The sequence below is a fragment of the Pygocentrus nattereri genome, chromosome 28 (genome assembly GCF_015220715.1).
Source record: "Pygocentrus nattereri isolate fPygNat1 chromosome 28, fPygNat1.pri, whole genome shotgun sequence".
NCBI lineage: Eukaryota > Metazoa > Chordata > Actinopteri > Characiformes > Serrasalmidae > Pygocentrus > Pygocentrus nattereri.
The window spans coordinates 11168329-11412166 of record NC_051238.1 but is presented as its reverse complement, the minus strand read 5'-3'; the positions used below and the strand labels follow the sequence as shown (position 1 = coordinate 11412166).

The 243838-nt window shown below is 39.9% G+C and overlaps 6 protein-coding genes across 15 annotated transcripts in view; 2 read left to right on the top strand and 4 right to left on the bottom strand.

Moving 5' to 3' along the window:
* Positions 1-329: 329 nt before the first annotated feature.
* fnbp1a (formin binding protein 1a) lies at positions 330-37653 on the bottom strand. Of its 5 annotated transcripts, XM_037535882.1 has the most exons (18): positions 37087-37651; positions 33153-33268; positions 26944-27000; positions 26275-26422; positions 24868-24930; positions 23425-23529; positions 21287-21310; positions 18364-18492; positions 15541-15687; positions 12876-13055; positions 10414-10596; positions 9098-9112; positions 8545-8654; positions 7058-7190; positions 6352-6470; positions 6109-6248; positions 4183-4341; positions 330-2376 (listed from the first exon to the last, which is right to left on the bottom strand). In XM_037535882.1, exons 1-18 carry the CDS (start codon positions 37159-37161, stop codon positions 2369-2371), a joined length of 1911 nt encoding a protein of 636 aa, XP_037391779.1. In that variant the 5' UTR covers positions 37162-37651; the 3' UTR covers positions 330-2368. The 5 variants fall into 5 exon arrangements, with proteins under 5 accessions (XP_037391779.1, XP_037391778.1, XP_017571612.1 ...); XM_037535881.1 differs by lacking the exon at positions 330-2376 and having other exon boundaries at positions 2383-4341; XM_017716123.2 differs by lacking the exon at positions 330-2376 and having other exon boundaries at positions 4163-4341; positions 21287-21301; positions 37087-37650.
* Positions 37654-38107: 454 nt separating this feature from the next.
* ift81 (intraflagellar transport 81 homolog) lies at positions 38108-61668 on the top strand. The gene is made up of 18 exons (XM_017716122.2): positions 38108-38251; positions 39141-39244; positions 39766-39946; positions 40709-40798; positions 40916-40981; positions 41641-41751; positions 42932-43016; positions 43486-43649; positions 44073-44165; positions 46494-46640; positions 51458-51607; positions 55101-55229; positions 57022-57111; positions 57730-57816; positions 59068-59139; positions 59245-59330; positions 59885-59930; positions 60751-61668. Exons 1-18 carry the CDS (start codon positions 38108-38110, stop codon positions 60931-60933), a joined length of 2028 nt encoding a protein of 675 aa, XP_017571611.1. The 3' UTR covers positions 60934-61668.
* Positions 61669-66640: 4972 nt separating this feature from the next.
* On the top strand, positions 66641-104053 carry atp2a2a (ATPase sarcoplasmic/endoplasmic reticulum Ca2+ transporting 2a). Of its 3 annotated transcripts, XM_017716120.2 has the most exons (21): positions 66641-67248; positions 68782-68799; positions 68888-68970; positions 72752-72856; positions 73285-73423; positions 83281-83361; positions 86175-86260; positions 86514-86978; positions 89537-89625; positions 90310-90412; positions 90592-90723; positions 90847-90966; positions 91758-91976; positions 92356-92691; positions 93125-93345; positions 93931-94133; positions 94531-94616; positions 94846-94979; positions 97508-97625; positions 99109-99229; positions 103393-104053. In XM_017716120.2, the coding sequence occupies exons 1-21, from the start codon at positions 67131-67133 to the stop codon at positions 103404-103406; spliced, it is 2991 nt and encodes a 996-aa protein (XP_017571609.1). In that variant the 5' UTR covers positions 66641-67130; the 3' UTR covers positions 103407-104053. The 3 variants fall into 3 exon arrangements, with proteins under 3 accessions (XP_017571609.1, XP_017571608.1, XP_017571610.2); XM_017716119.2 differs by lacking the exon at positions 103393-104053 and having other exon boundaries at positions 99109-99577; XM_017716121.2 differs by lacking the exon at positions 103393-104053 and having other exon boundaries at positions 66714-66733; positions 99109-99577.
* Positions 104054-105161: 1108 nt separating this feature from the next.
* On the bottom strand, positions 105162-116480 carry anapc7 (anaphase promoting complex subunit 7). Of its 2 annotated transcripts, none has more exons than XM_017716117.2 (11): positions 116269-116369; positions 113904-114090; positions 112257-112376; positions 112010-112121; positions 110327-110480; positions 109364-109506; positions 109019-109136; positions 107958-108154; positions 107409-107633; positions 107086-107236; positions 105162-106207 (listed from the first exon to the last, which is right to left on the bottom strand). In XM_017716117.2, the coding sequence occupies exons 1-11, from the start codon at positions 116367-116369 to the stop codon at positions 106018-106020; spliced, it is 1698 nt and encodes a 565-aa protein (XP_017571606.1). In that variant the 3' UTR covers positions 105162-106017. The 2 variants fall into 2 exon arrangements, with proteins under 2 accessions (XP_017571606.1, XP_017571607.1); XM_017716118.2 differs by lacking the exon at positions 116269-116369 and adding an exon at positions 116389-116480 and having other exon boundaries at positions 106018-106207.
* Positions 116481-119430: 2950 nt separating this feature from the next.
* rapgef1a (Rap guanine nucleotide exchange factor (GEF) 1a) lies at positions 119431-163526 on the bottom strand. Of its 3 annotated transcripts, XM_017716114.2 has the most exons (25): positions 163323-163526; positions 158726-158874; positions 158449-158627; positions 158074-158230; positions 155549-155640; positions 155100-155255; positions 147373-147493; positions 146751-146931; positions 145582-146055; positions 139953-140155; positions 136208-136372; positions 134055-134147; positions 132238-132314; positions 130942-131047; positions 128678-128753; positions 128354-128438; positions 127909-128001; positions 126654-126839; positions 126285-126369; positions 125740-125834; positions 124288-124366; positions 124090-124191; positions 123881-123978; positions 123599-123727; positions 119431-122451 (listed from the first exon to the last, which is right to left on the bottom strand). In XM_017716114.2, exons 1-25 carry the CDS (start codon positions 163348-163350, stop codon positions 122301-122303), a joined length of 3360 nt encoding a protein of 1119 aa, XP_017571603.1. In that variant the 5' UTR covers positions 163351-163526; the 3' UTR covers positions 119431-122300. The 3 variants fall into 3 exon arrangements, with proteins under 3 accessions (XP_017571603.1, XP_017571604.1, XP_017571605.1); XM_017716115.2 differs by lacking the exon at positions 134055-134147; XM_017716116.2 differs by lacking the exons at positions 134055-134147; positions 136208-136372.
* A 32131-nt stretch (positions 163527-195657) lies between these two features.
* med27 (mediator complex subunit 27) overlaps positions 195658-243838 on the bottom strand; it is a 106848-nt gene continuing 58667 nt past the window's right edge. Inside the window, exons 5-8 of the mRNA XM_017716112.2 lie at positions 222511-222618; positions 209627-209668; positions 205663-205740; positions 195658-196530 (exon numbers count right to left, since the gene is read on the bottom strand). Coding sequence (XP_017571601.1) covers positions 196396-196530; positions 205663-205740; positions 209627-209668; positions 222511-222618 — 363 coding nt within the window. The 3' untranslated portion in view covers positions 195658-196395. The remainder of the gene's footprint in view (positions 196531-205662; positions 205741-209626; positions 209669-222510; positions 222619-243838) is intronic.

The following is a 243838-nucleotide window of genomic DNA, read 5'->3' as shown; positions in this document are numbered from 1 at the left end:
CCTCTAACTGGGAAGGGATGCTCCTACACACAATACTCGCCCCTCCCTGTCTAACTCTGACTGCCCTCTGTTGCCATCTGCTGGTGCAACATAACTGATTCAGTATAGTGTAGATGATAAAGAGGATAGTCTTTAAAAACAAGCGCTCACTTTGACACAGGGCAGTATATTTCACAATGGCTTTTAATGTTACATTTTCATAAAAAGTTCAGGCATTTTATAATGCACCTCTTTCCAAAACTGATGTGTACCTAAGTCCCATTATTCCCATTAACCATGACGTGGGACCAGCTGACTGGTCAATGAAATCACAAGGCTCTGACACCCAATTTGGCAGTTTGATGTTTATGAGGAGGTTTTTAGGGGGAAAGGGAAATTCAAAGCACAATATAGAGAATACACACACGGCTCAGCACTGCAATACTCTTTCTTTATAAATGGAGATAAACAACAATATTAGTCTTTCAGAGCTGATTCAAACAACAGCCCAGAATCCATCAGAAATGAGGTAAATATTTGTGTTTAACATCAAACTGATCTTACTGTAAAACAATGCAAACCACTGAAACAGTCAAAAGAAGAATCCTGGTTTTGTGAAAAATACAAAAAGAAGAAGAAGAAGAACGCAGGGGCATGAAGCAAGTGGCCATGCATAGGTGGCAAAACTAAAACCTTTTAAAAATGAAAAATACCTCAATAAAAAAGGAAAAAGTAAACCACAGGCACAAACACAACTGAAGAAGCAAGTTCAACCGTCTGAGGTAAAAGGCTTGAACTTGCTAGAGGACTGGACCCCTAAGACTGGCACATACAAAGAGACAGGGCAAGCATGCATGCGCAGAAACACAGCACCAGCCGAAAGAACATCATCAACATCTACTGAACGGCACCACTATAGCTACACGAGACACGGCCACAGCCACTGAGCCCAGAGAGAGAGAGAGAGAGAGAGAGAGAGAGAGAGAGAGAGAGAGAGACAGAGACAGAGAGAGACAGAGACAGAGAGAGAGAGAGAGAGAGAGAGAGAGAGAGCCAGAGAGAGGTGGAAAAGACAGATACGAAGGGAGAGATCCAACTGAAAGACAAGGAATTAGTGTGTGAGAGAAAAAGACAGAGAAAGAGACAGAGATAAAAAGGGCAAGGTGCAAAGGAAAAAAAATGAGAGAAAAAGGCAGAACAAAAAAGACAAACAAAATTAGCAAAAGTAAGCAAAAGAAAAAAATGAGAGGTAGAAGAGATATAAAGGCAAAAAAACACCAAACCACTAGTAAAACTAAGAGAGAGAGAGGTCAAAAACAAAGGACTGATACAAAAGGAGAGATGCAAAAGAAAAAAGAAACAGAATTAATAAAAAGAGAGAAAAGGGTGGAAAAGTATGAAGAGAGAAAAAAAATAAAAGTGATATGTAAAAGAGAGAGAGGTGGAAAAGAGACAAAAAGAGACAGAAAAGCGAGATAGAAAAAGAGACAGTGAGAGAGATTAAGAGAGAGAGAGAGACAGAGACAGAGGAGGTGTGGCGTGTTTACATACATTACAGGGTAGAAAGTGAGCGAGTGAGTGGGTGAGTGAGTGAGTGAGTGAGTGAGAGAAGGTGAGAGAGAGTGAGGTGGCACTGCGCTGTCTGTGTGGAGAGAGTGAGATCGACTATAGAGGTGTGCTTACCAGTGCAGCGGACACACAACCCTACAAGCTGCCTCACGCACTTCTACACACACTCGATGGAGATTTACTCTCAAAAAAAAAAAAAACACATCATACTCTATAATGACTTTTCATCAGTGCAAGCATGACTTCACCCCTCCCACAAAAAAAACAAACAAACAAAAAAACCAAACAAACAAAAAAAACATTTTGAATGGTTTTCAATGAGCACAACAAAGTCAGGACTGATAATGTTCTTAAAAAGGGTTTTTTTTTCAGCAAAGGATCTTGTGCAGGTCAGGCATTTAACAGAAGTACGCCAGGTACTATGTTATTATAAGTGAAAGCCTTCACAACTACGTGCACTTCACAGTCCTGTATCTGCCTCTGAGGACTACTGGTTGTACCTAAGGGCTCTGGTCTGACAGCAAGCAGCTAGCACACAAGGCTAAAGGAGTCTAGGTCCGTACAAGAAGCAAGCTCAGCAAATCATCAGCACACTACGTTTTTTTTGTTTGTTTAAAAAAAGGAAAAGAAAGACCTCAGACAACATTCCGAGTAGTTTTTTTGCCTCTGGCCGAAGGAGAAGGAGATTCAGAGACCGCGCTAAGAATGGAACTGCCTGTCAGGCAGGCCTCACACAGCACCTCTCTGACTACACATTTAAGAAGGAGGATGTTTCGCGCAAGGACGCTTGCCCTGCCACTCCTGTGCCAGCCAAACGCTTTTAGGGATCTGCAAAGAAAAGAACAAAAAACAAAAACAAAACAAAAGCAAAGAAATAAAACAAAACAAAAAAAATTACACAAGATGTTAGAGATGTGGCATAAGAATGTGACACACTATTCTATGACATTCCTTTCTTCATAACAACTGTTTCCCAAGATTCATTCTTGCCTGCTACGATTAGCTAGCATGAGAGAGAAAGCAGTCATCAGAGAAAAGTAAAAACAGCAGCGGAAGCTTCTGAACGTACACATCCATGAACCCGACACTGAACAAAAAGAGACAAGAGTGATAAAATAAATACAGTATGAATGTTAATACTTTCTTTATCGGTCTATCAAGCGCAGAATTTACAGCTACTGTTGTTTCATGAGGAAAACCATGGACAAGATTTAGTATACATCGACAGATTCTCCTGTATGCATTAAAAGCATGCAGAAACAGCTGCGATCACATCACTATCACCATGAATCACAAAATGTGCTTTGTTTCTGTCCTAAATCTCCATGGAAATCTGAATCCAACAGTAATTAATACCCTAGTTCGTGTATCATGCCAGTCGAACTAAGAACCGCATGCAGAATGTTTTGTTTTTAGGCCCTCACCACGTGGAAAAAGCAGCGCATCTTGTAAGCACATGCCACTTGGAAGACATCTGAAGCTCTCTAACTACTTAAGCTTGGTTTTCTACTGCCATCATTAGGGGGAGGAACTGTGGACAGCAGCGAATGCAAAGCTAGTTCAATCTGAATCTGTTACGCACATGCAAGAGCTATTCTTTTTTCTCCTTATCGTACAATTTTAGCATGAATGGAGCCAAAAAATCTCATAAATTCATTAAAAGAAATACAAGAAAATAAGTACCTGAGTAAACTTTAGGCTATTCCGTTCCCTCTTCCATGCTCTCTCGTAGAGTATTTACAGTCAAATTTTTTGAATTTAAACAGCTGAACTGCAATAAAAATCTAAATAAAACAACTCCATTTATTGATAAATTGGTCTGATTACTGAACTGAAGCCTCATCTCTTTATTTACTAGGGCACAATGAGGCATTTATTTGGGTCAACTTTTCTTTCAGCAGTATTTTTCTTTGCCCTGCGATGGACTGGCAACCTGTCCAGGGTGTATCCTGCCTTTCGCCATCTCAATGACAGGTGGGATAGGCTCCAGCACCTCCCCCGTGACCCTGAGGGAGAAGCGGCTTTGAAAGTGTGTGTGTGTTTTTATTTTGAGAATTATACTCTTAACCCAAGAGTCACTTTCTTTTGGCTCAGCCATGGACAAAAAAAAACAACAAGGTTCAAACATTTTATACAAAAAACAACCACAATACCCAAAGCTATGATATGAAATGTAGATTAAGCAGCCTTTTCTACTAACGACTTAAAGGATACCGCGAAAGCGGTTCTATTGCCTGTCTCATCCATACGGACGTTTTTTTTCCCTCTTATTGATACTGAGGTGGAGAAAGATGCCAAATAAAGAAGCTTATAAACACAGACACAAATAGTCCGATATTCTACACGATATCTTGCACATGTAAAAACATCAAGTTCTGGCCACTTCCTTTCCCATAGGACGGAGGTGGTGTTCTGAACAGCTCACGTACACATACGTAACTCAATGTCCTTTCATCCTCTCTCTTATGCAGAGATAAATCATGAACAGCCTAGAGTGAACAATTCCTGCCTTTTTGCTTCATGTCCCGCCCTGGCGACCAGTCGAAAATGGCCCGAGGACGTGGACGATCAGGGGAAGCTGCTCACTCTAGGTATGCTGTATTAGCTCTGTTGGTTAAATGTATGTCATGGCACCTTTGGAGTTTGCGTCGAAGCACAGCTTGATGTAGGACGTGGGCACGTATCCTTCCTCGTCTTCGTTCCTTCGCACGCGCGTCCAGCCGTCACCCTTGTCTTCCTCGATCACGTACAGCATCTCGCCCTCCGCCATCGGGATGGTGCCCTCATTCTGGCCTGAAGTGCGAGAGCAGAAGACATACTGAGCTAAACTACTGGGAGCATTTGTATATTTCTGGAAAGAATATATATTTTAGCCAAATATGCTACACTTGCTAATAATTAAAATGATACTGTGGCAAAAAATCTAATTTGCTATAATGGCGTTTTAGGGCCACTGTTAAAAAACTTCAAAAGAGCAGACTTTCAGAATAGAGTTGTAATATTTCAAGATAAAGAAAAGTTATATTGTAACATGCGACCAGAAAGCAGACGCTTGCGGTTTGAAAACACAAGTGAAGCTTTACTTGTAGAATCATTGATGCAGAGAGTAGTCAGGATACAGGCATGGGTCAGTTCCAGAAAGCACAGCAGAGTAAGAAAGGCGACCATAACAACAGTCCACAAAACAAGTGATGAGTCAAAACCATGAATCCAATAAACCAGGCAGAAGTACAAAAGGGATAATCCAAAAAACAGTCAACGGGAAAACAGGCAGAAAGTCAAAAACATGATAAACACGAGTACAGAAAAGCGCTCAGTAGTTTCACAAAGGAAAGCAATACTTCGCAACTAGTATATTCTAAAGCCCAGGCTTATATACTAGTCTAAATAGTCATGTGACAAATACACAGCAGAGGAAAGTTAGTATTCAGGCGACCTTTCTTGTGTTAAAATGAGAGACACTGTGGAGTTTGTAGTTATACTTATGCATTGATTTCTCCTATAAAGAAATACTCAGTCACCCTGTCCCCTGCCACATCAACACCAGAGTGTTATTAGTATAAGAAATGGCTTAAATGGCTGTGCAAGAAACAGTGTTTATTTAGAATAAAGAACCAGACAGATTTGGAGGAAACTGTCACAGGCAGTGGCGTCTACAAGGCTATTGGTAGTTATATCTCTGTAAGAGGGCATGTAGTTCCACAGGCAACAAGAGAATGATAATCAAAATGATCAATCCCGAAGGGGCGGAACTGCACTGCGCTCAGCATCTTCGCTGTCGCCACTACAGCAACTGAGGCCCCAATGCATTATGGCAGCCCCCCTACAATTAGCCCACTTTATCTTTGAAATATTGTGAGTTTATTCTTGTAACTTTACAAATTTATTATTGAAATATTACGTCTTTATTCTGGAAATATTATGATTTTATTCTAAAAAACATCATTCTTGAAGTTTTTTAGAATAAAACTGTTTTTAAAACTGTCTACTGTTTTTACTTTTTTGACAGTGGCCCGAAAATGCTGTCGTAAATTTGCACAATGTTCTCACTGTTATCAATAAAAATGGGCAAAGGTATGTTGCACTGCTGTAAACAGAACTAGCCGTCATACTGAAATCTGAAATTTGTCCATATTTTACATAAGCCTCGTAGGAACTACACCCTAGATTTTTCACCTGAAGTCCACTTATAATGTTTGCGTAGTATTATGTACAAAAAGCTCATAATTCATATTAATCCTTAAGAATTAACCAGGCAGTTTTTGTTACTGTGTCTTTGAGTGGCATATAAAAATGAGCACTGTTGTAATTGGTTGCTCTGTATTGTACCTCATTAAAAAAGCAGATTAGGGATGAAAAATCCTTATAAGATCAGCGTGAGCACACAAAGCTAAACTGCTGTACGCATTTGTGGGTGAACTGGCTAGAACTTTAACAGCTCATTAACAGATTGTTCACAAACAGGCATTCCACGCTAAAAATCCCATATATTAAATGGAGGTTGAATCATACAAGTTGGCCATATGCCTTTCCTGGGATCTAGTATGTTTCTGCCGCTACCTTCAAAGGGATAGAGTGCCTTGCATGTCCCTATGGTGGGTAAAGGATCTTCATCATCAAACTCATCGTCAAACTCAGTACTGCGGGACTTGAACTGAACTGTCTCCGTGCTGGGGTCCTCTGTGTAGCTGCCATCCGGACTGCGTGCAGAAGACATATAGTACATACAACAGTCCAAATGAATACAAAGAATCTGCAGGTGACCACTGGGAGGTGGACTGTTAGTGTTTTCTTTCGGAGTACCTCTCTCTGTTCTGGGCACAGCTGTTGGGCGTGTTGCCCTGCGAGTCGAAGTGAGCGCTCTGTCTCCGCTGAGTGCTGCCCTTCTCTAGCAATTTTCTTTCCACGTCTGTTAGCCATCCCTGAGAGAGGGAGAACAGTCTCAGTCAAGTTCGTCTCTAAACCTTCATTAACAGTATTTATTGTACGAATTTAAGGCAACAGTTTGGCAAAAATCAAGTGTACACTATTGTCCCCTTATCCTGAATGTAGTACCATCAAGATATGTTGGTGTCTGAAATTTGCTTCTGAAGTTTTGCACTGAAGTAACAAGGCTGGTGTATCTGACATGTACTAGAGCCTTCCATCCCACCATTTAACACTGTGTAAACTGCAAGCCTTAATCATTACATGTTTGCCTCAAACTGCATCAAACTGTTAATAAATCTCATATGAACTTGCTTATATAGTTTCTAAAACTGTATGACATACTGTAGTCTACAAAAAAAGTATTTTGCCTAGCCACAAACAACAGCAGACACCACCCTAAAGCATGAATTTTGGCTGGGCTTGTGCTTCTATGACTTGTCAGCTACATTAGCCCTGTAGCTACAGCGAAAAGAAAAAAAAGATTTGCAAGCTAGTCTTTACAGACTACATTTGAGGTAAGGGGAAAACTTTGTGAACTTGATTTTTCACTCAGCTATGACTTTAATGTGATTCTCCTCACCTCATATTTATGCGCCTCGAGCTGAAGCTTCTCTATGCTTTGCTGCACCTCCTCTAAGCGAGGGTCCACGCTGTTGGGGTCACCCATGTGAGGGTTCTTAATGTACACTTCTTTCATTTTAGTCAGGGCATCTCTGTGGACAATGAAAAAGAAACATGGTGTGGCATTAATGCTGCAACAACTTCATTTTCATAGTAATAAGAAGAAAATATGGCACTGATTCAATAATCAAAAAATTATTTTATTATATTGGGATGTGTAAGTGTTAAAATAGAACTGCATTCTTTACCTTATTATTGCCTTATACAAAAAATGTGTAACAATTTAGACTACTGGTCTACTGGACTATTGCTATTAAGACGATTAGTGGTTGGTCTAGCAGACTATTAGTAATCAATCTATTAGAAATAGACAACTGGCATATTACTCTATTATTAGATGGTCTAATAGACTATTAGCAGTTGGTCTAGTAGATTATTAGTAATCGATCACTGGTCAATTAGTCTGTTAATAGTAAATGATTGATCTATTAGATTACTAGTAGTAGTGGTTTATTACACTTTTAGTAATATACTACTGGTCTATTAGACTATTAGTAGTTGGTGTATTAGACTATTAGTAATAGACTACTGGTCTATTAAGACTACTAGATGTAGACATCTGGTCTATTAGACTATTAGTAGTTGTTTATTAGACTGTAGTAGTAGACAATTGGTCTATTAGATTCAGATATCAAGTAGTAAGTAGTTTAGTAGAAGACAACAATTAGATTGGATTATTAGTAATTGACAATTTTAGACCACTAAGGCCACCAAAAACCAACGGCACCATGTTTTGCCGGGCAGCATCCAAAAATTTAAAACCATTTTTGTTACCATCGCTTGAACAAAGTAATCACACCAGCGCTGTGTTTATGTGCACTGGTACTCAGAGACTCTATTTTTCAGAATTCTGCCATTAAAACCCATATTGAGGCCACAGAAAGCCACAGCAGATCACATGTGGCTTGAAATTTACACAAAAGAAGGCAGTCAGTCTTTTAGGTAAACAAACAATTGCTAATGGTGTGTTACTACAACTAATGTTACTACCCTAATCTTTTTTCAGTTTGTTATCTTTTAGCTTGAAACCGGAGTTTGCAAAGAGGCAGTCAACTGATGCCAAGCAGGATAAATGATCTTAAAAGTTTTATATCATTACATTTATAGGAGTACAATGTAAAAATGAGCTGAACTTTTATCAGCACTCTCTCTGTACTGCATTCTACAGCAGTAATCTGCTGGGAAACGCTACAAGATGCTGCACTGCGTCCGATGACATTTAGTAGGATCAGTATCAGTGGATACTTAAGGTTTCAGTATTGGTATCAATGTTTGGAAATAAAATGAGGTATCATGCCATCTCTGATTTCAACCCTTTTGGAAATTGCATGACCAAGTGTGTGTGTGTGTGTGTGTGTGTGTGTGTGTGTGCACATATGCAGGTACCTCTGATCCATCTCTTTTTGGATGTCCTTGCTGATGTCATTAAACTTGGCTTGCAGTTTCTTCCTCCTCTGTTCAGGTGGTAAGTGACTATAGTCCTCCTGGCCTGTTCCCTGAGACACATATACACAAAGACACAGACTCAACAAAACTGAAAAAGGTGGATATTGTTTCTCTTCATGAAAGTTTAATTAGATGATATCAAATGTGCAGCCATAGACTTTATAGGTACCAAAAAGCAGAAAAGGACACAACACACCGGTTGTGATCACAAAGCAGAAGACAGTGACTTACATTAACACATTAATTACATGACTCTTGTTTCTGAAGCCCTTTCAAAAACCACTTTTCTGATCCCTACCTGGTCAACTTTACAAAATACTACACAAATGTAATAAACAAACAAACCACTGCAATAGCAGTAACACATACAAGCTATTTACAGTCAACCACTATGTTAGTTTATGTTATAATGACTTAGCAAAGCAGTACAGCAAAGCAAAAACAGGCCAAAGCTGGAGAATGGTGGGAGGTGAGAGCAGACACAAACACTTACCAACTTCAGGGAGAGCTGTGCACAGAATAGAAAGAGAACAGAAGAGAGGAAATTTCACATCAATTCAGCACATTGGGATCAGATCAGCAGCTGAGATGTTAACATGGATTGGGATGAAACTGAGAGCCAAGCATGGAGGAAACAGCAAACCATACAAGCATTACACTGGCTAATGGCTAATGATTTGGATGAGCAGATTTGATGATACCAGTTAGACCAACTTTTTAATCATTATCCATTTTCTTTTACATCATATTTCCTACATTTCCTGTTTACACTGAGTTGGTGGTTTATTGGTTATTCCTACCTTGTACTTACATTTACTGGCTTCTTTATTAGGTGCAGCTCCCATATACAGGTCCTTTTTACCTACAGATTGCACCTAGCATTAAGACCATTCCATTCCAAAGCACAAAACTACACAAAAATCACACCCTGTGCCTTATTTACAAAATTTACAGATTCATTTCTGGGGCTTGCTTTCAGTTTTTCTCCAAAGTTCTGTCTTAGAAGTTGGTTGCATTTTCTGACGATCAATAATTTTGAGTTGTGGACTGGGTGCTCAGTGCATTGCTTTTCTATCCTCAATGAGGCTCCTTGTCATCTACACGTTCTTTCAGACCCATTCAGTCTTCTCACAGTGAAAGAATGAACACGAACATATTTTTCAGATTTTTCTTCCGGATCTCTCTCTCGACGATGAAAAGTAAGTGCTGTTTATTTGATGGGGACAGCGTTGGTGGTCTACCTGGTCTTGCACAGTTAGGCTATCATTTTCTCTGTTTCTTGTAATCATTTTTTGAACTCCAGTTTAGGAAACGTCAGCTGTTTCACTTTTTTTCTTATGACTTTGCCCTTCTTTATGCAAGTGTATTATCTTATATCTAATCTGCTCAGAATTATCTTCTGAGAGAATAATTAACTTTGTACTTAATGCCAGTTTTGAAAGAAAGTTAAACCAATGCAGGGTGGTCTGTGAATTTTGCGCAGTACTGTATACTGTAGGTGTAACTGACAAAATAGCCAAAAAGTTCAAAAACAAGGTAGGTATGATTAATAAACTAGCAACTCTTTTTTGCATTTCCTGTACACATGTTTATATGTAGTTTATTTTTATTCATGGATGCTTTAATTTATGCAGCTTTATTTGTCACTTAAGTACTTTCAGTTGCATTCTTAGTATGAATGGTGCTACATATCTAAAAGTTAATATTGCTCTTATTAGTAGTAGTGTTAGTAGTAGTAGCATTATTATTCTCCTAAGAGGAGTAAACTACAACTCCCATGAACCCCAGCAAGCACACTCTGCCACTTACCCCACGCTTGAGGCTCCTCAGGCACTGCATTTTGTGTTTGGAGCTCATGAAGTCGTTGAGTCGCTGACTGAGCGGCTCCTTGGGCTGCTGGGGTGAGTGGGGGCCGTTTGCCAGTCCTTCCGGAGAGGGGGACGTGGGGGGAGGGGGAGGGGGCTGGCGGGGTGACGCTAACAAAGACATAAGCTATAGGTGAGGGTGTGATGGAGCCATGTTCAGAAATGGATGGAATGGAGAAAGACAGAAGGAGAGAGAAGTGAGGAGAGAAAAACACCCAAGTACAGAAACAGCAAGATGACAGCAAGAGATTTTTCTCAAAGCCAAAATCAGGAATTTCAGCTAAGTATTCATTCAGTATTCATATACATTCAGCTAATGTATGACGACCAAAACTGGGAGTTATATTAGTGAATATAAATAGTGAATTAGTAAATTAGTGAAATGTTATGAATATTATTGAATTACTTAAGATAACATTTTAACATAACTCATAAAGTTAGAACAAAATGCATTGCTTTTAAATGGAAAAAGTGTCGCTATTTATTACACAAAATAATGCAATTATTTTGGCAGCCCTAATATTACAATGACGACTATAAAAATTCCCAAAACTACTAGCTATGATGTTAAATGCTGAACAGTCACTCCTCTGATTTCTTTCTGTCTTGGTTGCTACAGTTTATTCTGTCTCTTTCTGGAAGTCACAATAAATTAAAATGAATAATGGTGGGAAGCTTGTGCTATATTTTAGGAAGACTGCATGCATGGAAGCTTATGCAATCCTCTTGAAATATCCTTTCCACACTGATTGAGGTCATTCTGAGTGCACAGAAAGCAAATACAACCCTATGCTGCTGTGGTCTGCTCTGACGATGAGCTGTAAGATATGTTTTGTCACCTCGCTGTTCCTTTCTGTATAATGTATAGTATAATGCTTTGCTTGGTAGGAATGTACTGTGTTTACTCTGTTCCTCCACCAGACGGAGACATTTTCTGCAGCCTTCAGTTTCTGATACAGTCAGCTACTCATTACCAGTGACAAAAGAGTGCTGCAGATACAACACTAATAAAGTGCATCTTATATACGAGACTTAAGACAAGCAAGTCAACTCAGTAAAACACAGCTTCATCGGAACGCTCGCCTTGCTATTGCTATATGTAAACAGAGGCTGTCAAGCACTAAAGGTGAAGCGAACACTCGCTGTCCCTTATAGGGGACCAGCTGGGTTGGATCCACCCTGCTTTCGTGGTTTCCGAGATAGACAGGCCTCCTGGGGAACATGGTTTAGCATTAGAAGTTGAGTTTTTAAATATTTTTAGGCTTTTAGAAAAGACGTCTTAAATTCATGCTTTGTTTTTTTTGGTCCCACATTATATTACATCTCTCTAATAACTGGGTAGCTACATGTCAACAACATATGCAACAACAACATAAGTACTAACGATTTTGTCACTGTTACAGAGTAATGTAATTACATGTGTATCAACTTCAGTTGTCATATAGGTACAATGGAATAACAGAGTGCTATTTACAGAATGGTAATTAATGTAATGTGATTAGGTTACCTTGTTATAACACAGTTATTCCACAATATTTATGTAAAACATGAATGGAATATTATGCAAAAAGAGTCTTCTGATCTGTAGTGTATCAAAAAGATAGACTGTAATTACAAGAGGCAAAACTGACGTTAATACATGTGTAATTACACAGGCTATATTTCTGTAATCAATCTGGAACACTGCTTAAATCACCAGTAGTTACAGCGTTACAGTCACATATGTTATTGATGTGTCTACACATCTACACAGTTATTACAGACATTTCTAAAGTGGGACCTTTTACTGACTATAGTAAATGACTCATCCATGCTCCACAACTATTTTTTAGCAACATTTGCAAGATACAATAAGCTTTACAGGATGTTTGTAAAATCCCATCCAGAAATTATAGCAATCTTTGTTTAGAGTTGCTATGCAACAGAGTGGAAACTATTCTAATGACAGCTCTATGGTGGGATACAAAAAAAATAAAAAAGACATATCTGTGGTTTTCTAACACTGGGACCTTAAAAACACACAGTTTACAAATAAGTAACATCTTAAATTAATAACTCGATATAAATTGAGGTATTTCCACAAAACTGAGTCGCTATTATTTCTTCGGTTTCTTATATAGGATTTTTGCAAAAGACTGCATTGTAGGCTGGGACTAGATGGGTCAATGTTACCCATGTGAGACATTCCTGTTCTAGGAAGCAGAAAAAAGTTTCTATGGGCTGTTTTTCTAAACACAGATTAAGCCCAGTCTTACTGAATCATTGTCAGTGGGGTTTTTTGTAGACTAGGACGCACCTGTCTGCTTTTGCCTAGCCACTGTTTCTGGTTTTTAAGCCTGTGTTTATCCTGCACCTCAGCAGAACCCAACCACATCCGAGTAGAGTGGAATCCACCTGCGTTTTTACCTTATTCCTCTTAATTAAAGGCCACAGTTTGCTCCGGCTCCTGCGCCGGCTCTCCCCACGGGCATTCAGGAAACTGGACTCTGACACGGCTCTCTTCATTGACACGCTGTAGTCTTCAAACTCCACGTCTCCCGGGGGCTCAAAACCTGACTTGAATGTCTCCACGACCTGCTTGGTGTCCTGGGGTCCGAGAGTGCATAGATGTAAAAGATTACTGTCCTCAGCACTTAAACGACAGGACTAGGTTGTGGCATTTTTAAAGGAGATAGAGAGAGATTAGAGCTAAGTGAGGGGCCTACGTAGGTTTACAGTCAGTCCATTTGCTCGAGGGAATGGTTTAATTCAGGGTAAACATTCCATTTAGCACAAGCTGCTCCCTGAGATAAACTCTTTTCTGGATGCATAAACAAACCACCACATCCTCTCAGTCACAGGTCCGAGAGGTTTACTATGAACGTATTAGTTTTACAATTACAGACCGACCAAAGGAATATTTTGTGTCTGATACAGATTTCATGAGGCTCATTCATTTCATTCAAGTTCTGATAACCGATAATATAATTTTAGATCTATATTCAAAATTTTAATTTTTCCTTAATTGTGTAATTTAAATAGTGCTTAACTGACTGATGTGATTGCCAGTTCTCAATAGTCACATTTCTGAACCCCTTATTATTTGCTTAAAGTGCTGAGAAAGTATGACAAAACTCAATATTACAGTATTTTCCAAATATATCACAGTCTCTATTGTATTAATAAAAACCCTATGCTTCCTGCGTGCTGCTATTCTATGCTAAAAGAATATGATACATTTTGTTTTGACTGGTCTGCTCTGCTCTTCTCTAACTGCTCCAAAGGCAACCTTACACAGTACTGTACATGTTAACTAGACAGATTTTTCCACAAAGGAAACTTGCTTTTTATTTAGTTTTTAATGTACTTTAAATTGTCCTTTTATAACAGTCTGAAGCACTCAGCAGATGACATACATTATTTGTTGACTGTCGTTTACTGGATACTAAAATAGAATTAAAAAGCTAAAAATAAAATGCATGACGAGGAAAACCTGGGATATAATGCTTCTTATCTGTCAGTACTGAATACTGCTGTGACACTACAACTGGTATAAACAATAAATCACCCAGCACTATTTATTCATAAAGACACAGATTACATATTAATTTCATAGCAGCGACCAAACTATTCATAGTAGTTACTGAAAAAACAGGACTTGAGAAATTCAGAAATTCACAATCTTAAATAACTTACACATTGTAGCACTGGGGGTTGCGTTACACAGAACTTGTGACAGTTTCCGTTAATTATCTCTTATTTGTCTTATTTTTAAATAAACCTGTTTTGTGTCATAACACAAAACATTAAGTCTGAATTGTCTGTTTACAACGGAATTCATACTGTTCCAATAAACATGCTCACACATACAAATACTTGTCTACCGAAGTCCATAAAAGTTTTATTAAAAGAATCCAGTGGTCTTCAAACTGCACTACACTTAATAAGGCCAGTATGCAGTATGGACTATGTCGTATTGTATTTTTCTTTGGAAGACAAATCCTATAAAAAAAGCAAAAACTTATTTCACAACTTGAATACTTAGGATGTTTCATATAATCCCATAATAACTGTGAAATACTGACAAACAGATTGTCATTTATTCCGGACAAGCCAGACTTATCTAGTTCCTAATTTCACAAAGCAAATGGACAACACATGCTTCATATCCTGAAGGTTAGTAAAGGCAGAGGTTCAACAAATAATCATAACAAAACAGCACATTTCCACAGACTCAAACAAACAGACCCAATATGAGACACGGCAGGCAGCTCTAATTTCTCTATTCTCCATTCCAACTTGCAGTGGACTGTCTGTGGCATTCATACAATATCAGCAGCAGGGACACAGATAAAAAATCAGGAGGCAAACAAGTTATTTTGAGCATGTTTAAGTATGATCATCCACATCTGATAGGCTGGAATTCAGCTATGGCTAAAGCTCCGAGTGTGCCGTCCATGAAGCCACACAGGGGCTTAAATCCAATAGCGGTCAGTAAGCCACTTCAAATCTGCAGCAAAAGCAAGCCGTACTAGTCAATTAGTGTTTCTGTGGAAATCAGACTGGTGTGGCCTCTCTCCATCTGTGACACTTGGCCTGACCACAGGGGGCCACGTGAGCGCTAACCACAGGATTTAGCCATCCAGATCAACAACAACACGCACCAGCTCGGCGGCTGCTGCTGATTGGCTCACAGCTCTAAATTATTCATGGTAACCTGGATGACTACATCTAGCAGTGATCAGTGCTCATTAGCATGAAAGTAGGCCACAGGCAATCAAAGTAATGGAGTCAGCATTTTACAATGGTAAATTATTAATCTGTCAGCTAAATACGGATTACTTAATTCCTGTTGTTTCAGAATGCAAAAAGAACATTCCTACAAATGGATTCAATGGAAACTAAAGGATGTGCATTATTTTACAACAGGTAATTATTTTTTAACTACTAGCATTTAATTTTGCACTGCTTACACTAACAAAGATTTCCATGTAAAAGAGCCATAATAAACTTTTGCTCAAATAAGGCAGGAAGCTGCAACCAAAAGTCATTCACAGTAGGCCTGCAGCAGAAGAAAGGACAATCCACTTACCATTTTGGGCTCAATGGACTCTGCTGCCTTAGTCATTCCATCCAGACATTTGCTAACGATGGGCAGTACCTTACGCTCCACCTCAGCATAGCACCTCATACTCTCCCCTATTCTCTCAATCCGTCTCTCCTCCATCTCCTGGATCCTCTGTAACACACCATCATACCAATTTCCAAAATGTACAATCACAAAATATCCATTAGAATTCATATCCATGTTAATAAACCCTCATACATCTCTTTTGACCAAATATAGAGCTGTACTATAGATTTTCACAAGTTTGCATGGACGTTTTGAATCCTTGCACCAATATTTATCAGCTATTTATCTGCATATTCACGTTTCGATATTTAGTCAATGTGGATGAAGCACCTATTTAATACCTAAATATAGCAGTAGCTGTGTTGTATGTTATACACAGCTATCCATTTACTAAACATTTGCCATTTCAATTAAAACCAGTAGAAATACAAGTGCTAACCATCATGATCAAATAATAATAATGTAATAATTCAAAGCATCGTGAAACATTAAATCACGACAAATGTATCATTCTGAGTATCGGCAAGACTACACCCTGTAATTTTTGAGACACCTCTATAATCGCTATTTTTTAAATTATTTCAATTGTTTAATTTGTGCTTTACCATGTTCAACAGTACGGAGCACGGTCTCCGCTCCAATTCATCCCAAAGGTGTTCTATCGGGTTGAAGTCAGGACTCTGTGCAGGCCAGTTAAGTTAAATCCATGTTTTTATGGACCTACTTTGTGCACTGATGCGCAGTCATGCTGGAACGGGAAGGAGCCATCCCCAAACTGTTCCCACAAAGTTGGGAGCATTAAATTGTCCAAAATCTCTTGGTCTGCTGAAACATTAAGAGTTTCTTTCACTGGAACTAAGGGGCCGAGCCTAACGCCTGAAAAACAACTCCACACCATAATTCCCCCTCCACCAAACTTTACACTTGGAAGGAGGATACTGATTAATTGGAAATCTCCATATCCACCAAAGATCTCACAGTGGCTCTGCGATCTATTGCTATTTCTTAAACTAGAAAAGATTAAGTTTGTATCTAGAAAGGCTTCTGTAAAATTCCACAGAACTTGGAATCCTTTGATTGCATATTTTGAGAAGCTGAAAAGTCTCCCCACTAACTAGCATACACCCATCTTCTTCTATGTAAAAAATACTCTTTGGCTTAAATAACTATGATCTCAAGCTTTTCCTGAAACAGTCAATACTATGAAGATATGTATTTGTAGTTTTTTGTTTATTTTTCTGTAATTTTATATATGTATATATGTTTTTTAATTTTTTATTAAAGTTCTGGTTATGTAAAATATGGAATATATATAAATGACTGTAATAATACATTTATACAAACCCACAAATAAAAAAGATATTTAAAAAATTAACCAAAAACAAAAAAAATATTACACTTGGCACAATGCAGTCAGACAAGTACCGTTCTCCTGGCAACCGCCAAACCCAGACTCATCCATCGGATTGCCAGACGGAGCATGATTCATCACTCCAGAGAACACGTCTCCACTGCTCTAGAGTCCAGTGCCGGCGCTTTACACCACTGCATTCGATGCTTTGCATTGCACTTGGATAAGGCTTGGATGCAGCTGCTCAGCCATAGAAACCCATTCCATGAAGCTCTTTATGCTGTTCTTAAGCTAATCTGAAGGCTACATGAAGTTTGGAGATCTGTAGTGATTGGCTCTGCAGAAAGTTGGCAACCTCTGCGCACTACGCACCTCAGCATCTGCTGACCCTGCTCTGTCATTTTATGTGGCCGACCACTTCATGGCTGAGTTGCTGAGTTCACTGAACTCCTGAGAGCGACTCATTCTTTCACAAATGTCTGTAGAAGCAGTCTGCAGGCCTAGGTGCTTGGTTTTATACACCTGTGGCCATGGAAGTGATCGGAACACCTGAATTCAATGATTTGGATGGGTGAGTGAATACTTTTGGAAATATAGTGTATATTACAACTTATAACTTAACTTATCAGTCCAACTGAAAACAATAGAAAACCAGAACACTTTCACCTTTTTACTTCCAAAAAAAAAAAGTATTCCACTTGCGGAATACCTGACACTTCATAAACATTATATAGATATAGCTTTAGGAAATGTGAATACTGACTGGAATTCATCTGTCAAAAACAAACTGCCTCTTAGTAACAAAATGTCTATGAGAAAATATGCAAATGACAGCATTTGGATAAGTTACACATCCTCTACAGAGAACACTGTTCTGCACATTCCAATGCACAATTACTGTTTATTGGCATAATTTAACATAATGGAGAAAAAAAACATAAAATGTGATGTGCAAAAGTTATGGCACATATATTATATATTTTCTCTAATTGTTAAACTCAGATAAATAGAAATCATACACTCATTTTTGCAAACTGTCCTCAAGCTACCATCCAAAAAAAGGGATACACAACAAAACACTGACCTAAATAACATACTTAGTATTAACCTACATAAAGGAACAAGACACTAACATCTCCTCCACTAATGTTTCAGTACTTGGTCATTATTATTTATTATAAAACGTTTAGCAAAATAAAACTGTATAACAAGCTTTAATTTGTATTCTATATATAAATATATGTGTGTGTGTGTGCGTGTGTGTGTGTGTGTGTGTGTATACATATATATTTTTTTGACAAAGGCAGCTACAGTATCAGTGAGAAATGTATGTGCATGCTTTGCTTTAACCTGTGCATCTGGCAGAATCTGAAAAGGGTGATGTGAGAGAAGATGCAAGTGTTAATGTATGGGTGTCAGTCATGTCTTACCTGAAAGATGTGAGGGATAAGAGTGTAGTAGTGCTCATGCTGGTCTTTATTAAACTTCTGTAGGTAGGCCAGGTACTCATTCTTACTGTCATCGGCTATCTGGTGCCTCATCTGGGCCTGCTGCTTAGCCTGAGAGAGAGAGAGAGAGAGAGATAGATAGACAGAGAGACAGAGAGAGACAGGTAGATACAGTAAGGTGGGATGTCCATCAAGCGCAGTGTTTTTAAAAGTATCCTTTGCTCCACTGCAGGATAACACTGTGGAGTACAAACAAACAAACAACGAAAGACAAAACAAATGTACACTGGTGTCAAACAGTGCTTTAGTAGTGCATAATACTTTAGTTGTAGCACGGGAATAAAGAACAACATGGGATAATAAAACCAGTAGCAACCAGATGCTGCGTTATGGAAAGGTGCCAATCTACTAGAGAGCAGAACGCTCCAGTGCAGCTGCTTTTAAAGACACTCCGTTCTACAGTGCTCCATCCTGCAAAATCTGTGTAAACGTGGGGAAACTGGGAAAACACTTCAAAAGAAAAACAAAAGGAAGAACAGCTTAAAAAAAAAAATCACCACAAGGTATCACGTTATTTCATGCAGTCTATTCACAACAACGGGTGCAATTCACAAAGCAAGATTGTCCACAAGGCCAGATTACTTAAGCAATACATTTAGTCAAACATCAAGACTATCTGAATGTAGATGAATTTAGGCACATTCCTTTGGGCAGTCTTGACCTTTGGCTTGAGTAATCCAGCTGAGAAGCCTGCTTTGTGAATTACTGCCTGTTTTCTGCTCATGGTCTGACTGGGGCACTTGGACCTCATTTATACCTGGTCATTTCATGCGTCTTGAGTAACAGGATTATCAGTTTTAGGAACGACATAGTACGAAGTAAGACATTACAGTAGCATGATTACTTTTCCTGTAATGAAACAGTGCAATGCATTACAGTTTAAATAGTTTTAGAAACATTACAGGCACTAACCTAAGAAGAGTTATGTTACTTGGGTTACGTCATCTATCTGCAATTCACTGCAGGTGCTGCACATGCACAGCTGACTTTGAATGTAATCAGAGACGCATAAGCACAGGACGCACCATAAACTCACTGAACAGTCTGTCAAGCAGCTAATCAACCTAAAATTAATCTGCTGGATAAAGATCCCCATGCTGATGAAGAGAGATCCCCAACCTCAGCTAAACAGGCTAGACTCCATTTTCTCTCAGCTCTATAAGCATTACAGTTCACAGACACTTTTATTTTTTGAGGTTCTGTTTTTAGACCATTGTGGCTAGTTCCTCTGTATTCAAACAAAATGAGCTATTCGTGAATTTAATCAAGCAGAACTGGCTGTGTGTTTAGAGTAAAGGCAACAGAGCTTTTAAATGACTTACTGTGACTGCCCGTTTCTTTCAAAATAAATGACTGAAAACGGCAACTGGGACCTTTCCAGTAGGTACAGATTCAACACAGAGTAACCCAAAAATAAAATAATGAGATTACTTTTTCCAGGAGGTAATAAGTAAAGCAAGCCCATGACAGTTTGAGAAATGTAATGAGTATTTGTAACGAGTAATTTGTAATGAATTGTACTTCAAACTAGCAACACTAAGAATTATACAGACAGAGGATTATCTACTTAAAAATGCAGGGGCACAATTTTATCACTTATACCACTCCAGGATGTTGTCTGAGACACATTTTAGCTAGACGTCTCTTGAAGCCACTTCTGGCAACCAAAAACTCTCCCAATATTATGAAGTTGTCCCCTGCAGTTCTGCACCTGGGGGGAAAACTGACACCGTTTAGTGACTGCCATCACTAGACAGAGGCATCAGTGCTCCTACAGTTCCGGTCCTGACATGAGTTTCTCCCAAGAGTTTAATTCAATACTCTATTTCGTTTAAGCTACTAAGCTTAAATAAAGCTCCAGTTGGTTTCGGTTAACTGAATTTCACCATCTCAACACAAAGGCTAATTATTATAAACAGCCATCATACATTGTAAACACTGGCTTCCAGTGTAAGGAAATGAATAACATGGTGCCAAACTGTGATTTTGTCTTGAATAGAACAGAAAAATGAGGAGAAGCCAAGGCAGGTACATGTGCTGATTTACATATTAACACATAGCAATCAGATTTCAATCTAACCTAGTAGAGATGCCAAGCGTACTAATTGTACCAAGAGTAAATGCATGTGTAGAAAATCTTGTTAGGTTATAATACAGACACAAGTTGTATTAAATGACCAGGTGTAAACTGGGTTTCAGACATCTAGACGATCCAGTAATACAGCCCCACTTCTCCATCACCCAGTACCTCCAGAACTTTAAAAGCGTAGCATTTAATGTCAGTGCAAATCATGGCAGCAGAAGAAGTAAAGAAGTAAAGACAGAGAATAGGAAAAGAAACTGCAAAGGAAAAGATACAGTGCTCCTGTGGTCACAAACACATACACAAATGAGACAAAGTCAAAACAGTAAAGAAGTCAAAAAAGAATCACTCAGGTTTCAATACACAGATTCATTCAGCATGCACATTAACAGAACACAAACACCAAGACGCACGGCACAGAAAATACACAGGAATTGGCCGTTTGTTCTTAGAACCTGAAGCTACTCGTGGCTTCTTCTATTAACGGGCAGATTATGTACCACTTCAGTCGCATAAATCGAGTTAATGTTGTACTAAACAGCAGTTTTATAAGTCTGTTGTTGTTTATTGTTGGTGTTTGTATGCCTGCGCTCGGTGGCCAGAGGGAGGTGATAGAGCAACAGGGGCAGAGATTTGGACAAAGAAAAAAGAAAAACTTGATTTTGCAACAGACGTTTTACGTTGATGTTGATGTCTATGGGTGTACACTAAACAGATTAACACTTCCCCACAGACAGAGACAACTTGTGGTTATAAACCTACCTTGAGTGAACACCGCTTTGAGACATGTTAAAAAAACAAAAACAGAGTTGATTAGTGTCAAAGGACTACTTAGCAAAGGGTATAGATGCGTATAATCAAATATTGTATATGCGTATAATATAGAAATAGAATACTGTGCAGAAGTCACCGACCGCCCAATTATTTAATGCCCTGTTAAATCGCAAAAACAAGAGTTTCCAAAACTGGAGTTCAAAAAATATTTTAAGGATATTAAGAATATTTTTCGGCTGGCTAACTGTTTGGTTCAACAATTCGTTTTTTGGAAACGCTCCTTTGTAGTTTGGAAATGTGGTCTTCCTCACATTAATTGGGATCTTACACAGCTCCTCGTTTGTCTTGGGTTTGTGAAATGAGTAACAACTCACTCTTTCCACTAAACTCTTGGGAAATTGGGCAGGTTTTCATGTGCTGTGGCATAAAGTTTTTCAGAAGTAAAGACTGTCCCCCCCTTCATGGTTCAGGCAGGCTAAACAATGAGCTTTCCCTGAATTCGTATTTGAGTGTCTATTTTTCCCTAATGGACAGCATAATGCCATAGTAAGTTAATTTTCAGGGATTTTGAGAAATTCAGGGAGTGCAAGTATTAGATAAATGAAGGGATCCCAGACCCCACATGACCCTCCATATTTTGTACCTTGCTTAAAGTCAAGTCAAGCGCTTTTTTTTTACAGGTGTTGTCACAAAGCAGCTTTACGGAACATACAGAACAAGTGAGCAAGCAGAGAGTGAAAACTTTCATCTTTCATCAAAATCAAGCTGCACTCTTGCTTCAGACTTTTCTGTCCCTCCTTCCACTGTGAGAAGAGCTCAAAGCTATGAATCTGAAAGGATGTGTAGCTGTCAAGAAGCCCTCACTGAGAAAAGGAAAAAACTGGAACACCGAAACTGGACATCTGGGATGGACAGTACAGTTCTAAGAACCAATGAGCCTCCATTTAGAAATGAGAAAGTTCGGGCCGAACTTTGGAGGTTTAGAAAAAGATCCCTGAAAGTTTCTTTGAATTGGAAGCAAGTCTTTTGAAAAGAATGCAAGCTGTAAAAAAGTCAAAAGGTGGACACACTAAATATTGAAACACTGACGTTACACAGGGTGAGTCAAAAGTCACAGGACACTGTTTTATTTTATTTTTTATTTTATTATCGACTTTTATCTCTGGGGTCATCTCAGAACAACTGTGTATGCTGAGAAAATCTGCGACAAACACCACCTTCAGCACCGCATCGTGGAGGCTTGTGCCAGCATAAAAAAATAAAAATAAAATAGTGTCCTGTGAGTTTTGACTCACCATGTACTTAGTTGTTCAGGCTAAGTTTTCAACTTTGTTCCTGAAACATCAATAACCTGTACTCATGGCCATTTGACTGTTAATTAAATAAATGAAAGGGTGGTCTCTGACTTCTGCACAATACTGAATAAGCTTTAAACTATAATTTTAATTTGGTTAAAATCACATTAATAGATTAATATTTATAATAATAAGTAATAAAAAAGTATAAGTAGTAAAATGACCCCTACCAAATAATAGTACCATCTAAGCCCTTTTTAAGAAGTTATATGAAAGGTACCAATAGTGTACCTTTAGAAAACAATGTTGTCCAAAATGTTTTTATGTCCATGTGCATTCTGCACTTTTAATAAACCACCCAGCACCCAAAAAACCTGCAACTCTGCAAAATCTCAGCTATAATCTTGTACAATTACCATCTTGGTAATTCCAAGTACTATAAAAGGAACAGGCCATTCAGGGGAAGTGGCAGTGTATTTCTTGCCAGGGTGAATCAGCTTAGACTTATTAATCAAAAGGACTCATGACATGGGCTGTAAAACTGTCCACAGCTCGTTAGGTTCCAACAACTGTCCAATTTCCCTGCAGGGAAAGTATGGCACATCTCCAGAGGAAAGCTATGGTTAGAGGGAAGAGGAGCAAGACTCTTTAGGATGCAGTGGAAAGATCTGAATGAATGCCAAGCACATCACTGACACGCATCCATTCCAAACTCCCTGCCGGAGACACCTTATCTCAGCGAACTGAAACCCGGGGCTGGGATGGAATGAGAATCCTGGGTCATTAGACCAAGAAAAAAAGAGAAAGGCAGAAAGCTTCTTCTGAGCATACCTTCTCCACGTCTGCCTTGGTTACGTTAATGTCAGCGTCCATTTTGTCAAAGTAATGCTGGGCTCGGTCCGCCTCCTTGCAGTCTCGCTCGAACCTTCGTTTGCTCTGCAAGAGACCAGCACAGATTTCATCAACCACCAACAAAACCACCGGGTTGACCCCTAGCAAAAAAATCTCGTTATAGCTGGATGAATAGTGCACTGCAAGAAATGATTTACTGGCAACACATGAAAACATCTTAAATATAGTTAATAGTTCTAATAAGTGTCATTTTGAGACAGCTGTAAGAATAACATGTAACTATTAAAAAATGGATAGTTTTGCGTCCTAAAATCTGATTGGCCAAGGCAATTCAACAACTGAATTCTTTATTAATGTAGTAACTCACTAAAACGAAATGATTCACTGTAAAACTTCAAAAAAGAATGTGGCTTGAGTGACTTACACACTTTAAATGTTAGTATTTTTTGGCAGCTCTGCCTTAAGTAGTACTCTGTAAACTCAGTGTGGGAACACGAATGTGTGGCACTGTTAGCTTGATGCTAACATAATACAGGAAATCTCATGGATATGCTAGCCACATTAGCATCATCATTGTGGTGTTGAGCAAAACGTACTTAATAAGCTAAGGATTATACTATAAGCACTGCGATGACATTATTACTATTACATGATGAAAAACCCAACATTGACTGTGATTTACAATGAAAGTCCCCTGAATATTCTTGTCCTCCTTCAGCAGTCCACAGTTTAATGGCAACAACAGTGCAAACAGACATTACTTGATGGAAGAATTGCTTACTGTGATTATAATTGATTATAACGGAAATATTTTGTTGAAAATGTGTGTATAAAAAATAATAAACCACTTGAGACCCTGCATTACAGTGATTTTACCACAGGTGAAGAAAAACACTTACCTTTGATAATATTACAATAATTCATTTATTGACTTACTTGTAGACATTTTTTACTTGTTTAAAGTCATTTCAGTGAAAAAGTAATGGGTGTCATGTACTGCTGATAACTGTCAACAATTCTTTCTTAAAACAAGCACTACTTTCTGCATTATGTCTTTAAAGAAGCCAAATTAACAGCCAATAGTATAGATAATTTCTCTAGATAAAATTACTTACATCAAGTAAAAATATCTGGTAATAATTTGAATAATCTTATAATAATCTTACACCCATCTCACAATGAGAACTATTAGATATATTAATTACATTTAAGATTTCTTTTTCTGTAGTTCTCACACTGACTGTTCATATTGCTGGTTCAGTCAAAGCTTTATAAACTCAGCATAGACCTCATCCTGTATTTACTGCACTGAAGAAACGATTTTTAGAGATAAATTCCTATTAACATTGAAATTTAGACCTGGTCTAAGCATAATCCATCTTCGCATGATCATCTGTTTAATACAGAACCAGGTTTGCTCACCGACTCCAGCTGCTTCCAGGAGTTCTCGATATGCTGCTGAGCCCTCCGGCCATCGTGGAAATGCTACAGGAGAATAAAAACAGAAGAGAAATAACATTTGATTACCTCTTGTGAGAGCAGCTTCTGACTTAAACTCTATCTTAAACTGTAGACACAGCTGAACACTACAGTTAAAATTATAGCTACTTAAAGCTAAAATAATAGCAGGGGACATTTAAGAGCCAGAACTTTGTGCTTTTGTCCGTTTTTATAGATCACGGTATGTCATACAGCAAGGAGGAACATTCCTGGCCCTGGTTTGGTGGTTCCTCTGCTCAAACACACCCACTAATTCTGGCAGTTAACAGATGAGCGTAATCAGGTGTGCTTGAGGAGGTAAATCACCAAACATCGCCCCTTCGGGACCCTTCATAGAGTATCAGAAACCATGGAAGCAAGTCTGTTTGAGATTATTTAACAATTCTATGTGGCTTGAGGCAAGTGTGTGATGATGTACTGATGCTAAATGGTGTCCATAAGTTTCCATAGCTTGTTAGCTACATTAGCCTCTTAGCTCCAGTGCAAAACTACAGAAGCAAAGTTCAGACTTCAAACACATCTTGGCTGACCAACTGTATTTGGGGTAAGAGAAAAACTGTGTAAATCTGTATATTAACTAAACTATTCCTTTAAAAGCAAACTGTATACAAACTTCCTATTGTAATCAAAATCATTTGCTTAGGTCACTGAGGTTGCAGTGACGTGATTCTGGCATCACAGCGTTTGTGCCTGACCGCTCTCTGCCTCCTCCCACACACAAGATGCCATTACATGCTTTATGAAAAATACATAAAGAGCACTTTCTTTCAGCGAGTCATTCATACATGAAAGATGGGCTAAATGCACCAACCTCATCAGGGCGGAAAAACGAGCTGCTCTACATTTTCTTCTGCTCGTGCGTTGTCATGTACCCCCACCCCCCCAACCCCAATCGTGTTAGTTCCAGCCAGCCGGCTCAGATAGAGGCCTTGTAGAGGCCTTAGAGGGGCTCAGCAAGGGGGAGGACATGCTCCTGCTCCTGCTCCCACTCCACTGACCCGAATTCATGACCCACATTTAGCTGTAGCGTTATCCCGCACCGCGCCGTGAAATTGTCAACAAAATAATAACATATTTCACATTCTTTATCTTGGGATTTATGGGAGGCTGGGGATGCAGGGATGGGCTACACAATTTGTGATGTGATTTGATTCTTGTTCGTAGATGATTGATGCACTCCATCCCCCCACCCCCAACCCCACTGTAAAAACATTGATAATAAAAATCGGCTTGGGTCAAGGATTTGGTTTTTCAGGATAATCTATTAGACTCTGGAAAGCAGAATGCAGAGTGGGTTTTTTGTTTGGTTCTTAAAAAGAAGAGTCGTACCGCTTTGCGCTCGGCCTTTAGCTCTTGGATGTAGCGGGTCAGCTCTGAGATGATCTGAGACGAGAGGCTCTCAGCAATGACCTCGTGCTGCCCGGCGTAGTCGTTCAGCTCGTTCAGGGTCATGAGGAACGCTCTGCAGGAGGTGTACCTGGCAATATGAGAGAAGGTGTCGAAGCTGTATTTAAGCAACCTTTTTCATGGACTAATACAGCTGAGATCATCAGCCAGTAATGAGGTCCTTATGAGCTGAATCAAAGTGTGTTAAAAGCACAAAAAAGTTAACTTTAGCAGCGTAGAAGAACTGGAATGAAAAAACAGACATGGAATTAAAACAGAATTCCTTTAAGGGATTAACATATATGGTGGCATTCAGAGATGAAGTGAACAATATAAACGATGGCAATGACACAGCTACATGAAATAAAACAATTTCCAGTGAAGTCTAAGTGTAATTCTGTAGTTCATATAGGCTGATAACTGCAAGCCCACCAGGAAAAATGCTGGTGAGGTTGTTCATTAAAATGCATTCATTAAATCTGGCTCAGAGTTCCAGAGAAATCTGACTTTCAGAGTTTAGAGCAACTTTAACTGAACTGCATAAATGCTTGTAGTGATCAAATCTTGTGACTGGGATGTACCCAGGGAAATAAATGAATGCTAAATACTTACTTGTACTCCTCCTCTTCTCTGGAGTTTTTCTTGGGCTGGTATTTCTTAGAGAGATTTCTATGATAAGAGCAAAGCAAAGAGCCAGTGATCAATATGAGCTAAAGGCCTATGATATTTCACTAGAGACTTCTCTCAACGCTTTTTATCAAACATCTTTTAAAATATGTATTAGTAATAGCACCACATGCCAAAATAACAGCACACGCTAGGAATGTACTTGGAATTTTGGGCTACTGCTGATATCAGATATTTCTTGTGTATACATAAGTCAGCGTCGCTACGGATTCAGAAACATTTATAACATGTAGATATTAATAATACATTAACATTAGAGACATATAATACTTATACTTTTGTGAATGACATTTTATTTGGTTTTACATAAATAAGCATATTAACACATACACATATTTACACATAAAAATTCTCTCAGGGAATCGACTTAGACCCCCCCCCATCTTTCTTCAGATATGATCCTTCATAAACCAAACAGCATTAGACTAACTCTCCATAGTAACTGGAGCTGCATTATGGAGCTTAGCTGTACACCACTCCAAAATCAGAATGTCCAAAAAGAACCGTAGCCATATTTTCATGGTCAAACCTGCTATGAGAATCTTTTTTTTTGGAGATTCAGTTTGATTCCAGAGTCATGGCATATTAAGAAGAGCTGGACACATCGGTAACCTTATATCTAAACGTTCAGAGAAATATAACACTTGTCTCACAAGCCAGCCTATCATCAGAGAGCATTTTTGTCTCTAAACATGGGAAAGTACCACCTTGTTTGACAGGACAGGCCTGTCTGACTGACATGCCACCACTGCTGTGTTTGTGTGACGTGTAGGGTCAAGACTTTTAAAATGCAAAAACACGTCTGTGGTCAGCAAAGTGGCATGCATGGAAAAACAGGGAAAACCATGAACAATGAATGAAACTTCACAGACTTCCAATCCAGCACCTATATCTCATTCCCAAATACTCGTCACGGGGGTCAGAGCGATAACTGCTTGCAAAAATTTGTTTCCCACTGAACAGACTAAACTCCATGTATTGAACAGCCAATCAGAATAAAACTGAGAAAACACCAGTCGTTTTTGCCAGTAGCCCTGGGCCGATAAACTGCATTATCAAATATTGCAACAATTTAAAGAAGCACAGATATTAGGCAAATTACCATTATTTTCATTTTGTTTTGCCTGACCATTCTAATCTTTTGTTACTTAAAACATCTAAATAATAAAATTGACTGCACTAAATTATAGGCTATGCAAATAAAACACAACCTAAGTAACTATTTAACTACTAATTAATTACACACATGGATACTTTCAATGCCATTATTATTATATAGGTCAAGAATGTTGGGACAAATCCCAATGAAAGAAAGAAACTCTGGTACATAAGCCCTTCTCTCTGGTAGAGAGTAAAATGGACAAGCTGTGTAGAAAAGGACGCCAACAAACCAGTTTTGCACTAAAACTGGATGTTAAAACTAAAAGAAGTAGTTTTACTAAGTCAGGAGAAGAAACATGCTAAAATGTGGTGCCTCTGCTTTAGAGTCACCCCCTATAATACCTGAAATAATGATTTAAAAGTCAGGTGCAGGGCCAGAATTGAGTTTTTCAGACCCACATCATACGGATCTATGCATGAATGTCACATGCACAGGCTCAAAAAGAAGGTAAGACTCGATGTTCAGGTCTCAAATGCTAAATCAACACTATACTGATTTGATGACAATAGTAGATATTTTCTATACTCATGGGGGTCTGAAGCACAAATGACATTAAAAAATGTTCTTTTACACGTTGAGTGCAATTACATATTTTCACCAGAGAGGTCTCCAAATCCAAAAATGTTACATAGTGCAGCTGTAAGTAATATTAGAAATTAGCCCAATTGGTAGTAATGTTAACACCAGGGAAAATGCAAGCTCTAGGGCATCACTCACATGTGACAAAATTTGAATCACTATATAATTTATCATGACAATTCTACAGACAATAATAATTTGTCTAAATTTGCATTACCATCCAAGCTTAACATGCTACAGTTAGCAGAAGCTCCATGAGCGCATGGGCGGAGCCTCTTAGGCTACAAATGCAGTAACATGTTTTATTTATTTCAGTAGCCCAACATCACCTAAATGATCTGCTCTTTCAGGGCACAATAAATGTTTCATCAGCTATCGGTTGGAAATATAAAAAAATCTTTGATAATATTTTTTAGAAACAAAATTTGCTGATTCCAATGTCACATGGTTTGATATTACATTTTGATATTTCTTTAACATATTTCCTCTAACACAGACTAGCGAGGTCTATATATTTCACTTCTAAAAAATACACCAGTCTATTAAATGGGCCTATTAATGCAGCCTGGAAAGCAAACAAAGCCGTTTACTGTCCTGACCATAATGATCCCCTTATTGTGCCTTTGGACAAAGACTCCACTTCACACAGCTGACTTTTGTTAGTCAGAGTGAAAAACTGAGACAAAGCAGCCCCCCCGAAAAATGAAAGCAGTGTTCCATAGACTATCATTGTGAGATTAATTCAAATCAATGCGAAAAGGTCCGCAAAATGCTCATGAACATGACAATGTACGCTGCCACCCCCTCTCTCTTCTTGTCTGCAGCTCCCTCTCCCTCTCCCTCTCTCTCTCTCTCTCTCTCTCCCTCTGCACACACCCAACTGTACCTCCCTGTAGGCTGACGTGTTGCTAGGCAGATCACCATCTTGCAGCTTCTTGTCAAAGCCACACCGACTCTGTCGCTTATTGTCTCCGTATAACTTCACCAGAGGACTAAGCGCTCCTCTAAGAAGAGGGTCGGGCAGAAATATAGTCTCTCCACACAATGACTAATATCTTGTGGTCTTTTAAAAGGCTATTATTCCTGAGCTGGAGACAGGTCGATGCAGCATGTCTACTAACAAGTGCTTTGTGTCGGATAAATCTTCACTCATTGTGGAGCGCTGAATAACAGGCTTGAGGGAGACATTGTGAATTAAGCCTTTCTTTTAGCGGAGCATGCAAATACACCCTCCAGACTTCACAGAAATAACAAAGCCCTGATTGACAACGCACTGTAAAAGAGGATTTTCTCATGTACACACACAGAAAGGGCCTACGTGTCGTGCTTCTAGCCTGGACGCTAGCCGCAGTAAGCCCCAGCTGTGTGCATAATTATGAATGCAGAGGTTTCTTGCAGCTGACGCGTGCGTGTGTGAGTACGCAAGTCAATTTCCTCTGGGGTCTAGTCTGTCAGGAGGGGGGGAAACGCTGGCTCACACGTCTCTAAAACACAGACAGAACCAAACCAGCAAAACCAGCGAGAGACCATCAGAATGTGGGCCAGCACCGTAGCAACCCCGGTAACCATGGTAATGCACGCCTGGCATGTACCATGTCCAGCTGAATATGTTCGATCCTGGATAATCTTCAGCGAAGAACATCTTGGCTCAAATTATGCTTTAATAAGAAATACATCACGATTTGGTCATTACTGGCAATGACGTGTATAAGTAATTCGTACTTAGATATGAAAACTGATACTGAATCCTTGAAAAAGAGAATTCCAAAGGAATTTTGAAAGTTTTGGCATAGTTAAGTCATTAAAATGTAAAAAAAAAAAAAAAACTCATTCGGTGTGGTTCAGTGTGAAATGGTCCATTCCAGAGAAACATACCTAGTTAGAATTGTTCACAGTGGTGGTGATAGGAACCAGACGTCTAAAGGGTTTAAGACCTCTAAAGGTTGCATCATAGAAAGTTTTGATGGCTGAGACATTGTTTAACAACAGTTCTGAAATCAAATTTTGGCCTAAAACTATTTTTTTTTCATTCATTGCGTAGAAGTACAAGCAGGGCTTTTTTAGGTAAAATAAGTTAAGCCTAAGATAAATCATCCTTGTTAATAAGTTGAAACACAAAAGAAGCACCAGTAGTGCCACACTTGATTACATGATTCAACTTTTCACCCCCTGCAATGCAGTAAATCCAATTACACAGAACTAATAATGCTCTTTTTAATGAACTTGCAGTTGCGCCGTATGCAAAGAAAACCATGTTGTGGTGTAATTTGTCACGATGACGGTAAATATCATAACTTCTGATTTCAACTACGGCCACTCAATAAAGTGGCAGGACTTTTCACAAATAGAGGCGCCCTCCAACTGCACAACACCTGACATAAAAAACATCACAAAGGCAAGCACAAAATCACAAACCGTGATGTGCTACTGTGATTACAATCAGCAAATTCACCAAACCACGTGGACACCTGTGATTAGTCAGAGAGTTCTTCAACCACTCATCGAGAAGATCAGCAATTAGTCAGCATGGTCACAGCACACTCCAGAAGAATTCCTGAGTGATGATTTGTCGAGTATGACAGATTACACACAACATGGATGAACTCATTACAAAAACAGCTTACAAACGATTATACTGCAAAAAAGTGACTGCAATGAAGTCATAATAATCTAGTGAATATAACTAATATGTATGGATTGCTGTTTATGGTGTATAATTTTATGATGACATATATAGTGTAAGATCATTTCATTTCTTTCTAGACATTTTGCTACTTGTTTGAAGTCATTTTATCGAGAAAAATCATTATGCCTTGAAACAAGCAAAAATCTACCTATAGAATAAGAACAATTTCTCCAGATAAAATAACTTCAAACATGTTACAGCAATCTCACAATGAGATACATGAATTCTACACATTTCCCCCCAGTTTTAACACCTAACAATCCTAGGTTTATGACATAATCAGGCTTATTATTCATTAACTACATTGCAAACCAGCTGAGTTAATCTCAGTTATAAAGTATGTAGTAAGACTTTGGGCCTGCTGATCATTTAAGGGGTTAATGCCCAACTTTAAAACGCTCCATTTGGGAGATTTTCCTGCCATAAAAGAGGGTTGTTTAGCTGGTTGTTTCACTAAGTGTCTGTTTTGGTGGCCTGTTTAAATGCCAGTGTGCCTTTAACACTTGGCTTTAATCTGATGGTGCTGTATAGATTAATAACACTGGGCTGCACCGCAATACTGAGCCCAGTAGTGGCTATTTCTGTGATGCCCCACAGTGTGGGCAGTAAAACAAACTTTTTAACCCATGAGCTTTACATTCACTGCTGTGAGACTGCAGCAAAGAAAATCTTCCAGTAAACCAACAGTTCTTTACTAGTTATTTACCAAGTTAGTTAGGCTTCTTGTGATATGCACAATGAGTCAGTTGGCAAATGCCATTGTCATGCCCCGTAAATATGGCAGCATTAGTGTCACATATCTCTGAAAAAAAATCTGCACCTTTGTATTCACATCATTAAGTCAAATGCTATTTTGGGTGATCCTAAACCAAAAGTTTGGTAGCAAAAAAAAAAAATCGAATGAAAGCATTTTCTGCAGTGCAATTATAATACATTACACATAATGTAATGATTATCACTGTACAGAGCACATCTGGCATAATTAATAAGCCTAATTGTGACTGAATGCTGAACTATTACATCCCCCTGACTCAGGTTTTAAGGTTATGCTTCAGCATCTGTTATTAGATACACAACAATATCAGAATTACATCAGTATCAGCAGACAACTGCTGTAAAAAATGACTGTAATCCAAGAAGTGTCTAGATTTCATCAATATTTCAAGATGATATATGATGATGTATTAACTGTACTCTAGAAGAGCAGAACATTTAGACAGGGCTACTGGGCTAAAGTCTAAGCATTTTAGTCTTTTTACTACATTCATAACTGCAGAAATAATGCTAATCCAGGTAGATCCAGTCGCCATCCATTTTCTAGAATTCATACATACTGTATGCATCTGCATCAGCATCGGCCCATAAAATCCCATATCAGCGCATCCCTAAAATCTAGACTGTGTATTTATTGTACTGTAGATGAGAACACTGGGCTAATGTCCACTAGTTGTTAGGGCTGCTTAAAATGGGCAAAACACTATGTATTGCAATTTTACTGTTACATACTGTAATAGTGATACATTTTGCAAATGTAAATGTAAAAAATATTGCAATAACAATTAATAAACCATATATGCAGTCCTATTACTCTCTGCATTACATCACAGTTTTATGCTGCCTCTATCTAACTGTCTGGTTTTCTGCTCCACACTCTGCAAGGAGAGGAACATTCACAGTAACATATAACCTTATATAACCTCTTGGTACCTTATTTGCTTGGCATAGCTGAGCTCAATTTCGGACCGCTCCTTCACGAACTTGGTGTAGCGTTCCACAAACTCGATGCCCCACTGTGTGTACTTCTCCAAGTTATCAAACTGATCCTGAGGACATAGAAAAGAGAAAAGCTTTAAGCAGCTGCACATTGCTTTACTTTATTTTAGAACACACAGGGCAAAATCTACTGCTCTTCTGAGACCAAATTCAACACAGTGGAAGTTCATTTAAACCAATAAGAGCTCATTTTACTCTTGGGATTTTACTGCATGTGACCTTTTCATTAATTAACACAACATGTTTCAGAGTAAGTAAACAGGCCCGCTTGTGTGCTACAGGTCTGAAGTGCTTGTCTTAATCTGGAGTGAAAGCAGCAGCGTCAGCCTGTTGTACCTCGTCACTCACCTAGTAGGTCTCTGGGTCACTGATCCCTTCCTTTCAGCTCTATCCTGTTGTCTAGCCAGAGAATATGAAGCTGAACTTGTACTCGACATTTGTTTCTAGATTTTTTTATCTAATGTATGGCAAATTAGACCCGGTTCATCCTCAATGTAGCACTAACAATGTTTCAAACTACCTGCTGTACTTAACGTGCTGTGGTTACGATGTAAACAAAGCCACTGCGTTCCGGAGAAACAGTGGTGGTGATAGGAACCAGACATTTGCAGTGTTTGTCTCTAAAGGCAACTTCAGGAAACAGTTATAAATACACTCCCTTAAGCTCGAGACAGTATTATACAACAGTTCTGTAAAAAGTTTTACTGTAAAAATGATTTTTTAACATGTTTAGCCTGAAGGGGTACATGCAAGCTGTTGTTAGGAAACACTATGCAAAGACAATGTTGTTTTTTTTTTACTTAACCAGTTTTCATCATTCCAGTTATCAACATTACATACCGTGCTGTCATAACAAAAATACGTATTTACACTTATTTTTACATTTTTTAGTTTTCTACATCCTTTGAGCACAGCAGGTGTCCATTGCAAAGTGTGAACAGTTCATGATGAATGGACCAATAGAAATGTTCCAAAATTGAACTGCAATAAAATCTTCTTACATCAACTCCTATTAAAAGTTAGAAATGACTTCTGCCGTCATTATTTGCTGTCATCATTTCACATATGAGTGGGTTTACTGATTGTTTTGGATAGCAAATAAAGTTGCTATAACTGTATGGGTAGATATTGCGACCCCTCGTTCCCATCACCACCACTGTAAAGACACCTGAGTCAGTCATTTTCTTAACAATGAACCATTTTACATTAAACTACTCTGAATGGGTTTGTTTACATCTCAGCAGCTGAATTATGAAGACATTCTGAACAATAGGTGGAACTAAGCTTTAAGGACTGTTATATAACCTGTAAAGACTGAGTTATATATTTGTTTGTTTCTTTTTTTTTTTTTTAACAATTATCCACTTGTGCTTTTAACAGTGGATTTCATTGAAGTTTAAAACAAAATAAAAACCAAATAAAAAACACATAAAAAAGGGTGTTAATGGTTGGGTACAGCTGTATTTTACTGTGCATTTATGACACATGAGAAAACGACATACTGATGGTAATACTGCACCGGTACATGTATTTATTGATAATTACATTTTTCTTTTTTGATATTTTGAGCACAACCTTAGAATGTAACTAGAGTTCAGAGTGATACGCCTTCAGAAAAGGAGAGAAATGTTCAGCCTTGGAAACCCATTCCAGAGAACAAGAGTTTGGAACACCTCTCCATCAATTAAAGCCGTCCCATATATTGTACTGAGTTGGCAAAGTGTGCAGATATTTTCTTGTCCCGGTCAAAGTCTCATTACTCAGCAATGAAGAACATTCAGTTTGGACAGCACAAATCAAAGATGCTTTCTTTTGCAGTCCATAGTGCAAAAGCCTGATCTCACCACAAAGAAAAGCTAGTAGAGCATTTTGTTTTAATTACAATTCTTGGCAAGATTTCAGCATTCTTCACTCAAATTTAGTGAAAGTGAAAATGTCTCAATGTTAAATATTTCCATCAGTAACATTAGCGTTAACTCTGTCTGGCTTGGATCCCTCAGGTTTCTGCAGAGAGAAACTGGGCGAAATGTCAGTATTCATCTTTTTCACGTTTGTTCCCAAAGATGTTCGATAGCATTGAGGTCTGGCGACTATTTTCTCCAAAAGGGAATTTTCTAACAGCTCGAAATTTGAGTTTGGTTTGAAACCATTCTTAAAGATCAAGTTTCAAATCAGGTAAATCAGGTTTATATATTATGAAATAAAAACAGTTCTGGTTAGGGCTGCTATATTATGGCAAAAACGATTTGGGTTTCTACTGAAATCATGATTATTTAACATGATTATTCATTGACCTTCCAAACTTCATGCATTTATCAAACTTTTAAAAACTTGTTTTTTTAACATCTTGTTAATAAATAATATAGAGTAAAAACACAATGAATATGTTAAAATAAAAAACATACATTTTAACAAACAATAAAAATTACGACTCAAAACAAATAATTCAAAATAAAAATAAATAAGTTCAACAATGTCATAGTTCACTTCTACATCCTATTGAAAACTACTAAACACATATACGTATAATAAGTAAAAATACATTTTATGAGTTTGAGCTTTTCGGGAGGGGTGAAGGTGCACCGCTGTGAAGGAACGTGGTGTGCTGGATTTATAACACTAGGCAAAGCGAGACCACCACTGCCAAACAGAATGTGGCACAATAATCGTTTTATCTCCGTTATCTTGTTTTCATAATCTCTGGAAGTCAAAATCGTAACCGAAAATAAAATTCGATTAATCGGTCAGCTCTTGTTCTTGTTACTTCACCCAGACTTTTGGGCCCACCGAAGTCTAAAACTTCTTCTTGACCAAGGTGCTTGATCCACAGTGACCGGACTGCTCAGTGGCAATGTGAATTCTATGTGATCCACTGCTGGAAATACTGACCTCAGTTTGCCAGCTTATAGGCCAGAATGATGAGGCCTTGGACATTTTTCTTTCCCTCCAAAGCTCCATCACTTTTCTATTATCATCATCTTCCCAAGTAACAAAGAAAGTTTAACCTCTGAATCTCCTCCGCCACCAAGACAGAATGAACAAGGCCTACACTTATGGTGAAGATGATGATGATGGTAACAATTATGATCCTTATCCGAATTAGGAGCCTCCAAGATGGGGTTTCATCATCACACGTGCACAGAGAGGAGATGCATAGTCACAGTCCTTGGCATATCAGATCATATCATCATAGCACATTTCTAATCCATAATACTCAGCTGTAATCACATGCACCTGCTCTAACGATGAACAATGCAGGAATACTCCTCATGCACTTTGCACTGCGGGCAGTTAGGGACAGCATTAGCTGCGGATTATTGCTAGCTCGGGTATTTAGCCAACTGGGCTGGCTAATAACTCAATAAGCTGGGGCTGGTTAAGCTGCAAGCCCATACAATTAGAAATCCACATGAAGAGGGTCTAAATGGGAGAAATAAAGCACATTTCTTATATTATTAGCTTAAAATTCTATAAAATGGGCGGACACCCGTTTACCCCGTTTACCTGGGTGTCTGGGTAGACTGGACTGGACAGCCCCAGCTAAACGAAGCTGAAGCCAGCTTCTTATTCGCCAGCTTTTAGTCCAAATTTGCCCGTTCACTGAGGCGCCAGACTGTAACTGCTGCCCCATTTAAGGTGGAACGGGAAAATTCGAACAAGAAGCTGGCGAATAAGATGGGAAGCCAACTTCAGCCTCGTCCTAGCTAAGCTGTCTGAACACTAGTGGCACACCTGCTGATTACTGATGCAGAGATTTGTGAAAGGACTATAACTAACTATGATGCCACTGATGCACCAAGCTCCAGTTTTCCCCTCCACGCTGCATTCTTCTATCAGAGACTGATGGTAGACTACATAGGTTACATACCCATAGCTCCGTGCCCCAACTGCAGTTCATGGTCTCAAGGCAATTCCTCCGCGCTAATCCTCTGTTCGAATGCATGAGTGCACGCGGCTGGCTCCGAGGAGCTCGCTTAAAAAGACTAAAAATAAAAATTAAAAAATGCTGCGCGGCTGGAATACCGTCAAGGATGTAAACCTCGAGCGGCGGGCACCGTTACGTTTTCACCTCTGCATGCTGCACGTTGCAAATACTCGGCTATGGCCGTGAGAAGTGGAGATAATGCCCTCTCTCCCTCTCTCTCCTCTCCTCTCTCCCTCCGCACGGCTCATGCATGCAGCCGCTGGGTGACAGCAGACGCTCGGCTCGACAACGATGCTGTCGTGTAAAACGGCCAAAGCTAATCCTGCAAAATAACAGTGCGCATTCCTACAACGCGAACTGCATGGATCGATTATTTTTGTTTAGACATGATTAAAAAAAACAAGTTATTTATAAGAATACAGCACACGTTAAGCCCAATTAGAAAAATACGATTTTGTTTGGCTTCAACGCGGCAATATTAGAGAGTGCGACTATTGGAGCAGGTCATATGATTCAAATTATTTAATCTAAAAATAAAACATTAATCGCATTTTGCCACACGCTTTCCAAAATAGGTCGATGTCTGGAGAGATTGCAGAAGAAATCCATGCTTTTATTTTGAAGTGGAAACACTGTGAGAACGTCATGCTAGCAACAAGCAAGATCATGGGTTTCTAGGCATTTTTGACACTAACTACCTTGCTAGCCAGTATCTACGGCGCTTTTTTAAATAAATAAATTCTAAAAATTAATATAACACGTGCCAAAATTCCCTTAGCTAACATTAGTTAGCTGGTAAGTAACGGCATGAACCGTAAGCTTTCTAGCTAGCCGAGGAGGGACGTTGCCTAGCGACCGTAACGGTTAGTTTTGTTTAGCTAGCAAGCTTAGCTAACGGCTTAACTATCTTAACTGAGAAGGTTTGTTTTTTGGGTCAAAATTGCGAAAACCACTTCTTGTCAAGATGAGTGAACAACTTAAGTTCATTGTGGAGCAGCTGAACCGGGAACCTTTCAAGAAAAACTTTAACCTAATCACTTTTGACTCACTGGAACCGATGCAGCTTCTGCAGACTCTCAACGATGTGTTAGCCGAAATCGACTCCAAGGTGAGAGACTGCAAAATGCTAAGTTATTAGCTCTCAAGCATCTATTATATTATCTATCAAAGCTCAAATTAAATAGCACAAGGACCGAATATAAGTCGATTCTTCTTTATATATTGGTTTCGGCTCTCAAACATACCATAATGACATTAGTAGCTAAATGCTTGTTACTCTAAATCCAGAAAGAAAATATTCTCTAACGTGGAATGTAGTAACTAGTTAACTGACCTAGGTTAGTTAGCTAACTAGCTAACTTAGATATAAAGCTTCCCAAGTTTTTTTTCTCTCAGCATATCATTTTACACATTCATCTTTCTTCCAGACCACCTTTCATTATTTCATTTCGAGCCAAAATGGTTATTATGTACAAGTTATTAATTTTCAGAGAAATCCAAGATATTCAAAGAAAGCCAAGGTTTTCCAAATCTGAAGTTTAAGCAGTGCAAGATCTAAGTTAGTAACCCCCCAAAAGTGTCTTCAGGAAATAAACACTACCTAAAGCTTTCATCTCTTTGAGAAAGAAAATCAAGCTCCACTTTTACTTTATACCCAAAAATATCTACATGTGTTTTGCTCATTCTTCCACTGTGAGAAGACTAAATGAATGCATATGAAAGCTATCACTGAGAAAAAACAAGCACATTTGTACTGTAACACTAAAACTGAACACCTGAGATGTGGGGTACATCTAAATTTGTAATTGGGATTAGTTGGATTGTGTGAAGATGGAGCTTTGAAGTTGTGGAAAAATATCCCTGCTGGTTTCTTTGAAAAACTGAAAGCAATTCTTCTAAAGGAATTACTACTGTAATAAAGGGACATAGTAAATACTTTAAAATGTGTGTTTTGTGCACTTGTATCTGTTCTACCTAATCTTTTTCTTATATTTCAGCAAGAAATAGATATCCGAGAAGAAATGCCTGAGCAGACAGCAAAAAGAATGTTCACTTTGTTGGGGTTGCTAAAATACAAGCCTACTGGAGGCTTTTCTGATACGTAAGTATGTGAATAAAATATCAAATATAAGAACAGGTGATTAATATTTATGTTTACTGGTTTTCATTCATTGTTTGAATAATTAGAACGTTTGCATGAACTACTGCTGTAGTAAATCATTATGTACTGTCCTATAATTGTGTTAAATGTTTGAATGATTTCTATTTGATTTGCACCTAAAATGTGATCTGATTGTTGTCATAAACACAGACAGTCCTATTTAAACTCTAGGCTTGTTTTTCATGTTTTTTTTAAGGCATTTTACCCAGTTACTTCTATGAATGATTTGGCAACTACTGTTAAATTATGTAATTTGCATAGTTCTGAGACTAAAGAAGGGAAGTCTGGTTTGCCAGTTGACCCTTAGTGTTTAAGGGGTTAAAAAACAGCGCACAGCATTTTCCATGCTTTTGCTGCTTATTGCGGCTGATCAAAACTGCATTACTGAGTCTGAATTTAATTGAAAATGTGGAGCTCAGAGCAGATTTCTCACTAAGATCCTCCTCTTCTTGGCTTTACAGAAGCAGCTTTCGGCAGGGACTGGTGACTGGCAGTAAGCCAGTGATCCACCCCATCCTGCACTGGCTGCTGCAGAGGGTTCCCGAGCTGAAGAAAAGGGCCTATCTGGCTCGCTTCCTCGTCAAGCTGGATGTGCCTGGCGAGTTCTTGACAGATGATGTCATCTCAGAGACTTATCACCAGGTCTGACTTCTTTTGGCCTAACTTGAGTTTTGGTTTTTAAGGGAGCCAATTAATATTATTCCAGTGAACTACTAGACATGACATGAAAAATTCCCCTTGCAATGTGATAAACAGTCTCTTTCAAGGGGGTTTCAGTGCAGTCCTTGGGTACTCTCAGCCAATGTGTGTGTTTATTCAGAAGAGTAGTAAGAGTACACACTTGTCAGGAAATAAAGAGCTGTAGAAAGCTGGTTATCCACCTGAGGTGTGCAGGATATGGAACACAGAAAGTTTTCTTTTCAGTGTGGACTGGCCCTACTCTTAAAAATGTGATGCACCTGCTTCACCTGCACATCATTTCCATGGGAGTAAAATACATCAAAACAATTGTTGCTAGAAGTAACAAAACTGCTTAGTCAAAATTGTGTTGATGTAATGTATTAATGTGGAAATGATGCACGCATTTGAATCACATTAATAGAGGACTTTAATATTTCTTCAGCTTATAGAACAAGGGTCACCAATCTTAGCAAACGGCTGCAAGTTTTATTCCTCAGATAACTAATGAGTTTTTGGAAGACTGAGACCAACTGTTAACCAAGTGGAATCAGATGCCTGGTAGGAATGAGCATTTACAGCCACAATGTCCTTTTGTGAATAAGATTAGTGACAGTGGTATAGACTCTTTAGCATTACCTGGCACTCAGAATGGCTTGCAAGTGAAAATTGCGATGAGTAGAAGTCTTTTTGTGCTCTCTGTGTTTCTTTATACCATAACTGTAGTATGAGGAGCTGGTTGAGGGATTCAAGAGTTATCACAAAGAGTGCGAACAACTGAGGAACTCTGGGTTTTCTACAGCTGAGATTCGACGGGTAAGACATGATTCACTTTTACTCTCTGCTTGTGGTGTTACAATTATGCTACTTTAAATGTACAATTTGAGTGGCTTTTCAGCCTTGGAATCACAGTGACATAATTTGTTACTGCAGGATATTGCGGCAATGGAAGAAGAGAAGGACCAGCTGATCAAACGAGTGGAGCGTCTGAGGAAGCGGGTAAGGAGGCAGTATCTATTTACTATTTTATGTCAGGCTTGTGTTTTTCCAGGTAATGTCTTTTAAAAAGAAGAAAAAAGTATTATCTGCTGGACAATGACTGACTGTTTCCTAAACTATGTACTGGTGTAGAGATCTTCTAATCTGGACTTCGATTCCAGTTTCCAGTCCTGTTTTTGAAGCCGTGTAGTTGACTGACCTTTTGTTATATCTGCTTGGCCACCCAATGTCATGCCTGCCAGTGATTATGAAATCTAGAATTGGGAACTAGATTCAAGTTGAAATTTGAAGATCTCTGCATCCAAAATGTGTATTATTTTTTATTGTCTTTTTGTCGTGGTGTTCAAGCACATAGTGGAGAATCCGTGTGTGATCTAGTGTGCTAAAAATGTAACCTCGTGGGTGTGTAACACCCATTATGTAGTGTTGTTTGGTTTGAATTCGATGTTTTACATGTTTATGAGATGGATGACTTCTGTCACAGATTAACAAGGAATTGCATGTACCACTAACATCCAAAATAATTTCCTTCAGTCAAAAATTCTGTTCCCTATAAAGTGTTCTATGCAGTGTTCTGGATTTTTTAATGTAAAAAAATTTATGGGCACTGTTGAGAACACAAGCTTATCACTGTGTGTAATATTTCATTTGTCCACAAGGTGGAGTCTGTGTCCAACCATCAACGTATGCTGGAGCTTGCCAGACAGCTTCGGGTGGAAAAGGAGAGAGAGGAGTCTTTGGCTCATCAGAAACAAGAGCAGAAGAACCAGGTACCACTCAGAACAATTCTGTTTGTTTAAACTGTTTAATCAATCATAATGTTTTTTCTTCATTGATGACTGTGTTTTATTATAAATATAAACTTTATTGTGATAACTGTCATAATAATTGTTTTAAATTATTAAAGTGTTTATTCTTTTACATAAATGGTTGCAACTGTAACAACTGCAATTTCCCTCTGGGATCAATAAAGGATTCTGATACTGATTCTGAATCATGTTGGCTCATATGCATCATGTCAAGGATGTATGTGTATTGTATCATCTGCAATACTGTCCAAAAATCAGAGACCACTTTTTTAGATTTACCTGTGTGTGATAGAACTGTGGGCCCACTGGCAGCTCTGGCCTTGTAAGGGGTTAAGTACAAGTTTTCAGTATCTGTTAATTGAATTTATTACAAACACCCTTTGTTCCAACTTTTTTGAGAGACTTTCAGTTGAAGAAATCTGCAGGGATATTTTTTATGAACACATGAACACCTTCAAAGTTCAGTTGTGGTTGGTTGCATTTTATACTTCTCACAATACCGGTAATTCCAATTACAAATTTAGTACCATCATGACTCCATAAAACCTCAGACATCCTGTTTTGGTGTTCCAGTGCAAATTTGTTTTGCTAATTCTCTATTTAAGGGCTTTGTGACAGCGTCCTATCGTTACAGACCTATAATATTGAGTTGTCTTCTCACAGTGGAAGGATGGACAGAAACACCTTTGGATTTTTTCAGATCGGAAGCAAGAGGGGAGCTTGATTTTCCTTGCAAAGATGAAAGCTTTAAGTGTTGTTTGTCTGATGGTGACAGTTTTGGTGGTCTGTGACGTCTTGCATGGTTGTTAGAAGTCCCATTTTTTTCTGTATATTTTAGTAATTTTTTGAACTCCAGTTTTGAAACCTCCTGTTTTTCCCTTTAACGTTCCCCTTCCTTTTGGAAGTGGTGAAACTTATATCTAATCTCCTCAGAAATGTCTCCTGGAAAACTAAAAACTTATGCTTAATGGGCATCTAAATAAATACATAAATGAACGTTTTCTTTTGCATAGTACTTTATATTTGTCAGACACACAGAATAAAAGCTGATGCTATATCAGTACTGTTCCTTTTTTAAATGTGAAGCACACTGTGTGTTTTCCTGTCTGAAGCACACTGTGTGTTTTCCTGTCTGTTCCAGCTCTTCCAGGCTGAACAGAGGCTGCAGAGATGTCAGATCCAGCTGAAAGACTTGCGACAGGCAGCATCAGATGCCAAGCCTGAGAGTGAGTTAGCCATTGAAAAAAGTCCTTGTGTCCTGTCACCAAAGTCTGGCAGGAGGTCGAGGTCAAACAGACGCCATCTGCAATGGCTGCCGACTAAACTGCTGCTTTTTTAAGCCATGTGAAGGACAGTTGTACTTATGTTTAAAGTGATGTTCAATATACTAGTCATGTATGTCTTACAGTCACCTATTATAAGCCTCATTTTTGGCACAGCTAATTTTTTCCCATGGACCAAATCATAGTGTAAATGGAAATGTTACATTTAAAGACTTTGCAAATCTATAATTAGACTTCTGACTCCTAGTACTACCCACATCATTTAACATTATGTGCTCACAGTATATTCTTAATTCTCAGAAATATTTTCACTTAAGCAAACCAAGGTATTGTCAATTAACTGTCTGCACACACTGTGTATGTTGTGGGAGTTTAGTGTTATAACCTTGGCTATGATGTTGTTCTTTTGCAGGTCTGATGAAGAGACTGGAGGAGGAGATCAAGTTCAACTCCTACATGGTTTCAGACAAGTTGCCCAAAGAGCTGGAGCGGATGCGGCGCAAGGTGCACTACCTGCAGAAGGTGGCATCTGAGCCAGCCATGGGTCATGCTGAGCTGGCTGATCTAGAGGATAAGGTCAGTGGCACATGTTGCGGAGTCTTATGTGCAACATCTGCTTCATTTGAGTTTTGGTTTGGCATCTTAACATTACACCCACTTGAATTTTAATGCAGATGCCATCATAACACCTACTGTTTACACCTACATGCTTTTAAAAATCTTTCATAAGGACTATATTATGTAGTAATATGAAAGTTACTGCAGTCTCTTTAGGATCATTGAGCATTTTAGATGTATGATTATTAGCAGTTAAGCACCATTTTTTCAGTTTGCCAGTCTCCTGATGACAGTATTGCCATAATCTATATGTCATTCTATTCTTTAAATTAGTATAACTTTAATTCTTCTCTGTTCTTCAATTTTTTATCTTTAGTCTTGACCAGTTTGATTTGGATAGACCATAAATTCATTAATGTTTTGTCTCTTCCTGCTGGTCAGATTAAACAGCTCAGTCAGATGAACCAAGTGATGGAGAAGAAGGTGTCGAGGAGTGACCCAATGGATGATAATCTTGCTCTGTACAGACAGCAGGTAAGAATGATATTTGTCTGTCCTTTTCTGCAGCTGAATTAATAGAAAGCTATAGATTATGTTCCATGTATCAGATGTAAGGGTATCAGGTATACCAAGACCCAAGTATGTAAAAAGTATGTTTAGTAAAACAGCATGCTATATTATTATCATTATTATTATTATTATTATTATTATTATTACATCCCTCCATTCTGCACATCAAAAATGAGAGATTACATTTGCTTCTGCTGTATGTCCTCAACTTTGAACATGAAAGAATGATTGATGTCTCTGAATCATTAATACTGTGACCTGCATTTGTTTCTTGTTCAATGGCCAGATGTTTATTATCATTGCATAATGTTAGTTTGATGTTCTGATCAACCAAGCTGTTGTTTTTTTTCTGTTTTAATTAGTCACTATGTCCAAAATGTCCAGAAGTGCTTATTAATTTCCAGTCAAAACAACCAATATGTAATTATTCATTTGTTAGTGTCAGAAAAAAGCAGGAAACATATATTTGAAATGATAACAGAAGTGACAAAATAATAAAAGTAAAAGCTTTCCACATTAAGTGTAACATCAAATCTATCAGTATTTCATTTGAAACTTTTTACTTTTCTGCACGCTACTGCCATTTTTAACTCCTCCATCCTTCCAGTCTTAAAACCGAAGAGTTACAGCTCTCTCCTCCCAGCAAAAGCTATTTCCAATGGAGTCATTGACAAAATTTTCCCCTTCAATGAGACTCTAATATTCACATAATCAACTAATGTCAGGGGAAGCAGGAATTCAGACAGTTTTGTTTGTGTTATTCAGTATACTTCCAGTGCATACACACACATGATGTCCTTTAACTTTAACATGATGTATATATAAGCATGTAAAAGTATATATTTGTAGCCATTACCAAGTATTTGTTTATAGGAACAAGAGTATTCAGGCACTATATTAAAGTCTACTTTATGTAAAGGTTAAAATGTGTTAATACTACAAAAATAAAACTTTGTTGTGCAAATTACACCTTTTGTCATTAAAAAATACAAAATAATATTTTTTGGCAAGATGCAATAAGTAGCAGTCATGATGAAGGTGAAAGAGCTTCCTAAAGTTCTCAGGGACAACTCAGTTTGTAATAAAAATATATTTTATTCATAGAGGTGGCAGCTTAAAGTGCTTTACAGACAGGAGATAAGCTGAACAGTAATAGAAGAAAATATGAGTATTCATTTAAAATCATATGACAATGAGTGCGTTTACATGCACTCAATAATCCGATCATAATCAGATTTCTATAGTTATCCCTTTATTCAAATGGTCATGTATATACCATAGTCCGATCTAGAAATCCAATTAAGAAATCCAATGAAGAGAGCTGGATTTTAGCTCAGTAATCAGATTTCTCAATATATGTACTCCAATATATGTACCTGTGCATGCACAAGGACAGATATAAGCAAGCAGCGTGGCTGGTTGCAAAGCAGAAATCTGATTACTCATGTAGATCTGGAGTTTCACATTATCTGATTACTCGCATGTAAACGTGTTGATTGGATTACTGAAAAAAATCTGATTTTATGCAGTTATTGGATTATTAATATTATTATTATTATTATTATTATTCTTAAGCGCATGTAAATGCACTCAATGACAGGTCAAATCAAAAAGATACCAAAGACACACAGAATTTTAATTAAACAAATTCGTTTTAAACATTTTTAAATATTTATTAAAAGTGAGCACTGACCTTGCCTGTCTGGTGAAAGGTGGAACTGAGTTTCACTGTTTAGAAGCATAATAACTGAAAGAGGTCTCTCCATGTTTTCTTTATTTTCCAAAGGCATTTGAAGAAGGCCAGTATCTACAGGTCTAAGAGTACATGTTGGAAATTTTGAAAGTGTGGAAATATATTCCTGCTGATTTCTTTGAAAAACTGGAACAAGTCACCCAAAAGAACGTTGTAATAAAGGCAAAGAGTGGGCACGCCGAAAAAACTACTGAAAAAAATGATATTATACTCAATTGTTAAGGCTTAGTATGATTTCTGCTTTTTTCCAAATGCTAAAAAATTAAAGACCTCTTTTCACTGGCCGTTTTGGTTGGAAATGCAGTAAATGAAAGAATAGCCTTTGACTTTTGCAGACTACTGTACCATTAATCAAAGGGACACAGATGTCTGTGGACATAGATTTGGCCTAGTTATTTGTAGGATCATCTGTGTGCCTGTTATCTGTATCTTGCTGAAGCTGCTCAGGACTTTGAAGGGCTCTTTTGGACCATTTTGATATTGTCAGAATGGTAAGCCACGAAGAGACAAGAAGTGCTAAAGCCAGTGATGTTTGTTAGGCCTCCATCATAGCCCGTAAGAAGGAGGCAAAAGCTGAGGAGCTACAGGGGGCTCGAGAGGAACTGGCAGGCCTGACAAGGGAGCTGAATGCCAAGAGCAACCAGGCCCGTGGACAGGGAGGAGTTGAGATCATTCGAGCAGACGAGGTAGAGCATCGCACGGCTACACACACAGTAGAATTCCTAGAATTGCTAGAGTTATCATGATTAATCAATTCATGACTATCTGACTTATGAGTAAAAAAAAGTCTTCAATTAGTCTGTGCTATTTTGTGTCACAATGTTATTATTGTAAGGTATTTTAATTTCTACTGGTTTTTCTTACAGTAAGGAATAAAGCCTGCTAGATACACTCATTTATATGCATTTTTTGCCAGTGTTCCAGCAGCAAATGGAGGGCAAGTTTGGGTATTAAAGGGCCCATACGGATATTTCCCCTGTTTTTAACCAGAGTATTTGGGCGCTTTGAGCACCATGACAGGGACAAAATGTGCAAAGAGGGTGGGAGGACATTAAGGCCAACCATGTATACAGATAGACTGTTAGAGAATACTAAAGAAAATATGAATTAGTTACTATTATAAAATAAATTTGTTTAGGATTTTTTACTTTTTATTAATTTTTTCATTAAGCAGTGCTTAATTACTTAGACAAGCCTCTTCTGTACTGTTCATACTTAACCACTTACATGGGCAAGTTTTATTGCACACTTCTATAACCTATAACCTGTGTGTGTGTGTGTGTGTGTGTGTGTGTGTGTGTGTATATATATATATATATATATATATATATATATATATATATATATACAGGTTATAGGTTATAGTGTATGTATATATATATATATATATATATATATATATATATATATATATATATATATATATATATATACACCGAATAGGTCGACCTGTTTACATTGAAGTCCCTGTAGTTACTGAATAATAAGCCTTAGTATGTAATAAGCCTGGGATTTTAAAGGGATCTTAAGATTTTAGACATTTTCCAACAAAGTATTTTAAAGCTTCTGAAATGCGGTGCATGGTTTGCTATTGTTCAGTCCATTTTATTGTGTACCATTCATACAAAAACTCATGATTATGTAATTAATCATCAAAATACGTGTTAGATTATCAAACTGCTAATATAATTGGTAAGGATAGTAAGAGCCTCATTCATACAGACAATCTTTGTGTGTGTTAAGCTCTCATTATCTTATTATCTGAGTTTGATTAAGAGTGTGTGCACAGGGGATATAAAAGTGTATGAACAGAAGAAAGCTTCTATTGTTACAGTACCACAGCCTTGCCAGCGGATTACTGGTATTTACTAATTGGGGCTTAAACCCACCTCATGTCTCTGAACTAATGCATCACTTTAGTGTTTGTCCCTGAAGGGGGAGGCTGCAGGTCATCCTAAAGAGCGCCATGGTATTAATGCCTGTCTCTGCTGTGCTCTATTATCTGTGGTTGGTCTGTCTGTCTGTATGTCTGTAAGGGTGGTTTATGAGCAGATGTTCCATTCCAGGTTGCCCTTGTACAGATAGGTTGGTGGGCAGAGGAAAAAGAGAGAGGCACCCTTGCTAAAATAGTCCCCACCTTCACCCCACTTCCTGTGATTCTATCAGCCCCGTTTGATAAGGCTCACTTCTGTCCATAGTTCATCCACGGCAGTCGCTTCTGTCCATAGCTCGTGCACCGTGAACAGCAGCAGTGTCACAGAGGTGGATAATGAGAGAGAGAGAGAGAGAGAGAGAGAGAGGGAGGGAGAGAGAGAGGGGGGGGGACAGAGCTACATCCATTAAGAGTAAATAAAAAGGAGAGCAATACAGTCAAATGAGCAGAGAGGAACAGAAAGAAAGAAATAAAGTGTGTGTACATGTGAGAAGGATGTTTGGGTCTGAGCTGCTGGGATGGAGTATGCCCATATTTGGTCACGCACTGGCACAGCACTGATTTAAAAATGGAGGGGCTGGGGGCGGTGGGGGGGCACAGGAGGTTCATATCTGTTGTAACAAAATCCGCATTTAATTTAATAGATACATGTAAATAGAGCAAAGCCTTTTAAACGGCAGCTGGTCCATATCCTGAAACAAGTGTGAATGCGTCTGATCTGCTCTCTGAGCCTCTGGCCTGTGTTTCTGCTCACTCACTTGTAATGGTTCCCAAAAGATAAGGCACTGTACTCTTCCTTACTCCACTGGCTTTTCAATTAGCCTCTCACAGAGTTTCACTTTAATCTGTAGCTAAAAAAAGCCAGCTGCTGTGCTTTGTTCAAAAGGATTGAGTCTTTGCATTTAACTTTATTTTAAATTGCAGTGTGAGTTCTTTTTTTTATTTAACTAAAGACAGCCTGCTTTATTAAAGGGAATTCCACCAATTTTTCAAGATTTTTGCACAGGTTAATCATTGGCATGTAAATTCTAAAGTAATTCAGAGTGCTTTGATGTGGAATGTTGCATTGTAGAGAAACGTAGCCACTCAGATTTCTTTATAGTGGTGGTGATAGGAACCAGGGGTTGCATGTCTGCAGCGCAAATACAGCCATTTCTTTACTATCAATATAAGCCAGTGAACCTACACATTTTCAAGGTTTTGTATGTAGTGTTGAATATGATAAAATAGTGGAAAATCTGAAATTTTCTTTTTTCTTTGAGTACTGTTTTGCCCTTCAGTGACTTGTGTTTACCCCTTTGCCATGAATGGATTATAAAGTATGTTTTAGGCCCAAATCTTATTTCATTTCAGGACTATCCAACAATGTCTCTGGCATCAGGCAGCATATTTACAACCATGATAGCTTTTTGTTAAGTAGCTTTTAGATTCACCAAACGCTTCCGAGATGTGATTCCTATCATCACCACTGTAAACAACTGTGACTTGAAGTTCCTTTAAAATGGAGCTTTCCACATCAGATGATTCTGAATGACTTTGTTTACATCTTAATGATTTAATTATACGAAAATTATGAAAAAATGGGTGGTAATTTTTGGAATTCCCCTGGAAGCTAACATGGTTATAAAATCTATGTTAAGCCTTTGTAGAGAGTGCATCTATTACCAATGATAACGGGATGTTTCTGTTGGCTTCTGTGTGTCCAGGTTCCAGTCATGACATCCTTGCTTCACTCTCTGTTCCTCTTTTAGATATAGTCAGTGTTAAACGCTAATTCTACTCTTCCCCTTCTGTATTTTTTTTTTCTTTTTGATGTGATGATTGCCAGGGCTTGTGGGGGCTAATTTAGCCCCATCACTTGATGGCCATTTGTAACCAGCACTACCCAGTGCTATTGTGCCCCTAATCCCCCCAACCTTGTCTGCCCTTGACTTCCCGAAATATACAAAGCATAAACTCTGACACACAAGCTCCGCATGCCCTGAGTGACATACGGCACATTGTGTGATTTTCTGAGGTCGCTTTCTACATTTATAGCCCCTGGCAGTAGTGACAGTGGGGCGGTCCGAGCGATGGCCTTCTGCTTAGGCTGCCAGATGAAGAGGGGTTTTTTGTGCCCCTGGCCAGACGCCTGCAGAGTCAGGTTTCTTTTGTTTGCAGACTGAGCAGACGTCCCTGAGGAACCCCGGTCCCCTGCCAGATCCTTTCAATACCTCCCACAACCTGAAACACCACTATCAGTCTGATGTCTCCTGAAACTTTCACTATTATGCTCACTATGTTCCACATTATAGCACTAAGCTCAGAGGAGAGTATTGTGGATGCTTTTGCCTCTGACCTTCCCAAAATGACATCTCTGAGCAGAGCATTGAGATGCTAGAGTCTAGAACAAAAGTCATCCCATCCATATACAAATATGGAGTGGAAGAAGCAACGTTCATCCAGGGCTGTAAAGAGATACACAAGACAGGACCAGCATTTACTGCACCGTACAGTACGAGTCACAGACACAGCGCAGAATGACAGACACAGTTAACATCGACAGCACATAATTAAGCAACACAGTACGCTACAGTACACTAAATTGCACTAGAAGTACACAACAATAAAAAATAAAAAGAGACCAACAGTAAATTAGGATTTGACTGATGTAAAAATTTTGTGCCCGATATTAATTTTAAGGGGCTGATATTCTGATAACTGATAATATCTGCCTGATATAATTTAATGTTTAGAGGTTCCTCGACCCACATTAGGCCTAGCCCTAGGCTAAAAAGAATTTCCTATGGTGATTCAGTGTTGGCATTGCAGTTTAGTCCAAGACTAGACTTAATCCATGCCAGGGAAATAATTAAATGATTAAACTGTGTCAGTTGACAGCTGTAAAATGTGAAATATGACTGTCAGTTGTTAATGGTTGTGACAGAACCAGCCAGTCACTTATGGTTAAAAATAAGAAGTGAGGGTTTACTGGTTCAGGGTTTGGCAAAACACGTGGTAGGTAAACAGGCAGTGGTCAGATCCAAAAAGACAAAACGCAGAAAATGACAAACATAACAAAAGCAAGATGAGGTAGTCAAAAAGGCAAAGTCAGATATAAAAGCAGGTCAAACAAATGTACAACACTCAGTGGCTCTACCAAGAGAAGCAATACCTTGCAAAAATAACTAAAGCCTGGGCTTATGTACTAGACTAGATCTAGTCACATGATAAACAGAACAGGTGAGTTTCTGCTAATTACCAGTTTTCATTTTTCATCAGTTCCCTTCATGGAAAGTTACTTTGTGTTATCCTCATGCTAACATTTGGTTCGATTTTACATCATTATTATTATTATATTTTAACCATGATGTGTATTCAAATTTACTAGTGCAGTCTGAATTGCTCCGTCTCCCTTTGTCTTCATTGTTGTCATAATGCAGCACCTCCTGCAGACATGCTGATATGAGATGAGTTCTTATTTTTAATATTTATTTGTCTGTGCTTTGTGTAAATGTAAACTCCATTACATCCTAGTTTATGATTTGTTGGAGATGTTAGGTTTCTGATTTTTCAATGTGTCGTTCACAGTTTAAACGATATGTCGCCAAGATGCGTGGCAAGAACATCACGTATAAGAAGAAGCGGCAGGAGACTGCAGAGCTAAAGGCTGAGTTTGGCATTCTGCAGCGGACGGAGGAGATCCTGCGCCAACGCCACACTGCCGAGCTACAGCAGCTGGTAACCACACAGCTCCTCTGCCAAGCATGCTTACCTATCCTCACATCTCCCAGTCACTGTATACTCATCATGTTTGGTTTCTCTTTTGAATTTAGGGCTTTCATGCTGTACATCCTCATTCATGGCTGTGGTTCTCCTTTTCTTCTTGTATGTCTTATCCTGTACCAGACCAGTAAACTCAATACCCTAATTATCATCTCTGACATGCAATCATATATAAGCTTGTTTTCTTTACTCCTGCTTAAAGAAATAATTGAATAAAAATGTAATTAAAATTAACATAATTTTAGCCTCACCCCAAATGTGGTTGATGTTTTTGATAGAACTACGAGGCCTGTACAGCTAAGTAGCTTATGTAAAATGCTTATGTACACTGATTGACCATTTGCAAAATTATGATTGACACACCTTTCAGCCAGTCGTGGTCCTCTTTAAACATCAAGCAAAGGAAAAACTACAGAACTTCTTAAAACAAACCTGCAGTGAGAACAGCGGTGGTAGTAATTTGTTCAAATTTATTCAAGAAGAAATGTTGAAAACATGACACATGCTGTCCTCATCATCTGAAGGATGGTGCAGTTTTTATTTCCCCCGAAAGCTGAAAATGTTAAACTATGTTTAAATATTATAAATAAATATTATTAAACAATGTTTGTAGCTCAATAGCAAAACTATTAAGCAAGCAGACTTATGCTAGCTTTGAGGTAATCTAGGCTTTGGGTTACTGTGTTTGATAAACATAATTTAAAATGTTTAGATCAATTAGCTAACTAGCTTCTTAACTTTGCTGCTGACAGTTTGATAAATCAGTCAGGGTAACTGTGTGGCTCTCTTATTTGTGATTTAAACACTTTGTAAAGATAAATATTAATGGACATGTATTCTCATGCTGGCTGCTTAATACTGTATTTGGCTATTTAACTGGCTTTTTTGTCGGGCAGTATGTTTTATTAAGCTTTGTTTCACATGCCATGACCCTTTTGTCCCACTTCTCTGTCCTGTGTGCCTCATCAATTGAGGCATGTTCTGTTCTTGAACCTGTCCTGCTCACCATACCTCATTCAAATTTTGAACTGTGTTTAACAGCTAAGTTACAGCACCTTCCTGGAAATGACTTCACACCTCTGAACCCTCCCAGCCGCGGACTTGCTGATAGCCCATTTGACGCAGGAGGCCTGAGCCGGAGCTATTTGTGAGCGCGGCATTTGCTCCCTGGCTGCGTGCGAGGCTGTTCTTTCACGAGTGGGGGAATTTTGCAGCGGGTTGCACAGGCCTAGACCTCCCCTCCTCCTGGCAGCTGTTCCTCTACTCCTCCTTCTATCCCCCTGTGCTTGTTGACCGCTGGCAGACCGACCATCACTTTGCTCACCCCTCCACCAGCACATACTTACTATTACACGTGCAGGCGCTCTCATGTCTTCATGCACTGTCACTCAGTCACTCTCACATGTACACACATGCACATCATTGCCAAAAAGTTGTTATATTGAGCTTAATCACTGAATCAGAAAGAGCCTTGTTTCTGCTGAGAGCTCCAGGTGCTGTCTTGGTAAAGCAGTAGGTACTGGCGCTGGACACTCCAGATCCAAGAGTCGGATTTAGAAAAATATTGAAATATCTGTTTGAATCCAGCAGTGTGTGGCTATTCATGTCAGGGTCTGACTGGGTTCAGACATAAATTCTCAAATAACTGTTGGATTCAGATTTAAGATTTGTGTTTCTCAAAGCCCGTCTTCAACCTTTAGGCTAGTCATGTCAGCGTTGTTTATCGATGATCTGATAGTGGCTGTCATTGTTGTAGCCATGTAACTTAACAGGTGCTGTCATTGGTCCTTGGTTTGTGGTGGTTGGATTGGGACAGAATTCTGTTGGGCTTTAGTCAGGTCCAGGCGTAGTTTTGTCAAGAGACAGTCAGGTTTAGACAGAATTTTGTCAGGCTGTAGCCAAGTTTAAACAGAATTTTGTCAGGCTATAGTCAGGTTTGGACAGAGATTTTCAGGGTATAGACGGGTATGGATAAAATTTTTTCCATCTGCACTCGATTTTGGACAGAATTTTTTTCAGCTGCTGTTAGTCATGGACAGAGATTTGGTGGGCAACAATTGGGTTTGGACAGAATTTTGACAGGCTGCATTTGGATTTTAGACAAAAGTTAGTTGGGCTGTATCTGGTTTGGACTGAATTTTGTCAGTAGGCAAAATTTTGTCTGGCAACATGCGGCTTTCGACAGGCTTTATTGTGGCTTTATAGTGTTTGGACAGAACTTTGTTGGGCTGCTGTCAGGTTTGGACAGAAACTTGTCAGGCTACAGTTGGATTGGGACAGAATTGTGTCTGTAGTCAGGTTTAAACAAATGTGTCAGGCTGCGATCGGTTTGGACAGAAATTTGTCAGGCAGCAGTCAGATCTGGGCAAAAATTTGTCAATTTGTCATCGGGTTCAGACAGAATTTTGTTGGGCTGCAGTTGGGTTTGGACAGAAATTTGTCAGAAAACGGTTGGGTTCAGACAGAATTTTGTTGGGCTGCAGTTGGGTTTGGACAGAGATTTGTCAGACAACAGTTGGGTTCAGACAGAATTTTGTTGGGCTGCAGTTGGGTTTGGACAGAGATTTGTCAGACAACAGTTGGGTTCAGACAGAATTTTGTTGGGCTGCAGTTGGGTTTGGACAGAGATTTGTCAGACAACAGTTGGGTTCAGACAGAATTTTGTTGGGCTGCAGTTGGGTTTGGACAGAGATTTGTCAGACAACAGTTGGGTTCAGACAGAATTTTGTTGGGCTGCAGTTGGGTTTGGACAGAAATTTGCCACGCTCTAGTCAGGGTTCGGGGCTAAAGTTGGGTTGACCCTGGATTTTTTTTGAGCTACAATCTAAACTTAATTTTCTAAACTGTGGGTTATGTCAGGTAGAAATTGTTTATAAGCTGCATTTGGATTCAGTTCAAAATTTCAAATTCAGTTAAAGCTCTAGCAAGATTAACTGAAGGCCAGCAGATCCTGACATGGAGTAGCAGAGTAGAGCTGGGACTGTTGCTTAGGAAACTCCACAAATACACATCCTTATGGTTTTCCCAAGAACTCTAGGCTTTAACAGTGCTTTTTCACTGGACATTTTTTAATGTTTACACTAATTACACATGCAATGATCACAGCCTGTCAAATGTTGGCTCTTTAGCTCATAACGTAAAGTGTATGTGTCAGTATCAGCACAGTGTGTGAAGTTCCCTCTCTGTGCCTGGACAAAGTACTTTGCACTCTGATGCGGAGGTGATCCCTGACTGTGTATGTGGACATGAGCCATCAGAGAGTGCTTAACGTGACACCAGCCAAACAGGACACACTCCAAGGCCTCTACAGGATCATTCATTTTCTGCCACTCATGTTTAAAAGTGTGAAAGAAAGAAACTTTCATGTAAAACCTCCATCCATAAATCTGATCTGATTTGAGGAAGCAGCTTTTTGTTAAGGGAGAATGACTGTGATCTTATTTTTCAGCAAACTCTAGAGGCCCAGAGGGGCATCTCAGGCTTCAGCGAGACCCAAGAGGAGCTAGAGAGAGTTTCGGCCATTAAGAGCGAGCTGGATGAGCTAAAAGGACGCACGCTGGATGACATGTCCGAGATGGTGAGCAGATGACAAGAAGCACACCTCAGGACACACAAGTCGCTTTTGTACACAGACAACGCTCTTGTTTTTATACTCTGTCAGGATATATGGTCATACATATGTCCTGTATATTTCATATATATGTAAGTACTTGTATGTTATAATAATGTTCCTGATGTATTACATATACAGTACTGTGCAGAAGACAGAAAACACTGTTATTTTTAGTCAAATCGGTCAAAGTTATTCATTGTTCATGAGATATTTCAGGGGATATTAGATACAAGATAATTAAATAGGATAAGGAAGTGGACAATTACAGGAAAATAAGTGTCACTTTCAGATGAACAACCCTTAAAAAGAGAGGAGAAAATCAAGCTCCAGTCGGCTGGTGCTCTCAGAAGAGTGGACTTTTCACCCTGGGGTCTAAACCTTAACATCACCGAATGTGTTTGGGATTACTTGGTGGTAATAAGTCACCTAAAAGGAATGCAAAGCATGGTAAAGGCAAATGATGGACACACTAAGTACTGAACTTCTTGAAATTATATTTAGCTGTTCAAATTTCTAATTAATTACCAGTTAAATATGTGCTTTCTGCTTATCTGCTGATGCTGAAAAATGAATAATGGCCATTTTGACTGGAAATTAAATGTGTAAAAAGCAAACTGACTGGACTGTATACCGTTTCTGTCCAAAGAAAAAGGTGTATCTCCATTTTTCTAAATTTTTTCATTTTTTACAAAGTTTGAACATAGTAGCTGTACAGCTGTACAAAACTTCCTTGGAATAAAATCTATTTACATTAACTTACATGAAAAGTAAAGAAAGTTTTTGTCCTGTCCAGCAAAGTTACTGTTGTACTGCTATTACCTGTTTTACTTTGGACATTGATGATATGTAATGATAATATGCCCCAAATAGATATATTTATAGAAGTACCTGTGTGTAATAAGAACTTTCTAAGCCTAACCCTAAACCTAGCTCTAACAGTTTTATCCTTTTATTTTTTTTAAATAAACATGCACATGCAACGTGAATGATAAAACATTTGTAAAAGCACTTTCAGGGCTAATTTACCCAATAAGTTACCCTTGCTCTTCTTCGGTTTTCATGTATATCAACAAACACACACATACATACACAAAGGCAGAATTGTCACACTTCTTTGAACTCTGCACTTCAGAAAGCTTGATGCCATTTGTTACACATGCCTTTTAATGTGTCAGGGTGTGTGATGTTTGTGTACATGATTACGTTGTCGAGTTCATTACATAGCACACTGGGGAGAATGCTGCTTTGCTGATGAAATCTGCAACTGCCCCTGCACTCCGTTTGCTTTGGGTTGCTACAGCAACAAAAGCAAGGGGGACCAGTCTAACTCAATAGCATGGCCTACTCTGCATCTCTAGAGCTTGATGTTACATATGTGAACATGGCACAGTGTAAATATACAAATGCTGACACCACTTGAAGGCCATGAATATAGAACACATGACTTTACTTGTGACTTCTGTCTTTTCTGGATCTGTCCTGTATGTACTTTCTTGGATACAAACTATCTTTTTTACAGTCTCTCTTTGCCAAGCTTCAAAATCTGCCAGCTGTTGGATATTAGGCCAGTTTCTGAGTTGTTTCACATCTTTGCAAGGATAGTCTGGATGTGTTTTTTGATTAAGAAGAATAAAAATTTGTGAGATGAACTTGGATGGATAGATTTTGTGACTCAGTGTGAGTCTCTATATGTAATTCAGTAGTGAATTTGTGTTCTAGAATAAAGCTATGTTCTTCCTACCTTTCTGTTTTTCAGGTAAAGAAGTTGAATTCAGCAATAGTAGAGAAGAAATCAGCTCTGTCTCCGATAATAAAGGAACTGAGGCCTCTGCGGCAGCAGTGCCAGGTGGGGAGCTGCTGTGTGGTTGGTTAGTGTAGTGGTTAACACCTTTGCCTTCTACGCTGTAGACTGGGGTTCAATCCCTGACCAGGGCAAGCACCCTACACTATACCAATAAGGGTCCTTGGGCAAGACTCCTAACACCACCTTGGCCTACCTGTGTAAAATGATCAAATTGTAAGTCGCTCTGGATAAGAGCGTCAGCCAAGTGCCATAAATGTAAATGTAAATGAAAAACTCTATAAGATGTCATTGATAATGCTGATTAAGTTGTAGAAAATACCCCCATACCCCACTATTAGAAAATAACCCAAGCCTAATTCACAACCATAGTGCTATTGAATATTCTACCAAAAAAGTTTGAGAACACATTATTTTACTTGTTTCTTCCTTATTGTTATCAGGAACTAAATAGGCTACATTCAAACAAGTACTTACTGCACAATCAAAACACATTTCCACAGTTTAGGGCAAACTCTCCTAAAAACAAAGTAAATAGTGTAAATATTGTCTCAAATATTGAGAAAAGCTGATGCAAAATCAAGTATTTTAGTCTGCAACAATCACAAGTAAAAGCTGTGAGATTCTGGTGGGACTGCTTAATCTGTTCTATCTTCTAAACAGGAGCTTGCTGAAGAGTATGACGAAAAAAAAGCTCAGTATGACACATGTGCTGCCGGTCTGGAGAGCAACAGATCCAAACTTGAGCAGGTACAGTCTCCTATACATATACTGACCATCACAGGTTTGGGGACAACTTGTGTTTTTTCTTTTTACATATTCTTGATTTTTTCATTTAACTAAGAAGAATAACTCTAAAGGATTCATTAACATAAAATGGTTATTGCTAATACTTTTGCTAGTTTTTCTAACACTCAGCTTCATGTTTATCAAAATGTCCTCCTTGGTGTGAAGAGTAGATTTTGCCTAAATTTTACTTGACAGTTTCAAACTGTTGTTTAAAGGGGAATTCCACTGAATTTTCAAACTCTCTGCATAATTCAGTTATTGAGATTTCAATAAAGTCTTCCAGAGTTATTTGATGTGAAATGATCTGTTCTAGCAGAACTTACCAACTCATCACTTACAGTGGTGGTGATGGCAACTAAGGGGTTACAATTTTTACAACACAAATATAGCCATTTTATTTACTATCCAAAAGCGTCAGTGAACCTGCACATCTTCTGAGATTTTATATGTAATGTCAGTAATGGTAAAATAGTGGTAAGTCTACAAAGATTATTTTGCCTTACAGTGACCTGCATGTCTACTTTATTAGGGATTTTTAAAATTACACTACACCTTATGTCAAAATTAACATAAGGTCACACAAAATAGTCGTAACAATTTGATGTAATAATTTTCTGCGAGATAACTTTTAGAGCCATTCAGCACTTTATACGTCTGGGTCCTATCACCACCACTGTGAACAGCTCTGACTAAGTTTCTCTATAATGGAGCAATTTACATCAAATCTCTCAAGTAACTTTGTTTACATCATTTACATTACATTTAGCAGACGCTTTTATCCAAAGTGACTTACAAATAATGTAATAATAATATTACATAAATAATATAATAAATAATAATAATAATGTAAATAATAATAACATCATAAGAATCAAACTACAAAAATTTTAGGAAATCATTGAAGTTTCTCTTTCAAAAGCCTTTTAGCTGAAAGGTACTGTAAATACTTAATAGGTTTGAATGCTGAAGACTGCTGACATCACAGAAGGTTCAAATGGATGGGACGTGCAAATTGTTTCAAATGCAATGCTGCTGCAAATATTTCAAATATGCTGCAAATATTTTGTTAGAAGCATTTTGTAAAACTAAGTGTTCCTGAACTTTTGACATGTACATATGCATACAAATAAATAGCCTGTATGTCTAGATATTGAAGCCTATGTACAGATGAACATAGCTTGACCAGTAAGCTCTTGTGTTGATCTGGTCTAGGAGGTGAGGACCCTGCGAGAGGAGATAGCTCAGGAGGAAAACCGTTATCACCACATCAACTGCCAGAAAGAAGTAAGACCTACCTGCTAGAATGTAGACAAAAGGCATAGCTGCCCCTTACATTCTACTGCCTGCTTACTCTCCTGTCTCCCTCCTCCGGTCATCACCCATTCACAGGTCATTGAAATTCAAATGCAGCGGGCGGCAGACGAGATGAAGGTCTATGTGTCCTCTGATCCACAAACAAGGAAAAAGTCTATCAGGTAAAGCCACAGCTGCCACACCCTTAAAAGCTTTGGCTACACCATTCACACATACATATGCAAATTTTTAGAGTGTGAACACAAAATAGTTCTGCTGCATGTGCTCTTTTTGACCAATAGGCTCTGCATAGGGCTGTTCCTTTCCATGAAGAAGTGCTTTTTGTAAAACAGTGGTGTAATTTTTTCTTCTACTTGATAGAATCAGGCTTTCATACAAAAAAGCTTGTGAGCCAAAAGGGTTTATATGGCACTCATCAAGTTAGTTATAAAATTGGCCACCCAGTGCAAGGTGTCTGTATGTAGAGCCTTTTTAGTAAATTTGCTGCTTGGTATTTGAAGTTTGCTAGAGCTGCAAGGCTTGAAAAATGAAGGGAATATGCGGTAAATGTTCCTCATCATATTGTAATCAGTCCTTATTGATGAGAACTGTTCCAGTTATTTGCTTTGTTCATGTGTGTTGGTGCTTGTTTTCATCATTGATGAGATATTTATTTACTATTCATCAGTCAGTAACTGGTTGAAAAGGGATGTTTTAACATGTGTTCTCTTTTCAGGGAGCAGTACATGAAGAACATAGCAGAACAGGAATCTTTGGGAAAGGTAAAGACCTGAGCTGTCTAAGCTGTCAGTCAAACCTGTGTAACCTGACGCTGTGTTGAGAGAGCCTGGTTCCTCTCCCTGTATTTAGTCTTTTGTGGTTAGGACAGGTTGATAGAGGTGGCAGCCGAGGCTTAGCCACTGTTATATTTCGGCCAAAGCTTTTGCAACATGCTGTACTGTCACACTATGCGATGCCTCTTATGACAAAGCATGTGAAATATACAGCAGTGACATTATTGTTGGGCTGTACACAGGCCCTCTGAAATGATGACAACAAATGTTGCTGAACTGTGCAAGTGTAATATGCTTGTTCCTTTTATTTACATAATTTGATTTACTTTGATTTACATTATTACTTGCATGGAATTACATTCTGTATCAACAGGTTCAAGACTGCATTTCTGTTTGTTTTGATATCAAATGCTGTCAAAGCAGCAGTGTTCATGAAAGCGGTGTTCATGAAATTCAAATCATAAAATATCCCCTACTTACCTACAGAAATGTGACAAAAAACCACACCTGACAGAATGTTTCTGCTTTTTTCAATGAGCTAGGAGTGATAAGTAATCAAATAACTTTAAGGTATATGCTTCATGGAGGACAAAAGAGGGTTAAACAGCTTAATGCAAAACCTCAGCTTCAAAAAAACAGGACATGTGACACTTTATGGGTAAACAAATAACAACGTAAGAGAAAAGTGAAGCACTCAGTTGTTAACACTGTTATTATTGGCTTGTGTCAAGCCTGTATTTAAAAGTGTCTCTGCTGCCATTCAGAAGCACACTGACGTTGGCCTTGTTTTCCCTTTGTGCTCTTGCAGAAGCTCAGAGAGCAGCAGAAGCAGGTTAAGGAGAGCCATGGGCCAAACATGAGGCAGGTGCGCATGTGGAAGGATTTGGAGCAGCTGCTGGAGTGTAAGAAGCAGTGTTACCTCCGAGCCCAGAGCCAGACCTCTATCGGCCAGGTGATTCAGGACAGTGGAGAGGACCGCCTGGTTCTCTGATGGAGCCATTGGGTGCTCCAGCATTTTTTACGCTTTCCAAGTTTAATCAGCTATTAACAGATTTACTGGGGAAAAGTATGTTACCATGTTTTTGGAGCAATGTATGTACAGTGCATATAGACACGTTACTGACTCCACAAACTGTTAGAAAAGTGCTTCTTAGTCTATTTTTATCTATAAACCTCAGTAAACATCAGTTGTACTTTTGTGACCGAGCAAAAGTCCTTTTTTGGACATAATTGCCTCAAGTTAGGAGAGATTAGCTGAGATAAGCAGCAGTGCCCTGAATTTTTGGGAGAGGGAACATATGTTCTCCAAAGTGCTTCATTGATAAGAGGTTTGAAAATCTTTCAAACAAGTCCTCAGTCTCCATTTTGACACGTCTTTAAGAATAGAGCTTCACTCAATGTGTCCTAAGATAACAGCGAACAAAGTGTTACACTCTGGACGTGCCTGCACCCAGTTATTTTGGGAAGCAACAGTCATGACCTTCGGCAGAAGAGCTGCCCAATTTAGGAATTCGGCTGGCCCTTCTTTTGTTTCCATCATGGAGGGGCAGAGGTAATCAACAGAGCAACATCTACAACTCCTCCCCTACCTGTTAGTGCACATGGGTGATTCTCTGTCTTAGGAAACTCATTAGATTGGACTGGAGGTATAAGCAGTGTGCATTATATTTTATTTGTATGTCATGCCTAGATATTTTTGTGAAAATAAAGCACAAGTCTCTCTGTATGTGGACTGAACTTTGGCTTTTCAGTTCAGTTTGATGCTAATGCTCTGACCACTTCTCTGGCAGTTTAAACGTTGCTTTTGCAGTGTCAGGACATAAGCTTCTTTCACTAAGACCAATTAAAACAGAAACTCCAACTTTTTAGACTCTTGCATTAATTGCATCATACAACTATTTTTTAACATGGTGGTTGCCTCTGTGACTGCAGCACAGACATAGTTTTGGTTTTGCATTATCTGGTGCTGAGAATAAAAATTTTAAATTTGTAGTTTATTAATATTTTAGATATTTAGTTGGTCTTAGTTTCCATTGGCTGAAGTGGCACAAATAGGATTTTATGCCTTAATGTGACACATGTGATTTTTTCAGAGCTATGTGGACCCACAAATCTGATCTTTTCAAATTTGACCTCATCCACTTTGCCTCAGTTCTGATTGTTTTTGCTGAGTCAATTTTTCTAACTTGATTCGTTCACATTTGTATTGGTGTGGGACTCAACTTTTCATTAATGTGAGCGAACCTGTGTCCTGAAACAACCTGTACATCCTACATCCTGTGCACATCCTAATCAGTAATTTGCTGTAAACCACTTTGAGCTGTTCATTATTAGAGCAAGATGAAAGTGAACAAAGGTCAGAAGCTTCTGCACTGTTTATTGGCACTAACCAAAAAATCGGATTTCAACCAGACAATGTCAACATAGCCTTTCATAAGTGTTCCTAGATTGGACACATCTGATTCAGGGCCATGTGATATTAATGAGAATGCTCAGATTCATGTAGGGTTTTTACAATGTGTACGCCATCATTCAGCATCTGCAGGGCCTAATCTGAAGTTAGTTCATGATGCACATGGTTCATGTACATGAACAGAGAAAATGGGAATCCTAACAACCATGCAAGACCTGGACTGCGTTCATCCTGCGTTCATGTAGTAAAATGTATATTTAAATGGAAACGGTGGTGTGTTGAACACTTGTGTTATGCAACTGTGGCAACTGAGAAGGCTGTGTTGATGTTCTTTTTGAAGAATTTTCACAGCTTGATATAAATGGGTTTGAATACATGTTTAATATGTCTTTAATTGTTGTGTACACCAAGCTGCAGTGACTGCATTTGTAGATGACTTTATCAGAATCTACTGTGTACACTGCCTTTTTAATACTGCAGGGTTTATATACACATCACTGCTGATTGGGAAGCAGCCCTGAAAGACCCTTCAAACTAGAGAAAACGTATCTCACAGCCTGTTGCACACCATTTCAACTAAACATGTCATTCAATCTGGAAACCTTAGCAAAATCGTGCACCATGTTTAGATATTGAACATGTCGCTGGTAGACCACCAAAATTCTCCTCATCAGATAAACGGTACTCTTGCTTCAGAGCTGAAAAATCCACAGGTGTTTCAGTTCCTTCTTCCATTGTGAGGAGACATGGGTCTGAAAGACTGTGTAGCTATAAAGAAGCCCTTACTGAGAAAAGCAAATCAATAAAAAGTACCAAATTTGCAAATCTAACAAATAAGCTGCTGGTTTTCTCAGAGCTGTGAACTGACCGCCCCAGAGTCAAGACCTCAACATCACTGAATGTATATCTATATGTATCACTGAAAAAATAAAAAACAGAAAATGCAAAACCAATTTCTGAGACTGAAGACTGCTGTAAAGACTGTACTTGGGAGGTGTGAGAAATAGATTTCTTTAAAAACTGAAACCAAGTCTCCCAAAAAGAATGGTAGCTGTAATAAAGGCAAAGTGGGCACAATAAATACTGAAAGATTTATATTATATTTAGCTGTTGAGGCTTCATGGTAATTCACTGTAACATATATATATATATATATATATATATATATATATATATATATATATATATATATATATATATATATACTGCTTTTTCCTGATGCTGCAAAATGTAATGTTTTGACTGGAAAAATAAAATAAAGTGGTCTCTGACTTTTGCTCTGTATATGCGTTGTCAAGTGTAACTTTGAAATGCTAATATGTTTCTTTTACCTTTAAAGTTTGATATTTAATTACTATGTAAATATATGTCAGTATAAAGTAATTCAGCATACATTTAAATCTACACAAGGTATGTTTTTACGTTACACCATGACAATGCTATCTAACGTTTACAGCTTCTTAAAACATTACATGTCTAAAACAAGACAGTCTTGCTGACCCTTGTTTGGCCTCTGTTAGCACAATTTACATGGATAGGCAAAATGTGACCCTTGTGGATACTGCAAATGTAAATTTCCTCTTTCCCTAGTCTATCTATTCAAACAATTCCTGTGTAAACAGTACATACAGAAATGAATGAGAACTGGCTCAATCATAGCAGCTTTAAACTATGTGGCCATAGTGGCATGGCCACATAGTTTGCTTGGTTGATTGATTGAGGTAACAAGACATGCAGATCCATACTGATAGTGGGCACCAGCTACATGAGTGCAGCCTCTAGGAAAAGGTCTTGCAATACATACAGTGGAGACTTTTCCCTGTACATGTGCTTTCCATGCTGGCCTGTCCTTTTCACACACTTGTATTGCTCTTACTGCATGTAATCCATTGGCATGTCACACACACTCCCCCCAGCCATTTAACCAAAACCAAATTCCTTGTATGCGTAGGATACCTGGCCAATAAAACATGATTCTGATTCTGATTATATCTTCAACCACTAAGTACTAAGTCTGTTCTCGCATCTGGCCAAGGTCCTGAGACACGTTCCCTCATCCACTGATGAGGAGCAGAGCAGAAAAACCCTGCATATCTGTACGTCTCTGTGACAGCTGTAGATAAGGACTATGTTTTTTGTCCTTTTTCGAGGGCTTTATCAGTTTCTCCAGTTTCCCTGCTAGATATCTTCCTTGATGCATCACCACTATATCTGTGAAGATCAGAGAACTGTCTTTGGGGGTGCCTTTAGTGTCTGGTTACAGCTATAAAGTTGTACCCTTGTCATTTAAGGCAAGCGCTAAATATTGAAAAACCGAGAAGCTAATAAGGTGTGAAAATGCCAGGCTGGTTTCTCAGAGCAAGACTAATAGTAAAACTTAGTCCAAAGTTGGGCTTCATTCGTGTCTAGTCTTTCCATTTTCTTTCTCTTTTGGTGAACTGAGCACAACTGAACATGCACACCTCAGGCCTGACAAGCACACTGCACAAACAAGAATCTCAAGTTAAAGGAAAAGCTAATATCACTGTTGTCGGAAGAAAACCGTGTATTTTCATTTTTGATGTTTTTCAGTTTTTGACATTTATAAATACTGGTTAAGCTGTATATTGTCTGTTAATTTCATGATGAATGCACTGAAAGAAATGACCCATAATCACAAGTCTAATCCATTGACTTACATTAAAAGTAAAGTAGGTTTTGTTCCTTCTCCTGTAATGTTACCATTTTGGAGATACAAGGTTTTCTTCCGACAACAGCAAAATAATACACTTTCATTACTTTTCAGTCATGTTTGCCTCAAAATATAAAATAAATGATGTAACTTAAGGCACCAAAAAAAAGTTGGCCAACTGACTATGCTTGGGGTCAAAAATGATGTAAACTGTGCCCAGGTTAGTGACTGATCAACAAATAAGTATTCCTGGAAATGATGGAATTGGCATTTTTAAAAGGGAATTTGAATTTTCCAAAAAGTCTGTGTTGTTCACTTGTTGAATAATGGTCATTCATAGTGGTCTGAGGTGACATGGTGCGTTGTAGAGAAGCTTTGCAGCATGGTTTTATTTACAGTGGTTGCAATAGAAAACAGGATGTGTTCAGTGCAACTATATGTGTTTTATGTGGTGTCTTAAATGATCAGTGAGCCGATACGAATCTATCTCGAGTTTTTATATGTAATGTTAATAACAGTAATAATAATAGTAAATCTTTGTGTACTTTTTCTCCTTACAACACACTGCATGTACCCATCCGCCAACATTTTGTGAGGGAGCTTTTAGACGCATTTAACACTTAAACATCTGGTTCCCATCACCATCACTGTGAACATATTTTTTCTCTACAATATTTCACATCAAACCAGTCTAAACGACTTTGTTTACATCTTAGCTACTTAATTATGAATTTAACGTAAAATTAACCCCTTAAATGTCAAGAGCCACATTTAAATTCCTCATTCTCCTAAATAGATAATAACAAGCCTGCAGCAGAATGTTATTAAAGGGGGACTCCTTCAAAATTTCTGCGTGATTAAATGGTTAACGTCAACAAAGTCATTCAGAGTGGTTTGGTGTGAAATGCTTCGTTTGAATCTTACCAAGTCAGAATTCTTCACAGTGGAGGTGATAGGAACCAGACGTCCACCTCAAAAACTACCTCACAGAAAGTCATTACATGAAACAGTTATGAATATGCTGGTTGATGTCTGAGCCATTGTTTTACAGTAGTTGTGTGACAAAGTTTTAGACTAAAACGTATTTTAATCAGTGTATTTTAATCCATTCATGGTATAGTGACACAGGAAGGATGTTCTAAGGCAAAATAGTCCCCAAAGAAAACGTATTTTTCCAGATTGATGAACAATACATATAAGAACTCAAAAGACACGTATAGGTTTACTGGCGGGTTTGAATGGTTAATAAAATGGCTATATTTACCTCGTAGACATCGGGACCTCTGGTTCCTATTAGAACCACTGTAGAGAAAATCTGTGTTGGTTAATTTCTCGAGAAATTAATTGATTTACGTCAAATCGCTCTGAATGACAATTCACACTGTGATCATTGAATTACGTATACATTGTGGAAATTCGGCGGATTTCTCCTTTAAGGTCTTCTATGCCTTCTCAGTGTGACGGGCGGGATAAGGAGGTTAGCCGGTTTGCACCTCAGCGTCTAACTTCGCCTCGCGAGCTCGAGACCGTTCGCGGGCGCTGATTGGCTGTTCCCGAATTCCGCCGGCCGCGCCGAGCGGGGGCAGCAGTGAGGCAGCCGCGATAAAACGAGAGTAAAGCGCCGTCTCGGGGCGCCACTGGATGCGAGGAAGCGGAGCGAGGCTCACCGGCACAGTTCCTGGCGAGAAGCTAAGGGCTCCGACCGAGGTGCGTGTGATGTGCTGAGCCGGGACAAGCGGCACCTGTTTGGGATACGAGAACACCGGGACGGAGAGCCGCCTTCGTCTGTTTGTCCGCCGCATGTTCTGTGGAGAGCGCGCGCGCGCGAGAGAGAGAGAGAGCGAGAAGGGGAGAGAGTCCTGTAAGGAAAGCGCGTTCTTCATCCCCACACAAGTTTCGGTCGCTCATGTTTGCATGTTCTCGCCTGCCGGACGCGCTGTCGGTGTGAATGTGTGCGGTACCCGCTGAGACAGGCGCTGTCTTCTGATCTCTGCGCTGAGAAAGCAGCAGCGCTTTTTTCTGACTGCCTCACTCCCTCACTCACTCACTCCCTCCCTCAGTCAGTCAGACAGTCAGCTGCGGCTGAGACGCGCCGAGCGGCAGCATGGAGAACGCACACACCAAGAGTGTGGAGGAAGTTTACAGCTTTTTCAGCGTGAACGAGAGCACGGGACTGACGCTAGACCAAGTGAAAAAGCAGAAGGAGAAATGGGGGCCAAACGGTACGTCACACGTGTTTTTGTGTGTTTTGGTACGAGGTGGTTCAGGTAGCCTAAGAAAAACGCTGGTGCTCGTTTCCTCGTCTGTACGAGCCGGCAAGGATTGCGCAAGTGCTGACGTCATCGCACACGTCCTTGTGATTTTCTTGCCTCTTTTTTTTTTTTTTAACAAACCCGGACTGAATGTGCAGGAGCATTTGAGGCTGATACATGGGGGTGAAAGCAAGGTCATCGGCATCCTTACTCTCACCTTTGTCTTACTTTAGCTCAGGGGTCTTCAGTTCCTACACAGTCCTGCACATTTTAGTGATTCCCTCCTTAGACCCTACTAAATCTGGTCATTAACAGGTGAGTTTAATCAGGAGTGCTGTCCTAAACTGCTGCACACTGGGAAATCAAAACCTATTCCATTGTCTTCAGCCCTGGGAAGCTCCCATCTCAGGTAGATGTCGCAAATCCTAAAGGCCCGTGATCCCAGCTGTGCTGTATAACGGCTCGAAGAATGACGCTTTTGTCCACACTTCTGTTTTGGCTCTCTGTCCTCATTGTCCATCATCTAGTCCAGGATTTCTCAACCACTCTGCCGTAAAGCACCCTTTGGTGGTCTTTGTGCCGACAGAGGGGCGTTGGTGGCACTTTGCCATAAAAGTTGTTGAAATAATAGTTGAATTGTTTTCAAATGATAAACAATGTTAATGCATGAAGGCAGCTTCATTCTTTCTATTTTTCTGTTATTTATTACTATTATACATTTTAAAAATTGATATATTTGCCCATTGCCTCTAGAGCCAAAACACCCCCACCACATGATGTTACTACTTTAATATTTTTTATACATTTTTTTTTATTTAATATTTTAGGTTCACTAACACACATGTATTGCATGAGTCACCCACACAAAGCTCTGTTGAAAAGAAAAAAGTTGAGCTATGTTTTTCTTTGCTTTCTTGTAAGGCAAGCCTTGAGGTGGAACATTTTGAGAACCCTTGGTCTGTATTACTGTATTTTACACTTCATGATAAACTACTTCTTCAAATCTTCTGATTATGGTTTGGCATAATATAGTATTTTAGCTACGCAAGATTAAGGCTGTGATTAGTGATATTTTATTGATCTTTCCTGACGTTTTGGCTTCTCTGACTTTAGGGCCTAAAGAACATGTTCTTACAGTTGCAGGAACCTTGACGAGGCTTGCAGTTGTTGCTATTTGTAGACATGATAAAGCCTTTCTAGTCTGTAATAACGGCCCATCTGTTCTCAGGGGACGAAGTGAGAGAGCCTGATTAGAAACTTCCAGCCAGAATCTTTCCAATAGTGCACATCTCCCACAGAGAGCACTTGCTCTGCTGTACAAAACCGTCTAATGCAGCTCTCTGGAAAAAAGCATGGCTAATGTAGGAGGAACCCTCTGAATCTCTCTGGGCTCTATTTGATGTCTGTGAAGCAAGTTTTCATTAAAGTGTTTGCAGTGTGATATTAACAGACTTTTTTTCTCTCGTTTCTTTGTCCTCTTACCCAACGAATGTTTGTGTGCAGAGTTGCCCGCTGAAGAAGGTAATTTTGTTTGTTTATTTATTTATTTATTGTTTCACCATTACTGTTCGCGTTGATTCATTCTGACCTCGTCATCATCTCTTCTCAGGAAAATCTATATGGGAGCTGGTCATTGAGCAATTTGAAGATTTACTTGTGCGGATTCTTCTGCTGGCAGCTTGTATATCTTTTGTAAGTGTAATTCACAGATTTTTAAAATACGTAAACGTCATTAGATAACCACGTTTTTGTTTTTATGAGTTCACTAATTGGCCTAAAGTGTAAAGTATGGTTTGCTAAATGCCTTATTTTTATGTATTTATTTATTTTTCAACAGTGCAAGTGTTTGCATGTCGCAAAGCAGTAATGCTAATTAGCTGTGTACTCTGCCTGTTATAGCAGGCTGCGGGAATTTAGATGAGGCTCCTCTTTCTTGGTGCTGCTTTGAGTGCATGTGGAGGTGCAGATGGCTTGTTAGCATCTCATGTCTGCAGCGTGTCTTGGGTTACTCACAGATCAGAAGGTTAAACAGCTGAGAAAGCTGCACTCCTTGGGAATGGTGATAACTGCGTTTGTTGGGGTCGAGTGTCTGTCACTATCCAGCAAACAAGACGTCTGAGTTGTGCGCTGCTGTCTCAGACTGATGTGTAAAGACTCCTTTCATTTCCTGGATTGCTTCTGGAAGGAAAGGTCTATCGCAGCTTGCAGAGCTGATTGTGGCCACATTTAAAGGTTCTGTCACATTCTACCACTTTTCTTTTAAGCCCCCAAAAAGGTAAAATAGCTCCACAACAGCATTGACATGTCTGTCTGTTAACATAAAACAGCATTTTATCTTGATGTCCGTATTGGGTATACACTAATATCAGTTGAACCCGCACATGGATCTTTGTTGTTTATCATGACTGTGACGTTTTATGCAAAAGTTTGAGTTCCCTGGTCAAATGATGTGTGTTGTTGGTATTCGAAATGAAAATTAGTAAGCACATCATCCTCTTGCACACCTTAATGTACAAATACCGTTTATTTTCTGAACTTCACATGTTGAGAAAAAATTATGCTAAATTATGGCATATACGTTGATATCAGTGCTGTGGGACCAAAACCTCCAATCTCAGTTTTTGTTGTTTTTTCAGTTTTTTTCTATAGCTTGAAAGTGCCAGTTGGCACTGATGATTGGACCAAAGGAAATGGCCCAAAATTCCTTGGAAAAATGTTTGGTTCCATTGACTTCCACTTAAAGTAGTGTTCTTTTTCTTGCTTCTCCTGTATAGTTACCGGTCAAATGTGATAATAAAATGATCCATTTTCTGTTTGTGGCAAAGTAAGTAGTATAAACGTTCCAAAGGCTCGAGTGTCTCCTGTCAAAGTTGTTGCTTAGAAACGGCGTCTCAGCGGAGTGAAACAGTGCTTGTGAAAACCTGTGATGTTATGATAAATTAACAGCACAGTTAGAACGCCTCTCAACCAATCAGCTTGCACGGCCAGAACTAACTGTTGTATAATGATAGATACGTCATATTGCCCATATCTTCTATATAATAGTCTCAATTGCAAAATTAGAGAAAACCTATTAAAACAGGCCACACTAGACTGTAAATCCATGACCTCAGAACGATTCATTTTCATTTTGATTCTTAAGGGGATGATTCCATGAACCAGTAATTCTTTCATTTTAGTACAAAAAAAAAATTCCAAAAACAAGCACCCTTTATAATGAATGTATTTGCATTAATGTACATTAAGACCAAAGTTACGAATACAACAGTGATATTTTCCTCTTTTTGTAAATCAAATGCTGAAATATTGTTGGATCCAGAGGGCACATGACCAGTTTGTGGTTCATGTCGTTAGTGAGCGTGCTGTTTCCTTTGCTCAGCTAGTCCTGAGCTTGGTGGCTGGCTAAGCCAGTAAGTCCAGCGTGCATGCACTGTGGTGAGTTCTCATCCACATGGCTTTGCGGACCGTTCTGGCCATCAGGTCAGGGAGAGGTATGCCAGCCAGCTGCCCGCTGCCCAGCTGAGAGATAGCGAGGTGTTGGGCTCTGTCTTTGACAGCTCCTGCTGAATGGAGTAGGGGAGAGGGCATTGCCGCATGACCAATTTGGCTTCTGACCTTCAGTAGGGGGTTGCTTGTTCCAACAGCTGGACTAACTGGCTAACGGCAGGAGACTAAGGCCTGCAGCCGTTACTCCAAGCCTTCCAAGTGGAAGGGTAGTTGTGCTCACAGCCAGTACCACCAGGTAGCATGTGAGGGGCATCATATGGAACATGGTTCCTACTGATCGCCACTAGGATGCTAAATTTGTTGTGACGTCATTTTTTGGGGTGCAGGGAAGAGCGATATGGCAAAATATTTTAATGATAAGACATAGACGTTGACCGTACACAACATGCATCTCAAAAATTTGAGGTGTCCAATGATTTTATTGAGTTTCACACAGCACATGAAAATGAATCTAATTAAACAGGCCTAATTGTGCTCCTTTTATCATGAAATATTAAGCCATGAAGTACTAACTAAATCCACAGTATCCTCAGAAAAGCATTATGTAATTTATCTCAATAATGATAAATGTCTTCTCATTGCCCATATCTACTATATAATATCATCAGCTGCAATATTAGAACTAGGCCACTAGGCTGTAAATCTGTGACCTCAAAATGATCCAGTATAATTTTGATTCTTTAGCAAATGATTCAGTGCATCGGTGTTTCTTTAGGTTTGGTACAATTCAGAATTTTATGCAATTGAATTACCATCTTGAGGTTGATGCAGAGCATTTGAGGACTGCTATATACACAAATATAAAACATTTTTCATCATTCAGCATGTTAAAGCAGATCATCTCTGCCGGGACAAGACCTCATATCTACATTTTTGTCAGGTTTTATTTTTAACATAATTTGAAAACACCAGCTGTCCTTCACGTGGTGTTAAAGTGTCATGATGTCATGACCAATAGAAGTGCTCTAAAATTACTTGAAATAAAATATGTTTACATTAACGTCAATTGAAAAGTTTTGTCCTTCTGCTGAAAAGTTAGCATTTTGTTGAAACAAGAGTCCGACAGCAACAAGGTCTGACAGCAACAATGTATTTCTTCATGAGCAGGCCAAGCATTTTATATGGTTCTGAAAGTCTGGAGTGGATATGGACCAGAGGTCTTCAAATCCTGAACTTTAATCCAGTTTCCAGTCCTGGACTTTGTAATTGCTGGTAGTTAACTGAACTGTTGATATAACTGATTGGGTGTCTAGTGTCCCACCTATCAACAACTACAAAATCCAGGACCGGAAACTGGATTTAAAGTCTGGATTTAAAGACCTCTGATATTGATGATACCATCAGGACAGTGCAGTGAAGAAAGCCAGGCTGCACTGCATCGTTTGCTTGTGCAATCGCGTCTCCAGGATTTTGATGCTTCTTTTTGTGGACTTGCTGACTAACTTGGTCTGTTGAGTGCCTTAAAGTCTCAGTGAGGAATCTTTGCAGCTGGTAGCTACATGTGTCTAAAACTGCAACCTCAGAAGCTTCCAGACAACTGGAACGTTACAACACTGCAATCTCTCGAACGCCTGAAGAATATTTGCTATGATGTTTGTTTGAGCAGCTACTAATCTGAGCTTTTTAAATTCCCCTTAAAGCCTACCGTGACTTTTTGCATTGCATTTATTTTTATATGATTTCTGAGCTTAATGTCTGCATTTAAAAAGATCACCCCACATACAGCCACATATTCACTGTGGCTTTATGTGCTTGGCTATTTAAAACATCAGACTGGGGTTTTGAGGTCATAGATTGTACCCACCCTTGATTATGGGTTCTGAGAGAGTACTGGTGAATGGTGATGTAACATGTCTATACAAGACGCCTGAGTTTTTGACCTTCCGGCAAAGGCCTATCAGGACTTGCATGTCAAGATGACTCGTGTGTTCAGTCTCTTTATTATTGGTTTTCTCTTTTTCTCTAGGTTTTAGCTTGGTTTGAAGAGGGAGAAGAGACAATCACAGCCTTCGTGGAGCCTTTTGTAATCTTGCTTATTCTTATAGCCAATGCCGTCGTAGGTGTGTGGCAGGTGAGTGTTTTACAGTGGCTTTTACAGATACATACACTGTCCCTCAGTCTTGTTTTAAAAGGTGACTTAGTACAGAATTCTCTGAGAAAATTGCATTTATAATGAACTGACTCTACATCTTATCACCTCCGTGGAAAAAAAAATCTTTAAACAGCTGAAATCTTGCCAAAACAATTCAAATCTGAAAGCTCTTTTCCTCCAAAAAAAAAAAAAAATATATATATATATATATATATATATATATATATATATATATATATATATATATATATATATATATATGTGTGTGTGTGTGTGTGTGTGTGTGTGTGTGTGTGTGTGTGTGTGTGTGTGTAATATATATATATACACACACACACACACACAGACTTTAGCCCGTGGAATGATTAAATGATCTAAATGAAAGGAATACTTTGTGTCTGTGACAGGAGCGTAATGCTGAGAATGCCATTGAGGCTCTTAAGGAGTATGAGCCTGAGATGGGGAAGGTGTACCGCCAGGACAGGAAAACTGTGCAGAGGATCAAGGCCAAAGACATAGTGCCTGGAGACATTGTGGAGGTGGCTGGTAAGTGGGAAAACATGATCATACATAAATATAAAAAATGATGTTACTCATGTAACATACTGCTCACATAATACAGTTATTATCATGTAATTTCAAATGGACTATGTGAATGAGTGGGGATATCTCTGTCACAGCAGGGTGCTGTAATGATGATTCTGAATGGGCTGGTGGTGTATGGTTGTCTATGCTTTACCTTTGCTTCCATTTAGAACTGGACAAAAATGGACAAAATACGGGACCTTATTGAGTCTACATATTACAATTACAATATGGCTTTGTTGTGATGTGAATAATACATAATTATTTAACCAAAATAATAACAATCTGATTTATTTTTTATCAAATTAATGTATGTTTGATGGATCACTTAAATATCTTGATTCAAACACTCAAAGAATGTCTGTGATCTCACAGCACAATAAAACATTAAACGATTCAGCAAAGTGTGTGGATATCTGGAGTAGTAGAATTGTGAAGCTCGATATTGTACTAAAGAATAATAAACGATAAAGTTGTGCAGCCGTACTATAAAGGTAGTATGTTGGGATGCTCCTGTAATCCTTAATCCTGCTGCACTGCCTCCGCACATACAGAGAGCTGTTTTCCATCCAGTGAGCTCTCAGCCTCCCTATTCTGACACACACATGCACACACACACACACACACACACACGCACACACACACACACACACACACACACACACACACACACACACACACGCACTCACTGCTGATGCTGCTCACACACCCTTCTCGTAGCTCTCAGCTCTGTCAGCAGCTCTCATGTGCAGAAATGCAGAAGAGTCGAGAATAATGCATGAAAGGAAGATTAGGACTTTGATGTATTTCGAGGCTGCTGCTTCTGTTAGTTTGGATTCTAGGAAATCTCTGAAGTTAAACCCACTTCTGAAAGGAGTGTGTTAGGCTTTTTTTTGAGTGTGTGTGTGTGGGGGGGGGGGGGTACTTGCATTCATGATGAATGTTTTCATATACTAAATTCTAGTAGAATTTGTAGGACTAATTCTAGTAAAACAGGCTCATATAAGATTCTGATAAAAACAAACACTTGCTGGGCTAAAACTGATTGTTGTGTGTAGTTGATTGTACAGAGATTAAAGAACACATGTAAATGTGTGGTTGTGTGCGGGTGCTGAAGGCGGTTGGGTTCTCCTGGCACAGGCGGCTGATGCTGCATGGTTTGTGGACAGCTTGCTAGCTCCATCCCTCCTTTTTTTTTCTCACCCCCTTTTTTGTAGCATAGTGGTAGATTTTATTTTTAGCAGGGATAGGCTGTTGAGATTATGGAATGCCTTATTTATAGCTTGCAGTTACAATGGTGAAGATGACAGGTGCCGAATTTGACCCCCCCCCCAGCTCTCTCACTCTACGCCTTTGCAGTATTGCAGCGTGTGACGTGAGGTTTGGTCCAGACGGACAACAGTGTCCCCTTGAAAAGGTCACTGATGGTCTGTTTCACATGCTGTAATTGAAACATAATGTTGTTTAATGCCTCCAAGGCTATGGATGGGCAATATATTTGGATTGGGTGTGCGTGTTGTTTTTGTTTAAACTTTGCTGTGTGTTTAGATAAGCAATCCCATGTGACTTTGCTGAACAAGCATGTCTGTGTGGTCTGCTGAGGAACTGAAGAGATCAGCTTAAGTGTTTTAGACTTCAAAGATGAGAAAACATCTCAGGATCTGTGATGAAAAAATCAGATATGCCTGTGTTATGTGAGGGTTTTTGTTTCCACCTGTATATATTCACTGAAGTTAAACTCCAAAATAATGTTCATATTTGGGAAAGGATTTGAGATGGCACAATACTTTTTCTCTTCCAATACCAGTTTTCAGACCTGGAGTATTAGTTGATACTGATGCCATTATTTTATTTTTGTCTTTTTGTGGGACAGTCATAGGCTGGGTTTCGATCCCCCTGAGCCGACAGTACATGACTGAGTTGCCCCTGAGCAAGGCGCTTAACCCCCAACCGCTCCCTGGGCGCTGAGGACAGGGCTGCCCACTGTTGTGGACAAGTGTGCTCACTGCCCCCTAGTTTGTGTCTTCACTTGTGTGTATGTGGTGTTTTACTGCACGGATGAGTTAAATGCAGAGGTTATATTTACCTTTTGTGGGACTGATGAGGGTCACTTAATGAATTAATGAAATAACAAATTACATAATAATACATCAGTAAGTGTGATAGTGGCACTGGTCTACTGCAGTCATAGGCCAAAACTGCATTATACCACAAATACCACAGTTTATACTACTTTGATATTAGTGATATGTATTACGAGATAGAGACCATGATGACACAGGAACTGATTAACATGAAAGTTTGGATAGAGTCAACAGCAGCTGCATATAAAATATCGCACATCAAAAATCTTTTTACTCTAGCAACACGACCTTACTAGCTACACAAAGTTTCTGTAACACATTTAAATGCAGTATAAGTAGCTGACAGCCAACAGTTGATGTTGGCACCTGAAACTAACTTCCTGCAGTCTAGCAGTTTCCCTGTCTAATTTTTGTATAAGAATAGAGGACAGGTTATATATATATACACTACATTGGGATGGATTTTTTTACAGGATTATATCAGAATGGTTCTTTTTTTCCCCTTTGTTATCTGATCCAGTGTTTTCTCCTAGTATCGGCCCAGTACAGATACCCATTGATACTTTTATGCCATCTCTACATGTAATGCGAGTTCTAGGTTTTGGAGGACATTCCTTTCAACCCATTTCCCCTTTGGACTTGAACCCCAGTATTTCCGTGACTCTGAGTGTTTTGAGCAGGCTCTATGTCTTGCGCAGAATAAACAGTTGGGTTGGTAAATACTAATGTAGTGGAAGTGATAATGATTGATTAGTGAACAATTACTTAGCATGATGAACTCAAACAGAGAAGCACCTGGGATTTTTGGCTGTATCTAGAGAGGATTTCATAACCTGACATCTGTGCTTTTTCACTCCACGCGTGTGCTGGGAGCATGACGCAGGCAGTGGCACAGCACACAGTCTGCAAAGAACTGAGGGACTGTAACTGACTTGGCCGTGAACAGAATTACAAACACAGCCAATTTTGTCCTGACTGACTGTCAACTCCTCACAGCCCTGAAGTGTGTGTGTGTGCGCGTGTGTGCGTGTGTGTGTGTGTGCGTGCGTGTCTCACTTGTCACCTATCTGGATAAGTACATATTTGTTTTTGAAAATTAGCCAAGACTGCATTCCTCCTCATCTGTAGTGATGACATTTATGCAACATTTGCATTTCTGTTCTTTCTTCCTAGATTAATTATAGTTTCACAGACAAATGAAAAATGAAAGTTTGCTACAGCCACAACTTTCACTGAACTGTACTATTATGTTCGAACTCCTCAATTCAATAATATATCAAAATATATATCAAGAAGGTAAAGCTTTAAATTGCAGGCTTTGACCTTGTATACTTCCATCTCCACTTTAGTGTTAGGACAAATTGCAATTACATATATTAATATACTAGTGGCTTACTATGATGTTCTACTGGGATCTCGGCTTCAGTTGCGGTCAGTTTCAAAAGTTATCTGCGTCTGTAAACCTGACTGAACTCATGTCTTTTCATCAAATGTTTTATGAAGTGGATGAGGTGTGTTAGGACAAAGAAACTGTCTTGAAATGGTCCAGGACTCAACCTGAGAATCCCTGATCAAAGATGAAAGGGTCATCCATTCTCCTCTTAGAGAGCCACATTCCACAGTCCAGCGCAGTTTTGTGATATGCTGTTGATATGCTGCTGAGTTAAATCAGGTGGATATGAGCTTGGAAATCACCTTTCGAAAATCAACTTTGCTGGGCTGAAACCTTCAAAGACCTTCTTTAGATGGATAGGGCTGAAGGTAATGTATCTAAGGACATCCGTTCTAGGCTATTTTTTTTTCTGGTATGAATTTATGCATTGCAAAGCATGCAAAGAAATGAGTGTCACAAAAGTGTTATAAGTGTTTGATTCATGCCTCGTCTACTGAGCTGTGAACAAGAGAAACATCCTACTCAGATCAAACGCGGTGGGCCACTGCTTGCAGCTTGTGATTGATAACCACCCTGAGCTCCTATTGTTGGCTCCCAGAGAGATGACCTTATAGGGAAGAGCTTGTAGTGTCCCACCTCCTGCCCACCCCCTGCCCCAGGGGCAGCAAATGAGCCCCTCCCCAACCCCTCACAACCATGTGGGCGCTGGGATTCCAAACACCCTGCCCTGGTATGCAGGATTCTGCTGGACCTGGCAACCATCTCCTGTCACTGATGAGACTTGTGGGCCATGGTAGGGTTCTGCCAGGTGTCTGATGCCTTTGTGCTGTCAGCAAGGAGCCACAAATGGCTGTGCTAGAATGAGTGTGAGCAGTGGGGGGACCTTTATCAATGACATGGATGGAGCAGGTGTCTAGTGGGTGCCTCATTGTTGATGCAGGTTTCATTAATGGATTAAAAAAAACATTGCTTGTATTGTAAATCTAACCTATTCAGCTGCGCTGCTTATGAAATGTTTGTGGAGATCTACTTTTTCTGATTGTTTTCAATAACTTATATTACCACTTTAATATGTGCTTTTGTGTGGGAGAAACAGTCAAATCAATATTCAGTCATTGTTTATTCGAGTACTCGTTGGTGTGTCTGAGGCCTTGATGGCAGGCGTAATGGAGACGAGGTCAGTATGTAAATCTTTTAAAGGCTTTCTTTTGTCGTATGTTTTCATAGTCAGTTTGGCTGCTTTATTGAAAGGACAGGCAAATTCATGTTCCATTGCTTAGTGGTCCATATTCAGCTTCATTGCATGTGATATAATTGATGTAAATCTTGTTTAAGATTGGATAAGAGTTTTGTACTAATATATTTTCCTGTACTGTATAACATAAAACTTGTATGTCTATTTTTGTCATTTTTCGGGTTTTTGACATAATTTTATTGTGTTTGTTGCCGTTTACATTGTCTGTTAATATAATGATGAGTGGACCAAAAGAAATGGCCCAAAATTACTTGGAAAAATGTCCATTGACTTACATTACAAGAGAGAAAAAAACATAATTTACTGTGCAAGCTACAATTTTGGAGATACAAGGTTGAAACTAGAGGCAAATAAATGAACATGTGTCACCTGGGTATGACACAATTTTTATAGCCTAGGCCACGTCCAGCTAAAACTCTGGTGAGGTCTAAAGTGTGAACAAAAGATGAAGCTCTCAAATACTAGATAAAGATAAACTAATAAAAACATAAAGAACTAATACTTGAGTATTCAAATTATTTGGGCTCGTCACTGGCTCCATGTCTTCTGTGATTGGAGCTTCTCACAGTCATTAACATGTTAACTTTGACAGTCATAGGTTTAACATATGAATCTGGTCTTCCTGGCTCTGGAAGGTTATGCTGTTTTGTTGTATTGTTCAGAATGGTGTAGTGTAGTGTTCTCTAGGAAGTGGTCAGACTATTAGATGTGACCTTAGCTAACACTACGCACCTGACCTTGAGCTCCAGCCACAGTTTTTTGCCGGTCAGAGTGCAGCAGGTTGTGCAGCCGTGTTTGTTTGACCTCAGACATCATCATAAAGATGAGCTGTGGGACTGTGCACTGAAGAGAAAGTGGTGAGAATGCTACAGGTTGATATGACCTGTTCTGTCACCTAAGTGGGGTGTGTATGCATGTTCCTGCCTGTGTGCTGTTTTATTTTTTTGTCTTTTTGCTGTCTCAGAGATGGATTTGTGCTGCAGGCAGTCTATTGAAGGGTGAGTTATAAGTTTGTTTGGCCTTCTTTACGAACCCCACTCCTCTCATCAGCTCCAGCCTGTGACTCATGTGCCTGGTATTATGCTGGTTCTGGGCGTGCAGAGGGTCTGACGTGGGTGTTCTAGAGGCCACGCTGCTCTCCCTGCCCGGTCGAGGAGAGAGGGGGCGGATGTGTGAGCAGAGAGGGTGCATAACTTGCTAACAGCAACTCGAGAAGTGAGGAGTACAAGCCTGTACCTGCAGGCTGCTCTGCAAATAGCACACCAAACGCACACTGGGCTTTGAACACAAAGCTGCTGCTGTAGCTTCTGCAGAACAGCTACTGTATGAATGTAAACTCTTAAAGACATACAGCATCATTTCTCAACCTAGTCTGTGTGCACCCTCTGTAGAGTCCCATCAATTCCCATCCACTCTGACTTTTCTTTACTAAACCCTTTACTACATATAAACAGAAAACCCCTTGACTTTAAACAATAAAAAAAGTATAATAAGCTGGAAAGTGATGACTTGAAATACACTCATTTTAGACATCTTTCAAGGAGACACATTTTCTGTCTTTATATTAAGTGCTGGAAAAAGCCTGATTGACTGTGGTAAGCAGCTGTACTCCACAGATATGGCAAAGATTAGTTTGAAATACACTGGAGTATTTCTTTAACCGTCTTACTGCAAGATCTGTTCAAACTCTTGAATAAGCACCAGTCAATCTCCTGCTATTATGTAGCATATGCCTGTGTGTGTGTGTGTGTGTGTGGGGGGGGGGGGGGGGGGGGGGGTGTGTGTGGGGGGGGGTGTGTGTGTGGGTGTGTGAAGTGTAGTGATTGGATGAAGCACTTAAATGCCCCAGTCAGGTATCTTTTGGTTTGGTTTGTTTTTTTTTTGCTGGGGCAAAAATGCTTAATGCTGCAGTAAATGATTGTGTCCTGAGGCACTGCTGTCAAATGGTACTTCATCAGTGCACATCATTCAGAGAGCACAGAGATAAAATACACATACATAATCTTCTGAGTGTTTATGAAGCTGTCTTGACTTCTCCAGGATGTTTTATGCACATGTACTCCAAAACCTATCCATAAATGTCTTATCAGACAGAGAAGTCTATAGCAGTCACTCTGCTGATTTATTGTGGAACAGATGCAAGGTTCTTGTTTCTGGTGAGTTCTGTGAAAATCCCCTGGCTAAGCCTGCTCCCCTAGATATGTGTACCTGAACTATGGGTTGGGTATACTGTTATGAAGTACATGGGCAGAGATTTTACCATTTGTGAGTGCAGTTATATCATGTAACTGTAAAGCTAAACGTAATATGAGAATATTTTATTGTATCATGATCCATTATGTCACAGTGTGGTGTTGTTGTTTTTTTTTTTTTTTTTTTTTAATTGTGGCCATTGTCAGTACTTAAAGAACTGTGAACAACTTTTCCATTACAAGCATGGTCTGGACTGTTGTAGTAAAGTGCAATGTGTGAAATATTGAATAAAATCATTGCATTCATAGTTTTTGATAGTAATTTAAGTGCTGGTCCATTTTGTCTGTTCCAAACTAGCAAACATCAGAAAAGCTAAATATTGTGATGCATGTTGTGTATTCACAGAGTCTGCAAGTATCAAGGCTTATAACATCAGCATTAGTGAATGTTATTTGTTCAGTTCTTTCTTTTTCTTTTTCTTTTTTTTTTTTTTTTTTGGTATATCGTACCTTTATTCTCTCAATTAAAGAAAATATCACAATGTAAATTTTAGCTCAGCCCACCCTTTACATGACGTTGAAGAGCAGATGAGTGCTTTGTTCCAAGTTCCACTCAACAGCCTCGTAATTCTTAAAGTCACATTGCTCTAGTTCTCCCCAAGTGTTGCTGCCCACTCAACCCCAGTGACCTGTTCATCACTGTTTGCCTGCTCACCGGCAGCAGCGGGGTGAAATGGAATCCCTCTGCCTGTGAACAATGCCGGCTGACCTTCAGAGGAGTGTGGTTGCTCTCATTCAGTACATTGTTCTTCATTTAGCAAGCTGAAAGATGCACCCAAGTGGCGTTAAGTCTTTCTGGGAAGAGAGGTGGTTGGCTGAATGGATGGAGGGCTGGCACCCTGTGCCCTTAACTTTGCAGCTCTGGCTGGAGGTTCACATCTCCTGGCACATGGGCTGCTTTTAAATCCACCATGCTGAGATCAGGTTGCATGCACCTGTGTGCCAGCCGTTGCCAAGGCCGTGCTGCAGCCATTGTTGTCGTTGTCTGTCATTTGTCACAGTGGGCTGTTCTACAGTGGTGGGTCATCTGCAGCCTCACTGGCCAGGTGATGAATGATATGATAATGTTCAGCAATACACAGACCAGTGAGGAAGGTAGTGGTGTTGATACTTATTTTGTACTGAAAACCAAGCTTCTAGTATCAGTGTATGTTATTCCTTTTATAATAATTGAACTTTGAATTGGTCATGGTGTCTACTGATCGTGCATCATTGCAAAAGACCCGTTTCTACTGGTGAAGCCCCTGTTTGACTGGCAGCTGAGTGCCGTCACCCCATGCAACTCTTCCTGTTGAGGGCAGCTGTTCTCCAGCGTCCAGATTTAAACCTGATCAGCGGTGCATCAGGGAACAGATCAAAATAGTTTTCCCATGTTTGGCCCAGTGCATTGTTGCTCCCATGCTATTTTCTTCTCTCTCGCTCAAGGGCACAGGGAATGTGCATGAGAGGATGTGTCAGTTTTCTCCTGAAAAGGGAATCTTTCCGGTCGTTTCTTTCTCTTGGTTCTTCTCCGTGCTCTTGTAGTCTGTCTTTAATGAAGTCATTACGCAAAGAGCCGCAATTAATAGATCAATATATTGATCTGTTTGGTTTTGAAAGAGAGTTAATTAAAGAGTTAATGAGAATGCTCTGAGCAAAATTGCTGATCTAGGATTTACAGTTAAGTTTTCCAGTCAAAAGGTTTTTCACTTTTCAGTGTTTTACACCAGATGCCTGATGTTTTTTTTCACACCATTGAAGTTCATTCTTAGAAGTTGGGTTGGACTTTTTGCTTTTTATGATCCAAATAATCCCAAACAAGGATGTTGAGATCTCGGCTCTGGGATGACTAGTCTATTGTTCTGAGAACACCATCAGCTTCTTTTATTTTGAGTTGCAGATTTTCTTCTTTTATATTTCCTTTTCTCAGCAAGGGCTTTTTCAGAAGCTATACATTCTTTCAGACAAATAGTGTTGTCTTTTATATCTGATGATTTTTGGTGGGCTACTAGGTCTTGCACAGCTAGGGGTCACTTTTAATGCAGTTTTCAAAATCCTATTTTTTCCATCAATTTTTCTTTTACTTTTCCCTTACTTTTGCAAGTGGATTATCTTTTAATGTAATAAAATCAGAAATCTCCTGAGAAATTAATAACTTAGAAAGAAGTGACTTACTTTTCCTTTTGTTGTTATCTTGGATATACATAATAAAAATAACTTAGTCTTAAAATGGGTTTTGCTTTTAAACCTCCTAGCTGAAGAGAGAAACCCTTCTATGTGCTTTAATCAGGGAATCTGTAGCTTTAAATAAAGGCTTCTACTAGAAATTCTAACATGACCAACAGTGAAAGAATGCTAGTGGGAATCTGTTGATTCACTTGGACTTGCATAAAGTTAGTAGATCTAATTCTGTCGATGTTGGTGTTTTTGGATGAAATATTCTGTTAAGTAGAGGATATTTGGCTTATAGGTTCTCATAAGTTCAACAGCTGCTAATTACAGCAATAGAAAACATTTGCTTTTTACACATTTCTGCAAGAGGCCCATCAAGAAACCACTTACAACAGCACATAATGTTGTACAGCCAGCATGTTATAGGTGCTATGATTTTTTATATATATATATATATATATATATATATATATATATATATATATATATATATATATATATATATATATATATATATATATATAGTTTATTTATTTTATTTTATTTATTTTTTTAATTGTCCTCAAGGTCAAGCATGCAGTACATTCAACACATGACTGGCCCCAGGACAATCTGATTTATTTATTTTTATTTTTTATTTTTTTAAACCTAATTTGTCCCTCTCTCTTTTTGCATCTGTCCAGTGGGAGACAAAGTCCCTGCAGATATCCGCATCTGTTCCATCAAGTCCACCACACTGCGAGTGGACCAGTCCATTCTCACGGGTAACAAAAAGCTATATATGCAGCTTTATCTGTACAAACATGTCTGAGCAATTTAACGTAGTCAGTGTCAGTGCGTGTTGGAATGATTTCTGTGTATGCAGTGCATGCATTTATTAAGAAGTGCCCAGGTATATTCTTTTATGTAGAAGCTAGCCCCCTGTTTGTTCTCTCTCTTGCTTTGTCTCTCTCTCTTTCTCGCTCTCTCTTTCTCGCTCTCTCTCTCTCTCTTTCGCTTTGTCTCGCTCTCTCTCTTTCGCTTTGTCTCTCTCTCTCGCTTTTTCGCTTTGTCTCTCTCTCGCTTTCTCTCTCACTTTGTCTTTTGCTTTGTCTCTCTCTCTCTCGCTTTCTCTCACTTTGTCTCTCGTTTTGTCTTTCGCTTTTCCTCTCTCGCTTTCTCTCTCGCTTTGTATCTCTCTCTCACTTTGTCTCTCTCTCTCTCTCTCTCGCTTTGTCTCTCTCTCTCTCTCTCTCTCTCTCTCTCTCTCTCTCTCTCTCTCTCTCTCTCTCTCTCTCTCTCTCTCTCTCTCTCTCGCTTTGTCTCTCTCTCTCTCTCTCTCTCTCTCTCGCTTTGTCTCTCTCTCTCTCTCTCTCTCTCGCTTTGTCTCTCTCGCTCACTTTTTCTCTCGCTTTGTTTCTCGCTTTGTCTCTCTCTCGCTTTTTCTCTTTCTCGCTTTGTCACTCTCTCTCTTTCTCGCTCTCTCTCTTTCTCGCTCTCTCTCTTTCTCGCTCTCTCTCTCTTGCTTTGTCTCTCACCCTTTTTCGCTTTGTCTCTCTCTCGCTTTTTCGCTGTCTCTCTCGCTTTCTCTCTTGCTTTCCCTCTCTCTTGCTTTGTGTGTCTCTCTCTCTCACTTTGTCTCTCTCTCTCTCGCTTTGTCTCTCGCTTTCTCTCTCACTTTGTCTTTTGCTTTTTCTCTCTCTCTCTCGCTTTCTCTCAATTTGTCTCTCTCGTTTTGTATCTCTCGCTCTCCTCTCTCGCTCTCTCTCTCTCTCTCTGTCTGTCGCTTTGTCTCTCTCGCTTTGTCTTTCGCTTTTCCTCTCTCACTTTCTCTCTCGCTTTGTCTCTCTCGCTTTGTCTTTCGCTTTTCCTCTCTCGCTTTCTCTCTCGCTTTGTATCTCTCTCTCACTTTGTCTCTCTCTCTCGCTTTGTGTCTCTCGCTTTGTGTCTCTCGCTTTTTGTCTCTCTCGCTTTGTCTTTCTCTCTCTCTCTCTCTCTCTCTCTCTCTCTCTCTCTCTCTCTCTCTCTCTCTCTCTCTCTCTCTCTCTCTCGCTTTGTCTCTCTCGCTCACTTTTTCTTTCGCTTTGTTTCTCGCTTTGTCTCTCTCTCGCTTTTTCTCTTTCTCGCTTTGTCACTCTCTCTCTTTCTCGCTCTCTCTCTTTCTCGCTCTCTCTCTCTTGCTTTGTCTCTCACCCTTTTTCGCTTTGTCTCTCTCTCGCTTTTTCGCTGTCTCTCTCGCTTTCTCTCTTGCTTTCCCTCTCTCTTGCTTTGTGTGTCTCTCTCTCACTTTGTCTCTCTCTCTCTCGCTTTGTCTCTCGCTTTCTCTCTCACTTTGTCTTTTGCTTTTTCTCTCTCTCTCTCGCTTTCTCTCAATTTGTCTCTCTCGTTTTGTATCTCTCGCTCTCCTCTCTCGCTCTCTCTCTCTCTCTGTCTGTCGCTTTGTCTCTCTCGCTTTGTCTTTCGCTTTTCCTCTCTCACTTTCTCTCTCGCTTTGTCTCTCTCGCTTTGTCTTTCGCTTTTCCTCTCTCGCTTTCTCTCTCGCTTTGTATCTCTCTCTCACTTTGTCTCTCTCTCTCGCTTTGTGTCTCTCGCTTTGTGTCTCTCGCTTTGTGTCTCTCGCTTTGTCTTTCTCTCTCTCTCTCTCTCTCTCTCTCTCTCTCTCTCTCTCTCTCGCTTTGTCTCTCTCGCTTTTTCTCGCTTTGTGACACTCTCTCTCTCTCTCTCTCTCTCTCTCTCTCTCTCTCTCTCTCTCTCTCTCTCTCTCTCTTTGTCTCTTTCTCGCTCTGTCGCTCTCTCTCTTTCTCGCTCTCTCGCTTTTTCTCTTGCGCTTTTTCGCTTTGTCGCTCTCTCGCTTTCTCTCTTGCTTTCTCTCTCTCTCACTTTGTGTCTCTCTCTCACTTTGTCTCTCTCGCTTTTTCTCTCTCACTTTGTCTTTTGCTTTTTCTCTCTCTCTCTCGCTTTCTCTCACTTTGTCTCTTTCTCTCGCTCTTTCTCTCGGTCTTTCTCTCGCTTTCTCTCTCGCGCACACTTTCTCTCTCTCGCTTTGTCTCTCGCTTTTTCTCGCTTTGTGACTCTCTCTCTCTCTCTCTCTCGCTTTGTCTCTTTCTCGCTTTGTCACTCTCTCTCTTTCTCGCTCTCTCGCTTTTTCGCTTTGTCGCTCTCTCGCTTTCTCTCTTGCTTTCTCTCTCTCTCACTTTGTGTGTCTCTCTCTCTCTCTCTCTCACTTTGTGTGTCTCTCTCTCTCACTTTGTCTCTCTCTCACTTTGTCTCTCTCGCTTTTTCTCTCTCACTTTGTCTTTTGCTTTTTCTCTCTCTCTCGCTCTTTCTCTCGCTCTTTCTCTCGCTCTTTCTCTCGCTCTTTCTCTCGCTCTTTCTCTCGCTCTTTCTCTCGCTCTTTCTCTCGCTCTTTCTCTCTCGCGCACACTTTCTCTCTCTCTTGTGCGCTTTCTCTCTCTCTCTCTCATGCTTTGTCTCTCTCTCGCTTTGTCTCTTTCTCTCTCCCTCTTTTTTTTTTCTTTTTTACTCTCTCTTTCTCTCGCTTTGTCTCTCTCTGTCACTTTGTCTCTCTCTGTCACTTTGTCTCTGTCTCTCCATACAGGCGAGTCTGTCTCAGTCATAAAGCACACCGACCCCGTTCCCGACCCTCGCGCTGTCAATCAGGACAAGAAGAACATGCTGTTCTCTGTGAGTACCATCACAAAGCAGCTGCTGCTGACCTTTTACGCTGGCTATCAGTGGAGCCCTATCAGGCTCCCACTGCCATTTCTTTGTATTACTTTTATTAAATGTCGATCCATATTAGAAGATTCCTCCAGACTGCTCCTTTACTTACCTGACCTTTTTTGTTTTGTTTTGGGTTCAAAGAGGGAAAAAGAAGAGCAAAATTTTGCTGTTAAAACACTCTGTCTATATGACCTTTTCCATTTGTCTTTCAAAGGGCACTAACATTGCAGCCGGTAAGGCTGTGGGCGTGGTGGTGGCCACAGGTGTGAACACTGAAATCGGTAAGATCCGAGACGAGATGGCGTCCACGGAGCAGGAGAAGACACCCCTGCAGCAGAAGCTGGACGAGTTTGGCGAGCAGCTCTCTAAGGTCATCTCCCTCATCTGCATTGCTGTGTGGATCATCAACATTGGCCACTTCAATGACCCTGTGCACGGTGGCTCCTGGGTCCGCGGTGCTGTCTACTACTTTAAGATCGCTGTGGCACTGGCTGTGGCTGCCATTCCAGAGGGCCTTCCCGCCGTCATCACCACCTGCCTGGCCCTGGGCACCCGCCGCATGGCCAAGAAGAACGCCATCGTCCGCTCCCTGCCTTCAGTTGAAACGCTGGGCTGCACATCAGTCATCTGTTCTGATAAGACTGGCACCCTCACCACCAATCAGATGTCTGTGTGTAGAGTGAGTATGCAGACTGCTCCTTACAGTTCTAATTTAAGGGGCCCATATCATGGGTTTGATATAGCATGTAAACACTTCAAACTTTCAAAATGTACCATTCACTCTTGAGTCCATATAGTCCACACATGAAAACTAAGCTGCAAAAACTCAGCTCATTGTGAATTCATTGTATGATGTCCTAACAACTAACAGATTTACACATGGGCACCTGTTCAGCCTTCAGCAGTTTGGTTCCATGCATTCATCTGGCGTTATAAGGAGTGTTTTAACCTGGACTACTTTTTGATAGAAGGCGGTCAGTCAGACCAGAGGTCACTTACATATCAGTCTTAAAGATGCAGCAAAAGAAACAGTCTAAAGAGAGGTTGGAAAATGTAAAAATAATGTAAAAATGAATTAATGCCTGGTGGGGGAGGCATTAATTATTCCTACTTATTCCAAAAGTAGTCTGTTTGCCAAGACATGTTTAGTTTTCCTCTATAGTTTTGTGTTGTTGGCTTCATTAGACTCATAGCTTCAAGTAATGGAAGATTACCCAATCAAGCAGCACCTAACATGCCATGACTACTTATGTCTAAGCGGAAAATCTTGTGTTTCTGATTTTTCTAAATGTCTAGTATAATGCAAACTGGTCCCTACTGGCTTTTATTCATTATTTACAAAATCAGGTACTGAGCTATTAGTAACCTTACAGCTGTGAAATCTGCTGTCACCTCACTGTGATCGCCCCTCACAACTTCAAGCTGCACAGAGAAACAGCAGGTTTTCTGAACATCCTGAAAAGGTGATTGGTATTGAAGATGTGAAAATCATTTTAGTGTCTTCAGGACAGGCTTTATGACATACTTATGCACATTAATGACTGGCAAGAAGCCTTTCTGTAACACCTGTTAGGACAATCTGTCTTTGGGTCTAAATGGCATAATTCTGGGCCATGCAATCCAACTACCATCTGCTATTTTTCTACCACCATGACTGTCTCGTGTTTACATCTTTCTCTTCAGTTTGGTGGTCTCTCTTGCTCTCTGTTCCTGATCCTCTTCCTGCAGAAATGGAGATCTGCAGTGGGCTAACCTCGACCGGCTTTCTCAACAGAAAGTCTCTGATGTAGAGCTGACATGATGCTGCTTTTTCTTTTCTGATACTCAAACTTTCAGTATCAGCTGATACTGATAATCATTAGAAATTAGCTGTTTTTAATTGAAACACTTTAATGAAGATGAGCTTAAGGACGACTGTGCTTTGCGCTCACTGCTCTGAGGCAATTTCATTATTGCTACGTTTCTATTTTCTTGATCAGCTGTTTAGTTTTTTTATTATTATTTTGTTAATTATGTTATGTTTGTTATCATGTTTATACTGTTTGCTTACTTTGCTCAGATCAGTGGGGGGCTGATGCAGTAAAAGCTACAGGAGTCAGATAAGCTAGATGATCAACTAAAGAGCCTGATGGACAGTCAGTGGCAGCAGTAGTGATGTGCCCTTTCTAGTAATTGCCTGACTGCAGTGTGCATTTTTATTACATGATTCAGCTTTTTACTGGTCTGACACAGGAAATAAGTATTAATCTTTCTTTCTTTCTTTCTCTCTTTCTTTCTTTCTCTTACTCTTTCCTTCTTTCTCTTTCTTTCTCTTTCTCTCTCCTCTCTCTCCTCTCTCTCCTCTCTCTCTCTCTCTCTCTCTCTCTCTCTCTCTCTCTCTCTCTCTCTCTCTCTCTCTCTCTCTCTCTCTCTCTCTCTCTCTCTCTCTCTCTCTCTCTCTCTCTCTCTCTCTCTCTCTCTCTGACACTGAGGGACTCTGAATGTTTATGGCAGGTCTTCCTGTGGGAGCACACTCAGTTACCCACCACATCTTTCGGAGTTGGTAGCATTCCATAATCTAAATCAGGATGGCAATTATCATATTATTGGACTGGCATATACAAACAATTGTTGTAATGTTGCTATTACTGTTTTTCGCATGATTTTCTCTCTACAGCTTCTAATGCTTGTCACTGTGTTCAACAAATTTAAAGCAGGAGATTTTCAACTTACTAAACATGACAAGTTTATTAAGGATCATGTTAAAGATGTCAAGTTATATACAGTTATAAAAAGCCTGGTGCTTCCTATGCAGTTTAATCACTATAGAGGTAAATACTCCTGAGTGAGTGTTGCCATTCTCATACTAATGCTGCTGTTCCCATACTGTCACTGCATAATCAGTAGACTGAAGCAAAAAAAATTACTGCGTTCTGTTAATTAAATGTTAATTAAATAACACATGCAAAGTCTGCCCTACTTTAAGCACACTCAAGAAAGGAAGGAAAAGATACTGACAGCTGTTTCTGAAGGATTGGAGAAAGAGCAAATAAAAACACAGCATCACAGCTAGTGAGAGAGAAAGAACAAGTGAACCTAAACCCTGAAGCCCCAGCAAATATCATAATGTGCACATGCCTCTTATAATGCAGTTTTCCAAAGGATCTGGGCAAATCTTGCTGCTTAACACTTTGTTCAGTTGTTGAGTAACGGCAGTCACCAAAGACTGATTAATGTGTATTATTTTTCTTTACCTAGATGTTCATTCTGGACAAAGCTGAGGGTGAGAGCTGCTCTCTGACAGAGTTCACCATCTCTGGATCCACATACGCACCTGAGGGAGATGTGTGAGTACTGCAGTAGAATTAGTAGTAATAATAACTGCTTTCAAACACAGATGTTTTGTAGCGACACCTTCTGCACCTTCGGCAGACTACACTGGACAGTGCTTGTGGGAGATGATCAGCAAAACTAATATAAATAACAGCAAAACAGAAAACTACAGTTTCCCTGAAGAGTCTCCACTGTAACAGTGATTCCTGAACTAGAGTGAGGCTACAACTGTGGAGAAGTTGGAATCATTGACTCTCATATATAAATTTCCCAAAATTGGCTGTGCTTTTATGCTGACATTTGCTTTCTATGGTCTTCCTTGTGCCCCCTACTTCCTGCTGTGTCTTTTTTTTTTTAAGGCCAAGATATGGTTACCTTAACATATGATACCCTCAATGGAAACTTTGTTGATTCTATGGAAATCATGTAATTTAATCAGATTAATTGTGATTAGCTACACAAAATAATGCAATTGTGATTATTTTTGTTTGACAGCTGTAATAAAAGTACATAACAATGCAGCTCACGTAACTTCTCAGGAAGTGTGCTAATTAAAAGTTACTAATTAAAATTTCTTTAATACTATTCATGTTTTTTATTAGTGAAATGTATATAAACTAATTTTCTCTTTATTCTTATTTTCTACAAACATATTGACTTAGGGTTCTATTTTCTGATGCTGTTACTTCACTCTTCAGGTTTCTGGATAACCGGGTGGTGAAATGTTCTGGGTATGATGCTCTAGTTGAGCTGGCCACCATTTGTGCTCTCTGTAATGACTCCTCTTTGGACTTCAATGAGGTAGCATTGCAATCCTGCACTCGAGCTCACACCACACACTCACATTTAGCATTCAGAGGAAAGACATTTGTGATTTTTAGTTCATTTGTGACACATTTTAATTAAGTAGTTAACCCCACAGGTAAATAGTGACCTTTATTTATCTGTGTGGCTGATACAGAACATTTGTTTGTGTGCAGTCTAAAGGTGTGTATGAGAAGGTGGGAGAGGCCACGGAGACGGCTCTAACCTGTCTGGTGGAGAAGATGAACGTGTTTGACACGGATGTCAGAAACCTTTCCAGGATTGAGAGAGCCAATGCGTGCAACACAGTAAATATCCTACAGCAAAGCCTAACCAAACTATAAACACCACTATATACATCAGATTTTATTTGTATTAAGCATTATTCCATATAGGCCCTCTGACTTTAGGCATATGTATGTGTCTCTCAGGTGATCAAGCAGCTGATGAAGAAGGAGTTTACCCTGGAATTCTCCCGGGACAGGAAGTCCATGTCTGTTTACTGCTCCCCCAGCAAGGGCAAGTCCACTTCCAGCAAGATGTTTGTCAAGGTAACTGGCTACATTTCCCCAGTCTCAGCCTGACAAAGACCTCTTTCTGTCAGCATGTTTATAGAGGACTTTTGTGAGCTTTTCGCAACGTCGCGGTTTAGGAATGTCAAGACTGTGTTCCTGGACATCCATAGTTCTACAGAGACTGTCTTCCCTGTTCTGACATGCCTTGTACATCTCACAGTGGCTTGCTAATGATCTACTGTGTTGAAACAGGTGTTTTTAATGTGGTAGAATACTAAGACTCCGGTCCGTACCACAGCTCTGCAGAGATGTCATATGTGGCCCAGATTAATCATAGATAAAAGAATATTTTTTTTAACAGGGAATCTGCAAAACCTGAACATTTTCAACAACTGGCTAAGTGCTTTTACATTAAGGCTGTTAGAGCGTGTCATTTTAAAAGAAATAGTTTGTTTGTAATATCACAAATGATTAGAAATGCACACAGTGATGAGTTTGGACTAAATATTGGATTAAATATTTTTTTAAAAAAACAGACTCCTCAAGTATTTGATGATGTATTTATAATCCTCCAGAAGAGTCTTTAGGTGATTCTGCTGGATCTGTAATGTAAATCCAGGTTAATCTAATCCCAGTGTCTATATTTTATAAATGTTTTACTGAGACCGACAGATATGTACATAAAAAATATTGGATATCAGCATCAGCTCACAATTCCCAAACTGGTGCATCCTTATGAGTGATGATTACAGGTTAATAGCCATCCTTTTGTGATCAGCCTGCTGTGATCCATTCCTGTAAGTGGAACTCTAATACTGTCTTTACAGGGGGCCCCAGAGGGAGTGATTGACAGGTGTGCATATGTACGAGTGGGCGGCACCCGGGTGCCCATGTCTCAGGGCATTAAGGATAAGATTATGGCTGTGATCAGGGAATATGGCACTGGGAGGGATACATTACGCTGCCTGGCTTTGGCCACCCGCGACACCCCGCCCAAGAAGGAGGAGATGGTTTTGAGCGACACGGTGCGCTTCACAGATTATGAGGTATACGACTCCTGTTTGTTAAATGCCAGCTTATTGCAGTGGTGCTGTGGTCCAACATCTTCATGCTTTTTTTTTTTTTTCGTGCCATGAGTTTCACTCAGCAAATGTTTTATATTATTTGCTATGTAAATTGATTTAAAACGTTATTACTAAACACATTTTCTGCATTATACCTGCGATATGGGATTCGATCAACACACTCAACTAATCTTTCATGTTTGCGTTAAATCCTTGATATTATGAAATTGTGCTGTTGCCATCATAATGTGCATCATTTCATGATTTCCATGAGAGACATTTAGTCAAAGCCTTAATTGTAGTCCCTAGCAAACAGCTAATCATAGCTATATTTTGACTTTCACCTCCCTGTTCTTTCTAGTCTGACCTGACGTTTGTGGGCTGCGTGGGCATGCTAGACCCTCCCAGGACAGAAGTGGCTGCCTCCATCAAGCTCTGTCGCCATGCTGGCATCCGGGTCATCATGATCACGGGTGACAACAAGGGCACGGCAGTGGCCATCTGCAGACGCATCGGAATCTTCTCTGAGGACGACGACATTGACCGCATGGCCTTCACAGGTCGTGAGTTTGATGACCTCTCCCCCCACTCCCAGCTTGAGGCAGTGACGGCCGCCCGCTGCTTCGCCCGTGTCGAGCCCTCGCACAAGTCCAAGATTGTGGAGTTTCTTCAGGGCTTCGATGAGATCACTGCCATGGTAACGGCCTCCAAACCACCCACACAGCTTTATCACACAAATGTAGAACCTAATGTTGAAGCCCTCTGAGTCAGTCACCCAGTTAGCAGTTTAGTGTTGTGCTTTTTTGTTATACTGGTAATTTCTTTAACTTACAAGTCACAGCCAGAAACTGCTGTGTATTTTAGGAGTGTCTGGCACTGCAGACACTTTCTAACAGTGCCATTTCAGTTTATGTATATTAGCAAACAAATTCCAAAATGGGACTAGAACATCAGCCTCTAAATTTTAAAGATTTTCTGAATATTACAGTTTAATAATTGACACTTTTTTTAGTTCAAGTCTCAAACTATTGTCTTCACATAGCCTTGCTCTGAATGTCAAATTTTTTAGTCATTCTCATCACTGAATAATCATTGCTGTTATCTTTATCATTCTGCTCCTGCCTCTCCAGACAGGGGATGGGGTGAACGATGCCCCTGCCCTGAAGAAGGCAGAGATTGGCATCGCCATGGGCTCTGGCACTGCTGTGGCCAAGACAGCCTCGGAAATGGTCCTCGCTGACGACAACTTCGCAACCATCGTGTCCGCTGTTGAGGAAGGACGAGCCATTTACAACAACATGAAACAGTTTATTCGCTACCTCATCTCCTCCAATGTGGGAGAGGTTGTCTGGTTAGTCTCCAATCAGTCTTTTTCTGGCAAATCAATCAGTCAGACTGTATTTACATAGAGCATAAGAGCCTCTACAGACTTTTGAAAGCACTTTAGTGCATCATAAAGTTACTAGACAGTGACTGCTCACATTGTTCTTTTGGGTTCTATAATCTAGTGCTTTTCATTCCCCAGTACAGCACTCATTTTCTACACTTTGAATCTGGACCCAGGATTGCGGTGTTTTTACATATATTTTGTAGGGCCATACTTGTGTAGATTCCTGATTAATCTACTATCTATTATAAATTGATTAATTGGTTGATATTACCACTGTACGTTCTGTGGTTTCTTCTCATTTTGTTTGTGTAACAAGCAACATCTTGTTTTAATGGTACAATGCAACAGTAAAAGCCATATTGCTTTCCCCATAGTATTTCCTGTAATGTATAGCATCTGTATCTGTCAAAATGATCCTGTGCATCATATGAACATTGTAGAGCTTCAGTAGTGCTTTTAGTTTGAAATAAACAACATTTGGTGGTGTTGAGGACTAATCACTGCAGGAGCCCTCATGTATATGTGTTTATTTCCTTTCGACTTCAGCATTTTCCTGACGGCTGCACTGGGTTTCCCAGAGGCTCTGATCCCAGTGCAGCTGCTGTGGGTGAACCTCGTGACAGACGGCCTGCCCGCCACCGCTCTAGGCTTCAACCCCCCTGACCTGGATATCATGGACAAGCCACCCCGCAATGCCAGGGAGCCCCTCATCTCTGGCTGGCTATTTTTCAGATACTTGGCCATTGGCTGTGAGTCACCCTAACTGATTTCAGTGGAACCATAACATAAGAATAACATTAAAAAAAAGAAAAAGTAATGTTTACCTAAGAAGTGTAGATGGAGTGTAATCTCATGATGGCCTTTAGGCTTGTAATGACTACAGGGCAGCCCTGGTGTCTTCCTTTTGCTGTCTTCTGGTGAATTGGTGAAACCAGTCCTATTTCTGGAGGATACTAACAATTCAACTTTATTGTCTCTGCTCTGATGCTCGTTTCCACTCATTAAACTGAGAATCAGGTGGATGAGCTGAAGTGCAGGCACAGCTCTAAACTGTGCTTTTATAGATCCCCTAAGAGTGGAATTGAGAGCCATTGATGAGGGGAATTGTAGGTGGTAATTACAGTGTGTCTGTACTGTGTCTTGCAGGCTATGTGGGTGCTGCTACAGTGGGAGCAGCAGCCTGGTGGTTCACTGTGGCTGATGACGGACCTCAGGTCACCCTCTACCAGCTGGTAAGTGCTCTTAAGTGAGACCTGAGCGATACTTCTAGGATTTAGAGTAGAAGATCTCTCATTGGCAGACTTCCCAGGCAGGCTGTATGTAAAACACAGTACATCCAGTTCAGCTTTAGTGGCATCTTTGCTATTTGAGTTTGTGGAATTTTTTTGTTTATTTAATTTTAACTGGCATTTCCCTCTCTTTGTGTGGCACCTCTTCTCTCTTGCTCGGTCTGACATTCAGAGCCACTTCCTGCAGTGTGCTCCTGATCATCCTGATTTTCACGATCTGGAGTGTGATGTGTTTGAGTCTCCGTACCCCATGACCATGGCCTTGTCTGTACTGGTCACCATCGAGATGTGCAATGCTCTCAACAGGTCTGTTACACTGAAGAACAATTTTGAATTTAGTAAGAAATATTAGGTTCTCTGAGTCCCATAAGATTTGTTTAGGTGTGCAGTGTCTGACTTTAGACAAGGTGTTTTTAAGAAAATGAACGGAGTATGTTAAACTTGCCTTACAGTGCTTACATATAAGCACTATTTATGGTAATCCTTTTATTGGAGATATTTTGATAGGAAGAATATCTGACTAAACATCAACAGGGCTGTACAATATGAACAGATTACTAGTATTGTGGTACTATTTCTGCATATTACAATTGCAAAAATGTCTTGTAATTGACACTGATCATTCACTGTGACATTGTTACAGATTGGCCTGCATTATTTTGGAACACATGAACATGTTTATTAATCAGCATAGTTTCTGATTGGAAACTACAATTGGTCAGCATGTACACAGCAACTTGTGATTGGTTACAAGTCTTATTTGCATGATTTGGCAAAAGGACAGTGTTAAGATTGTAATTGGTTGGAAGACTAAGCAAGCTCAATTAGACTTGCTAACATGTTTTCTCACACTGTGTGAGAAAGTTGGCAAACAGAAAAAATGCATTACTCACTGATTTCAATGGAACCATAACATAAACATTAAAAAAAAGAAAAAGAAAATTTTACCTAACAAGTGTAGATGGAGTGGTCTTTAGGCTTGGGAGGACTCCAGGGCAGTCCAGGTTTCTTCCTGTTGCCGTCTTCTGGTTTTCATATACGTATATGCATGTTGCAGTGTGCAGTTTGAACTAATTAGTCTTCTGTGATTATCAGTATTGCAAAAACTAACATAGCAAGAATGATTAAAGGGACACTGTGAGCAAAATTTAACCTTCTCTACATTTGTTGTAGACATGCCTACTCACATCCTGCAGCAGTAGTCTCTAGAGTGAGATTTTGCAGTTTGAAGACCGGGAAACGCTCTCTGATGTACACTATATTTCCAAAAGTATTCGCTCGTCCACCTTCACATGCATATGAGCTTCAGTGACATGCCATTCTTAATCCTTAGGGTTTAATATTGTTGGTCCACCCTTTTCAGCTCCATTCCTCCTGATGTTGGATGAGAAGGCCTGGCTCACAGTCTCTGCTATTATTCATCCCAAAGGTGTTCTATCAGGTTGTGGCCAGTCAAGTTCTTCCACACCAAACTCGCTCATCTATGTCTTTATGGACCTTGCTTTATGCACTGGTGATGAAACAGGTCATGTTGAAACAGGAAGGGACCGTCCCCAAACTGTTCCCACAAAGCTGGGGCATGAAATTGTCCAAAATCTCTTGGCCTGCTGAAGCATTAACAGGGTCTTTCACTGGAACTAAGGGGCCAAGCCCAACTCCTGAAAAACAACCCCACACCATAATCCTCCCTCCACCAAACTTTACACTTGGCACACTGCGGTCAGACAAGTACCGTTCTCCTGGCAACCACCAAACCCAGACTCATCCATCAGATTGCCAGACAGAGAAGCATGATTCATCACTCCAGAGAACACATCTTCGCTGCTCTAGAGTCCAGTGGTGGCGCTTTACACCACTCCATTTGATGTTTTGCGTAGCGCATAGGTGATATAAGGCTTGGATGCAGCTGCTCGGCCATGGAAACCCATTCCATGAAGCTCTCTACGCTGTTCTTGAGCTAATCTAAAGGTCACATGAAGTTTGGAGGTCTGTAGTGATTGACTCTGCAGAAAGTTGGTGACCTCTGCACACTATGAGCTCACTTTGTGACTGAGTTGCTGTCATTCCTAATCGCATCCACTTTGTTTTAATACCACTGACAGTTGATTGGAATATTTATTGGGAGGAAATTTCACAACTGGACTTGTTGCACAGATGGCACCCTATCACGGTACCATGCTGGAATTCACTGAGCTCCTGAGAGCGACCCATTCTTTCACAAATGTTTGTAGAAGCAGTCTGCATGCCTAGGTGCTTGGTTTTATACACCGGTGGCCATGGAATGATTAGTGATTAGATCACCTGAATTCAATGATTTGGATGGGTGAGTGACTACATTTGGCAATATAATGTATCTTAAAGGTGCTCTTTGGAAGCTAAATAACTAACGATACTGCTAGGAAACTGAATATAATGCCTGTATTTATCAGCCATGGGGTTAGCTAGTTGTTGTACGATGTAATTGTGTAATGCATGTTGTGAAAAAAACTCGGAAAGGGTGTAAAATTGTGGATGATGAGGCTGAGTGATGCAGTCTTGCACTTCACAGTATTACGTAGCACAAACAATGTTGTTAATTAATATTAAATTAGTGTTTTGGACCAGAATGTCCCTTTAACAGACAGTATGTTGTGCAGCCCTAACTTGTTGGTAAAGAAGAAGTGTGATGTAAAGCCCTCTGAACATTCTTCAGTTAGCACTGTATTGTACTAATCCTCTTTCTGCAAGTGAAGCCTCATTCTTCTCTCTCAGTGACCGTGACTGCTTCTTGCCCCAAAAGAAGAGGGTAAACCATAGTAATAAACCCTCTATTCTCTCTTCATCTCTATGTCCAGTCTGTCTGAGAACCAGTCTCTGCTGCGGATGCCCCCATGGGAGAATGTTTGGCTGTTGGGAGCCATTTGCCTTTCCATGTCCCTGCACTTCCTCATCCTCTATGTGGAGCCGCTGCCGGTAAGATTTCAGAGAGGAGAAAGAGCAGGCCAGTCTGGAGATCCGCGACTTGGCAGTTTGTAGCGGAGCCGGGGCCAAGAATAGGATTTCGTCTTGACATCATCTTATATTATAAGATTTATGGAAGTGAACTCTAAGAAAAAAAAATCAGGGGAAAAAAACCTGTCCCCTCTGGTGCACATTTGGACCATTTTTCCCAGTCTTGCACTTCTTCTATCTGCCCTTCTCCAGCTCTACTTGGCTCTTCTAGCACCAAGAACCAAGAATATGGTTAAATCTGTGATATGAACCTGAATCATGTTGCATTATAAAGAGGGCTCTTTTTAGTTCATTTGATAACAGCACTTTTTTAATGCCACTGTTAGATTTTCCTAGTTAGGCCCTTTGTACCCTCTGTAGTAATCCAGGCTGAAGCTTACATGGAGTGTGCTGCTCTGATAGAATTTGCAATTGGACCCCTTTTATTCAAATACAGCTTTTTAAGTATAAAATATATTTAGCAACTTCCAGAGACTACACTGAGCCTCCACTGCATCAAGAATTCGTGAGCTGTATAAACTAGAATGAAAGGCTACAATTTATATCCACACTGAGTGGATATACACCGATCCGGCATAACATTAGGAGCACCTCCTCATTTCTACGTTCATTGTACATTTTATCAGCTCAACTTACTATATTGGTGCACTTTGTAGTTCTACAATTACAGACTGTAGTCCGTCTGTTTCTCTGCGTACTTTGTTGTCCCCCTTTTACCCTGTTCTTGACCCTCATGTACTCTTACAAAAACTCCAGCAGCCCTGCTGTGTCTGATCCACTCAGACCATCATAACACACCGTAGCACACTACCACTACGTCAGTGTTACTGCAGTGCTGAGAATGATCCACCACCTGAATAGTACCTGCTATGAGGTGAGGGTCCATGGGGGTCCTGACCACTGAAGAACAGGGTAAAAGGGGGATAAAGAAATATGGAGAGAAACAGATGAATTACAGTCTATACCTATATAGTAAATGGAGCTGATAAAATGGAAAATGAGTGTAGAAACAAGGAGGTGGTCATAATGTTATGCCTAATCAGTGTATGATGTGTCTATGATTTATATGCTAATTGGTTGGAACATTTAGACACTGATGAAAATTTGAAACTTTTCACTCTGTGGAAATCATGTAATTTTTTTTATTTCATGTTCTTGTAAACTCAGTGATCACAAAATAACATTATTGAATTATTGAAAGTAACAGTATTATCATGAAGATTTGTCCACCCATATAGCAATATGCACTGCATTTTATGAGGAAAAATCTTTCCTCATGGTTAAATTTGAGCAAATAGGACAGATTAGGTTAATTGCAATTTACTAAACTAAATAATACAATTAATCCAGTATTTGTGGATTCATATCAGAAAAGATTGTCTTGGTGCACTTTTGGGAAGCTTTTTTTCTCCAGCTTGAGTCTCTTTCTCTCCACTCTGACCAGGTCATCTTCCAGATCACTCCTCTGAACGTGAGTCAGTGGCTGATGGTGCTGAAAATCTCTATGCCAGTCATCCTGCTGGACGAACTGCTCAAGTTCATCGCTCGAAACTACCTGGAGCCGGGTAAAGAGCTAGAGCCTGTGCCTCAGAAGGGAGGCTGCTCCCTCTCAGCATGTGTCCACGGCATCTCTTGGCCCTTTGTAGCTCTCTCACTCCCCCTGGTGGTGTGGCTGTACAGCACGGACACTAACATGAGCCGTCTACTGTGGTCCTCCTGACTGATGTGAGACCTGCAGTGACGCTAACACAAAAGAGATCACCATTAACCAGGAAACACATTAACCCAGTCAACGTTTGCACAAGTATCCACAAACTTTCTTTGTTTGGGTTTTTTTATGTATGATTAGCTCAGAGTGATGACTATCATTATTCGTGTTTTAACCATTCCATTTTAAAACAAACTTAACATGTTTGCTTTTGGTTTCTTTTTGTTTTCTTTGTAAAGGCTGTATTGCTCTTAGCTGCCCTTGTAATCATTTATGAGATCACATGTTACAGTAAAAAGATGTAATGATAAGTTTTTAGGAAAAGAGGGCTTGGCTGTATTAGTGTGGGGGCGGACTGAATGTGTTTCATTTGAGTGTCATTAGCCAGAGAGTATCATGTCCTCACGAACCCCCTCACAAATTTCTTGTTTTTTGCACCACTAATTTATGATATTTTAGATTTTTTTGCTTTACTTTCTTTTACTTAGCTAAATTGATTACTGCATTTTGCAGAATTCAGCTACCTCAGTTTCAGTGGTGTCCAGTTAACTTTAATTTTAATTCTCTGTGAAAGACCAGCCTAGCTACACCTTTTTAAAGATGAGAAAATACAGCAGCCCTGTTAACATTTGTTTATTGTCAATTACAGTACATTGCGATAGTCAGATACCATCAGATTCATTTATCTAATTTACAGTCTAATGGCCATAAAAAACATGTTAGAGATTAGATATAAGATGATCCACTTGCATAAAGAAGGCGGAAAGTCAAAGTAAAAAAAAGGGGGGGGAGGTGCTTCCTAAAGGGGATTTCCACTGATTTTTTTCAAAAATTCTGCATAATAAAATAGTTCAGATTTGTTCAGAGTAGTTTGATGCAATATGCTTAATTCTAGAGAAACTAAGTCTGAATTGTTCACAGTGGTAGTGATAAGGAACCAGATATTTGAAAAGCTTAAGACCTCTAAAAGCTACATCACAGTTATTACATTAAATGGTAATGAATAGTCAGCCTGGTGTCTAAGACATTGTTTTACAGTAGTTTTGTGATAAAGTTTTGGCCTAAAACATTTTAATCAATTTATTCTAATCTGTTTATGATGGAGGCATACATTAAGGGTGTTCTAATGCAAAAACGTGCCTAAAGAAAACTTTTTATCACTATTTTACCATTATCAACATTACATATAGAAACCTCAGAAGACTTGTGTACGTTGGTGGTTTTGGATATTAAGTTAAATGACTGTATTTGTGTTGTAGACATCAGGACCCCTGGTTCCTATCACCACCACTGTAAATAAATAAGAGTCAGTAAGTTTCTCTACATATGAACCATTTCACATCAAACCACTCTGAATGACGTTGTTTACATTTCAACCACTGAATTATACAGACATTTAGAAAAATCTGTGGAATTCCCCTTTAACAGGACTTACAGAGACTCGTGATAGACCACCGAAAACGTTGCCCATCAGTTAAACAGAACTTAAAGCTTTCATCTTTGAGATAGAGGAGAAAATCAAGTTGAAAATTTGCAGAGAAGCTGCTGGTGTTCTGAGCAACAGACTGTCCACCCCAGAGCCCAAACCTCACAATGAGAAGCAGAAAGCCACCCTCTAAGATGGAGATTTTGAAGTGTGGAAAATCAGATTTTTTTGAGAATACACTGAAAGCTATATGCAGAGATCTCTGAAAAATCCCTGAAAGAAATGAAATCTGTGATAAAGGGTGGACACAAAAAAATAGTTTTTGAGGCTTCTTGTCCTTAAAGGCCGTTTTGACTGAAAATGAAGTGAAAAGCGGTGTCTGACTCGTACCTTTTTATATTGATTTAATCATATTGCCAAGCAGTTCTTCAGTGAACATGTTTATTTTGAAAAGTTTGGGTTACTTAGTCTCCATGCCCGTTCTGTGGTTGTGGGGAAAAGCACAGTGCTATAACTGTAAGAAAGCAGTGGTCGTGTGTTTACTGTACATCAATAAGAGTAAATCTTAGTATCCAAATGAACAGATTAAGCACAAACATCCCTGGTGTAATAGGAGTTTTAGAGAAGAATTCTGGGATTGTGTGCATCCTGCCATTAAAAAGGCCTGCTGCGTGCAGGTCTGTGTAAATGTGTACATAGCACATGTTTGAGTTACGATTCTAACAGATCCTCCCTATTTTTTTAATATTAACTCTACTTAATGAAGAATGTCTTAATTCAGGTTCCTCTGAGAGCATGCTTCACTCAAACGTGTCTTAAATCATACCTGCCTTTTCCTCCCATCGCAGTACCTGACTATAACTGTCTGCTGTAACATCCTCACCCCCTCATAACTGCTACTGTAGGAGAGATGTTGATGATTTGTTGCCTTAAAGTGATACTTATTGGGCTCCTCAACCTCCAAAGCTGGTGAGCCAGCTGACTGTAGGATTTAATAGCTTCTTCATTTAAACCACTTCAATAGGGAGGACCAGATTTCTCAGAATGAAATTGAATCACTAAATTATTGATTGTGTACCATTTTTATTTCTGAATATGCAATGAGAACATTATTATTTAAAGTAATGACATTTGGAAATACTGAGAACTTCCAAAATATAGCGGTGTGCTTAATCAATTCATTGATTGATGCAATTATTAATTTTTAAATGTAACTTGGTCCGCTTCACTAGTATAATTACATCAATAAAGCAAGCATTGATCATTATATGTTGGAATATTTGACAAATGATTAAAATTCTCATACATTTTAGCAGAATATTCCAAAATGTAATAATTTGCTTCATCATTGATTGATGAGCTATTAATGTTTTTAATGTAATTTGGTCCACTTCACAAGTATAATCAGTTAAAACTCGCAAAACAATGAACTGCAGTGCTGTGGCTCTCCAGCCTTTGTACTTTGAGGTCCCTGGTTTTGTAGTCTTAAAGGGGAATTCCACTATTGTTTTGTTTTATTTTTATGTCACCATAATTAAATGGTTAAAATGTAAACTAAGTCCTTCAACGTGGTTTGATGTGAAATGCTCTGTTCTAGAGAGTCAGAACTGTTCACAGTGGTGGTGAACCAGAGATCCAGATGCCTCTTAAAGCTCTCACTGAAAATTAGTACAAGAACAGTAATGAACACTCACTGTCCATTTTATCAGCTCCACTTACTATATAGGTGCACTTCATAGTTCTCCAACTACAGACTGTAGTCCATCTGTTTCTCTGTATATCTTGAAAGCCCCCTCTCACTGTTCCTCAGTGGTCAGGACCACCACAGAGCAGGTTCTATTTGGGTGGTGGATCATTCTCAGCACTGCAGTAACAGTGACATCGTGGTGGTGCATTAGTGTGTGTTGTGCTGGTACGAGTGGATCAGACACAGCAGTGCTGCTGGAGTTTTTAAACACTGTCCACTCACTGTCCACTCTATTAAACACTCCTACCTTGTTGGTCCAACTTGTAGTCAGACAGTAGCTCATCTGTTGCTGCAGTTCGTTTTCCTGCTGTTTCACTATCATCACTACATGTAAAAACTCTTTGCATTGCAGACATCTTGATCCCTAGTTCATATCACCACTGTAAAGAAGTCAGTAAATTTAACTTAAATGAACCATTTCTCATCAAGCCCCTCTATGACCTAACCAATTATCCAGTGGATTGAAATTGTCCCCTTTAAGGCCAGTCATCTGTTGTAAAAGTGTTTTGTTACTAGGAATGTAGGAATTCTCTGTTCTTGAGAGAGTGTGGACATATTGGAATAATGCTCATTTGCAAGCATTAGATTGTTAACTCTCATTTATTTATTTTTTTGACAATCGATTTGTCCGTCTGTGCCCGTTTTCAGTAAGAGTGCTAATCTAGGACCAGATTTCTTTCTTATTTAGGATGATCTTACTGACAGAAACGGATGCTGTTATTAGCACTCCTGCTCAGAGGAGCCTGATGAATACAGGCCCTGATTATTTCTTTAACTATTTGTTAGAAACAGCCTCTCCATCTGTTTTTACATCTCTCTCTCTCTTTCTCTCTCTCTCTCCCCTCAGCGCGGGCCATCTGAGCCTGGCTGGCTCTCGGTAACCCTTGCAGAAGCTGTAAAGGTTTCAGTAGTTTAGTGCGTGTGTTTTGAGCAGTACCACATCATCCAAGACCTGCATGCCAACTGTGCTAAAAGGAAAAAGATGTATAATTACTTTAGAAAGAAAAAAAGGAGGTTGTTCATTTAAAATGAATGGAGAAGAAGAAATCGGTGGAAATTATCATTGGTGGAAGTGCCATTTTCAGAAGGGAATTAATTCTTCATGGTGCATGCCCCTCCAGTTGTTCAGGCATTTCATGCTGGTAAAACTATAAGCTTTTGTATAGCACAGCAACACTTAATTTATATATGTATTATATATATATATGTATAAGAAATTATATATATATGTATAAGAAGTAACAGACGGCATTAGTGACAGCACCTGTCTTTTTTTCCAGAGGATTTTTTTTGTGAGATGTGTTATATCAACCAAATGTTAACTATTGCTTTGCACAGTGATGTGCGTCCTGTTTTAGAGCAGATGAGTTTCAGCATGGAGGAGTGAAAAGCAGCCAGTCGATCTTAAGTTCTTATGATGACCATTGGAAAGACACTGCCCCATCAGTGTTGACTATTGTAATTATTATCACAATGATTTCTGGTCAATAAAATGACAAATGAAAGCATTGGTGGTTCTTTACATTGTATCAAACACTGATGTGGCTATTTTTTGCATGGTGGTACAAAAGACAGCGGTTTTTAAGAAGCCCTTATCATACACTTTATATCTTTATATCTATTATGTCTTTTAAGGTCCATTTTCCAACCTCTTGTTCTATATAACTAACAGAAATAAATAGGATTTTCTTACTGTACTCATATGCAAACGCTTGGGTGCACCTGGTCAAATTACATTTTATTGTTCTTTGAAGTGTAAATTCAACATCCTCTACTGAGAACACATCAGCACATTTATTGCACAATTACTGCTTATCTGCAGAATAAACTGCTATGAGCTGATTATATATATATATATTTTTTTTTTAAATCCATTTTTGTTCATATATGGATAAGTTGTGGGCTGGAGGTTAGGGAACTGGCCCTGTGACCGGAAGGTTGCCGGTTCGATCCCCAGTGCCAACAGTCCATGACTGAGGTGTCCTTGAGCAAGACACCTAACCCCCAATTGCTTCCTGGGCGCCGTGGATAGGGCTGCCCACCAATCCGGGCAAGTGCGCTCATTGCTCCCTAGTGTGCGTGTTCACTAGTGTGTATGTGGTGTTTCACTTCACGGATGGGTTAAATGCGGAGGTGAAATTTCCCCGGTTGTGGGATTAAAAAAGTCTCACTTAAAATGAACTGGGGAGCGAGCAAAACAAGACTGTGTCAAACTCAACTTTTAAGAGTAGAGATTTTTGACACTTTAAAGTGCAATAATTTAAGAAAAATAAGAAAAAAGGAGCAGCACGGTGGCGGGATGGGTAGCGCTGTCGCCTCACAGCAAGGAGGGCCTGGGTTCAATTCTGTGTGGAGTTTGCATGTTCTCCCTGCGTGGGTTTCCTCTGGGTTCTCCGGTTTCCGACCTGCAGTCAGGCCAATTGGACATGCTAAATTGGCCCTGGGTGTGAGTGACTATGTCTGCCTGTCTGCCCTGCGATGGACTGGTGACCTGTCCAGGGTGTATCCTGCCTTCCGCCCGATGACCGCTGGGATAGGTTCCAGCACCCCCCCCCACAACCCTGAAGGAGAAGCGGCTTAGAAGATGGATGGAGAAAAAGGGAACAAGAGTTGATATTTACTAAATATCTGTCATGATTTTTATTCCTTAACATTCAAAAATAGTATTATTCACAGTTTACAATACCATACAATGTTAAACGTTTAAAAAAAAAAAAAGCAACACCACAAAGAGCACTTCAGGATACATGAGTTCAACTGGTGAATTTTGGCCTATATATATGCCATCAGGGAGCAGACGTTCTAGTCCTTTTAAATGACTGCTATTTTGAAGTTCTTAATAAAAGGCTGCTGAGACAATAACATCAAATGTAGTTATTGTCATGTTCATAAAGTTCAGTAAAAACATGGTCTGAGGAGAGAGAGAGCTCTTAATATCACCTGGAAAAATACCAGAAAAGTGACTGGGGGGGCATCAGAACACAGGCAATTAGAACACAAGCAGTGCGTCCTATACCACTCATTTGTGTAATGAGCCAGCAGGTGGCAGCACAGTACACACACACACATCACATGTAGAGGTAGAACATACACAAATGATGGTTCTTTGATTCCTCTACACATTCTGCAGTGGTTCATCATTCATAAAGGCTGCTCTTTATGACCCTGTACCACCACCTATAACAGTATTTTCCATGTTCAGGCATGGCTATCAGTCTTTCAACTTTGGAAAGAAAGTTGTTCTCTCTGCTTGTGCCTGCTCGGCCACAACTCCCAGCCAGCAGGAGGCACTGCACCAGATTTTATACGCAGGACTCCTATATTATGTGTCAAATTCCTCAAGAGTAATGATGCTGATCTAGGATCAGGTTACGCCCGTTAAACCCTGCTGAATAAAGACAGGAGGCAGCAGGCAGGTGCTCCTAGATCGGCTTTGCTACTCTGAGGTGTTCAGCACTTCTGATCGATGATGTCACTGCATGCCAAACCACTGCTCTTGGTCAGCCCATTGTGCTGCCTCACTGTCACTGCCCTCCAGGTCACCCTCCTCTCCGCTACCCTCCATGTCGTCCCCATCCAGCTCCACTGTGGCATCTGTGGGACTTTCTTCCTTTTCCATCTTCTGCATTCCCTCCAAAGACTTCTGGTCATTGGGATCCAGACTGGGATACAAGAAAACAACAGTGTAATCGGTGGGAAAGGAAACTATGTAGCTTTTATAGCTTGATTTGATTCCTGCCATATGCCTCAAATTATAGAGTGGGTAAAAGTATAATAAATATCTAGACTATAAGAATATTTATCATTAATCATACAGAATCAGCAGATAGCTACCTCCATGAAAGGTTAAAGTGCCCAGCTCCTGTGTTCTTCTTGTATATTTCCCCATATAACATTCGTGCAAGTTTTTGATTAAAAAACAATCATAATTGATTTACATGCCCATTTTCCATTTTTGTTACTGTACCTTTAAGATTAATACCTGTAAATGACCTTCATTTTGATTGGCTGCCCTATATCGTGCCTCATTCAAAAAGCTGAAATACTCCGGAATAATTCTAAAACTGCTGTAAACTGGATATATGTATTTGTGGATATATGTAAATGTACTTGTTTTTGTGACATCACAAAAAACAATGAGTTAAAAACATTGCAGCTTAGCTTTGACTTTAGAGTGAATAGTACATTATGCATCATGTACATACATCATGAAACTCTCTTCATAAAAATTTGGAAAATTAAGGTTTCCGAGCCTATGGGCCTTGAAAGTTTACATCACTGAAGAACTGTCAGATAAGCTTAACTCTCAGAGACCTTCTGTTTATTTTATACATCACACACTGTGTTAAAAAATATTACATACCATTAAACTTTAACCCGTAGTTCTAAAAATTCATCTTACTATATATGATCAGTGTCTTCCTAAAAAAACAGATTTAAAAGGGAAAAATTTTAAGCAAATATATTCACAAAATCACAGTCTGGGTCTCTGATGGTTAAAGGTGCTCTCCGAAGAATGGCTAGTAAAAGGAGTGGTTACCTCAGAGCTATGCTGTACTGGTCCATGGCCTCCTGATAGTCATTCACAGCTACCAGAAAATCTCCCAGCATTCTGTGTAGCATGCAGTCACTCTGATTGGCCAGTGTATTTCGCAGAAGTGCTATACCCTCCTCATACTTCTGTTCTCGACCTGAACAGGACAAACACATAATATCAGAGCTGATATAAAGGGGGACCTACAAGGTCAGGAAAATCGAAATGTTAATTATAATTAAGGTGGTGATAGAATATGAGATCAAGGTGAGCTACGCAGAAGTGCTAGTCATGACTGAGCACATTTCCTCTTAGCTCTGGTTACTTACTGAGAAGTTCTGCTTTCTTCACCACAGCTTTGATGTAATCTGGCCGTTGGGCGAGAGCTTTGTCCAGCAGAGTTTTTGCCTTTTCCTGGGTCATTGGGTCCTCCAGACAGACAGTGGCCAGGATGGTCAGTGTCTGAGCATTGGCACCAAGTGTCTTATAGATGTTGTTGGCCATGCCCATTGCCTCACGTATACCGTTAGACGCCAGATAACAGTCAATCAGCCCTTTAATAAGAATACAGAGTTACAATGATGATAGATTAAAGAATTCCAATTGTGTGGGAGACCCAGACACGAGATCACAAAATAAATATTCAAATAATATGAATAATAAATAATCCGGTGTCAGTCAACGTCTGAAAACTAGTTTATTCCCCAGTGTTTTAACATTTGCCTGTAAAAGTCTGAAGGCCCCTAGTGAAAGTGTGTTGTGTGTTTCAAAGTGAACAAAACACATATTGACCAAATAAACAGTAACTGTGCATTAAAACATGTAGAAGTGTGTTCTGTGTAGAGGATAAGCACCAATTTTCACTTCAATTCTCTTACCTTCATAACAGTCCAGTCGGCAGGGTGCCAGTCTCATGGCCTCTCGGAAGTGAATGATGGCTTCCTGTACTCGACCCATGTTACGCAACGCTGCCCCCTTCAGAAGGAGCGCCTGCACGCTGTTACTGTTGAGCTGGATAGCCTTGGCACCTAAGTAGAGCGCACGAGAATAGCGCTTACTGTAGAAACTGTGACACCTAGAAGACAAAATAGGAAACAGTCAGAGACTTGAGAAAGAGCTTCGGGGCATGGCTGACTGGCCATTTGTGTGTTATAGTGTCTGGTTTTTTTCCCTGCGATTGCACACAATGCTTCTCATTAAGGGCGTAGGAATTAGCACACAAGAGTCTAAGGCTGAGAGTCTTAGACTAGAAGTGGGCAAAATGATGCTTATTGTTAGTATGATAAACGAGGTCATATCACAACACTAACACAACACGGTTTCTATGCGCATCATGGATCTCAATTTAAAGAACACAGACCAACTGCATGTTTCAGTGCAAAGTGAGAATAATTTGTCCTGTTTAACTGGATTTAGCGCAGTACGTGAAACACTGAATAAGAGTGAAAGAACCTCATTGACCGCCTGTATCTTTTAGATTTTAATGTTCTGCTACTAGTTTTTATGGCTCTAAATGATCTAGAACATCACTGATACTGACCTTCTGGAAGCACTATCCATAAAAGACAGAAAATGTGGAGAGGCAGTTATTATGCTTCTATTCTACATCTCTTAATAAACTACTTATAATTTATTATTTAATTTAATCTGTATCATTGTCTTACATGACTTTAAATTAATATTTTATATTACTGTTACTGCTATACTTTTATCACTTGTCTGAAAGTGCTTTGTGGTGCCACTGGCATTAAAAGTGCTCGATACATAAAGATATTACAATTTAGATCACTGTATTCATAGTTTGATAGTATTGTCACACATTATAAAAAGGTCTTGAAGTATCATGATGGTGTATTTTTGCCATATAGCCCACCTTTACAGAAGGATTAAAAATAGATATTTTCTGTCAGCAGAAAACAGCAGGACTCATCTTACTCACCCAGATATCACCCAGGGCTCAGCATGCTGATCAGAAATGTTGAACAGTCGACCTCCCAGAACCTCCACGTCCTCTAGGTGTCCCTCCCGAGCCATAAGGTAGCCGTACACATCCATGCCTATAACAAACAGCACAAAGTATGAGCTAAAGCTTCAGGCAACCTCTAGTAATCAAAGCATAGCACCACAGCATGTACATATGATGGACATGCACACTGGAACGCAGCGCTGTACAGAGTCATAATTCATTCGATTCTAAAACAAGTGTCCTTAAATTTCTTGCATTACAGTTTCAGGCAACCAGTGTCACCAAGCCAGGCCAAGGAAAGCATACACTGCTGTGTACCTTTGATCAGGTAGGGGTCAAGCATCTGAGCCTGCTCAAATTTTAGGATGGCGTTCTTTGTGTCACCAGCTCTGAAGTAAACATCTGCTAAGCTCACCAACAGATCCACATTATCCCTGAGGAGAGACTTCTTCTCTAGGGAGCTAAAATAAAAAAGGGAAAGAAAAACAAAACAGACGAACCATTTAAAAATGTCCAGTCAGTAAACAGACACATTTCTTGTATCATTAAAGTTGGCCCCACCTACTTTAAGGCTACAGGGTATTTTCTCTGTTTGTGCCTTGTCATATTAACAATGTAGTTATTTTACATACACAATAATAATGTACAAAATCAATTTAGATTCTACCATCTACTTGCCAAACGGTAGACTTTGCATTAGTGTGTTATCGGCCTTGAGACATGATGAGTTCTATATAGTAATTTTAGTACATCATTCTTGATGGTATCTTATCATTGGACGTAATTTTAAATATCATAATTTTTATATAAATTTAATAAGTGTCCTACTAATTATCTGAAACCTGTCAATCTGCACAGGACTAATATATCAGCATAATTTCATACATTTATCTACAACCAAAATGGTTTTATTTTAACGAAACTACTCATTCTAAACTTCTGAACAGTGATTCAAACTTTTGAACACTAGTGTACATCTAACAAACTGATCTACACTTGCACTTTACCCATTTGACAAAAACAAAAAAAATGTTTTGTTTGTTAGTTATTCAGCAGATCATGCTACCAATTACAGTATGTATGCAGAAATCTTCAAACAAGTAAACACCACAGCACTGTTAAAAACCTCACGTCACTACCGACCCAATAACTCTGCACGAAAACTGAAGATTTTTGTTTTAAAACTAAAACACAGGAAAACTACATATGGGCCTGAAAAAAGGGGGAAAGATCCAAAAGTCCCTTGCGCTTAAGGAATAAATGTTACAGAACGCTCCTCACCAGATAGTATTGATAGCTCTGTGATTGTCTCCACCGTGGATGAAGGCATAGGCTTTGATCCAAACAGAGAGCCAGTCCAGATTGGGGATACTCTGAATCACATCCATGGTCATAGAGGCCACCTCAGCTCCCTTTACAGACAGAGACAGCAGCCCTGCAAGCCATCACACACACTCATCTTACTGAATAAACACAGCTTGTACCCAATGGGACTGGACATGAGACCACTCATTACACAAAGTTTATACCAGGGGTGAGCAAACCACGGCCCGCGGGCCACATCTGGCCCGTTGGCCCTTTTGATCCGGCCCACGGAAGATTGGTACAGAACTGTTCAAATCAATCATATCATAATTTTGACTGCGTTCATTTGCATTAGGCACAGCGATACATTGACTTGATTTTACGGAGCCAGGGGCTTCTCTCCTTCATTACTCTGCTTCTGAACCCACCTGTAACCATGAGTGGGCCAAAGAAAAGAAAAGTCGACAGTGAGCGCCGAGTGTTCAATAAGGAATGGACAACTAAATACTTTTTCACCGAAGTCCGATCAAAGGCTTTATGTCTGATTTGCCACGAAACCGTTGCGGTTTTAAAGGAGAACAACATTAGCCGTCACTTTTCCACCAATTATGCTAACAACCTGTCAACGCAAGAGTGGACAGCTACTGCTCAGAGGTTGGCAGCTGGTTTGCAGGCTCAGCAAAACACCTTTATCCGACAAACTGCCATCCAAGAAACAACCACGAAGGCGAGATATTTGCTGGCATTCAAATTTGCTGGTATTCAAAATAGCAAAGACCAGCAAGCCTTTCTCCAAAGGGGAGTTTCTCAAAGTGTGCATGGTAGAGACAGCAGAAATCTTGTGTCCTGAGAGCAAGAACAAGTTTGAAAAAATGAGCTGATCACGCAGGACAGCGACTCGTCGTGTTGAGCTAACTGACGAAGACTTGGCTAGCAAGCTAAACAAAAAAGTGGAGTCGTTTACATTTTATTCCTCGGCACTGGACGAAAGTAATGATATAAAGGACCCTGCTCAGCTTTTCATTTTTATCAGAGGGATAAATGACAGTTTTGAGATAACAGAGGAGTTTTTGGCCACGGAGTCCCTTAAGGGGACAACACGGGAGAGGACGTGTATGACAGCCTAATCATCAGATGTCAATGTCCCTACATGGTGACAACAGTCTCCATCATAACAAATGTGGAGTTTAATGTCGACGTGAATCAGATATTGCAACACCGTTTCTTTCTGTACCGTGGCATATTTGAGTGAAATCAGAAGGGTCTCTGAGTTAGCTGGGCATTTTCTCTTCATGACAGATGAGGAGAGGAAACATGGTCAATGCTACTTTCCTCTGGAATCTAAGACACTTCAGAGGAGGGCAAAAGTCACTATACCTCGACCAAAGACTATGAGAAAACAAGAACTTTGTCATATAAATGCTATAATTCATGTACTTAACATGACCAGGGACATGAGGTTGACTTTAATTTGGTCTTTGTTTAAAGGCAACTGGGTTTGGGAGGGAACAAAATATAGGTTTGGATTCAAAGACCTGGTGGAATGGATTAGATCAGGACTCAGGCTTTAACTTGACCAATTTACTGATCATGTAAATATTGACCTATTTACTGATATTACATATTTATCTATAAAGATTCCACCTCACTGTCACTTACCAATAATGGCATCAAGTGCAAGAGGACACTGTCGCAGAACTTCCTTGTAGCTTGTGACTGCTGACCGCTCCTGACCAGCCTTTCGGTAAAGATTTGCCAGCATCATGTTTATCTGTTGTCATCACAGTGAAAATAAAATTAGATGTTACAAACAACAAATAAATGAATGCAAGATGACAACTATAAACAGTACTTTTTCAGTATCAGAATGAAAGAACCGTAGCCAGAGGGGAAAAGAGAAGATCACCTTGGGGGTCCTCTGTCTTGAAGGAATCCCATCCAACACAGAGATTGCATCTTTATCCAGTTTCAGAATAGTGTAGCACTCCGCAATCTTGTACTTCACTTCAATCTCTGAGGGCAAATTCTGTAAAAAATTATCAAATGTATTATATACTTACGCCACGTTATACAGTGAGATAACTAGCCTGTTAATATCAGCCTTCTACCACACATTAGCTAGATATTTAAATATATAAAGATCAAAAAAATTTCTAGATTATTTTTAATGCTAGAAAAGCACTAAATTCAGCAAAGACAACAGTCACAGCAGCTCCCTCATTAAAACTTGGCCAATTCCACCACTGCACACATTTATCTATTTACTTACCTACCTATCAAGAAATTAGTTATCAATTAAATTTCATTCAGCATCTGTAGCTTCATCACCTTACATCTCTTACTTTAACATTTAATTTTAATTTAATATCCAGATATAGATAACATATCCACATATAATATCCATATAAACTATATTGCCAAAAGTATTCGCTCGTGACATCCCATTCTTAATCCATAGGGTTTAATATGATGTTGGCCCACCCTTTGCAGCGATAACAGCTTCAACTCTTCTGTGAAGGCTTTCCACAAGGGTTAGGAGTGCGTTTAAGGGAATTTTTGACCATTCTTCTAGAAGCGCATTTGTGAAGTCAGACACTGGTGTTGAATGAGAAGGCCTGGCTCGAAGTCTCCACTCTTATTCATCTCAAAGGCATTCTATCGGGTTGAGGTCACGACTCTGTGCAGGCCAGTCAAGTTCTTCCACACCAAACTCACTCATTCATGTCTTTATGGACCTGCTTTGTGCACTGGTGCGCAGCCATGATGGAACAGGAAGCCCAACTCCCGAAAAACAACCCCACACCATAATCCCCCCTCCACCAAACTTTACACTTGGCACAATGCAGTTAGACAAGTACCGTTATCCTGGCAACCACCAAACCCAGACTCATCCATCAGATTTCCAGATGGAGAAGCGTAATTCATCACTCCAGAGAACACGTCTCCTCTGCTCTAGAGTCCAGTGGCAGCGCTTTACACCACTGCATTCAACGCTTTGCATTGTGCTTGGTGATGTAAGGCTTGGATGCAGCTGCTCGGCCATGGAAACCCATTCCATGAAGCTCTCTACGCTGTTCTTGAGCTAATCCGAGGTTTGTAGCAATTGACTCTGCAGAAAGTTGGCGACCTCTGCGCCTCAGCATCCGCTGACCCCACTCTGTCATTTTACATGGCCTTCCACTTCGTGCCCGAGTTGCTGTCGTTCCCAATCCCTTCCACTTTGTTATAATCCCACTGACAGTTGACTGTGGCATATTTAGTAGTGAGGAAAGTTCATGACTGGACTTGTTGCACAGGTGGCGTCCGATCACGGCACCACGCTGGAATTCACTGAGCTCCTGAGAGCGACCCATTCTTTCACTAATGTCTGTAGAAGCAGTCTGCAGGTCTAGGTGCTTGGGTTTATACATCTGTGGCCATGGAAGTGATTGGAACACCTGAACTTAATGACTTGGATGGGCGAGTGAATACTTTTGGAAATATAGTGTATGTTATAATATATGAACATGATTATATCCATTAGTGTTTGTACCCGCAGAGAGAGCTTCCTCACCTGAGTCTGCACTGAAGAAGAGCCACCAGTGCTGGATGGTCTCACTTTGGAGGCTTTGCTGAGCACCTTCTTCTGCTGCAGAGCCATGTTGTACTTGCAGGCTGCATTTCTGTACTCCTTATCATGGAAGATAGCATCAGCATGATAGACCAGAAGCTGGTACTTCTGGGCCGGGGAGAAGAGCTCCCTGTAGGAGTATCATCATTACATTAAAAACATTTCACATTAACTGCCACTCCAGTTTTTACTTTTATGCAGCCTCTGCCAACAGGGCACCTACTACTGCCCCCCCCCCCCAAAAAAAAAACCTTCAATCAGCTAAACACAGAGAGATTTGGTCACCTGTGACTCTAAATACGAGGTGTGTAGTTGATTCTACCGCATTACTGCCTAATGCTGCATTTACACGTTGGTGTTGCCATAGTGGGAGCATTAATGGTGAATGGTGGTCCACTCCTCATATAAGGTAAATGCAAGGCAGGAGGATCATCTGCTCTCTTACTTTTTTGTTTTATAATACTGGGTGATCCTGAACTTCAACAGTGAGACGTTGGGCCTCTTCCTGCCATTTATTTAGCTTATAATAGATATTGCTAAAGCTCTCCTCTGGTAACCGTCCATCTTCGCTAGTAATGCTGTCACTATAGCAACACTATGGTTTCCATACTGAGAGTTGTACCACTGTGAGGCCTGGAATGATGACGGCACTTTCAATGTTATTGTATAATGCTGCAGAAGTTTCAAAACTATGCACTGTTTAATCTAAAATACCCCTGTAGTGGAGTCCCGTTAGCCATGAGCCCACCAAACAGCGCTGACAGGGTCTTTAAACTGGAGAACATGAGCTTGGATCATACAGCTGTTTACACAGCTGGTGGCCCTAGCCCATATGGGGCAGCCAAGCTGCAAAAATAGTCCCTTTAATGTTTTTGTGATGTCACAAAAAGCACCCCATTCAAATAGACTACAGACGTATACCAAATCTTCAGAGTCATTGATCAAATTTGATGCTTTTTTTTTGTTTGTTTGTTTTTGTAAAAATAATACTGCCTTCAAGTTCCTACTTATGACTCTGTAGATTGTAAGCACGACTTGATTTGTGTTCAAATGGTTTAGGTCAGAAATAAGAAAAAAATAGACTGGAAATAATATTTTTAGTTTTGTCTTCTGTCATTAAAGACAGTCTGTATTTGCGTGACTGCAACAAAGTGAAGAGCAGAGGCTGCTTATTAGGAGAGTAATGTTTTATGCAGCTGACGCATCACATAACGTGCTTATATCTGTATTTCCATGCGCAGACGGTTTCAGTCTGCTGTGTTCATTTTGTGGCTTAAGAATAACAAATACAATCAGTTCATCAGCAGCTACCCTTGCTTTTTTTGTTTATGCCCCTAATTCGGAAACTCAGGGCTCATTGAAAAGTCAGAGCTTCCCACTAGTAAACAGGACACTGCGGTCACTTCATGTGCAAACATCTTGTAAACCCAGTGTTTCTGACAGGACCTGAAGGCAGCGTTAGTACACATCCTCTGCAGAGAACACTGCTCTGCACATTTTACTGCACTTTAGTTACCACTTATTGGCTGAATTTAACATACTGGCCATTTTATTTTAATGTTCGACTCAGCAAATCAACAGAAACTATAAGTTGCAGACTGATGTCATATTTAAGTATGTTCTCTGTAGTGGATGATAAGTTAACTTATTTCCACGCTGAAGCTATAAAGAGTGTTTCACGCCAGGCTGCTTTTCGAACAGGACAACCAATCAGAACAAAGCTCGTTTACATAACTCGGTCTTAAAGGCACAGGCTGTTTAATTCTGAGGGATGAAGATTGGTTTTAAACGGTCACGTAAACTGAATTAGGACTGTTTGTTACACAGATAAAGCACAGTAAACGTGTGGGACACGGGCCCTTGGAAGGGTTTTTGCTGCAGAAATGTCAGTTTGTGGTTTTTGCGATCAAACCCGTCAAAAAGCAAAGTTGGCTAGCAAGCTAAGCTAAGCTAGAGAAGTTAGCCAGCTATTTTGGTAACAGGGGCCAGTAAACTAAGTTAGCGAGTCTGACAAATCTCGCTCAATGGTCTGCTTAACCTGGAAGTCGACTGAAAAAAACCTGTAAAACTGTAAGCAGCTGACCTGCGAGACGAAAGTTGGCTTACTGTTCGCCCGCTTCTCGTTCCCGTTCCACCTTAAATGGTGCAGCAGTCAGCGTTAACGGCTGCACTACTTAAGGTGGAACGGGAATATGTAATATAATATATGTACTCTCAGACACGGAAAGTTCTCGGAGCTGCACTACAGAGCCTCGGAGCAGAGCGGGTCGTGTTAGTGTAGCTGAGGTTGAAGTAGGTCTTCGCTCACGGGTTGTTGGTGCTCATGGTGAGAAGAAGGCTGCTCAGGATCCGGACATTAGAGTGAAGCCCTGCGGCCGCCATGTCCCGCACATAATCGATAACACTCATTTTCTAATGATTATCTTACCGATAAACACTAAAAAGTTATTTTCTTAACAGATAAACGACGATCAACACAGCGCAGGATGCAGCGATGTGTGAGCATAAATGGGGAATTTCTTTCAAAATGGCAGGGAAATAGCGTTCACGTTTCAAAATAAAAGTCCCTCAGCCTAAAAAAATACAAAACAAAAACAAACACAATTCCATTTTGAGTGTTAATAAAAATGAAAATTACATAGGCAAAAATAATTTTTAAAAAAGTTGTTAGATGTGCAACTACACACATTTCCCTTACTTTTGACTAATCAGAAGACGTACGACTCCTAATCATACTAAATTTAGTTGTTGGATATGAATAGGTATCAGCTTTAGAATAATGTGATGGTCACCAGCTCCACTCATGGAGATCTACCTTCCTGATGACTTTAGTTCTAAAAGTTCAGCCCTAATGGACCTCACCAATTCATGCCTTCAGAAGTTCTTACATGTAGGTCTGAGGTGAAATCTACAGAATGGCAGATCCTCAGAAGGGTGAGTGAGGACCGCTACTGTTAAGGCAACGTTAATTTACAGCAAGTTTTCCCGTTACATAGACATATGGTTTATGGATACATCTAATCTGGATGACATAATGAAGTGCTCGTAGTCAGAGCAGAACAATAAAAAAGTGTAATCTGAATGTAGTTTACAGGATTACTGTGAGAACTATTACATTTTTCATAATTCAATATCAATTAGCTCTTAATGTATGTGCTCATGAACTGCATAACAGCTTTGTCATTATGGCAGATAATATTCAGATGTAGTTTGAATGGGACACTAGAGCAGTCACACAAACCAGTCAGCATGTCTGATGTGGTCTTGGCTGGAGGGGAATAAAGCCTCTCAGCATTGGAGCAGTGGAACTGCATTCTCTGGAGTGATGAAGCTCCATTCAACACCTCTGGGATACGCTGAAGTGGTGTTTGTGATGTAGAACTGATAAAACAACATCAGTACCTGACCTCACCAAGGCCCTTGCAACTGAATGCAAATGAATCCTCACTGCAATGTTCCAACTTCAAGTGTAAAGCCTTCCCAGAAGCAGATGAATTCAGTGAGTGGAGTACTGTGACCGAATTGAAAATGACAGGAATATGCCTTACTCTTTTATAAATCTTAAAAGGGAATTCCACCAGGTTTTTTTTCCATAATTCAGTCGATTGTGTGAACAAAGTGATTCAGAATGATACTATCCAGAATGACCAGTGAACCTACACATGTATTCTGAGTTTTTAATGACAAAAATCAGAAAAGAAAGAAAATGAATGATTAGGGACTAATTTTCCTTACTCCATCAATTAAAAAGACAATTTATCTAAAAACTTATAAAAAAAAACTTCTCAGAACGTGTTCATAACCATTTTATGTAATAAATCTTCAGACTTCTGGTTCCCATCACCACTGCTGTAAACATGTCTTACTCTGGATGTTTCTCTAGATTGGGGCATTTCACATCAAACCACTCTGAATGGCTTTCTTTACAACTTAATTCTGCAGACATTTCAAGAAATTAGCATTTCTAATAATCTTGAAATAACCCTCAAACCCAGACCCTATTCTTTTATCTACACCAGCAGTTTTGTGTGGAAAAAATCTAGTTTGATAGATCTGAACAAATCCATGAACAGGTAGAAGCTCCTTTTGTATCCTTTAAGACCAGTTTCTCCATCCCAAATTCTAAGCAGTATCAAATTTATTAACCAATGGAGGCCTGGATTTGGAGTCACACACAAAATTAAAGTGGAAAAACACACTACAGGCTGATCCAACTTTGATGTAATGTCCTTAAAACAAGTCGAAATGAGGCTCAGTATTGTGTGTGGCCTCCACGTGCCTGTATGACCTCCCTACAACGCCTGGGCATGCTCCTGATGAGGTGGTGGATGGTCTCCTGAGGGATCTCCTCCCAGACCTGGACTAAAGCATCCGCCAACTCCTGGACAGTCTGTGGTGCAATGTGGCGTTAGTGGATGGAGTGAGACATGATGTCCCAGATGTGCTCAATCGGATTCAGGTCTGGGGAACGGACGGGCCAGTCCATAGCTTCAGTGCCTTCATCTTGCAGGAACTGCTGACACACTCCAGCCACATGAGGTCTAGCATTGTCCTGCATTAGGAGGAACCCAGGGCCAACCGCTCCAGCATATGGTCTCACAAGGGGTCTGAGGATCTCATCTCGGTACCTAATGGCAGTCAGGCTACCTCTGGCGAGCACATGGAGGGCTTTGCAGCTGGTTTGATGTAAAATGCTCTGTTCTAAAGAAACTTAAGACTCAAAGTTGTTCACGGTGGTGGCGATAGGAACCAGACGTCAGATGTTTAATGCCTCTGAAAGCTCCCTAAAAAGCAAGGTATTATGTGAAACGGTTCTCTTGAGAGAACAGATTTAAATGACATTGTTCTCATCTTTTCCATTAATGCAGAAACTCATAAGCTGACCACAACCGTTGAGATTTTCATATCAATTCTGATTGGCTACCTGGTTGTCCACTCTTGCATGCAGAGGCTTTTATCAGCCTGATGGGAAATAAACTTTTGCAAGAGGTCCTCAGAAATCTCCTTTGTTTGGGCCATGATACACTTCCATAAACATGTGTTATGAAGAGCAGACTTTGATAGATCCCTGTTCTTTAAATAAAACAGTGTACCCACTCACACCTGATTGTCATCCCATTGATTGAAAACACCCGACTAATTTCACCTTCAAATTAACCTCTAATCCTACAGGTTCACATACTTTTGCCACTCACAAATACACAATATTGGATCATTTTCCTCAAAAAACAAATGACCAAGTATAATATTATATTATAATGTTATTTGTTTAACTGGGTTCTCTGTATCTACGTTTAGGACTTGTGTGAAAATCTTATGATGTTTTAGGTCCTATTTATGCAGAAATATAGAAAATTCTCAAGGGTTCACAAACTTCCAAGCACCACTGTAGATGTGGATACGTTAAATGACCAAACACACAAGGTTCTCTGACGATAGGCAAAAGACTGGCTTGTGGGATTACCTGGTGATTGAAGTAATGTTTTATAAGCTTTTGGCCTAAAACTATTTTTTAACACATTATTGGTGGATAGGTACATACATACAAGGTATTGTAAGGACATACAGAACTTAATCTTTCTTGGATATGCCATTATTTTACCTTCAACATTACACGTAAAAGCAACAGAAGATACATAACAGTCATTGGCTGTATTAAAAAAAAAATCACTACAAAATATAATAAAATTATTATAAATATCTGTTTCTCGTTCAAAGCACATCACATCCAAAACTCTGAATCACTTTGAATTCCTCTCTAATATCATGAGATGCACTGAAGAGCCAATACATTATGGCCCCTCACAGATGGAGCAGAAGTCTGAGATATATTAGACGACAAGTGAAGAGTTGGTTCTTGCAGTCGACGTCTTGGATGCGGAAGAAATGGGCAGGCGTAAAGACCTGGGCTAAATTACCAAGGTTATGGCTGGACGACCGGGTCAGACCATGTCTGAAATGACGAGGCTTGAGGTGTGCTCCTGGTCAGCGGTGGTGACTATTCATGAGAGCGATCCAGTCATAGTCCAATCATGTTAACTTCTGCTAACCACTGAAAGCGCCTATATAGGCATGTGAGCTTGATCTTGGAGCAGTGGACGAAGGGCCAATGAATCCTGTTGTCCACACACATCTCAAGGTACGTGTTTGTTGTTTACCAGGGGAAGTGATGGCACCAGGAGGGCACCCTTCAGAGGTCTTGGAAGCAGCAAGTTAGAGCTGTTTTGGTGGCACATGAAAAACCAAAAGCATATTAGGCAAGTGGTCATCTTTTGGCTCAACACTGCATATCATTCATTTCCACAGTCACCATGCTGGTATGTAAAACAGGCTGTATGTCCAGCTCCTGCTTAGGGTCAGCAGTACAATGTGAAACTGAAGTAGGAAGACCTGCCACAGTGCATGCCTGAAACTCACTAATGAGGCACATTGTGTGCTTTACTGGAGCAGATAATGAGAAATGATTCACACACTAATGCCAAAGAAATGGTGATATGTGTCTTGTTTAAGCAGTTTCAGAGGGATGAGTGTACAGAAGTACATGTTTTTCATTTTCTTCAAGATGGTACAGAGAATTCATTTAGTCTCTTCTCCATTTGGACTGATCGAGGCTTGGTCTGTGAAAGCCACAATCAGAAATTACACACACAGGCCTGACATGGTACACGTACCTATTGCATGTTGTACAGAGTGGTTTGCTGTGAACCACAAGCCTCTGCTGTTCAGTACTCAAAACTGACCTATCAGATGCACTGATTACTGACTGGGATTGTAAATCCCGATAATTCTAATAAAGGATGAGGTTCCTCTCACAGTACCCATTATTTTCACACCCTAGAGAGTGACTTGAGCTTTAGTCCTCTATGTATGGCTGTGTGTATGTATGCACTGGCTTGTCTGACCCTCATCACAGCCTTTTTCTTTTGCTCAAGAACAGCTTTTAAGTGCATGTACGAGCGCTTCTCATACCGTTGAGAGAAAGGGAGAATAAGTCTCTCCAAAAGTGTCTGTGTAAAATCCTTTAAAAAACACAAAACCCCAAAGGAGAACTGCATTATACAAAAATAAAGGACAGAAATCATCCCACCATTTGAACAGCTTTAGGCACTTGGTATCAGGTTATGAGCGCACACTGTAAAAGTTCAATGAAATGTGCTGTGGAACTGTTAACATCTTGGACATAGTCTCACACCCTTTGATGGATCTTTCTCAGCTGATAGACAGCATTACCTGTTTATCTGTAAATGCCTCAGCTTTTTTTTCTAGCAATAACCACAAACAACAAGAAATGGTAGGGTACACTACTAGCTGTGATGAGTATTCGAATTTAACTACACAATTCACAAAACTTACTCAAAAACATGACATTTCCCTGAAAAATAGCAAGAAGTTTAATAAATAATCGCTGGAAGACTTGATTTGAAGAGCGCCTCTCATTTCTATTCAGCTTTTTAGCATGGGTAGCGTTACTAAGAACATGTCCGGAGCATTTCGTAGCAGAGGACACTGGAAGAATCACTGAGGTCCAATAGGTCCCCAAAGGGGAAGTGAGGACAGAACTAGCAATCCAGCCAGCTCAGAGTAAACCAGGTTATCTCAGTGGGGCAACGACGAAAACTTATTAAAGTAAACATTTTAAGCCAAGTAAAGTGCTAAGCCAGTTGAAATTCCCATAAGCATTTGGATCATGCTATTAATAATAACAAGAATAATAATAATAATAACTGTATACAGATACCAAGACCTAGTGCCAAATGCTGAAAGCTGTTAAAATTGGGATCGTAAATACATACAACACTCCTTCTAGAGTCCTTAGTAAACAGTCGTCCATGTGCATTTTCTCCATAAAAAAATCTCCATAGTTGTGGAACATCATTTGCACCATCTAAAGCCATTTCCTCAGAAATGATGGCACCGTTTCACAGGCTGGGTGCCACAGAGGCACAGTCTCCATTGGCTCACAGTGCTGGCACACTGAAACGTCATGCATCTGAATGGCGAGAGCCAATCACCTCAAGTTCCACATCACAACGTCCAACATGAATCTCGTTAAATACTAGATCCAGAGAGGATTCAGGAGCAAATGTCTAGTCACATCTTTGTGCTCTGCACTCTCTTCCACCCAAATGTTCACAAGATGCAGTGCCGAGACGCATACACACACACACTCATACATACATACACACACACATACACACAAATATATAGAGGTCCTGTAAACTGTTGCGGAAATGCAGTATCCCACCAGTCTCGTAGCTGCCATCCCAGTCACCTCTAATTGCTTTTTCTCATGTGTCCACAATGCTCGCTTTAAACAGAGTCCTGTTCATGAACGGACCCCTATGTCTTTTCCTCCCGTTCTGTTTTGCGTCGTGTGATATTGCGAGGCTTGATCTTCAGAGAAAGCTCCCATAACGCCTCCTCAGCGAGATGGTCACTGAAGTCATTGAAGAAGGAGACAATGTCATCGTTGTGTTTGAGTTCATAATGCCTGTAAAAGAAAACCATCAAGACTCAGAACAGGGTGAAAGAAAGATATTCACATATATTCACAGGCTAAAAACATGTATGAGTTTGTTTTAGGCAGCTTTCCAAAATAACTAGTCCTATTTAGACCCTGAGCCAGTGAAATTAACCTAAAGAATTCATATGATCCAATGACAACTCCTTGTTACACTGATTGTCCAAACTGTCATAAGCAAAGGTTTAAACACTCATGGTCAGATGACATGATCTGTTGATTTTCAAAGTAAAAATAAGTTACACATCCTCTACAGAGAACACACTTAATATGGCATTCCTCCCTAATTTCAGTGCACAATTTCTAATTATTTGCCAAGTTTAACATAATACTGAATATAAAATGTCCCATACCTTCCGCACAGGGCATATTTTGTTTTTTTTCCTCAATATGTTAAATTTAGCTAATAAACAGTAATTGTGTGAAGTTATTTTCATGTAAAAAATCAGCAAAATATGTAATCTAACCCAAATGTTTGCATACAATTGTAAATTTTGTGGTAATGAGATTAAAAGCAGAAATCTCCACTTTGCTGTCCATATTACAGAGTTCTACACACCAACAATTCAGCTAACTGGTGCAACTGAAAATACCTGTGCTGTCAGGCATGTAGCCAACCACATGGTATGCAGATAAATATCAGTATACTACGTATTTGAGAGGCTTCAATGAATTTGTCGTGCCTCCAGGGTACACCAGCCTCTTATCGCAAATTCTGCACCAAGCATTTTTCTTCCCGTCTGATAATTTAAAGTGCTTTCACGTGATTTCTCAGATGTCTTTGTTCTTTCAGCCACAGGGTGATGTGGATGTCTGGCATGAATTTAGGACGTATTCAGCTAAACATACATTTCATTTACTCATCATTTATTTATCTTCCCATATTTTAACAATAACTGTCCTATATAAATGCTACAATTTTGTGTCATAAAAAAGGAAGAGGCTCCCCTAATACTACATGGAGAAAGGAATACCAGTGTAAGAAACGGATACTCAAGCATTCGTGTTATTTGGGGCAGCTCCAGTAAACAAAGATCCAACCTGAAAAAACTTAAAAACCCTAAAAGAAGCATCTCTGAGTATAAATCATTTTCTTCCACTGCATGGAAACACTCACACTTGCTGGAAGCGCCGCATGCTGTCCAGAATGTTGAACTGCTGCCAGCGCTTTGAGAAGTTCACCTTTCCGTCGATGAAGTCTGGATTACCAAGGTGCACAAAAGTCAAGTCCTGAAGGATTAGACCTCTGGACAACACGAGAGAGGGAATAAAGTTAGTAGGTTATAGGGAGAGAAGGGAGAGAAAAGGCAAAAGAAAGTCAAACATAATTTATTCCAAAACACAAACAGAAAGATAAGCCTTCTGTGTGAGACGTTGCAGCTTAGCATAATGCTCATACAGGTAGGGTATGCAGGGGGGCTCTACGTCTGCCAGCGCTGCTCTGTATGCCCGGAAGGAAGAGGAGCTATCGATTAAAGTGCAGTACTCCTCGAGGCCCTGAGAGACACAAAACAAGCCACAAGACATCAGCAAACACACATCACAGCCACAAGAGCTTACTTTGTAAACACTGACAAAGCAAGATGGATGTGTGTGATGGCAGCTGACCTCTGAGGTTTGCTTCTGCCATTCCAGTCTCCGAATAGGTGCAGAGTCCAGCGCTGACAATATTGCCAAGTAGGAGTTGAAGTTATTAAGTTTTCTTAAGTGCTGTGGAACAGAACAAGGGGAAATTTTTAATCTTCTGGCTGTCTTGAAAAAATTGTAGAGGTACACAAACATTGTTTTGACCACTCTGTGTTTTACCTTCATAATTTTTATAAACTTGAGGAGGAGTTTTTCCCGGTCCTGGGCTTTTTCCTGCTGGATTATTATAGAGCGCACCCTTGAGGAAAGATTAAGAAATGGAGAGTTAGAGTGCAATTGCGCATAATCACTTTAAGGTAGGAAGCACAAACTAATACACACTAACTAAGCAGGACAACATCTGCACACCTGATATGCAAACAAATTTACTGTGTTCGGACGAGCAGGAGCAGATGAAACCTTAATTGTGTACTGCATGCTCCTGTAATTTACCAGCTAAAATGTACATCAGTGAGCCAAAATGACATTATGACCACCTCCCTAATATGCTGTTTGTCCTCAGTGTGCCACCAAAGCAGCTCCAATCTGATGAAGCATGGTCTCTACAAGACATCTGAAGGTGGCCTAAGGTACTGAGACATCAGCAACAGATCCTATAAGTCCTGTAAAGTGTGAGGTGGACCTGCAATGGATTTAACTGCTAGTTCTAGCACATCCCATAAATACTCGATCAGATTGAGATTGAGGCAATGTGGAGGCCAGGGCAACACCTTAAACTCTGCGTCATGTGGCAGGACACTAACTCGCTGAAAGAGGCCACTACCATCAGAGAACGCCAATGCCATGAAGGGGTGTACCTGGTCTGAAACAATGTTTAGGTATGCAGTATCAAACTGACATCCAAATAAATGTCCGGATCCAGGGTTTCTCAGCAGAACACTACCCAGAGCACCACACGCCATCCACTGGCTCGTCTTCTTTCCCCAGAGTATTCTAGTGTCATCACTTCCCTAAGGAAATGGCACACACATACCTGGCCGTCCAAATAAATAAATAAATAAACAAACAAAAACAGGACTGATCAGACCAGGCGATCTTCTTCCATTGCTGAAAGATCTGACACTTGTGTGCCCACTGTAGCCGTTTTCCACTGTGGACAGGGGTCAACATGGGCAGCCCCATACACAGCAGAGTGCGATGTACTGTGTGTTGTGATGCAACCCTCTCATAATGATCATTTAACTGTTTGGACCACACAGGATAGCCTTCGCTGCCCGCAAGCACCCCGCAAACCTTGTTTGACTAGGTCATCTGGCCATAACAATTTGCTGTCTGCCCATTTCTACTGCACATTCGTTTCATCTGTGTCATATTGTTTTGGCTCATCAGTGTACATTTTATTTCAGGCACCAAATACTGTGTTGGTGCGTAACACAGTTGACCTCCACACAGTAGACCGGAGTTTGATTCCCAGTGCAGACAAGCTATACTAATAAGAGTCCTTGGGCAAGACTCCTAACATTACATTCACCTATCTCTGTAACATCACTACATTTTAAGCCTCTCTGGAATAAGACCATCTGCCAAATACCACAGATGTAAGCAGATACCCACATTGAATGGCATAAAAAGGTACTTCTGACCTTTATTCTATAAAAAGTACAGTCATACCAGTAAGACATGTTGTTGAAGTGCTCTGTGAACTGAGTAAGGTTGGGGCTCTTCTCTTCATTCTGTTCTTTTGCCCAGAGCAGGACCTCAGGGATCTACAGAGAGGTTTAATATAATCAATCACTCCTGTTGTTTGGACAAAAAGATTTAAGCTGGAAAAAGAAGTAATGTGCGTTTGTAATGTATTTGTTTGCATTAAATAAAAATGTATACTCTCAATCTTCAACAAAGCCCACATTGTAAACCAGTACGCGCCATTTATACAAAAGATGTAAAATGTAGCTCTTACTGTCTTTATTTCATTGGCCTTGAATTAGAGACACTCCCAATGTAATTCCATCAGTGTTGCAGGAAATTTAATACCAGAAAAGTTGCTCTGAAATTATGTACTGCTTATTACTAGCCTTCAATTATTAACAGTGTTCAGAAAAATATAAAAATATTCTAAGCAACTGTTTTTCAGTCATAGATTAAACCCTGTCCTGGCAAGAGTGTTCAATTATACATGAAACTGCCCCAAGAAGTGAGAAGAAGAAGGGCACTACCTCTATTTTATAGAACAGCTCAGCATCCAGCAGTGTGAGTTGGTCTGCAATCTCATGGCTACGAAAGTCATGAAGTGTACCCGGCCTGTGGGAGACGACAAGAAGAGTAAACACAAACCTGTCCACTTCTTAACTAATTAGGGCCAGAACGCTAACTCAAAGATGACAAAGTCGATTACAACAAAGTGTTAAAATGGATTTTCTTTCTTTTTTTTTTTAAAGATAAATCAGACTTAATATGACTGGAACTAACAATTTTGATTTCAGGTTGACTTAAAAAAGCAAAAGTAACATAAAATCCTGCCCAAACAAATCCGGTCCTTCCTGACCCCTGAAACAAGTATGCATTAAGCTGGTTCAGGTGTTTACCTGGCAGCTACACCGCGGGCTGCCAGCGTCTTGAGTGAGTTTGTGTAGCTGAGCAGCTTCTTTTGCTCCACTTTATCCAGAATGTTCTTACGGAGAACCCGAGCCAGACTAAGCTCCCCGTTACACACCAGACTGAAGACTAACTCCATCAGCTGCTTCAGGATGTCTTCAGTCAGCTCCACCAAACTGACCATAGAAACAAAGAGAGAACAATATCATGCATATGTGCATAAATGACAGCACCCAATTTTGAATGTTTAGCACCCAGAGCTCAGAAGAACTCAGGTTTCACCTGCCTCTATAACAACTCATGAATAATAAAGGACTTGTAAGCAGTTTAATTCAGGGTCTTACAAGCATTACTGTGCTCTGTACCATTGCTCCAAAGGACTGGATTTTCATGACCCTGTTCTAAGCCCAAAATACTGCTTAATTGTACTGTTTAGTTATTCATAGAAACTTAAATTGTCATCGGCATTAAGGGTGGGCAATATAACATGGTTTTATAGTGATACATTATATTACAGGATGCTTTCCTGAGCAAAGAACAGTGACTATTGACATGTACCATAAAAAAAGCTTCAGGCCAATTGTATAGAGGCTATAAACAACAAGCAGAGGTGTCAGACTAACATATTGCAAAAATACATACCGTAAAAACAATTTGAAATCGCTGAAATGTTAGCTCATTATACCATTATCTTATTTAGTGATTTACCAGAATTACCATGTCAGATTTTTTTTTGTCCCATTACTTCTGACACTTTATATCAGACTTTATATCGGCCACCAAAGTTGCAGTATAAAAATACATTATTTGATCTTTAATGGGCCAAACTGGCATTTTACATTTATAAATGACAAGATTGGTTTTCTACTTAAATAGCACAAATCAAATAAAAACATAAATCAAATTAACAGGTGCAGCAGCAGCATTTAAATACAGTCCAAACTCATCTGCCTACATTATTTTTACATCATAAAATTGAAACAGAGATCACACAATATTAAATTTATTTGAAGCAAAAAACCTGCCAATTCAGATCATAGTCAATTCCGATTGCGCACCCCTACTAAACAGAATTATCATTAAATACTGTGTACTGCAATATCACATTATCGCCCACCCCTAATTGGCACAGATTGTGAAATCAAATGGAAAATTAAAACCTAAGACAGTTTTCACAGCTCTAAAAGAACAATGAACTGTAGCTACTGTGTTGGGCAGAAAAGCACAATGTGTCCAACTACTCACCACAGCTCGTCCACAACACGCACGAGCACAAAGAAGGTGTTTTTGCTCACTCGCTTTTGGATGTTATCTGAACTGTGAGAAAACCTAGTATATGTGCTTTGTGGTTAAGAAAAATACAAAACTAACCAAGATCCTTAAAACTCTTGCCTTAACCTACAATTGTATTGGTCAAGAAAAAGTTCAAACCACTTCCGCACACACTTCAACATCATAGGCAGCCAGATAATATTTCGCAAGTCAGGTGCAAGCTGTACTGATTATCTGGAACAACAAGCAGTGGTGAGGATTACTTTTAAGCCTTTGTTTCCTTCCAAGAAGTAGAACCCAATTATTTATGCCACCATGCCACTATGCATCTTAAGTATAAGATCTTGTGAGAATCCTCTAATATGGAAATATGTTTTAGCTCTGCAACTAGGCATTTCACTCAGTTCAGAAAGGATATCTATAGTGGAGCTTCTTAATGAGGTCCTCTGGGGTTAGAAACGTCCTGTACGTTGTCAGGAAAGCTTCACAGTATAGAACCAAATCTGTGAAAGTGAACACACTGGATTAACATAAAATTACACATGCCACATGTCATTCAAGTTTGTTTGACATGCCAGAGTGAAGCTGATGTCTGACGTCCTCCTAATTTATTAGATTTATTTATTTATTTATTCATTCATTCATTCATTCTTTATTTATGCGTTTTAACTTGTTTTTCGAGGAAAGCTCATTTAAGACACTACCCATGCACACACACACAAACACAGTTACACAACTGTACCTTTGCGATCTGTTTCTGTAGCATGGACGAGTAAAATATCCCCTGATCCTGCTCGGACATCAGGGCCATCGTCATTCTGTTTTAGAGAGAGAGGGAGGGAGGAGGAGAGAGGTGGGGAGAGATAACAGCAACAAATGAAAAAAATGTGTTACAATGGCAAATAACTGTAATTGATTAAACAGTATTGGGTAATTTTCCTTAGCATTACCCTGATTTGTTTTTGTTTCCACAAAGCGTGTGCACAACAACAACAATATTATTATTATTACTCATCATCATTATTATCAATACCGACTGATAACCTCGCTGACAACACACCTTTCTTCAGTGCATGGCATCGTTGGGATTCAAACTGGGATAGCTAAGCCACTGGGCAACTCAATATGAGGCAATCTCTCTGTGTTTTTTACAGTAATGTTAGATCTGTCCACAGCTAGAAACAGTAAACCTAGAGCATCCACTATTGAGACATGCAGGCAGGTTTGTTCTGATGTGATGGAAAGTTTGAAGCAGGCAGACTGATGTACACTGTATAAGCATCTTCTCTTTTTAATTCAAGTTTACCTTATTTATATTCATACAGCATCTTATTTCATTTATTGTCAGTGGGGTATTGCACAGAGGTTATGTGTGGACCGCTGGGACCGGGAGTGAGTAAGGGGGTCATTTTGGTTTGCTTTGTTATGTAATATGGTAATTAAGAGCTGTTTGACTAACACAAAAATATGGCGCACTGCCTGTTTAACTATGTAATTATAATACAGGCTGAACTTCTGAATCTGAACATAATACACAAAACAAACAAAACATGCAAACATTCTTAATACAATATATTAAAATCTATACAATATTTCAGACCGACAGAGCTACAATATATTCTTTTATATTTGACTTTAAAAAGTATAAGCATATTGAGAAATAACAATCATGTCAGATGGTAAAGTACTCTTTACTAAACCTACTATAGCATAGCATTAAAATCTAAAACATATACTTTAGTAGAATGATTTTCATAATAAATTAATATATCAGCATAACCTGAATGAAAAGTAGAAGCTTAGAAATTTAGTATGTACTCGAGCAGACACAGACTCCACATGTTTGTGCAAATATTATGGATTATCAAAATTTAACATCGCCATTGGCCACAAAATGTTCATATCTCTTGGGACATGTCCTAACACAGAAGCAGACACAAGAGCAAACAAAGTGACAGTGTGTGAGCTGAATCTCAATCTTTTTGAAATAAAAGATCACATGCAGGTCAGTTAAAAGTTGTGGTACATTGTCATCTTTGTCATCACAAAACTGTAGTTGCTATTAATAGTAATAAAAGAATGGAACTGTGAATGTCAGGCAAATTTTCCTGTTGAAGGCCAGTTTGTCTGTAGCTGTTTAGCTTAGCCTCATGCCTTTTTTGTCTGAGGCTGTCACATGATGTCCAAATGTATCAGAACTGATGAGAGTGGATGTCCTAAAATGTACACTGTACCATAATGGTCTTTGTGTACAGGCAGGAAATCTGCCTCCTGCATGTTAACATCCTCATTTCTAAACTAATCTCATCTTTATTAGGTACAATAAATGTGTTAATATCAATTCACCCAACATTTTTAAGTGTAGTGCTCGCATGTGGGAATACTAATGTCTGGCTATGATTAACAAGAAATAAAATAATAAATGAAAAGCTTTTTTTTCTTATTAAACCTATGGTAAATGTGTTTTTACTGCCACTGGGGACCGTTGCTGCATCACCACGGACAGGCCTAAGAACTGAGAACCTACAGCGATTTATCAAATCCTCCAGTATTTCTGGAAGAGTTTAACATAGCTGTGTAGTCTTCACCTCCGTTCTGCCAATAAGCAGGCTCTACCAGATGAGCAGAAACGTGTCTACAAGTACCCTTTCAATCTACAGTAGAGTCTGATTATGCACTCTCATCCTATTCGCTCTCTGCAGCGAACCTGACCTTGCAGTGTGAACACCGGTGTTCCACATGCTTTGCACAGCTGGCCTGCACACAGCAGTATTGCAGGCTATCACAGGCAGGGGGTGCTGCTGAGCCAGATTCCACTCAGCTCAGATCAAGCACTACTATAATTTTCCTTTTCAGTCGATAGGCCACTGTATCCTAGCTAATGAATCCTGCAATAACTGAAGTGCCAGACCTCACACACACAAGCCTGTTACAGCAGCTGCCCTCCAGCTGAACTGTTCCAAGATGACGGATGAATCTGAGGGTGGGGATTTTAGATGGTGGTACCTCTTGCTTTAGTGTGATGCGTGCCATGATCTCAGTGTGGTCCACCAACGACAGCTCATTCAGCTCCTCTGAGCTCAGGTCCGAGTCCGCACACTTCTGTTTCCAACTGAGAAGGAAACAAATAACCAGACACAACAGAGAACAGTAAGAGACAAAGTAGGGCTTGCAGACATTTGTCTGACAAGACCAGACTAGTTTGACCTTACAGTCAGGGTTCAGGGTTAGTCAGGGCTCAGTCAGCTTCAGAAATCACTTTTCTCACTTTTACAGAACATTTACATTTGCTTTAGTTTTCCTTCTCACTGGTATAAATAAAATAAGTAATCTAGCATGAGTTCCACAAGTCTACTATGAAAAAAAAATGATTTTGTAGTTTGTAAAGATTAAAAACTTTTGGGATGTTATCTGTAGGCAGTGATGAATACTCATTAAATAGAATTTTGGATGGCTTATAATTAGACCATACATTTTTCAATTGTTACTTCTGTGGACGCTGTTATTATCACACATTAACTCAACAGGTTCTATCATTAGGCAGGATTCAGGCGGAACTTTGTTGGGCTACAATTAGGCTCAGACAGAATTTTGTCTGTGTACAGTCAGGTTCAGACCAAACTTCATAGTGCTGCAATCAGGTTCAGACAATTCTGTAGAGCCAGAGTCAGCTTTTAGCTTTTTATTCAGATTTGGCTCAACACTTCAGGTCCAATTACAGCTCTACATCCTAAAAACACCACACAAGCTTACAAAGACTACAAAGACATCAAACCACACTAGCTCGGAAATGCATGAGCTTACAGAAATAGTTTATTCTTAAAAATTACATCATTAAATAAGTTTTTTTAAAGTTATTGCTAAAAGCATAACAATTAATGATAGAATAAAGACTTGAACTAAAATGTATCAGATTGTGTGTGTGTGTGTGTGTGTGTGTGTGTGTAAGCACGCAGATGGGTGGGTGATGGAATTGATTAAAATAAGTAGCATGGTATTTTCTATTAAGTATTGGTCAGGCCTAGTAGTGTCTAATACTATTGTACAGTGTAGTAGTCTAGGTCTAATTGTAGTATGTGTCCAATAAGTTGCAACATGATTCAGGGTGCACACACTAAAATACCTGAACACTGTAATAAATGAATTGAAATTAAAAAGCACAAATGGACCCTTTGCTGGAAAATTCAAAGTCAGGGAGGCAGATCTGAAATTCTTGATATCTTGCTAATTATGAGCCCTCTATATGCAGGACATAAAAACATCTAAGAGTTGATGGCATTCCAGCAGAGAAGTACATCTTACCTGTCTGAGGTGATCTGCTCTTTGCTGTGGTCTGAGGCTGAATCCTGGAGTGAATCCTCCGCTCCACAGCTGGGGTCCTGGCAATAACAGAGACACTCTAAAGTAACAACCTAAAAACACTGCACAACTCAAATAAAATAGTTCATAAAAACAGAGCAGCTCAGAGAATGAAACATCTAGCTGTGACATTTCTCCCCTCAGTGATAAAAACAACAAGTCAAGAAAATAACAAGAGGAGAAAGGTCTCTAGAAATAGAGTAGTGTTATGCTGAGTGCGCTGCTGATGATGGAGGGAGAGAAATGTTTTCATCAGCCTACGTTTTACACTGCTGGGATTGAGGAACGGAGACTTCAGTGTCAACAAAAAGCACAAACTGGCAGATAACCTGTCAGATGGTGCAGAGTCTGTGCATTTGTTCTGACAGTGCTGTGACAACCTAATGCGTTAACCAGAATGGCACTGCGTAATGTGCTGTTCCAGCAAAATAAACCTTCACAACAACATGACCATTAAAACATAGAAAAATCATGGAAGAAATCGAACTGAGTTCGATTTGGCACATAGGCTCAAAGTGATAGCTTTGCATTAGGCTTACTGGGTTAGCACTCCTCGGAGGGCGGCTCTAATGAAATGAGAATGTGATTCAGACAAAAATTATGCTACAACACTGTCCACCCAAGTCACATCAGCTCAGCTGCACAACACGCAGTGTGAAGTCCAGATGTCTAAAGAGTTTGTTCCTAAAACCTCCCTTACAGAGCTTTGTAGCCTGATGCCTGTGACATTAGCAAACATTTAGCAAATGTTAAGCAAATTTCCAAACAGCTGGTTTAAAAAAAACTAATAATAATAATTTAAAAAAAAAATACAATGGAAAGTTTTGAACTGTTTATTTCAGTACAGCAGTTTTGACTCTGCTGTAGCCCTAACTGTTCAGAGAAGCTGGACAGTGGACCACTTAATGACGGCTGAATTCACTGTCTGAGCTCTTAGCTCTCTGAGAGGACAGGAGATCCTCAAGACTACCATGAAATCAACTGATAACGTAGATAACGTAGTTTATAAATACAAAACGTTTAGGATGTTACTCGTAGGCTGTGATGAATACGCTCATTAAATTTTATGTTGAATAGTTTATGATTAGACCATTCATTTTAAACTTTAACTTCTGTTGATGCAGTCATCATCACACAAATCAACTCAACATCTTCTATCATTAGGTAGAAGTTTACATCACTATGTCACTGCTTATCCAAAAATTCTGTTTCTATTAGCATTTTTTAGCAACTTTTCCACCTCAATATTATGGTTTATGTTTTTTAATAAGCTTAAGATGAATCGTTAAAATCGTTAAAAATCGTTAAAATTCCATTTAGGAGGAAACTTTTTTCCAATTTCACAACAGAATTCTACCACTATCAACATTACATCTATTTGAACGATATAATGCGAGGCACTGAAGATGACAGCAACCATCTGTGTTCTAACAAACCAACCCGTGACCTATAAAATCAGTTTTAAGATGTATAAACATTATGTGACTCATGTGCATGAACAGTAATGGAACAATGTGCCAACTTATACAGAGACTCCTGAGTTAGACGGTCCAAACGTCCTGGTCCAAATGTCCAAATATGGGCAAAACAAAGTTTTAACTACCATTCACTTGTAAAAATAAACAAATAGGTAAACATATATATAAAATAAATAAATGCAATTATTCGATTGACAGACTCACTGTCAACCAAGACCGCTACAACCAATTAGTGGAACTGTAGACTTATACTGGGGACAGCCCTGAACTCCTGCTACTTACTCCATTAGAGAGCGGCAGGTCCCCGTTGGCCTGGCTGGATGAATACAGATTGACGTACTCACCCTCGCCACCCTCATCGCTAGCATTCTGGCTCTACAGAGAGAAGGAGGAGAGCAGAGGCAGAAAGCAGACAGCCGGAATCAGAAAGCAGAAGAGTGGTGCAGGCCTGAGGCCCACGCTAACACTGAAGTGGCAACAGAGGGAGAGAAAAAAGATAGAGAAAGAGAAAAAGAGACAGGACTAGCTGGATAAAGCTGGATTCCTTCTTTATGAGAAGACAACTCAACTGTATGGGTCTGGAAAAAAATGTATGTGTCGAGAAGACACTACTGAGAAAAGAAACCAGATTGCACTAGAACACTGAAACTGGACATCTGGGATGTGGAGTAAAGTTTTACGTACTGTTAAGTCTAAATTTGTAACTGAAATTACTGGATTATGAACAGCAGTGTAAGACTGAACTTTGGAGGTGTCGAAAAATATCCCTTCAAAGGCAAAGAATGGGCTTTTATTGAATTAATACATACTAGAATTTTGCACGTTATTTAGTTGTTGAGTCTTTTGTTTGTTAGAAGCTTTCTTTTTTCATAACTCTTAAAATGAATAACTATTTTGCCTGGAAATTGAATAAATTAAAGGGAGGAATCTGAGTTTTGCAGAGTACTGTAAATAAAACGATACTAATGTTCCCAATAAATGAATTAAATCATAAATAAGACCAATTTATCTGTTTATAATTGGCAACATAAGTTGTCAGATTGTATTTACTGCTTTCAATAATTTTCAGTAATTCAACTGAAACAATATTTTTATCATGTGAATATCAGGTCATTTCCACAGAGTGTTTCCACGCAGCTTTCACTTTTCATCACGCCTAAACCAATATAAACCTAACACTAACCTACACATCAACCAAATGGCTTGAAAAATCTATTTTTTGATGTGACTGAACATGTGGTGTGTGAATGTGGCCTCATTGGTGTGTGCAGTGGCTGAGCCTAAACACTGTGAGCCAGCGTGTCTGTGAAAGTAAATTAGGGAGTGGTTCAGGGGTGATTCTCTATTAATCAGCAGAGGGAAACAGTGGCCAGTTTTGGGTAGATGTTTCTGATACAAACGTTTAATCATCTATCAAATCAAAACCGAAAAATAATTTGAACCACCTACATTTACTAGTGCAATCATTTCATTAAAAGATTACTGCTGAGAGTACACAGAAATCCAAGGGAGTGTTAAGAAAAACAATGAGTCGCCTGCCTGTCCCAGCAGACTCTGAGTTTTCAAGCTCAGTTAGGAGTAGCTGCCCTTTGCTAAGACTGGGTGACTTTAATATTTAGCATGCATTAGCCTTTCTTCCTGAATCTATGTGGTTTTTGTTTGAGTGTGTTTGTGTGCATGAGGAGGAACCTGAATGTGTGGGTTGCCACCGAGACGGTGATTCAGAAAAAACTACAGTGAATGTGTTTAACTTCCAGTACAGAGTGAGTAGTGTGAATGAGTCCAGTGAATAAGCAAGTGTCTACAAGTGCAGGCACGTCAGCAGAGACCGTTTTTCCATGTGAGAGTGTACTGTAGTTTCACAGTCCCAGTACGGAACACATCTGACTATTATTAACACTACTGTAGCACTGTAGGTTATGCAGGGCTGCAACTAACACAAGAAAACATTCCATAAATTAGATCATTAACAAGCATGCCGTTTTGCTTCCTGCCACCGCTCATTGCTGTTGAGAGACAGAACAGGGTTGCCAGATTGTGCTGGATCAATATTTTAATGCAACTTGCTTTGAAACAAGTATTTACCAGCATTGTTTGTATTAATTTAACAGTATTTTAAGAATCAATTCAGTACTTAAAATGAAATGTTTCTTATTGTTACAGAAAATTGAAATTTTCAAGCATGAAAATACTTGATAATTGCAGCCCTACAGTTATGGTTTATATTTCCAACAAAAATCTAGAGACAGAAATGGCCAAAAATGGCACTTCTGGTTTTCAGAACATAAAAATAGATTTAAAAAAAAATCTTATTTAAAACATTTTACATGACATAGCAAATCACAGCCTAAAGACATGTAAGTGCAGGTCTAGTTGGCAGCTGTGGTTAGAAAGAAAGTGAAGGCGTGAGTGTACAGCAGGCAAACAGGACTCACCACGGGGGCAGGAGGAGAGGCCTGACAGCCCAGAGAGGAGCTAGAGATGGACAGGCTGAATGCAGCATCCACCTCAGCAGAACCCAGCCCGCTGGCACACTGCTGCAGGTGGCACGACAAAGAGGAAGAGGAGGACGAGGAAGGAGACGCAGAGTGAGAGGAGGCCTGAGAGAGTAAAGGACCAGAAATAAGATGAGAGAGGAGAAGATTGGAAAAGGTTTGGGAAGAGAATGAAGATAAGAAGAGAAGAAAGTAGAAGAGAGAAAAAGATGACGGTAGAAAAAAGCAGAAGAAGAGAGAAAGTAGAGGAGAAGAAGGGAGAAAAAAGATGAGTAGAACAGAAGAGAAAGAAATAGAAAAGAAAGCACAAGAAACCAGACAAAAGTAAAAGACAGAATGAGAGGAGAGAAGAGGAGAGGAGAGAAGGAGTTTGTGGTAGTAAATTAATCAGCTAAGCAAGCATGTTAGCACAAATAAAGCAAACAGTTAAGTTCAAAGGCAGAAAAGGCTGATGGGAGTTCATGGGAAGACTGCAGAGAAAACAGTCGTGAGAGGTAATAAGCAGAACTAGAGATTAAGGCAATGGCTAATTATCCTTGTACCCTGTTTCCAAAAACAGCTGAAACTCTGCAAAATGTAAATAAAAACAGAATGCAACAATGTGCAAATCATTGAAAATAGCACAAAGCCAACATATCAAATGCTAAAACTGAGAAATTTGATTGTTTTTAGAAACTTGCCTTTGAACTGTGTACTGATAACAAACTTGATGGTATGTCTCATCTTTGACCCGGGGAATGTGGCATCCATGATTAAAAAAAAAAAAAAATCAATAAAAAAAATTTGATTCATCGGACCCCAGGACACTTTCCCAGTTCGCCTCAGTCCATCTTCAACAAGCTCAAGCCCAGAGAAGGTGGCAGTGTTTCTGAATCCTGTTCATAGATGGTTTCTTCTTGCATTGTAAAGTTTTAACTTGCATCTGTGGATGCAGCGACGAATGGTTTTCGGAAGCGTTCCTAAGGCCATGCAGTGATTTACACTACAGAATCTTGTCTTTAATGCAGTGCCATCTGAGGGCCCATGACCACAGCCAGCCAATACTGGTTTTTGACCTTGTTCTCTAAATCTTTTAATGATATTATGAGCCACTGATGATGAAATTCCCAAGCACTTTTCTATTTTACATTGAGAAATATTATTCCTGAACTGTTGCACTATTTTCCTATATAGTCTTTAACAAAGTGGCGAACCCCTCCCTATGCTTACTTCTGAAAGACTCAGCCTCTCTGGGATGCTGGTTTTATACCCAATCATGTTACTGACCTGTTGCCAAATAACCTTTTTAAAAAATTATGACCAGTCAAAATCTCACTAGTTTATTTTCTGATTATTATTGTTACAGCAGGAGCTTATTATTGTGTCTGCTCTGCTCCAACACAGCTGGAAGCGTAGTTGGGAGGAAGGGGCAAGGTTTGCACTTTGCATTCTCCAGCATACTATCAAAAATCTTCACACTCTTAAAGAGCGCTAAGGATTAAGGATGCTCCTATGTCATTTTCAGTCATTTTTTAGGTCTAACAATAATACATAAAAACATTTAACAATGTTAATTGTTACATTTAACAATATTAATCTACACATATTTTATTGGTTTAAACTATGCCTTTAGGGGTACTTTGTCATTTTATATAGAGAAATGACCTTTTTTACTGGCCGTTTTTAAGAAACCCTGTTTCAAACAACTAAAATGATCTGCCAAAAGAATACAACATATCTAGATCAAATGACTGATAACAAGGAAACATGTCATAATGAGAAACATTAGATAGACTGACTAGATTTCAGATGTTTCCACCTGTCAAAATCTCATTTATTGCAGCGGATAAAAGAAAGATGATGAATTCAACACTGAAATGTCACTTCTGCCAGTCACTTCTTGGCGATATCAGCTGATTCTACAGACAGAAGCCTTGTCTGTAGTGTCATTCATCAATTGTTTACACATACAGAAGGGATGTCAATACTGATCACACACCTGAGATATGTTCACAAATAACCCTGCACACACACACACACACACACACACACACACAAAGAGAGCCAGAGTGAAGAGGCTGATGAAAAACATAATGAACTCTGAAGATGAACTCATAATGAAAGGAAAAAAAAAAACACAATAACAATGACACACCAAATTAGGCAGCCTGAGCTTTGCCGAAGCCCTCAGGCGACATTCTGAGTAATGAACACAGAGGGCTTCCCACCAGCAGTGTCATATCAGCCACTACTGAGTGTGGTTAATGAGAGAGTGCCTGGTGAGAGAAGGTAATGCAATGGAAAATAAGTATGATTAAATGTGTAACTGCTGTTTACACAGGGAGGGAGCAAAACACATCACTGCGCAAGAGTCTGGAGACTGTAAGAAGAACGGTGCAGTATTCATCAGAAACACTGCGTTTCAGTGCACACTGTGCACAGTGCGCAAACACTTGCATAAAGGTGTTTGTACGTAGAGAATTGCTTGTTTGTCCAGTAAACGGCTATTCAAACTAAGTGAATGATGAGATTTTTTAAATGCAGCGCGACTCGAGTCCAAGGTGTTTTTTTTATATATAAAAAAAGCTTTTTCTCTCTCTTTTTTTTTTTTTTTAGGAAAGAGTTTAATGTAGACTTGTTAGGAGTTTCAGAACATGCGCAGTTAGAAACAGCCTGTTTTAAATGATAGGCACAAAAATCAGTGCATTTACACATATCTGCTTATTTAGCCTTCAGCAATTTAGCCCCATTCATTCTCATTAGTTATTAGGAATGTTTCAGCCCAGTGCGCTTTCTGAACGTGGCACAATGCAGGACTGCCATAGAGGACAGAGCCAATTTACATATACATAAGGCACAGTACAAAAACAGCTCATTTAATTGTAAGGGATAAAGAGTGGCTGTAAATGCTCATGTTCATAAATAAATTATAACTGTTTTGATGCAACAAAAAAAACCCACAATCATAAGTGGAAAAATGTGGGAGGAAGATGGAAGGAGAAGGAAAAGGATTCCTTGAATATTGCCACAAGCAACAGGAGCTATTCTGCCACCATGGTGATTTGTTTGGACGTTTGTTTGGACTATAACCATGACACCGAAGTGCTGATTAGTCAGCCTCATTTTTAAGTACAGATGCACAACGACATGGGAATCATTCCGTAAACAGCACATATTTGCTTAAAAAATTTTAGATTTGACCCATATTTCAAACTGATATGATGATGTATTTACTGTACTCTGTAAAAGCAGAATATTTGGGTGGGGTTAAGGTCCTAAAATGCAGTAAGTATATTCAGTCTCAGTTTCTGTATTTTATATGCACTTATTGGCATTGCCAGACAAATATCAGGACATCATCATGATGAGCATCAGATATCGCCATAGGTTCAAGTATTTCACAATGCTGAAAATCTTTTACACAGCATTGTATTCTGTCAGTTTTGGACTACTTTTCTACAGTACTTCAGAATAAGCAATAAAAAAAAATATATATATATATGAGTACATCAGCACGTTACGGAACATTATTATAAATTTCTAAAATTGGCGCAGTTGAATGGTCACCCTCAGATCATGCACATCTACACCTCTTAAAAAAAGCGAGAAAAAAGCAAGGGCAAAAAAGATGGTGAGAAAGTGAGAGAGTAAGAGTGAAAGCGTGTTTGTGTGGGTGTGGAGGCGGCAGCTCAGCACCAAAGCTTACCAGCTGTCTCTGCTTGGGTGGGAGCGCAGGGGGAGGGAGTGGCTCATGCACAGAGTCGCTGCTGCTGAACGAGTCGTTGAAGCCGTACACTTCCTGTAAGTGTCTGTTGCGCTGCTCATAGATGCTCTCGCTCTGTGGCGTCTGGTAGAAGACGGACGGCTGAGGCTCAGAGTAATCCTCCATAAACTGCATGTACTTCAGAACTGTGGGTGGACGGACGCAGTGTTAATGAAGCTCGTCACACGCTCACTCTCACTCTCACCTGCCATCTCACACAGATACATATTCACTTCAAATTCTCTCACTCACTCATACGAGGAGCATGATCTTAGATGTACACTTCACCCCAGAGAGGTCAAATTCTCAAGAGGACTGTAGAGTAAACAAGCTAACTGGGTGCGGACACACAGAGCTTTATAAATCCAAATTATGCTTGGCGCTTCTCCTATTAGTGCTGGGTCATATATCGTCTACAGTGGTATACAAGTACTGGTGTCACAAAACATTATTTTAGCTGTATTTACAGATCATCAAACATGAACAAAATCTTAAAGGAATGGTCTGATGAAAAAAAATTCACACATTATTCATTTAGCCCATATGTACTTCATGAGCTGTAACATGTTTGGTGTCCAAATGTTTGCTTCTTTAGTTTGAGCACTGGAGGTACCAGGCTAACATTGCTAACAAACACTATGTGTCAATGGGAGCCCATACAAAACTTCTCTCAACATGGTTGTACACACACACACACACACACACATACATATATATAATATGTGTATTATACACTGCTCAAAAAATAAAGGGAACACTTAAACAACACAATATAACTCCAAGTAAATCAAACTTCTGTGAAATCAAACTGTCCACTTAGGAAGCAACACTGACAATCAATTTCACAGCTGTTGTGCAAATGGAATAGACAACAGGTGGAAATTATTGGCAGTTAGCAAGACACACTCAATAAAGGAGTGGTTCTGCAGGTGGGGCCCACAGACCACTTCTCAGTACCGTTCTGCTTTCCGGCTGATGTTTTGGTCACTTTTGAATGTTAGTGGTGCTTTCACACTCGTGGTAGCATGAGACGGACTCTACAACCCACACAAGTGGCTCAGGTAGTGCAGCTCATCCAGGATGGCACATCAATGCGAGCTGTGGCAAAAAGGTTTGCTGTGTCTGTCAGCGTAGTGTCCAGAGGCTGGAGGCGCTACCAGGAGACAGGCCAGTACACCAGGAGACGTGGAGGAGGCCGTAGGAGGGCAACAACCCAGCAGCAGGACCGCTACCTCCGCCTTTGTGCAAGGAGGAACAGGAAGAGCACTGCCAGAGCCCTGCAAAATGACCTCCAGCAGGCCACAAATGTGCATGTGTCTGCACAAACGGTTAGAAACCAACTCCACGAGGATGGTATGAGGGCCTGACGTCCACAGATGGGGGTTGTGCTCACAGCCCAACACCGTGCAGGACGCTTGGCATTTGCCAGAGAACACCAGGATTGGCAAATTCACCTGTGCCCTGTGCTCTTCACAGATAAAAGCAGGTTCACACTGAGCATATGTGACAGATGTGACAGAGTCTGGAGACTCTGTGAAGAGCGATCTGCTGCCTGCAACATCCTTCAGCATGACCGGTTTGGCAGTGGGTCAGTAATGGTGTGGGGTGGCATTTCTTTGGAGGGCCGCACAGCCCTCCATGTGCTCGCCAGATGTAGCCTGACTGCCATTAGGTACCGAGATGAGATCCTCTGACGCCTTGTGAGACCATATGCTGGTGCGGTTGGCCCTGGGTTCCTCCTAATGCAGGACAATGTTAGACCTCATGTGGCTGGAGTGTGTCAGCAGTTCCTGCAAGATGAAGGCATTGAAGCTATGGACTGGCCCGCCCGTTCCCCAGACCTGAATCTGATTGAGCACATCTGGGACATCATGTCTCGCTCCATCCACCAACGCCACATTGCACCACAGACTGTCCAGGAGTTGGCGGATGCTTTAGTCCAGGTCTGGGAGGAGATCCCTCAGGAGACCATCCGCCACCTCATCAGGAGCATGCCCAGGCGTTGTAGGGAGGTCATACAGGCACGTGGAGGCCACACACAATACTGAGCCTCATTTTGACTTGTTTTAAGGACATTACATCAAAGTTGGATCAGCCTGTCGTGTGTTTTTCCACTTTAATTTAGTGTGTGACTCCAAATCCAGGCCTCCATTGGTTAATAAATTTGATTTCCATTGATGATTTTTTTGTGTGATTTTGTTGTCAGCACATTCAACTTTGTACAGAACAAAGTATTCAATGAGAATATTTAATTCATTCAGATCTAGGATGTGTTATTTGAGTGTTCCCTTTATTTTTTTGAGCAGTGTATATAATATGGGGGGTCATTCAAATTAACTGTCACTCTGTTATTATGGAGCTCTTAGTGGAGAAGCCTTGTTTGAGTCCGATTTGCACCCTGTGAACAAACAGTCATAACTCGGGAAATATGACGAGATATTTTGAGGTTTCAGAAAGAAGAAATTTCTCTACCATTTAAAACTGAAATGGAGTTTCTAGGTGAAAGTCTGAACATTCTGCCATTCATTCTTATGGGAGGTTTTTAATTTTTAAACTTAATTTTATTAAAAACTGCCAATCCGATCGACTCCCAAAATACACAGCACAAATCACAGCACTGAGACCTCCGAAACGCAGTTTGAACAGAGTCTGTATGTTAAGCGATTCGGGCTGTATTAATCGCAGAAAATTGTGGAAGAAGAATAAGAAGTATGAGAGATACTATAGAGCGCTTTATCAAGCCCTCTAATAAGAAGCCAACTTCAGTTTAGCCAAAGTCATTTTTCTTACACATGCATCCCACATACAACCTGCTGGAATTTGGAAAATATTACACTAATGCTGCCTCGAAAAACAAAGTAGACTATTTCAGATGCAATGGACTAGACAGGTGGGGGTTACAGAGTGACTGCACACTGAAACATCCCCGAATCTCAACTAAAAAGAGCTTACGTTAATATGGAGTGCACTATTTGTCCAGCATGTTATTTGTGCTTTTTTGCTGCATCCCAGTATAATGGTTATAACAAAACTTATACCTGAGGGAGGATTTCAACTGGGATAATACCCACTTCTAGTTTACATTCATGTACCTTCAAGTCTCCACAACCAAACCGAACACCTGGAAGAGGTTTGAGACAGCTCAGAGAAGTTTTGGGGAGGTTTTTAGGAAACAGATTTGGGTGATTATTGACTTCTAAGGTTTGTTACCACTGTTAGCTTCATGGCTGCAGCACTAAAATAAAAAAGCTAAATCTGATGAACTACATTTGGTGTAAGTGGAAAATTGCATAAATCGCATTTTCTAGTCAAACATTCCTTACTGCAATGTGCATAATGTGCTGGGTGCCTCAGACTGCATTTATGTCTGATGTCCCCTTCTGTATAATTTTAGAATATATATATATATATATATATATATATATATATGACAGAATGAAAGAATTCATGAGTGGGTCTTAATTACTGAATAATGTACGAGTGCAGTAAAATATCGCTGGTGTTGCAAGAAAATCTCATATCCTCCAGACAACTGCTTCAAAGAGGAGGAGGAGGAGGAGAAAAACAAATGAACCTTCCACTTCCACTTTTCCTGCCTAATTATCACAACGCTTCTTCTTCTAGTTCTTAGAGTGACTCCCAGAACTGTAAAATGAACACAGGGCATCATTTATAAAACATATACCCAAAGTGTCACAAGTGGAGATAAACACAGCGCTCCAGATGCACCCTCTGTAAACTTCCCTATGATGTGGCACAAAATCAATGTGCTGCTTATTACATCACCTCCCCGCCTCTCACCCCACCCCAAACAACGTCTGCTCCGAGGCCCATTCAGTGCGAGCTCATTTCCTGTGTGTCCTGGGTTACACCGCTGATGTATTCAAACAGAGATTTCACCAACAAAGGAATTATTCCATATGACTTCACACTCGTGTTGACATCACCATTTCCCAACCCCCTGGCTCCAACTCAGGGGCTTAAGAAAAGGAGACGAGTGGAAAAACAAGCCTGGCTCTTGCGTCATCTATGGCAAAAATGATACAAGAATTTTAGTGCACTATGCTAGTACTGACAACGGGGAGAGATTGTTCAATCTCATTAAGAGACTGTTCAAGAGAGCATTTCAATGTAAGTGCTAGCAGGTATTAGCTCTCAATGTTATCTAATACTAGGGCAAGTACGGTGGTTAGCAGTACTTCCAGGTTAGATCCTGGCGTGGACTGATATGGTTGGGCTGCAGGTTCTAATGTGCCTGGACCCACAGGGTCACTTTTATACATTCTATTATAGTACTTAAAACCAAATCACGCCAGTGCTAACAATTTAACAATGTTAATTTCTCCCCAGGATGTTTCTTTAAATAACATTTCAAAACACAAATGTGTGTTGCCCCAGCATTTTGATCATGTCTAAGAATCAACAAGGAGTGTAACACAAATTTCACCATAGCTATTTTTGAATAGTGACAATTTTAAAATAAACAATATAAATAATTGTGTAATAGTGTAAAAGTAAGCAAAAATGCAAACTATAAGGTTACTTTGCAGTATTTGATGAAATACCCGTTACAGGTTCATTTACTTTTGTCAGTCTGAGCTTGTGGCTGCTCCTCTGGCTGGAATGAGGGGATTTTATAACATGGTTCAATCACTTCCAGCAAACTGGACTCCACAGCCCAACAGAGGTGGACTCCACAACCCAACAAAGGTGGACTCCACAACCCAACAAAGGTGGACTCCACAACCCAACAGAATGGGTTCTTATTGGCTGCATGAATCTTGAGGGGGAAGAAGCTGTTAAGATTTGCATTTTCTCCATTAGGCTGATGATGGCTCTCTGCTATCTGTTAGCTTCTTAATACAATTTCTGTTCTAGCTTAAATGAAGCAGCAATAACACGTAAAAAAAAAGAAAAAGTTAAACAGCTTTGTGCTTCCTTCTCGCTCTGGTAACTGACACATTTGAGCGACGTCTTCAGAAATGAGTTAGCAGGTCTGAGGTATTAGCTCGGGTATCACCATTCAGCCTACCATGCCATGGTCATCACTACTGTACTTGACTAAGTAACCCTGCCACTTCCCACAGCCATGCTGCCAAAGCTAGTTTCCTTACACTGATTCCTTACACTGGTTATTATGTTTAGGAATTTAATTGACTGTAATAAAAAGCACTATAGATATCATTACGGTTATCGTGCATAATTTAGTGTAACATATAAAGCCATTCAATTCACAGTGCATGTTCTCCCATTTCCTGTATCTAAAAATGTAATATTATCATTGTCTTGTGACACCTCTAGTACGAAACTAACATTATTTGAGTGAATTATTTGAGATTCCTGTTAGTTTTGCTGTAATTTATGAATCCAGCAGTAATGTCACGCATCTCCAGTCTTTCTCGTTTACTTTGGTAACTCTCATTTTCACTGTTCATTTTCAAATGTTATGGTCTTTAGGAACTATTATTTTTGGGTAAGACTCACTACATCTACAATTTACATAATCTACAACTACATAACTACATCATTTTTTAGGCCATTACAGCCAAATTTACTCCTTGGTCATACTCACTGTGTCTACTCTTCTTTTCAGGTAGAGGTGGAGGACTCTGAGGAACGAGAGCATTCTCTGAGGCGACAAAGTCTGTCCCGAACCCCGCAGGGTCGCAGAGGGGCATAGGTGTGATAGGGGTGAACAGGGGGAAGGGTGGCACCTGCATTTCATCATCAGGTACGTTATCATATTGGGAGTGGAGCCGCTCAAATGTAGCACGAGAAGTCAATCCATCAAAGGGGGTCGGAGGGTTACCACTACGTCGCTTCTTTTGAGGCAAAGCCGGAGGTGCAATGATGTGAGAGTGATGCGGGAGAGCAGGTTGAAGAAGAGAAGGTGAGCCATACGGAAACTGGCTGGGACTGGAGGACGACTCTCGATGGGACTCAGGAAGGGGGCTAAGACAGCCTCCTGTAGGGAGAGGGATCTGATCCACAGTGGATAAATCCTGACTAAGAAAGTCATAGTCAGGGTCGTAGCTCTCTGCTGTATCTAAATGAATAAAGAGGCAATGGAACAATTAATATACAAACACAGAAGTATGTCATCTCTATAAATTACAGCACAAATCTGGCCATACATCCAATTTAGACAGTTTTTACCCTCACCCCAGTCAGTCACCCAAGACCCTTAAGGTGTCTGAACTTTGCTTCTATAGTTTTACACTGGATCTACGAAGCTAACGTAGACAATGGAAGCTTACATTCATACACTATAAAGGAGGAGGAGACAAACCATTAGTGTGTACTCAATTATGAATTATTTTAACTATGATTTGAAACATGAGTGTGGCTTTCAGTTTCGCAGTTACAGGTTTGTAACCGCCATTCAAAGAGATAGAACACTGCTCTTGTTTGACTAGACATGACTGCCCAGCAATGTCAAATTTCTCCCTGAGTGGAGAGATTTTCTTTTAAGACTATAAGTGGATTACATCCCACCAATTTGTGCTGTGTAAACTGTATCCTGAAATCATTACACTGTTGTCTCAAACTGCCATGGGCTGTTAAACACATAAACTGGTCTATTTGAGGCGAGTTAACAACTCGAAGCACAATGCTGAGGACTCTCAGCTTCGATTACTGGAAAACTACAGACTAAACATGTCTTGTCTGACAGACTGCATTTGAGGTAAGGGTACTCTTAATTTTTTTGTCAAACTATTGCTTCAAACTTCCAGGCCTCACCTAGTGTCTCACAGCTAGTGTTGCGAGAGCACTGTCCACTGTCCTGCTCCAGCGAAGACAGCTGCTCATCTGACCTGCTCAGCTTGCCCATGCTGCCACAGGGAGACACCCGTGGGGACTCCCCTCCGTATGAGTGACTGCCACCAGAGAAACGCCTCTGTAAGGCATCTGCTTCATAGTCCTTGGGATAAAGATGTTGGTGTTAGCTCCAGAGCACAAATACAGGATGCAAGCAACACACAAATTCAATGTAATACATATATGTGTACACAATGTCACTCCACCTAGTGGTTCCCTGCACGTCTGTTCCAGTGTTACAAGTTTCTCAACTCAGAAAAGGCTTACTAATTACCTGATTAGTTGGATCAGGTAAGTTGAGAGCAGGGAAAACACAAAAACACAAAGGACAGGGCTATGCCAGGTTCAGGGCTGAAAGCCACTGTTTCACTACACTGCTTGACAGCACTTTTTCATGGCTATGCTTTCTTACATTTTCTTCTGTGTGTTAGAAATTCAAGTCCAATTTGAAACCAACAGATCAGAGATCAATACTTCTGCATTAACTTTGTGATTGTGATTTTTTTGTCAAACAAAAAAGTTTAGTTTTCACTTAAGTTTTCACCTGTCTGCAGATGCCAATTGGAAGACTGGATCCACTTGTGGTGCGGCTCATCGGCGCGATGACAGCAACTCGCGTAGGAGATGGAGCTGACTGACGCTTCTTAGGAGGAAGAGCTGGGGGACTGGAAAAAGGGAAAAAGAAAAGTTAAATTCTTTGTTTTAAAACAGTTCATGGTTACATAAAAAGGAAATCACAGCTGTCAACAACAAATGTGCCCGTCATCACATCACATATTAATAAGAACAATGTGCCCTGACAATGTATGAAGACCACAAAAGAAGCTCTGACACAAATACAATATATTCAGTCATCAATCATCTTCTATGTGATAAAATGCTGGATAAAATGCAGTTTCGCTGTAAAAGAGTGGTGCTGAATATGGCCTGTAGTTATGCTAATTACTGGAAGCAAATTTACAGTACGATTCACACCACAATACGACACAATGAAGTAACACACCAGATAGAACAGCCAGTTCTTGTCAAAGTTCACCTCAAAATGTATTTTAGATAAACACAGCAGTAGTGAATACATAAATAAGTTAGGAGACGCTTCTAGAGATTGCATAATATCTCCAGTTCACTCTGGGGGGTGTGACACAGTACAAGGCAGCAGTGAATAATTGTACAATAAGTGTAAAATTAAGAATGAATAACAAAATATTCACAAATGTGCCACATATCACAGTTGGATCATTTTGCATTTAACAGTGCTACAACAGCAACAGCGCCATGAGAATGTAAAGTGCTTATGGCTAAGCAGAGTCACAGCAAGCTACAAACTAATGATTAAAAATTACTGCTGACTAAACCTTTGTCTATCAAATTTAAACTAACTCACAAAGAACTAATAAAAATACTTAATTCACATGCAGGGTCTCAATGGCAGATTATAGAAGTTTGGATTCCTGAGTGAACAGTGGGATTTAATCACATTCTCCCACATTCAGGGCAAACGTGTAGTCCACTGCACTATCTACTCTCAAAAATAACAACTGAGACCAAGATAGAAACCTTGGTCTCACCAGCAACTTGAACATTAAGACAGAAGTGCATTTCGGTATTCTATTACTCCATCAAATTTAAAATATTAATGTATAAATAGTAAAATACTGATACTTAGGTCACTGCACATCGATACTAGCGATGTTAATGATTACTGATTAAACATCAATCAACAGCCACAGAAACTTTTAACAAAGGCTTTCAGCTAAAACGTTCAATTAATTTCCAAAACACAACTGATGCTTGAAATTTTATTTATTGCAGGTTCCTAATTCAACCTGAAAAGAATTCTTAAACTGTACACGAGAGCAAAAGACCTCAACTTCTGGTAGCCCTATTTAGACTCCACTTCATTTTACCCAGTAGCAGTAGTAGTAGTAGCAGTAGTATTGTGTGGTAGGCTCCATTACCCAAAGGTGGACGAAGTACACAAAACATGTACTTGAGTTAAAGTAGAGATGCCCACGGTTAAATATTACTCCAGTAAAAGTAGAAGTTCCTCCCTTTAGACCTCCACTTGAGTAAAAGTACAAAAGTAATTAACTTCAAATGTACTTAAGTATAAAGTAAAAGTACTGAAAGATTAATTATGACTCTAATGTCCTGTTATCATTTTTGCAACAAGAATCTTGCTTCATGAACTCATTTCAGGTGAAAATTCTCCAGCGTCTCTCTTGGTAAACCAGTCTTTTAATAGAACGTCATTAATTAGTGATGCTGACGTCTATTAAAATGATCATAAGCACAAGCACACTGAAGGCAAACAGTTTCCATCAGGGAGAACCGAGTGGCTCTGAAATCACTTTTTACAAACAAGCAAAGTTTCAGTTTAAGATTTATTTGTAATTTAGTTACAAGTTCAATAAAAACTGGCTTTAAACACACGATCACAAATAAGTTTTCCTTTACTATATAGATCTGTAGGTCTCTGTCCATAAACATAAACTAACCAAAACTACTATAAAATGAATGTGTTTGTATGAGCCCTGCGATGGACTGGCGGCCTGTCCAGGGTGTATATATGATAATACTTACTTATCATGTTGAAAACTATCGTGATTATGATATTGTGTCATCATATTGCCCGCCCATACAGTTCAGTCAATTCTGAATCATGCTTGGTTGGTTCTAAGAAGCACCAGAAATATATGTGGCTTGTATGTGAAAACCCCACTCTCCTCCTGTAAAGGATAGGGCTGGTGATGTATTGAGAAAACCCACAGTGCCCATTCACCCAGTGCAGCAGACACAGTGATGCCACAGCAACCACAAGAGAGCAGCAGGTTCCACTAGTATGTAAAGAGCAAAAGGGGCACACAAACTCCATTCAGTACTTACAAAATGAAATATATTTTATTCAACGTGTTTATTAAATGGCTAAAGTCTCTAAAACCCATATTCATATTTGCCCCAATGGTCACTGACTGATACTGAATGTTTTTCAGTGCTCAACAGAACATCTACTTCCAGGGTTTGAAAATGAAACCAGACTCACCATATGGCTGCATTTTGAGACAGCTAGTGAGCCAAAAGCAGGAAAATAAGCAAGCTCTGCCATGGCAATAGACAAACAAACAGCAAAGTTTCAGGTAGAGTGAGCTGCTTTTACTCTTCAGTCATGAAAACCTGCCAAGCTCTTTCCTACAGAAGCCAGCGAGGCTCTGCTTAAAATTCCACTCCTGTCTATGTAAAACAAAGGCCTTAATATGAACCGTGACAAAACATACTTTCAAAAGTAAATGTTCGTACAGGATGCGGTGGACAGCCACATTTCACACCACACACACACTTCATACTAAGTCTACTTAATCCTCTAGTGTCCAGACTTGGTATCAGCCACTTCCTTCGGTCTCCCCCCACCCCGAACCGCTTTCTCTCTACAAAACTACACAGAGCCTGGCAGAACCACTTCTCAGAAAAAGGTCTGACAGAAAACATCAGTTTGCCAGAGGAAGTGGAGACTGTGTAGCCGTGCCTCTGCTGCACCCCTACGAAGACCTGAGTTCTGAAGAAGCACACTATTTATAACAGCCTCTTTCACACCTTCCTTTTTCGACTTCTTGTAAACAATGAAATTCAAACAGCGAGAGCAGATGTAATCATCTGGAGACGACACAGCTCAGATATGATAACAGAAGCTATACCAGGCCTCGCGGTGCAATGCTGACTCAAACTGTCTGCTGAAACTAAAAAGCTCTCTGCATGCATTCAAGTAGAAACTGAAGTGAACATTCCCCTCCTCACTCTCACCATTACATACAGCAGCCTACATTCGGGTTTCAGAGCTGGTACTGAATAATTTACAGTAGTTATTGAATAACAGGCCTTAAATCACTGTAAAATAGTATAGAGGGATGTAGGGAGGAAATATAACTTAAAAAAATAAATGTAACAGAAAATGGCACAGAAATGTTCCCCAACTAAAGGCACAATGTACGTGAGGTTATCAGACCAGTGACTTGAAGGTACCCAACAGTTTTTCTGAGAGTGTAATGAGATAGCAATGTAAAATAGGATATCATTTGTTAATATTATTACTAACATTATTCGCTGCCGCCCTCTAAATGTGTTACTACCCAACATCAAATAAACCAACATTACTCACCGCCGCCCTCTAAATGCGTTACTACCCAACATCAAATAAACTAACATTACTCACCGCCGCCCTCTAAATGCGTTACTACCCAACATCAAATAAACCAACATTACTCACCGCCGCCCTCTAAATGCGTTACTACCTAACATCAAATAAACTAACATTACTCACCGCCGCCCTCTAAATGTGTTACTACCTAACATCAAATAAACTAACATTACTCACCGCCGCCCTCTAAATGCGTTACTACCCAACATCAAATAAACCAACATTACTCACCGCCGCCCTCTAAATGCGTTACTACCCAACATCAAATAAACCAACATTACTCACCGCCGCCCTCTAAATGCGTTACTACCCAACATCAAATAAACCAACATTACTCACCGCCGCCCTCTAAATGCGTTACTACCTAACATCAAATAAACTAACATTACTCACCGCCGCCCTCTAAATGCGTTACTACCTAACATCAAATAAACTAACATTACTCACCGCCGCCCTCTAAATGCGTTACTGCCTAACATCAAATAAACTAACATTACTCGCCGCCGCCCTCTAAATGTGTTACTACCTAACATCAAATAAACTAACATTACTCGCCGCCGCCCTCTAAATGTGTTACTGCCTAACATCAAATAAACTAACATTACTCGCCGCCGCCCTCTAAATGTGTTACTACCTAACATCAAATAAACTAACATTACTCACCGCCGCCCTCTAAATGCGTTACTACCCAACATCAAATAAACCAACATTACTCACCGCCGCCCTCTAAATGCGTTACTACCTAACATCAAATAAACTAACATTACTCACCGCCGCCCTCTAAATGTGTTACTACCTAACATCAAATAAACTAACATTACTCACCGCTGCCCTCTAAATGCGTTACTACCCAACATCAAATAAACCAACATTACTCACCGCCGCCCTCTAAATGCGTTACTACCCAACATCAAATAAACCAACATTACTCACCGCCGCCCTCTAAATGCGTTACTACCTAACATCAAATAAACTAACATTACTCACCGCCGCCCTCTAAATGCGTTACTACCTAACATCAAATAAACTAACATTACTCACCGCCGCCCTCTAAATGTGTTACTGCCTAACATCAAATAAACTAACATTACTCGCCGCCGCCCTCTAAATGTGTTACTACCTAACATCAAATAAACTAACATTACTCACCGCCGCCCTCTAAATGCGTTACTACCCAACATCAAATAAACCAACATTACTCACCGCCGCCCTCTAAATGCGTTACTACCCAACATCAAATAAACCAACATTACTCACCGCCGCCCTCTAAATGCGTTACTACCTAACATCAAATAAACTAACATTACTCACCGCCGCCCTCTAAATGCGTTACTACCTAACATCAAATAAACTAACATTACTCACCGCCGCCCTCTAAATGTGTTACTGCCTAACATCAAATAAACTAACATTACTCGCCGCCGCCCTCTAAATGTGTTACTACCCAACATCAAATAAAGTAACATTACTCGCCGCCGCCCTCTAAATGCGTTACTACCTAACATCAAATAAACTAACATTACTCGCCGCCGCCCTCTAAATGCGTTACTACCTAACATCAAATAAACTAACATTACTCACCGCCGCCCTCTAAATGCGTTACTACCCAACATCAAATAAACTAACATTACTCACCGCCGCCCTCTAAATGCGTTACTACCCAACATCAAATAAACTAACATTACTCACCGCCGCCCTCTAAATGTGTTACTACCCAACATCAAATAAACTAACATTACTCACCGCCGCCCTCTAAATGCGTTACTACCCAACATCAAATAAACTAACATTACTCACCGCCGCCCTCTAAATGCGTTACTACCCAACATCAAATAAACCAACATTACTCACCGCCGCACTCTAAATGTGTTACTGCCTAACATCAAATAAACTAACATTACTCACCGCCGCCCTCTAAATGTGTTACTACCCAACATCAAATAAACCAACATTACTCACCGCCGCCCTCTAAATGTGTTACTGCCTAACATCAAATAAACCAACATTACTCACCGCCGCCCTCTAAATGTGTTACTACCCAACATCAAATAAACTAACATTACTCACCGCCGCCCTCTAAATGTGTTACTACCCAACATCAAATAAACTAACATTACTCACCGCCGCCCTCTAAATGCGTTACTACCCAACATCAAATAAACTAACATTACTCACCGCCGCCCTCTAAATGCGTTACTACCCAACATCAAATAAACTAACATTACTCACCGCCGCCCTCTAAATGCGTTACTACCTAACATCAAATAAACTAACATTACTCACCGCCGCCCTCTAAATGCGTTACTACCCAACATCAAATAAACTAACATTACTCTCCGCCGCGCTCTAAATGTGTTACTACCTAACATCAAATAAACTAACATTACTCACCGCCGCCCTCTAAATGTGTTACTGCCTAACATCAAATAAACTAACATTACTCACCGCCGCCCTCTAAATGCGTTACTACCCAACATCAAATAAACTAACATTACTCACCGCCGCCCTCTAAATGTGTTACTGCCTAACATCAAATAAACTAACATTACTCGCCGCCGCCCTCTAAATGTGTTACTACCCAACATCAAATAAACTAACATTACTCACCACTGCCTTCTACAGGTGTTACAGAAGGTGACGTGTTATGTTTTTCCCTTTCCCTTAGTGTATTATACAGATGCATGTAAACAGTCTGCAAAGCAACAAAGCTAAAAAACATGCCAGAGGAAGTAACTCTCTCCCACATAAAGCACTTTTCTCAGCTGCCTGAAATGTCTCCTTGTAATTCGAGCCCTTCTCCTTTATTATAAGACGACATAATCAGGAACGAAATCCTTATGCCAGCTTACCGGCAAGCTTGAAATGCTCTCACACAATGCATAGCAACTACAGGAGGCAGAGAAGAGTTTGTTCTGACTTTCAGGATCGGACTCTGGCTCTGCAATGCCACTGGAAAAATACCCAGAGCAGTTTTCAGAGCTGCTCAGGAAAGAAGGGTTTGCTGGAGGGGGGTTTTAAGTCAAAGGAATCTTAACAGAGCTTTCAGACAGGGAGTGAATAGAGTTGTATAGTATGAGAAAAATGTGATATTGGAACATTTGAGCATGCAAATCTATCCTAATAGACCCTAGAAATGAAATTACGAGCACTGAAAATGAACATAATGGGTCTTTAACAGACATCAAATAAACAAATATTACTCACGTCTGCCCTCTAAAGTTATTAAACACAATAAATATTATGCACCGCTGTCCTCTAAAGACGGTACAGGGGTTAACAGTCAAAAGTTGGAACTTTTATTGTTTCATAAGACTGTTTCTTTTTTTACTTAAATGTATTTGCCTCAAAGCAATAGATAATAATAATTTGCATTCTGCTGTTGCGACAAACACAGAACTGTAAAAATATCAACTGTGGAAAAGAATTGCAATCAGTTCAAACAATACTGAATGGACAATTATTTCCCTCCCTAAATAAATAATAACCTTAAATTTCGCTGCAAATTAATTCACAGTAGAAGTCACTCTGCAGTAGCTGAATAAACAAACTTGTGACTAGCCCATAAAATGCACTGAAAACTACAATTGCCACAATCTAGTAATACGACAAAGCCGTTCCTATAACGTTTTTCACCAACTTTCAAACACTGGAGCAACACAATTAAACAAGCAGTGGTTCCTGTAGCTTTCCCCAAGGTCCTTTGGGATCCATGTGCGACCAGACAAAAGTGAAACTCCACCCGGTATGTTGGAAAAGTGTTACTACAAATGTTTTGACTGAAGTGTTAAACCCCACCCGCTGACGGAATTCAGCAACCGCTCTTTTTTTTATTATAGGTTTTCAATCAACAGTTCTCTTAATGTATAGAAGAAATGTCTGTGATGATCAATGGTACACGGCAGATTCACAGTAGGAGTTAACACGGCATAATTAACACTGAAACACCATTCACAAACAAGTCTGGCCATGTAACCTGCTCAATTACCCTAATAAATGCCACAGGTTGGCTCACCCCTTCTATGATAGCCAGAGACAGGGAGAACATAAAAAAGGGCTGTAATCAGAGACAGTTCTCTTACCAGTGCTCAGGCACTTTGAGTCCAGGTAGTGGAGGTTTGGGAGGGGCCACTTCCTCAGCTGGGGGCACGTCCGTCAGGGCCTCGGTGGAATGGCTCAAGGCAGAGGAGTTAGTCAAGTTCTCATCTTCCGTCTCTATAACAGGAGGCTCTGGGACACTGTAATTATCATAATTATGTTAGCACAACATTAAGAATTTATGAAGCATGTGCCTTCTGTAACTTGAGCACCCTGCATGAAAATACTTCTTTATGGGTGCAGATTAAAAGTGATTCTATAAGTGTTTTTGCATGTTTGTACAGAAATATATAAGATCAAAACAATGACATTTATTGCATTCTGAATCCATTTATACCATTCTAATTTAATTAAAGCATAGAAACCAACACAATTACAGACATGTCAAATTTAGGCCGGACCTAAAACCCTGTTATCCCCAAATATCCTGTACCTTTCTGAGCTGGTGACTGATGGCACAGGTTTGGCTTTGGGAGAGGTCGGTGAGGGATGCTCTTGTTTCTCCTCTATCAGCTTCACCAATTCCTGCATGAAAACACAGATAGTGTCATGAATGGACGTACCACAGCTCACAGCACAAATTGGACTGAACACAGAGTGGACGATGCTTCCCGAAGTTTCTGCGTAAACTCAACAAGGGAACAGGCACAAGTAATTGACAAAGCAGGGTTCTGGGGTAAGCTTTCTTTAAGTGGAAATGTAATACGAACTTTTTTATTCCTTCTGTCAGTCAGAGAGGATGTCCAATTCGACAACCAGATCTTTTTCTACAAGGGTTTGGCAATATGACAATATTTTTCATTATCATGACCAATTATGTCACAGTTTAGTTAGAAAGAGTACAGTCCGAGTACAGTCCTTTTTTATTATATTAAGTGCAGTACAGTATATGAAATGTAAAATACAAATCGCTGTATTCATAGTTTTTGATTGCAAATTTTTTCCTTGTAGTGCTATATTGTCTGTTCCAACATATCAGGTGTCAGAAAAACAAATATCTTAACATACTGTGAACTTGAAGTACAGTGACATTTTTGCCATTTTGTCCAGCTCTCACCCAAACCCTTAAGGAGTATTTGAACAACATTACGAACCATAATTTCCAGTCACATAACAAGTATTATGTTCTTTTTCTGCAGTTTCCCTCATTTCACCCGTGTTCCTATATTTTATCTAGTTAATGCAAAGTATGTTTCTATGAAGAGAGTCTGGCCTGCATGCTTAGCCAATTCTTACTGTAATACCTCTTAATAGGTTTACACTTATTGAAACAGTGTTACAATATAATGCAACTTCTGATGAAGACAAATGATAAATAATATTGCTACCTTAGATTATTTTGAAATTTTAAATCTGGGCTTCTGAACGAAAAGCTATTTTGGAGCAGAAAGAGTGGATTCCTATTGCTGTACTGAGCTGACTGATCTGACTCACTGAAAAGGGCCAGAATGCCCATCACTAGCTGTGCATGTGTGCAGGCTGCTTTCAACTGCATGTTAATATCAACCAGCCCTGATACTGCAATCTTTACAGCACGCCTACAAACTTCCCCCCAAGTTTTAACTTCTGAATGCAGTCAAATAAAACGTTCCATTTGGGAAATTCTTAATAATGCCAGTCAGTAAACAGCAAATAAGTAGCTGAGCCTGACACTGACTGTTTCAATGATGTTGATTAAATTAGAGTTTCTCAACCTTTTCTTCCACAAGACCGTACTGTTTACAACTATAAAGTATAGCGGCCCACAGAAAAAGTAAAATCTACTTTTTTTTAATATATATATAGTTTTTTTCTTAATTTCTCACACTGAAAACCTGGGCCTGAAAATTGGGGCCTGAAAAAGATCATATTGTCCATTTCACTTCAGTCACAGAAACCAAAATTTGGAGTTATGTTAAAAAAATCATATGTTTACAGAGATTTCAAAAAAGAAGGAAAAAGTTAGAAGTAGATGTGACCTGATTTTGGAGCTGCAGTCCATCACGTTTTCACAGAAAATACTCCTGTGGCTCCCCCAGAAGCAAACGCTTGGTCTGGAGAGTCTCTTTAGTTTTGAAGGTTTTAGCACCTCATTTAAAATTGAACCTCACTTAACCCAGTGGGCATCTTAGCATTAGCATTGCCACAATCAGCAATAATAACAACTCGTTCTTGATTTCTGTCATTAGTTTCTCAGTTTAAGTGTACCAAAAATCTAATGCACATCGTCGCTATTATTTTAAGGCTATTCTGTCGTTTTTTTTAAATCAGCTCGATTAAAACAACATGAGAGCAGTTTGTACAGAGTCAGATGCTAAAACAGGCAGATTATACTGACTGTATACAGCACTGATGTGCTGGTAGAAGAGGAAGGTAACCTCTTTTGATGAATTTCCTCATTTGAACATAAAATGCGTTCCCACCAGGAGTGAACTGAACAGGGTTCGGTCAAAAGCAGACAGAGACTTGTGGGTTTTACTGGAATGGTTCAGCTGCTTGATACAGACCTGAATACAAGTGGAGTATTCACTCACTTCAAAATTAAGCAAACTAAAGGGACACAATGCCTTGAGGAACCTCTATATCTCTGGGTAATTGTCTGCAGTGTGCTCCCGCAGCTGCCTGGTCTCAAACTTATGACGTTTAATTAGCCTAGGTCTGCAATGTTTTCCTTTATACGTCCCTACCGGCCCACTACGAACTACTGCCTCCTCCTGAGTACAGGCCTGGGGACCACTAGAGGGGGCTGCAGGGCCCACTGGTGGTCCGTGGCCCATAGGTTGAGAAACCCTGATTTAAATGACTTCGGTGAAATCATTTAGCAGGTCAGGCTTTTAGTGACATACATGATGAAACAACAAAATTACACCTGGTAAATGCTGCATAATAAATGTAGTATAAAAACATACGTCTTCCTCCCTAAGGGACTGGAAATTCAACCATTACTCAAAAGAGTGAATAAATGATAAAAGGCTTTACCTTTACACTATCCAGCACTGCTTTGATGATAGTAGTGACAGCCCCAATGGTCTCCTTCTCCTCCAGGTTAATTCCTTCCAACATCACCTGATCGGACCAGTGGATGAGGTTCCCAAGACTCTGATACACTCGACTGAGACAGGACTGCACAGACGAACTGGGCAAAAAAGGACACCAGGATTAGACCATGACTGTAAAGGTAGGGTAGTACACTAGCAAAACTTCAGCGCTAATATGTCTGAGACCCACACTCCAAAATGAAGAAAACACATGTTTTTTGATAAATCTTGGATTTAATGTGCCATGTCATTTTTAATGATACTAGCATAATTCACACTGCTACTTTTCACACAAAAATAAAATAGGAGTATCCACCTGTTCTGAATCTTGGCATCAAGCTGCGCAAAAGGCAAGACAGCCTCCAGTACTTTACTGGCAGAGCCAGGAAGCATCTCCAGAACTTTCCTGTCCACCGCCATCTTATCGATTATTGTCTTGAAGTAACGCAAGGCACTAACCACCTCTTTCTCCTGATCGTCCAACCGACTGTGATTCTAAAGCCAGAAAAGAAAGAGAACACTTTAGTTCAGCACAGAATGCAGTAAACATAAGGACAATAATTAGTGTCCAAGTATTGCGCTTTCAAACGTACCTTAGTGATAGGCTGCTCAGCAGTCTTGACACTTTGACGCTCTGGTGGAGGCTTAGTTGTTTTCTTTGAAGGCGTCCTTTTGGTCTTGGGGGAATGAAATTTGTCTATCAGCCTCATTGTGAAGGATGACAAGTGAGAACGTTGGGAGTCTGAGAGGAAAAAGAGAGGAGAGAAAGAGAAAGAAGAGAATGAAGAAGAGAAATAGAGACATCCTCAATAAAGGATTTTATGACAACTGGCAAGTTAAGGCAGGGAAGGAAATCCTTCAAAAATTCTGCATGATAAAATTTTTAAGTAGGAAAACAAAGTTTACTCAGAGCAGACTGATGCTCAGTTTTAGTGAAACTGAGTGCCAGTCCAAATTAAAAATAGTTCACATCTGTGGTGATGGGAGCCGGATATCCAAAGCTGACTGCCTCTAAAAGCCATATCAACACTGGATATTACATGGATTTTTTATTTTTTTTTGCAAATACACTGTCTGGTGCCTGAGATTTGCTTCACAATAGTTTTGAGATAAGCTTTTGGCTTAAAGTCTAATGTGGCCAACCTGGCTGACTATTGTGCTTCCAAACTGTCAATAATTATTCATTTCCAGCTGATGACAGAAACAGCTCAGGCTCAAACAAACAAACATTGCTCACAGCTGCCCTCTAATGGTTGGTTAGTGTAGTGGTTAACACCTCTGCCTTCTACGCTGTAGACTGGGGTTCAATCCCCACCTGGGCAAACACCTTACACTACACCAATAAGAGTCCTTGGGCAAGACTCCTAACACTGCCTTGGCCTCCCTGTGTAAAATGATCAAATTGTAAGTCGCTCTGGATAAGAGCGTCAGCCAAATACCGTAAATGTAATTGTCAGAAGTTACAACATTACATAACAACTGTACCAGGACTAGTGAAAGTGACATTATCATTAATGTATTACATTTATAAGACTCACATTTGAAGGCATTTCTTATGGCATTTGTGTTTGAAGAGGTAAAAATGTTAAATATGGGGCATTTTTACAGCTTAATTTGACACAGAGTCAAGTCGAGGACAGAACAGGTAAGGACAAAAATATGTTAATGAGAGAAGCTACTCTTTGGTTTAAATCATAAAAGCAGAACAGTTATTCACAGTAATTTAACAATCTAGTTCCTATGTGTCTGCCTGCTGTAGCATGTTTACTACAGGCCTACTCCCCTTTCTATTAACCAAGGTTAACTCAAACAGAGACATGTGAAAGGCTGTAGGCTGTATCTCCGAACTCCTCCCAGCATGTAAATACAGGAGCTGCTCTGTGCTTAAGAGTAATGTGATATTACAGCCTTTTATGCTCTCTGGGAATATGCAGTGAAGAGGAAAGAGAGCAGGGCCTTGCTGTACAGTTAAATCCTCTTCTACTGTGAACTGAATTGGTCACAGTGGGACTGGCTCAAACAGCTTGAGCCGAAGTATGCCACAGAGGAATTCTGATGATGCCACCATTGTATGGAGGACAAAACCATTTAGGGGAAATTTCCTCAACACTCGCGTCTGAAGTGACACAGGGCTTGAGGTTAGCGTGGGTGTTCTGTGGAGTTTCATGTCAGGGCCCACATATAGCACCTCAGAGCAAGTGTGCTAAACTTGGAAGAACCCACATACACCTTCAGGTGTCAGTGCAATATTACAATATTAGAACAAAGTTTGTAATGTGAAATTAAACGAAAACAGACACTTACGGTCAAGTCACTAAAAGAACATCTCTTGTATCTCATATATTGTCTTCATCAAGTTGGACCATTGTGTTTAGAAACAATGGTCTTTATCACACTAGTGTAAACTATCGCACAAAAGGTTCTACACACACACTCACTCAGCCCATATGCTCATGTCCTTTTGCATGCAAGAATAGAACAGGTTGATCTTGACAAAGGACAAAGGAACATCATCTCTGGACTAACTGTGCTTTTTGATAACACCAAATACAGTTTATTTAAAAAAAGGATATTAGTAGCCCCCTGGTTTGAGGATCTGGCTGACATATTAGGGCCCCCCTGTCCTGGAAACCAAAGTGACTGCTTATACTGCTTATAGCTAGAAAATACCAGGCATACGGAGGGTTTTTACCAGACTGCATTTACGTTTGTTACAGTCCGTCCTAAAAGATAAGCCTTTTACAACTGCAGGGACTGTCCCTGTAAGCAAGACTGTCCCTACTGTCCCTAAGACTGTCCCTCTCTAGGCCTTAACTGCAGTATAAAGTAGCTGAAATTCAAACCATGAGCCCATGAATGGTAGACCTGATCTCTCCACACTAGGTCAAGAGAACCACAGCGAGACCTTGCCCAGGCTCTTCAATTTAACACTTCTTTTTAACAGAGCAATAGAAGCAGCTTTTGTTCTGAGCCACACCGAGTTATATCCTGGTAGAGCAAATGGCTGCACCCACAGATGTATGACAAACTGTGGCATTAAGCTATTGGAAGGGGTGGGAAGTCCTTATCTCACTGATCCCTCAAACCTATAAGACCGTTCTTCTTAACAGGTGAAATTACCCATGACGACGTAACTTCCTGATGAAAGCTAATGGTAAATGAAGGAGGAACTGCATTTTGCGTCTTCCACCGAAACAGAGGAAGTACTCCACAAAACCTTCTAAAATAGGCTCTGACTTCTCATTTGTGCACTTTCACAGACTCCGCTAGATTTGGTTTCGTTCACTTAAAAAACGCGGCGTTTTCTACAGTTACATTCTGTCCAGAAATACGGACCTGAGCTCATTTTTAAAGTGCTCACTTTGGTCACTCATACAAGACACCTACTTGGGTTCTTCAGCGAACTCAATACCCAAAACAGAAAGCAGGAAAGCAACCAGAAGACCTACTAAGGCTAGCATTAGCACTAACAGATAACTGCCTTCAGTATCAGTGTCAGAATAACTGGATATAAGATCAGCCAAAATAGCTGACACAGCTAATCTGAGCAAAATTCTTGCCCTTTAATGACCTGTAGCTTAAAGTATCCACGTTATTACTGCCTTATCAATAACGTCGTAAAAAACGACATTGTTTATTGCATTTTTTTTGTGTTACTGAACCAAAAAGTTAGGACTGGCACAGCCTTAAATGGGTCCTTCACTATGTGAACATTCAGTGAACGTAACTCAAGCTTTTCTTCACAGGGTTCTGGAAGAAGGACGAGGTGATATTAGCTATAACCTGAGCTCATCCAAGGTGAGCGCTATTCCCTTTTTAATGTTAAATTTGTGGGAAAGGCTGGGGGTCTTAAAGTCCCAAGTCAGCTACTGCTCTAATCCCGGCCTCGTGACCTGTGGGCCAGAGTCGACCCGCGCGGATTTAGCCACCTAACCACATCATCTCACCCAGAGAGAAAACAAATCTATGTTTATAGCGTATTTATAACTCCTTCCTTTCAATAGTACATTTTCGATGTATTTCAACCACAAACTACAGTGAGATGTTATAAAAATTAATCTTTAAAACTCACATGTCTTTATATATCGCCTTGTCTTTCTAGCCTTCTGCCCACCACAAACATTGCACTTTGGTCTCCCAAGAAAGACAGTTTGGGCACACCGAGTTTCACAACAGCTGGGGTGACAAAACTTGCAGCAGCTAAGCGGGACACTCAAAAGACTGCTTCAGAATCATGAGCTATCATGAGCAACAATCCTCCAGTAAAGACTTCAACCACTGTTCAGGGCCTGCTGATCCCCCCATATATGACCCTTCGTCTTCAGGCTTGGTGATTCATTCAGCTGGGTCAGACAGGCAGGTCGCTCTCAGTGGGCTGGGGCTGCGCTGACAGCTACAATAAAAAATACAAACCTGTTTTTTTACTGTTTATCCTTCAACTACAAAGCAAGAGGTTTGTTTAACTGCTTGCATTACTAGCTACTCCAGCACAAACCTGGCAACCTACGAAGCTGGAGTTGGCTGCCTATTCGCCAGACTATTGTTCGTATTTTCCCGTTCCACCTTAAACATTTACATTCTGGCACCTGATGCTGCACCATTTAAGGTGGAACGGAAAATACTGAACAAATACAGAATAGGTAACGTTAGGCAACTTCAGCCTAGTCTCGTCTCACCTATGAAACCACAGCTGGAATAAAAATAACCACCAGCCACCAAACCGGACACAGCAGAGCACGGACAGCGCGCAGTGTCTGCCCAGCAGACTAGTCACTCACACTGCCTGGGGTGTTTTAGGTGAACAAGGTTACTAAAACGACTCCGAGGCAGCCAGATTGACTCATTCAGCCTGTGTTTGCTTTGCTCAGACGGCCCTGCCGTCCACACCCACCGGCGGAGGGACAGACAGTCTCGCCGCGCCGAGAAAGCGACCGAAACAACCGGCTACTGCCCGTCTGGCGGGGCCGCTATTAGCGAAAGCTAACTGCCCTACAGCCACACAGTCTAGCTTATGTGACTATTAATTCGGTTTGAGCTACACGAGTCAGCCCGTTTCAGCGCTCTGTGAAGCTCAGAGTCACCGCTGTCCACACCGTGGCCTTCTGGATCGAGGCGAGCGTTAGCTAACCTCGTTAGCCAGACGGCTAACAACACTCGCTTCAAGCCCCCGTCTGCACGCGCGCGGCTTACCCTGCTTACTGTCGAGTTTCCCAGACATCTTCGACACAGATGCGGCCCGCGGTCCTGCGGGAGATTCGGCGCTGTGGTGGTTTCTTTCCCCGTTATTCCAGCATCGTACCCGGACTCTCTCTCTCTCTCTCTCTCTCTCTCTCGTTCTCTGTTCGCTCTGCTCCTCCTCAGCCCGTTCTCTCCTGTCTCCGCTCACTTTCTCCTCCATCCAGCCAAACCGCTCAGCCCGTTATTTCAGTGCAAACAGCGCCGCCTCGTGATGGCAGGAGGCGCTGCAACATGAAATATCATGACCTGCGGCCACGCTTTCTTCACGCGCAGAGCCGCAACAGCATTCACGTTACAAGCTTTTAGCTATTTACTGTTACATGCGCTCGGGTCCGGAGAGGCCATGATGTAGTTATACTTTTCTGGATTGTTACCTTGAGATAACAAGTTAATTATCTTGTGATCTTAAGATACCAAAGTTTTTATCTTGTGATAACAAGTCAATTATCTTGTGATCTCAACATACCAAGTCTGTTATCTTGAGATAACAAGTAAATGATCTTGTGATCTCAAGACAACAAAGTTGTGATCTTGCGATAACGAGTTAATTATCTTGTTGTCTCAAGACAACATAGTTATGTTGAGATAACGAGCAAATTATCTTGTGATCTCAAAATACCAAAGTTTTTATCTTGAGATAACAAGTAAATCTTGTTATCTGAAGATATTAAGTCTTTTATCTTGAGATAAAGAGTAAATGATCTTGTGATCTCAAGACACCAAAGTTGTAATATTAAGATAACAAGCAAATGATCTTGTGGTCTCAAGATACTAAGTCTGTTATCTTGAGATAACAAGTTAATTACTTGTAAATTATTTTGTGATCTCAAGATACCAAAGTTGTTATTGTGAGATAACAAGATAACAATCTAGTAAATTATAACAACAGCTCATGGCCTCTCTGGACTTTCGTACAAGTCAAATTTTGATTGTATTTTCCTTTTTTTGTAGCAGCATAAAACACAGAGATAACATAAATAAACACGAATAACAGAAACTGAATAACAGCATAAATACGTTATAATGACAGAAAACATGGATGAATATAATGAGATTTCAGTGTGTTTAGTAGTGCGTATATATGTGCTGTATAGTCTGCAAAAGTCAGAGCCCCACCCGTTATTTAGCTTTATTAATTAGTAATCTGCAAAGATATTTGTTTGCACGTCCGAAGTTCAGTCCTAGAAGTTGGTTCATCTTTTTCTGCTTCTCACGATCCCAGCAATCCCAAACTAATTCAGCGTTGTTGTGGACTCTGGGGTGGCAACTCCATAGCTCTGAGAACACCAGCAGACTCCTTGTTTGATTTGCAGATTTTCTGCTTTTCTACTAGGGCAGCTACACATCCTTTCAGACCCACCGCGCTGAGCTGCCTTCTCACGGTGGAAGGATGGACAGAAACACCTGTGGATTTTTTCAGATCTGAAGTAAGAGTGGAGCTCTAAAGCTCTCAGAGATGAGAACTTTAGGTACTGGTTATCAGATGGGGACAGTTCTGGCGGTCTACCAGGCCTTGCATGGCTGTTAGGCGTCCTATTTTCTGTATAACTTCTAATCGTTATTTTGAACTCCAGTGTTGTCTGGAGATGGAACTGAGATAAAGTTAAAGAGAATGGTCGAAGATGCAAAACTTTAAAATACTCAATTCTCCATTTTCTTATTGGGACCAAAATGAGACGCTTCCGGCTCCGTGTTCAGAAACAAACTGTAGCCTATGTACAATGCCCTTGGAAAGAACTGGGGTTATTTTTCTTTGTTTGTTATTTTTCAGGTATCTTTAAGCTGTTGGAAGTAAAGATGAAAAGACAGACATGATGCAGCATTTCACCTCAGGGTGTTTTTGATCATATGCGTTTTATCTTTTTGAAATAATGACTTGGAGTCACACATTTTAGGGAAGCACAAGCGCTGGGATGCATTAATTTAAAGTAAATGTTGGCCTTATAGAAGTTAATCCTGGCTGCACCCTCTTTGTTTGTAATAACCACGTTGTTTTATATATGTTGTCTTCTAAATAATCTGCGTGTATGTTCATATTCTACACACCTCTATATGTAGAGCATAGTATGCAGGGTGTAGTATAGGTATAGTATTCAGGGTAAGTACAGAGTATGCATCTATATACAGTTCAATGTGCATTTTAAGTATGTAGTATGCATTATTATGCATTATTATGCATTATCTCTATGGATTTAAATGTAGTGTGTAGTGTGCATTTGGTGCAGTGGGTAGCGCAGCAGGAATGGGTTCAATTCTGTGTGGAGTTCTCAATATGTCTGCATGAGTTTCCTCCAGGTACTCTGGGTTTCTTCCCACAATCCAAAGACATGCAGCCAGGCTGACTGGACACGCTAAATTGCCCCTAGGTGTGAGTGTGTGTGATTGTATATGTCTGTCTATCTGCTATGTGATAGACTGGTGGCTTGTCCAGTGTGTTTCTTGCCATCCGCCCAATGACTGCTGGGATAGACTCCGTCACCTCCCATGACCCAGAAGGATAAGTATCTTAGAAAATGTGTGTGGGAGTTTAATATACTGGAAAACATAAAATGTGCCATAAAATGTGACACACTTTCTTTGTTTTCTTTTTCCTAATATATTAAAATCAGAATAGAGTAGAATAGAATCTTTATTGTCAGACATAATAAAATAAAACAAAATAACAGTAACTGAGCATTTTCACTCAGAAAATCAACAAAGTATATCCTTTGACCAGGGCACTGTATGTGAACACAGGATACATTTGATGGATAACGATCATCTATCGAAAGCAGTCATTCAGTTATAGCAGTAATACTATGTAATAACAATATAAGACCTCGGGCAAAACAAGATGACGGAATAGTGGAGCTCTGCATTAATGACACCGTGTGTCCTTGTCAGGTTTTAATGTAAGCCTAGCAATGATCTATTTTCATAATGTATCTGTAATATAATTACAGTCTTTTTCTGTAACTGTAATAAAATACAGTCACCTGATTACGTAACAGCGTTTCATGTATCTCCGTCTCCACTCTGCTTACACCTGCAGATGGACAGAGTGAATCAATGTCTGTATTAATGTGATCTCCTTCAGACTGGAGACAGAGTCTGTCAATACGACTAAAAACAGATGCATGTGCTTGTGTTTCTGAGAGCTTATTATTCTAATTTACATTAGAATTCCCTTTAAACTCATATAACTGCAGTGCCACTGATGAGTCAACACTGAAAACTCTTTTCAGTCTAGACTTGGGCTTAATCTGCCTAAACTATACCAAAATAAAAGCTTGTATGTTTAGTCATATCTGAAAGTTTGGGGTGACTTTGTTCATTTTCCATCTAGTATCTGCTGAGGGGAGTAGTAGTATGCACTATGACTTTCATAATAACAATAATAATAATAATGATGATGATTGTGAGGATTCAGCGGAGTTCAGATGAACGTGTATGGGAGGCAAATCCAGCCAAAATGAAAACGAAAACAATAAAATGTAAATGAAAGCCTCTTTTTGCCATTTCTTTTTCCAAACATCTGCGCAAATATCCTGCCAGAATTTAAAATGAAATGAAATACCTACAATTGCAATTTCATTTTTCACATGAGCACGAGCCGTTTGTGACAAAAATAAAAATAAATTGAAAACGCCTATTGGTCATTTCATTTTAGTCATTATTCTGTTTTTTCACGGCCAAATCTAAAATGAAAACACAGACAAAAGGAAACACGAAGTTCACTTTGGCTTTTCTTCATGAAACGCAGAATACATGTCAAAACTAAAATCAAAACACAAAGTTTACTTTCTTATTTCTTTTTCATAGCGATCAGCTGCAAATCTGACAAAATTAAAATGAAAATGTAAAATGAATAAATAACAGCAAAGTGACCGTCTGTGATTCTATTTTCGGCGCTGATGCACTTTAACTGTCAGAATGAAAAGGCAAATGTAAACGAACATCAGCGCCACCTGCTGGAGATTCACTTTTCATTTTCCAGTTTTCATTTTCTTTTTCTAACTGACCAACATGCAAATATATGTTAATTAGCATGAGGCGGGGCTATGGGGTACATTTTAGGACATCCTCAGCTGTCTGAGAAAAAACATCGGCCTCAGAAAAAACTGTGAAAATATTATTTTGGCATTTATATCAAGATACACAATAGTTTTCTAAGTCATACGAACCAGTCTGTGCTCGACCAGGCTTGTGTTTAGTCTGATACCTTTTCTCTGAGGTCATTTGGTCTGACAGCATTTGGTCTGATGTTCAGTTTCTCCAGATCTGAGTCATGACGGTGGTTTTTCTGGAGACTCGAAGTCTTTTATCTTGAGGAATGATTGCGATTCTGACGCAGACGGCTGAGGATGTCCTAAAACGTACCCTGTAGCCATGTTTAATTTTACTCTGTCTTATTTAACCATCATTCCAAACATTTGGTCACAACTGGTCATACTTCAGATCAGTTAACTTTAAAATGTTTTATTTAAAGACTTAAGGGAGAATCACAATACAGCCTTTTGCATTATATAAGCACTTTTGTAACTTTGTAAGTATTTAACTTTTTTCCCCCAGCATCTGTTATTCCACTCTATAAACTATAACAAAGCCTATCCAAAGCACACAAAGCAGACAGAGTCAACCACTTATGTGGCCTTGAAATCTTTATAATTCATACATGAAATGCTTTGACTCTGGGAGGATGTCCAGGAGCTGAAAAAAAACCTGACCATAGTCAACATGTAGGTGTAACAGTGACGAGTCTGGACGCAAATTTATTTAAGTCTGATTTGATGGTTCAGAAACTGATTAGCAGAGGTGAGTAACACAGATAAGTTCATGGTGAAATAAAAGAACAAATGGAAGACAAACAGGAGTAAAACAAAACTAGAAACAGAAAAGAAATGACAGCTAGAAATAGGCAACGGCAACAATGGGGTCACATTCATAATGCAAGACAAGTAAATGGAGAAAACATAGGGGCATAAATACACTGAGATCAACCAAAAAAACAATGAGCGTACAGGGCTACAGACTAGAGACATGTGAGACAGGAGGCAGGAGGCAAAAGCACAAGGCTAGACGCACAAGGTAAGGTCAATGGAAGCAGACACAGACAGAAGCACAGCAAAGATGTTTCAGTAGGCAAGCAAACTGATACAGTCCCCTGATCTACTGACATGATTTGTTGATTTTCTACATGAAAATGAGTTAACACAGACCACCGAGAGCACATTTAAGCCTAGTATTTTCTGCTAATTTTAGTGCACAAAATCTTTTTCAAAATCTTCTATATTTTTATTGAGTGTAAGGCATTGGAAAAAAAACGTGTGCACTAACTTTTTTACAGGTCTCATTTTATTGTTTTACTTGAAACCAAATATGTTAAATTAAGCAAATAAACAGTAATTGTGTTTTAAAGTGCGTGAAGGATGTGATCACTTATACTCACATAAAACCAATGATGCCCAAACATTTGCACACTTTGCACACTCATTTCTGACAATAACGTTTTTTCGTTCTGTCTCCATCTTGTGGTCAATGATGGAACTCTCAGCACAAAGACATTTAGGTTTAATCCTTTTCAGCCCAGTTTCCTGTCAGATTAGTCTTACGATCTGGTGAGCAAAAAAGCTGCATGTTTAAAGTTTCGTTCTCATCTTTGTTCGCCTGAACAGATTCTTAAAGGATCAGAGGATTTCTGCTGATCGGAGACAACTGCGCTGTCCTTTACGGCTTTGTGAAAGACAGACAGGATGCTCATACTCAAAGGCCTGCGCACAGGGACTCTGTCTGTCAAAGCAAATAGACAGCTGGCCCAAAGCACTCATCCATCAAGCTCTGCCACGTCCACTTTGTACACTCTGATAACAGGGGAATTAACAACAGGCCTAGAAATTGATGCATTATTAAAGAGGCAGCATGCTGATTTCTGATGAAAATGAATGAGAGAGACTCTCTCTCTGTCTCTCTGTCTCTCTCTCTCTCTCTCTCTCTCTCTCTCTCTGTCTCTCTCTCTCGCTCTCTCTCTCTCTCTGTCTCTCTCTCTCTCTCTCCTCTGTGGTTAGGGCTGATAAATTCAATGGAGAATATTAAAACTCTCTCCCTGTTGGACACACGCCAGAACATTTACTATTGAGTCCTTGACACCTGCCTGATAATAAAGTAAAAAATAAAGCAGAGGAAATTACCTTGATGGCTTTTTTCACTCAGGGTGAGAACAGCTTTCATTCAGCATAGACTTTCCCGATAATTACATCTGTCTAAACTCCTTGTTGCAATATTACAACAGCTCTCAATCTGGGGCCACAAGCGAAACAATTGTCATGAATTTTGAAACCTACTGAAAAATCTTGGGTCACAGGTTTTCTACAACATGCTGAGTTATATTGTGTTTTATTGGATACGTAACGTTTCATCATAAGGTGAGCTGAGGACCGTAAAGATAAGCTGATATTTACAATCAACAGTTGTCATTGGCCCAAGTGCATTACCAGATAATGTGTAGTGAAGAAATGAAGGCACTCAGTAGTGTCTTCCAAGTTGGTCAGACGCTAGAGGGCGCTCCTGAGCGAGTCCAAAATGAATGGGGTCCTAGGGAGCTTTTCTGAAAAATTCGAGTTTGTCAGTGCTGAATCATTTCTCAATCAAAAGTTTTCTAAACACAGAACAGCATAAAATATTTCAGCACTGCTGTTATATTTTCGAACTGCAGTTATAAGAATGATTCTACTGTAAGCTATTCAGCACCTACTATGAATTAATCAGTAACTATTGTGAATTATTTACTATCTAATTATTCTGTAACTGATTAATTAATCAGTTACTATGCTGAATTATTCCATAACTATGCTGAATTATTCCGTAACAACTATGAATTATTTAGCACCTAATTATTAGTAACTATTATGAATTATTTATTATCTAATTATTCTGTAACTGATTAATTAATCAGTAACTATGCTGAATTATTCAGTAACTATGATGAATTATTCAGTAACTATGCTGAATTATTAAGTAACTATAATGAGTTATTCAGTAACTATAATTAATTATTCAGTAACTACTAAGAATTATTAAGTAACTATGCTAAATTATTAAGTAACTATAATGACTTATTCAGTAACTATAATGAATTATTCAGTAACTACTAAGAATTATACAGTAACTATGCTGAATTAATCAGTAACTATGATGAGTTATACAGTAACTATAATGAATTATTCAGTAACTACGCTAAATTATTCAGTAATTATGTTGAATTATTCAGTAACTTCTTCTTCTTCTTCTTTCGGCTGCTCCCTTTAGGGGTTGCCACAGCAGATCATCTGCCTCCATCTTGCCCTCTCCACTGCCTCCTGTACTTTCACACCAACCATCTCCATGTCCACCTTCACTACATCCATAAACCTTCTCTGAGGTCTACCTCTTCTCCTTCTACCCAGCAGTAACTATAATGAATTATTCAGTAACTATGATGCATTATTCAGTAATTATGATGCATTATTCAGTAATTATGCTGAATCATTAAGTAACTATGATGAGTTATACAGTAAATATAATGAATTATTCAGTAACTATGATGAGTTATACAGTAAATATAATGAATTATTCAGTAACTATGATGAGTTATACAGTAAATATAATGAATTATTCAGTAACTACTATGAATCAATCTTAGGAACAACTATTAATAATTCCATAAATACCACTGGCGTCTGCCTTGAGGAGCTTATTGAAAAACGGATTGTTGTGGTTGTTGGTGACGTTGTGTGGTTGAGTGTTGTTTGTATGTGGTGACTCGTGTTACCCACTCCCTGTGTTTCATCTTGGGGTAGTGCTGTGTGGAATGAATCAGTATTCACTGCCAGCTGAAGTGTCTGTTGAAAATAAGAGCCACTGCCTGTCGCGCCAGAGAATTTATAAAGAGCAAAATTACCCCTCTGTAGTGTCTTGCAGGTTTCTCAAACACTAGAGGGCGCTCTTGAGTGAGTCCAAAATGAATGGTTTAGTATGGAGGCTTTGAGTATAATCATAGTTTATAAATGCTTAAACATCTTTAAGATAAAAGAATACGTAAATTTCCTGAATACAGAACAGCATCAATCATTTAGACACCCTGTTATAATTTTTAAGAGCTTTTAAACTCGAGCTTAATGACGTCAGTGAGCGCCAACAGCCAATGAGCTGCTCCGCTCGCCAATCAATCAGGTGTAGCAGTAATGCTAACGTCGTTTGCTGTAGAGAAAAAGAAACACGCAGGCGAGTTTTCTGGGCTTTTTACATGAAATACAAGCTTCTACTGTCGGAAATGAAAGCAAAGCTCTGCGATAGTGATGAGAAACAATTTTAACTCCGCGTGTTCAGCCGTTGCGCTCCTGGGATGTAAAGGGTTAACTCTGAGACTGTAAAGATGGTGTGAACATCAGACCCCAGCAGCTGCTCCGGACCGAGGAGGCTCAGCAGGACAGATATAAGGTGGACAGGACCAGCAGAAAGCCGTGTATAACCTCACTGCTCTGCTGGACACATTAGTGCTCCCATCGCAGTGAAGGCCCCTTGCAGCCGCGCGTCCTCTTTGACCTTGACCACAAACGGCTCCTATAAACGCGCCTTTGCCGGGAGGGGCGCGCGAGATGAAAGGCCGTGCGCGCATGAAGGGAGATTAAACCGGATTTGATGGGCAGAGCGCAGCGGCTGCTTCGGTAAGTCCAGCAGACGCAGAGAGAGGCGGTCAGACTGGAGCCGCGCGCGGAGAAGCCACAGGGCAGCGGATCCATTAAAGAGCAGAGAGAACGCAGAGCCGGCGCAGCTGTTTAACTCCTGCCCTCCCGATAAACGGCACATAATGATGACCACCGAGAACCCCACGCGGGCCAGCACGAGGAAAAAAGGTCCGTTTTACCGCAGACAAACTGCTGCAGATGTTTCGTTCATCAGAAGCTCTGCCTCACTTTCAGTCCTGTCTGCTGAAGAAAGGCCTTCTACACCAGCACAGCATACTGGAGAACTGATTCTCCCTCAGCCGAGACTGGAGCCCATCTGGAGAAAATACATAGAAATGTATTATTATATATTTGAAATACATTTGAAATACGTTGCAATTCATTCCAATACATTCCAAACACTAAAATGTATTTCAGTACATACTGCCATTCTACCCAGTAAACTTTAAAGTAAATTTATTTTAAAAAGTATTGGGGAAATATTGCAAACAGACTGTCTATGTGACCTAACACACTGTCCAATGTGACCTTACACACTGTCCAATGTGACCTAACAGACTGTCTATGTGACCTAATGCACCATCCAATGTGACCTAAGAGACTGTCCTGTCTATGTGACCTAACACAATGTCTAATGTGACCTAACAGACTGTCTATGTGACCTAATGCACCATCCAATGTGACCTAAGAGACTGTCCTGTCTATGTGACCTACCACAATGTCCAATGTGACCTAACAGACTGTCTGTGACCTAATGCACCATCCAATGTGACCTAAGAGACTGTACTGTCTATGTGACCTAACACACTGTCCAATGTAACCTAACAGATTGTCTATGTGACCTAACACACTGTCCAATGTGACCTAACACACTGTCCAATGTGACCTAACAGACTGTCTATGTGACCTAATGCACCATCCAATGTGACCTAAGAGACTGTACTGTCTATGTGACCTAATACACTGTCCAATGTAACCTAACAGACTGTCTATGTGACCTAACACAATGTCCAATGTGACCTAACACACTGTCCAATGTGACCTAACACACTGTCCAATGTGACCTAAGAGACTGGACTGTCTATGTGACCTAACACAATGTCTAATGTGACCTAACAGACTGTCTATGTGACCTAACACAATGTCCAATGTGACCTAACACACTGTCCAATGTGACCTAACACACTGTCCAATGTGACCTAACAGACTGTCTATGTGACCTAACACAATGTCCAATGTGACCTAACACACTGTCCAATGTGACCTAACACACTGTCCAATGTGACCTAACAGACTGTCTATGTGACCTAACACAATGTCCAATGTGACCTAACACACTGTCCAATGTGACCTAACACACTGTCCAATGTGACCTAACAGACTGTCTATGTGACCTAACACAATGTCCAATGTGACCTAACACACTGTCTATGTGACCTAACACAATGTCCAATGTGACCTAACACACTGTCCAATGTGACCTAACACACTGTCCAATGTGACCTAACAGACTGTCTATGTGACCTAATGCACCATCCAATGTGACCTAAGAGACTGTACTGTCTATGTGACCTAATACACTGTCCAATGTAACCTAACAGACTGTCTATGTGACCTAACACAATGTCCAATGTGACCTAACACACTGTCTATGTGACCTAACACACTGTCCAATGTGACCTAAGAGACTGTACTGTCTATGTGACCTAACACAATGTCTAATGTGACCTAACACACTGTCCAATGTAACCTAACAGACTGTCTATGTGACCTAACACAATGTCCAATGTGACCTAACACACTGTCCAATGTGACCTAACACACTGTCCAATGTGACCTAACAGACTGTCTATGTGACCTAACACAATGTCCAATGTGACCTAACACACTGTCCAATGTGACCTAACACACTGTCCAATGTGACCTAACAGACTGTCTATGTGACCTAACACAATGTCCAATGTGACCTAACACACTGTCCAATGTGACCTAACAGACTGTCTATGTGACCTAACACAATGTCTAATGTGACCTACCACACTGTCCAATGTGACCTAACAGACTGTCTATGTAACCTAATGCACCATCCAATGTGACCCAAGAGACTGTACTGTCTATGTGACCTAACACACTGTCCAATTAACCAAACATACTGTCCACTAACACACCTAACACACTGTCCAACTAACCAAACATACTGTCCACTATGATCTAACATGACCTATTACAGTTCGATATGACCTAACACACTGTGCCCTATGAAGTCACACATCTGATTCTACACCAACACACTGCAATCACAAGCCAAAAGCAAAATATCTTCTTTTTTTTTTTCCTAATTGTAGCTCTATGATGCACCGTGTTGTGCTGTGTTATACAGTAGACTCATTCTGTATTAAGTGTCTTGCCCCATGATTCATGTGCTTACTTATGCCACTTGTCAGATCTCATTCACACGGTATAAATATCATTGTTTGCTTAAAATACATAACCGTATTTCATATTCATACCCAGATGCTCCTTAGTTACACCCTCATGGCAAAATCCGTCAGCAAGCAACAGGCAGCAACATCAACAGCCACTAGGGGGCACTGCAATGACTACTTTAGAGAAGATGTGGGTATGGTTTGCTGTGTTGGTATCATTGATGGATTTAACATACATATATCTCTTTTTCATATCATTAGTCTGTTTTTCAGGGTATTTTCATTAAGCCTGGCTGGTTTTGCCTGTGTGCGGTGGTTAACACCCTGTGGAGAAGGAACACAGGCTACGGCGGACTAAACTTCTTCCACTTTCTTCTTCAGCAAGGTTTTTTTTTTGGGGTATAAAAATCTAACAAATGAATAACTGATGCAGAAAATGACAAGAATAGACTCACACATGGACAGAGACTCAGTCCAAACACCCACACTCTCACATTTCATCTCCTGGAGTTTAAAGCCACTTTCAGGGACTGTGTGGGTGGCAGCCTCAGATCACAACGTGATCTTTCCAAAGCAACATTTATGAGGCCTACCAAGTTCATTTTCACTTTTCTTTCAAACTGACTGTATAACATTAATCCCTTCAGTGCAGAAACTACAAAGCTTGACAGCATATGAAAAAAAAAAGCTGTCTGAAATATATAGAGACCATAAAGAGCGTATATATATATATATATATATATATATATATATATATATATATATATATATATAAAATACATTTATAAATATTGTCACATATTAAAAGATATTCAAATCCATTTTCCATCAAAAGGAATCTGTAATTCCTGCTGCTCATCTGAATCTTCCTGAATGCAGCCTTTACTCTGCTAGTCTCTGTAGAGAGGCTGGGACAGCAAGCGCAACACAATCAGAGCAATGAGGAGAGCAAAGATTTACACATCAATAAAGTGACGGTATGATGCAGCACTTTAAGCCTAGCGGCCACAAAGCAACGTCCTGCATGAAGACGAATAATATGGAGTGCAGTGCATTTTAATCAGAGCTGCAGCACTTTTATTCTGGGATTTTTCCTTTGTTTGTTTTATTTTGTTTCTTTAGGGTTTTTTTGCACAACCATTGTCATTCATATTTATTCTTATTAAATCAGTATAAAGCAACCAATGTACAAACATGTTGTCAAAAGAAAATGAGCGAAAAAGCAGGAATTTTTAAAAACTGAAATACAAAAAATGATTAAAAGATACAGAGAGACTGGGACTCCTAATAACAGGACCTGGTAGACACCGAGACTGTCCCCATCAGACAAACAGCGCCTAAAGCTTTCATCTCTGAGAGAGAGAAGAGAAAATCAAGCTGCTTGAGATCTGAAAACAATCCACAGGTGTTTCTGTCCGTCCTTCTACTGTGAGAAGACCATTAATTGACTGTGAGTCTGAAAGGATGTTAAGAAGCCATCATTGAGAAAAGGAAATAAACAAATAAAAGACATTGTTGGTGTTCTTAGAGCAATGGACTGAGACTGACCACTCCAGAGTCCAGACCTCAACATCATTGAATGTATTTGGGATCATTTGGATGTTGAGAAGCAGAAAATGCAACAAACTTCTAAGACTGAAAACATCAGTACAGGTTTTATTGAAATACTGCAAGAATCCTGAACAGAATGAAAGCTGTAATAAAGGTAAAGCCTGGACCAAAAAGTTATATCTAGTTATTGAAGCCTCTTTGTAATTTTCTGTTAAATATATGTCATCGGCTTTTCTTCTGAAGATGAAAAATAAAAAAATTGGAGACAAAATATATAAAATCTACTATACATAAAATATATTTTACATTGTCTGTTGATGGCAGTGACATATTCATTTTTTGAATTGCTTTTCATTGATTTTTTTACTATTTTATTTTATTTTATAGATTTTTTGTGGCTGAGCTCCCCAAATGAGTCTTCGTAACATTAAGAACATTCTTTACATCCTCTGCCATTAAAATGAGTTTGGACACTAATGTGCTGCACTTGTCAGTGACAGAGCTGCTGCAAAGGGACAGTTGCACAGCACCTAGTTAATGCATATGTACAGTGGCAGGTTGAAGACGCCAGTGTCAGCTCAATCTCCTCTGCATGACTTCCTTGTTGGATAAAGTGCTGATTCGGCAGGTCCTGCTGGCCTGGTTGCCGTAATGGTGCGATTTCGTCCCGTCCCTGACACTCGCGCAGCACACAGGGGATACAGATTGGCCTGTAACAGGAAGTGACTGCCACTCTCCCCTACTTTTAGCACACCCATGATTAAATTCAACAGAGCTCTGCCATTTCATTTAGAGGGAAGAGGGGCATATGGCAGAGTTTCCGGCCCGTGAGTGCTTACCTCCTGGCTGTTTTTATTTCCGATCTTTTCCCAAGATTAATTCATCGCTTTTCTACTCCTGCCTGTCAGGTCAAGGCTCTGCCTTTTTATTCTCATGGTTGTTATTCTCTCTTCCTTTCCCACTTTTTTTCCTTCAAGAAAATCTGCTTTTCTGTGTGTGAGAAAGAAATGGAGTCAGGCTACATCATCCTTCTAGGAAGCTTTAGAGCAAGGGTTAATGCTTTGCCCAGAGTGCATTAATGGACTGACTGCATGTCTAAGAGAGTTGAAAAAAAGGTCAATATGTAAAAGTGATAGTAAGTAAGTGAACATTCAAAAGCATAAAGAGATTAAATAAACTGTGGAGACAAGTCAAAGTATATATATATATATATATATATACATGCATGCATACATCTTATTTCTCTGGCTCTTCTTCACCAAGATGCTACATATGGTGTCAGAATTGGGACTGTATCCCCCTCTGCTGCAGGGAGTAGAACAGCGCTTCGAAGGCAGAGCCCAACAAAGCCATTGAAGTGGCATGGCAAGCAGCACAACGTTCCACAGTGGGCTATGAGGCATGGTATGCAGAGCTGCACCATGAACCCTGCACCAACCCCCCCCCACCCCCCCCGTCCACAATGGGACTTTAAATGTCATTGTTTAATGTTGCTGTTCTTAGTTTATAATACTGTTTATATAATTTAATATATGTTATATTAATTTAATATAATGTGTTTATTGTGCCGTTTTATATTAGGGTTGGGTTTAGGTTGAGTGGGTTGAGGGCTTACTGTAGAGTGGCTCAGTGTGACCTCCCCTGTGGTTTTCCTGAGTTATGTGCCTTTTTTGGAGTTAATAAAGAGCACTTCTCATAGCAGAAATCATCTCCTGTGTGTTGTTCTTCATCAAGATGATTCTATATATATTTTGTGCAGGCCATATTTCATGTTTTTTTTTTTTTTTCAATATGTTAATTTTAGTAAATCAACAGTAAATTGCTGTTGTCAGAAGAAAACCTCATATTTGCCCAGTGGTAAATTTACAGAAGAAGGAAAAATTACACTTAAATTTTAAGTCAATGTAACCAGACTCCTCCCGCCCCCCCCCCCCCAAGTCATTTTAGATCTTTTGGCCTATTCATCCTGAAATTTACACATAATGTAAATAACAGCAGGTATTTTCAAATTATGTCAAAAACTGAAAAACAAAACTGGAGATACAAGGTTTTCTTCTGACATATTTCTTTTCACTTAGAAAATCAACAAAACATTAGAACAGGGGTGTCCAATCTTTTGCATATGACTGTATTTAGTACTGTGCAAAAGTCTTAAATAAATCAATAGCTATGTTATCAGGAGGTCAAAATAACGTAAAAGGTTTGCATGTATTTAGAAGAGTGACAAGGTTCCTCCATCCTTCTTTAAGGGGCAATTTCACATGAAAAAAATCTGCATAATTAAACTGTTGGAATGTAAACAAAATCATTGGGAACGATTAGATGTGAAATTGTTAAGTATAGAGAGACTTATTGACTCCGCTTTCTTTACAGTGGTGGTGATAGAAACCAGGGGTTGTGATGTCTACAACACAAATATAGTAGTTGTATTTACATCTAGTGAACCTACATGTTTTTAGATGTACTATTGATAATGTTAAATAGTTTTGAGGGACTATTTTGCCTGACTGCACCATGCATGTATCTCTCCTCCATAAATGCATTTTAAAAAGTATTTTTTTAGGCAAAACCTTCATAATCATTTTGTGTAATAAAATTCTGTGAGGGAGCTTTTAGAAGCATTGAACTCTTTGGACATCTGGTTCCTATCACCACCACTGTGAAAAATTCAGACTCAAATTTCTCTAGAATGGAGCATTTCACATTAAAACACTCTGAATGGTTTTGTTCACAGCTAAATTATTTAGCTGCGCAGACAATCTGTGGCATTCCCCTTCATCTTTGGTTCTATGGAAGTAGGCAGGTAGCTGAAAATGTTCCAGCTTCTATTTCCCAGGAACAGAGGCTAGAAGATGGAAAATAACAAAGAGAGTTTAGAGGGAGGGCAGGAAGTCTCTCAGTTTCTCACGGCTCCAGCAGCGTCCCAGGCCCCACCGCTGCTCTGCTGCAGTCGACATTGATTGGCTGATTAAGCACAAATTGATTAGCGGGCGCTCATTAGCATCCCATTAGCCATGACCCGGTACCAACCAAGACGCACTGCGCTCCGACTCAAATGGATTAACAAGCACAACAATTCTGCCAGAGACAGAAAATCTGTGAACACTTGTCCAAAAGCCAGAAATCGATGGAATTCACATTATTTACCCCCAGTGGACTCGCTGCACACTTTCATGTAGTGACCCCAACCTCCTATTTTCATATTTGCATTTAATTACATCAACAATTGGATTCCTGATCCTGGTGCCCTTGCAGAAAACGCTTTATAATGTACAGATTCCACACCGGCTCCACTCTTCTCTCAACACTGGTAGCTCTTTTATACCATTTTTACTGCTAAATAGTGAAATGAATCAAAACTCGTATCTCTAATTTTCCCAAAATTGTTGCCTTTTCATTGTTCATGCTTTGTGCAGTGTATCACACAAAGGCGCACTGTAGAAATGCACTTGTATTCATGCTAAGAGGTGATGGCTGGTATCTGTAGGAATCTAAAAGCATGTCCTCTGTTGAAAGAGTTGGACTGTTTATTGCAACATTTCAGCAAGTTTGGGCTCTAATATTGGATTTTAATGAATTATCCACTACCACTTCCCTCTCAAACCTCTGTCATGATTTGAAATGAGCTGCAACCCCTGCATGAACTGCAAACTTTCTTGAAATCTTCCCTTACGCTCGCTGTGAACTTATTACCTGCAGTGTTCTCAGATGCTGTCATATCAAAAACTCATCATTTATTTTTTACCCCACAAATGTATTTCCAGTTTTACACTATTAAACACAAGCTCATGACAAATGAACCAACAGAAATGCTTTTACATGCTGTTTTTCTACATGCTTATGAGTCTTGAGCCCAATCCCATTTCTTGTTTTTACCCCTAACCCTTGTTTTTGAGAGTTACAAGGCGTAGTGGTTGAAATCTTGCCTTACAAAATGGGGCAAACCTCAATAATAAATTATAAGTTAAATTATACATTCAATTATATATATATAAAAACATTGCTTCATTAAGAGGCTACTTGTGGTGTTCTGTGGGCGACCCAGCTCGTCTTCAGTGATAGAAGAGAAGGGAAAAGTTCAGCAACCTCACTTACATTTAGGGCATCATATGGTTTCAAAGAGGGATATATGAAAATTATTTATTATTGCACAGCCCTAATTCTTCAGTGATATGAAGCTGAAGTTGGCTATTCACCAGGTTCTTGTTCAAATTTCCCCATTCCACCTTAAATTGTGAGCAGTTACATTCTGGCATTTCAGGCGTCAGTACTGCTGGACATTTAAGGTGGAACAGGGAAATTACCTAGCTAGCTACCGAAACATTAGCATGCTATTAGTGCTTTTTGATGCTTGTTATGAAGAAACAACCGTAATACTTTGAAACAACACTAAACTGAAGATAATACAATGGTCATCATAAATGTTCTGTTTCCCTAATGTTCCATAAATGTGGTCCCTAAAACTTCACACTACCCCTCTATCTCAACAGAAACTGGGACTCCCTAACCCTAGGTGTGAAAACAGAGGGCTAAGGCAAGGGAGGGGCAAGGGGTGATATGGGATTGGGCCTTAGTCTTGGATCCTCTCAGCACTGCTTCCTTTTGAGTCTTGGCTCCTCTCAGTGGTTCCTCCTCATGTTCTTATGGAGTTGTTCCTTTTAAGTCTTGGTTCCTCTCCATGGTTCTTCCGCATGCTTTTCTATTTGGAATTTGGTCCATCTCAGTGTTTCTTCTTCAGGCTCTCAGGGAGTTTCTCCCATCGAATTTTCGTTCATTCCAGTTTTTTCTTTGTGCTTTTAGGGACTTTTTCCTTTTGAGTCTGTGTTCCTCTCTGTGGTTCTTCCTCAAGCTCTTTGGGAATTTTTCTTTGGTGACACTTATTATGCAGCTGGACCTATATTACTGGAAAAATGCTTTAGGACAAGATCTTCTGTAAAAAGCACTATACAAATAAAACTGAATTGAACTGACCTGACTTATCATTGGCCTATATATGTCAGTGTCTGAGCTAAACAAGTATTTGACTGATGATGCAGGTCCAGTAGCTCAATATCAGGTCAGAAGCCATGCACCTTCAATATGATGTCCAAGGATATTTCCTCCTTGTTCATCCTCCTTCTAATCCTGTTTGCCCCTAGATGAATGACCAGTGTGTGTATTTAAGCCTGTCTGAACACTGTCACCAGATGATCTGGATTGTATTCTGTTGCTCCTTCCTTTTGTGGAGGCAATTAAATCTTGATCAGTTGAAGACCTTGGCTGCCCCTAATGTTCCGGCATCTGTCCTGAGTGTTCCAGGTCCCCAGAGAGAAATTCCAAAGAGTATAAATTGACTGCCAAAAAGACAAAGAACATTCTTCCATTGACAGCCTGTGTTTCTTTTAATGGAATAGGGATTAGAAAGCAATCTAATTTGAATTCATGTAATAAAAACAAATCATCTGAAGAACAAAGACCTGGAGCTGATATTTTCCTTCAGTGCTGGAATGAATATTCTAATATAGGCAAGTTCAACAGGTCAGTCAATCTCGCTCTTTATTATCGTCTGTGATAATCCTTTCAAATAACACCATACCTCCAAGATTAATTGTAGCCTCCTGAAGTCATCTATATGATGGTCATGAGCTGCTTTTGGTTGAGAATGCCATGCTTTATAATTAAATCTTCATATTTCATTTGTGGTGCATATGATGAGGAGTGCATCAGTGCAATAATCTGAGGAGACAAATCATGGAGATGTTGTTGGAAGTACCAGAATCATGTATGATACACTATATGGACAAAAGAATTGGGACACTTACGCATTACACCTACAGGAGCTTTTTTGACATCTCATTCTATATCCATAGGCATTCATATGGAGTTGGTCACTCCTTTGCAGCTATAACAGCTTCCAGTCTTCTGGGAAGCTTTCTACAAGATTTTGGAGTGTGTCTGTGGGAATTGTTGCCCATTCATCCAAAAGAGCATTTCTGAGCATTTCACACTCTCCATTCTAGTTCATCCCAAAGGTGTTTGATGGGGTTGAGGGCCAGTCAAGTTCTTCCACACCAAACTCAGCTAGCCATGCCTCTTTGAGCCTTGTTTTTAGATTGCACTGGTGCACAGTCATACTGGACCAAAAAAGGGCCTTCCCCAAACTGTTCCCTCAAAGTTGGAAGCATACAATTGTCCAAAATGTCTTGATATGCTGAAGCATTAAGATTTCTCTTCATTGGAACTAAGAAGCCTAGGCCACCCCCTCAAAAAAACAACCCCATAGCATTATCCCTCCTCCACCAAACTTTACAGCTGGCACAATGCAGTCAGGCAGGTAACATTCTCTTGGCATTTGCCAAACTCAGACACATCCATCAGACTGCCAGATTGAGATACTCCACAGAATACTTTTCCACTACCCTAGAATCCAGTGACAGCATGATTTACAACACTCCTCACAATGCTTGGCATTGTGCGTTTTGGTCCTAGGCTTGTGTGCAGCTGCTCAGCCATCCTTTTTATGAAGCTCCTACTGCACAGTTCTTTTGATGATGTTGGTTCAAGAGGCAGTTTGGAGCTGCCTCTTATTCAACAGAGGATAGACACTGTGCATAGAGCAGCCCAGCTCTGTGAGTTTGTGTGGTCTACCACTTCATGGCTGAGCTGTTCTGGCTCCTAGACACTTCCATTACACAATAATAGCACTTACAGTTGACAGAGGCAGAATTAGCAGGTCAGAAATTTCACAAACTGATTTGAAGTAAGGGTTGCATACTATGACAGTGCCATGTTTAAAGTCACTGAGCTCATCAGTACGACCCATTTTACTGTCGGTGTCTGCCTATTGAGACTGCAAAGCTATATGCTTAATTTTATACTCCTGTTAGCAATGGGTGTGGCTGAAACACCTGAACTAAATAATTAGGAGGAGTATGTGACATTGCGTCAATAGGAAATTCAGCTTTCACCATCAATTCTAGAAAACAGGTAATTTCACTCTTTTTCAAGAACCTTGCGAGTTCACACTGAACAGTTAGACTGTAGCCCATCTGTTGATGCATAGTTTATGGTAGCCAGCATCTAGCCCTTCATCAATGGTCAGTTTCTGGCCACAGATCTGCTCTCACAACCTAGCAGTGACACTGAAGTGTGTAAAAACACGTGGTGAGAATCTCTGGGCACTGTTATGTTGAAAAAAGTGCAGCAGCGCTGGTGTATTGAGAATGGCCCACTCCCCAGTTAATACCTCGTCAACAGTGGTCTCCTGGCCAGAACGGACGAAAGATGAATGGGGTAGACATGGCTGTCAAAGGGTGCAGTAACAGAAGAGCTGTAGTCTGTAATTATACACCTATATATAATGTGCTTATAAAGTAGATGGACCTCATAAAGTGGTCAAGAGAGTAAAGGCAATGGTTATACACTACGTATAGCTGCTCTCAGAACAAAACCTTGTATCTCCAAAATGATTACTTTACAGGAGAAGGAAAAACCTTCTTTAATGTAAGTCAATGGAATATTTCTAAGTCATTTTCTTTGGTTCATTCATCATGAAATCTACACACAATGTAAAGGACAACAGGCATTTTCAAAAACTGAAACATTACAACAATGGAGTCCTTCAAAGAATCTTATAGATTAAATGGTTCTTTGCAAGGTTACAAGGTTCTTCTCTATGCTGGTTCTATATAGCACCATATTTATTTATTTATATAGATTTTTTTGCCTAAAAAGTAAGATTTCCAATAGATTGGATGGTAAGGAGGCACATCCAGTAGCAATAACGTTGACTTTAGGCTTAAATGGTCTGAGTAACTGAGAGCTTTATGAAATATTTTGCAGCGGGAGGTCATCATTAGCCATCTATTTCTACTCTGTGGTGAGTAAACTCCCTTTCCAGAGGGCACATGTCTCCCAAGATTCTCCTGGAGTGGCTGTCAGTATGGCCATGCCTCACAAATATGTAGAGGGCCGCGCCAGCGAGCAGTGGGACACTATAAAGTCTGTTTTATGTGTTTTTTATTGAATTGATCTGAATAAAAATTTTTAATAAAGTAGATAATTTGATCAATCTTAGCAAAGAGTCTTCCAGACCAGGCTCTGAATGAGAAGCAAACATGAAGAAGTTAGTATGAAAAACAGATTTTGAAAGAGTGCTGGTGCTTCTAAAAGCTTTACGAATACGGCTCCTGACTAAGAATCTGACTCACACTAGGCCTACTCTGTCTGAAGTCTTTCTGACTCGTGTGCACTCAACTTTAGTTCATGAGAAAGTTGCCGCCATCTGTGATGAGCTGTTAAAAATTCTGCTTCTCTCAGTCCAAGAGCCTCCGAGAGCATCTGATGCATAGTGGGTTTTTGTCACCAGCTTTAGCGGTTGGTGATTCAACGCGCCAAGAGGACGAGCTCCATAATTTCAGACTAAAGCGCGAATCTCGGCTCCCGGCACAGATCAGATGACACATCGGTGCAAGGCTGCCATCTCTGTGCCAGAGACATTCGAAGATGGAGTGAATAAATTATCCTAAGAGCAGATCAGGCTTTGTTAGAGTCAATGAAATCTCCACCAGGGTGGATCTCTACCCTTCATAAAGGGCCAGTTGGAGCCCCACTTAGCAGAATATAAAGACGGTGTCCTCTCAGAAGTTTACTGGTGCACAGATTTTAGGTTACAAACACATTGCAAGCATTCTGGTTCAGTTCTGATCTCTTTTTTATTCAGATTGATCTCACTGGTTCACATTTGTGTTTGTAAGTGACCAATATCTGTCATCACTGTGAACATTTTATCATTGTGTATGACCAATAAGCACTCATTTACATACAGACATCCAAACTATATGTGATAGCTTTAATAAAGTTACAGCTGTTGAATACAGTGTTAGAAATAAAGGTTCTGTGCAGGTGCATTTTTCATTTATGAAGACACAACAACGTAAATGTTCCCTTAAAGGTTACAGTTGTTTTAAGGCCCAAATGTGTACCTTAAATAAGTTTTTTCCCAGGTGAAAAGTATGTATTTGTACCTTTTCTTTGTACCTAATGTTTTAAAACAGAACAATAAAATACAACTTAAAAAAATGTAATTTTAATGGATTATGGTACAGTTATGTTCCCTAACTAAATGTAATGAGATGTACCCTTGAGGGTGCCACCCCAGTGACGAGCGGTCCTGTCTCAGTGACAGTTTTGCATCTTTTTTTCTGAGAGTGTAGTGTGTCAAACTCTGTGCTCCTTTCACAAAGTAGCCCACCTAATGTCATGGTTTGTCTGCTTTGTGGGATGCAAAATGGACAAACTTTGTTACTTGGGTTTCTTGTTTTTTGTGGCATGATTTTTTAGGGAATTTCACCATTGTGAAATTGTGTGTGCAGTTTTGATGTGAAAAAATTGCATCTTAATGTTATGTCCTTTAATCATGTGGTGTTTAGTGTGTTGCATTTGGCAACACGTCTGAGTTATATATGCATATATTATGTGATACAGGACCACATTTGGTCTTTGGTTTGGGCTGTATATGTCAACAACACTCTACAATAGCATCTGTTAGCACTAGGCTAATGCTGATGTACATGAACATTTTTGGCTGCTCCAGATTAAACGCAGACATATGAAGCATGTAACAGGCTTGAACATATAGATTTTCCTTCTATTGCAGTTTCAGTACAGCGCCTCAACAAAGAGCTGCCGCTGTTTCCATTTGTAACAACTGACTGAAACACACTGTTTAGTCTACTGCTCTCATTTGCCATCAGTGATGTGTCTGTGACTTCCACAAGACCTAGAATGAAATGTCTGTCAAAATTGGTACCATCTATTATAAATCAAAATGTTTGATCCCTCTGTCAGTTTCTATTTATGTTGGTGGTTAATCTGAAGTTTAAGGTCTTCAGTTCAGCTCCTGAAGTCCTAACCAGTGGGAGAGCTTCTCTGAAGGTCTAAAAGGTTGACAGCATCCACAGTGCATGATGTTTTTGATTTGAAAATGTATGCATGTGGGTCCTAATAATAGATATGACTCACTTACAAACACAAATGTGAATCGTCAGAGCAGAACCTGTGGAAAAAATCTGCTTTGGTAATGAGGCTTGTAATGTGAACACGGCCTTAAGCAAAAAAATCCGATTCATTCCGCTTCAACTCTGTGATGTAAACTTGCCTGAGGTGCGTGTTGAGGCTCAGGAGCGCCGTTGTGCAGTGCTAGCGGAGAGGTGCTGGGAACAGATGGAACGTGGATGCGGCCTGTGCTGAACATGGTGCCGATGCACACACCTCCTACATACTCCCGGGCCGCTTAGTGTGGAGAGCTTCCAGAACAATCCTGGCACTGAGGAGCATCTAGTCACCATCTGTCTCCCAGGACGACCTCCTAACACGGGTCCTCTTGTCCCCCCCCTCCTGCCAGCCCTGTGCGCACTGGTGTGAGAGACCGAGGCTGTGTCACTGAGCTGCATAAGAGCCACCGGTACTCTGCAGCTGGCAACGTGCACCGACATAAGACAATTCTATTTGCATCCGCAGTGAGCACCACCTGCTGAGTCTAGGAAAACAGATGATTGAACATTATTGTTAAGAAAAGACTTTCCAGCCAAATTCTTTGAATCAATAATAATCTGTCTAGGAGAAATGCAAAACAATAGTTGTTTATAAGTGTAAATACAGAGTAATACAGTATAGAACCATCATAACTGGCCACTGATAAAAGACTAGAGCCACCAACTGTCCTTCTGGAGACCTGCCTTTCTGCAGATTTTAGTTCCAACCTGCATCTAAAATGACATCACTTCCTTACCTATGCTAAAGTATCCAATTCACCCAATCAAGGACATTCTGAAGAAGTTAATTAGCTGTAGCAGGTGGGTCAGAGTTGATGGCCACTGGGCTAGTAGATGGCTAATGTACATTTTGCATGGAAAAATTGAACTCTGCTGTAGACGAGAAAGGTATAACAGCAGGGTAGATGTATCTATATAAGAGGCCAGTAAGTATATAATGGACCAGTGAGGTAGGTAGACTATATAAAGTGGCCAGTAAGTGGGAAGCAGGTGTTTTTAGTAGAGAGGCCAGTAGCAATGTGTCTTACCTATTCTCCTCACATATAGTCTAGCTTGATTTTTGTTATCTGATTAACTGGGAGGTCTTACTCTATAAAATACCTTCTCTAATGTACAATATATTCATAAAGTCATATGCAAAAGTTTTGGCTTCCCTGGTCAAATTCCATGTTGTATAAGTGAAAGTAAAAACACATCCTATACAGGGAACACACTTCTGCTCATAGTAATGCACAGTTACTCTTTATTTGCTGAATTTAACATATTGGAAAAAAATAAAAATGTTCATAACAAAATGTTTCATAACTTTTGCACAGACCAGATTTCATAGATTTTTGTTAAACTCTGCAAATAAATTGAAGTTTAGCACTAAAACTAGCTCAAAAATGGCATAGTTTCATGTAGAAGACGTGTTAGTTTATCTTCATGTCATTTCACTGGGGGGTGCTCAAACTTTTGCAATGGCTCTATTAATGCTATTAATTTGGAAGTGAGACTGTCTGTCATGCTTTTCATGTTTATGCAGTTTTCTATTATGCTCAAATCCAGTGAAAGTGCCGACTACAGTGTTTGTGCCCCAACACTGAGGGGGCAACACGGGTGAAAAGAGGTTGGGAAGCCCTGCACAGTTCAGTCTCAACTTATTTATTTGTTTAGTTATGACATCAATTACTTCTAATTTTAAGCAAACATTTTTAGTCCCGGCCCCCTGAGAGTCTGTTCCCAACAGGGAGTCCTGAGTAATCAGTTCCAGGGTTCTCCCAGCTGTGAACCGACTACCTTCATCACTATGGCTGAGGATTGAAATTAATCATTTTTATGGCACTGATGAAATAACTTCACACAGTACTGAGTATTTAAAAGTTCTCTCATTCAAAACCAAATTTCATTACCTAAGCTGTCTGTCTTATCAGTGAGGAAATAAGCATGTTGTTTCCTAAATCTAGACTTCTATAAAGTAGAAATACAAATAGCAGCAGTGTTTCTAAACACCAAGCCATGGTTTATGGAAGACAGCATTATTATCAACTATGCTACATCAACTGCTACAACACGCTTGGAGGAGGGCCCTAACTGCCAAATTCGTTACGTCAGCTAACAGAACACCTTCCTACCCAGACAGAGTAAGGCCAGTTATGCTCTTGGATTCCCAGCCACAGATGGTTGTGGCGTCACCAGGGATTTGACTCAAACTCTCGATGACAGGAGATTTACTTTAATGTCCTTTAAACCTGTTTAAACCTGAAAAAAAACACCCCCAACTTTCAGCCCTCCTTCCAAAGCCACTCCCCCAAATCCAAAATGCTCACAGCTTGACTAGACATGACAGAGAGCACTGGAGTGAGGTGCATAAGTAGCTAGCTAAACTGGCTACATAAGTCAGGAAAGAAACCTCCACAGATAATGTTTCTTTTTTATTGCTAGAACATTTGATTTATTGATTATTGAGCAATTCTGAACGATAGCCAGTGTTACTTATGATCAATGTTTTGTGGGTTGCCAGTCTTATGGTTGTCCCTAAAAAAACCTACAACAACCATAAGACAGGCAACCCACAAAACTTTGATCAAATTTTGAGGAAATGTGGGTGGGACTTAGGCTGCTTAGGAGCAAACTTCTAAACCAATCCAGTACCTCGTAAAGACAGCATACAACTTTGTCCAACTTTGTCCAACTTTGTCCAACATTGTCCAACATTGTCCAACATTGTCCAACATTGTCAAATATTTGTAATGTGAGTTAGCATGGTTGAAATGTCCCCCCCACAAAACTACAATCACACGTGTAGACGTGTATCACATGCGCAGAGAACACGTTACATGCAGTATAAATACACATTTTACGAGATGCTTATTACAATAGCAAAACAGATCTGATAGCTAATGACAGCATTTCACTATCTAGCTTGTTTTGCTTGTGTTGATTATATTTGACCTTCAAAGAGCACAGACTAGAAGAATTTGGGGGTGGGTTTTAGGGGAGGGATTGTTAGCAGCAGATTTTGACGCAGTCCAGCACTGAAAGTTTAACAAGGTTTCCCCAGATGTACTCTCTTTACTAGATCACGCCTGTCCCCTGGTGAAACCAGAGAGATGGCAGCAGTAACAAGCAAATCGCTGTGAGACAATGTGGAAGGAGTGTTTACAAAGGACGTTAGATCGCTGAATATGGGCTAGATCTCTTCTTCACTATGGTCACCAAAGGAGATTTGTCATGTTTTGTGATTACAGTAGGTTTTCCATTTTTTACTGAAAAAAAAAAAATTTTTGCACCGAAGCTTTGGTAAAGGGAATATGGCCAGTTTCTAACAGGCGATTCACCCAGAATTCACTGTTTTTGAATATCCCCTCCCTCCATCTTTAGCAGATTTAGCCAGGCTAGAGGACAGACGAGGGGAGCGTGAAGCACCGGCGCTGATATCAATCTTTAGCATGGGTCGCCAGCAGTAATTAGGCGTTCAGAGGGGAGCGTGTGGGAAGAGTCGGAGAGGGGCAGCTAATGAGGCCGCAGGCCAGGGACGGGTGAACGACTGCCTCAGCGGGGAGCTTCACATACATACACACACACACACACACACACACACACACACACACACACACACACACACACACACACACAGAGGGGAGAAAAAATACACAACAATAATAAGGCACACTGCACAAACACACAAACAGAGCACTAAAGTGAAGAAAACAGTGAAGAAAGCACAGTACGAGAGATCAAGGTGGGCAGACTTCAAAACAAAACTTTTCATAAAGACTACTGCTGTACACCCCTGCAGTACTGGTAGAGTTCAGCGGCAAACCAGATGTGCACATTTTCCCCCTTTTACAATCACTGTAGTCACTCAGTCAAGACATGTTTGGAGTCAGAAATTGTTTTAGGGCTAATCTAACTAACAAGTAATGGAAGTCTATGTCTACCAATTAGCACCATGCAATTGCTACTCAAATCACACATACTTGTCCCAAACCATATTAAAGTCCCATAGCCTATCATAAAAAATAAATAAATAAATAAAACTTACAACATTTGTGTTGGTTATGTGCCAAGAACAGTCATAATTAGGCCTTATTAATTTGCTATGTTGGTTTCTGATTCTATCTTTAGTATTCAAAAGCTTCGTCCTTTTTTCAAGCCAAAAAAATTGTAGCTTAAACAATAAGAAGTTTCATCAACAAAGCTGGAGTGAGTGATTTTGTAGAAATCAGGATTTGGAAAAATCCAACTGAAAAAAAAAACACCCCCAAACGCTCACAGCTTGACTAGACATGACAGAGAGCACTGGAGTGAGGTGCATAAGTAGCTAGCTAAACTGGCTACATAATACAGGAAAGAAACAACCCCCCCCCCCAAAAAAAAAAAAAAGAAACCAGATAATTACCTGTCCAACAGAAAAATAGCAACTTTGCTGCTGCTTTTCATGCAGTTTTACAGTCTTTTTTTCCTTTTTATTGCTAGAACATTTGATTTATTGATTGCTATCAGGATATAAACATTATTTCAAGAAATAACAGAAAATATTTCTAAAATAAATCACCCACTCCACACTTAAATAGAACAGTTAATATTCATACACAGAACATGTTAAGATCAACTAAAATAAATAAATTCTGTCTGGTCAAAATGTCAAAGTCACTTCAGAGCTCAAAAAATTGCATCTTATCAAATGATAACAAAAACTCTCAGTGCAAAATTTGCAATTAGAAGTTATCATACCATGCAGACATGGCAAGTTTGGTGAAGCATCTGATGCGTGTTGATACTAATTTGAGTGCAACTAAGCTAAAACCAGGGAGCACTGCTAGCTCAAGTGTTGCCAGATTGGACAGGTTGCAGTGGTGGATGGAGAAAACTTGGGCTGATTTGTCATTTGGCAGGTTTTCAAAAAAATCTAAAATTAATAAACTGTATTATTCAATAATGCAGCTGAAATTTGAAGAGACCTAACATCCCCACATCCACTCAGTTAAAACTTTGATTAATATACATTTTAGTTGTTCCTGTTGCCCATCTGTATCATTTACACTGGACATCAGCAGTTGATGTAGACTGATGAATTTACTTACAGTTCCAGATTATCCAGTTCACTCTGTATTACTGACTGTGCACAGTTCTGTAACAGGAAAGTGGAATGGTCCATGATCTGTTCAGCACGCCAGTAGAGGTACGCAGGTTTTAGAAATGTGTATGAGGAGTAGTTATAATTGAAAATGTTATTGCTATTTAGTTGCCTTAGGTACACAACTCATTTTTAACAATGATTGGCTGCCTGGACTTGTACCTCATTAAAAACATAGGGCTGGAACATTCCTTCAAAGGGAATGGATGGAGCTAAACTGCTATAGTCTGGTGTAAATATTTTAAATAAGAGGTGTAAATATGTCAAATATCTTCTAAGCCACTTATCTAGCTGGGAAGCAGGGTGTGCTGGAGCCTATCTCAGCACTCTTTGAGTAGAAGGCAGGAAACTCCCTAGTCAGGTCAACGAGGGGCAATTTAGTATCTCCAATTTACTTGACCACATGACTTTAGACGGTGGGAGGAAATCCACGCAGACGCAGGGAGAAAATGCAGAAAAGACCCTGGCTGCCCAGCCGGGGAACAGAACCCAGACCCTTCTTGCTGTGAAGTGACTGTGCTACTCCCTGCTCCATAAAAAACACTGCATATGTGGACTTTTTGGTATGCTTTTAAGTTTTCACAATATTTACATATTAGATTAAACTCTTCTTTCCAAAAAGTGAGGAATATTTTCCATGATATGGGCCCTTTAAGTAATCAACCAGACTGTTTTACATGGTTTCTGACACTACAGTACACTGTTATCCATACAAATGCTGGAGATTTAAGGGGGAAAACACATTCCAAAAAACTGACAAAATATCTTTAGCATGATGCCAAGAAAACAATGGATATGAATTCATTAATTCATATAATAACTAATGAGTTTCCTCGTAGTGCATTTTATATGGGCAGTTTTGCATAAAACTGAAAATGGTTAAAAGAATTGCATGCTGGTCCAGGTCTTGCAGAAGCCCTGCACTGCAATAAACCACAGTCTCCTCACTGGAGTCAATAGTTAATGAGCAAAGCGTATGTGAGCTGAATTATGTTTGCAAAAGCAGGGAAAGCACTAAACTGTGCAGTGTAAGTGCAGTCCAGGAAATGCTGACCCTGTTGATTTTAGCATTCATTTGAATTGCATATATATTCCATTTTATGTTAGCAAGTTAAAGGGGAATTCCATCGAATTTTAAAGTTTCTGTATAATTCAGTCAATCAGAGTGGTTTGATGTAGAATGGTTAATTGTAGAGAAGCTTATGGATTCATTTCTTTACAGTGGTGGTGATGGGAACCAGGGGTCACAATGTCTAAAATGCAAATATAGCTGTTTTATCGACTATCCAAAATAGCTATTTTTTAAGAGTTTTTATGTTATGTTGATCATGTGAAAAAGTTCCTTTTTTTGGGGGGGGCTATTTTGCAGTACAGTGCCCTGCATGGGCCTCTCTGCCAGGAACAGATAAAAAGTGTTAGCATTAGGCCAAACTCTCATCTCAAAACTGTCATAAAATAATCTCTCTGGTATCAGGCTGCATTCAGTTTCATGTGGTAATTGTCTGTGATGATGCTTTTAGAGGCATTAAACTCTTCAGACGTCTGATTCCCATCACCACCACTGTGAACAATTCTGACCGTGTGTTTCTCTAGAACAACACATTTCACACTAAACCACTCTGAATGACTTTGTTTACATCTTAAAGATTTAATTCTGCTGTAATTTTGAAAAAATGAATATCAACTCCACATTAATAATACTAAAATCTTGTAGCGTTCAAAGGGCAAAATTTCCATTACATTGACCCTTTAATGCAGTGTACTGCAGTGTGCAACAGAATGAGGGCACTGGCAGCACAAATGGCATGTTGTAATGCTTTTGCCATCTGTCAAGCACTGAAAACACAAATAAACCCATCTTCGAAGTGAAGCGTTGAGTGACCTGTACAGAGACATTGCGGGTTGTTCTGTTCCCGTGCTGAAGCAGATGCTATGGTGACTGCTCTGAGGAGTGGGTGAGGGCACCAGCTCTTCAGTCACGCTTCCAGCCAGAGCAGCAGGCAGACTCCAACACTGCGCTGCAAAAAAGAGGCGTTTGAGAAGAGTGTTTATTCTCCCCCTTTGAGTTCGTCAGCGCAAGACTCCACGCGTCACCTTGTGTAGGATCTGAACTGAAGCCAGTGATAGCTTTCAGACACATCACAAACTCAGAAGCAGCGCTGGGTGCTGCTGCACACTCACTGAGAAACACTTCTCATTGGCTTGAATAGACAGCTTTAAAGCTACTTCAAAATCAATACTGGAAAGCTGAAAAATGGAAAATGGGATCCTTTTTACATTCTTCTTCTACTTTATTAGAAACATCTACACTCTAAAAAACAAAGGTGCCTGAAATGATACTTTGAGGAACGCCATAGAACCACTGATTTTTGTCCAGACACTGATGTTGGACAAGAAGGCCTGACTTGCAGTCTCTACATCCCAAAGGTGGTCGCTGGAGTCGAGGTTAGGGCTCTGTGAGAGCCAGTCACATAAAACTCACCCAGCCATGCCTTTATGGGCCTTGCTTTGTGCACTGGCGTGCAGTCATACTGGAACAGAAAAGGACCTTCACCAAACTGTTCCCACAAAGTTGGGAGCAAACAATTGTCCAAAATGTCTTGGTCCTGCTGAAGAATTATGATTTCCTTTTACTGGAACTAAGGGTCCTAGGCCAATGTCTATAGCAACTGTTAACATTAAGATAACATACAGGATAACTAGTCACAGGAAACAGTTGATGCCTTTAAGCAGAAAGCAGAAAACAGTACTCATACCATGGCCCTAACATACAGCACTTACTTGCATCATTCTTATTATGGACAATTATTATGGATTACGGACAAGGTTATGGAGAACATCTGAAGCAAAGATTTCACCAATTCTCTTGAGTTGATATCATCTATGCATGCCTAAGCACACTCTATGTAGGTACTTCCCAAAAGGAAAAAGTTATATAATAAATATAAAACATGTATACCTTTGTGAAGCTGCTTTGCTCAGTGCTGCTCTCAAACTTTTTCCAGTTTCTGTGGAGGCCATAAGTCAAATTCAGAGCGGGTAAACATCCTGAATTATTCAGTTCTTTGATTGCTAGGACGCACTGCCACTTCAGACTTTCCAAAAGTTAGGCCCGGAAAAGTACCTGAAAATATACACTGTACAACTTCACAACACAGCACAGGACAGTTTTAGCATGCATTGTATATGCGGTCACCTCCATAAAGCTGAGAGTAAACCTGACACAGGAAGGAGCGGTCAGAGAGTTCTTCTTCAGTGGACGCCACCAGCACAACTGACTTTGATGTAAAAGCGTAAAAAATGAACTCCCACTTACATCTTTGTAGAACAGACAGTCACGGTTACCTCAGACATGCTCATTTCATATCAGACCACGAAATCAAATTCAGTAGGAAGTAATGAAAAGTAAAATTTACACATTTCCCTTTACAAGTGATCCACTACGCTTAGTGTAAGGGTATAGTACTGTAAACTTTCTCAATACTTCAATCATTGTAATGTAATTAGTCATTTAGAGTAGTTTGATGTTAAATGGTTAACTGCACAGAAGTATATACATATATTTATTTATTTTTTACACGATACTCGTGCTTGGACCAGGTGCCACAACATTTACAATGCAAATACAGACACCTTATTTACTGTCCAGAACGACCAGTGAAGGTTCAGGCTCATGTTTGTCTCAAAACTACTGTAAAATGACGCCTCAGACATCAGGCAGCATATTCATAACCATTTTTTGAATAAAAATTTGTGAGGGAACTTCTAGTCATTACACGATTTGGGCATCTGGTTCCTTTCACCAACACTATGAACAATTCTGACTTGGTAAGTTTCTTTAGAACAGCATTTACATTTTAACAACTGAATTACGCAGAAATATTGGTGGCTTAGGTTTTTCTTAGGTTCTTAAGACGATTTTTCTTTCTCCTAATGCAAGTAATCAGCATCCATTTCCCATTCTGCTATCTTGCTTTGAAACAAAAACACAATCAATAATTCAGCTTGCCGCGTATGGTAAGGTCACGCACGTCACGAGCCACTGAGCTACCACGGCAGCCCGGCTTATAAACCAATAGCCAGGCCTACCTTGGCTGCCTGCAGAAATCCTGCTTTACTTTGGCACCTTGGTCTAAATTATGTATGACGTGGGGAGCAGGGGCATAATTTCTAGGTCACCCCGGTGTAAGATTGCACTTAACTCCTGAGCCGAAGTCTCCAGGTGCCTTTGCGTGTTTGGACCCCGAATCTGTGGATGTTTGTTGCTTTCACTTTTACATATTAAAGTAATACGAAAAGCACGAGCTGCTACTGCACTTCTAAAGTTTGGCGCTGAGAATCTCAATACCAGCAAGAGAAAAAACGCTAGCATGATGCAGGACTGCAAAAGCACATTTCTAAAACAGTGGCTGCTGTTGGAGAACTGGGTTTAAAACAAAGATAAAGAGTGAATAGAAATCATACTTTGAATTTTATTGTATCAAAAGAAGTTCTATTGAGTCGTAGAAAGAGCCAACACTTACAGAATACACTGAGGTTATAACCTAGTTGTAGCAGTTTGTGTTATTATAAAATAACAGATCTCTAACATTTCAAGGGTGTATCATAAAATATTGAAGAACTTTTCTTTATAAATGGAACTACAATACCGCTCACAAACAACAACAACAAAAGAGTGCTGCATGACTTGGTTTGGAGTACTTCAGTGCAGCATAATGTACTTTTAGGTAAAAAGCTATGAAACTAACGGGGGAAAAATAAGTAGGACACCAGTTTCTGCAAGTTTGGGAAACTATAGATGTGTGCGCAGCACAAACGTATGCCTGGAGTTAATGTTTACTCATGATAGCGAACACAAGTCCTTCCCAGTGAAGAAGCACACCCAGTAAACCAAAGGCTTGGACAGCTACCAAGAATTAATGCAAGAAAAAAATGATCTTTCAGTAAGTTCAGCATAAAGAAAAGACTGTACTGTAGGACAAATACCTGAACCTTCAGTAAATGCACCCAAACTGCAGTGCACTGGCCAAACTTGCATGAAGAATTTTTAAAACTAAGCCATTTTAATGGACACAATGCACATTACAGTCATAATTCTGCATCCCATTTCTTGTGTCCAACTATTGATTGCAGTCCAGCAGGTAGTGTGACCGCTCCTGTAGGGTGTATTCCCTTGCGTGCTGGGGCGCCTCACTGCCTGCAAGTGTCGTGAAAGGCCTCGAGGGTGCGGAAGTCCCTCCAGGTGGGCGGGAGGCCATCCTGCAGGAATTTGCCACAGCGCTGGCACGGAGTTTGAAAAAGCTTGATGTAGCTCCTGAGCCATGTCTGTCAGAGAGAGACGTAAAACAGATCAAACACACTTCATAACTTCATAAAACAAACCAATCTGGTCAAATTTCTGAAGGCTACAAGCATTAGCTAGCAAATTTGGCAGGCAACACTGATTATGAAAAAAACAGTAAAACTAAATAAAAGCACTTTATGATGTTCAAATGATGCCAGAGGACAACTGCGACTTACTTCAGGCCATAAAAGTCAAAATTTGGTCAATAACGAGGAAATAAACGACCTAATAGTATATCAAGTAGCATATCAAGTAGTATATTAGAGCTAAGTGCAATTCAGATACACATTTTTTTGGCCGTACTTCATAAAAATCTTACATTTGTATCTTGTAAAAGCCATTCTAGGTTTTATAGCCTGTGACAGACATATTAACATAGAGTTAACCTTGTAGCAGTTTTACAGTGAGTCTTTCAGTAAAGTCCTGGCATTGAATTGCTGCTGTTTTCATTTCTAACAACTGACTGAAATGCTTTGGTGACACTACCACTTGCAGTCAGTTATGTAATTAAATGTACCAGAAGGCAAGGAGTTACACTTTTCTCAGTGTCGTTTTTTAGGAACTGTAGATTTCACTGTCAGCTCCTAATGACGTTAGTGATTAATCTGACACATCAGGCCTTCTGTTCAGCTCCTGAAGTCCTAACCAATGGGACAGCAAGCTTGGCCGTATCTACCTAGATACTCCAAGAAAGAAATTCGGACTGGGCATTTTTTGGGGGCCTTTGGGAATTTGGCCCTTTTGTTTCCAGCCAAACAATAAAATAAGAGAAAATTGTATTACTACAATCCTTGCAGAATTTACAAACAAACATAAAGGTTACATTAAAAAGCACAAAAGTAAAAGTGACCAATGACATTTATCAGCTTTCATGTCACAGAAATAAGCCTTCTCTTAACAATTAACTAGCCCTGAGAGTGGAGGACTGAGACTGGGGACACTGTACGGTAAACAGGGCCATTTAGACAGATTGCAATATGCAAGAAAAAGTGATGATAAAGGAAAAAACTGACTGTCAAACATGACATCAGCAAATAGGTTGATTAGATGACATTTAATACAACCAAGCACTTAACATCCTATCATGCTCTGTGGCATGTATACAAATTCTGAACAGAATCAAGATGGCAAGAAGAAAAGTTACTATGAAAGTGGGTTCATTATTGGGGCATGGATGACAGGAGCGTCTGTCATAAAGACTGCTCAACTGACTAGCGTTTCACTAGGAACAGTGATTAAACTGACATCTGCAATTAAATCTAGAGGAAGGACATCAATAAACAGGACTGGAAATTATGAGTGAACACCTGTTGGAGATTTTGAACCAATGTGTTAGACAGTGCTTTACATGGCATTTCTTTGGGAGAATAGTGTTCCATCCCTGCAGTTCAGGTCCAGAGAGTTGTACTGTCTATGCCAAGAAGCTGTTCTGATGGCTCAAGACACTTTTTATGGATTTTCACCCATCTGGATTTGACCGGGAATGGGAAGCAACTGCCAGGGGAAATACTGAAATTAATAAAAAATGTAAAAAAAAAAAAACAAACCTCCAAAAAATAAATAAATAAAACAGACTACAAGTGCTGTTCTAGATCAGATCCATGCATATTTACAATCAAGCTCATTTTGTCCATTAAAAGACTAAATCCAAATACCAACTCCAGATGAACACTCGTAACTCAGAACTTCCCGGTCAGAGAAACACCTTTACACTTGACTGGCTGGCCTCATTGCATTGGCATGAGCAGTATGAGCATAGTAGGGGGCCTGGGGTCCACACAGCAGGCCGGGAAGCACACACAAAGACACACTAATGCACCACTGATTTGGAGCAGGTGCGCTTTAGACAGTCACCTCTCTGTCCGGCTCCACTGACCCTCACAGCCCACTGAGTATTTACTCTCTCCTGTCAGCACCCATTGACCGGCTCAGATCCCCCACTGGCCCCAAGCCTGGCCTGCCTGCTCACTGAGCTAAAAATAGTCTTTCTAGCATAACTAGAACAGTTTGAGGGAAGAAGTACTGCTGGACAAAGCAGCTGCTGTGAATATGCACCCTCAAAAACTAATACTGGCTGTTGCAAGATCATCTAAACATGTGAATCCAATGCAACATCAATGTGACACCAAAAACGCTGAGTTTTTCTCCATGCCTTTGCATGTTTTCACGATGTGAAAACAGCTGCTGACTTTTACATTATGTGAACACTTTATAATGAATAAAACTGTTCAACTTGTTACACTAAGGCAGGGGTCATCAACTTAAATGTTAAAGAGAGACATTTTGTCCTTCCAACCACAAAAAAAATACAAATAAATCAAAGCTAAAAATATAAACAAAATAGCAGACATACTTTTCTCTGCTTTAAGCTTTAGCTCAGCTCCAGCCACTTTTCATGCATCTCTGGCAGGAAACTTTTCAGCAGAAGTAAAATAGTTTCTTGTAAAACGTCTCTCAACATTCAACTTTACAAAGCTGAAGTCAGTTTCTCACTGGCCAACTTCTTGCTTGAATTTTATCTTAAATAGTGCCCAAAGCACCAGACTGTAACTGCTGCACCATTTAAGGTGGAACAAAAAAATGTGAACAACAAACTGGCTTCAGCTTCGTGACATTTTAGCGTTTGACAGTTTCTCGTTGAAGATTAAACGTATCAGGAGGAGTGATTATAAATGGCAATAAGTCATTTCCAAATTATATGTTCGTCTTAAATCTCTCTCTTTGCTGTTTCTTTAGCTACTAGCGAGGCGAGATTGTTGTCTTTATTGCTATGGTGACCAGTCTGAGCACCAATCCCCAGGGTTTAAATGTGAATTAGCAGTTATACATTAACTCCAGTGTTTAAGGTTGTTTATTGGTAAAATTGTGTTGAACAATCAGCAGAGCTTTATTTTACTGCAAAAGAGGATTTTTACCTACAAATCTAACTATCTAGTGGCTACTTGTCTTGAAGATTTTTATCATTTAATAAACCTGTTTGGTTGGATAGAATTCTTTAACCACTGCTTATGTGACAGTGTGGTGACCGGGGTGCCCCCTCCTACTGAACTGGCCTGCGTGCTGTCACACATGCTGTTCCATTGGCTGACATTTGCTAAAACCACTCTATGAAATAAGGTGTTAAATACCTGCTGTTACACCACTAGGCTATCACTGCTGTAGCCAAACAGTACTTATAGCCTTTTTTCTGTTAACACTGAAAGAAATAGCATCACTGAGTCAGCAGAAAACAAGCTAAAATAAGGTGAGCATGCTGCTGTGAGTCGACCTGCAAAGCCTGAAATAATCATTTTAAAGTGAGACATGTCAGGTTTTTACACACACACACACACACACACACACACACACACACACACACACACACACACACACACACACACACACACACACACACACACACACACACACACACACACACAGGCTTTAATGAAATAACCTAGGCTAGATGATGTCAGAGTGGACCAGGTCGGCATGGGTGACCACTACAGTAAAATTCTCATTAATGTAATTTTTAAATAAATATGCCCTTTTTTAAAGCAACACCTGACTGGTTGTTGGTACAGAAGCATAATTTTCTATTGTAATTAAAATGTATATACAATGAGCATGTCTACAATTCTGGCCACAAGATTTCGTCCACAAGGTTTTGACCTCTGCCTACCCCTGCACTAACATCCATTATGTAAAACAGTGTTTTTTCCCTTCTTCTTCCTTCTAGTATTTCAGAGAAAATGCTTTGACAGTCATAATATTGACTACACGGCAAAAAAGGTATCTTGTCTAGTAAAATTATCTTAAATACAGTCAAGAAATCTAATAATCACCTGTTGAGATTGTTGTAAGCATAATTTAAGGTTATTTAACTTCTTTCTAGACATTTTTTACTTGTTTTAAGTAATTTTATCAAATTAAACGATCTCACTAAATTGGCAGATCATTTTGCTTGTTTTAAGAAATGTGCTTGGAACCTGCAACATTATCTGCCAGCATAGTGAGATAATTGTACTTAATAAAATGACCTAAAACAAGGAAAAAAAAGGTCTGGCAATTAGTTACACTGTAATTTTTTTTTTACATTTTTCACAGTACATTTTTTGTATATCAAGGTACAAACAAAATAAATGTCCCTTTGAAGGTACAGCAGTGGTTTTAATGTCCAATTGTGTACCTTAAATAAGTTCCTCCAGGTGAAAAGTACATATTTGTACCTTTTCATAGCCGAAGGATTTAAAACAGAACAATAAAGTAAAAAGCCTGGAGACGAGACGGGGTGTGTGGAGTCACTACAGCTTAGAAAATATCATTTCAATAGGTTTGATTATCCTCTGAAATTATGGTACAATCATGTCCAATGACTAAAGGTACTGAGATGTACCCTTGAGGGTACCACCCCAGTGACAAGAGTGATAGTTGTATGCCTTTATTTCTGAGAGTGTAGATAATCGTACAATAAGAGCACTCTTTAAAAATAGAAAACGTTATATAACGATATATTGACTCGATTTCAGATCATTTTACTTGACACGTATGGATGCATGAGCAGAATCAGCAGAACCTCACTCCAAACAGACAATCAGCCAAGTTAGCATCTTTATTTTAGGCAAATCTGTGTTTCAATTTCATGACGTGAAATGTACGGCTTGCAAATGTTGCATAATTATGCATGGCTCATTTGATAAATAGCCAGTTTCAAGTTTCACACTTAATGTAGCAATTTATTAGATTCATGTTATTTAATAAGGCAACTGATATTTCATTTAAGAATTTAGGGCTCATTATAGAGCAAATATTGTTATTTATGACTTATATCTTATATCTGATTAAAAGTACTAGAAAAGTGCTACTGTGTTTTGTGTTCATTTAACCCACGCAGTGGGGTTAAAAAGGCGAATAAAAACATCAATAAATAAATAAAAAACAGCTCATCCGTCACGTCTCTTGCTGTAAATATATCAGAATTGGCCACAGATATTCTTGACCGGAGCATCTCTACTATTTATAACTTTTCCAGCATGTTTAGCAGAGTTTGTGTAATTAGTAGGTTGCTTTTTGTATAATCCACTGTTAACATCACAGTTCCTCTGATGTCAGCTGCCTAATCCAGTCCAACACTTTTCCCATGCACTGCACTCCTCCTTCCTCCCAACTGATTCAGCTCAGAGCTGTTCAACTCAACATAATTATCAAACTCTTCATGAGCTAAAAAAGACACTAAGAACACAAGATCATAACTATAATTCATAGCCAAGCAGTGTTTGTGGCTAAGCAAAAGACGCTGTCTCTGTCCTTTTCTTCACTGTTTCTGTACTTACTGTCTGTCATGTACCTTAAAGCAGTACTTCAGAGTTTGCTCAAACCTAAACTCCATGTATGGCCTCTATATTGTACGGTCGACTATGACGGAAAATGATTTGAACGTTTCAACATCTTGTTTTTATAAAAGAACAGAAATCCCACTGCCTCAAACCTCACTTACAGGGCGGAGAAAGAGTTATTCAGACACTTCTGTTTTCGCTTTATAATATACTTCCAGCATGTGTTCACTTCACATTTACTCACTTTTTTTCACATACTTACAAATATAAACAATAAAGGTTGTTGGTAATTTCTGCTTCAAGACATCTACAGTATGATACCCTGATGCTCCCCCCACCATACTTCACTGTGGGTATGATGTTCTAGGGATCACATGCGCAAGCCTTCTTTCTCTAAATATGTTGCCAAAGAGTTTTGTTTTATTTTATCTGACCAGTACATTGTTCCAAAAGAGTTCTGACTCATTTACAGTGCCCTCTACAAATAATGGTACCCTTGAAAATCATGAGCAAAAAAACGAGCTGGAAAAAATATTCTTAATTACTTATCCTTTTGATTTGCTCATTTAAAATAAATTCAAATGAATTCTAGTAAAAATCTAACCTTTATTATTTTTAAATATAATATTTTTTAATACTTTAAATATTTTTCTTAAATCTATGTATACCACAATTGTTCACACCTCTAGAAATTCTTAAGAGATATATAACTGAAGTATATCCCCCTTCATATTTTATGCTTTTAAGCAGAGAACACAGCAGTGCTGTATGACAAAAGGTTGTTGAGCTGCACAAATCATGAAATCAGGCTAAAGGAAAATATCTACACAGTTGAAAATACCCATTTCCACTATGAGGGCAATAAAGGCAAGTTAAAAACAACGGCTATGTTAAGAACCTGCCAGGAAGAGGACATATATCTATACTGAACACACAGTGAGGAGGATTATTCAATTGGCCAAAGAATCTCCAAGAGTCACAGAATTGCAGACATTAGTTAGGTTAGTTAGAATATCTCCCAAAACACAATCAAACACCACCTATATAACCAAAAGTTGTTTGGGTGTTGTTTGGATGTTTGGTTGTTTTTTTATGGTCAGATGAGACCAAAACAGATGTTTTTGGGAACAAACGCCAGAGGTGAGTTTGGTGTGGACCCGAAGACAGGCATGCAGAAAAGTACCTCATTCCCACTGTGAAGCATGGTGGTGGATCTATGGTACGGTGGGGCTGTTTTTCCTTCCAAAGGCCCTGAACAATTTATTCAGATACATGGTATGACAGACTCCATCAAGTACCAGCAGAAATAAAATCAAACCTGACTGTTTTAGCCAGGAAGCTTAAACTGGGCTATAGTGTGGATATTCCAGCAGGACAAACATCCAAAACACGCCTCAAAATCAACACCAAAATGGTTCACTGACCACAGACTTAAGGTTTTGCAATGGCCATCTCCAGTCTCATTAAGCATTGCAGACTCAGTGCTGTTATCTTTGCAAAGGGAGGCTGTGCAAAGTTTTAAATGAAGGGGTGCCAATAATTGTAGCTCTCATAGATTTGAAAAATATTTGATTCATGATAAGATTTCGGCTTTTTTAACCTACTGTTACTGTACTGCAAATAAAGGTTAGATTTTTGTTAATATTTTGAATGAAAGATCAAGCCTGTTTTGCTCATGTCAGGGGTGCCTACATTTGTGGAGGGCACTGTAAATGCTTGATTGCAAATGTTAGCCACGCACCAGGTGCAATTTGCACAAGAACTTTTTTGTTGTTATTTTTGCGGTATTACCATACTTTTTTCTCTTTAACCTTTATATATAGGGATATTTTAAGCTTCTGAATACTGTTTTCTCTATAGATTTGGTCTATACAGACGAATACATACCTTTTTGTTCTTATTTATAACAAGTACGAAGTCAAAAGCCATGGTCTGTGTACATTTGAAGTGGACATATGCACTAGAAGTATATTAAATAACAAAAACTAAAAAAACAAAAACAAAAAGAGTCTGAATACCTGTTTGACCCTCACTGTATAACAGTCAATAGGCCCATCATACTGTTATTGCTTTATCCACTTGTCTGCTACTGTTGTGTATTAGACGTAGCAGCCTTCCTCACTCTACACCTGCCTGTGACCTCCAGGCCTGGGATTGAGAAATAAAGCGTTCTTAAACTGTGACTAGTCTTCAATCCCACCGAAAGGACGAACCACTTCTCGGTGGGGCTGACAGGCATATTCGAGGCTACAGAAAGTGCTCTCATTCCTAACTGCACTGACACCCAGCTTTCTGGCAGCACTAACACACAATCAGAAAGATATGGTGGTGATGACTGACAGTGAGCTATAGAGCTAAAGGAGCCTAGCAGAGGTTTAAATGTGGAGAAGAGGAAAGGTGCTGCATGCTGACATGATCAAAATAGCTCGCCATTGATCAGAGAGAGAAAGGCAGAAATCAATCGGTCGCTTCCTCGCTGTCCCGAGCAGGCCGCAGTATACCATTTAAAGCCTGACCAGACACGGTGACGGGCATTATTCAAACACATAAGCCATCTTAAGGTCACTGTTCTATTAATTAACATAATTTACACAATGTTTTATTTTACATTAAATATTAAGCGTTCAGCCCTGACAGGTTCAGTGTCTCAAATTTGCTGGAGCCTATCCCAGTGGTCACTGGGTGGAAGGCAGGGGTAATTTAGCATGTCCAATTGGCTTGCATGTCTTTAGACTGAGGGAGGAACCAACTTGAACAAGTAAAAATAAATTACATTGTTATTTATATTGTATATAAATCATTTATTTATATCATTAATAAAATAAGATGAATAGGTATGTAAGCCATACATTTGCCATGCTTTATTATTATTCGCATTAAGCAAATTAATAATACAAGACTTAATGATCTGAACTCTGAATGATCTCAAGTGCTCTGATGGGAAACACAACCTCACGAGACCTCGTGCATATTTTGTACAGTGATTGAAAACATGGCAGCAAACTGCAATTCAGGTTCTACATGTTGAAGCTTATCAAATGATTTTACTGTTGCCAATGGGGACGGACATGTTTAAGGAAGCAGAGTGACACGAGATTTAAATGTCACAAAAATGTGTTTTGTTTCGGGTCCTGGCACCAGTTCTGACAGGTTCATGTGGTTAAAGCAAGCATGTGATGATTTAGGCATGATGCTTGCACAACGCTAATAGGAGGGGTATAAGCTTCTGCTGCTTTTTAGCTACAGTGGCCTCATCTTGGCTAAACAACTACATCGGGTGCGAGTGGGAAAAACCTGTGTGTATCCAATTCTTCCCCAAATTTTCCTTTAAGGACCAGTTAATAGAAAAGAATGGGCTTTTCTTTTCAGACCATCACGTTTAAAAATGCCAGTCAAATACAGATCTAGCTCTGTGTCTTACTGACAAACTAGGCTGGGTTTATATGTACTGTAAGTACTGGAACTATTATAGTAGTACTATTAATAGTACTATTAGTGGTGTTAAATTCAGGTTTTGTGAAATAAGCGATACATAAACAACATCAAACAATTTAGTAATTTAACCCCTTAAAAGGCCAAAGCCCACTGGTAGACCCAAAGTTCTACTACACACTTTTATAACCTAAATCAAGCCCATCCAGTTTGCTTTGAAGTCCCTACAGTTACTGAATAATAAGCCTTAGTATATAAGACCATAGAAACAGTATTATGACAATGGACAGCAGGATACTGAGCACAGAGCGGCCATGTGTATGGTGCACAGTGCTGCTATAATTAAAAGCACCCGGAGGAGCTCACCATGAAAGAGCGCACCACCACATCAGGCATCTGGGGCAGCTGGTAGTGCAGCAGGGCCGTAGTGGCATGGTCTGTCACCTGGAGAAGAAATATGGTGAAATGCTTTAAAGCAAGAAAACACTGTTGAGGTGCTGTATACTGTGTTATTATTAAGTGACATGTACTATATTACTCTACAGTCGTATGCAGAATTTTGGCCGGAGCTCAAATGACATGTTTTGTTGTTTTAAGATAACACATCCTCTTCAGAGAACACATTTATGCAGATTTTAATGCAAAATTACTGTTTATTTGCTGAATTTAACATATTGGGGAAAAAAACCTTTTTGTGTCCTGTGCCTCATTGTGTAACATCTATGTAAGACTTGGGGGTTTGGAGACCTCTCTGGCCTAAATGTGTAAATGCATTTGTGGAAGAAAATTTAGTTTTGTTAAGAAAACATTTGAGAACATGATACTTCCAAGAATGTCACTTGTTCTTAGAATTATTCTTAAGAAAATAGTTAAGAAAAGAAAATAAGAGAATTCTTAAAAAGTTTTTTGAAGAATAACAACTTCTCATAACTTTTTCCTTAGGAATGAAGTTAAGAAAAAACACACATTTAAGAAGGTTTTCTTTCTAAAGAGACTTTTGTGAATATGGCCCATGGACTACAAAGGATACTTGCATATATTTTGTTGTTGTGAACTCACATGTTCTTCATTTTTGTCTGTTAATTTTCTTTCAAGGAGCAATAGCCTGCATTTTTCTGTATTTTATTTATCCCTGACTTTGACATTTTTACAATAAAAACAGACATAATTAATTTTAATAAGCTATTTTTAGCTACCACGCCTTTAAGACTGACATACCAAAAATGAGCTCAGTTCTGATTGGCTGTCATGTATTGCGGCTCATTCACAAAGCCGCCTAGGCTGAAACACTCTTTATAACTTCAGCGTGAGTGGGCGGAGCTACACCTCGGAAGGCAATGTATTCAAATGCACTGGTTTTAGTGACATGCAAAACTGGCTGTTTTTGCAGTTTGGTTTCCATATATGGACTTGCAAAGCTGGACAAGAAGGCTTAGCAGATGTGATGCTGCCCAACAGGGAATCTGAAGGTGGTTCAAAGCTGCTGTTTAAAATACACTGCAGCTATTTCGAAGCTAATAAGCGTATGCATAGGAGAGGCAGTTTGATTCAGTCGGTATCAGATCAAATGTATCATACATCATTAAAAACCCCTCTGAACTTGAAAGGACAAGGGCATATAGACCATCTGATCAAACTTAAGCCCATTTTCAATCCAACCCACCTACACCGAGATTAACAGCACGCTTTCATTTCCCAAAAGCTCACCATCCCCTTATTACTTCCTCCAACACCTCATCTCCCATCACTAATGTAATTGTCGTGGGGGCTACAAGTGAACAATTTCATTCTTCTAGATCTTTTGCACTTTCACTACACTGTCATCATCCGGCGAGTGAGGTCGGCCACTTTAACGAAGCCGGTTATGTTTTCAGTAGCATTACATCATGTCCTGCGCAGGCTTAACTCTATTCAAACGATCACAAAACTACTTTCCCCGCCGCAAACCGCACTCTGGTGGGACATGCGTGGGCCGGGACGGGATGGGCTGAGCTGAAGGGAGGGCTAATTGAGCGAGCAGAAGTGACAGCTGGGAGGAGAAGCTGAGAGGGGGTCCTTCCCCCCTGCTTTCAGACGGCCATGTCTGAGTTAGCATTCGGAGTTGGGGGGGTGAAATAAAGAAATAAACAGGTTGCCCCTTTGATCAGCCCATCCAGATGTGAGCCTCAGCCAGGCGGCTTATAAATAAATCAATAAATGAAAACAAGCTCGTTCCTCCTGTAAGCTGCGGTTACTTTCTCCCTGTCTCTCTCTCTACCTATAGTTCTAACAGTTCCATATCTCACGCTCCTCTCTCACTCCAGCACTTTCTCTCTTGCTCTCGCCCCGTCTCTCTTCAGCACTCTGTCTTTCTTTCGCCACCTCTCTCTTCCTATAGTTCTATCTCAATCCCTGACAAGCTTTAATCTCCCTCTTTCTTTCACTCTAATGCTTTCTCTCTCGCTCTTGTCCTTTCTCACCCTCTTTCTCCTTCTCTTGCTCTTTTTTCCTCCCCCTCTTTAATGTACTCTCTCTGTCAATCTCACGCAGAGAGCTCCTTCTCTCTCACCCCTTCATTCTCCCTGTAAGTTGCAGTGACTTACTCTCTATCAATCACAGGCTAAGTTTCTCTCTCTCTTTTACTCTCTCACCTTCTATCGCTCGCTCTCTCCCCTTTCTCTCACTTTCGACACCCTCTCTCTCTCACCCTCCGTTTTGCTTTCTTTCTTCCTCTCTTCTGCTTTCTCCCTCACTTTGTCTTTTGCTCTTTCTCACTCTCTTTCACTGTTTTCTTCTCTCTAGCTCTCTCCTCCTCTTTTGCTCTCTCCCTTTCCAGCTTTAAGTTGCATTGACTGTCAATCTCAAGCATGGTTTCTTCCTCTCTATCTCTTTCTCATTCTCCCTGTAAGTTGCAGTGACACTTTTGCTCTCTCTCACTCGTTCTTTGTCTCTCTCTCTCTCTCAATTTCTTTTCCTCTCTCTCTCTCTCTCTCTCTCTCTCTCTCTCTCTCTCTCTAACTTCTTTATTCTCCCTATGAGTTGCAGTGACATACTCTCCATCAATCTCAAGCCAGGTTTCTCTCTTTTGTCCTCTCTCTCTTGCTGTCTCTCACTTTTGTGCTCCTTCTCTCATTTTCCCCCGACGTTACTGTGACACTCTTGCTCTCTATCACCTTTCCTTACTTTCTTTTTCTCTCAAGCTCTTTTCCTCTCTCTCAGTCTTTCATTCTCCCTGCAAGTTGCAGTGACTCTCACTCTGTCAAAATCAAGCAATTTCTCTTTCACCTTCTTTTGCTCTAACTCTCTCTCCCCTTTATCTCTCACCTTCTACACCCTCTCTCTCTCACCCTCCCTTTTGCCTCCTCCTTCTTCCTCTCTTCTGCTTTCTCTCTTGCTCTTTCTCTCTCTTTATACTTCGCCTTCTTTTACCCTCTCCTCTCTGTCCCATTCTGCCTGTAAGTTGCATCGACTCTGTCAATCTCAAGCAAGGTCTCCCCCTCTCTCTCCCTCTCTCTCTCCCCCTCTCTCTCCCTCTCTCTCTCCCTCTCTCTTCCCCTCTCTCTCTCACTCTCTCTTCCCCTCTCTCTCTCCCTCTCTCTCTCCCTCTCTCTTCCCCTCTCTCTCTCCCTCTCTCTCTCCCTCTCTCTCTCCCTCTCTCTCTCCCTCTCTCTCTCCCTCTCTCTCTCCGTGTGTAAGGTGTGTGCACAGTGCTGGGCTGCAGAGCTCCATCTGCCCAGAGGCTGCCTGGGCTTTAATTCCAGTCTAATGAGATTCTGAGAGGAAGGAACATAAAAGGAAGAGAGTGGCAGACTCCAACCCAGATGTTTGGGGGTTTGGTGTGGGGGGAGGGGGTGTGTTGGTTGTGGACTGAAAAATGTAGGGAAAGTGGTTTTGGAGTAAAACGAAATCAAAAACACAAAGACAAATGATGTGCAAGAGATAAAAGGCGGGCTGGGCCTGGGTGAGGCCGAGCGAAACGTGAGCGCCATCAGGATGAGAGATGGAGATCTAATTAAGGCCTACTGTAAGATTCCACAGATGAATGATTAAAGCCCCTCACACCAGCGGCCCAGCCAGAATTCGGCAAGAGGGTAAAGCAGGATAACTCTGCTCTCATCACACCCACGCTCATACCACTCTCGCTGATTTAAAGCGTATTACAGCTCGAAATACGCATCTTCACAAGGTTGCAGTAACTAATGACCACACACACGCTGAAATAAGGATTAACGCAGTACCCCCCCCCCCCCATCCCACCCTGCAATATTGAATTTTTTTCCCCTCATGCAAACTATTAAAAGATACATAGTTAGGCTCTGAGCCTAAACTGCAGCTATGCAGATCTACTCACCTTTTGAAATACTTGATAGTTGGATTTTGACCAGATGTCCAGCTGAAAAGAAAAAGAAAATCACTAGTTTGAAGAACAACATGCAATTAAATATTACATAATTGCACACATTACATATCTCAGTCTGGCCAAAATGAAAAAAAAAAGGTTATTATCACTATATCTGGTGTAAACATGCTTAATCTCATCTTAAAGTGGCGCTATGTGAGCGTCTAGAGTGAGATTTTCCATTTTAAAGGCTGGAAAACCCCTTTCTGATGAAGTATCTTGAAGGTAGGAGGAACCTTTGAAAAATTGTAACCACTGTGAACTGTTTTGGATTCTTCTGATGAATGCAGAGAAACACAGATATGGTGCTGTGAAAAAGTATCTGTCCCATCCTATTCTTGCATATTTGTCACAGCTGTTTCAGATCTTCAAACAAAATTTAATATAAAGCCTTGGGTGCACTACACAACAGGTTATAAAAAGACTGGGCATCTCGCACTACACGACTGTTGTTTGCTGATTCTGTTGGGCGATTAAAATATTGGGGGAAAAACACACTAAACAATTAGTGTTTACACACCACTCAACTATTAAGCTAACAGATCACACTCAGAGTTGGGTCAAAAAATCAAACGTTTGATTTACTCCAACTGGTCTTAAATGCAATCGGGGGGCCAAAAACTCGAGACTCGGCCAGACTGAGAATCGGTGCTACGATCAGGGTAAATGTTGTGTGGTGTGACCCCCAGCTTAAGACAAACACACACAAATTATACCTGTTAAATGATCATTTCATTTATTGAAAGAAAAAAATGAATCAAAACACGTGGCATTGTGCGAAAAAGTAAGATACTGTCCACTTAATTACTCAACAAATCTAGTTGATAAAATCAATTAAACTAGACATATTCTGGGTTGATTACTGCCAGCCCTGTTGAATCTAAATACCACAAAATTGGTTCAAATAGAACCTTTCTAGCAATGTGAAGTAGACTAAAACGTCTCAACATGCAGAACATTGTGTCATTATCCACTGGATGCAGAGAACAACAGGCTAAAAGTTAAATTTAGTCATGTAGATACTTTCCCCAAATTTAGCTTCTTTTGACAGGGCTGGGAATCAAGACAATCATCTCACTCAGAGGCAAACTGTGACTGTTAGAGCCTGTAAACGCCAAAACTACAACAATTTCAATTTGGCACGTCTATGGCATTTACAGCAGTATGTTAGCACTAAGCAAAGGCGCACATGCACATTTTTTGCTGGAGACATTTGAAGCATGTAAAAGACATTCAATATTTTATTTGAAACTGGTAACAAACATTAACATACAGTTTAGCTGGCAGTTTTACAATGACTCTTTCAGTAAAGTGCTCTAACATGGGGCTGCCGCTGTTTTTAACTTATAACAATGAGTGGCATATCTTGAACTTCCAGAAGGCCTAGAGTGATGACAAAATTGGTCCCATTCATTGGAAAACAAAGCATGATTGCAAAATGTGATTCACTGTCAGTTACTGATTATGTTGGTAGTTAATCTAATGTGTAATGCCTTTATTTCAGTTCCTGAAGTCTTAACCAATGGGAGAGGCAGCTTGGCTTAAATCTACCTAGAAACCATATAGAAAGAAATCTTGACTGGACCATTTTTCATTGGGAATTTCAAGAACTGAACTCTTTTATTTCCAACCAAACATTACCAATGAAATGTGTTAATTCCTAAAAAGAACATGTTTTACAAACATGACAAAGCTATAAAGTAAAAAAGAACTAATATTAAAATTTTGTTCCACCAAAGACAGGAGCTATTTGCTTTTCATGGAAATTCATTTTTGTTTTTCAGTCCTAAACCCATTCAGTTATATTCAAAACTTATTAATCAGTAACTATTATAAATTATGTGATTGCACCTTTGAAACCGAATGCAAGTTATGCATGTGGTTGATTGAAATGTAAGTCCACATATGGACCCTTGGGGATTAGATAGTCTTCTCTAAAAAATATTTCATTACAAATTTCCATCGACTTTTTCTTGGGGGACAGTCTGTAACCACATACCAAACCCTAATTCTGAAGTGACCAGCGCCATTTGAGTTCCATCATACCTGCCTATACTAATGGGCACGAATCGCTGGCTGTCCCATTCTCCGCTGCCTGTCCCTCTCTTTCATCCCTGTTTACTATGACTGCTAGTGTAAGTCCAGCTTTACACTGAATACACCACAGTGGGCTTTAAATAGTGTTTTCTACGCCCCTGACACCCCTGAATCAGAACCAGGAACAAGTATGCAGACAGACCTGGACTGATGTCCATTATAAGCAATAACGTAAAAGTAAGCTCTACTTGGAGAGTTACCGGTAACATAATACATAAATGAAGGCTATCAGCTGCAGAAAGACATATACAATGAGATAATAACGCCAGCTAGGAGACTGTTATTCATCCGGTACTGATGCAGTTGCAGGCTGTGCAATGACAGTTTGGCAAACCAGCAGTGTGAATGTGCTAGACTGGCCGCTTATTACTCACATCCTCAACAACCCCATAAAACACATCAGGGAATGATAGCACTCCGTACAAAGGAACTGGATGGATAGATGAGTCTGTTGTAACGCTGTACAGTGTTGGGTCTTAATAGAAAAGAGGCAAAGATGGGTAATAGACAAATAAACAAATATAATGAGGATTTAACAGGATTCTGGCAACAGATAAATAAACAAATGTAATGAGGATGGTTACAGGATTCTGGCAACTGCCCACTTTTCTCCTTTTATTCAGGCTAATACAAACATTTCAATATTAAAGTGATACTTGTTATATCTCGATCTGATCCAATGGATCAGACGATCCAGGCGTATTATAATGGCATATAATGCATTATATAATGGCATATAAAGACACAGTTCAGACCTTTGTTTTTTGCTCTATTTACGCCACTGTCACAGACGCTGCCATAATTACACATTATCTACAAAGTGTGCATTTTCAGAAGTTGACACAAAGCTGCTTAAAGTCTGCAGCGGGAGCTATTATAAAGTGAAAAATCAACATTGCAATTCCATACTATCAGCAATCCCCACGTTCAACTGTGCTTGAGTGCTGGCTCTAGCCCTTTGAGGGTCCTAAGCAGAATTTACGCCAGCTACCCAACTCGCTAGCTGGTGTACCGTAAAATTAGATGCTAATTAATAACGATGACCATCATAAGCTCCCTAAATGAAATACATTCATAATGGGCTAATTTTGTGAACTGCTTTGTATAATGATTTGATGCTTGTTTGGGGTTCTAAGAAATTAACGTTAAACCTTGGGTTCACTAAACAACTTTTAAAGTCTTAACAGGTTATAAAAAGACTGGGCATCTCTCGCACTAGCAGAGTGGTAAAGGAGCAGCAGGTAAACATGTTTAAGGGTCAAGGATTTAAAAATGTGATCAGTGTGGGTTTTTTTTTTATTTTTCGAGTTTTAAATGCACATAAACTCCATTGCATTCAACATAAATGTTGTGTAGTGCAACCATGTCCTTATCAGCATTCTTAATCTAGGACTTTCTTGCCATGCAGTATTTCTTGCTTAAACAGCTTTAAGCTTAGTTGAATCCTAAGTGGCAGTGGTGACAACATTCCTTTTTTTCCTCATCTTTTTCTTTTCTATTTTCCTCTCCAGCTGCATACATTATTTTCTGAGTCATGATTAGCATGTTTTTTTCCCCTCACTCCAGCATCTTAGACAATACACTGGTACAATAACCCAGACATGGTAAGGGGGCGTCCTGGCAGCCACAAGGCCCTAAGCAGCTGCTATTGTTGCTTATTAGGCAGAACTTGCTCCGGAAATAACTTCTGTGTAAACATGGGCAAATAAAATGCGGGCGAGTGGCTATTAAGCTTCAAGTTTATTTTTGTCACCACCAAAAGGCATGCAGAAAATTTTTCACCTGCAAGTCACGACTGGTTAAGAAGCAAGCATGATGAAAACGTTTTTCTAAACCTGCAGTGGGTTAAATTGCCATCTAATAGTACATTAAAAACTGAGAGAAGGAGCGGGCTATTGCACTTGGAGCAATATTCATTGTGCACTCAACACTAACCAGAGGTTTCAAAATCCACTTCATCATATTCTTCATAACTTTCATATTTCATAAACTACATTCAAAAGGTGGGTGTCATATGAGGCTGTAACTGTCTTCTTTCCAGTCAAATAGATGGGTGATGTAATTTTAAACCCTTATAATAGAAGAAGCTGAACTCACAACTTTTTTTTTTTTCTACTGAAAGTCGACCCATTTTTCCACAAATCTGGGGTATAAACTATAAACAGATGGCGTCTCTTCAGTGATCTGCTCTGTAAAAATGATTTTTATAAAATAATACAAAGAGCATCTATGATTTTTGGCTTTCAGCAGTGAATTGTAAGCACATAGCAATATGTGTAGATCATAAAACATGTTTTCTGTTAACTTGAGGGGAACTTTTACAAAAAAATTTAAAATTTATTAAAATACAAAATTTGCATTTATTTCATGCAGTTACTGAATAACTTGCCTTATGATTTGGGCATGTAAATTCAGATGGACAAACCAAAATATGCCCTACAGCAAAAGAGGTTAAATTACACTTACTAATGTTTCTGACTAATCTGTAAAAATGGACAAAAGGACAAACTAAGTTTCATTCTGTCTGATACTGTTTTTTGGCAACTGCACCTTCAGTTTTTAGAAATAACTGCAGGCCTTGTTTTGGCTGGATTAGCCCTGTATCTCTAGTGCAAAATGAAAGAATCAACCGTCGATCTTTTAGCTGTCTAACTATATTTGGGTTAAGTTTTTCACTGAACTATCATGTTAAACAATGGTCACAAGTGCCTGTAGCTCTACATGTTGGGTGGGGTCGACGGGGCTGACGGTAAGGGCTGAGCTGAGTGCTGAATGTCTCTGAGTGCTGAACAGCCGGCCCAGCTGCGTGGCAAGTAAAAAAAAAAACTCTGCTAATCAGGCCGTTGTGTGAAGGTCATCAGAACAGTTTCAAAGGCGATAACAAATCAAAACGTTCCCCGAATCTAATATCAAACAGGGCCGGTGTCAGCGTTTATTAGAGAAATCAGATTCCATCTCCCCACTGTCCCACAACCCACTCCGACACACTGACGCCCTTTGAAGTCGAAAGAATGCCGGATCGCAAATTACCCAAGAGATGCCTGAGATAGTCTTTGAAGCCCCACTTTGATAGTGTAGTTTTCCTTCTCCTATCGCTATTCCTCACTCACTCGCCCGTCCACCCTCTGTCTCTTGCTTTTTTCTCTCACTTGTTCATTCACCCCCCCCACCTCTGATGCTGATTCTATTGGGAGGCTTAAGGGGGTAAGAAGGGGAGGGGCCAGCAGAAAGCCTGTCAATAAGTAGCCCGACTTGCTCTGCCCAGGTCAACTCCGAGTCACCTGCAACAAAACCTTAGAGCAGGATTAGGAGCACTTCTCGAGGCTCAGGAGTCTGTGCTGAACATAGACGCCTTCTGCTCTTACAAGCCTTACTGTAACCCTTACAAGCCTGGAGTTATTACTGTGGTGTTGCTATACATTTCATTTCTGTGATTTCTTAAATGTTTGCATAATTACATGATTCATTACAGTTTCATAATGAATCACATTTACATTCATCATCCACAGCTTCAGGTTTCTGTTTATTTGGATCTTAGATTATGATGAAAGCATGACAAAAACCCAAAGGTTGTTTCTCATGTTAACCAAGACCGACAATAAATCACAATATACACATTGGGAATGATCTGATATGGGAATTATGGACTGATTAAAATTTTTCCCAACATTTTTATGTGGAAATCTGCAAACACCAATACAAAAACATATAAAATGTAGAAATTGGGCTGAGTTGACCAATATTAGCCGTATTATAGTGAAATAATAGCAGTAAAATAAATTTTAAAATGCCGATATTTTAACACAGTACCTCAGCATGAACTAAAAACCCTGTTCTTGGGAGGTTACAATAAATATTACATAAATTAACATCTGTACACTGCCAATCATTTTTCTTTAAGCAATTATCTGCTGATACCAGGGTTTAAAGCAAGGGCGTCCTTAGGGGGCCCCAGCCCTCCCACAAGAGTGAAGGATCCCCCCGTAAAAGAGACAAAACTGAACTTGGTGGTTGGGATCGGGGTCCCCTATTAACATTCGATTGGATCAACTTAGATAATGTCTTTTGTGCAACAAATATGTGACCAGAATTTTAACTATTTGTCTGGCAAACTGAATGGTAAATACGGTTTTACGTCATATGGGTCACGCCAAACATGCACACGGGCTGAATCACTAAAACGGTTTTACTTATAATATATACACATATAGAAATGAAGTGCTACGGAGTAAAACTCACAAAAATATACCATGAAAGTTCTACATATAGCCTCATACTTAGACCCTTTACCAGGGGACGCCCCACCCCAAAGACTTCTGCCGCAATTTAAACTTGATACTGATACGATCACACATTACTTATTTAACAACATATCAAAATATCTCAGCAACAGTTTGAAGTCTGGTTTTACACAGTTAAACGTTCATGAAACTAGTGGCATGTTGTGAGTTGTATGCAGTAATTTCTGTGCAACTGGACAGTTACATGAACTGAAAAACACAGCTGCATCCAACACATTCAGTTACACCAGTACTGGCCAAATTAGTGGCTTGTATTTTTTTTATATTTGATCTTTCTCATTATATTAAGTTATCTGTGATGTTGTATTTACATTTTTACACATGCAGCATTTTTACCGTCTTTGTATACTTTTTATCCATCCATCCATCCATCCATCCATCCATCCATCCATCCATGGTTCTTACTATGTGCTATGTTTACTGTGCTATCTGTTGTATGAAAGTCAAGCCTTTCAAAATAAACAAACATTCTCCAATACAGTTGTACTTGATGTCTTGCCTAATTTGTCCTAGAAGCACTGCAAGTCCTTCAAGGAGAAGAGTTTCTTGTTCTGTAATTATTTTCAGCCTTTGGATCTTGAAGGAATCTGCACTGTGTGTAAAATTAGGGGAAGTAAAGTGAGATTAAAATGAATTTTCTAGCTACACATCACAATAAATGGAGGCTAACAAAGAAGAATAACAGCTATGAAAGCAGCTGTTTAAACAGTGGTTAGCGTTAGCTGGCTAGTTACCACAGCTGGTTACAGGAAGGTCATCTTTGTTGTCATCAGGACACTGAAAACATGACCAAGAGGATCTCATTTCAACCATCTAACATTTTGTACCATCTTAATATTTTCTAGGCCATTAGATCAGCTTGTGGGCCATTATTTGCCAAAGAAAGACTGACATGATGCTCAAGCAACTTCTGCTTAGCAACCGTCTCTAAGCACTACTTCTGCCACTCCTTTATTTGGGTTACAGTATTTGCTAGCATCCATTTTAATACAGTGTTTGTACAGTGCCCACACAATTAAAACTTTCTGTTTGAAGATGAGTATCTATCTAGTCTTATACGTGCAGTCCATTTCATTCTTTGAGCTTTGCTGAAAGAGATTACAAATCCTCTGCATCAACTAACAGGACAATAAAAACAGGCATATATGATGAGCTTTTGATATGTTATTGGTTTACTAAACAGATTTTTTTGGTCATTTGACATTGGACTAAGTGTAATGTAGCCTGTTACCTAAAATGAGTTTGACATGCTTGCTTTATATTATGCAACTCAATAATAACATTGCATAATAATGCATAATATAATATAGATTCATTTATATTTTTCATAAATACATTAATAATAAATATTACACTAGGCCTAATACAAAGCAGCCCTAGTTTAATCAACAAAAGCTATGTTCTTTCATGTAAAAAATGCAATAGCTTCATTTATCTGTTGCAAAAAAACAATTAAACCTAGGAATTTGTCAGCAATAACAAAAGCATGGGACAATTTTATACTTCTCATAGTTTGCTGAAACAAGCAGAGAAATTCTACAGAAAGGGCAGATTTTAAACTTTCAATCTAGACCATATTTGAGGTTCTAAGTGGAAGAAAAGGTTTTATTTCATTATTTTCGATGTCTTATTTTGAGGATAGAAAAGCATCCTTAACACTTTTGCCATCTTTTTGTCACAGCTTGACATTGAAAGAGAAAAAGGTCTGTAGATTATCACAAACCTGACAATACAGAGTAAATTCAATGTAAAGGTAATTTGTTAAGTAACTAAACCTTATGCAATTATGCAAATACTTACATTTAAATAACATGGGAAGACTGCAGCAATAACCCCAGACTTCTGAGAGAACAAGCCAAATGGAGTGAGTGTGCACCTCTTAAGCATTCTTAAGGTATTTAAATTTAACTGAACGCTGATCAGAGCATGAAGTCCCAGACTACAGCTAACTGGCCTGCAGGTAAGCCCACACGGCTGCAGGCGAAAGCACGGACGAGGTGTGAACAAGCCTGGGATAAATAACAACTGCACACACGCTGTACCATCTGCATGTTTGCTGCCTCCACTGTGCCCTACAGCAAGACACCTCAGCTTAGCTCCAGGGCCACTTTCCATGCTCTTATCATAGCCTCAGTCTTTTAGCATTGCACATAAAAGTACATGAAAATGACTAACTTTAAAATACTTGTGGAAGTACAAAATGGCCATTAAAGACGTTGTTCTCCTTCTTCTTCCGCCGCTCCTCCTCCCTCTCCTTCCTGCACTAATAAGCACAACAAGCATAAATCGCAAATCGCAAATGAGTCAAGGCAATTGTTATTCATAAACCATCTGAATAAGCTCCACAAATGAGGCTTTGCAGGGTATAAAATATCCCAACACCACTTAGTCTTCGTTTTACACAGATAGCTAATTAACTCTGTTATAGCTGGCAATAAAAAAGCTGGAATTTTATATGAATTTATATTCTCATGCGAGGCTTTACTGAAACTAGCAGAGACATTCTGTTAAAATGCAGATTTACATTTCAACCCTATACTAGAGGCCTGATCTATGCAGGAGGCATCACCTGACATGTCAGGGGGAGGTATCACAACAAACAAGGCGGTGATTAGGACCAATCACTATTAGGGGGAGGTCTCAGAACAAACAACATGATAATTAGGACCAATCATAGTCAGGGAGAAGTCTTCAAACAAACAGCAAGATGATTAGGACCAATCACAGTCAGGGGGAGGTCTCCCAACAGCATGATGATTAAGACCAATCACAGTCAGGGGGAGGTCTCCCAACATACAACATGATGATTAGGACCAATCATAGTCAGGGAGAAGTCTTCAAACAAACAGCATGATGATTAGGACCAATCACAGTCAGGGGGAGGTCTCCCAACATACAACATGATGATTAGGACCAATCACAATCAGGGGGAGGTCTCCCAAAAACAACATGATGATTAGGACCAATCACAGTCAGGGGGAGGTCTCCTAACAAACAACATGATGATTAGGACCAATCACAGTCAGGGGGAGGTCTCTGAACATGGTAGTTAGGAGCATTCACAGTCAGGGGGAGGTCTCTGAACATAGTAGTTAGGAGCAATCACAGTCAGGGGGAGGTCTCTGAACATAGTAGTTAGGAGCAATCACAGTCAGGGGGAGGTCTCTGAACATGGTAGTTAGGAGCAATCACAGTCAGGGGGAGGTCTCTGAACATAGTAGTTAGGAGCAATCACAGTCAGGGGGAGGTCTCTGAACAAAGGACATGGTAAGTAGAACCAACTGGATGTTAATGATTAACCGATTAACCAACAAATACTAACAGATTCTTTAATTATCATGTTGCTTCTGTTGAATGCAGCCTGAAGCTACAGCCTGCAAATGTATTCACAATCGTTAGCTTGTTTCGAAGGAAAAAAGCTTAAAAACTGTGAGCTACCAAGATAATGAATGAGAACCGGAGAAAATCAGATTTTGTCAGTAATGCGATCAACGTGTTTACTTGCACTTGGGTAACCAGAAAATGGGTCAGGTGGAAATCAGATTTCTGCTTTGCAAGCAGCCAATAAACTCACAGAAGAAGACGTGACATAAACGTCATGTAAAATTTCAAGGCACATTTTTTTAAACATCAATCCACTTTACCTGAAAATATGAAAACATAATTTAGAAAAGTAAGAATATTTAAATCCTTCATTTTGTAAAGCAGACCTTTACAGCATCTCCCGGCAATGCTGCTCGCTTATTTCCGGTACTACTGTCTGTTTTCACACATGCACAGAGACTGAGAAATCCAAAAGAGATCAGAGTTTACATGCACTGAGAAATCAAATGACTGAGCTAAAATCCAGCTCTCTTTATCAGATTTTTTTGGATTTCTAGACCTTATTCTAATCTAAGAAATCAGAGTGTCCTGTTTACATGACCGTTTATATCTGAATAATCAGATAACAAAAAAAAAATCCAATTCTGATCAGATTATAAAGTGCATGTAAAAACACTCAGTGCTTATTGTTTAAACTATGCATATGAACTTAAGTAAGCCCTGTTCCGTTCATACGCATTTGTTAACTTGGACCAATAATATGTGGTAAAGGAATGTAAGTAGGCTGTGGTCATATCTTATGTTAGGCTATGTTTTCATTCAACAGTCTAATAAAGCCCTGTTTATATGAAACACAATACTGTGATGTTTTCATGTGGCATCTCTATTGTTTTAGCTTTTTATGGTGAATGATTAATTGGATTACAATGATTGGTTATCAACAGAATTTGCCAAAATTTGCATCCCTATTGGCAACATTTTGCTCCAGATCTTCAAATCCGAGGGCCATCAATATTGCCTGATATTATCAGCTAATTGAAATATCACCTGGGCTGTACGATACATATTATCTGCGCTCTACTGATGAACTACTAATGTTGGTGCACTATTCTGATGTACTGTTTAGTACTATGCACATAGCCAGAGTTACTCACGCAGAAATGGACAGAGCCTGACCAGCAAAACTGGGACGAGGGATTCTAACAGCAGCAACAACCAGTGGTCTACGTGAAGCTTCTAGCTGCATTCACAGCCACATAAAGGTCTGTTGAGTACCCTGTTGCTGAAAGCTTAAGCAGCCCTCTCTAGCAGACGTTAACTGTTATTGCTCAACACACAGACACACACACACACGCATAGAGCCCAGCACTGCTCCTCACAAAGCACCGGCCTGGCAGCCAGTTCACAGGTTTCACACTCGCTGCCATAATTAACCGTGATCAAGGTTCTGTGCGTTCTTTGATGGCCGCCTTGTATTAGTGTCACCTCGCCGCGTTCAAACAGCCCGGCTGGTGCAAAGCAGGAGAGATACACGTCGCAATATTCAAAATGAATGAGCCGTTAATGTCGAACCTGGCGCGTGGGGGTTGGGGGGGGGGGGGGGGGGGGGGGGGTTTGGATAAAGGATAGACAGTGTCTCACATCCTTTACTGGCTTTTCATGTCAGAGAGAGAGAGAGTGCTGAACATGTCTGAATTATTAAAAGGTTGCGTGAAGAGACTAGTGTCAATAGCTTTTAAAAAAATTCCTGGATTTCATATCGTTACCTAAGCCACCAGAGCCAAGGGCCTTACAAAACTCTCCAAAGAGCCCATGAGGACGGCTTGACCTTGTGCAAAAAAAAGATCAGAGGAAAAGTGCCTGGGTGGGAATCATAATGGGAATATGTAACATTGTTGAGGCCACTATATCCATAAAAAGATTTTCCACAGTGCACTGGCCCTAATGATGGGCCTATAGCTGAGCCCAGGACCAGGCTTAATTGACGTTGGGGATGCCACTCGTATGAGCCTCCACTGAAATGGTTCATTTAAGAATCATTATCAGCTCCATACATCATTCATTTATTTATTTTCTGTTCACAGCTTCTTTGTGTCCTAATTATTTGAAAGTTGTACAAGACTAGAAATTACTTTTTAATGTTAATTTTAAATGGCCTATTCTGATCTATTTTAACCAACAGAACATTTTTGAACAAATTTTATTAACATTTTTTAAATACCTGAAGCTCACACGGTGGACTTCCTATTAGCCAAATTTGCAATACTAACAATGTCATTTGCCCTTTTTTCAATTTTAAATCAGCTGCTTGTTTAAATAACCAGAATCTAATTAAGTTATACATTGAAAGTAAGAGGTGATTGGCTGTTTTTCACACTGAGCCATATGCAATTATGTGACAAAATTTTGGGGCAGGTGTAGCCACAGCAGTCAAACCCAGCTGTACTTACACAAACACAGGTGCACTTACCTGCCTTAGGTTAAATGCCTCATAAAACTGCAACAGAACAGCAGAAATCTATGCAATAAACTGATTGACTGCTAGTTGTTTTCCTGATTTGCTTTTCCTGAGTGTGTATCCTGAAATACTGTGACATGTTAGCATCACAAGCTTCTGATTTTTAAGTCTTTCTGACATGATGGTTCACATTTGCATATCATTGCTGTCCAAAGAAAAACAGGTATCTCCAAAACAGTAACTTTACAGGAGAAGGCAAAAAACCCCTAAACTTTCAATGCAAGTCAATGTAAAGAGATTTTATTTCAAGTGATTTTAAAGCATTTCTACTGGTCCATCGATCGTGATTTTTTTACACAACATAAAGGACAGCTAATGTGTTGAAATGATGCAGAAAAATAAAAATCGACAAAAATGGACATGCATGGTTTTCTTTGGGCAGCAACGGTATGTAAATAACTTGTATCTGTCTTTAATGCAAAAAAATGGCTTAAAGGCTTAATCAAGAGCTCATGTCAAGGCCGGGACTAGAATTTCCAGAGCCATTCAGAGTGGCAGTACTCTAATTCATGGTCATTTTCGTCACAAAGCCTGACCCTGGGTCGGTCCTGAGAGATCTGAGCATTCCTAGAGTCCAGCCACGACTTAACCTTTACCTTTCCATCCTCGGAGTGGACATTTTCGTGGTATCCCCTGACGATGGTGCGGTCGATGAACAGACTCCTCATCACCACGATGGCTTTTAGCACCTTCCCCAATGTCACCTGCACAGAAACGCACAAGATCACATCAGGATCAGCTCTCAGCGTCTCCACAGCACAACCTGCTGTAAATCAGCTGATTTTAAAGGAGTAGATCAGAAACAAATCGCAATATTTATACATCCAGCCCCAAAATGTAGCTGAACAGTCAAGCCATCGGCACTGCATGGGACTCCATGTATTGCATTGCTAAAATCTTGAAACTTGAATTTTGTCCAAAATTGTACTCATTTTATAGATATCAGTAGGTCATAGCGTTGCAAACCTACTTTCAGGGCAGGGCAGCAATGATAAAAACTATCCAAAATCTTCCAAATATATCCTAGTGTCACAGCATCAAATGACATTTAAGCTCATTCACTCAGTTAATCGACCTGTATTTCATAAGGGCTATAAAGAATTGAATGAAGCAGTCAAGAAGCCTGCACCATGAGCGTTTCTTTTTCTGTGCTGACCAATCAGGTTAAAGGGGGGCTTCAGAGACAGCTGTACAGGAGGAGGGATTAGTCACTGTTTGATCTCATGTGACACGTCAAACAAGAAGCAGTTATTAGTAGTAGTGACATTTTGTTTTCCCACAAATATTTTCCGAGTACAGCTGATAGATAGCCATGATGTTCAGCATGTTAGCAACAGGCAGAAGTGTAGCCAGCAGCAGATCAGAATAATGCAGAGCAAAATCCCAAGGAAAAACAGGCTGTGCAGTGCACTTCGCGTTTTTCAGCCTTCACAGAAAGTACATTCAAAGCCCCCTTAGATAGTTTATAAACATTAATCAGACACAAACCGCAAATCCAGAAATAAACATACGGTTTGTTTAGTTTTTATGCATTCTTACATTCATTCAGTACAATTAACTGCCATGTATATCATTTGTTAACTAAATATTTGTTATCTATTAAAACGGCTAAGACTAAAAACATTTGCTGTGTGACACCTATAGTAGTCTGAATAGTCATTTTTAATATCAGATATTGTGCCAACTTCTTTCACTGAAGCCATGACACACCAAACATGACAACATTGCAAAATTGCAAATCATTCAAATGTTTTTTTTTTCTGCAACAAAACTATACGCTCCGGATATGACAGACTTTTTTTTGGAAGTGTGCCATGATGTTCGTGCCCTAATATAAACAAATGGACAGAACATTAATGAAAAAGATATTCCTTGACTCACACAAAAACAGGCCATTGTGACATTATATGAAATGCTCTCTATTCAGGGAAAACGAAAGGAGATGAAGCTTTTTTGTCACCAAGCCAACGCCAGTGATGGTCGGAGAAAGTCTGCAAAAAACGGTAACACTTTATTTGGAGTGGTCCTTTGTAGATGATTAATAAAATCTTAACAGACCATTAGTAACACATCAACAACATAACAGTGAAGTAGCAGTAGTGAAGCATCTGAATACACTGAAGTAAATATCTTGTAGATGTTCTGCTGACCTGCTAACCTTACCCAACCCCTAATCCTAAGCCTCATATGTTTTTGACATGTTACTGAGAGTCGGTTGAGTGTTTGTTTCATCTTAAAGGACCACTCAAAATAAAGTGTCACCAAGTAAATCAGCGGATTAAATAATGCTTTAAAATTCTGTGGATCAAATAATCAAATTTTGTGTGTAAGATATCCTCACTTATACATGTGCTATTATAAATCGTGCTTGGTGTGTAAAGGCCTTTAGCCCCATAGAGTAAGAGCTCCAGAGCAAACTCAAAACATGTCTTGACTGACTGATTACACTTGGGGTAAAGAGGAAAACTGAGTAAATTAAAGGCGGAACCTTTAAAGACTGAAGTGTTTGGAGATCAATAGAGAGAATAAAGCTTCTAAACCGTTCCAGGGTAAGTGGATAAGAAACCTGTCTGCAGTCTAACCTCCAGTATTCTGCACGGATACTTTCCAAAACCCCTGTGCCTGCTGCGAAGCATTAAAAATCGGGAAAGGCTTCAGTTGGGCCTTCGGAGTTCAGCTAGACACAAACCTCAGCGCAATACTCCAACTGCACACCTGCGTGTGTGTGTTGGGGGTGGAGAGAGAGGAGTAGGAGGACAAGGAGACGAGAGGGGGATCGTTAAGCCCCTCTGCTTTCTTTGTCAAAGCTGTTCAAACAGCAACACCTTTGCTCGAACAAAACAGCAGTGCTTATTGTTTGAGCCGCTGTGTGTGAATTATTAACGTGGCTGTGAGGAGGCAGAGCTGCAGAGCTCTGACTGACATTTCTCTCAATATCACCACTCTCTCCAGCGCTCAAGGAGGAGGCTCTTTGACCTCACCACTGACCGAGAGGAGTAGGGAGAGAGGGGCGCAGCAGGGGGGTAGGACAGGAGGAGGGCATGACAGGAATCTGCCCAAAGAGGGCCTGGAAGGGAGGAGCACAATGAAGAGCAGCAGGATAAAGTTCATAATATGAGTTCTGGAGCTCAACTAGACCACACTCAAACAGGAACACACACACACACACACACACACACACACACACACACACACACACACACACTCATTTTGATACCTTCTCAGGGTATTGAGTCACACATTTTGTAATTTATATTTATACATACAGAACAGAGAAGAGCAAAAATCACCATTTATTTATTAGTTAAAATGGCAGTAAAGTACAAAGTCACTGCAAATCAATACAAATTACTCGGACTGATCATCTTCACCCTTTGAAGAAACATTGTGATGAAACATTTATGTTCCATGGTCTCTTCCAGGTTGACGATGCCCCCATTTACAGGGCTTGAGGAGAAACCGAATGGGTAGATGAGCATGAAAATGACAGAAATGATATGTCCTTCACAGTCACCAAGCCTCAGTCCAGCTACAGAACTCAGGGAGGTTTTAGACCTGTCTTTTAGAAGAACGTGTTCCTCCCTCCAGTATAGTTGCAGAGCTATAGAATCTATGCCCCATGTGTCAAACTCAAGACCCGCAGGCCAAGTCAGTCCTGTGACACACCTATTTGGCCCCCAAACATATTTTCATTTCTATTAATATTAGCCCATTATTAGCCCAGTTCCCAGCATGCATTGCAATGTAATGTCTGCTCCCACACCCTCCTCAACAATGATCTATGGGACTGCACCACAAAAAAACATGCCAGGTGTCTAGTTCAAGCCAATGGAGAAATCTACTGTATACCGGGGACATTTAAAGAGGTTCAACAGTCATCTGTAGTTAATGTAGTCTACTGGTTTATCTAAAAAAATGTTTTTATTTAAAATTGTTTTTGTGGGCTCCCGACTGCTACAATCGTCAAAGCGTTGGTCGTATCATCAGGAGGTCGCAGGTTCAATCCCTGGTGAAGCTACAGCCAACCGTAGCTGGGAGTCCAAGAGAGCACAATTGGCTTCACTCTCTCTGGGTGGTAGGATGCCCCCCCCCATTGCTAGTCAGCCCAGGTGTCTGTTATGATGATGTAACAGACTAGGCGGTTGGCCCTTTCCTCTGAGCGCTTTCAGCTGTCCAATGATGAAGCTCGAAAAGATGCGGTGGTGCTTCACAGGTCTTGGAGGAAACCTGTGTTAGCCTGGGTGGTATTGTGTGATTGGGGGAGCCCTAATTAGCTAAAGTAAGGCCCTAAATTAAGGAGAAAATTGGGTTTTAAACTAATATTTTAAACAAACAATGGCCAGTTGGGGTCAGGGCAAAATGTTAAATAAAAAAAAACAAAAAAAACAGCTGGCATCTTTGTTGAGATTTTTTAATATGGCCCTTTTAGTGTTTGAGTTGACACCCTATGCCAAGGCAAACTGGTGGTTTATGGTGGCCCAGCACCTCACTAACATACTTCATATGGGCTTTTCCTTAAGCTTCCATCGATATGTATTTCAGTAATAAATAATACGAATTCTGAATAATACGAATATCTGAATTTTAAGTGCTGTAAATTTTACATAAGGGCCCTTTCTGTGTGGAGTTTCATGCTCTCCCAGTTTCTGTGCGGGTTTCCTCCTCACAGTCCAACGACATGCAGTAAGGCTGACTGGACGTGCTATATTGTCCCTAGATGTGAAAGCATGTCTGTCTGTCTGCTCTGTGATGGATTGGCAGCCTGTACAGAGTGTATCCTGCCATTCGCCCAGTGACTGCTGGGATAGGCTCTGGCTCCCCCTGTGACCCAGAAGGACAGGAGGTTTAAAAATGTTACTTTTTGATGCAAAATCTAACCCTCACCTTAACCTCAGTAACCTACAAAAAACAGTTTCAGTTAAAAAAAATGTTTAAATATTAGAATTATCATAAATGTCCCAGTTTCAATACATTTTTGTGACTTTTCTAGAAAAACCAATAAAGTAATACAATTTGGATTATAATAATAAAACATCATTTTTACACAGCTTCCGGCACAGTGCCGAATGGGCAGGACTCTGTTATGTTTGTTAAGGAGGCCTCACTTCAGGCCCAATCATACACAGCCTTCACCAGCGTTTGGCTTGATGGATTGCTCTGAAGTCGGGGAAGAAAAGCAAACAGATAACTGAAGAGCACGGACAGAAAATCTAATGACGCTTCGTGCATACATGAATAAATACATTAAGGAGAAATTATTTGGTTTGTCTTTGGGTGAAAAAAGGCCTGCTGCCTAGCAAAAAAACAAAAAAAGCATGTCACTGTCTCAGACTGGCAAGTCTAATTATTGAAGAAGACCCTGCAAAAGCATCTCACAGAAAACAGCATTTGGAGAAAGATCTGGCCTCAATTAGCGAGATGCTAGAGAATCCCCCAGAGGAACGCCTCATTACTGTGCACAGACTGGCCGTCCGAATAAACCTTAACGGCACGTTAATGGTCACTGGGTGGAAAGGTGATAATAGAAAAAAAACTGCATCTGCTGCAACTCCGTCAAAACATCATCACTACACGGCTATTTGCTTCCAGAGATTCCAGCAGAGCACCTCGCATATCAGTGATGCTTCACTTACATGAAATTAGAGGGATAATGAGAAAAGATAGAAAAGAATATTATTCAGTATTGTCCAGAATTCTGATGACAGCTATACAGCTGCCCTGAGCAGATTCAAAGCTGAAAAATCAAGAAAAGCGATGTCAGTCCATCCAATGTATAAGCATACAGAGGAACCAGGTGTGTAAAAACACACTGATCAAGTTTTCTGATAAAATTTTACAACGATTATAATGATATTCAACAAAGTACCTGTTTGCAGCCTTTTTTGTAGCAGTGTAAAATGTGTAAATAGCTCATCTGTGTACTGTCAAGGTATTTTTTTAAGATAATTCTGTATCCTACCAAAATAATTACCACGTCAAGGTAAGGTTAAGGTTTTTTGATGCACTGTATCATTTGCTAGGATCTGTAGTCAGACTAAATCAGAGATTCACAGCACTAAGTGGCTCCTACTGGACCTCAGTGTGACATACAAGGCAGAGCCTGGGTTTCATAGAAAACACACGATTGACCAAGACACTGACTACACAGTATACATATAACACTTCAGTATAAAACTAGGCTTAAAATTCAACAATAAACACAATGCTAAAATCTACACAAATGTAAGCAACGCAAAAGAATGCAGCCCTAATAAACACATTACACACAACATATACACAATATGCACAATAAGCCTTTTTTAGGAGGAATTGTGGAGACTAGATTTCAGATACCCTATTTGAAGGGAAAGTCAAAAGAAAATAAATGAAAAAACAGTGGTTTCTGAAACAGGAGAACAAAACATTAAGAAAAGATAAAGAGAAAAACGGGACTCCTAACAACCATGGCATTCCGGATGGCAAGACATGGCAGACCACGGAAACTGCCCTCAGATAAACTTCTGTGTGATTTTCAGTTTATTATGCGTTCTGATCTTCTTTCCTGTCACCCCAAAAAATGAATGGCTTGGATTAAATGAGCATTTGGACTATAAATGAAGGGCAGTGTGTAAAGCATAACAGCAGCAGAGCACAGTGCAAGTGATATGCAGACCACTACAGATCGCGGCTTAACATATTCCGCTAATGAACAGTCCAAGTATGGTTATGCTTTGCCATTCTGTTACGGTCGCGGTCATTGCATCAGCACAACCTGCTAACGAGGGCAAATGAAACACGGCAAATTACACAACTTTCCCTTTAATACTCTTCACTCCACGACTCCACCGAAACGCAGGGAAACGAGAAGTCCTATGAGGTGATCAATCATGTTCAAAAGGAAGGGAGGAGGGAAAAAAAAAGAACTCCGGCAGAAAGAGCCATTCATATTTGGCGAGGCCTTGCTCTGTGCGCCCTGCCTGCTGCAAGGTTTGCTTATTAAATTGGTGGCTGTCGGAGCAGCCCGGAGCCTGGCCTCTGCTCTCCTTAGCCGGCTGACAGTAGCCCTGGAAGCTGCCATCCATTACTGCCCACCAACAAAAATTGAAATATTATTTTTTTCACAGCAGGGATGAAGCATACAGGGCAGATGTGAGAGAAACTAACACCTACGAGACGGTTCTGGTTGTTCACTATTGGGATTTCTGTACTTTACATCCGGAACTTTACTTTCTCTCAATGTAATATGAAATTCATTTTTCATTCATTTTGGTGGCTGTGCCAATAAAGTAAATAATAAAATGATACAAATATTTTCCCCACCCCTTTGTTCAATGTCTCTATTTTTTTGGCTGCTCATAATCAGCCAAAAAATATTAGTTGGGCCATAATTTTAACTTTCCTGGTCATTCTTTAACTGGATGGTCCATGATTACCACTCAAGGACTGCTCAATAAGTTGCCACAATGATCTATTAACACGCTGTTACTCAGGTCTGTTACTCACTAATCAGATTCTTATACATAATAGAGTACATTTCTCACTGTCTTGTCTGACAGACATATACAGCAGTGTGCAAATAACTCTTTTGTTTATTAAAATTCCAGTCAAACAGTAAGTACAAGTTATCAACATTCCAGTATCAGAAAAAATCCGGAAAAAATATATTTAACAGATAACGACACAAAGACGCCTCTAGCACTAAGTATAATATCAAATCTAGCAGTATTGAATTTGTCCGGCCTTTAATTCTACTGCCACTTTAACTCATCCATCTTAAAACCACTGAGATGCAGCTGTGCCCTCCCAACAAAAGATATTCCCAAAGCTCGCACTGATACTGTTCCCCTTCTAAGGGACACTAATATTCACACAAATAACTACCCAAACACACCTCAGCTGCCGTGAATGTTTCATGGTCATGTGCATCTAAAATAGCTGAAGGAGATATTTAGATGCAAGATTATCCACTTGCAAAAACTGGCATGCAAAAGAATTATTAAAGGCTTGAGAGAAAATGGGCCCCTTAACAATCATGGAAAAGATGGAAGACCCCAAAACTGCAACCATCAGATAAACAGGACTTAAAGCTTTTATTTTTGAGAGAAAATCAAGCTCCACTTTTGTTTCAGATCTGAAAAAAAATCCACATGTGTTTGTCAATCCTTCCACTGTGAGAAGACAACTCAGTGCTATGGGTCTGAAAGGATGAGCAAATGTGAGGAAGCCGTGACTGAGAAAAGGAAACAGACAAAAAAGAAGACAAAGTCCACTGGAACAGAAATGATACGCACACTAAGGCTTTATGCACATAAGAGTCTAAATTTGTATTTGGGATCACTTGGATGTTGAGAAGTCGAAAATGTAACCAACTTCTAAGACTGAATTTTGGAGGTGTGGAAAAACATCCCTGTAGATTTCTTTGAAAAGAAAGTCTCCTGAAAAGAACGGAAGCTGTGGTAAAGGTAAAGTGTGGATACACTGAATGCTGAATATATTGCTATGTTCAGCTGTTGAAGCTTCTTTGTAATTTTCTGTTAAACACTGTTAAACCTGCTTTTCTCCTCCTGACACTGAAAAATTAATAACTTGCACTTTAAAGGGTGGTCTCTGACTTTTGCACAGTAATGGATAATGGACATGGTCGGTGATACCACATAACATTAACCCAAAGAGGATGGAAGAGGAGGATGGGTACTTTTTGTTGCTTTTCCCTTAATGTCGGGGCTGTTGTGCTCTTAATCTACATTTGCACTACTGTGTAGTTACTGCACTGAATTCACCATTAATTCCAATATATGCAGCCTATGTTTTGGTCACTTGTGCTGTGCGTCCTGCAAATTTTCTCTCTCATGTATTACTGTCCGGAGGCCCTGAAGAAATCTTATTTCGTTCCATTGTAAACATGGATATCATCACATTCGGGAGAAAATCATAATCAGAAATTATAATAATGAAGTAAATTACCAGAAATAACAGAAAAAACATTCACATAAATGTAACAAGATTATTTTGCCCCCCATGTCACAGTTGACCATCTTTATTTTGTCCATTCAACATAAACTAACCAACAGTAAACTGCAACTGATGTGTTCAAATGGTGTTTTCCAAATTTTTCATAGGACAGCGATGACATGGATGGGATCACACAGTTAAAGGCAGATTCCCTCACAACGCTCTGGAGATCGATGGCACAAAAACAGACCAGGAACAGCAAGTCTTCTCCAGACAGCAAGCTAAACGGTCACGCAGAGCCTTTGGGGTATCGATATGTATCCACTGACTTAAAATTCAACTCATCAGTCACATGCAGTCATGTGCTCGTGCACAGAAGGACTCGTTGCATGTCAGCGTCTATGGATTTCCCATTGATCTGTCCCTTAATGCATTCTAAAGAGAACGAGAGTCTCTGGGGTTGTTTGGGGGGGAGGGGTGGTGTAGTTGTTTGGCAGGGGAGGTGTCAAATCTTGTTGCTCTCTTTGCACAAGCAGAGCACTTGAGCACTTCACAAACATGATGCATCTTTACTGGCCAAACTTCAGCTTGTACGGAAGCACCTTTGCTCCTTCCATAGATCATAGGTCAGATTAAGTACAGTTGAGCTCCTCGAGCTGAACTTTACATTTTCCACCTCCACGATTTGAACATATGGTGAAGCGGTCCAATTAAATGCAAATGTTTTGAAACATTACTTAATGCATGTTTTTCATAAACATTAATACATTCCAATCTAAAGGTTTAGCAAGTGCCTAACATTTGCTTTTAAGACAAAATATTAATAGTAAGGTTGAAGTTTATGCATGACTGTTTTCCAAATTTGATTTAAAAATGAACTGCCCCAGAAGTTGCATCACTGCGAAGAGGGACTACTTTGAGAACTAAAATATTATTACGGTTTGATTTTATAAACCCCCCCATCACTACATAATTCTACATGAGTCATTCTAAGAAACGTCCACTTTTCTATCTATCCATAGGTGTCACTGATCCTCATTGGTGCTATACATGAGAACCGTAACACCAGAGACATTTTTAATACATTTTAATATCATTTTAATGCAGTTTTGAGAAATATGAGGGGTCTGTGTCAGGAATTGAACTTCAAAATAAGGGGGAAAATTGTCTCACTTATTTCAGACTGGACTTAACTATGTACTGGAGAAGTAAATGAGATGAAGGAGATCTCATTTAGAGCATTTCTCCCCTCTGGGTTGTTCTGAAGTTCAAACGATTAGTTTCAAGGTTTATAAAATTTTTCAATAAAATCAGCTCAGTCACTAATAAGTGTATAAAATTGTTCTAATAATCTAGTGCTTCACAGGTTTCAGATAATTAGAAAAACACAAATAAGCCACAAATAAAAATGAATTATTGCATATTAAAAAAACAAAAAAAAACGGTTTAATATGGCAAGTGAATCCAAACTTCTGTATGTTACTGTAAAACCAAGCTGGTTGAAGAACAATGCATAAAATGACTATATGAGTCCTGAACAACTTCACAAGTTTCAAATAGTTAGCAGGACACAAGTAAGCTGAATGATGAATGAAATTGTAGAAGATTAAAAAAATGAAAATCCCTTCCTGGATCAGGGCCTTGTCGTGGCAGGGATCTTCAGTGCAAATCGGAAGCAATATGCTCCTGGTAGGGTCTCCCAGGGTGAACAGGTCTGGAGTGAAGACCCAGACCAACACGATCCAAAAACCCACCATGGACCTACCCCTGGAGCCAGGCCTGGGGGTAGTGTCCCCCAGTGAGCGCCTGGTGGCCTGGCAGCCCACATAACCCGCCTGGGCTCAGCCTGAAGAGGCAACGTGGGGGGACCACCATTTTTAAAAAAAGGGGACCGGAGGGTGTGTGCCAACTATCAGGATATCACACTGCTCAGCCTCCCTGAGAAAGTCTATGCCAAGGTGCTGGAAAGGAGACTCTGACTGATAGTTGAACCTCAGATTGAGGAAGAACAATGAGGATTCTGTCCCAGCCGTGGAACAATGGACCAGCTTTTCACCCTCTCGCAGATTGTTGATGGGGCTTGGGAGTTTGCCAACCCAGTCTACATGTGTTTTGTGGATTTGGAGAAGGCTTACGACCGGGTTCCCCGAGATATCTTGTGTGAGGTCCTCCGGGAGTATGGGGTACTGCGGCTACTACTCCGGGCCATTTGATCTCTGTACTCCCAGAGTGAGATCTGTGTTCGTATACTCAGCATTAAGTCAGGCCCTTTCAGTGTTAGCATTGGGCCCTGTCTCCACTCCTGTTCGTGATATTCAGGCTGGGACAGGCGGCAGCAGTAATGCGGTCACTGAACCGAACTGTAGTGGTGAAGAGGGAGCTCTCTGTTTACTGGTTGGTCTACATCCCATGTCTCACCTATGGTCATGAGCTGTGGGTAATGACCAAAAGAATGAGATCGCAAATACAATCGGTGGAAATGAGCTTTCTTTGCAGGGTGGCGGGCTACACTCTATTTCGTAGGCTGAGGAGCCTAGCCATCCGGGAGAAGCTCGGAGTAGAGCCGCTACTCCTCCACATTGAGAGGAGCCAGCTGAGATGGTTTGGGCATCTGATTCGGATGCCCCCTGGATGCCTTAATATGGCAAGTGATTCCAAACTTTGATTGCTAATAAAGCCAGGAAAAAACAAAACTTTGCTTACTTTTAAGTTGAAAAGAAATTAAGATACATGTTTTTTTTTTTTTTGACAGTGTCATCAAGTTTGTCAAATTCAAAAGTCATTTCCAATAGTTAACAGGACCCCATTAAGCTGAAGCATAGAAAAAAAAAAATAAAGAAATGTTAGATGTGTCAATGATGAACAGAGGTGTATAAGTTTCTAAAATAACAAAAACATAAAATAAAATGAAGACAAACTGATAAGTACAGTATATTATTGATCATTCTATTCAATTCCTATTTACAGAATTCCTGAAATACTGAAAATAACTTGGTGAATAGTCTGTAATATTCTACATTGTACTGGTTACTATGGATGGAGCAGTCGTGGGCTGGAGGTTAGGGAACCAGCCTTATGACCAGAAAGTCGCCGGTTCGATCCCCCTCAGCTGACGGTACATGTCTGAAGTGCCCTTGAACAAGGCACCTAACCCCCAACTGCTCCCGGGAGCCGTGGATAGCTCTGGCCACAGCTCCAGGCAAGTGTGCTCACTGTCCCCCTAGTGTGTGTGTTCACTAGTGCACATGTATGTGGGTGTTTCACTGCACGGACGGGTTAAATACGGAGGTCTAATTCCTGTACAAAATGTACAAAACACAGTAGGCTAATGGTTTGGAATTCTACTGCATGAAAAATAACAAAAATAGTCAGTACGGCAAATGATTGCAAACTTTTGAAGACTACTGTCCATCATGGATGGGACACTTTTTTGGACAGGTGACACGTACTGTGTTTCGAACAGCGCTGTGCTGCATTATTAACTTATAGCCTGGTAGAGACTGATGGTCAGTTAAGTACAGTTTCTTTTAAAAAGTGGGCTTGTTTATATGTTCCCTCTGCAGGGCTGACTGAAGCCGTGCTGTGTACTGTCACTGCAGAACGCTTCTGAACACCAGGCGGGGGTGCATGGAGAACTTCAGAGGGAGGGTTTGCTTTATTTTTTTCCTTCCATCACACGCTGAGTTCTTCTTTACTTTGTCTTGTTGCTTCACCACCTAAAGATTCCAACAAGAAATTGGCTTGTGCAAAACAAATAACAGCAAAACTACGGCCATCTGCTCCGATATCTGAGCAGTGTGTGCGCATGAACGTGAGCACACGCACACAAGCAGACGGGATGGAAGTGCTCTCATGTGCTCACATACAACCATAATTGGAGGCATGAGTAAACACATGTTAAGCATGTGTGCGCACATACAAGCGCACACGCCCCCCCACACACGCAGATTCTTCAGTCTTCTGGCACATGCAACGGCTTTTTAATGTCAGTTCAGCTCCTCAGAAATCAAGTGCTGCACGTCACGGCATCAAGTTCAAGAAATTTGCCACAAAAAAAAAAGAGTATCTTGTAAATTATGCAAGAAACGGGTCTATTTCACCGATTTTCAACATCAACTCCAGCCTGTCTTACCCAGAATCACAGAGGTAGCAGCATGCAGAAGCAGTTTTCTGACATCTGCTCTTTATAAGGCAGGACATGGTGGAGTATGATGTAATCTACAGGCATTTTAAATGGGGATGCACCGATATGGGAGTTGTGGGCCGATGCCAATATTTGATATTTTTCATGTACATATCTGCTGATCCTGATACAGAAACGTTTAAACACTTACAAAATGTAGAAAGTGAATCAAATCTACCTCAATCAGCATTATAGAGAAGCCCAACATTTATTTATAGACAGTTACAAGTACATGAAAATACATAAAAGGCAGATATTTTAGCCAAATAGCTCAGCATCACCTACACATTCTGGAGTACAATAAAAACAAATATTGTTTTTCAAATCTAAACATCTGTGAGATACCAACATTTTTTAGAAGTCAATATTTGTAATATCTGCAGATATTGATATGTTTCCGATATCATCGTTCAGGTCACATCATCAAACTTTGGTATGCTACTGTAAAACCATGTTGGTTGAAGACCAACCATTGAAATACCTAAAAGTCCCATACAACTTCACAGGTTTCAAATAATTAGTAAGGAATAAAAAGAATGAAATACACTGCTCAAAAAAATAAAGGGAACACTCAAATAACACATCCTAGATCTGAATGAATGAAATATTCTCATTGAATACTTTGTTCTGTACAAAGTTGAATGTGCTGTCCTCCCAGACCTGGACTAAAGCATCCGCCAACTCCTGGACAGTCTGTGGTGCAACGTGGCGTTGGTGGATGGAGCGAGACATGATGTCCCAGATGTGCTCAATCGGATTCAGGTCTGTGGAACAGGCGGGCCAGTCCATAGCTTCAATGCCTTCATCTTGCAGGAACTGCTGACACACTCCAGCTACATGAGGTCTAACATTGTCCTGCATTAGGAGGAACCCAGGGCCAACCGCACCAGCATATGGTCTCACAAGGGGTCTGAGGATCTCATCTCAGTACCTAATGGCAGTCAGGCTACCTCTGGCGAGCACATGGAGGGCTGTGCGGCCCTCCAAAGAAATGCCACCCCACACCATTACTGACCCACTGCCAAACCGGTCATGCTGAAGGATGTTGCAGGCAGCAGATTGCTCTCCATGCTCTCCACTCTGTCACGTCTGTCACGTGCTCAGTGTGAACCTGCTTACATCTGTGAAGAGCACAGGGCGCCAGTGGCGAATTTACCAATCCTGGTGTTCTCTGGCAAATGCCAAGCGTCCTGCACGGTGTTGGGCTGTGAGCACAACCCCCATCTGTGGACGTCAGGCCCTCATACCATCCTCATGGAGTTGGTTTCTAACCGTTTGTGCAGACACATGCACATTTGTGGCCTGCTGGAGGTCATTTTGCAGGGCTCTGGCAGTGCTCCTCCTGTTCCTCCTTGCACAAAGGCGGAGGTAGCGGTCCTGCTGCTGGGTTGTTGCCCTCCTACGGCCTCCTCCACGTCTCCTGGTGTACTGGCCTGTCTCCTGGTAGCGCCTCCAGCCTCTGGACACTACGCTGACAGACACAGCAAACCTTCTTGCCACAGCTCGCATTGATGTGCCATCCTGGATGAGCTGCACTACCTGAGCCACTTGTGTGGGTTGTAGAGTCCGTCTCATGCTACCACAAGTGTGAAAGCACCACCAACATTCAAAAGTGACCAAAACATCAGCCAGAAAGCAGAAAGTTACTGAGAAGTGGTCTCTGGTCCCCACCTGCAGAACCACTGCTTTATTGAGTGTGTCTTGCTAACTGCCAATAATTTCCACCTGTTGTCTTTTCCATTTGCACAACAGCTGTGAAATTGATTGTCAGTGTTGCTTCCTAAGTGGACAGTTTGATTTCACAGAAGTTTGATTTACTTGGAGTTATATTGTGTTGTTTAAGTGTTCCCTTTATTTTTTTGAGCAGTGTATAATGCGTTCTGAATGATGAGCGAAGCCACAGAAGATTGTAAAAAATTTAAAAGTAATGATTAAATTTCAAGGCAAAAAAATGTATGTAACATATAATTACAGTATATTATCATTTTATTCACTCGTTACTGTTACAAAAAAATGTATAAAGTCAACAAATTCAGCCTTTTCTCAAGAGTCTAAAAATATTCACAAAAAACACTTTCTCTGGCTGCTAGCAGCTAGGCTAATAGCGCTAGCAATATAGCTAGATAACATTAAATTGGCAAACGCTTTAAATAGTGAATTCTAAAAACAGTGGTTGACACATCTGACCACTATTTGAATTACATCATATATATATATATATATATATATATATATATATATATATATATATATATATATATATATAGGGTTTGTGAAAGGCATATATGAATGTAACTTTATTATTTATTATTATTATTATTATTATAGCTTTTTGTATTTATATGATCAGTGACAGCTCTCAGTGAATGTGCTGTATGTAGCCAATGATGTTGCTTCATTTAATTTATTTAACCTTCACCCACTGTTTGTCTGGGGGGACGATGCACATTTTAACAATAGTATCAGTCAGTAACTCAGTCAATCAGTGACTCTCACAGGGTGGCCTTGTTCAGCAATAATATCAACGAATGTAACAAATCAATATAAATAAGTTTCTAAGTGCACTAATGTGGATGAATGTAACCTTCACACTAATATAACAGTCAACACTGATCCCTCTGACAGTGACCTGACTGTAGGAACTCAGCAACAACATCTCAATCCAAGAGCATTCAGCACCACCAATTCTGTAGCCACATATCAATTTCCAACAAAAATAACAGACAGTGAAGCTGTACAATGCTTATTATGTACATTTTTCTACTGTTTGAGACTGAATTTCTAGGTAATTTTCTCATGAAGGTAAAATGTTATTTTGAATATTATTTAAATATGAAACCCATTTTTGTATAAAGTGTTCATGAATCTCAGAGAGGAAAGGCTAAAACTGATTAAAAATGGCAATGGTATGATGCTTAATTCACTGAACCTCATCTCTTTTTTTCTTAAGTTAAAACACATTTTAAAAGAAAAGCAAAATCTACAATTAAATTCCTAAATTTAAACCATTTTAAGATAAGATAAGATAAGATAAGGGGAAATTTACAGTATTACAGCAGAGTAACAGGATTAAGGCACTCAGTAATAGAAACGGAAAACATTATAAACATTATCAACATTATAAATAATAAAAAAATTAAACTAAATCTCTAGACTATTTACAACAAAATAAGGATAATAATAAAATAAGAGTTGCATAAAATCTGTATTGCACTTAGGAACATATTGCACAAAGAAAAATGTTTGCATTCTGAATGTGTGTATATTGTGTGTGTATATATTGTGTGCGTGTGTGGTCTACTGGGAGCAGTGCTGGTTAAACAGTTTAGAGATTCCACATTGCAAAATAATCCTAAACAAAATAAAACTTAAAGCAAAAAACACAACACTAACTGGAAGTAACCTTGGTGAATAACGTTCCTCTAAAAAAGACAGGATTCCTGAATATATTAGATGTCTATGAAAGTTCAGGATTGATCAAAGGCTGAGTTTTATGAAGAGGCAGGCTTGAATATATGCACCAAACGAGACCATGGCAGTCAGTGCTACACAGCATAAACACACAGTGAATAATAACCCTCGAAAACTTAAATGCAATGGCTTTAACCACAACAGATTCAACCCTATAAACAGAATCACCCCAAACAATTCTAATTACAGCATTACTTCATCCAGATAACTTTACCCACAGCACAGACTGCTGTGAAAGCCTGTACTTCCACTACAGTGACCCTGAAAGCATCTAAATAACTACAGCCCAATGTCAAATAAATCACATCTACTTCCACACTCGGCAGTTGAGAATGTTCTCTAGAAACTCTAAAGTTCAATGTAAACCATTCTTTCAAAACACTATACATATACCATCTATCTGCATGGCGTGAGTGTGAAGCCAATTATTAATGTCAACAGCTATTCTAGGAAATCGCTTTTCTGCAGCCATCCTCTGGGGACTGGGACTAAAAGTGAGGTGCTGGTGCAGGGCCAGCATGCTATCCGCGTCGAGGAGAAAAGAAGTTCTCTGGGAGAGAGAGCACTAAACTTTGGGGCGTCCTGGAGCGGTTCATTAGCCGAGTGAAAGTGCACTCCCAGGCGGAGCGGAGCGCCATGGCGGCAGATGGTGCTTTTTATTTGGAGCGAGAGTGGGCAGCCGAGAGGGAGGGGAAGGGGGGAGAGAGGAAAGGAATGGCACAGAAAAACACAGAGCCGGCAAGAGAAGAAAAAAAAAAACGAAATCGTTTCTAAGCAACAAGTGAGCGCTGTCTCCATCCGCCGAATCAGCTGCGAAGCGCCAAACAGGAAGCAAGAGATGCCAAGTGGGGATGCGACTGACCCCAGGACACTCAAAGAAACTGCTGGCCAAATGTGGTTTGTTTTGACTAAAAAAGAAGAGATGCATCTATCTGTAGACACAGAGAAGAGCTTTAATCAGGTCTGAAATTTTAAACTCGAATACAGCCTCTGAACATTCTCTGTCCAACTCTGAGTCAAACAAACACAGCAATTTCTGCATTTGAATCCAACTGTGGCCCTGCAAAATCAAGTCTAACCTTACTGTAGGCTTATAAAATTCCAACTGAACCCACATGCAGCCTGACAAAATGCCAACTGAAACAGTGTAGCCTGACAAGTCTGAATCCAACTGCAGCATGAAAATTCTGTGTGATCTCGATTACAGCCCGAAAAAAGTCTGAACTCGATTTCAGCCTCATAGAATTCCATCACAATCTGACTGAAACCTGACAAAATTCTGTCTGAACCTGACTGCAGCCGACAAAGATCTGTCAGAAACCAACTGCAGACCAAAAAAGATCTGTCAGAAACCGACTACAGCCAACAAAGATCTGTCAGAAACCTACTGCAGACCAACAAGGATCTGTCAGAAACCGACTGCAGACCAACAAAGATCTGTCAGAAACCGACTGCAGCCAACAAAGATCTGTCAGAAACCTACTGCAGACCAACAAGGATCTGTCAGAAACCGACTGCAGACCAACAAAGATCTGTCAGAAACCGACTGCAGCCAACAAAGATCTGTCAGAAACCTACTGCAGACCAACAAGGATCTGTCAGAAACCGACTGCAGACCAACAAAGATCTGTCAGAAACCGACTGCAGCCAACAAAGATCTGTCAGAAACCGTTTGCAGCTAAGAAAAGGTTCTGTCAGAAACCGACTGAAGACCAACAAATTTCTGTCAGAAACCGACCGAAGCTGCAAAAGTTCTGCCAGAAACCAACTGAAGACCAACAAAGTTCTGTCAGAAACCAACCTTAGCTGACAAGGTTTTTTTGTCATAAACGGACTGCAGACCGACAAAGTTCTGTCAGAAACCGTCTGCAGTTGAAAAAGTTCTGTTAGAAATCGACCGCAGACGGACAAAGATCTGTCAGAAACTGACTGCAGACCGACAAAGATCTGTCAGAAACCGATTGCAGACCAACAAAGTTCTGTCGGAAAATGACTTCAGTGTTTTTAAAAAAATAATTTAATTTTTGATCACAACACTGATTTGCTATTTGTATATAATACTACTATCACTGAATGAACATGACCAGTGGAGAAAACACAATGTTGTGCAATGCTTTGCTGTGTGTAGCTTGAGCTACCATTGATCTGTATTAGAAAGACTTTGCCCTCTGTATTTCATGCTGATGTGCCACATCTTTTGGAAGGTGTTTTGAAACCCATCACAGTATAGCTGCTGAAACAGCTGGATGTGAGCATCAGCTATTCAGCATTTGTCTGTCTGAGCACTATCAATACCATCTCTGGCCTCTCCCAATATGGACACCTCATCAACTTTTCTATTTGCTTTCCATCCAATGCCAAGAACAGAAATGGGCCTGACTTTTCACTTTGGTCTGGCTATAAATGGGGGTAGTTTCCCATCCTCTGCACCTGCATCTGCAGTGACCTCCGCAGTCTCATGACCGTCCTCGCCCCCTCAGCACTATCTGGCTCTCTGAAGTTGTTCCGGAACGCTCCGTCAATATTCCGGAGCCGGAAGCCGACTGCCTGGACTGAGTTCAGAATGCTGCAGCAGCGACCTTGGGCAGGGCAAAATATTTCTAATGCAGATCAATAAAAGCACAAGGTCACTTTAAGATTCAATTAAAAAGACAGGGCTCAAAGAACAAAAGAGAGAGATAGTGAGGGAGTGAGAGACAGACAGGGCATGCCCAAGAGAGGGGAAAGAGGGAAAGAGAGTGTGAAAGTGAGCAAGATATCAAACAATGTCGCTACATTAAGAAAACTTTTCAAAAAGAGTAACTTTTTAGGAGTTTTTGAAGATCCAGGGAATGCAGTATAAAACAATAAAAATGTTTGTAGAACACTGAAATTACATTAAATTGAACACCCTACTTGTTTAAAGTTTGAATCGATAACAAAAAGCAAGCAGTGCTGGTGCAAGATGCCAACAAAACACATCTGGAGTGACCCTAAAACTACATGCTTGACAAAATGAAGGATTTAAATATTCTTTATCTTCTAGATCAAGGGTGTCAAACTCAAGCACTAAAAGGGTCATATGAAAAAAATCTAACAGGCTAATATTAATAGCAAGTTAAAATAATCTTACGGGCTGAGCAGGATTATGCCACCAGCCTGACTTGTGTTTGACACATGGGTTCTAGACTTTTCAGGAAAAGTGGCGCAATGTTATCTAATTAGCATGTAGACCTGGAGTTTCTGCATTACCTGATTACCCACTAAACAAATGACTGATAAAATCCGATTTTCTGCATTTATCTAATTATTAAGCACGACTAGACGAAAAACAAGCATCTCCAAAATGGTAACTTTACAGAAGAGGTTAAAATCTTAACTTTTAATGGAAGGTAATATAGACAGACTTCATTAAAATAATTTTAGAGTAATCTTGTCATTCCTATTGTTCCATTCATCATTCAATTTTTACACAATATAAAGGAAAGTCACCATGTTAAAATGGTATACACAAATAATAACTGACCAAAACGGAGATGTTGTTTATTTTTGAAAGATGTTTATTTTTTGGACAGTGACGATATACAGTTGGTGTTGTAGACCCCACTGTGCCAAAGCTCTAAAGCAGGTAAGCTTATTATTCACTTTACTGCTACTGCACTTTAATGCAGGGAAATGCTCGACGAATGGATGAACAAACAAACGAGCGGATGACAGACAGATCAGATTCCTCTCTTATGTACTGTGACTTCACTGACAGGAACAGATCACAGATCAGCAGTTATACTATCAGAAGCTTTGTGAATACAGGTCCTGGTGTCCATTTTAGGCTAAGACTAACCTCATAAGCTCATAAACAACCATTCCTTTATATCGGCTGCCTCGGAAACAAAGTGGACTCATTCAAAAGCAACAGACAGTATAGGGTGAACATCCCTGGCTCCACTGTTCAGCTAAAGGGAACACTGTTAGTGTTTTCTTCACTGTTTGTACGTTGCGTTATCTGTATTTAATTATTGTATCGGTATTACTACTCTGATAACCCTTAATCGTGGGCTGGAGGTTAGGGATCTGGCCCTATAACCAGAAGGTTGCCGGTTCGCTCCGGGCAAGTGTGCTCACTGCCCCCTAGTGTGTGTGTTCACTAGTGTGTATGTGGTGTTTCACTTCATGGATGGGTTAAATGCAGAGGTGGAATTTCCCCGGTTGTGGGATCAAAAAAGTATCACTTATAACCTGAGGGACAATTTCAAAACACTGCTATCTCAAAATATATCTGCTGTGGATTGCAAAGTACAGCAAGAATCTTATACTGTTTCTGGCTAGAAAATGCTATTCGTGCTTGTGTTACTGCCATGGAACCACACGGCCTGTGAAAGGCTACATTGCTTAACATTAGAATGTATTGCGTGGGGAGGCCCAGTTACTGTGTCTAGTGTAAAAAAGGATTTTAAAGAGCAAACTGTTGTCAAATGTTTAAAAAAAAGCCAGCAAACATTCTCCAATAATTAAAGCCCTGACGAACGGAATCTTTCACTGTAGCCTCTGTTTAATGTGCACATGTTTCTACACACACTACGTTTTCCAAGTGGCTCATGCCACACTCGGTGGGTAGCTTTGAGGTGGATGTGCTCTGGTGTGCCTTTGATGCATGCTGCCAGACGAGTGACAGGATCCAGTCAGTGGCAGCACTTTGAACAGCTTCACATCATCTAAAAATACAGACCGCCGCTAATCAGGAGAAGGAGATCACGACATATACATATATATTCCACACCCTGCAACACAGGGAACCGTATGTATTGGCAGTGGTAGTAGTGATGGTACCCAAAGGGGTGAGGAAAGTGTTGAGAGGGCAGAAGGAGGAGGTATTTTGTCATGCTCATTAACATCCCCTAATTAAGGCCCAGGCAGCATCGCTCATAAGAGCGTGCCCACAGAGGGCCGGCCCTTCCCTCTGCCCTCAATCTCACGCCCTAGTTAACGCTGCGGCACCACCGAGCCTGCTCCAAACACATCCAGCATGCTCTGAGGCTCGATTCTACTGTAAACGCAACATTTCTTAAACAGTCTTAAAAATAAAGGAACCAAAATGGAAACAATTCATTGAAAAACATCCTTAAAAAGATGGCAGGAAAGGTTTGAGGGATGCCATTGAAGTAGCATTAAAGAATGTCTCACTTTTAAAGAACTATTCACTGAAAAAGTCTATAAAAAAATAGTGTTCTTTGGATGTATAGTAGAACCACTCAAGAACTTAAAGAATCATTTAGTCTTAAACAAAGAGCTGGCACAAAAGTTTCAAGAAACTTTCAATTTAACCTATCAGACTCATTCGATGAAAAATACAATCCTTAAAA

Excerpts from the sequence above, each read along its gene's own strand:
- rapgef1a (XM_017716114.2), bottom strand. The coding sequence starts at position 163,350 with ATGTCTGGGAAACTCGACAGTAAGCAGG. Across the intron at positions 158,875-163,322 it reads GAAACTCGACAGTAAGCAGG|ACTCCCAACGTTCTCACTTG; the intron begins GTAAGCCGCGCG and ends TTTTCCTCTCAG. Across the intron at positions 158,628-158,725 it reads CTGAGCAGCCTATCACTAAG|AATCACAGTCGGTTGGACGA; the intron begins GTACGTTTGAAA and ends TTCTGGCTTTAG.
- fnbp1a (XM_037535881.1), bottom strand. The coding sequence starts at position 37,161 with ATGCATTCGAACAGAGGATTAGCGCGGAGGAATTGCCTTGAGACCATG. Across the intron at positions 15,688-18,363 it reads TTATCCCTCACATCTTTCAG|AGGATCCAGGAGATGGAGGA; the intron begins GTAAGACATGAC and ends GGTGTGTTACAG. Across the intron at positions 6,471-7,057 it reads TCGAGGCGCATAAATATGAG|GGATGGCTAACAGACGTGGA; the intron begins GTGAGGAGAATC and ends TCCCTCTCTCAG.
- atp2a2a (XM_017716119.2), top strand. The coding sequence starts at position 67,131 with ATGGAGAACGCACACACCAAGAGTGTGGAGGAAGTTTACAGCTTTTTC. Across the intron at positions 90,413-90,591 it reads CCTCTTTGGACTTCAATGAG|TCTAAAGGTGTGTATGAGAA; the intron begins GTAGCATTGCAA and ends GTTTGTGTGCAG. Across the intron at positions 90,724-90,846 it reads GAGCCAATGCGTGCAACACA|GTGATCAAGCAGCTGATGAA; the intron begins GTAAATATCCTA and ends TGTGTCTCTCAG.
- anapc7 (XM_017716117.2), bottom strand. The coding sequence starts at position 116,369 with ATGAGTGTTATCGATTATGTGCGGGACATGGCGGCCGCAGGGCTTCAC. Across the intron at positions 114,091-116,268 it reads ACCATGAGCACCAACAACCC|GGAGCTCTTCTCCCCGGCCC; the intron begins GTGAGCGAAGAC and ends ATACTCCTACAG. Across the intron at positions 107,634-107,957 it reads CCGACTGGACTGTTATGAAG|GGCTGATTGACTGTTATCTG; the intron begins GTAAGAGAATTG and ends TTCTTATTAAAG.
- ift81 (XM_017716122.2), top strand. The coding sequence starts at position 38,108 with ATGAGTGAACAACTTAAGTTCATTGTGGAGCAGCTGAACCGGGAACCT. Across the intron at positions 38,252-39,140 it reads TAGCCGAAATCGACTCCAAG|CAAGAAATAGATATCCGAGA; the intron begins GTGAGAGACTGC and ends CTTATATTTCAG. Across the intron at positions 43,017-43,485 it reads ATCAGATGCCAAGCCTGAGA|GTCTGATGAAGAGACTGGAG; the intron begins GTGAGTTAGCCA and ends GTTCTTTTGCAG.